At 45.7% G+C, this 243,793-nt stretch overlaps 6 protein-coding genes across 16 annotated transcripts; 4 read left to right on the plus strand and 2 right to left on the minus strand.

Moving 5' to 3' along the window:
• Window positions 1-21,870: 21,870 nt before the first annotated feature.
• G0s2 (G0/G1 switch 2) lies at window positions 21,871-22,825 on the plus strand. The gene is made up of 2 exons (XM_036202821.1): window positions 21,871-22,059; window positions 22,212-22,825. The coding sequence occupies exon 2, from the start codon at window positions 22,240-22,242 to the stop codon at window positions 22,549-22,551; it is 312 nt and encodes a 103-aa protein (XP_036058714.1). The 5' UTR covers window positions 21,871-22,059; window positions 22,212-22,239; the 3' UTR covers window positions 22,552-22,825.
• A 10,645-nt stretch (window positions 22,826-33,470) lies between these two features.
• Hsd11b1 (hydroxysteroid 11-beta dehydrogenase 1) lies at window positions 33,471-75,961 on the plus strand. Its single transcript, XM_036202389.1, has 7 exons — window positions 33,471-33,714; window positions 54,312-54,422; window positions 55,126-55,256; window positions 55,993-56,104; window positions 56,212-56,397; window positions 74,035-74,178; window positions 75,668-75,961. The coding sequence occupies exons 2-7, from the start codon at window positions 54,338-54,340 to the stop codon at window positions 75,871-75,873; spliced, it is 864 nt and encodes a 287-aa protein (XP_036058282.1). The 5' UTR covers window positions 33,471-33,714; window positions 54,312-54,337; the 3' UTR covers window positions 75,874-75,961.
• A 9,292-nt stretch (window positions 75,962-85,253) lies between these two features.
• On the minus strand, window positions 85,254-121,032 carry C11H1orf74 (chromosome 11 C1orf74 homolog). 2 transcript variants are annotated; one of them, XR_004946202.1, is made up of 3 exons: window positions 119,401-121,032; window positions 86,427-86,529; window positions 85,254-85,365 (listed from the first exon to the last, which is right to left on the minus strand). XR_004946202.1 is itself a non-coding variant. In XM_036202486.1 (2 exons), the coding sequence occupies exon 2, from the start codon at window positions 120,212-120,214 to the stop codon at window positions 119,423-119,425; it is 792 nt and encodes a 263-aa protein (XP_036058379.1). In that variant the 5' UTR covers window positions 120,215-120,322; window positions 120,826-121,032; the 3' UTR covers window positions 117,548-119,422. The 2 variants fall into 2 exon arrangements, 1 of the variants encoding a protein (XP_036058379.1); XM_036202486.1 differs by lacking the exons at window positions 85,254-85,365; window positions 86,427-86,529 and having other exon boundaries at window positions 117,548-120,322; window positions 120,826-121,032.
• Traf3ip3 (TRAF3 interacting protein 3) lies at window positions 94,328-119,079 on the plus strand. Of its 6 annotated transcripts, XM_036202480.1 has the most exons (15): window positions 94,328-94,519; window positions 97,678-98,078; window positions 99,869-100,016; window positions 100,119-100,182; window positions 100,419-100,443; window positions 100,693-100,722; window positions 100,808-100,903; window positions 107,459-107,530; window positions 109,699-109,839; window positions 110,097-110,234; window positions 112,483-112,618; window positions 113,121-113,183; window positions 114,652-114,708; window positions 115,801-115,937; window positions 118,727-118,983. In XM_036202480.1, exons 2-15 carry the CDS (start codon window positions 97,737-97,739, stop codon window positions 118,817-118,819), a joined length of 1,542 nt encoding a protein of 513 aa, XP_036058373.1. In that variant the 5' UTR covers window positions 94,328-94,519; window positions 97,678-97,736; the 3' UTR covers window positions 118,820-118,983. The 6 variants fall into 6 exon arrangements, with proteins under 6 accessions (XP_036058373.1, XP_036058375.1, XP_036058374.1 ...); XM_036202482.1 differs by lacking the exon at window positions 110,097-110,234 and having other exon boundaries at window positions 118,727-119,079; XM_036202481.1 differs by lacking the exon at window positions 100,693-100,722 and having other exon boundaries at window positions 118,727-119,079.
• Window positions 121,033-123,228: 2,196 nt separating the features above from the next.
• Window positions 123,229-164,855, minus strand: Irf6 (interferon regulatory factor 6). Of its 2 annotated transcripts, none has more exons than XM_036203088.1 (8): window positions 164,833-164,855; window positions 138,761-138,937; window positions 134,012-134,216; window positions 132,425-132,553; window positions 128,608-128,766; window positions 126,761-127,153; window positions 125,915-126,033; window positions 123,229-125,283 (listed from the first exon to the last, which is right to left on the minus strand). In XM_036203088.1, the coding sequence occupies exons 2-8, from the start codon at window positions 138,932-138,934 to the stop codon at window positions 125,059-125,061; spliced, it is 1,404 nt and encodes a 467-aa protein (XP_036058981.1). In that variant the 5' UTR covers window positions 138,935-138,937; window positions 164,833-164,855; the 3' UTR covers window positions 123,229-125,058. The 2 variants fall into 2 exon arrangements, with proteins under 2 accessions (XP_036058981.1, XP_036058980.1); XM_036203087.1 differs by lacking the exon at window positions 164,833-164,855 and adding an exon at window positions 142,935-143,099.
• A 592-nt stretch (window positions 164,856-165,447) lies between these two features.
• On the plus strand, window positions 165,448-242,489 carry Utp25 (UTP25 small subunit processor component). 4 transcript variants are annotated; one of them, XR_004946174.1, is made up of 13 exons: window positions 165,448-165,636; window positions 166,058-166,097; window positions 166,851-167,082; window positions 168,690-168,860; window positions 170,789-170,877; window positions 173,802-174,212; window positions 177,057-177,276; window positions 177,871-178,073; window positions 179,601-179,783; window positions 179,900-180,012; window positions 180,604-180,849; window positions 190,252-190,703; window positions 242,469-242,489. XR_004946174.1 is itself a non-coding variant. In XM_036202084.1 (12 exons), the coding sequence occupies exons 1-12, from the start codon at window positions 165,530-165,532 to the stop codon at window positions 190,493-190,495; spliced, it is 2,259 nt and encodes a 752-aa protein (XP_036057977.1). In that variant the 5' UTR covers window positions 165,448-165,529; the 3' UTR covers window positions 190,496-190,930. The 4 variants fall into 4 exon arrangements, 1 of the variants encoding a protein (XP_036057977.1); XR_004946173.1 differs by lacking the exon at window positions 242,469-242,489 and adding an exon at window positions 203,981-204,327; XR_004946172.1 differs by lacking the exon at window positions 242,469-242,489 and adding an exon at window positions 191,918-192,297.
• The last annotated feature ends 1,304 nt before the right edge of the window (window positions 242,490-243,793 follow it).

Below are 243,793 nucleotides of genomic sequence, written 5' to 3' on the forward strand. Positions count from 1 at the left end.
AGGGTGTTAGTCTAAAATAACCATAGTTAGCACTTCCTGCATGCCTCCAGAGGGTCTGCAGCTCTGTAAACCCTTTCCATGCAGTAACCCATTCAACACCTACCACAGCACTGTGGGGGGTACTTGGCTGGCCTTACTTCCAAAATAAAGAAAATGAGGCCCATTTTCAGCAACTGAGTCCCAGCTGGTGGGCAGTGACTGGAGCCTTTATTGTTTGCTTAGGTTCCCACATTCTTAACCATTACCAAGGGTCACAGACATTGCCATGTGGTCTGAAAATCCTCCCTCTATTCTTGCTGATTCTCTGGTCTTCAGGTTTCCTAGCCAAGATCCAGTAGCTCAAAAGTTATCTTTAGGAGCTGGGGAGATGGCTTGGTCAGAAAGTGCTTGCTGTACAAGGATGGAAGCCTGTGCTGGACCCCAAGAACCCAAGCTCGAATTAAAAAAAAAAAAAAACCTAAATAAATAAAAAACATAAAAAAGGCAGGCACGGCAGCACACACTGGTAATCCCATTTCTGAAAACATGGAAAGAGGCAGGCACGGCAGCACACGCTGGTAATCCCATTTCTGAAAAGATGGGAAGAGGTGAAACCTTGGGACGTGCTGGCCAAGCCGGCTGAATCAGAGTGCCAGGTTCAGTGAAAGACCCTATCTCAAAAACCAAGGTGAATGGTGGCACACACCTTTAATCCCAGCACTGGTGAGGCAGAGGCAGGAGGATCTCTGTGAGTTTGAGGCCAGACTAGTCTACAAAGCAAGGGCTACACAGAGATACCCTGTTTCAGACAACAACAACAACAAAGCAAGATTGTCATCTGTAAAACACACACACAGAAATACACACACACATAGACATACACAGAAATACACACACAGAGACACAGACACACAGAGACACAGAGACACACAGAAACACACACACACACACACACACACACACACACACACATACACACACACCTCCTCCTGTGCCTTGGAGCGCTCATGTTGGTTGTGGCCCCTGGGTGACACTGCTGTGGACACATTGAAAAAAAAGATGCCATCGGGTTTCCTGACTGATAGCTCCTCACATGAGTGCCAAGGTGCTGCACCAGAAGGTCTTCCCAGAGGACCAGCACATACCTGCCTTGTGGTCCCTGCACCAGCTGGGAGCTCATGAGGTCAGGAGTATGTGAGGGAGGAAATAAAGACAAAGCAGGTGACTAGGCAGGCATCACACTGACAAGACCCACCTGGATATGAGGAGAGGAAATCCACTCCCACCCCAAAGAACAGAAGAGGTAGAGGATGGCTGCCTTGACATCAGGTTCCTGGGCCGCTCTCTGTGCCACTCTCTGTGCCTTGTCTAGGTCTTGACTCTCTCTCTCTCTCTCTCTCTCTCTCTCTCTCTCTCTCTCTCTCTCTCTCTCTCTGTCTGTGTGTGTGTGTGTGTGTGTGTGTGTGTGTGTGTGTGTATTAAAGTATTTGCCAAATAGCTCACTACCGTGATAGGTTCAGTCCAAGGCAACCTGAAGCCTGGGTGAAAGTTAGAAGGAAGTGAGGTGACACATGCTGGCCCCTAGCTGGATTCCAGAGGAACTAGACTGTGTCTGGACTTGGCCCAGCCCCACCAATGGAGAACTGGATACCTTTCTGAAAGGGCAGCCATTTGGTGTAGCTATGGAAGGGACAGCATAAGATAGGGCATAGGCATATAAAGAGATGCTCCCCATGCTATAGAGACTACTCACAGGACTTTAAGTCTATACATGATCTGCAAAAGACTACTAGAGGCAAGCATATGCTCCAAATGTTCAATCTAGCAGTGAGGACTGAGTATGGAGAAGGAGTCACCCTGTGTCTGGGGAGGAAGGTATGCCTGGCCTGCCTGGGCAGCACTTAATCAGCACCTCCTGCAGCCTGTGCTGCACACAAGCCTGTATATAAAGTTGACCTAGTTCCTGCCCTGCTACTTAAACATGGGAAAGATGGATTTTTCTTTGGGCCTCCAGCTCACAAATAATGACAGAAACTTATTATGAAAGTTCGGCCTTAGCTTAGTGTAGATGAATTTCTAAACAGTCTTATTAAATAAGAAACACAGAGTCAAATACACAGTTAAAGCCAAAGAGATCAGAGCAAGAGCCACCTAGCTTTAGCTTACCACCCGCAGTAGCTTCCCTGAGAGAGAGCTTCTAATGTCTGACTTGTGTTTTTATTGCTTTCCTGTTCTGCTTTCTCATTGGCTCTAAGCCTAGCCACATGACTTCCTTGTCACTGCCTGTCTATACAGACCTCCTTGTCTCTATGGTTGGTACTAGGATTAAAGGTTCATGTCACCATGCTTGGCTGTATCCTTGACCACAGAGACTCTGCCTGTCATGTGATTGGATTAAGGGTGTGGGCTACCACTGCCTGACTGCTGTCCCTGGCTTGCTATGACCTCTGATCTCTAGCCAAACTTTACTTATTAACATACAAATAAAATCACATTTCAGCACAATTAAAATATCACCACACTTTACTGTGTAGCAAGAAGATATATCATGTCTCATCCAGTCTCAGAGCTGTTCCCATGTAGAGGGATCAGCATATATGTTACCTGTCCTGTGGTCTTTCTTGCCTTTTTTCCTCATGTCTGCAGCCAAGATCCTCAGGAGGTCTCCAGGGTCAAATTTGATCTTCAATAAAGAGAACTATAACTTTCTGTTTCCCATGGAAACAAAGGCATGACTTCTCCCCAACATAACATATTTTCTGACTTCCATTTTGAAGTTAAAACATTCTTAAAACATATAGGTTGGCTTAATTTAGCAGTTTCCATAATCCAATATTCCTCACCAGCTATTGTTTTTTGTACATTGTCATTTAAAAAGTTCAATGTCAACAAAGCACCATACAGGATCCAGATGCCCTGTGTATTTCCCATCTTTACATGGCTTATTTTTTTTTACATTACTTTATTCTTTCTTTAAAAGCTTTACTTTATTGTTTTTAAATTACTTTTTGTATGATTGTCTATGCTCATTTTCTTTTTTGTCTTTAGCATCTAAGCACATTTTTAAACATACTGTACCTGCTTAGAGGTTTTCTATGTCTATACCTGCTTTAGCATTCTCTGACCACATGAGACAAAATTTAACCTGCCATATCAGCCACCACATGGCTCAGCTTTAGCGAATGGTGCTGGTGGCTGGCTCCACTGTACTCCAAGCATGGGCCCTCCTGAGAGACTACAGTACTAGGAAACCTCATAAGGCTCCTTGTCCAAAACTTTTTTTTTTTTTTTTTTTAGCTTTCTTAAGCCCTAGATTTAGATATTCAAGCCCCATGTTGGGCACCAGCCATATGTAGATGGGTTTTTCTTTGGGCTATTAGCCCACAAATAATGAGCAGAAACATTATTAATTATGAAAGCTCTGCCTTAGTTTAGGCTTGTTCCTAACTATCTTATAATTTAAAATAACTCATATCTTTTAGTCTACATTCTTTTATGTGGCTCAGTTACTTTTTACTCTGTATTGCCCACCTTGCTTCCTCTGCATTTAGTTGGCAACCCTCCCCTTTTTCTTCCTGAGATATCTCTCTGACCGGAAGTACTGCCTATCTCTCCAATAGCTATTGGCCATTCAGCTTTTATTACACCAATCAATAATACATCTTCACACAGAGCCCACAACAGGGCAGTGGTAGAGCATGTGCTTAGCATGCACAAGGACACTGGTTCAGTCACCAGCCCAGAGAGAGGCCTTGGCCAAGGCCCTCTACTGACTAGTTTAATCACATGACTAAAGGGGTTGGATTTCCACTGGTTCTCATTGAAGCTGCCTGCTTAGAGTTACTTAAAGAACTGAAATTATCACACATAGGCTAACGTAGGCTTCACTCCAAGATTAAATAGTTTGAAGATGAGCAATGGTTGTTTTTTTTTAATTTATTTATTTTTACTTTCATTTATGTGTATGTATGTGAGGGTATGTGTGTGTGTATTAGTGCAGGTCTCTGAGGGGTCTAGAAGAGGGTGTCAGATCTCCTGGAGCTGGAGTTACAGGCAGTTATGAGCTGCTCAACATGGGTACTGGGAATGAAACTGAATCCTCTGCAAGAGCAGTGAACCATTCTTCTAGTCGCTGGAACTGTCAAAGTTTTAACAGCTCTCTAGAGAACTGTGAGTTATAGCTAAAGGTGGAGAACACCAAAGCCCCCTCAACTCTAGGAAGCTCTTCTCTCAGAACTGGTGGTTTAGGACTCTAGCTTAAAACCTCAGGATAGAGAGATAGGCTAGAGGAGAGAGGATGATAAAAGAAAGTAGAATTCATGTCCCACCAGGGTGGCCGTTCACTAGCTGGGTGATATCAGGTCCTGTGGTATTCACCCAGAAGCCCTCTTCTGTAATGGGTACTGTGAGGAGTCCACCCCACAGACCCTATGAAATGAAGCAGGCTAGGTCCATGTCCTTTAGAGGCCGTGCTCTGACTGCAATCTGACCTCCACCTGAGCCACCTGCCAACAGAGACGGGCGTGGGATGCTCTCCCTCACCCCAGAACTACTTTACACAGTCCAAGATTCCTTCCAGACTGGACTGAACCAGAGGGCAGAGAGGCCAGCACAAAGGGCATCATGGGAATAGGGTTGAGGGGAGGGCCTTAGCTTCTGGCTTTCCAGGGCAAGACTAGGCAAAGGGTAGAGCCAGGGAATATTTACAAACAAGGTAGCAGAGGAACAAGTGTGAACATGACAGATGTTTGGTTTTAAGGTTTTCAAGGGGTCATACAGATGAAATCAAAAGACAACAACTGAATTGAAGCTGGTGTATTAAGGTCTGAGGCTGAACTCCCTCCCGCCAGTATGTCTGGAGCAGCAGAAGAGACCTCTCTTTTTCTGGGGCCTCCATATTCCCAGGGCTGCTGAGGCTCTGCCTGGTTTTATTTTCTAGGTTTGTTTATTTGTTTGTTTTAACAATTTTAGGGACTGCTTGTGAAGGTCTATCAACTTCTGGGGCAGGGACAATGTACACAAGATCAATTCAACTCAAGCAAAAGAAGTACTCAGAGAGAAAATGGAGAAATCAGCGTGAAGAGTTCCATCTCTGTTTCTCTGTGTTCTCACATTTCAGTGTCATAATCCACCATGGAGAAAACAGATCTGGGGAAGGAAAGTGACTTGTGTTCAGAGTCACAAGTCCCCTTGTTGCACCCCTCCCGCTCCCCACGTGCTGCTTTATGTGGCGCTCGTCCACTGAGCCCCAGGCTCACAGTTTGTGCTGTGGGTTTTCCAGACTGCTGTGGATTTTGTAAGATCTGGGCTTCCACCTTGAGTTTTGTTTCCGGGCTGAGACAGACTCATTACATCAGCGGAGCCCTTGACACACTTCCTGAATAAACAGAGGAACCAATAAGAGTGATCCCTAAAGAAACAAGCAGGGAGAGCACTAGAAGCAGGACTCTTAGGACCTGCAATGGGAGCCAGCCCTGCTTCTAGATTTGGGGAAAGAAAGAAACTCGGGGAAGTAAAATCACTGCCTTCACTCAGAGCTGCCTCTCGCCTGCAATTCTTCCACCTGATTCCTGTCATTTGCTCAGAAAACCGTGCCCCCATCAGCTGGTGGTGTTCAGTTGTCTGTGTGGATTTATGTTCATGGCCATGGTGTCACATTTGTCTTTTGTGTGGGTGACATCTCCAGTGAGAGACCACAGGTCCTCTGTAGCTCACACTGCCAACAAACATGGGAAACTCAGACGCCTGGATCTCAGCTAAATAAAGAATGTGTTGGCCATGACAAGTAAGCTCCAAACACCATATGTGACATATTTATACTACAGTGTTCACTGCTTCTCTGAAATTCTGAGCTTCCTGACTTTTTATTTGCAGAACCCAGCAATCTTACGTGTAGTGAGGCTCTTCACCCAGCTCCAATTTCCAGGCCATTCCTGACCTGGTCACCAACTTGTGGAATGTGTCCCATCTGCCAAAGTAGGATGCTTAAACATGCCAGAGAGCCCAAGTGCCTCGACATCATGGTGGCATCCTTTGAACTGGACCCTTCTATCATGAGCCACACCAGGTGCAAGACCAAGAGCTGAACCAGAAATAGGGAGAAGCCCATCCCGCCAGCCTCTGGAGTGTACAGTATGCTTCCTAGCATTATAAATTCTATCTATTCCTTCAATTAAGGACTTCAAGAAGAAACAACTAACATCTTCCCGGAGTATCGGAAGAGAACACGGCTGAGGGTGTGACTCCGTGGTAAAGAAGGTCCTGGGACCAAGCTGTGTATGAGGCTGTTATAGACCCAGTGCCTCATGTGGTCATTGCTGCATCCCTCTAGGCTGGATCCTGAGGGAGGCACTGTCACCCTCCTCCAGCTTGCCCAAAGTTGAGGAGCTAGACCATAACATGCTAAGGCAGTGAGTTACCCACAGGGTCTCAGCATCTTAACCTGACAAATGTTTATTTTCAGTTTACACAAAGTAGCAGGCAAGATGGTAATGGGGGAGGGACCTTTGCTCCATGACCAAAAACACCAGGAGGAGGAAAGGACTTATTTCATCTCACACTTTCAGAGCACAGTCTATCTTTGGAGGAAATTCAGGACAGGAACTTAAGGGAGGAACCTGGAGGCAGGAACTGAAGCGGAGGCCGAGGAGGAGGAGGAGGAGTGCGGCTGACCGGCTTGCTCTTCATGGCTTGCTTAACTGGCCTTCTCATACAACCCAGGACCACATGCTCAGGGATGGTACCACCTGAGAGAAAATTTCACAAAGGATAATGTGTAGATGGTAATATCTCAGAGAAATGGCTGTAGGGAGTGGGCTCAATTTGCTGGACCTATCACATTGGCCCACCAGGAAACCCAAGCAACATAGACAACAAGACCCCAGCAAACCACAGTCATAGGGAATCACCTATGAGACTTCTCCAAGGATAAAGAGGGAGAATTTTCAGGATTCTGCTGTTCCTGGTGTGAGTGACACTCTGAATGTTCCATAGCCCAGAAAGCCCCTCAATTTGGGAGAAGCTGGTGACTCCATTATACATCAAAAATTTCTCCTCAGATGGCTGAAATTTCACTTCAGATGGTTTGTTCAGTAAACTCTCCATGAAGATATGCACTGACCATAGGAGGAGACTGAGCTTGAGTCCAATAATCACCTAGATGGAAACTGTCCATGGGAAGCAGGGTACAGCAGCGGCTCATGGCACTCCAGCATTTAGAAGGCTGAGCAGGAAGGGGCAGGGGACAGTTGCCATGACTTTGAGACCACCCTGGGCTACAGAGCGATTTGAGGTTGGTGAGTTACAGAATAAGACCATATCCAGAAAAGAAAGGAAGGAAGGAAGGAAGGAAGGAAGGAAGGAAGGAAGGAAGGAAGGAAGGAAGGAAAAAGAAAAGAAACAGTCCACAAATAGCCCATGGAATAAAGCTCCCCCACAGGAGGGGCTCAGGCTCCTGGGTGAAGGGTGGCTTGCTGAGTGGAGCAGTCCTCATGTGGATTGGCGGCCTAAGAGAGTGTACTGACCCAGCTTTGTGCTGGAGACCACCTCCATGTTGCAGCCAGCTGCAAGAGGTTTTTCCCACTGGAGTCACAGCACCAGTGGTGTACTTACAGGCATACTAACAGCTCTGTCTGTTTCAAGTCAGATGCCATCAAGGCAGGTTGCACCATCTTGAACGTGCACTGTTCTTAAAACCTGTGAGCACATATGCATGCGCAAGCACAGACTTTGGCCTCTTCTGTCTCATCTTGTTGGTTTTGGCTAGCACCCCATTAGTGAGTTGGATTTGGTGCAGACTTTGTCCCGAATATACTCCATCATCTCCAGGTTCAAGTCCACAAAGTCCCCAGCCAGTTACACAGGGTCCATCTGAAAGTCACCTTTCTGTGCCTAAGTCACACAGCCCTTCACACAAGACCTCTAACCCTGCCATCTGCGACCATATTTAGGCTGGACTCATCCTACACAACCATCTCTACCTCCTGTGAGTTTGACAAAATTCTAATCCAAGATGAGGCTCTGATTTCTGGATCTGTGGTGGCTTTTCTGATATTTTCCATCAATTCTTCTCACCTCTGGCAGCAGAGTTTCCTATACAGTTCTGTCAGAAGCCAGTTCTGTTGTTTGTGAGTCCATTTGTAAACATCTCAAATTCAAATACTTATCATCATTCAACCTTTAAATTTTGTAAGTAGGCCTTAAGAGTGAAAGGCACACCTTTCAAGGTCAATGTGTCCCCAGGGAGCCAACTTAATGTTTCAATTAGCAGGTGTTCAAACAAACAAAATCACTACAGATTCTTAAGAGTGAAAATACTAAAATACTACTTGAAGGAAATATACAGCATGAATTTACACACTCACCATGTCCCACTCAGAACTCCTGCTTGTGGTGGGTATTGTGTTCCCTGAAATATTGTGTGTTCCCCGAAATAAACATATCTGGGGTCAGAGAACAGACAGCCACTAGAACAAAGCCAAAAATGGTGGCTAGAAAATGGGAAGAGTAAGCCATAACAGAAGTTGGGTGGTGGTGATGCACACCTTTAATCCCAGCACTTGGGAGGCAGAGCTAGCTGGATCTCTGAGTTCAAGGCCACTTTAGAAACAGCTAAGCTTGGTGACCCATGCCTTTAATCCCAGGGAGTGGGGGCAGAAAGAGAAAGGTATATAAGGCATGAGGACCAGGAACTAAAGAGGAAAAAGCATGTAGTTAGTTAAGCATTTGGTTGGTTAAGCATTCAGGCTTTGGAGCAGCACAGTTCAGCTGAGATTCATGTGGAGGACTCAGAAGCTTCCAGCCTGAGGAAAAAGGATCACCTGAGGAACTAGCAAGGTGAGATAGCTGTGGCTTGTTCTGCTTCTCTGATCTTCCAACATTCACCCCAATAACTGGCCTCGGGTTGAGTTTTATTAATAAGACTCTTTAAGATTCATACTACACCTGCTCCTGTTAAAAAGAAAACATTTCATTCAGCCTAAGGCTCAGGGACCAGAAGGGGCAGAAAGATGGTAGGTGCCAAAGGAATAGGGAGTTTGCTGCAAGATTATATCTCCTAGAAATGTCAGAAGCTAAGCCCAGGAAATCTCACCAACATGACTGCCTAAATATGACCTGAATGAGGGTAACACCCAAAAACATACAAATGTGGACACAAGAAAACTCATGAGTCCTCAGCCCTAGACAAAGAACTACAGGTAACTAAGGAATGCTGACAGCAGGAGAAATAGTCTTCCCCAGGAAAGAGAGCACCAACCGGCTATCCAGTTCCAAATAATCAGCCCTGAGAATATGCATGCAGGTAATATTATGTGAACTGGGCAGGTTGTGTTTATGTATTTAGTGACATATGTATATGTATGTATGTATATGTGTGTGTTACTAAATACATAAGCACAACCTACTTGCATGTATATGTGTGTGTGTGTGTGTGTGTGTGTGTGTGTGTGTGTGTATACAATTAAATAAAAAGAGGTTATGTAAGAGAGCTGGGGGTGAGTACATGGGATGGTTTGGAGGGAGGAAAGGGAAGGTGGAAATGATGTTAATTATACTATAATCTCAAAAAATTTTAAATTATTTTATAAAATAATTGGAATCTGAAAAAGTTCTGGATGAGCTGACCCTTTATCAATGGAGTTCTGGTGCAACCCTGAGTCAAATACCAGCTTTTCACTCTAGCTGACATACATCACTAGAGTACAAAAGAGGGAAGACCAACACTCAGAATGGTGCTACTGTGACATGAAAAACTGAAGTATTTCTAGGGCCAGGATGGGGGTCTAGGTGTTGAATCACCAAAGACCAGCATTTAGGCCCTTAACAGTGAGGAAAGATGTGGATCTTCAGGAGAGGAGGACACAGGTGGAGCTACAGAGGAGGAGGGAACAGGTTGGTCTGCAGGAGGGGAGGGCACAGGTAAGAGTGCTGTGGGATGCTCTGTATGCTGTGAATGTGTTGCTCTGATTGGTTGATAAATAAAACACTGATTGGCCAGTAGCCAGGCAGGAAGTATAGGAGGGACAAGCAGACAAGAGAATTCTGGGAAGTGGAAGGCTGAGTCAGGAGACACCAGCCCGCCATCCATGAAGCAGCATGTAATGGGACACAGGTAAAGCCATGGAACATGTGGTGACATACAGATGAACAGAAACAGTCTGAGTGTAAGTGTAAGAACTAGTCAGTGGTAGGCCTGAGCTAATGGCCAAGCAGTTTTGTTTTGTTTTGTTTTGTTTTAACCAGAGCTGAGGACCAAACCCAGGGCCTTATGCTTGCTAGGCAAGCACTCTACCACTGAGCTAAATCCCCAACACCCCCCCCTTTTTTGCAGTTTTAATTAATATAAGCTTTTGTGTGTTTATTTGGGTCTGAGCAGCTGTGGGACTGGTGAATAAGAGAGATTTGTCCTGACCACAGGCCAGGTGGAACACAGAAAAACTTTCAGCTACAGTAAGAGGACACAGGTCTGAAGGAAAAGAGGGCAGAGGTGGATCTGCCAAAGAGGAGGGCACAATGGACCAATGAACATAGGTTCTCAGGAGGCATGCACTCATAGTCATGATTTGGGGATTCTGTCTCCCTCAAGGAATCAGGAACCATGGTAAGCAGGTCTGTCAGCTGCTACCCATCTCCAGGGTGCCAACTGTAACATGTCCTCCAGAAGGACTCAGCCCCTGGCCAGTGAGTGTCAATCCATGTACAATACACAGGCAAATGGAATCTTGGATGTTTTATTTAAGTCCATTGTGCAGGGCATAGTACCCCAGAGATGAACAAGCATCTTGAGGGAATGCCTTTGTCCTCCACAGCCCCTCTCTCTGCATGTCCAGCCCACTGTGTTTTATGGCTCTCTGTGTGGGTCTTTAGCAGGGTGCTAGCCTGCTGATGTTCTAGGTGCTAGCCTGATGTTCTAGTTGCCTGGAGCTACATCCTTCCAGTCCATCCAAGCACATACAGCCACTCTACTCCCAGTTGCTAACATCTCCAAGACCTGAACTTTTCTTCTAGTTCATCACCTGTCAGCAGACCCTTCTGACTTTTAACCCAGAAACATGAAATCGTCCAGAACCATTTATCCACTCAACAAATATTTATTGAGCACCCACCCAGTGCCAGGCACCCAGAGACAGAGTGGTAAGCAAGAGACCAGAGAAGGAAATAATATTACCTGAGTAAGCAGGAAGTGCAAGCAAGTGACTTCCAAAAAATGTGAGAAATGACAGAAACAGCTGGCTGCCTGGATAGTCACCCAAGGTTCCTCTGCAACATTGGAGCATCTGTCTTTGGCCTACAGGCCTAGCATATCTGACAGACTTTTCTGTGAAGCAGGATATTGTGAAGGGCTGTCCTACTTTGTCTTGGCAAAGTTCAGCAGTCACTTTCTTTTGTGTCCTACTTGCCCCATTTGGACAGCATACTGTCAGCATTTGCAATAAGGGCAACTTCTTGCCCAGTGGCTAACTTTTGCCACAAAGAAAGTAAACTCTATATGGAGTTTCTTTGATGTCCACCATCTTCAATGAAGTAGATTGGTACTGCCAGGAGCAGACATGTCTCATTGTCATTTTTTAAAAAGCCATATTCTACAGATCTCTGAAGTGTTTGAAGATGACCTGTCTAAAATATATCTCTGTTTAACCTTGTAAACATAAACCTACAAGTTTAATTGTAATTACTAACTACTAATTTGCATTTCTTTATTATCCTAAATAGTTGTAATAATAACTTTCAAGGGCTAAAAATTTGCATTACATTGTTAAATGAGTTGTATGGGTACTATACTTTGAACAAGAGTAGAAATGTATGTACAGTATGTTTTAACAAAAATAATCTTGACTTTGTATCAACATACAAAGATCCATATCAATTTAAAATAGTTAAAACAAGTAGTTGCTTTTTAAAATTAGATTCAATAATCTACCCTTTTATCCTATCATATCAATATCCCTCTTTTTTCTTTACAGAGTAGATTTAATATTGTACCCTTTATCCTATCATTTCTATATCCCCCTTTTTTCTTTTCAAAACAAGAACCCTGAGTCTAAACTCCTTTGTTCAGCTTTTTTTCTGATCATTACCAATAACAACTTGTAACCAATCCTCCCCCCAAAATGACAAATATCCATAACCCACTGGAAGACCAAAAATCACATGAGGGGGTGAGAATGTACATGTGGGGGAATGTGAACATCATGTTCTTAAATTTTCTTCCTGCTGTCTGGGGGTGATGGTATCTTTAGGGGACCCTGAAAATTGTGGATCAATTGTCAAGGTAGCTGTATCAATTGTTGTCCAGTCCCTGCATAATGGGAAAGTGCAGGGCTTGTCTCAAGTCCTGGCTAGTAGTCTGTGAGGCTGGACCATCTCAGCCAGTCATCTCAAGATTGTCCTGAGCAGTTTGTAGTCCAAAGTTAATGGTCTTTAGGTGGTGTTTGTCAGCTTAGTGGCATTACCATAGTCCAGAGGGAATTGTCATTGTGGGATCTCATCATCTTTTTGGAGACGTCAGAGGTCAAATTAGGTCAGATTATTCCTTTTCTTGATAATTTTTTCTGGGTAGTTTTCCCTTCTTCTTTGGATACTTATTCACCCAAAGGTTTTTAAATTCCTCAAGATGGTTGTTTTTATTTTCCTAGAAAGACAAAAACAAAGCCTTTCCCAACCCTATCTTGGGGAGTTTCCCTTAGCCACATTCTAAAATCACCAGCAAAGCTTTAAAAGTTGCTGATGTCAGAGATTCCCCTCCCAGAGAGGTTTCTGAATTAATGGGTCTATGTCCAGCTTCAGGAGTTTTAGAAGCTCCTCAGGGTGGTAGGGTAGGAGGAAAGGATCTAAAGGGAGGGAGACTGGAAAAGGTAATGGGAGGAGGAAGAAAGACTAGATATCAAAAATTCCCTCTCATCTAGAGAGTCTATATTTAATTGTACAAACACACATGTATAAATATATATGACTTGAAAGAGGGGCTATCCGGGGAGAGGAAGGGCCAACAAGAGATGGGGAGGGGGAGGGAGAGGGCAGTGTCAAGGATGAGTATGAACAAAGTCAGTGATATATATGTATGAAAAATGTCATAACAAGGCCTGCTATTTTGCACACTAAAAAAATTTATTAAAATCCAGTTTTAAAAATGTTAGAGACTGAAGATAGTTCAGCAGATACAAACTCTCACAGCTCTTACAGAGGACCTGAGTTTAGCTCCCAGCACTTAAAACGGGCAGAGAAGGTTCACAACCACTTGTAACTCTAGCTCAAGGGGATCCACACTTTCTTCTGGCCCCTTCAGGCACCTCACTCACATGCACATACCCACACAGGGACACATGCACATAATTTTAAATTTTTTAAAATAGTTTTTACAAAGCTCACCAAGTGGTTCTAATGTGCTTACAAGGTTGATAACCAGTGACTGACAAGGAAAAAAAAAAAAAGATCGGGAAATGAGGAACAAACTCAGTGAGACAAAATAGAACAACATACCACAGGAGGAATTAATAGAAGAACAGCTGAAAAGGAATGAGGTGTCACTCGGTGTTGGTAGTGGAAGAGATGGAAGTTGGATATAGTAGGTACAATGGTTGCAGGGCCTTCCACTAATATACACTTCTAGCTGCTAAGGGATCACAATGTGCAGTCACAGATGAAGTCTGGATTTTGAGGGGGTTATTTGTTCCTTATTTTTCAATGCTGGAGCTCAGGTCCAGAGCTTCATTCATGATAAACACACAAGCACACACCACTCAGGTACACCCCAGCCACATAGATGATTTTTTTTTTAAATATTAGAGTGTCTATGTGCTGGTGAAGTGACATAATATTCTAACACAGAGACCATAGGTGAGGTGAGGTAAGAAACCATTTTGTTTTTTAACCTGATCTATTGATGCCCAGTGCGGGAGCTTCATCCTCCAACTTTTAGCCCACGTAGGAAGGGCTTCCTTGTTGATGCAGAATGATCTCTGTTCTTTTATTGTATATTGTCATCTTGAATGTGATGCTTGAAAGTATTGCACTGTGTTGAGGTGTTGAGAGCTGGGCTGTGCAAGCTGATGGTACAAACACAAAGAAGAGCCTAAGGTCTTGAGATAGCCAAGCTATTCTTCTGTTTAACCCAACTTTAATTGGGTTTTCCTAACTGTGGCTCAAAGCATCCTAACTCATTCATGGATTCCCAAAAGCTCAAGCAAATGGGCAAAGCTGAGAAGGGGGCTGAGCTATACAGAATAGAAACTTCCTCTATGTCAGCAAGAGAGCAGGCTGGACTCACAGATCATGGTGCAACTGATTTCATGGCCAGGAGATGAAGGAGCTTCTGTCAGATTCTTAGAATTTTACAAATTCATCACATAATGGGAAAGAAAAGGATGTAGTCATTTTGGGAAGAGGGGAGAAAGTGTGGACAAAGTGTTTTTTAGAGAATAGTAAAACTGACTGACTTTGGGACATAATAAATTATGATTAAATGCCTGGTTAATGTGTAGTTTTCTAGGTACTTGAATACATGTATAATCCCAGCATTTGGAAGGCAAAGGATCAGGAGTTCATGATTATTCTCAGCTGTGTAGAGAGTTCCAGGCCAGTCTGAGATACAGCAGACACTGTCTTTAAAAAAAAAAAAAAATATTGTGGCCTTAAGTTTAATAAGTAGGCAACTGGTTGGTGGTGGGTGTGAACTGCTCAGGTGGGTTGAGTATGAACTGCTCAGGTGGGTGTGGGTGTGAACTACTCAAGTGGGGGCGTGAACTGCTCAGGAGCAAGTTTGCACAAAGTGTGTATCGAATTCCAGCTGTGTCTACATCCCCCGAGGTAGATCTACAGGAAGCACATGCAAGTGAATGAATGTCAGGCACAAGGAAGTGCTTAGAATGAGGACTGAGCAGTCTGAGCCAGGCTCTCCCCTTCCGATCATTTTCCTGGTCTATCCTCATCAGGCTTGGAATTGATTTTCCCTCCATCTTACTTCTTGGATTCTGTTCTATTGTTACACAGCAAATGGCCACAGATTCAGCAGTTTCAAACTCTGAAGTGTTTATGGCTCCCACTGCTGTAGGACAGAAGTCTGACCAGAGCAGCCCAGGTCTCACAGAGACAACACCAGATGCTGTGCTGAGTCTCATCTGGAATGGACGGTCTTCTGTTGTGCTCATGTGGCTACAGATAGACACCAATTTCCTTACTAGCTGCTAGATGGGACCATACTGCCCGTCCATCTCCAGAGCTAGAGGGAAGAAGCCTTGTCACTTGGGATCCTTTTTGGCCTTTGATTCTCTTCTTCAGGAAGGCCAGGTCCCACTGAGGGACACACCTGACAAATCTGGCCCATCTAGGTGACTTCCTTTTCCTGAAACCAGTTGTGTCAGATAACAATCTGATTTTGAGAGACATCTCAGTAGTTACGAGCACTTACAGCTCTTGCAGAGAACCCGCTTGGTTCCCAGCACCCACTTGGTGGCCCACAACCATCTGTGACTCCAGTTCTTGGAGGCTGATGCCTTCTTCTGGCCTCTGTGGGCACTGTATGCACATGGCACACAGGTATAAATGCAGACAAAATAAGCATACACACAAAATAAAAATGAATAAATCAAGAGAGGCTCCAGGCTGAGTCCTGAGAAATTTGGAAAATGATACAGTGGATGGAAAGGCACCTTGAGCTGCAGGCTTGGAGAAAAGCTAGGAGAATGTGTAGCATAGAAGCTATGTTTCCGACACAGGAAACATAAGTAACTCTGTACGTGACTTGTTCTTTATCTGGTTGCTGCCTGTGATTTCTGCCTCATTTCCTGGAATTTCCAAACCCTCTCTCTTTGCTGTACTTCTCTTGCCTGACTGCTCTTGACTGATCATTGACTAGACAAGACTTCCCTACCCTTCCCCCCTTCATGTGTAGTCCTTTCAAGGTATGCCCCAGCCTCAAATTCTACCTCCTCCCTCCAAAATCACCTGATAAGTCCCTGCCTGACCTTTGACGACCTAAGCTGCTCAGCCATTCATTCTTATGCCTCTTTGACTGTTATTGAGGTAATCTGTTCTCCATCTGTCTCTCTCCCCGACATACATTGCTGCATTGTGCTGCCCAATGCACTGCGGTGCTTGTGTGCATGTCCTTGTCCTCTGCTGGACTATGAGCTTCTGGAGAGCAAGAGCAGTCTGTTTCTTGCTTCCTATAACCATGCATAAGGCAGTGTCCGATATGTGAATGACTTCAACAAATGTTTCTGGAAGCTACCTAAATGTCACCCAAGAAGTGAAGGTGGGTCTGAATATGAGATTGTGGGACCTGCAAACCTGCAACAGGAAGTGAAGACTGCTAGATAGTAACAGTGTACAGAGTGCTTCAGACTTCTTGTAGCAAGCCCTCACCATACCCCACTTACCAGGCATTATCTGCACTCTCAGTTTACAGACAAGAACACAGAAGCTGGTGAAGCTTAGTTAGTCACTTGTCCAAGGTCAGGCTCCAGTGAGTGGAAAAGGCAGGGCTTGAATGAACCCAGGTTCTGCTCAACCCCAGACCCCCACACTCTTACATCTCACTCCCACTGAAGCTTAGGGGAGTTATTGGAGCTGATTCACACTTGTAAAGCCTCCTATTGCCATTCAAAACATGCTGGCAGCAGAGGCCAGGCTAGCCTAAGCAGTATGAGGGTCCCAGAACAGCTTCCTGCTCTAGAAGCTGGTGGCTCTGTTTGACTCAAACCATGAGGAACTGAAGCTCAGTGAACAGTCCCAGAGGCAGGCTGGAGGGTGCCCTAGAGCAATCCAGTGAATTGGATGCCAGACAGTAGGCTGGGGATAAAAGTGAAAGGTGAGGAGGCCAGAGTTGAGGGAGTTAAGGCAAACTGCCAGCTCTTGGGCAATTTCAACCCCAAGGCTGTGAGCCAAGGATGGGCCACTGAGCTTAAAATAACCTCCCAAGAGGGTCTAACAGGTCATTTTGTAATTTATTCCAGCACTGGCTTTTAGGTCAATGTAATTAATATTGATTGGGCCCCTGTTATAGGTTTGCACCATGAAAACTACAAAAGCTTTGTCCTATATACAGAGAGGAGGCAAACAGACAAAGGCAAACAAACAATGAGAGCACTGTATAGACCAGTGTGTGTTCTAGTGCCAAGCTATGCACTTGGAGCCATGCAGGCAACTGAGATTCACAGAAAGGATGGAGCACAGTGTGCTGGCAAGGGAATGAGCGGCTTCTAGGAGCTCAAGAGGGAGGCAGAATAGAAGGGCCCCAGCTTTGATTCAAGAGGAAAGCAGAAAGCAGAGGGCCAACTGAGCAAAATGACAGGGAGGATTGGTAGGCACTGACTGATGGACTTCGCCTCGGCCTGAGGAGAGACCTCTCTCAGCTCCCCCTGAGGACCACAGGGGTCTTATGGGTGGAGAACAAGAAGGAAAGTCAGACCAGCAGAAAGACCACATCAAAGAGGTCCTGAATACAAGAGTATCAGGACATACCAAGTCAGCATGCAGAACCCAGGAGTTCACTAGCTCACACTCCAATCAGGAAATGGAAAATAAAAAATGAGCATTCAGGGAAATCATTCATTTGGTGATCATGTCTGGGATGGACTAGATGGAACTAATGAAAAAAGCTATCTCTCCCCAAACCCAAATGCTTTTTGTGAGTATTGACCAAACATCTGACTGTGTGTGAACTTAATAAACGTAAGGGCCTCCCTGCTGAGCTTCATAGTCATGGAACAAATGATTCATTAAACCCACATTTACCTACTGAGGACCTACTGTGTGCCAAAGGTTGTGCTAAGCACTGAGGATTTACTGAAGAGCAGCAAAACAAAGCTCCAGCCCTCATGACATGTGTCCTCCAATGGGAATGAAAGACAATACAAAATTAGATGACTATGCTATCAACCCAACAAGCAAAGGCACTGAATGGGTCTCATGAGGCAGAGAGCTTGAGGAAGGCCTCGCCAAGGAACTGGCATAGTGTTTGAAGCCAAAGAAGCAATACATAGAAGTACATCTGCTGGGAATGTGGATTCTGAGAATGGCTGAGTTTGGAAGAGTGTAGGAAGGTGAGTGTGTCCGATCGAGCATCCTAAGTAATGACTGCAGGGATCCACATGGAATGCCTAAACTGCACAGCTCTAGCCTGCAAACCCAGAGGGGATAAAGGTCGGAAGTATACATTTAAAAACTGCCCTGTGGGCTAGTAGCAAGGCACATGTTCACCCCCCACAGGAACCTGGGTTCAATCAATCCCAGTACTGCAAACCAAGTCCTACGTTATCTGTTGAGGCTTGAGTGCCAGGAAGCCCTCCCTCTAAAACTGATATGAAATGACAGTGACTCGAGGAAGCTGGAGGACAGCTCAACTGTTGGTAAAGTGCTGGGTTTGTAAGTGAGGACTTGGAATTGACTCCAGAGCTTCTAAAAAAAGGAAGAGGAGGAGGATACCAGGTGTGGCAGTTTGCTTGCATAATCTCAGCATTGGGAAGGCAGAGATAAGTGGTTCTCTGGCACTCACTGACCAGCCTGTCTGGTAGAATTTGTGAATTCCAGGCTAATAAGAGACCCTGTCACAAAGAAACAAGGTGGATAGCATCCCAAAGAATGACACCCAAGGTTGACCTCTGGCCACCATATACACACAACACACACACACACACACACACACACACACACACACACACACACGTGTACACACACAGGAGTGGATGGGGTTGAGATTCAAGGACTACAAAGGTTTTTTAAGCTGGGTGTAAAATACAAAAATAGTTCAGTACTATGTGCACTGATGGTCTATTTCCTCCAGGTTCTGGAATCCCGGGGGCAGTGATTTTGTGCAGGTAGCAAGCAGGCAGGAAATAATGACAAGGATAACAACAGCAATCATGACACAACCGTCCGTCTGGGAGACTGACCTCTCCTGCCTCAGCAGTGGAGGCACAGCTGTGGGGACAGCTCCTGCTCGCCCTGCTCGCCCTTGGATGACAGCTGCCCTTGGTGGTCCTTCCCTCACCTGATGCTACTGATGTTTCAAAGTATCTATCGAGGAAGGGGTTCAGAAAATAAATGAGATAAAATTTAAACTGCCTCTCCTAGCATCCCTAGAAAGGACAAGAACTGAACATCAGGATAGATTGTGAGGTTTGAATGACACTCTGGGACTCTAGTTGTTGAAATGTAACCCACATTTGAGAAATTAAGAGAATATAGCATTTAAATAAGTGATTAGGGTTAGACAAGGTTTATAAACAGACACACATACATACTCACACCTTTTATTTGTAATCTACTACAAAAAAAAAAAAAAAAAAAAAAAATGAGACCCTTGACCTTGGAGTTCCAGAACTGTGAGCTAAATTTACCCACTCTGAGGTACTACATATTAGTAACAGAAAATGAACCAACTCAGAAAGGGGGATAGTTGTCCATCCTGCTCAGGATAGACAGTCTCAGCTTTAACATGGGATGTCCTCATCAGTCCTCAGCCAGATAGAAGGTTGGTCACCTTGGAGCTTGGTTTGATCTTCTTAACTGTAACCTGTGTCTGACCCAAATACAGCAGAGACCTGTCCTTCTAAAACTGGTATCGGCCGAGTCAAAGTATATGTTTCATTCCCAAGCTCTCCCTAGCTTCTTCACCTCCCATCCAAAAGCCAAGGGGTCTTTCTCCAGCAGACAGTTGTACTGAAAAGCCTCAGGACATGGCCTACTCTAGACCCCTTGCCTTTCTACCCTTGAGATCTGCTTCTCCCTCAACAGGCACCACCAAACCCACCAGTGACCTCAATCGGCACAACTTGCTGCCTAGCCACCAACAGCAAGCTATTGGGGTCAGGAGTCAAGGTCAGGTTGTTTTAGAGGGAAGAGAGATGTTCATCTGACACAGCCCTGGGAAGGGGGAACCCCAGCTGATTTACGTCTTTTTGGTGGAGGAAGATTGTGTCTGAGGTCTAAATTACAGAAACACGGGAAACACTTGTTGCCCAGTCAGTTTTAGAGTTTTGGGTAAAACACTAGGCTGACTCACTTTCTGAGGGGAAACCAAGTGAGTGCTCTCCTATTAAGGTATACATCATATTCTTTCCCAGGAGCCACAGTGTCTGGAACCCTCATGGTTGTTAGGGAAGCTCCATGGTTATTGCTGCCAACTACTAAGAGTACTCCAAAATTATCTGGAAGACTTAGAAACAGTGCCAAGACTGCAGTTAAACTTGGCTCAGACCCTCTTTAGAGAACTTTCTGGCTCGACAAGGTTAAAAGGATAATAAGCCAAGCCAGGCTCCTCCAAGAAGAATCCCCATTTGGCCTGTGGTTACCTTGATCACTTATGTATCTATCAACTAAAGCATAAACTTAAAATTCCAAACTTTCATGGTCTTGGCCAATCCCCACCTTTGACAAGTCCTTACCTGAAGGACTAGTAGCAGACCAAGGGATGGTCATTAATGCTGCCTTCTGAGTCTGGACAATGACCTTGGGCCCCTGAGAACAGCACCATTTCCCCTCTGGCTCTGGGCTCTAACAGGGAAGGCTGAGCTGGCTGTTGCAAGATTGCGTCAGTGACCTTTGCAATTTTCTGGCCAGCTGGTTGCCCTTCCTCCCCACCCCACCCCCTGCTTCAAGCCCTTTGGCCTACCTGCCTCTCCTTTTCCCCTACTTTGCTAACTCAGGTACACCACAGCCAAAGCTAAATTAGAGCCACCCAGAGGATCCTGTTTAATCTTAATCTAACCAGCTTCAAAGAGTACTCTCTACCCTGGACCCTCACTCTGGAGTCTACAGCACATCTCCCAAACCTGGGCAGGGTGGTGTGGAAGCATTGAAAGAACACTTTCACTGCAGACCAATTTTACCACAGGCCTTCTTCAAGACTTGCCTGCAATGTCACTTCTTAAATGAACGTAGAAGAGAGGATAATGTGTATATTATACAAATATATATGACCCACACAGCCTAACACATGCTAGACAAGCACTCTACCACTGAACCATATCTATAATCCTCTTTTTAATTTTATTTTTGACACAGGGTCTCAGTAAGTTACCCAGGATATGCTTGGACTTGCCATCCTCCTGCCTCAGTAGCTGGGATTACAGGCCTGTGCTTTGGATTTAATGGCCGTCCCCTGTTACACAGAAATACCTTTGGGAGCACCTTACACACAAAGACTAATTCTCTCTTTCTCCTCCCTCCTCCTCCCCTCCTCCTCTCCTCCTCTCCTCTCCTCCTCTCCTCCTCCCCTCCTCTCTCTCTCTCTCTCTCTCTCTCTCTCTCTCTCTCTCTCTCTCTCTCTCACACACACACACACACACACACACACACACACACACTCACACACGCCTCTGCATTACAAGGGATCCTCAATGAACAGCTTTCTATTGGATGACTAGTGATGTTCCCATGTTTTAGTAAAACCCACCAGCCAGCCATGAAAGCAGCACTCTGGAAGAACATTCTGCCTTATCTACTCCCTAGAGATGCGGGTTTGTTTTGTTTTGTTTTGTTTGTTTGTTTTTGCCTGCTCACTGCAGGAGTCCCTTCCCTTCCTTCCCACTCATACCTTCCCTGACAGGAAAGAAGGTGATCTTTCTGAATGAAAATGAAAACTTTAAACTGGATTTCCTCACTAGGGTCTTTCTCGGGTTCCTCTGGGACTACAGGAGTTGGGCACCTACAGACAAGAAAAAAGTGTGTCCTGTCAGGAAAGCATGCCATCAGCTCCTGGTGTGGGTCCTCCTCCTTGGCTGCACACTAAAGTGGTGCCTTGGGCTCTTAGCCTCTGCAGCACCCAAGGTCTAGGGTCCCCGGGCTGCACATGGCAGGGGCGTGCACCTCTCCTGGCCACCTCCCCCGAGTCCCCTACTGCTACGTTCTTCTTCCTCCTCCCCCTTCTTTTCCTGGCGGGTGCAGACAGGACCCAGGTCAGTGAGCCAGGAGGCGGATCCCAGGCAAAAGATATAAGGGCTTTGGACGCTGAGCGCTGCAGCTGCGGAGTGTCCATCCCGAAGAGCCGCAGCTGCGGGCAGAAGGACGCCAAGGCCAGCCTGACGCACCTACTCCTGACCACCGCCAGAAACTGCTGTCTCTGTTCCCACTGCACCCTAGGTAAGCCTCCGGGCCAGGAAGCGAGGGAGGGCAGGAGACCGCAGGCTCCCCCTCACCAGCTGCCTTCTCCCTTCTGCCGCCTACCCCCTACTCTGCTGCTGTCCCCCTCTACCAGAAGGCTCAACCTCCTCTCTTCTCTGCTACCTCTGCAGGCCCCGCCACCCAGAGCCCAGAGCTCAGATGGAAAGTGTGCAGGAGCTGATCCCTCTGGCCAAGGAGGTGATGGCGCAGAGGCCTCGAGGAAAGCTGGTGAAGCTGTACGTGCTGGGCAGCGTGCTGGCGCTCTTCAGTGTGGTGCTCGGCCTGATGGAGACAGTGTGCAGCCCTTTCACAGCCGCCAGCCGTGTGCGAGACCAGGAAACTGCAGTGGCCGAGCTTCGGGACGCTTGCGAGCAACAGTCCCTCCACAAGCAGGCCCTGCTGGGTGGAGGCAAGGCACAGGAGGCGACCCTGAGCAGCCGAGCCCTGTCCCTCAGGCAGCATGCCTCCTAAGGCGGGGAGGAGGGAGCTGGACAAAGAGAAACAGAGAGAGACCATGACGCCGGTGGGAGAGAGCAGAGTCGCGTGCTGTTCCGAGAAGCCACCAATCCAGAACTGACCCTGCACGGATCACCCAAGGGGTCTGGGGTTGACTTTTGCTGCTATGCAGCATGCACTGTGATTTGTCAAGGCTGTGCCAGCGATCAAGGAGCTATCACTTTGCATTAGGGAAGGAGACATGCTTTTTATACTGTTATTTTTATTGTTGTTATTATTATTATTACAGTGACTACCGTTTTTCATTTTGAAATAAAAATATTTTATACTCTATCTCATCATTTAATTCCTGGGAGGTGTGGTGACCCTCTCGCCCAGCACTGTGGACAGTCCTGGCACAGGTCTACTCCCAGAAGACTGAAACTGTCCAAATCCTACAGGTGTTTGGATCACAAGATAAATGAATTTCTGATCTAGAATGAATGAGAAAGAGATAAGCACTGAATTTCTAGGGCAAAGAAAATGTGATTTGTCTTTTATCCCTTTGTGCTGGTGATTCCTGTAGCTGATCTCTGCTTAACTATTAGAGAGGAGAGAGGAGGAATGGGTGGTGGGGAGGGAAAGCAGACTGAAGGAGGAAGGGGGGGTTGGAAGAAAAGAGAGAATGAGAGAGACAAGGGAGAGAAAGGAGAGGCAGGGTGGGGGAAAGAAAGCCCCAGCTGTCTGGTGGGAGCAGAGACTGCCCAACTGCCAGGTTTGCTCTGACCACAGTGAGAAGTTACAGCTTAGAAAGAGAAAAGCCCATTATCACAGAGCTGAGCCCTCTCCCTGGAGTCAGAGCTGACAGTGTGCCAACAGCTGATTTAGTAACACTGTGGGACTCCCCAGAGGTGACCCCTCCCCACCCCTGCAGGGCCAAGAGGACAGCCTGATGCCACTCCCTCAGGATTTTTAGTGTCACCTACTCTGACCAGATGTGGGCATGTTATCCTCATTCTCTGTCCTCCCAAGCTACCCTGACACACAGATGCCTCCATTACAGTTAAGTTCACAAACCTAAACTCCCCGACATTTCTGCCTCTGATCAACTGTCAGCTCTCTCTAAAGTCTGTCCTTATCATCCCCAAGGAAAGAACAGGGGGAATGTGGTGTGGTTAATGAATGAAAGGAACAGGTTGGAAGCTTCAGCAGAAAAGCATGTCATTGACACTCGTGTTCTTCCTGTTCCCAAATCCAGACGCTTGACCCTGTGTGAAGGCAGAGTCCAGCCTCAATAGACCCAAAGCTTCCAGGAGCTTAGCCAATCCTTGGTCTCTCTTCCAGATGCCTCTTCCACAGGCTGCTTGCTCCTCTGACCATTCAACACCTTATCCAGCTCTTCTCCTACATTGCCTGTTTCCGCAAGTTGGTTCCCTTCAGTACCTGTCACCTTGCTGTTCCTCCATCAAAAGTGTCAGACACTAAACTCCTGCACGATTCCATTGTCTCTGTCTTCTGTCTGTCTACCTTTTGTCTGCCTTTGTAAGCTGCCCAGCATGGACACTGTACCCTCAGGTTCCTTTTCTATCCTTTGATAATAGTACTATCTTTGATATTATCTCCTCACACCCACAATCTCTATATCTCTGAGGACAATATACCTCAATGCTCCAAGGATTTCAAATTTTCTGCCCATCAGAAAACTATGTATCAAACAGTGTACTCTGGGTTTTTTGTTTGTTTGTTTGTTTTTGTTTTGTTTTTGGTGTGGAAGCTATATTATATCTATTCAGAGGGTTTGGCTCTCTCTGAAAACAAGAGTGCCCAAGCACACAGATAACACTAACTTATTCAGGTTACAGTGTAACAACTCTTGCAGATTCTCCTTCACACTGCCCAGCCTGTCAGCCTGAGAGACTGGAATCTTTTCACCTCTCAGAATTTACACTTATGAAGTCTAGGTCTCATGCTGGCCCATGCTAGCAGACTTTCCTCTCAGCTGCACTGTGAGCAAGTCATACCCCTCCTAGCCTGACCTTCCCAAGAGAAAGAATCATATCTTCTTCATTTTCACAAATCATCAAGGTCTGGAAAATCATGGCTTTTTCATAGATATTTAATTTAGTGTCTCAACTGGACTCATGAGGGGAAGCATATTTGTCCCATAAGGATGCTCCAGAGGGAAACAAGGAAAGGGTGTTGCCTGATCACAACAGAATCAAGTTTTACAGTGGTCTCACAAGACATTTGGTCATGGTCAAACAGAATAAGCCCCTCACCCCACATAGACACAGAAACTATTCTTAGTCTTATTTGAAAATGTTAGCATCCACCTAGGGAAGGTAACAGAGGAATGCTTGTTGGTTCTGTCAACAACACGGGGCTGACATAGCAGAGTCAAGATTAATAATAAATAATAATAATATTTTGCCAGACTGGAGCCAGGCACTGAAGCAAACTGAAACTAAATGGGAAAGAGTTGTTGGCTATTTGATCACACTGTGTGAAGATGTGTCACTGTTTCACCTTGCCTGCCAAGACACCTGATTGGTTTAATAAAGAGCTGAACGGCCAATAGCCAGGTAGGAGCGATTAGGCAGAACTTCTGGGCAGAGATAGGAAGTTTGGGTTAGAATCTGGCATGGGGGATTTTGCCAGCAAGACATGGAGGGAGTTGGAAGTGCAGAATGGAGGAGAGGTAGGGAGCCATGTGGCAGAATGTAGATTAGCCTAAGCTGAAGGCATCCAATGTGGAGGCTCAGCCCATATATTCAAATATAGGGTCTGAGAAAGCTGAGAAACATCCTGGATACAGAACCCACTACTTGTGGTGTACAGAGGCAGAATCCTCTAAGAGGTCCTGCTATGAAATGGCAAGTACTAGATAGAATGGTATTCTAGAAATAAATGCCTGCTGCAGCACAAACCCAGTAACTTCCCAGAGCTGAGGCAGGTAAATGTGACTCCTAGCCAGGGCCTGAGAGCATGAGGCTGGGCTCTCACCAACCCAAGGAGTGGCAGAGCCAGCCACCAGTGCCAGCTGACAGTGCCATGTGCTAAGTGAAGCTGTGTGGCAGGTAGCCTAGTAGTTTAAAGTTTGGCTCATGTGGTCAGAGAAATGCTGCAGACATGAAAAAAAAAAGCCAGATCCAAGCCAAGAGAACCTCTAAATAGGTACAGTATGCTTGAAAATATGCTTAGGTGTTAAAGAAAAAAAAAAAAAAAGAAAATGAATATAGACAGTCATAGAAAAAATAAATAGTTAAAAAACAACAAATTCTTTAAAGAAAGAGTGTTAGGTGTTAAAGAAAAAAAAGAAAATTAATATAGACAGTCATAGAAAAAATAAATAGTTAAAAAAACAACAAATTCTTTAAAGAAAGAGTGAAGTAATATAGGAAGAATAAGCCACGTAAAGATGGGAAATACACAGGGTGTCTGGATCCTGTATGGTGCTTTGTTGACTTTGAATTTTTTAAAGGCCAATGAACAAAAACACAGCAGCTGTTGAGAAATATTGGATTGTGGGGGGAAAAATTACAAATTAAACCAGCCTATATATTTTAAGAATGTCTTTTTTTTTTCAGACCTGAGGACCAAACCCAGGACCTTGCACTTGCTAGGCAAGCACTCTACCACTGAGCTAAATCCCCAACCCCAAGAATGTCTTAACTTTAGAATGGAAGTCAGAAAATGTGTTGCATTGGGGAAGAGGTTATACCTTTGTTTCTACCAGAAACAAAAAGCTATGAATTTCTTCAAAATTAATAAAGACACGATTAAATTGGAGGAGACCTCCTGAAAATCTTGGCTGTGGACATGAAGGAAGAAACCAAGAAAAAAACTACAAGACAGGTGATGTATAAGCTGATCCCTCTACTATAAGAACAGTTCTGAGACTGGGTAAGACATGATAAATCTTGTTGGCTACAGAGTCCTATTTATTATTATTACATGTCATCCTTTCATATGTCATGGATGGAGATTTATATTACAGTTTGTTTATGCAGTCCAAACAGACTTATAAAGTTGACAGATGCTCAAACAGAAAACAGAAAATCATCTTCAGCTGATTTGTGCACACCACACATTCCCTATTTGTGTTAATGTGATATATATGTCACCCTTAAAAGTTTATGTGTTTTCAGAACAAAAGGACCAGACACTATTTTAAACAAGTAGTCCAGGTTATTCAGCCTCTCAGAATGCATCTGTTGCAGATACCTCAAAAATTTGCATCCAGAACAACTTCAAAACCACTAGCTGAGATGGTCCAGCCTCATTGACTACGCTAACCAGGACTTCAGATAAGCCCTGAAGTTTCCCATTTCATAGAAATTGGACAACAAATGATATAGCTAGCTTTCCCAGGATTGAACATTATCCCAATTGTATCAGGGTCTCCAAAGATGCCATCATCCCAACACAACAGGAAGCAGTCTAGACAGCACAACACCCATATTCCCAAGAGGTAGGATAGGGGGTTATGGATGTTTGTCTTTTGGGTGGGAGAGTTATCTGTAAGTTGTTATTGGTCATAATCAAGGAGGAAATTAAGCAAAGGAGCTTAGATTCAGGGATCTCTTTCTGAAAAGACAAAAGGTGGGTATAAAATGATAGGATAAAAGGATAGATTATTAAATCTACTTTTAAGCTAAATAGCAACTACTAGTCTTAAATATTTTACATTGGTATGGAATTTTGTATATTGATACAAATTTAAGGGGTTTTGTTATAACATTATATATATATATATATATATATATATATATATATATATTTCTACTCTTATTTAACGTACTGTATCTAAGGTATGAAGCTCATTTAAAATGTAATGTGAAGTTCTTTTCCTTGAAAGCTATTATTATAAACTATTTAGGATAATTAAGAAATGCAGGTTAGTAGTTAGTAATCTATAATAATCAAACCTGTAGTTAAGTTAGGCATGTTAGGGATAAACAGTTATATTTTAGATAGATAAGTGGTCTTCACACCCTTCAGAGATCCACAAAATATGGCATTTAAGATGTTTTAGTAACATAAGGCTTTTCATGACAGTGAGACATGTCTGTTCTTGGCAGCACCAATCTACTTCAGAGATGATAGACATTAAAAAAACCTCAATATGGAGTTTACTTTCTTTGTGGCAAAAGTTAGCCACTGGGTAGGAAAGTGCCCTTACCTCTACTGCTAACAAAATGTTGTCCAAATTGGACAAGCAGGACACAAAAGAAGGCAACTGCTAAACTTTGCCAAAACAAGGTGGAACAGTCCTTCAAATTTTCTGCTTCACAGAAAAGTCTGTCAGATATTCTAGGCCTATAGGCTAAAGCTGGATGGCCCAATGTTGCACAGAAACCCTTGGTGACTGTCCAGGCAGCCAGCTGTTTCTGTCATTCCTATAGTTTTGGAAGTTGCTTGCTCTGCACTTCCTGTTTACTCAGGTAATATATCCTTCTCTAGTCTCTGATAGGATTAGATAGTTATACAATTTTCTTTGTTGCCAAATTTGAAAAAGAAACTTATAAAAGAGATGTAAAGTTTATAAGGTTGAGAAGCAAAGGAGATTAAGTTGTTTATAAAGAAAATGTTTTTAAGTCTAAAAAAATATTTTTAGGATGGTAATACAAGTTATAATAGAAAGTGGTTTAGATATAAAACTTTGGACTCATCAAGGTAGGATAGATAATAGATTAATTTCTCTAAATTTGCCAAATACAAATGGACTGGACATTGTAAATGTAATTCTTACCTGACAATTGTTTTTATTGTATATAGTTTTATTGTGTTAGAGTTACAAAACCTTTCCTTTTTATTTAGACCCCCCCCCAAAAAAGGTGGAAATTTTGCAGGGTATTTTATGTGAAGATATATTGCTGTTTTACCTTGCCTGCCTAAGATACCTGATTGGTTTAATAAAGAGCTGAATGTCCAATAGCTAGGCAGGAGTGGTTAGGCGGGACTTCTGGGCAGAGATAGGAACTTTGGGTTAGAATCTGGCATGGGCAATTTTGCCAGTGAGACATGCAGGGAGTCAGATGTATAGAATGGACAAGAGGTAGAGAGCCACATGGCAGAACATAGATGAATAGAAACAGGTTAACTCAAGTTATAAAAGCTAGATGGAAACAAGCCTAAGCTAAAGGCTGAGCTTTTATAATAGTAATAAGTCTTCATGTCATTATTTGGGGGTTGGTGGTCCAAAGAATATCTGACAAGAAAGGCCTACTCCAGAGCCAGGCACTGAAGCAAATTGAAACTGAATGGGAGATAGTTAAGGAGAACTCAAGCCCCACAGATCAGTTCTATAACCACAGAGCAGGAGATGCATCCCAGACTTGGCTCTGAGGGAGGTTTGAGATTGGGTTAACTGAGGTGGACTGCAGTCCAGGGCTGTATAAAAGAGAAAGAAGGCAGCCAGCAGGACACTGGCATTCACCTCTGCTTCCTGACTGTAGATGAGCTGCCTCATGCTCCAATGATTTCCCTGCCAAAATGGATTGCATTAAATCTCGATGAGTAATCTGAGCTTGACTGGTCCATTTAGGGGTGGATAACTACACCTAGACCTTAATGTAAGGTCCTTAGGCCTTTTGTTTAGGGGATACCCCACTGAGTAACCAGACAGAGATCTCTGCATGAATGCATTTGGCACTTTGTGTGGTAAGCATGTCATCATTAGCTAACTTAACACGCGTCTTGGTATATGCAGTCCACTGGACCTTTCGCTGCAGAGGTTCACTGCCTGTTTGAGATGGTAACTCAGTGTGGCCTTGTGGCAGTTTAAATGATAGTCTCAGGTGGACACAGTTAGAGGTGCTGTTTGGGGAGGTTTTGGAGGTGAAGCCTTGCTGGAGGAAGTCTGTCACTGGAGGTGGGCTTAGAGAATTGAAAGTCTCACCTGTTTCCAGTTTGATCTCTCTGCTTCCTGCTTGTGTTCGAAGATGCTTGCTCTCAGCTTCTTTCCTGCCCCCAGCCTGCTGTCTGTTGCCATCATGGAATCCTGAGCCTAAACACACCCTTCCTTCTACGAACTGCCCTGGTCATGCTGTGTTCTCACAGCACAGAAAGGTAACTAATACAGGCATCAAATTAGTTATATGGCCAGGTTGACCTTGAACTCAAGGTTCCTTTGCCTCAGCTTTTCAAGGATGAGGATTGAAGGTGTGTGCCCTCACACCTAGCTAGAAGTTGTCCACTTGATTAACCATCCAACTGCTCATTTTCCTGCTACCCACTTTGCTTTTTGTCTGTATTATTAAGTCTTGTTTTATGTTTTTTATTAATCTATTCTTGGATGTTTTAAATCTGATATATAAGAGTGTTTGATAGGAATGGGTAGAGATAAGGACAAATAAATCAACAGTCTGATCCAAACTGATACTCAAGGACACAGTCTACCCTGACTGATGACCAATTCCTGGGCAGGCTATTGGTCATGCTGAGCTATGGAAAGCTGCTGCATCCACCTGTAGAAGGTCGTGTTCACCTGCGTTCCAGGGGCACTGGATGGATGACACCTCTTCCACATGTGGAAGGTCATGTTCATATGTGTTCCAGGGGCACTGGATGGATGACACCTCTTCCATATGTGGAAGATTATGTTCATCTACTTTGAGGAGCATGGCGTGGATGGTGCCTCACCCACACGTGCAAGGGTGTGTTCATCTGTATTTCAGGGTACTGAATCAGGGTCCTTTTCTACATTTTGCTCAGGAATGGAAGCCAAGACAGCATTCACAGGCACAGGCTCTGCCTCTGCCTCTGCAGCCAGGCTCAGTTTCTTCTAGGTGAAGATCTTCCCTCCATGCAGAGCTGCATGCATCCAGATTCTTGCTCTCACTTTGTATGCTGTTGTTGTCTTACTCTTTGGGGACTACCACCCAGCTCCCAGATAAATCACACACAGAGGCTTGTTCTCAATTATGAATGCCCGGCCTTGGCTTGGCATGTTTCTTGCCAGCTTTCCTTAACTTATCCCGCCTACCTTTTGCCTCTGAGCTTTTCCCTTTCTCTATTCCTGTATACCTTTCTTTCTTACTCCATTGCTGGTTGTGTGGCTCGGTGCCTGGCCCCAGATGTCCTCCTCCTCTTTTCCTCCCAGATTTCTCCTCCTATTTATTCTCTCTGCCTGTCAGCCCTGCCTATTTCTCTCTCCTGCCTCACTATTGGCCATTCAGTTCTTTATTAGGCCATCGGGTGTTTTACACAGGCACAGTAACACAGCTTCACAGAGTTATACAAATGCAACATAAACAAACGTAACACACCTTAAAATAATATTCTACTACATTGGTAAAGTAAAAATTTTGAGTCAAAATACCAATGGTCATCCTATAGCACAGGGGTTCTCAACCTGTAGGTTGTGACCCCTTGAAGCCACATATCAAATATCCTGCATATCAAAGACTTACATTACAACTCATAACAGTAACAATATTACAGTTACAAAGTAGCAGTGAAATAATTTTATGGTTGGGGGTCACCACGACATGGGAAATTGTATTAAAAGGTTGCAGAATTAGGAAAGTTGAAAATCACTGCTATAGAACTTTTGATCTGTTAAAAAAAATCAATAAATTACTATACATTTAGAAAATCTGAAAGGGGGCATGGTGGTGTATACATTTAATTGTGGTGGTTTGAGGATCAGGCAGGTGGGTCAAGAGTTCAAGGCCAGTATCTATTATTGAGTTTGAGCCAGCTACATGGGACTCCATCTCAAAGAAAGAAAGGGTGAATGAAAGAAAAAAAGAGAACAAAAAGAGAAGTGGAACTTCAGAATAATTCAGAGACTAAAGCCTGAGTCAATAATTAGCCCTATTTAGAGACAATGTCTTGTGGCAGCTCTGGCTGGCCTCACTCTCAAGCTGTAAGCTTCCAGCCTGTGCACTGGGGTCGTGGGTGAGCAACATCACACCTGGCTAATGGTCTGGCTGGCTGGCTTGAGGAGCAGCCAGCGCACTTCTGACTTGAGGAGGTCTTTTATCAAGGCGCCCACCCTCCTTCCATGTTTGTCTTTGTACGGCTTTACCTGACCTTCCACACAAGTCGTCCTTTCTTCAGAGTCTGCCCTGGAGATGAGCTATTATTAAACCAGAAAGCAGCCCTAAGGAAATAGGACTTAACCTTGGTAGGGTTAGAACTGCAGGTTTTTCTTAAACCTCAGGAGGACAGGCAGAAATGTGCTGCTCTGGTCATGTGCAGCAGAACAGCATTCCAGCCAGCAAAGCCGCATGTGCCATGATGGCCCCCAAATTGTAACAGAGACTAGAAGCCTCCTGCTGCGACACCATGCACAAGGCCCTGGACTCCATCCCTATCCATCCCTAGCACAGAAAGAAGGACAGCAGTGGTTTGAACATGGTTTGGCCCTTCAAATCACATGTCAAAAACCTGGTTGGCATTGTACTGATGTTCACTCGGGACTTGGAGTGGGCGATTTCACAATGAGGATGCCCCACCCCGAGTGTCTCTCTGGAACATGCCCACTTGCCACCTTGCCTTGAGACAATAATAGACCCACCAGAAAAAAAGAATAGGAACCAAAAATCCAAATGAAAACAAAAATAGTCCTTAGGAAACTTTCCAAAATTACACTGGAGTGGACCCAACAACTGAAGTAAAGATCTTGTTTGCCCCTGTCCCAACCCATTTTCTTTTAATTCACTCGAATATGAATTAGTGAATTTAATAAAAAAAATATTGAGATGTGGACCTGGTGGAAAGTGTCCAATATGTGGTCAGAAGTTTTTAGAGTGCTGCAGAGAATAAGGTAAAACTCGGTAGAAACTCTGGAGAAAATGAGGGACCCCAGAAATGAAAACAGGGCAAAGGTCTCTTGTAGGAAGTGTCACTGAAAAAAGCCAATGCCCATCCTTGTGTCGCTGAGAAAGAGAAGGTGGGCTGTCCCAAAGGACCTCCCCACAGGAGACATCATCCCCAGTGACCTAGCCTCTCAGTGAGGTCAGGACCCCACACCTTGGTGACCGGTGTGTGCTGCCATGTTGATTAACTCCTGTGCTCAGCCTGACTGTGCTAAGTCACCCTGAAGAAAAGAGTTATCTTAACATGGCTTAGTGCTGGGACCAAGTAGGTGTGCTTCAAATATCTGCTGAATATGTGAATAAATAAATAGTAAGAAAGTGGACATTTGTGTGTGTGTGTCTGCATGTGTGTGCATGTATGTGTATGTATCTGCATGTGTGTCTGTGTGTATGTGTGTGTGTGCATGTGTGTGTGTGTGTGTGTGTCTGCATGTGTGTGTCTACATGTATGTGAGTGTCTGTGTCTGTTTGTGTTTCTATGTATGTATGTCTTCATGTATGTGTGTCTGTACCTGTGTGTCTGTGCACATGTGTGTGTCTGCATGTATGTGTGTATCTCCAAGTATGTCTAAATGTATGTGTCTGCATGTGTGTGTGTGTGTGTGTCTGCACGTGTGTGTGTGTGTGTGTGTGTGTGTGAGAGAGAGAGAGAGAGAGAGAGAGAGAGAGAGAGGGAGAGAGGGAATGAGAGAGACTGGGGTCATTTGTCTCTGCTAATGGAGCCCCTGTTCCTCTGGGTCTTCTTCTTCATCTCCTCTACCCCCTAGCGGCTGTGGTTATACTGACGGTCTGAAACTCACCTCAAGTGTGGATAGCACACACTTATGGAAGGCCTTGGGTCACTAGTCTCTCTTGGTGGAAGAGAAATCTGCCCAAGCGCAACTTCCTCTGAGGCAAAGCCGAGACTCAAGTGTGCACCTGCTTGGGTGGACCGTGGCTCTGCTGGGGCTGTTTTCCCCCAGTTTGGAGCTAACAATAGTAACGGGAAAGTTTCCAGGGCAACCAGGACCACTTCCAACATCTCCATGCCAGGCTGCCTGGGGTCCCCGTGCTTCAGGGAGCCTGATGCTTCTGCCTGATTGGCTCCCTCCTGCAGGTGTCGCCAGGCCTGGGCTGGGCTGTCCTCTTCCTCACACAAGAGTCTCAAACACGTCTTAGTACCCTGTGGCAGACCAGCTGGTTCCAGTCTAGAACCGGGTCTTTTGACTCCTCCCAGAAACCAACCAACTTGCAAGCCGGAAATCCTGCCCCTCCCCAAAGAGTGGGAAACCACAGAGGAAGAGAGATGGGACAGAAGGATAGAGAGGAGGAGAGAAGACAACAGGAAACAGGCAGCCAATAAAAAGGAGCCGCACTGATCTGAAGCCTCAAGGTAAGACTTCACGAAATTGTGTGTTGTATGTGGTACTATCACCATTCAGGTCTTCATACATAGTAGACACACACACACACACACACACACACACACACACACACACACACACACACAAACACACTCCAAAAAACAGGATAGCAGGTCTGAAAAGAAACCAACTTCAATGTCAATTTCAATTGCTGGTCAAAAACGCTGTAAAAAATACTGAAGGAATTTTTGGGCGTGGGAGGGACGAGATAAAATGCAGATGGAACAAGACATCTGGTCCTGGCACCATGAGCAGCATGATCACTTGGGAACAGACTGTTAGTTGGAATAAAAAGTTGCTACGGCAGTGGGGAATCAAAGCCTCCGAGTGTTCCTCTGGAGTCACACAAGGCTAGTGGGACGCAAGGACTTCTGAGCTGATGACAGATACAAGCCCAAGGCCACATCTCTTCCCAAGGCTTGTTGAAAGGGCTGCGGCTATCCCGCTGCAGCCAACCCACTGGGCCTCTGTGAGAAGTGAGGTTCCATAGCCATAGGAGGCCTGAGCCTCCCAAAGCTTCTCCTGAAGTCCAGCCTCTGCTCACCCAAGGCTTCACACAGCCTGTTCACAGAGCATCCCAGGGAACTTCTTTCACTTCAGGGAGTCAGAGAACCCCTAACAGGATAAAGAAATGCCATTCTCACCTCACAGTTGCCCAGACTCCCCGGCTGTCACTTGCCAGCCAGTCCAGAGGGCTTAGGTTACTGCTCCAGTCACTTGAAGGGGGGTCACGGGAGGGGTTCAAAATACCAAGAGCTGGAAAATCTAGACAGGGCACCGTTGTTTTCACAGCAGTTGGCTTCTTAAAAGGGCTGTTCTCTCAATTTTTTCAGTAGTGTAACAGAATCTGACACATTTTGTAACTCATGTGTGTGTTGTATTTAGTGTATGGGGTCTACATTTTGTGTGTTGGTGTGTGTGTAGTGTGATATATATGTGTGGTGGGTGTCTGTGATATGTGTATGCCTTCAGTGACATATTTCTCTCTGGAATTTGTGAACCCAAAGCTGTACAGACCATGGGAGAGGTAAGGAGTGATGGAGCAGTCTCCCTTCTGCTTGCTCATCAAGGCTTTAAAGCATGATTTAAAAACAAAATCAAATAAAACCTTACCTCTTTCTTAATACTCACCTTTGTAAAGCTAAGGCTGCCTGCATCCAATTTCTGTTTGGGGACAAACCTTGAAGGTAATCTAATTCAGTTCCTCCTATTTGCCAAGTGAGGCAATGGAAGCCAAGACAGGGGAGGGCCTTCCTGGAGGCCACATCTGTGCCTGCAGCAGAAGGGAGACTGGGCCTCAGTGGTTCTTACTGAGATCTGTCAAAACATTGCCCCAAATTCACACATCTCCAGAGCTCGTGAACACTGCATCTGCCGGTGGGGGGTAAGAGACCCAGTATAATATGTAAATAATCTTGGCTGGCAGGAATAGCAGAGCAAGATTTCACTGTGAGCTTTTCTAAGGTCTGTTTCATAACTGTTTGGACACTAGAGGACAGAAGTGGACAGGAAGCGGCTGTCACTTGGGAACTAGAACAGTCCCATTCTTATCATTGAGCCAGCATTTAATATGTCTTGTCTCTCTGCAATCTTCAAATTGTCCTTTTTTATATTTTGAGTTGGCTCGGCTTTCCAGAGGGAATAAGATGCTGTTGTTTCTGTTGGGATGGCCTACTTCACATGCTGCCCTAGCATGGACAGTGATACCCAAGTGACTTCCCCACTTCTCCCTTGCTCTGGCTGCCTCAGTCTTCAGCCTCTAGACTCTTGCTCTCTCTGCTTCAGATGCCTTTCCCCCAGTTTCACATCCAGAAATCACAACCTTCACACCTTAGCTTTGGTGACACCTCCTCCCAGAAGTACCTCCTGCCACCCTGGCTGGCATGAGCCACTGTGCCCTCTGTGAGGACTCCTGTTATGGGCTGTCATCTCACTCCTTTGAGCTTGGATCCACTCACACACTTCCATGATACTGGACTATAATGTACTTTGGAGTGGGCACCATATATCACAATCTTTGTATTCCCATTACCAAGCAGTTTCAGAAAGATCTATGGCTCAAAAATGTTTCAACAACAACAACAAAAAAAATATGGATGAAGCCTGTGGCAGAGGGCTTGCTCAATTTTTAGGTATGCATAAAGCCCTATGTTTGATCCCCATCACAGCATAAAGGGAGCATATGTATATCTGTAATTCCACCACTTGAGAAGTAGAGGCAGGAGGGTCAGAAGTTCAAAGTCATCCTTGGCTACATAACAAATCCCAGGTCGGCCTGGACCAGACACAGATGCTTTTCTTCTATCAATGCTGTTGTATCAAAGTCTTCCTCCCATGCTTTTGATTTATGGCCCCGCACATACATTTGCCCTCCCTCTGGGCCTGAAGGGACATTCAGAAAAGACCACTCAGGATTAAACATGACAACTTGAACAAATATTTCTACCTCCTTACAAAATTCCCTGGTTATAGAAGAGTGCTCCTGCTGTCCCACAAGGGAAAGAGAGAAAAAATGGAGACAGAGATAACAGCAGGAGAGAAATGTCAACACTGTTTCCAAAGATGACCTGAGCCTGGGAAGCAAAAATGACAGAAAGCTCCAGGAGAGAAGTGGGGAGATGCTACCCCCACCCCTGGGAGACATGCGCAGGAGAACAGACTCTGAAACACCAGCAGAGCTAGAAACCGTGGCATTCGATAAGCTCTACATGAAAGATGAGGTCACCAGCCCCCTTTCTTGGCTCTGGCCTGTGTGCCTTTACCTACTTACCCCATCCCACAGTAGGCAGTGAATGAAGCCAACCTTGTAGGAAAAGACAGTGAAAGAGAAAGATGCAAGAGACTTTGGCATACAGGGTCTCCCTGTGTCACTGCCTCACTAGCCCACAGCAATGGAACAATGAACGGGCAAACCTGGTCAGCAACCACTCAAGAGTGATGGTGACAGTATGTCGCCAGAGTATGTCGCCAGAGTAGGATGAAAGCTCCAGATACGGCAGACCTCCATGGAGATCACCCAAGTAGCATCAGTGTCCTCTGACATTAGGGAAGACAAAGTACCCACAGATGAGGACCAAAGGACACATTTTATAGCCACACAGAACAAGGGGAAAAAAACTTCTTGAAGCAAAAACTACAACTGAAAACTCTAAATGCCAACGATGGGGCTGGGAAGATGGGCCAGCAGAAAGCTTGTTGAGCAAGCTCAAGAGCCTGAGGTCAATTCCCAGCTAGGCACTGCCGGGAGGTGGTGGCACATGCCTTTAATCCCAGCACTCGGGAGGCAGAGCCAGGCTGATCTCTGTGAGTTAGAAGGCCAGCCTGGTCTACAGAGCGAGATCCAGGAAAGGTGCAAAGCTACATAGAGAAACCCTGTCTCAGGGAAAAAAAAAAAAAGAGCTAGGCACTGTGGCATGTGCCCAAATCTTGGTCCTCAGAGCCCCTGGCTGGCCATCCTGGCTGAGTTGGAGAGCTCCAAGTTCAGTGAGAGAAGCTGCCTCAAACACCAGAGTCGTTCTCCGAATTCCACATGTGCATGGATGTACACCCACCCACATGTATATATATCCACCCACATATATGTGTACATATATGTGTATATATATATATGCCCAACTACATATATGTATACACACCCTCACGTATATACACCTACTCACATTATGTACACACTCCCACAATTGCACACACAATTATGATGAAAAATCAGAAGATAAGATACTTCTCCCAGAAAGAGGGGAAATGGGGGTGGGAGATAAATATAAAAAGATCAGCCTAGAATCTCTGACACCTTTTAATAAGAACTAGAGAGAGAGAGGGGGGAGAGGAGAGAAAGTGGAAGAGAAAATACTTCCTCCAAAGCAAAGTACTTGAGATTACATCTGAGCAGCCAGGTGGGTTCTCAACTCACCTTACAAAATAGAAACCAAATCCCCACCAAATATAACACGGGGAATGTGAGACCCCAGGAATGAACGGAACTGAGAAGTCCTAGAGAGACAGACAGCCCACAATACAACAGCTAGGATCAACACTGGATCTAACACTGCTCAGTGTTGACACTGTAGGTTAGAAATCGAAGCCACACAGCAGTGTCCTCCAAAGGGGGTGAAAATCATGTCCAACCTAGAGTTCCTTGCTCAGCCAAATACAATGAAGGGGAGTTAGAACGAGCATTGCATATGGATACTGCTGTACCAGTTGAGGACAGAAGATTCATGCCACACAGCAATGGTAGAATGTAAACAAATGTAAATTACTACCCCACACTCAGAGTCCTTTTTACATAAAAATCCTTTGGCATCCTCAGGAGGTACACCAAGAAAGAGAAAAACAAGGATCCCCAGTTATCTGCAAAAGGAGGTCCCCACATTGCCAAACTGTAAAGCTCTGTCCAGGCTAGAAGACAAGAAAATTGGACTTACTACATGCTACCTGTCTACTTGGTTTGTATTTCTTATCCCAGAGTCTGGAGAACGTGAGCAACTAAGGAAGTAGAGAAATAAAGATGGAGATATTTATTAACTCCAAGGGACGGCAAAGGACAGAAGAAAGGAAACGTAACCACAGCACTGGCAAGGCCTTGACATGGCCTTGGAACATGAACGCTGATTGACAATCCCACGGAGACTGTGACGCTACAGTATTAGGGCTGTTAGGGAAAAAAAAAACAGATTTTCCTTACGAGAAATCAGTAAATAACTTTAAAAAATTATTTATTTATTATGTATAGTGTTCTGCCTGCATGTTTGCCTGCAGGCCAGAAGAGGGCATCAGATCTCATTTTAGATGGTTGTGAGCAGCCATGTGTTTGCTGGGAATTGAACTTGGAACCTCTGGGAGAGCAACCAGGGCCCTTAACCTCTGAGCCATCTTTCCAGCCCCAGTAAATAACTTCTAAATTTGCAAAATAAAAAAAATACTTAAAAGAATATTGTTTAAAAAATATGTAGTTGAATACTCCAGGAGGACAGGGACTATGATAAGTTTTAAAAGCCATTGCCTGTGAATAGGACTATGGCCTGGAGGTTTCAAGTGTCTTCAGAAACCATGAGACCTTTTAAAGATTCCAATGCATTATATTGACAGGTATACAAATTTCTGTAGTGTATGTATACAAGTGTGTGTGTGTGTTAATGTGAGTATGGATCATTCTGTGTCCATGCTTGTGTAGAGGCCAGAAGTCAGTCTCCAGTGTGGTTCCTCAGGAGCTGTCCATCTTATTGTTTGAGACAAGGTCTCTCACTGGGACCTGGGGTTTGATGGTTAGGCTAGGCTGTTTGCCAGCAAGCCCCTGGGATCTGCCTGTGTCCACCTCCCTAGGGCTCACACCACCACACCCAGCTTTTTATATGTGTGCTGGGGACTGAACTCAGCTCCCAGGCTTACCCAAGAGGTTCTTTACCAACTGGACCAACTTGTCAGCATCAAGAATTAAATTTAAAATTGGCTCAGTTGTGTTCTATCAGCCACATGTTGGTACCTAGAGTCACTAAGTTAAGCCTCAAACTAGCTATATAATAACTAAGGCACTGTCTAATTAGTTAATGCAGAGAGTTCAGTTTGTTGAGCAAGTTTGGACCTCTTTGGACAGTATTACAGGAAGCTGGAACTAGAACCTAATTAAAGAGGTCAGATCCCATGTAGGACTGTTGCCATCAGTGAAGGAAGAACTCTGCACAGAACTGGGCTCAGTTCCAAATACAGACCAGACAAGTGAGAGTTTGCAGCCCAACTGCATGATGAAGATTGGTAGATGGAAAAGTACTAAGAGGAAACATCAGAGTGAGGGAAAGAGACGGTTCCAATGAAACTGACCGAGCAGAAATCCCGCTGCAGGCTGGCCAAGGTGACTGCCATCACCTGGGGATGGAGGAAGAGAAGACTGATCAGATATCGAGGCTGAATAGATACTGGGGGAGAGCAGGGTTCTTGCCAAGTGAATTAGCAGGAACTTGCTAAAGCTGGATTTTGCACAAATGGGCCCTGCAGAAGGCCCAGGAGCCTGCTGAGCCTAATAGGAGCCTCTTTGTCAGGAACCTTGGAAAATGTACATTCCTGAGTCCCACCCTTGACTAATATAATTCAGCAGGCCTGCTGGGGTCTGAGACTCTGTCCTCCACTTTCCAAAAGACCAGGTGTGGTGTGATGTGGGCTTTGTGGGGTGGAGTGTGTGTGCTTGTGTGTGTGTAGGGGTGTGTGTGTGTGTGCTTGTGTGTGTGTAGGTGTGTGTGTGTGTGCCTGTGTGTGTAGCGTGTGTGTGTGTGTGTGTGTAGGGGTGTGTGTGTGTGTGCTTGTGTGTGTAGGGGTGTGTGTGTGTGTGCTTGTGTGTGTGTAGGGGTGTGTGTGTGTGTGTAGGGGTGTGTGTGTGTGCTTGTGTGTGTAGGGGTGTGTGTGTGCTTGTATGTGTGTGCTTGTGTGTGTGTATGCTTGTGTGTGTGTGTGCTTGTGTGTGTGTAGGGGTGTGTGTGTGTGCTTGTGTGTGTGTGTGCTTGTGTGTGTGTAGGGGTGTGTGTGTGTGTGTAGGGGTGTGTGTGTGTGTGTAGGGGTGTGTGTGTGTTTGTGTGTGTGTAGGGGTGTGTGTGTGTGTGCTTGTGTGTGTGTAGGGGGGTGTGTGTATGCTTGTGTGCTTTGTGTGTGTAGGGGTGTGTGTGTATGCTTGTGTGCTTGTGTGTGTGTGTGCTTGTGTGTGTGTGTGTGCTTGTGTGTGTGTAGGGGGGTGTGTGTATGCTTGTGTGCTTGTGTGTGTGTGTGCTTGTGTGTGTGTGTGTGTGCTTGTGTGTGTGTAGGGGTGTGTGTGTATGCTTGTGTGCTTGTGTGTGTGTGCTTGTGTGTGTGTGTGTGCTTGTGTGTGTGTAGGGGTGTGTGTGTGTGCTTGTGTGTGTGTGTGTGCTTGTGTGTGTGTGTGTGTGCGCGTGTGTGTGTAGGGGTGTGTGTGTGCGCGTGTGTGTGTGTAGGGGTGTGTGTGCTTGTATGTGTGTAGGGGTGTGGGGGGGCGTGGGAGATGCTGGTTGCCTGCACATGGTTCTTTCTAAGCATGTGCCAGTGTTTAGGAGTCTTTCCCTCCCTTCTCTTTCATCCTCCTTTGTCCTGATTTAACCCATAAGTCCCTCTGGATTATAGAACCATCGCCAGAAATTAAGTCCCTGTGTCTGTCTCCAGGATTTAAACTGCCGCAGTCTTTTTCTTCTTCCAGCCCTTGGGCGCCCTCTCCTGCCAGAAGTCTGTTAAAACCTTCAGGATCAAAAATCAGCCTATAAAAAACAACCATTTTCAATACACCAATAATAAACTTGCTAAAAAAAAAAAAAAATCAGGAAAAATAAAATACATGTTCACAATAGTTCCAAAACATTAAACACCTAAGAACAAACCCATACAACAAGATGTGGACTTCAAAACACTGAAGAGCCAGGCGGTGGTGGCTCACCCATTTAATCCCAGCACTCGGGAGGCAGAGCAGGTGGATCTCTGTGAGTTCGAGGCCAGCCTGGTCTACAGAGTGAGTTCCAGGACAGGTGCAAAGCTACACAGAGAAACCCTGTCTCAAAAAAAAAAAAAAACTGAAGAAATCATTGAAGGAGACTCTGAGAAATAGACTGGCAGAATTAATATTGTGAAATGGCTCTTACCAAAAGAAATCTACAGGTTCAATGCAATCCCCATCAAAATCCTGATGACATTCTCACAGAACTAGAAGAAAAACCCTAAAACCCAAATTCATACAGAACCACAAAAGATTCCAGGAGAGCCAAAGCAAACCCAGGCAGAAAGAACACAGCTGGAGGCACCATAACACCTGGTCTCGAATCACTCCACGGTCACAGCGACAAAGCCAGCACAGACGCAGAGGTGGCCCAGTGGTCACGTACAAACCCACACAGCCACAACCACCTGGTTTTTAACCAAGGTACAAAAGCACACCCTGGAGACAGCTCTTCAACAAACGGTGCTGGGGAGACTGAGAAGGTCATACAGAAGAAATCTATTTAACAGATTTCTTCCTCACCGTGTGCAAAACTCAATGATGGGTGAGAAACCTGAGACTACAAGAATACTCAAGAAAAACATAAACAAAACACTTTGTGATATAGGCATAAGCAAGAACGTTCTAAAAATAACTCTAATAGCTCAAGAAATAATCCCAAGATTGGCATGTGAGGTTGCATGAAATTTCAAAGCTTCTGTATAGCAAAGGAACTAGTCCAAAGAATGAAGAGAGCCTACAGAATGGGAGGGAATCTGCTGGGCAGGGGCTTAACATCTAGGATGTGTTAAGAACTACAAAAAATAAACACGCAAAAACAAGTCATCTAGTCAGTAAATGGGATGGTGAACTGAATGGAAAATTCTCAAAAGAAGAAATACAAATGACGAGTCAATACTTTAAAAATTCCTCAATATCCCTAGGTGTGAGGAAAATACAAATTAAAACAGATTTAAGGGTCCATCTCACTCCAATCAGAATGGCTGTCGTAAAGAAAACAAATACCACAAATGTTGGCTGAGGATGTGGGGGAAAGTGGAAATGTAAATTAGTATAGCCACTGTGGAAATTGGTATGGGGGTTCCTCAAAAAGTAACAGGGTAGTAGTTCTTCAGCTCTCCTGCTCCTGGGTATTTATCCAAGGACTCTAAGTCAGCATACCAGGGAGACACTTGCATATCCATGTCCATTGATGTGCTATTCACAATATCCTGAGCCAGCCTAGATGTCTATCAGTGATGAATAGGTAAAGACACAGTGGAATTTTGTTTATCCAAAAAGAAAAAGAAATTATGGAATCTGCAGAAAATGGATGGAACTGAAGAGCATTATGTTAAATAAAATAAACCATCAGAGAGACAACAGATTTTCAAAACCTTATATATGGAATAGAGAGTTAAAGAGAGAGGGGAGGGAAGAGAGAGGTGTGTGTGTGTGTGTGTGTGTGTGTGTGTGTGTGTGTGTGTGTGTGTGTGTGAAGGTGTATGTGCACGTGTGTGTGTGTGTGTGTGTGTGTGTGTGTGTGTGTGTGTGTGTGAGAGAGAGAGAGAGAGAGAGAGAGAGAGAGAGAGGTAGAAAGGGGCTGTGAGAAGAGACAAGGAGGTCTAAAGGGAAAGAGAGGTTAAAAGGAGAAGGTAATGGAATATGTGTCATGAAAACGGAAGGGGACATTTGAGGGAATGAAAGGGTCAGCAAGCGAGGAAGGGGCAGAGGAGGGAAGTGGAATAAGAATAAACTAAAATGACATGTATAAAATGATGTATAAAAATGACCCAGTGAAACCTATTTCTTTGTATGCTACCCCCCCAAAAAAAAATCCTTAAATCCTCCAGCATCCTTAGCCCAGAAATGGCCCCCACTTCTCTCCATTAGGTCATTTCTCAGGGTTGCTGCCAGGCCCTCAAACTTCACGGACCTTCCTGTCAGACATAAAATGGAAAATTAAACATGGGAAAGACTTTCTTTCCAGATAAAGCACATTAAGGTTGGGAAGGCAAGGGACATGGCAGAAATAGGAAAGATCCACGCGGTGGTCAGGGCGAAGGAGGCAACCCAGAAGAATTTTCTCTCCCTCCTTTCTTCACCCTCTGCAGGATTTATGGGTGTCTGGGGAAGCTGCATTCATCTGTTTTCCAAAAAGAAGAGGAAGCAAATGAGTTAAGCCAAGAAGTTCCCTAGACTTGGAAGCAGAAGCAGAGGGTTCAATATCCACACTTGTTCTCCTCAACACTTAGAAGTGGGCTTCTCTGCCAGCACCATGTACCATGTCAGCTGGAATCAGACCCCATAAATCATAACCATGGATTCTGACTTCATGCTCCACAGGATCTTTCTCTCAGAGCAGAAGATGCTCAGCATGTGGCTCAGAAATAGTCGCATGAAAGCTTGACTGTTAGTGTCTCTTGCTTCTGAAGTTCCCTTAAAGGACACACACACACACACACACACACACACACACACACACACACACTACACACATATACACAATGCACACAGACACATGCTGATACACATACACACAAAAACAGATGCTCAGTGACTTCTGTGGACTATAGCCACTGTGATCTTGTCTTGCCCTGCTCTGCCTGAACTCTGTGACTCCTTGAGATTCGTCCCCATTGCCATCTGTATTCCCTCAAGTCCTCCTGCTTCTGGCTCTCCCTTTTTTCCTTCACTGGCTCTCTTCTTCTCATGACTTTAGATGTTCAGCCTTCTCTCTCTTCCTGTTTGTCTTGGGTATGCCTATAGTTTAAACTTCAGCACAAATTCATATCTGTAGACTGAACCTTTGCTAAACTCAAAACATCTACCAGATACCTGGCATCTGAGCCATGTCACACATCAGTACACCAAAGACAAACCTAAGCAAGGTGCTAACACTACAGATGAGTGCCAGTGAGGTGGGCTGGGAACTGCAGTGCTGGGAAGATGAGCTGGGAACTACAGTGCTGGGAAGATGAGCTGGGAACTGCAGTGCTGGGAAGATGAGCTGGGAACTGCAGTGCTGGGAAAATGAGCTGGGAACTTCAGTGCTGGGAAGATGAGCTGGGAACTGCAGTGCTGGGAAGATGAGCTGGGAACTGCAGTGCTGGGAAGATGAGCTGGGAACTGCAGTGCTGGGAAGGTGGGCTGGGAACTGCAGTGCTGGCGAGGTGGACTGGGAACTGAATGCTGGCAAGGTGGGCTGGGAACTGCAGTGCTGGCGAGGTGGACTGGGAACTGAGTGCTGGCAAGGTGGGCTGAGCACTGGCTCTTAGCCCTCCCAGAAATTCAGCTATCGATATGGAGGAGAGCTAGGAATGAAAGGAGATTTGGCTGGGAAGAGAAGTGGCCAGTTCTGGGTACAGTTTGTCTGGTCCCAGGAAAAGTGAGGCAAGCTTCCTCATGGAACTTTGAAGGGTAGTGTCTGAAGGACAGGACTGATTAAGTAGAAAAGAAGCTCCTAGGGAGAAGGTGAGGTCTTCTGAACTTTATCTTAAGAACCACAAGGAGCCACTGGATCCTTCCACACCAAGAAACACACTGATGGGTCACAGTGTGAACTGGGTGGAACATCAGGGAATTGATGATGCTTATGTTGCAAGCTGGTAGGTCCACAGGATTTCTTTGTATTCTTAGACTTCATAGGTTATGTTTTTATGTATTTGGGGGCACATGCTAAGTATTTTGCAATCTTTTAAATGGAGAGGATGACATACCAGAGGGTGGAATAGTTTGCACAAGCAGAAAGAGTGGTAGTTTGGGTTAGAGCAATCCCCATGAAGCAGGATTAGAAGGTGGTTCTAGAGACACTTGGGAGGCAGAGTTGGCAGGAAGAAATGTAGGGCTATGAAGAGGAGGCTATAAAAAGGACTCGTGGAGATCTAGATGGTAGGGCCACCCACCAAAACAGACATCACTAGGAACCAGAGAACTACAAGGTGGTGGAGATCAGGCTTCTGTCCTTAAAACATTAGACATAAGTTGGCCATGCAGGCAACATCACTCCACAGGCCAGGACATAAAACCAAATGGCCACATATGTCTGTGCCGATTCCCTATTGGGCTGCTCCTGGCAGGCAGAAAGTGGATAGCTCCAACTACTTGTACTCTCATGGTGTGGAATAATGCTTCTGTACACTGTGACTATGTATTGCTCTCATTGGTTGATAAAAAGCTGACAGGCTGGTAGCCGGGCAGGAAGTTTAGGTGGGACAGCCAGACACAGAGGACTCTGGGAGGGAGGAGAACAGAGTTAGGAGAGATACCAGCCAACCACCCAGCAAGCAGAACATGTAGAAAATGAAGTAATAATCCATGAGCCATGTGGCAAAGCATAACTGGAAATATGGGTTAACTTAAGGGTAAGAGTTAGCTAGCAACAAGCCTTGGCAGAGCTATTGGCAGAAGAGCATTTACAAGTAATCTTAAGCCTCTGAGTGGTTATTTGGGAACTGGCAGGTGGAAGAGAAATATCTGCCTGTACTCTCTTGAGTATGAGCAAAAGCAGGAGTCACCACAGCACAAAGGGACAAGGTGCTGAGCCCTGACCCTCAGAATATCACACAAAGAAAAAGAATTCAAACACAGAAAGTACCTGTCTGGTGGCCCTGCTGCTGCTGCTGCTGGGGAAGCTCCAGAAAAGACAAGCCCACAAAGGTGGAAAGAGGGGCCATGGTCACCTAGGCCAAGCCTGGGGACTATCAATTACAGTGAGTGGCAGGAGGTCTGTCAGGTAATAGTAATGTTCTAAAATTGGGTTGTTGCAATGATAGTCTTTCTTTCTTTAGTTTTGTTTTGTTTTGTTTTGTTTTTTGAGACAGGGTTTCTCTGTATAGTCCTGGCTGTCTTGGATCTCACTTTGTAGACTAGGCTGACCTCAAACTCACAGAGCTCCTCCTGCCTCTGCCTCTCGAGGGATTAAAGGCATGTGCCACCACACCTCACAAAATGATAGTTTCTTAACTCAACAGATTATTAAAAATTATCCAATCATACACATAAAATGAGGTAGTTTTCTGATAAATATTATACTTCAACAGTAGAACTGTAAAAAAAATAGTTTGGACTGTCAAGATAGCTCAGTGAGTAAAAGTATTTGCTGCCAAGCTTGACAACCTGAGTTCAACTCCCAAGACTCATGGTAGAGAACTGATTCCCACAAGTTGCCCTCTGACCTTCACATATGCACTGTGGCATGCACACACCCACATATGCATATATACACACACAATAAATAAATAAATAAATGAATATGTAAAAAATTAAAAACAGGTCAGTTTCAGCATGTTGGATTTGGGTTGTTGATGAGGCATTCTAAAGCAGGTGCTGTGAGTAGGGGCTATGCTACCTACAGCTGAGAAAGTACACAAGAGAAAAATGACAGTAGGCAAAGCCGTAAGAACGAAGGGAGCTGAACAGAGAAGGAAAGAAAGAACAGAGTCAAGGCTGAGACCAACTTTTAAGGAATCGGAGAAGAAAGTCTATAGACTTTCTTCAAGCTGGGGGTCAGAGAGACAGGAAGATAAACCAGCAGAAAACCTGACCCAGGCCAAAGTAAAGGGAAGGGAGAAAGAAGGAGAGAGAGAGAGACAAGAAGGGTCACCAAAAGTCAGGCAACAGAGCAAGGTGCGGCAACAGAATCTGGTGGGCCCTGAGGATCCTGATGCAGAGATTGGACATAGCTCCAGGAGGCTGCATATCCCAGGGATACAACCACACAGGGATGGCATGGTGGGAAGAGTGAAACCCCAGAGGGTAGGGAAGGGATGGATGAGTCTGAAGAACAATGAGGGGACCAGCAGCATGCTGGGGTGGAGATGAAGAGGCACTGAGTTCACATCTATGTAACTAGAAAGAAATGGCCAGAACTATGCATTCCAGGGGTGACTACTTAAGACCCTCAAAGGTCTGGCCACCACTTTCTTTTCTAGTCATGCTTCTCACCTTGGAACCGCCATACAAAATGTAATGGTCCAACATATAGTGCTGTTTGCAGTTCTCCAAACACGCCATTCTCTTTCACACTTCCCTCTGTTTGCTTCCACAGCTTCCTTTACATGGAGTGTTCCCAAAACAAGCCTCCCCTCTACCCCACATGTTTCTGGGCTCCAACTCAGTGTTCATATTCACCCTTCTTCCTTTGCATACACACAATTCAATGTGGATCAAGGATGAATTCTTTTTGAGCTTTTCCTGCTTGCCAACCCCACACAACACAGTCAATGCTAGGTTGTTTGGAAATGTTCTCTGCCAAAGCTGTTAATACATAACATTTCAGTTTAGCTTCAGGTAGATGTTTTTAGACAAGGGCAGAAAGCAGTTACATTCTTCACCAAAATATCACAAGAACTATCTCCAAGCTACATATTAAAATTCTTCTCTGAAACCTCTTGAGATAGGTTCAGATCCTCCTCAGCACCACTGTCTTCCATGCTCCTATGAGTATGGCCTATTATGCCACACTTAAAGCATTCCACTGCTTCCTAACCCAAAGTCCCAAAGTCCACATTCCTCCAAACAAAAACATGGTCCAGCATATCACAGCAATAACCAAGTCCCTCATATCAACTTCTGTCTTAGTTAGGGTTTTTATTCCTGTGAAGAGACAACATGACCATGGCAACTCTTATAAGGGAAATCATTTCATTGTGGCTGGCTTACAGTTCACAGACTGAGTCCATTGTCAGCATGGTGGGAAGCATGGCAGCATGCAGGCAGACATGGTGCTGGAGGAGAGGTAACTAAGAGTTCCACATCTGGATCTGCAGGCAGCAGGAAGAAAGAGTGAGCCACTAGGCCTGACTTGAGCTTTTGAAACCTCAAAGCCTACCCCACAGTGACACACTTCCTCTAGCAAAGCCACACCTACCCCAGTAAGGCCACATCTCCTAATAGTGTCACTCTCTATAGGCCTATGGGGGCCATTTTCATTCAGACACCACACATGGTAAATGCCTTAATAAATGTCAGCTCCATGGGCAAAGTGCCCACTTCCTCTTTTCCTATTGAGGCCTTGTCTGTGGACACACTGTTGGGCTCTAGTATGGTGAAGGTAGCTGAAATGTTCTTAGAAACCATGGCCCATATGTTTTTTGCCCACATCTAAGGCATAATTTCTCAGTGTTTCCAAAACTCTGTCGTAGTGACTTTTTCTGCTGCTGAGATAAAACACCCTGACAGAAGCAGCTTAAGGCAGGGTTTATTCAGTTCACAGCTCCAGGGTACAGTCTGTCATGGTGGGCAAGCACTGGTAGTGGGAGCTTGAGGCAGCTATGTAGTAAGGAAGCAGAGAACAATGATATCTACCTGTCTGTCTGTCTGTCTATCTATCATCTGTCTGTCTCTATCAATCATGTATCAAATACCTCACTCTGGGGACTCTGTGACCCCAATGTCTCAAGGTTGTAACAGGCTTTCTCAGACTGCCAGCCCCCACAGAACTTGTGTTGTGGAATATTACTTTAACCATGTAAAGATGTGTTACATTTGTTTATGTTGCATAATATTTAACTATATAAGGTGTGTTGATTTGTTTATGTTGCATTTGTTTAATCAGGCAAAGATGTGTTACATTTGCTTATGCTGCATTTGTTTAATTATGTAAAGATGTGTTGCTGTTTTACCTTGCAAGGTAATATTCCACAACACAAGTTCTGATGCCTGGGCATCTTGGCAGGACTTCTAGAAATGTTGAGGGGTATCCACCAAAGAATACTGTCAAACATAAGTTTAAGCCAACAGAAAGTCTTTATTAGCCATCTGGTGACTACATTGGGTGTTTGGGATCCCAGTGCAGCACTGAGCCTTTCTCAAGGTGAGCCTTTAAGCACAAAAACTGTATCTTGGGTTGACATACTTCAGTTAACAAGAACAGTTAGTCAGAAACAGAACTACAGAAGCCAAAAGGCAGGATTAGCACATTTAAAGACTTTCCCAGAACTATGGACTTTGATGGATTAGGTCATTGTTTTCATTTTGGCAGGTGGTATTGTCTACATGCTGAGTTTTATGGCCTGAATGGTACCTCCATCATGGAGTCTGTTATGCAAGGGTCTGGGGACCTGTTACAATGCTGAGACTTTAAACTTTTCCAAAGACTACACGACATGTAACATTATTGCCCTGACTGTGAGTGGAAGCCAGCCTCGTTATTTTTAAACAGCTTAGTTGGTGAAGTGCTTTACTTGCAAGTATGGGAACCCAACTTTGATCCCTAGAATCCACATAAAAACCTTGGTGTGGTTGCCTGTGCTTGAAATCCCAGTGCTAGGAGGCAGAATCAGGAGGATCCCAGGGGCTCTCTGGTCAGCCTGGCCAAACTGGTGAGCTCCAGGCTCGGAGCAAGATTCTGTCTCAAAAAGCAAAGTGGACAGCTACTGAGGAAGGATCTCCAGCCTCTGTGTGCATCTGCACCCACACTCTTGTATACACACACACACACACACACACACACACACACACACACACACACACTTTTTTGGCACCAGATGTGGTGGCATACAACTATAGCCCAGCACTTAGGAAGCTGAGGCAGAAGAATCACTAATTCAAGGTCAGCCTGGGTTGCACAGCAAGTCCTCATCTCAAAGTACCAGATAACACACACAAACACACAGAATAAAAAAACCTTCCTGGGGCTGGAGAGATGGCTCAGAGGTTAAGAGCACTGGCTGTTCTTCCAGAGGTCCTGAGTTCAATTCCCAGCAACCACATGCTGGCTCACAACCATCTGTAGTGAGATCTGGTGCCCTCTTCTGGCCTGTAAGCATGCATATAGGCAGAACACTGTATACATAATAAATAAATAAATCTTTAAAAAAAAATTTTTTTTAAACTTTCTTTGATAATGGGCGGTGGGCAAAGAGGTTCTGTGACTTGTGTTTGAGAACGGCTCAGGGCCAATGTGTCTCTATTGTCACATACTTTTCTATTTTCTATTTAATTCTTTAAGTCATGGAAACCAGAGTGGCGGGTATTTTCCTGTTTTGACAGTAGCTACTAAGTTCTCTGATGACCCGATTGTGGTTTGAGGTACTAACGTGTCTTCTAAACAACCATGTTGGACTTTCACTGACCAGCCAGCCCTGCTGCAAATCTGGACTTTTGCTGCCCTCAGCCTGCCGCACTCACAGCCTTTGTTTGTGTTTTATATATTAAACTACAGCCTCTCCCTCCTGCCCACTTGCTTCCTCTCACCTCCTTCCCTTCTTTCCCTTTTCTCTTTATCTTTTTTCTTTTCCTTCTATTCTTTCTGGTTTTTTCAAAAGCCCCGCCTTCCTTTGTGGTGGTATTGTGTTCCCCGAAATATTGTGTGTTCCCCGAAATAAACTTATCTGGGGTTAGAGAACAGGACACCACAATATTAAACATGAGGATAGGCAGTGGTAGCACATGCCTTTAATCCTAGCATTCCAGAGGCCACATTAGAAACAGCCAGGCATGGTGACACTCGCTTTTAATCCCAGGGAGTGACGGCAGAAAGTAGAAAGATTATATAAGGTATGAAGACCAGAAACTAGAAGTATTTGGCTGGTTCAGCATTTGGCTGGTTCAGCATTTAGGCTTTGGAGCAGCAAAGGTTCAGCTGAGAGCCATTGGGATGAGGACTCAGAAGCTTCCAGTCTGAGGAAACAAAACCAGCTGAGGAACTGGTGAGGTGAGGAAACTGTGGCCTGTTCTGTCTCTCTGATCTTCCAGCATTCACCCCAATAACTGGCCTTGGGTTTGTTCTTATTAATAAGACCTGTTAAGATTCCAACTACATTCCTTTTGTATCAGCATAATGATATGTTAAAGCAATTCTTTCTTGTTCCCAATCATTTCACTTTTAAAATGTTTTTTAAATATATTAACTTATTTTCTATCCCCAAGTCAGTGATTTCACTGTTAATTATATAAGGCTAAGAAATCAGCCTTATTTTCTCCTGTAGGGAAGAAAAAGGAGGCCTGTCCATCATGAGTCTTGGGAGCATAAGGCTTCTTTTTCTGAAGGTGCTCAGATGCCTGGCCGTCCTGACAACTGACTGCCGCCCCCACTTACATTTCAGCCTTTCTATTTCTGTCTGCTGCACCTTTGGCTCCAGCTCTCTGCTGTTCTCAAACCTTTATTGTCTTCTGGAAGCAACCCTCACAGCTGTGGCTTTTGTTGACAAATTGTTTCATCTCCTCTGGGCCTTAAATTATTTTCTCTGAAGTGAAAAGTCACTAGGTATTTTCAGAGACTGTTTTAGGGTCATAATTTGGTTTCTCCAAACTCTGAGTGGTTCCAGTCTCTCCCACCCTCAACCCCCACCTCTCCTACACTCTAGCCCAATTGTAACTTTTGGAGTTTAGGACTTGCTCTGTACTGGGGTGACTTCCATAATTTGGATGACTGGTTTTATGTTGAAAAACTTAACAATGACAAGTCTTAAATTCTTTAATAAAATCTTGCTACAGATATACAAAGGTGATTATTTCTGACTCATCATGACAATCAATTCTCATTTGCTGGGGTGTCTCCCCTCTTGGTCCTTCTTTTGGATCATTTTACCTGAGACCTGGATGTTCTATGCTAGTTTTGCTTCAAGAACACTGGGTCCCTCAGGACCTTGTGGTAACAGTCCTGAAATCCCAGCTGTTTAGGTGGCTGAGGCAGGAGGATCACAAGTCTGAGGCAACAGAGCAAGTTCAAGGCCCACCTGGGCAACTTACTGAAATCCAGTCTCAGAGTACAGATTAAAAAGAAGGCTGGGGAACTCCTTAAATGTCTTTCAGCCATTTGAGCTTCCTCTGTTGAGAATTCTCTGTTTAGTTCTACAGCCCATTTCTTAATTGGAGTGTTGGGCATTTTGATGTCTAATTTCTTGAGTTCTTTATATATTCTAGATATCAGTCCTCTGTCAGATGTGGGTTGGTGAAGACCTTTTCCCATTCTGTAGGCTGTCGCTTTGTTTTGTTGACTGTGTCCTTTGCTCTACAAAAGCTTCTCAGTTTCAACAGGTCCTGTTGATTGTTTCTCTCAGTGTCTGTGCTACTGGTGTTATATTTAGGAAGTGATCTCCTATGCCAATGCATTCAAGACTACTTCCTACTTTCTCTACTATCAGGTTCAGAGTAACTGGATTTATCTTGAGGTCTTTGATCCACTTGGACTTAAGTTTTGTGTATGGTGACAGATATGGATCTATTTGCAGCCTTCTATACGTTAACATCCAGTTATGCCAGCACCATTTGTTGAAGATGCTTTCTTTTTTCCATTGTACAGTTTTGGCTTCTTTGTCAAAAATTATATGTCCATAGGTGTGCGGATTAATGTCAGGGTCTTCAATTCGATTCCGTTGGTCCACATGTGGGTTTTTATGCCAGTACCAAGCTGTTTTTATTACAGTACCTCTATAGTAGAGCTTGAGGAAAGGGAGAACAAGGAATAACAGACCATGATAAATGAAGACCACATGAGAATAGGATGAAGCAAAGTGCTAGAGAGGTCCCCAGAAAACCACAATGATAACTTCACTGGCAGTGGTCGAGAGAAAGCCCGAACTGACCTAGTCTGGTGATCAGATGGCCAAACACCCTAACTGTCATGCTAGAACTCTCATCCAATAACTGATGGAAGTGGATGCAGAGATCCTCGGCCAGGCCCCAGGACCTCCAATTGTCGAGAAAGAGGAGGGATTGTTAGAGTGTGGATTGTTGAGACCAAGATTGGAAAAAGCACAGAGACAAATAGCCAAATTAATGGAAACACATGAACTATGAACCAAAAGCTGTGGAGCCCCAACTGGATCAGGCTCTCTGGATAAGTGAGACAGTTGAATAGCTTGAACTGTTTGGGAGGCACCCAGGCTGTGGGACCTGGACCTGTCCTTAGTGCATGAGCTGGCTGTTTGGAACCTAGGGCTTATGCGGGGACACTCTGCTCAGCCTGGAAGGAGAGGACTGGACCTGCCTGTACTGAATCTACCAGGTTGAGCTGAATCCCTAGGGGAGTCTTTGCCCTGGAGGAGATGGGAATGGGGGGGGGGGAATGGGGGGAAGGCGGGGGGGGGGAGGACAAGGGAACCCATGGCTGATATGTAAAATTAAAACACAAATATCTGTATAAAAAAAATAAAATAAATATATTTTTAAAAAGAAGAAGAAGAAGAAGAAGGCTGGGGGCCAGGCCGTGGTGGCGCAGGCCTTTAAACCCAGCACTGGGGTAGTCTAGATTTTCTGGTCTGGCTTCCTTTTCCCAGCATCCTCTTGTGGTCCCTGCTCCTCCAGAGCATTTACATAACCCAGTTTAACAACCTGCTGCCTTTCTCCCTGATTTGGCACCCACTGTCCCTTCTTTATTCTCTGTTAAAGTAATAAGGGTATGTTCCATTGCACTTGCCTGAGAGTCTTGAACTGAGCCTGGGTTTCCCGCCATCTGGGTCTGGCTGGGTTGCAACTTCTCTTTGATGTTGTAAGGCTTTTTCAATGAACTTGAGTGTGGCACTTACATGGCTTGTTTGCTTTTTTTTTTTTTTTTTTCTCCTAAGACAAGCACATTTTTTTCTTGAGCTTATTTTGCTGTTTTGTGCTGTTATTTTTAATTGCTTCCGTCGGGGGTGGGGCTGAGGGTGAGATTTGGCTTGAGTTTGCCTCTGTTTGGTATTACTCACATTTCTCCCTCAAAGTCCCACATTCTTAGGAGCTCTTAGGTGCATGCTCGTGCTCTCGCTCTCTCTTCTCTTCTCTCTCTTCTCTCTCTCTTCTCCTCTCTCCCTTCTCCAATCCCCCACTTCTGTCTGACAAACCACTCTTGCAAGGCCACTGATGCCATGTGCAGAAGACGTCAGTAGGAGATGCTCAGGAACTCAGCCCTGCGCAGTCATGAGCCTGGCCATCTGGAAGTCGCCTCTTACTCAATGAAATGGAGTAAACATTGTCCATTATGAAATCCACCACACAGGCTGCCAGGGACGAATGGGATCCCACCCAAAGCCAATTGCTGCTCTGACAGGGAAGTTGGCTAGTGCTGCCTAAGACTACTCCAGCCTCCCCCGTCCCTGATGTCACAATTCAGAGGCTGCTGCCTGCCTGGGAAGTTGTAGAAAGCTCTGCAGGTTTTCTCTGTGTGTCCTACAGGGCTCCCTGAGCCAGGTCCCTGTCTGATGGCATTTATGAAAAAATACCTCCTCCCCATTCTGGTGCTCTTCTTGGGCTACTACTATTCTACAAAAGAAGAGTTCAGACCAGGTGAGTACCAATGTGTCTCTTTTGGAGGAAAAGGCTTAAAACACAGGGGTTCCTAAAGACTTAGCTATATTCTTGGTCCCTACCTCACTGAGAAAGAGGGAACTCTACTGTGGATCTGTAAGTCTGTATCCTCCAGCCACAAGTATTGGGAAGGAGGGTGCAGAGAGGGGCAAGCCACATAGCCAAGTAGGCCAGGCTTCACTTGGCACCCAGGATGGAAAGCAGTTTCAGATCCACAGAAGTGAAGGAATACCCAGATCTGCAGCTCAACCAGATAGCTCCATGGAGATACTGTGCTCCATGGAGATACTAATAACTGAGAGGCCAAAATATAGATAGATAGATAGATAGATAGATAGATAGATAGATAGATAGATAGATAAAAATAGCTATGAAGTTGATGACTAAGTAGAACAGTTGAAATCTCTCTGAACACATTTTGTGATGCTTTTTAAAATTCCCTTTCAATATAGCAAAATGAGATCATGTCAAAAGTGTCAAACTCTGGCAGTTTAGCCAAACTCTGATCTTTCTGGCCTTGTCTCTACATTCTCGGCACATGGAGGTTTTTAAGAATAAAGCCATCTTAAGAGCCTGTCTGTGAACAACCCCGAGTGTTGCTTCAGTGGTTTATAACGTGAGGCAAACTGATCTGGATAGTGAAACAAGGCTTTGGGGTACTCACAGCCTTTGTCATTCCCAGAAATGCTCCAAGGGAAGAAAGTGATTGTCACGGGAGCCAGCAAAGGGATCGGGAGAGAAATAGCATATCATCTGTCAACGATGGGAGCCCATGTAGTATTGACAGCGAGATCTGAGGAAGGTCTCCAGAAGGTGAGCATTCTGTCCCACAAATAAGTGTGCCTTCCTGTGCCCAGCTTATGGCCTCACACATATACACAAAGGCTTGCCCCCCTCCCCTATGGCCTACATGCCCATATACAGGTACAAATATTCCCAGGAATATAAAACTGCTACTTTTAAGCATACACACACACACACACACACACACACACACACACACACATACACACACACGCACACAATGTTAGCCACAGAGATCTTTGGTTGTATATGTTCATAGTCATACCTGTTCACACACATGGACCTGTATAGATGCATACATCCGGGAACTGGAATTCCCGAACCTGCTCATGCATTTATGTTGTCATGCTCCATAGACTCACAAACTCGAAAGTTCTAGGTCATACCAACACTCACAAACCCTAATCTATCCCTGTAGAAACCTGCAACCACACCCATAACACATTTTGAAACATTTGTTCATAAATTCTGCAGAGATAAATTATGGACTTAAACTCTAACACAACAATGATTTATACATTTAAGATATGTCAGAGAACAATGATCATCTAAGAATATTTAAGCACCCCTCCAAATGCATGTGTAAATACACACACACACACACACACACACACACACACACACACACACACAGTTTCTTCTAAGCAGTTCTGTGAACAAACCCTCATTTAAGCCCCAGTTACTCCAAAACTATACATGAAAGCCCACAGCCAAGATGGCCACCATTTCTGCTGTGTCTCTCTAGGTGGTGTCTCGCTGCCTTGAACTTGGAGCAGCCTCTGCTCACTACATTGCTGGCACCATGGAAGACATGACGTTTGCAGAGCAATTTGTTCTCAAAGCAGGAAAGCTCATGGGTAAGGCTCCCCTCCCTTTTCCTCCTCTGGTCTTAGAGAGTTCCAGATGGGGAAGGGAACAGGATTGCTTCGAAGTGGTCTCTCTCAACCCAGCCATCCCTTTGCAGGTGGACTGGACATGCTCATTCTCAACCACATCACTTACACCAGTATGACTTTCTTCCACAATGATATCCACTCTTTGCGAAGAATCATGGAGGTCAACTTCATCAGCTACGTGGTCCTGAGCGGCGCTGCCTTGCCCATGCTGAAGCAGAGCAATGGCAGCATTGTTGTCATCTCCTCCATGGCTGGTGAGTGGGCCAGGGGCCAGGGTAGAAGTCCAGAACAAAGTAGTGCTGGGATTATGGTAGGCTCTGTGGTGGGCACATTGCATCCATTTCCATGCAGGGAAGTCACACTGCATGAACTTGAAAGCTTATGGTATTATTATACACAGACAGGTTCACTCATGAGAGACTTGGGGTGTCAACTTAGGGACATGTATGTTGAAGAAAAGATACACTAAGGAACTAGCAAAGTAAGGATTGGTCAAAGTAAGACTACAAAATCCCAGAAAGGAACAGACAAACTGAACAGTCCAGGATGTCCATGGGAAACTTGATGTGTGAGCTACACCTGGGAGAGGACAGGGGCAGGAAGAGCTGCTGGGGCACGGCTAGTCTAGTCTCTTCATAAAAGAGACCTAGTCCTATTGGATAGAAAAGACTTTGCTTCCATCATAACCCAAAGCCACAGGGTGGTGAGGTCAGTGTATACAAAACAGGAGTAAGAATAGAACACCTTAAGGGCATACAGTAAGATGGTTAGCTAGGGAAAATGAATTGAAGAGTAACAGAGGGAGACTGCTCCAGACCAGTGGTTCTCAACCTTCCTAACGCTGTGACCCTTAGTACAGTACCTCATGTTGTGGTGAACCCAACCATAAAATTTTTTACTTGCTACATCATAACTGTAATTTTCCTACTGCTATGAATAGCCATGTAAATATTTGATATGCAGGAATCTGATATGTGACCCCATGCTCCCAATGCTGTGGTGACCAACAGGTTGACAACTGCTGCTCTAGGGTTGGCACAGCACTTAGAGTTCTGTCAACCCCCTGGTGTCAATCCCCAGTACTGCGGGGAGGGGGCAGGGATATCAATGTATACTGAGGATATTCTTCTAACCTCAATTTGTAGCGTTAAAAATGAAATTTAGGCTGAGTGTAGTGACACAAGCCTTTAATCCCACCACTTGTGAGGCAAAGACAGGTGGGTCTCTGTGAACTCAAGGACAGCCTGGTCTACAAAACAAATTCCAGGCCACTTTAGTCTATATAGTAAGAAAGATCCTGTCTCAAAAAGAAAGTGATATTTAAACAAGTAGACAATATATACAAAGAAACAATATCATAGATAGAGCTCTATGGCATGGAGGGGGTCCCCAATGTTTTGCATGGTGGCAGCATCCAACGACATCACTGAGAATCTCCAGAGGTGAGGATTTCTCCTGGATTCAGGGCAGAAGTCCTACACATATTTGCTGATTAGTAAAAGATGTGGTTGAAAGGTCAGAACAGAGATATAAACCAGCCTTATAAGTGTAGTTCTTAGAATAGAAGCCGGGCAGTGGTGGCGCATGCCTTTAATTCCAGCACTCAGGAGGCAGAGCCAGGTGGATCTCAGTGAGTTCGAGGCCAGTCTGGTCTACAGAGCAAGATCCAGGAAAGGCACCAAAACTACACAGAGAAACCCTGTCTTAAAAAAAAATGCAAAACATGTTCTCCTATCATAAATTATCTATTTAAATAAATAAATGTAGTTCTTAGGATATTAAAAAAAACAAGTGCCCACCTGGGCGGCGGTGGCGCACACTTTTAATCCCAGCACTCAGGAGGCAGAGCCAGAGCCAGGCTGATCTCTGTAAGTTCGAGGCCAGCCTGGTCTACAGAGCAAGATTCAGGACAGGCACCAAAACTACACAGAGAAACTCTATCTTGAAACAAAACAGAACAAGTGACCTAGGAGGCCATGAACTGTTAAATACTTCAGAGATGCCAGTTCTCCTTGGGATGCATAAGGCCATCAATATAGTAAAACACTCTCCTTTCTGGCCCAGGAAAGGCCTGCATGGTGACTGGATAAAGGGACAGTGTGTCTGTGCCACCCTGGAGCACAGTGATTGATATGCACCCCTGTGCTTCCAGCCAGCACAGACTCTGGCCCCTCCTCGCCCACAGACATGCTGGGCTGAAAGCAAAGGAGAGTTTCCAGAGGCATACTGAGTGGAAGGGTGCTGGGCACATACCCAGTGAATCCTCTGCACTGGCCAAACCTCCCCCCCTACATTGGTCATGGTGTGGGTGACTCCAGCGATTCCTGATTCTATTGATGAATAGAAACATGAAGTCCAAGCAAAAGCTGTTTCACCTTTGCCTAGAGAATTTTACTTATATAATGTATATAATCTAGATGTGCTTGGAAGGAGCAAGGATTACTACAGACCCTAAAGTTCTAATGGAATTCGGATAACCTATGTTTCTGTACATCACAGGCATCTACAGAATGACACTTAGTAATTTCCATGGGGTCTGGGAGGTAGAAATAGAGTTGTGTAGCTCTTCCTGTGTCTGTCATTTGGGTAGCCTAGAGTTCAGCTTTCTTGCTTTAAAACATATCTCTGAATTTACAAATTAATTTCTCATCCTAAGAAGAGTATTGTTTCATGGTGTATTGCTTTATACATGTTTCCATTTTGTGCATATGTGTAGTGTTTAAGTACATGAACAAGTATATGGATGCCAGAGGCTGACACTAATCACCTTCTCTAATCACTCTCCACCTTCTTTTTGGAGGTGGGGTCTCTCACCAAAACCTGGAGCTCACTGACTGGCTGGCTGGCCAGCAAGCCTTCTCCTCTACAGTATCAGGGTTACAAATGTATGCTCGGCTTTTTTTTTCCTTTAATGTAGTGCTGGGGGCCTGCACTCGGGGTTGAGTGACAAGCATAAGAACTGATGGAACTGTCTCCCCAACCCTGGTGTCTTCTTTAAAGCAATCAGGAAGTATGTTCAATAATCTTTACTTTTAAAAATCTGAATCTCACAAACATCTCACTAAACATCAAACTGATCCTGAGGTCAGAAACAATATACTGAGTCAGAACTGTACTCACTTCCAGTGCCTTTCACTTTTTGCTGAGTTACAACACAGAGCAATTGTCTTTTTCCTCATGCATTTCTGGGTATCATACTTCTTCAGGCTTGGCTAGCTCCTTAGTCCTCTGAGATGCTGCTGATGTTTGCACACACAACCCAGCACCCTTTCTGGTCCCACTGAACAAGTTCGTGTCTTTATCACATGCTGTTACATTAATCAGTCTTCCCTCCTCCCACCATGGACTCCTAAAATGTAACTTCAGCTCCTGTAACTAAGGTCCAAATTTATAATGCCTTAAGCAAATCTAAATTCATTTTCTCCTGTGATCAGTCCAGGGTAGGAAGCCAAGGCTGATAGGATAGTCCCTACCCCATGAAGCTAAGAACCAACTGGGTCAAGACTACAAGACCTGTGGTGCTACATTCATCTGCATGTCCCAAAAGGCTTGCTGTCATGTCTGAATTCTAGCTACAGAAAATGAAGAACACATTCTAAAACCTGTAACTGTCGACCACAGCAGGCTGCAGATGGGATCAACTAAAAATCAGGGCTTCTCCTTCTACAAAAGAGCAGAAACATTGCTGAATCACACACCGTCCATGCCAAGAAACACATGAGAGCAGAAGAAAATGATCCAAGAGTGGCTGTGAATCCCAGCACTCAGACACTGAGGCAAGGGGATTACCATGGGTTCCAGGCCATTCTGGGTTACAGACTGACACTTGGTCTCAAAAAAAAAGAAAAGAAAAGAAAAAGAAAAATTAGCCTACAAAAAATGTCTTCCCATACCCACTCTATCATATTCGAGAATACCACATGAATGAATCCCTGCCACCAAAAACAGTGCAGAAGACAGGCAGGCAGGAGAAAAAGCATGCCCAGCTGGTATTTCTAAAACTGTGATACTAGTTCCTGAGTTTTACTTTAAAAAAATCATTAGGTTTGAAGAAAATATTTGGGAAAAGCCTATCTGCCTGTGGTTAAAATGTCCCTTCTTTGTTTTGTTGTAGAAGGTAAAGCTGATTCCACTTTTGAGTCACCTGGTTCTATGGGCTCCATAACCATGACCCATTGTGCCAGTCACCTGCATGGCATGGGAACTGGGCATCTGTGTGGCTTTACTACCCCTCCTCAATGTGTAGTCCCTCAGAGGAGTCAGGGACAGGCCTATCATCCCTCCCTCCAACCCTCACTCTACCCCCTAAGTCTATCTACACCCATGTCACAGGGAGTCTTTTTAGGCAGCACCAGAGAAATTTAAACAAATCCTGTCTTCATTGCATTCTGAAAGGTTACCTTCAGAAGTTGTTTCTCTCTCTCTCTCTCTCTCTCTCTCTCTCTCTCTCTCTCTCTCTCTCTCTCTCTGAGTGTGTGTGTGTGTGTATATGTATGTGTGTGTGTCTATCTCTCCCCCTCCCCAATATCCCATTACCACTAACCATAAAACAAATAATAAGCACCTGAGTAGATATAAGTGAACAGATACAAGTTCTTGATATCAAGGAAAACAAAAGAAGAGCTTAAACTGAAACCAGACATGATAATAAAAGACTGGGTTTCTTAGATCAAAGTGAAAATGCACTGAAAGAACACTGGACCTTGTCAATGGCCTCAGACCCTTCTTTCAAAGCTTCCTAACTGTTAATTTTTTAAAAAAATCAACTTTTAATATACCTATAGGTGGATGGATTGATGAATGGGTGGAGAGACAAATCTACTTTTCCATCCTATCCAAACACACTTATTCTCTGGCTTATTCAACTATCTACAGAGATTTTAACAATGTTTAACTGCAGTTGAACAGTACTTCAGGCACAATGTCAAGGTTAAATATTCTCCAGGTCAGCACATTAATGAGAATGAGGTCATTTGTTGGACTGTAACATTTGTGTCAGCTGAGGGCTGCCTGTGTGGTCTAAAGCAAGCTCAAGAATTTAACATTATAGGGAGGGAAGGAAAAAAGCAGGTTTCTCAACTGCACAGATCACCTAGCAGGATTCAGCATCTCATAATGTTTTGCATAAAGATGAGAATGTACAGATGTTAATCTCATACAGCCCTGGTACTATGGCTTCCAGAAAGTAAGCCAGCTCCTCAATGTGCTGCTGTAGCTCTAGCTTGGGAAGGTGGTAGGGATCCAAAGGAGGATGTAAAAGGGCCTGGGCACCAAAGTAGGAAGTCATGTTCCCCCCTCACCCAACCTGTTCTGATTGCTCTAAGAAAATGTTCCCATTTACCTTTCAATCCAATTAACCCAGAAATAATTGTCAAGGTGAGTGGAAGCCCTTATGGGGTATTCTGGAATTGGAGTATTGTGGGGGCTAGAAATATACAAGGTAAAAAAGCATGTGTATTAGTAGCTGGTTCATGCACGGGGCTTGAAAGAATGCCAAGGAGGTCAGAGTGAGACTCACCGAAGACCTAAAGCCTCCAAGAGTCACTGTGGATAGACTTTAAGGCACTGAACTTGGGCGAGACCTGAATGATTAAGGCAGTACCCACTGAATTATGAATCATGTCCTATCTGCCCCTAATATGAGAAGACAGGGAGATTTGAAATCAGAAAGTCTCTCTGTGAAAATAGTAACATTTTTGTAGGTTAAAGACAACATGTTATCCATCATGACTGCTTTATGTTTTCTTTTTACAAGGCTGGGTGGCCTGGCATGGTGACGCATTCCTGCAATCTCAGACCTTAGGAGGTAGAGGCAGGGTATGGGCTCTGCTCTGAAACATTGCAAGTTTCAAAGTCAAAACAAACAAAAGAATGGTGGAGCTGCCTGGCCGGCCATGGCTTTATTCAAAGTCATTTCTAAGTGCTATCAATACCCACCTCAGGGGTGAGGAGAGCAAGAACACTGCCAGCAAATACATCTTATTGGAGGGACACAAGTAGAAGATGCATGTGCCCAAAGTAAACTCAACACAGATGCATATTTAGACTAAAAATCTGCCTCCTGAATTTCTCAACAAAACGTGTGCTGTGAAATAATATTGTCCTCAAAAAGGAAGCAGAGAAAGAAACAAGGGAATTCTGAAATGAATTGCTCATGAAAGATTAAGAATAGAAGGCAATAGCAACAGGAAAAGCAATACCATCAACGTTTAGAGTTGTTTCTATGATATGAAAGTAATGGCATTCACAGTAAAAAAACAAAGGATATGTTAAAGCTGCAAGCAGAAGTCAGTGGTGGCCTTGAAAGCTCCACATAACCACAGGGAACAACCTTCAGTGCTATAAAGAGACTGACAGGACACTGCAACTCACAGTTGTCCTGAATGTCCAGATGGTCCCAAACAAGCTTACTCCCTGCTTTGGCATCCCGTAAGGGCCACAGGTAGTAGCATTGATGTGGGAGACCTTCCCCCACTTTTCCCAGGATACTCTTGAAGGGAGAAGGATAAGAAATAATATAATATAATATAATATAATATAATATAATATAATATAAATATAATACAATAATATAAGAATGATAAACCTAGCAGATGAAGAAAGACAGAAACACAGGATAGCTTCAGGAGGACCTGGTTCAATATCCAACAGCCCAGAATTTTATTTAAAAGGGCTTTTTATAACAATGCCAATGAGCAAGGCAAAAGACCTTCCCCTAGCTAGGTAAAGCCAAGTGTAGGCCCTTCCAAATACCTGGAAACCATGCCCATGATCAAACCATCCCCTTATGCAGCCCTGCTGGGTAAAGCAAGCTCAGATTCTCTGACCCTGAGAAATTTGGGCCTCCATACATTGACTTATAACCCTACCACTTAGAAGGCTGATGCAGGAGGACTGTGAGTTTGAGACTTTGGAAAGGACTATGGGACTTTTAAGTGTTTTATATTGCTCTTAACATGAGATCTGGGGAATGAACAAGAAAGGAAAGGTTATGGTTTAATAGAGATGTATTTGTGTTTCAAGTTGACCTTGTCTCAGAAAAAAAAAAATCAGAAAACCAAAAAATATATCTAGAGTACTTGTAACTCAGCAGAGTACTTGTCTTCTATTCAAGAAGCCCTGGGTTTGATCCCCAGCACTGTACAAAGTAGTTGTGGGCTGCATGCCTGTAATCTTAACTGGAGGATCAGAAGTTCAAAGCTACTCTCTGCTACACAGGGAGTATCAGGCCAGCCTAGAGTAGAGACCCAGAGAGAGAGAGAGAGAGAGAGAGAGAGAGAGAGAGAGAGAGAGAGAGAGAGAAAGGAACAAAAAGTTTCCTGAACCTGAAATGATATTTTTGATAGATTTGTAGCACTCATCTGAGTGGAATATGGGATGAGTGGAACAATGGGAATATTTTAAGGTCATTTATATGCATTATCAAACTGCTTTAGAATGACAGAACACTGGACATTTAAAACAGAAAAAAAAAATAGAGGCTGGAGAGATGGCTCAGAGGTTAAGAGCACCGACTGCTCTTCCAGAGGTCCTGAGTTCAATTCCCAGCAACCACATGGTGGCTCACAACCATCTGTAATGAGATCTGGCACCCTCTTCTGTATACATAATAAATAAATAAATCCTTTTAAAAATAGAAAAAATAAAGCCCAACTATGAGCAATAACAAAAATGAATTGTAATCTATTACAAGCCACAGAAAACAATGAGTTCACTATTACATAATCACATGACTAAACAAATAAAAAGAGGAGGCATTTCCCCCATATGGTGGAAGGCCAAATGATAAACACAAAGGGAACAAGGACACTGGAGAATCACCAGTTAGCAACCATCATGGTAATCATTTATCCAGGACACATTAATGAATGTTAAAAACCAGAGGATGAAGGTTTAAATAACAAACAGAGAATTTGCACTAATCTCAAAGTGCTACCCACTCAACAACAAAAAAGCAAACAATGAATTCAATTGGCCAAAGAACTTGAAAAGATACTTCCCTAAAGAAGATATTCAACCATCCAATAGAAACATGCAAAAATGTTCAACATCTCTAATCACTAGGGAAACCTCAAGTGTAAGGAGTCATCAACCCATACACATTGGCATGCTGCTACCATGATAGGCAAGGAGGAAGGAAGGAAGACAGAAAGAAAAAGGAGGGGAAGGAGGAGAGAAAGATGGAGGGGAGAAATACAGAAAAACTGGAGGCCCTGTAAAATAGCAGTGGGGATGTAAAATGGTACAGCTATGTGGGGGAAAAACACAGTCACTCCCCAAAACATTTGAAAATACCATTGCACATAACCCCACAGCTCTCCTTGTGGGTAGATACTCAGGGTTAGAATCAGTCTTAGAGATTTGAAAACAGCTAGAATGCAAGAGCAGCCCAAGCCTCCACAGACAGATGAGAGCATGACAAAACAGTAGGATAGTGTGTGGTCCTAACCTGGAGGAGATCCTGACACACACAGGCAGCAACTAAATAAGACATCGCATACTGAAAATAGACTAGTGGCAGCTGGGTCTAGGGGAGAGAGAAAATGGGAGTTATTGTTTAATAGTGTAGAGTTCATTTTGCAACATAAACAGTTCTGGAGGCTTTAGTAGAAGCTATTGCACAACAGAAATGTGCCTGATGCCACTGAACAGTGTGTTTAAGGATGATTAGTACATGTTTGAAAAAAATCCATAATTACTGACTACAAGGAGAAAGAACAGTTCTATGCTAGAGAAACCTCAGTGTTCATCTTGAGTCCAATGACTCCTGATTCACATCACCAGCCACAGAACGAACTGGAACCATATATCAATCTGGTGGGATTGGATGTGAAGAGCACAGAATTACTCCTGAGTCTACCAGAACTGCATAGTTCAAATCAAATCATGCCAGAATATCAGACAAATCCAAATGGCAGGACAGGTGCCAGAAGTGTGCTAGTGTATATTCAATGGCCAGCTTCCCAGAAAGGAAATTTTTGAAAAACCTGATTGGTAGCATTTTATACTGTAAATAGTCCCATGATTGTCTGACATCAACCTGCTTGCAAAATTTGTAAACATTGAGCCATCAATTCTTGGTAACTGGCAAAAGCCAACCACAGCACATTGTACAAGATAAGTACTTGTATCTCCCAACAGTGTCAAAGCCATGGACTTCAATGACACTGAGGAATTGTTTCAAATATAAATGGACTGACAAGTCTCAACATGCAATGCAACTTGTGGTCTTTGGGATGCTTTTGCTATAAAAGGTATGGTAGAGACAAGCATTGGCTCTCCATGGGGGTTTGTGGATTATATAGCAAGAATCCATTAGCATTCCTAACATGAGCTGGATGGTGGCTCCCAGAAAGACATCCACATCTCAATGCTATGAACCTATGTATATGACCTTATTTAGAAGGATCTTGGCAGGTTTAACTGAATAAAGGCTCTTGAGCTAGAATCAACCTGGATTACCCAAATATAGATGAATTTCTAAAATGGTCTTTTAAAATAAAAACACAGAGCCAAATATAGAGGTGAAAGCCTTAGAAATAGGGAAAGCCAACCTCACCTGCAGCTTCCAAGTGCAAGTTACTTCCTGTCTACCCACACCTTTATTGCCTTGCTGTTCTGCCCTCTCATTGGCTCTCTTAGCCCAGCTACCTCACTTCCTCTCCCTGCACAGCTCTGTCACTTTCTGTCTGTCTGTACAGACTGCTAGGTCTCTATGGTTGGTACTGGGATTAAAGGCATGAGTCACCACACTGGCTCTGTTCCCTAGTGTGGCCTTGAACACACAGAGACCTACCGTTAAGGGATTAAGGGCGTGTGCTGCCTGACTTTCCTCTGATCTTCAGGCAAGCTTTATTTTATTAACGCAAAAATAAAATTTCAGCACAAATTAAATATCACCACACCCACATGAGCACTTAATCCAACAATAAGCACCCCATAAGCGACAGAGAACAAAAGATGGAGGTAAGAGAGGCCACATGAATATGTTCTATCAAAGACTTGAGCAGAGGTTCCATCAGCAATGCTGACTTCCAGGAAGGATTCTGTCTTGGAGCTTTTGAAGGGAACATGGTCCTCTCAACTTGTTGATTTCACATATCTCCAACCCACAAATGTGAGAATAAATCTCTGCTATCTTTAGCTACCCACTTTTTCACTAGTTGTTACAGAAGCCCTAAGAACTGCATAGGTCACTTCCTTCACTGTCGTGCTCATGTTGTGACCAAGTAGGACACTCTGTGGGAGAAATGGACACTGGAGTGTTCAAGGTGGTGGGACATGGGGCCAGCCCTGAATTGAATTACTTTAATTCAGTTATAGGAATTACTTTAAAAGGCTTGTGGAAGCCATGTGTGGTGGTGCACATCTGTCATCCCAGCACTTGGGAGTAAAGATCAGATAAGTAAAGGCAGATCAGGAGTTCAAGAGATCACCCTCAATGCATAATAGTTTGAGGTCAGTCTGAACTATATAAGACCCTGTCTAAAGGGAGGCTCAGGGAAAAAACAATTTCTTAAAGTTTGAAATTATTTCAAAAGACAAAAGTATTCTCCATCCTAGGAACCCACTGAAGTGGAGGAAGTGTGGGGGTGAATTATTTGGGAGTTTTCTTTCAGGCTATTTGATGATCCCTGTGGGAAACACTCCCATCCATGCCCGTTGGTTCCCAGGTGTGCTTGGTCTGACCTCTCTAACCTTTGATCACCAACTGCCTGGCTGGATTTTCAAATGATTTCCATTTCAAGGGCAACTTTTTTACTGCTCTAATTGAATGCTTAGAAAGAGAAAAAAAAAATACATCAAAAAGCTTCATCCCTGCCCTTCTTCAGATTTTTAGAGGGATCCAGGTAAATGATCCAGAATCATTTGCTCAGTCACCAGTTGAGTAAGTTCCTGCTTGAAGTCTACAGCATTTCCATGGATCAAGCTAAGAATCTTTGTAGACCCTGCACTCCAAGCCTCCCTTTGAAAGCCTGTGTGCACAGCCTGTCTGCCAGCTCGCCCACTCTAGCTGCTCTGCAGTGTCTGAAACTCAGTGTTTGGGGGATAGATCTAATCACAGACATTCTGTCCCATTTACCACATCTGCACTCAGACACCAGACTCCTTGTCCCATATTTTGCTTCAGAAAATATGGTCACCACAGCTCTCTTTGTGTCTAAACTTTCCTGCAAGAGATCAACTGTGTGTGTGTGTGTGTGTGTGTGTGTGTGTGTGTGTGTGTGTGTGTGTGAGAGAGAGAGAGAGAGAGAGAGAGAGAGAGAGAGAGAGAGAGAATGCGCACGTGCATTCTGCTGAGGTTTTCTGAGGGTTTTTTGTGTTTGTTTGGGTTTTTATGTCAGTTTTGTTTTTGTTTTGTTTTGTTGTGTTTTTCAAGACAGGGTTTCTCTACATAACAGCTCTGGCTGTCCTGGAACTCACTCTGTAGATCAGGCTGGCCTCAAACTCACAGAGATCCGCCTGCCTCTGCTTCCTGAGTGCTGGGATCAAAGGCATGCGCCACCACTGCCGGGCTTATTCTGTTGTTGTGTCAACTAAAACTTGACCTTGAGCAAAGCACTCACAGGCTCCTCAGACCCTCACTGTTACAATGCTCCGAGCCTCTTAGAATGAACTCTTCACATATTACCTCTTCTAATGAGGTTCTGATTGACTGGAAGTTAAACAAGTACTACAGGGTGTCAATGGGAACAATGTGACCCTTCCCTCTACTGCCCACCCAACCCTGTCCAGTGGGAATCTGTCCTTCCCAGAACCTGATGACTCTGACATGATAAAGCCCTTTCTCTGACTGCTTCATGTCTCAACAATGGTCTCACTTGGCTAGTTAAAATGTCAAGACATGCCTTTCCCACAGGATGCTAATCAGTTTGTGTGAGGAAACGTTCACATTTACATGTAGTAAAATACATTAAGACATTTCCGAAAGCTAGAAAGGGCAAAACTCCTTTGATAATCTAGATTCTTTCATTTTCTTTTGAGACAGAGTCCTGTGTAAACCAGGGTAGCCTCACACTTGCTATGTAGCTAAGGAGCACCTTGAACCCCTGGCCTCCTGTGTGCTGGGGTTGCATGTATACCACCATATATGGTTTATGTGGTGTATTACATGGGAAAATATGTAAGATAGTTCCTGGGATAGGAAACAAACTTTAATTAAATGCCCAAGGTTGTGATGGATATGCTGGGGTGGGGCAGTTATCTTCTCTTTTTCTTGCTTTTGTGGTCTGCCTCGGCTTTTCTTTTATGAGTCTCTGGGGGAAAAGAATTGAAGCTCTAGAAATCCAGGGTTTCCTCTCTGTAATTAAGCTGACCTGAAGTGAGACCTCTTTATCTGTGTCTACGTGCAGCAATAAAAACACTGGTTTCCTGGGTGCCTCCAGCTCCTCCAGGGCAGGAACAGGGTGTGAGTGGAGGGGGGGGGGGGCTGTTATAGCATTCAGTATGCATCCACGTCACCTTCTCAAATCCAGACGCTTTTTTCGACTGTCCTAACATTCTAGGTGTGTGCTTGGTCTCTCTAAGCATGTGCCGTGCATACTTGCCGTGCATACTTGCCGTGCATACTTGCCGTGCATACTTGGTCTGTGGAAGATGCCTGAGGTTTCTTGTGCTCGCAGCTACCCTGCCCCCTCCTCCTGTGTCTTTTGTGCTCTACATTTTGCTCAAGAGTTGCCTCCTCCAGGTTGAATTTCCCGGCAGTCTAGTCCTGAAGAGCCCTTTAGATTTAGAGCACACTGGCTCCTGACAAACCTGCCTGAGCTTGAGAGCAACTTCATGACTGGGAACTCTCTCAGCTGGCACTCAACCTCACCCCACCCCAGCCTCCCTCACGATTTCTTTCACGGTCCCTAGACCAGGTTCCACAAACTTGTGCCACGTGGCTTCCCTGCTCCCATCTTCACCCTCAAAACCCACCACAACTATGGTTCATAAACACACGTCACTTCCTACAGGACTGTCCAACACCACCCTCCCTCGAGAACATTCAGGAAGAACCAGGGGAGCTGTAGGCTTGAGTCCTGGGGTTAACTGGCTCCAACCTGATTCATGTGAGTGAGCATACACTGAGTTTGAGAATTGTTTATTTTAACAGATCAAAGGTGAGCTGTGAAACCTAAAAAGCAAAATGTGGTTATAGTAGATGTCAGCGACAGGTGCAGCCTCAGTGACCATAGCACAGGGGAACCTCGTTTTGTCATAATAGCTAATAAATGTTGTGCAATTCTCATCTTATCTTGAACCTTGCTCAATAGCTTTGTAATTTCTTTTTTTTTTTAACATTTAAAGGCACATTATAAACCACACGTGATGGTTAATGTTAATTGTTATCTTGACAGGATCTAGAATTACCTGGGAGGTGAGCAAGCAAGTCTGTGTGGGATTGGTCATATTGATATGAATTGTGGGTAGGAAAGTTCCCTAGCAGTGTGTTCTGGACTGCTCAAAATGAAAACCCAGTAGAGCACCAGCATGTGTGTATCCCCTATCTCTGACTCTTGACTACGGATGCAGTGTGACCGACTCCCTCGAGTTGCGGACACTTCCTAGTGTGTTGTGAGCCAGAACATGCCCCTTCTCCTCATGTGGCTTCTGTCAGTTTCATCTCAGCAACAGGAGAAGAAAATAAGATACCATATATGGTGCTGTGACTCCTTCGGAAAAACTCAGGCCACTTCTGACTCCTTCCCTGCCTCTCTCCTTCCTACTTTCCCCCTCTTCTTCTCACCTTCCTCCTTTTCTCCTCATGTGGGATGCAACTTCGTACTGTGAGTATAACCTACAGCCTGTTAAAAAATGGGGCATGAGGTGGAGTATCATGAACAAAACAAAAACAGCTCTGCATGGCTTCTTGTTTCTATAGCTCAGTTGTTACCATCCAAGAATAAACATCAGATGTCACAGTCCGTATCATCATTACACTAAGGAAGGTGTAGTGGGTGACAAGAGTGTGTCCCCAGAAGAAATGTCCCCCTGAAACCAATGAGCAAGACCTTACCTGAGCAAGGATCCTCAAAGACATAACTCAGATATCCAGATGAAATCATCTCAGATTCTCTCAGTGAGCCAAACTCCAATAACAAGAGTCCTTGTAGAAACAAACGTAAAAGAGGCAGAACACAAGGAGGCACACAGGAAAGCATGTAAAGACAGCAGAATGGGATCAGGGTATCTCCAAGTTGGGAGCACCAACAACAGCATCTATGTGAAGGGCTGGACAACACCTGGACTTTGGCCCACTGAGATGTAGAGGGAGGGATGATACCAGCAGTTCTCAACCTGTGGTGGGTCACGACCCCTTGAGGGTGTTGAATGACCCTTTCATAGAGGTAGCATATCAGATATTTCTATTACAATTTATAACAGTAGCAAAATTACAGTTATGAAGTAACAACAAAATAATTTTATGATTGGGGGTCACCACAACATGAGGAACTGTATTAAAGGGTCAAAGCATTAGGAAGGTTGAGAACCACTGGATTATACTGTGATCATATCATGTTTGTGGTAACTTATTTGTTATGGTGCCCTGGGACACAAATCTAAAGGGCTAAGAGTAATAAGCCTGTCTGTGGACACCTTCACCTGTCAGTCTGAAAGTAAAAATAATACTGGTAGTCATAAAGTTTGTCTATTTGGCGCTTGAACATCGGACCAAAGAAAACTTCACCTACACAGGGGGGTTGGAACTAGATTGGCCACATGATTCCTGGAAAATGTGAATATAAAGAACAGGAGGCCCAGCAATGACTAATAATAATAATGAGGAGGAGGAGAAGGAGGAGGAGGAGGAGGAGGAGAGGAGGAGGAAAATAGAGGCAACTGTAGAGGAAACAAGAGTATAAGAGTGAGCCACTAGAAACAGATCTGAATCTTGGTTTTTTTCACCAGTCCTTCAACTTTAAATAATTATTTAGCCTTTGAACTTTAGAATGAGATATACAAGCTTTAAAGAAAGTTAGCACCTATTTAAGCTCAGGTTCTGTGTTCCTCTGCTCCACATCTCTGCCCTCTGCATGAGTGATCTCTGCTGACTTACCCTTTATAATGCCTAGAAGTGGATCTCTCAGTCCTCCTACCCTTATATAACCTTTTAGCTCAAATGACAGTCATTAGAATCCTTCTGCCATATATTGCAGTTTCTTAAAAGAAGCCATGGCATGTGTTCAAGCTGGTGTGCACACATCTGTGGTTGGACAGCCCTCTAAGGCTAGAAGAGGGGTCTCTTTGAAAGATGTACATACAAAAGGGCAAGATGGGCATCTCCAGCACCAAGCAGCTTTTCAAGTTTTGCATTCCATCCACCCACCCTTCCTTTCCCCAAGTGCACCTGTTTTCCTGGATTAAGTGTTTCTTGAAATGGTAAACTCATCCTTCTCTTACTGTATTATCTTACTTTCCACATATTCTCTAGTGTGGTTTGAATTAATTTATTAGAGTGGTATTTTTCCACTCCCCTGAGTAATTAGCTATTTGTCCCAACATGACTTTGTATAGCTCATACATTTCTTGCTGATTTAAATACTAATTCTGTTGACAACAACAGCATTCTCTGAATGCCTTCTCAGATTCAGAGTCTGTGCTAAGCATATTATGTGGTTATTTCAGCTTGATAATGGCATTATCCACAAACTTTACCTAAGAAGTGTCATGCTTGGGATTTATACACATGCCACCTGTCTCTAAAGCTCATATTTTAATCATATACTATTCCTATAAATATTTTGGATCTCTTTTTGGCTTAAACATTAATGGTAATTATTGACAGAATTGGAGTTCCGATGTAGGGCAGGCTTCACAGCTGACCCAGTTCAAGCTGTGTCCCCATGATCCTCTTGGCTCTGCTTCCCTCCCTGTGTGGTTTTCCACTCAGCTGACAATGAGGTAGCTGCAGCAGTTCTAGCCCCATATAAATGCACAGAGTGCCCACCAGAAGAGAAAAAGGACTGCTACTCTTGGGAAACCCCAGGAGGGAAAAAACTCTGAGACACTCAATAAAAATTTCCTTGTCTTATAGGTCCAAACTAGGTCACATGGCCATTCCTATAGCAGACCTGAGTCAAGGGATGGAGCCACAGTGATGTCAGGTTTCTTCTCTCACATGGTCTATCTATAACAAGGTTTAGGCCCAGCTCTCGGGTGTTGAAAGTTAAAAACAACAGTGGACTAAGCAGTTGAGAAGTAAGTCAGGGCTGTCTGATAGTGGAGCAGAGCTGGTGAGCCTGCTTCAGGCCACAGTGTCTCCCCTGTGTCTCCACACTGTCATCTTCAGTGTGCGCCTTTCTACCTCATGGTTCAAGGAACTGTGGCTATCACAGACACCTAAGAGGAAAGAGTGGAAGGCAGAGAGACTTCCTTCTGCCTCTGCTTACCTACCACTGTAGAGACCTTAGGCACTCAATAACTGGCTGAGAGGAGTGTGAGGCATCCACCTCACTCTGGATAACTGTGTGCCCAGATAGGAATTGAGGTTCTGGCAGGGACATGCTGAGAGAACAGCAGCTGCGCTGTGACCAGTAGAAACATGCATTTATTAGAAGGTCTATGAGACAGGAAGAACAGCAAACTGTCTGCTGTTAGTCTCTGTTAGTGCTCTCATTTTGTCAGAAGTCTGTAATTGTTATAATTTTTGGAGAAAATAAATGAGTATTCTTTGGAGAAACATCACAAAATCCTGGGTCTCTGTAATATATTACTTTCTCTGGATTTCTGATTGTTCACAGTGGTGCAGATACCAAGTGGCCAGATATATTTCAACCAAGTTAACTGCTTACTTTAACAGAACAGTTAACCCTCTTTGGAGGAATGAGACAAAATCCAGAGAGTCTGTAATGCACTGATCACAGTTTTCAGGATACAAGGGAAGCTGCCCACAGAAATGGACCCTAAACTGGCTCAGCTTCCAGAGCTAGCAGACAAGGATTTTATAGTCTTTCTATCAGTGTTCACTTTTGTTCTGTCTATCCATAGAGCATGTGAAGAGCTCGTCCTATTATGTCTATGTCCACATATCCCTCGGCAGACTGGAATCTGTCTTGACTAATGTGATGAAAGTTCCAGTTTTGTGTAAAACTCAAACACAAGTCTTTTATCCCCTTCGTGCAGAGAGAAGACAGGTCACTGACCTGGCCCTCTAGGATCTGAGCTGGAGATAGAAGCTGTGAGAACACATGGCTGTATTGAAGCCCAGCTCACTTCTTACCATTGCTTAGCATCTCTCCCCAGTGAAATCTGTCTTGCAGCTCACCCCATACACTATTATTCCTGTCTTAGTCACTGCTCTATTGTGGTGAAGAGACACCATGACTAATGCAACTGTTTTAAAAGAAAGCATGTAATTGGGAGCTTGCTTACAGTTTCAAATGGTTAGTCCATTATCATCATGGTGGAAGCAGGCAAGCATGGTGCTGAAGAAGTAGCTGAAGCTTTACATCTTGATCCAGAGGCAGAGAGAGAGAGAGGGAGAGAGAGAGAGAGAGAGAGAGAGAGAGAGAGAGAGAGAGAGAGAGAGAAGGAAAGAGGAGAGGAGAACAGAGGAGAGGAGAAGAGAGGGGGAAACAATGGGCCTGGGATGGGCTTTTGAAACCTCAAAGCCCACCTACTCCAACAAGGCCACTCCTCCTAACCCTTTCAAGCATTTCACCAACTGGGGACTGAACCTACAGTGAGGTGGGGGCATTCTCATCCAAACCACCACACCTCTACAAACTTAATTTCTATTCCTTCAGAAATATAATGTCATAAGATAAATTAGGGGATAGTGAGAAACTGAGACTCATTGGGTAAGGAGACCCCTCAGAGATTGCCAGCCCCCTCCAAGTCAAGCCCTGCTCTGTCTGAGGCCAAACTGGGTCCTCATTAACAACTTTCTTCAACCTGTCATTTAGGGAAAATGGCCCAGCCAATGCTGGCTCCCTACTCTGCAAGCAAGTTTGCTCTGGACGGGTTCTTTTCTACCATTAGAAAAGAACACTTAATAACTAACGTCAACGTGTCCATCACTCTCTGTGTTCTTGGCCTCATAAATACAGGTAAGGAAAAGACCCTGGAATAAATGGCCTTAAATTGGTCTGTCAGATTTACTGTGTAGAAAAAGAGGGGTTCTGTCTCTGAGGTTCTCTCCTTCTCAGTGGCAATACACTAGAGACCACAGCTAGAAGCATCAGCCCTGTCTTTAGCGAGGCACTTCTGTCAATGGTGGAGCCAATCAGCTTGACCCTCCTCTCTAGTCTGAACACCACACTCAGTAGATTCTACTCTGAGCTCCTTATGCCCACATGAACTCCCCATGACCACTGTTGTTCAATAGAAAACACTGAACACCTATGCACTTTTCTCACTAGACTCAACAGTAAGGACACGGTGGTTTCATGAGCCCCTCAATGTGGCACACTGAGAGGATCCAGCATCCAACTGAGAGACTGTCCTTAGAAAGAATGACTAGTACTCTTCAAAGAATCAAGGCCATGAAAGACTAGAAAAGAAAAAGAAAAGAACCTTCACAGACTAAGAAAAAATAGGAGAAATTAGTATCGAGTGTGCTCCTGGACACAATCCAAGTATAAAGGGGACACTAATTAAAAAAAAAAAAAAGCCAGCAACATTGTGACGTATCATTTCTGGCCATTATACAGGGTTATACATGATGTGACAATCAGGAAAGGTGAGGTGTGTACAGGAACAGTGAGTACAGTGTTTACACATTTATCTAAAGCATACATCTAGGACTGTGAGAAAATCTTGTTTAAGGAGCAATTGATGCTCTGGGGCTGTAGCTCAGTTGCTAGAGTATTTTCCTGGTACTCATATGGCCCTGGGTTTGATTCTTAGCACCACCTAAACTATGTATGGTGGAACACACTTGTAATCCCAGCACTCAGGAGGTAGATAAAGGAGGATCAGAAGTTCAGTGTCATTCTCAACTATATATTGAGTTCCAGGCCAGCCTGGGCTACATGAGACCTTGTCAAAAAAAAGTAATTAAGTAGTGATTACAGAACAAAACTGGAAGTCAAACAGCAAGGAGATGAAGAGAGAGAAGGCATGTCTGAAGGACGTGACCATGGAGGAAGACAGACCATAATTCCTGCCAGCTCCTTCTCTGTGGCAGTGGTCAGTGCTGGGAGGGAGCCAAAGCCTGGTTCTACTCTTCCCATCTGTAAAGCAGTGGGTCACAGCCTCATCACATTCTCCTTTGCCATCTACATTTTACATCAGCTACTTAATCCTCATTCTGCATCAACACCATGGTAATGTGTCCCCCCCAACCAAAGTACCCAGAGAAGAACATTTGGACCCCCAAGCTGTCACCTCCACTGCCACACAGATCCCCAATCCAGGATGTCTGCCAGCCAGTTTTCCTTTGTCCACACTGGACATACCCTGTTGTCCAAAGGTCCCCAGAGAGCCTGTGGGGCTCAGACATAGGCACAGAGTACCTAACAGCTAGAGGTCTGGGATTCTCCATCACACAAGCTCTGCTAACTCTGGATAACTCCACTCTTTCCTGTGGTCCTACAGAAACAGCCATGAAGACAATCTCTGGTATAATCACTCTCCAAGCCGCTCCCAAGGAGGAATGCGCCCTGGAGATCATCAAAGGCGCAGCTCTGCGGAAAGATGAGGTGTACTATGGCGTCCGGAGTTGGAGCCCTTTCCTACTTAGTAACCCAGGAAGGAGGATCATGGAATTTTTTTCAGTAAATAACTATAACTTAGATTTGTAAGCAACTAGAAACTTCTGAGGCCTAGTAGAGGTCTTCAAACAGTTTTTTTGTTTTTTGTTTTTTGTTTTTTTGAACTGAGGATCAAACCCAGGGCCTTGCGCTTGCTAGGCAAACGCTCTGCCACTGAGCTAAATCCCCAAACAGTTCTACCCGATATTTCTGTGAGCCCCACCATGAAAGCATATTCCCAGAGATATGCAAATTGTGGGTGGGGTACCCCTCATCATGAGAAGAAGTTCCTCTGACACCTGCACAATGAAAACATAGTTATAATAAATGTCACGAACCACTCTGGAGCCTGAAGTTGTGAATTTAATAGTAAGCATGGATATAAATACAAGGTAGTTACATCAACTTTACCTCACATAGAACAATACAATGGTGCCTAATATAACATTAAATATAAGAAAGGTAATGTCAACTTTATAAATGGAAAACTGGTAACTATAAATTGAGTTTTCTCAACATGCTTCCTTTTTGTTTTGTTTTGTTTTGTTTTTTTCAAGACAAGGTTTCTCTGTGTAGTTTTGGTACCAGTCCTGGATCTCACTCTGTAGAATAGGCTGGCCTCAAACTCACAGAGATATGCCTAGCTCTGCCTCCTGAGTGCTGGGATTAAAGGTGTGTGCCACCACCACCCGGCTCAACATGCTTCCTTTAAAACCAACATCTAAACAAATGAAAATTTCCCATGTTTATTTCCTGTTTTATGGTCTGGACTTTTTAATCTGAGTTAGAGAAATCACATTATCCTTTGTTTGGCAAGCATCCTATCTTTACTGTCTCTGTGTATTCAGATGTTCCTCATACATTCACACATTGCTCATTTGGGCGTGAACCACTGAAGTTCACTGGAGCTCATGGGGAATATGAGTCTCAGCTTAGCCTGCTCTATGCTGCTTAACCCAACAGTTCCTAGAGTTTACTGGGCATCTATGCATAGCATGAGGATGCTCAGGTGAATATTAGAAGTGTGGAGAGAAGGGATCCTATCATTCATTCGATAAAAATTCACCAAATACATACCAGGGAGGCTACCTAGAAAACAGGACCCTAAGAAAGACACAGGGATCACCCAATGACAGAGAAATGGATGAGATCTACATGAACAACCTGGACGTGAGTAGGGGCAATGAAGGGCAAGGTTCAAGGAAAAAAGAGCTTAGGGGAGCAGGAGATCCCACCTGGATCAAGAACAGAAAGGGAGAACAAGGAATAACAGACCATGATAAATGAAGACCACATGAGAATAGGAAGAAGCAAAGTGCTAGAGAGGTCCCAAAAAATCCACAATGATACCTCCACTGTAGACTACTGGCAATGGTCGAGAGAAAGCCCAAACTGACCTAGTCTGGTGATCAGATGGCCAAACACCCTAACTGCTGTGCTGGAACTCTCATCCAGTAACTGATGGAAGTGGATGCAGAGATCCTCGGCCAGGCCCCAGGACCTCCAATTGTCGAGAAAGAGGAGGGATTGTAAGAGTGTGAATTGTTGAGACCAAGATTGGAAAAAGCACAGGGACAAATAGCCAAACTAATGGAAACACATGAACTATGAACCAAAAGCTGTGGAGCCCCCAACTGGATCAGGCTCTCTGGATAGGTGAGACAATTGAATAGCTTGAACTGTTTGGGAGGCACCCAGGCTGTGGGACCTGGACCTGTCCTTAGTGCATGAGCTGGCTGTTTGGAACCTAGGGCTTATGCGGGGACACTCTGCTCAGCCTGGAAGGAGGGGACTGGACCTGCCTGTACTAAATCTACCAGGTTGAGCTGAATCCCTAGGGGAGTCTTTGCCCTGGAGGAGATGGGAATGGGGGGGAATGGGGGGAAGGTGGGGGTGGGAGGGGGGAGGACAAGGGAACCCATGGCTGATATGTAAAATTAAATTAAATTTAAAAAAAATAAAAATAAAAAATGGAAAGGAGAATATGGAATGGCATGTACTTTAGGGCTTAAAGAAATTATCTCTCTTGAGTCTATATTTTGAGATCACTCATTTCCTCCCAAGTCTCACTGGTTGGTTCTTACAAAGAAATGACCTGCTTACTTAAAAGAAAAAAAAAAAAAATTCACCAAATACTTGCCAAGCATTGTGGGACTACAGTGAAGTGGGAGACAAAACACTAGCCATGTTCATGATTCCACAGAGCCCTCAACTGGTCAGGCTACAACAGGTAAGAGATGACACCTCATGGTGGATAATTTCAGGGGCATCTAATAAAAGGGGCCACTGGGCCATTGGGATGGCTCAGTGGGTAAAAGTGTTCACCACACAAGCATTACAACTTTAGCCTAATATCCTAAATGCACAACAGAAAAAGGAAGACTCTCAAAAATGGTTCTCAGGCCAGGTGATGGTGGCCTATGCCTTTAATCCCATGTCTCAGGAGGCAGAGGCAGGTGGAGCTCCGAGTTCCAGGCCAGTCTAGTCTACAGAGTGAGTTCCAGGACAGCCAGGGATACACAGAGAAACCCTGTCACAGAACAAACAAACAAATCAAAAGCAGTTGTTCTCAGAACTCCACACACATGCTATGGTGGGCACATGCATACACAGAGAAAGAGAGAGAAGAGTTTTAAAAAATACAGTTTTAAAGGCTGGGGGTGGGGTGACTTACGGACTTAGAAAAACAAAAGCAAGCAGTGTGGAATTACAAACAACTGAGCAGTATCTGCAGTCAGTTCCAGCTCCTTCCACGCAGAGAACAAAATTGTGGCCCAGAGACAGAAAGACCATTTGGAGAAGGTCACAGGACAGGATCTATGAAGGTCCATGGAGGAAGAAGTCACCCTCCTCAGGTCCATGAAGCATCGGGGGCTGGGGGAACAAATGCATCACTTCACTCCTTCCTCTCCCCATCATCCCTGGCTGGTGCTGACCATTTGCAGAGGAGACAAAAGAGCAGACCACTGTAGGACATGCAGGTCAGCCTTCCTGACCTGGGGGTTGAGCAGGCTGGTGAAAGCTGGGAGGTGTTGAGGGAGTGAGTGGGCATATAGAATCAGTAAAAACTCAACTCTCCCAAGCGTGGGGCTTCCCTGGTAAACATGCTGGAACCTGGAAGCTTGGGGGAAATTTCATTCTCCTGCCTCAGTCCCAATATCTAAGCAGAATGATATGTCAGAACATACAAGAAGCTAGGTGTGGCTGTCATCTAAGCTCCAGGAGATGGAAACATGAGGATGGTGAGTTGGAAGCCAGCTTGAGCTACACAGTAAGAACTTGTCTCAATTTTTTTAAAAAGCAAAAGAAGAAAAACCTATAGTCAACTTTGCCTGCCAGTCCCAATGACAAGGAGATAAGAGTGTGTATATGGCTACCCTCTTCATACAGAGATGCCCTTCCTATGTAAGTCAGCAGGAGGGCTCCAACTGCACCTGTGTGTGAATAACTAGACCAATGTGAGGTCTGGGACCTGACTAGATAGATAGATCACATACCAATCTACAAGCACAAATCACCCACATATGGTTCAGCATTAGCACATTTTAAACACAGTAATGCACTTGGTTATGACATGCATACATGCAAATTGTGGATTTTAATCATATTCACCCCCATTATTCTCTCTTGTCCCTCTCCCACTCCCACAGACCCCTACTTCTTAACTGTCCCTTTATTCTCTCTCTCTCTCTCTCTCTCTCTCTCTCTCTCTCTCTCTCTCTCTCTCCTCCCTCCCCTCCCCTCCCCTCCCCTCCCCTCCCCTCCTCTCCTCTCTAATTAGTTTTGTCAGACTTGCCTACAGAATTGTGGGTGAGAAGTTATTTACAGGATCATGTACATCTCACCAGTTACCCCCATTTCAGCTATCCCAGTGAAGCAAATATCTCTCCTTCTCTTGTATAAATCCTAGGGAACGGTGATCCCATGAGCCCTTCCTCTCTCCATGTCTGATGTTGTCAGGATCAGTCTCATGCATGCCTTGTTGCTATGAATTCAAGAACACCATAGCCATCTCACAGATGAAGACAGCACTCTACTGCAGACTGTCCTCCGACTTTCAGTGTCTTTCTGCCCTCTCTTCACTGATGCTCTCTGAGCACTGGAGCAGGTGACAGTCTCTTGTTCTCAGTATTTTGACCAGTTTCGAGTCTCTTCAGTTACCACTGCCAACTACAAAAAGAAGTTCTTTGGTCAAAGCAGGCAGCAACATGAATCTGTGAGGATAAATAAAATTATTTAGAAGGCAATGTGATAGGTACACCACACCCACTTAGCAAAACAGCAGCTGTCACTTCCCCAGTAGGACCTGTGACCTCCTCAGCCATGGGCTTTTGACCAAGTTTACAGAACCAGGTGTGAGTTCCCCACTGTGGTGTGGGCTCCAAACCCAATCAGAAAGTGATTGCTTACCCCAATAACAGAATTGCCACTTTACACCAATCAGACCAACCTACTGACCCTCCTGGAGAGATGAGGATTCCTCTTCACGGTGAGGAGGCAGGGCATGGAGACTCCTCCGAAGGATGGAGACAAGATCACTGAGAGAGGATCTGCTTGGAGACAGATAAAAACTCTTACCTTTTAAAAGCAATTTTTAGATGTATTTATTTCATGTATATGGGTATTTTGCCTGTATGTAAGTGCACCATGTGCATGTGGTGCCCTCAGAAGCCAGAAGAGGGTGTTGGATCCCCTGAAGTCAGAGTAACAAATGGCTGTGATCCATCATGTGTGTGCTGGGAATCAAACCCAGATTCTCTGCAAGAGCAACAAGTGCTCATCAGCCCCTTGAAACCTTTTTTAATTTTAAAAAATTTTATAAATTTGTTTCAGATTTTATTTTTTATTGTATATGTATGAGTATTTTTCTTGCATGTATGTATGTGCACCACATGCATGCCTGGTGCCTGCAGAGGTCAGAAGTACTTGTATCCCCCTCGAACTGGAGTTACAGATGGTTCTAAGACACTATGGGTGCTAGGAATCGAACTCAGATCCTCTGCAAGAGTAACACATGCTCTTAACCACTGAGCCATCTCTTTGGCCCCTTGTTTTACTTTGTGGTTGTGTTTATATATGTGTTTGGGAGACATTCTTACAATGTCTGTCACCTAGTTGGCCCATCCTCCCACCTTCACCTCCTGAGCCCTGACAGATGCACTCACCACACCTGACAGAAGAAATCTCTTTCCTAATGAGGCTTTTCTCCAGAATCCAGAAGGAAGGGCTCAAAACGTAGATCCCAGAACAAATCTGTCCACACCCCATGGCTTGCTGTATTCATCAGCATGCCATTAAAATCCTACCATCTTTATCAGCACATTTCCTCATGCCAGGACACTCTTGTCCAGGAAGATCGATGTTGCAAGCCCATTTTTAAATGCTTAACTTTTCAGTGGGAAGCACCGAACGACTGTCACTCCCGAAGATGCTGGAACCCTCAGTGTAGGTGTGGGATCCCTTCCTATGACTTGTTAGCCAGGGAAACTCCAGACACTCCCCAAACAACACAGGCTGTTCCTGTTGCTTATGCTGCCCACTGGAACTACATGGGAAGACTCTACTGCTGAAGATAAGACACTTTTGTGCGCAGGACACAGAAAAATCAAGCTGCAACTGATCTGGAGGCTTCTTCCCTGCTGGCTAGCTTTCATAGTGCCAGGAAGTGCAATGCACACAGCTCTGGGGAACAGAAGGATCATCAATGGTCCCAATCAACTATGTACCCTGGACATTACAACACCAACCTGCCAGGCAGTATGTGCTCACTGGTGCAATAGAGACTTGACTATTGTGAAGGGAACCAACCACTTTCTGGTTGGATTTAAGGCCTGGTCCACAGGAGAGAATTCATGCCTGGTGCTGTAATGCTGGTCAAAAGCCTATGGCTGGGGAGATCATAGGCCCTATTGAGGAATCTACTACTATTATGATCAGTCCACATGAGTCTATTAAATGGATAACAGAATTTATTAAGATATAAATTGAGGAAATACATTCATGAATACAGAATGGAGTAGACAGCTGAAGTTGTCCTCTGATCTGACCAGGAGCGAATCCACCTCGCAGGCAGGAACAGGGAAAAGGGGCATGTGACCCTTCTCCAACTACTTATGAGAGGTCTCGTACAATGGCAGACCTGGGCCATACAGTCCAAGGTCATGGGCGGAGCAAATACCACTATATACTACTGTTGTCTTGTTAAATGGACACATCATCAGACATCCTTCTGGATATTTATATTCACACCTATAGACCAGTGCTGATCTCGGCCTTAGTAAAAGAAGCTTCTCTGGAGTGGGCACTGTGTAAGGCAAAGACTCATAACCCGTTAGCCATAGAAATAAGTGAATGCCAAAGGCTCAGCCTTAAAAGGGACACTTCTATCACCACCAAGGCTCAGGAAACACAGTGGAAAATGGAGCGGAGAGAATGTAAAAGCCAGAGGACAGGAGAGAGGGCTCTGAAATGTCACTCTCTGGGCATGGCATAGCCACTGCCCTTATTAAGAGCTGTCTGCACAGGGCCCACCCAGGACTGGGCCTATCAACATTCAGGCATGGGCTAGGGATGGGGTCATGGGGGAATGGTCGGCTGCTGGGGAAGAGGAGTCATCGTCTTCGGTGGTGTAGCTTACTACTGAGTACACCATGCTTGTGCTCATGTGGGCAACCTTAATCAAACTCAGCAGCTCACAAGACAAAAATGAACAAGAGGGCATTCATGTGGGAGGAAGGCTTGTTCGGAAGGGAAGGGACTGGCAGGGAGCTAGAGAAGGATAAGAGAGGGTTAGGGTGTGATCAAATGTATCATATACATGCATGAACTTATCCAAGAATAAAGTTAATTAACCAAAACCTTGACTGCCCTGTGCTTACCAATCCCAACCTACTATGTGGTGATCTGACCCAATCCTCACAGAGCCTCAACACCAAACCTTGCAGTAAACTCTCTTGGGCATGCTCTCCTTGCCTGTCCAAGCAATACACTAGGTATGCCTGATCAACAGTCACTTCTGTGTCTTAGGGAGCAGACAGTTCATAGGCCCATCCCAAGAGGCAGTGGTGGTTTCCTCCTCCTCCTCCTCCTCCTCCTCCTCCTCCTCCTCCTCCTCCTCCTCCTCCTCCTTCTCCTCCTCCTCCTCCTCCTCTTCCTCCTCCTTCTTCTCTTCCTCCTCTCTTCCTCCTCCTCCTCCTCCTCTTCCTGACAGGTTCTCTAGACCACGATGGCCTCAAACCAGTTATGTAACTGAAGATGACACTGAACTTCTGATCCTCCTGCCTCCACCATGGCCAGTGTGTGTGGTGCTGGGATCAAACTCATGCCCTTGTGCATGTTAGACAAGCATTCTCCCACCTTAACTATATGCCCCAGCACCTGAGGCATCCTCTTAAGCATTCTCACTCAGTTTCTAATTTGCTTCCCAGCCCTTTAGCTATCAGCCCCATCTCTCAGGTCTGGCTGTGACAGCTCCATCGGTACCAGCTCACAAAAGCCCTTGCCAATAGTCAGGTCCAGCTCGAAAGGACCTGCCCTTCCTAGTCCTTGTCACCACAGGGACCAGTGTGTGAGGATGTGTGTACCTCACATGGCACATTTATCACTCACCTCTCGCCTACACTGGGGTAAAAACTCAACCTCACTTTGTGGATTCCAAAAGTAATTTGGTTCTCACTGAAATTATCAGTGAGCAATGCAGCATCTTCCTAGTATGTCAGAGAAGGGAAGATGAGACTGTCCTCATTCACTGCCTGTGAGGAACATAGGAAGAGGTCTCATGGGCCACAGGGCTCCCTTCTGGTTCCACCTCTCAGAATCCAGCCTGCTTCCTTCTTCTCCCTCTTTTATCATTACACAGTGCTGATTATACAGTGAGGTTACCAGCCATATCTTTTAACAGATACAGTTTCTTTTCGCAAAGGAATTATTGTGTTAACTATTAAGAAAGTAACAGTTTTACCAAAGATAACATTTTCTTTGAATAGGAGACCTTTGTGCTCTTGAGTTTGAGAAAGAGCTAAGAAGTTAACAGGCCCTTAGAGGCCTCTTCACACAATGGCCTTTGAATGATCCTGCTTCCTTCTCATCTGCTCTCAGCTTCCAGGATCAGCTGGCCAACTGCAAGCCTTCATGGGTGTGAGTTTTCATCACTGTGATTCAACACATGACAGAAACAGCCCCAGAAACTGGGTACAGTAGCACATGTTTGTAATCCTAGCACTTAGGGGAGGGAAGAGGATCAGAAGTCCTAAGTAATCTTTAGCTACATAGGGAGTTCAAGGCCAACCCCAGGCTATGTGAGACCTTGTCTCCAAAAAAAAAAAAAAAAAAAAAAGAAGGGGAGGAGGAGCAGAGGGAGGCGGGAGAAGGAAGAGCAGAGGGAGGAGAAGCAGAGGGAGGAGGGAGAAGGAGGAGGGGCAGAGGGAGAAGGGAGAAGGAAGAGCAGAGGGAGGAGAAGCAGAGGGAGGAGGGAGAAGGAGGAGGGGCAGAGGGAGGAAGAGCAGAGGGAGGAGGGAGGAGGAGCAGAGGGAGGAGGAGCAGAGGGAGGAGGGAGAAGGAGGAGGGAGAAGGAGGAGGAGCAGAGGGAGGAGGGAGAAGGAGGAGCAGAGGGAGGAGGAGGAAGGAAATCAAGGCAGGAGACCCTCAGAGTGAGAGGTGCTCTTCTGACTCACAGCTTCAGAGATTCACATCCATAGATTTGGCCCTTGATGTAGGGCTGTGGTGAAGTGGAGCATCATAGTGCAAGCATTGGAAGGAGAGCTGCCCATCCTCTGTGAAAGCACACACAGAGGAAGAGGCCAGGGACAGGAGATGCCCTTCAAGCCAGGCACACATGTCATTGCAACACTTGGGCAGGTGAGGCTGGAAGATTAAGAATCCAAGGCCGTGCTTGGCTACGTGGCAAGTTCAGATCAGCTTAGGCTACCCTGTCTCGTGTACCCACAATGACCTACTTCCTCCAACCAGGCCCCACCTACTCAAGATTCCAACACTTCCCAGAAAAAGCACCAGCAGCTGAGGAACAGGCTGTCAGCAAGAGCCTATGGGGACATTCATACTCAACTCATAACAAGCCTGGGCTGATTTCATAATAACCACAGACACAGAGATACTGCCAGAGCAGGACACAGTGCTTAGGATCCTAACATGTTAGACACACACCAGCTGTCAGCACATGCTAGGTCTCGGACTGCCTTTGGGAAGCTGGCTCATCACAGGCCCTACACATGGGTTGAAGGGGGGCCCTGAGCAGGAGACGCACAGCTCCCCACTTGCTTCTCACAGGCAGCTACTCCTCAGGACAGTGAGGTCTCACCTGACCACCAACTTCTCCCAAAAGCTTTTGGGCCACCATTGTCTTAGACCCACCAAAGCATAGCTGCTACACTTTGAATGTGTTCCCCAAGCCCAACTGTTAGACCTGCCTCAAGTTTGGCATGGTGGTGCTCATTCCTGTAGTTCCAGTTCTTAGGAGAGATGCGGGGCGCTCAGGGCTGGCCTGTGTAGAACTGTTGGTCCTAAAGCAGTAATGTTGAGTGAAACCTGTAGGGACATGAGAACACCAGGGAGTCTGTGCCTCTGTGAAGGAACTTTGTTTGTAGCTCAGGCTTGGGATTCATAGCACAACTCCCACATCCCCACATGCCCTAAGCCCCAAGCATGCGCGCGAGCACACACACACACACACACACACACACACACACACACACACACAATCACTGATCTTTTAACTTTGGAGACATTTTTCAAAGTGCCTTCTGAGTAAGTCACGGAAGTTGGCAAAGGATGAGTCTTGGGAAAGAAATGTATGTATAAATTTTGCTACAATTAGAGCAAATTATAAAAAAAAAAAACTCTAAAAATTGAATATTACTACAGTGATATAAGACTATAAATCTCTATAAGAATAAAATGTTTTTTAAATGTTGATCTGCTTTTAATTAAAGTTTAAGTGGGTGGCAATACTTTATAGTGGACATCACATAGATTATTGACATAAACGTTTAGATAAAACATAAGGTAAAGTTTACATAAAATTTACAAAAGTCTGACAGCCCTGAAGTGATGCTGTTGGTCATGCCCCTTACCTTTAAAAACCTGTAGGTCATGAAAATAACTCTACTTTCTTGTAGTTGCTGAACACTCACTAAGGATTTTCCCCATGGCTATTCAAAGTCTTTTGTTATGTAATTTTAGTTTCTCTTGGAAACATCTACATCAGATTGATTAAAAACATCCCAAGCTATATTTAAATATAGCTTTCTGGTAAAACTAGATTCCTTTTATAAACATATTGATTTTTCTTTGATTATCTTTGAGAAAAAAATGGTATAGCTGCAGAAAAGATGTTTCTTGGTTCAAAATTATTTTTATTTTACATTTTCCTTTTAAATCCCTGCACTTGCTCTCAGTCAAAACTCTGCTGAATGAAGTACAACTCCTTACAAAATAACGCTGCCTCAGCCCTTAGGAGCTGACCAGAGAAGCACTCGTCCTGCGCTCTGTTGATCCAGAGTGGGCAAAAGGATTTTGATGCTGACTCCATTCATCAGTCATGCACACTTGACCCACCCAAGACAGGTACAAGAGAAGAACAACCAGACCTTCACTACAGGACAGTGGACAGCAGTGTTTTCATAGACAAGTCTGGATCGAAAGTAAGGAATTCGAAAGTTGCAAGAATCAAAATGAAGCCATTGTGCCAACCTGAAAAAAAAAGAAAAAGAAAAAGAAAAAGGTAAATAAATTGGGGAGAGCCATAGGCTTGCACTGATCACAATTAGCAACTTGATTTAGTCCCAGACTGACACAGGATTCAGTTATACAGGGTGAGCAGGTCTGAGAGCTACTACACTTTGAAGTTCTTGAGGTCCCTGCCTGGGCCATGAGGCAGACTCACAGAAGAAATCCACACCATGCACTTGGTGCAAGATTTGCCTGCACAGGAGCCTCTAAGGAAACGAAAGCCTCCAAGAGCCAGCTGCATCTGCATGGAGTTGATCCATGAGTGGCAGATGTGAGCAAAGGACTCTAACTAGGTAGAGAGGCAAGAGAGGTTGGTGTTAACAGTGCTGGTCTGGCTTGCAGGGCTTCCATGGTCTTCCTCTCTGTCTGGGAAGGGCAATGTCTCCCCAGTACAGGCGAGCTGTCCCCTGCACAGGAGTGGCAACTTAAGTTTAAAGAAAAGCCGAAGGGCCAGGAAACCAGAGGCTGAATCCACAGAAAATGTGAGCCAAAATAAACTGGGGGGGGAGGAGGGGGCAAACTCCAAGGTCAGAGGGTTCTCCCAACCACCCCCCAACACACCTCTCACTCACCCCCATCCTCCTACCCCGAATTTCAAAGTACCTTTAACTGAAACAGCCTTGCAGACAGCATATGTCTGCCTGCTTTTGCCCTTTGGGGGGGGGGGGAGCTGGCAGGCACCACTACACCTGGCTTAGGCAGTGCCAGGGATGGAACCCAGGACCCCTTGCATGCTAGGCAAGCACTCTGCCAACTAACCCACATCCTCAGCCAATATACAAATGAATGCTTTAAAAATCGAGCACCAGGGGGCTGGAGAGAGGGCTCAGAGGTTAAGAGCACTGACTGCTCTTCCAGAGGTCCTCAGTTCAGTTCCCAGCAACCACATGGTCTCTCACAACCACCTGTAATGAGATCTGGTGCCCTCTTCTGGCCTGCAAGGACACATGCAGGCAGAATACTGTATACATAATAAATAAGTAAATCTTTAAAAAAAAAAAAAAAATCGAGCAACAGGAGTCACAGGGGAGGACCCAAGGGTATGCTGAAAGACCTGGGGTCAAAGACTAGAAACTGGAACAAGACAAAAAAAAAAAAAAAAAAAAGCCCCACAACCACCCACACCACTTTACAAAAGACAGAGCAAACAATAGTATTCCTGAGCCTCTGGTGGGTAACTACCTGGTGGGTATTTCAAGGCTCTCTCGCTGTCCTTGGATAGACTTGGCAGGGAGCAGGTTCAAGAGTGAACCCCTAAAGCGCAAAGCATTAACTACCAAGACTAGCACCAGCCTCCCTGGCAGACAGGGGCAGCAGCACCACCCAGTGGCTCCATGCCACATTGATCCTTCTGACAAGGTTCTACTCCAAAACTTATCACCATTCAAGCCAAAGCTCATGAAGGAGTCATGGTCTGTGGACCACGACCAGACCAGAAGAGGGGAGTCAGCTCCAACACCTTGACTCCCGTGTCCCAGCCACCCAGGAGATTGGCCTGGAGCTGTGGGAGCTAGTCCTGTTCAATAGTGTTCAATAGCGACCCCTAGTGGTGCTCTCAGAAAAGGCACGCTGGGCCTGGCAAGGAATGAAAAAGCAAAAGGCTGGAGGAGAGAATAGACAGTCCCCGCTGGAAGAGGAGGCTGGCTTCTATCCAAAGCCAACCTTGAGCAAAATGGAATGTCAGGCACCTGTAGGCACATCCCAGGCTGCCTGCTCTGCTTCTGACTCTCCAAGGACATGGAATTGTGTTCCTCTGTCAGTATTCCCCACCCCCATCTCCTCTGCTCAAACCACTCTCCATCCCTGTTGCCTACCCAGGTTATTTGAGTATCGTTCTATCAAGATTCCCGGGATTTACCTCCGTTGACTCTTCTTTAGGAGACACTGGGAAGCATTTCAAATCTTTCTCCCATACACAGTCATATGGCACACATCCTTTAAAGATCTTTGCTAGGGGGCAAGGGAGTAGCTCAGATGCTAGGGCACATGCCTGGCACATACAAAGCCCTAGGTTCCATCCCCACACCACATAAAACCTGCTGTGATATACACACCTATACCCCAGCTCTTGGGAGGTGGGGGATCATAAACTCAAGTCCTTGGCAATAGAGTGAGTTTGAGGCTGGCCTGGGCTACATGAGACCCTGTCTAAGAGAAAACAAGAACTTGGTTAACTGATTTGTATTAGATGAATTTTTAAAAGTATGTTATAACTTTTGCTGTCATCCTATGAAATGAGAGACCACCTGCTTATGAATCTTCCCATTGATTGGTTCTTTTTATCAGCTATGGATATACTTGCAACACTATATCAAGTAAGAACAAAGCACAATTATGTGTGTGTTTCATAATGAAACCCATTTTATGAACTAATTAAAATTAATTTTTAAAAAGCACATCAGGCTGGCGGTGGTGGTGCATGCCTTTAATCCCAGCACTTGGGAGGCAGAGGCAGGCGGTTCTCTGTGAGTTCGAGGCCAGCCTGGGCTACCAAGGCGCAAAGCTACACAGGGAAACCCTGTATCGAACCCCCCCCCCCAAAAAAAAGCACATCAAGGAGAATCCCTTTCACTATGACTGTTAGGTCAGCTGCAGATGCTACTACAGCAACGCAACAACGGTTGTGTCTGACTGTTGTTTGCTTGGTTGGTTGGTTTGTTATTTATTTGTTTGGTTTGTTCATTGGTTGGTTGGTTGGTTGGTTTTTTGAAACAGGGTCTGGCCTTGAATTCACTATGTAGCTAAGAATGACCTTGAACTCTGACCCCTCCTTCCACCTCCTGAACTTTTGGATCATAGGCCACTACTCTCAGCTCACATGGTGTTAGAGACTGAAATCAGGACATCATGCCTGTTAGACAAACACTGTACAACTGTGCTACAACTCAGCCCCTCCCCTACCAGGTGCTCTATAAGTGATATAGTTTTAGTAACACCCTAAGGCACCTCTGTAGAATAAGGTCTCCTCCACATCTGGCACTAGGATACGCCCAGGGATGAGCTACCCTGTCCCAGAGCTGCACCCCAATCTATGTCAATATTATTGATATGACCGTTTAACAGTGAGGGAATCAAACAGCAGAGCAGTTGAATATGTTTCTAACTGTGAATGAGCCTTTGTGGGAAAGCCAGTCCAACTTCCCAGTTCCCCTGCAATCTGTGTCCCAGGCTACTGCTGTAAGGGAGTCCTGTTACACTGTGGACAGTTACCTCAGCTCTGAACTACTGTACCCTGTAGCCTAATTGGTCTTATTAAATAAAAAACACTGAGACAAATATAGGGGTGAAAGCCTTAGAAATCAGGGAAATAGTGAGAGCCACCAACCACCTTAGCTCACCAGCTCTGTTGCCTCTAAAATGCAAATACTTCCTGTCTAAAGTGCACATTTATTGCCTTGCTGTTCTGCCCTCTCATTTGCTCTAAACCCAGCTACCTCACTTCCTTGTCACTGCCTGTCTGTACAGACCTCCAGGTCTCTATGGTTTGTACTTGGATTAAAGGCATGTGTCACCACACTTGGCTCTGTCCCCTAGTGTGACCTTGAACACACAGAGACCCTGCCTGCCATATGATCGGATTAAGGGTGTGTGCTACCACTGCCTGACTTCTATGTCTACTTAAAAAGGGCTGACCTTTTTCCCCTTGATCTCCAGGCATGTTTTATTATTAACATACAAATAAAATATCACCACATTTCAGCACAAATAAAATACCATCACAGTACCCTTAGAATGCTAAAGCTCATGTTCACCTTAACTGTGTGAATTAAGATGTGTTTGTGTTGGATTCACCAGTGGTTAGTAATTACCATGAGTGATGCTAGAGCACATGGCAAGTGCCCAATAATAAAGAAATCATTAAACGTCCCTGAAGGTGAAAATTATGAAGACATGGGATATATTTATAATTTAGTGTCAAGTTTAAACAGCAAAAGCAATGATGGGTCCCAAGACATGAAAATAAAAAACAAGTGACTACGGACTGAAATTAGAATACAATGACAAAGGCATGGGACTTTCTGTGTTGGGTAGTAAGACTTTTTTCTCAAGACAGGGTTTCTCTGTGTAACCCTGGCTGTCCTGGAACTTGTTCTATAGACTAGGCTATCCTGGAACTCAGAGATCCACCTGCTTCTGCCTCCTGAGTGCTGGGATTAAAGGTGTGCACCACCACTGCTCTGTTTAAAATCTTTTAAAGCCAAGCATGGTGGTACACACCTGCAATCCCATTGCTTGGCAGGATCAGAAGCTCATGACCAGCTTGGGCTAGATGAGATTGTAAAAAATCTTTTAGTGGTGCTACATTATACTTTCATAAAACAGAGAGAGAGAGAGAGAGAGAGAGAGAGAGAGAGAGAGAGAGAGAGAGAGAGAGATTGAGACTGATTCTGAATGTTTCCCGGCCATTTTTTCAGTGTGTCTTCCTCCCCGCACAAGCTGACAGCACAGTCTATGACCCCTGTGCTTTGGGATCAGTTCAGGGCAACTCCCCTATGTTGCTACCCATGACAGATTATGCTGAATAAGAACAGGTTTGAAAGGTATGTGTCAAAAAGTGGAAAAGGCTCTGGGGAAGAGGACTCCATCTGGAGTGGGGCACCATTTGTGATATAATTAAGATAGTTTTAACTGAGGGTGAGCCTGTTAAATGAATAGTGCTGACACCACTAAACACCATCATACACTAGAACCCACGTCTCCAGCCGGAAAGCACATAGCAGTCACCTTGGCTACTTCCTTGGACTCTGAGCTGAAGCCACCAGTGAGGGTCATATGAGAAAAACGGCTCATACAAGACAAGCAAGTGGAAGTACCTCATCGCTTTGGTTTCTGATTAAGAATTATTTGTAACCTGGTAATTTATATAAATATCTCCTTAAGTAAATAATTTCATTACCTCAGTCTCCAATTGCTGCTTGGTGGACAGCTCACACAGCCCTGGAGAAGAGGTGAGATATTTTCCAGTGTGCAGGATGAGGGGAATGCTTAACTCATGAGCAAGTCTGTGCTTTTCTTCCAGCCCTCCCACCCACCCCGGGAGGGGGCTGTGGAAGACACTGAGCTGTTCTGAAAACTGACAACAGCCTTGTCCTGTGGTCCCCAGATATTTACTTTAGTCAACCTACCTTATACTTTTTTGCTTTTCCATGAGTTAATCTATATTGCATCATACTACCTATGTGTGTGCCCATCTATATATTACAAACACCACCCCACACCTGAGGCTGTATCCTGCAGGATACTGAAATTAAAGGCTAAGAATTCACCCTTCTTATCAGCCTAGGACAAAAAGTAACTCCTCCTTTGCAATGCTGGACCCTAAGGACAGACCCTGCCATTGATGCACTATGGCAAGCCTTCAGGCCTTCAGCACTGAATAGCAGAGAGAAATTAGTTACCTCTGATGATTCAGGGCTAGCATTGTGGTGGGAACAGTAAACCATGTAAATTGGGAGGTAGTTGGAGGAGAGGCAAGCAGAATCTTTTAAAAGCAAAATGAGGATTAGATGACATCGCTGAAAAAAGCCCTAGTGCCAAAGGCCAATGACAAGGGTGGCATCTGTCCAAGATTAAACCAACACCAGGGCAGATGCCCTTGCAGAAGCTGTGGAGTGTGTGTGTGTGTGTATGTGTGTGTGTGTGTGTGTGTGTGTGAGAGAGAGAGAGAGAGAGAGAGAGAGACTGGATGTGTATATGTGTGTGACTGGGTGTGTATATGTGTTTATGTATATGTGTATGACTGTGTGTGTGTGAGGTTGCAGTGGACTTGGTGCAAGTTTGTGGCTCTAGCTCTGATGTAGTTTATTTTTTTAAGTAGGGTGTTTGGGCTGGCTTTAGACTCCCTATGTAGCAGAGAATGATCTTGAGCCTTGTCCTTCTGCCTCCACCTCCAGTGGGCCAGGATTACACGTGTACACCACCGCGCCAAATTTATGTGGTGCTGCAGATTAACTCGGCCTCGTACATGTTGGGTGGATAGTAAGCACTTCTTGTTAACAGGCGGTTGCCTCCTTCGTAGCCTCCCAGTCCCCCAGGATCTGTACAACAAACACAGATCTTGCTTATACTGAACATTTCTTACATAGAAATATGAGGTTTTTATATCTAAGAGACACTACCAACAAGGCCCACAGACTCCATCGAGGGCTGAGTGCCTGTTCTGCCACAGGTGTGAATTGCAGCTAGTTCTTTACAAACGTAGGAAATAAAGAACATTGGCTCCCTCCCAATGAGTGGAGGCTAGACCACCTCCAAAGTGTGGACACCTGATTAAACCGTGACCAGAAAGACCCTTGAAAGACCAAAGAACAAACTTTGTGAGAACCTGGCAGCAGTCTGCCTACCCTGAGACCTCCATGGTGTAGGTGGCCAGCTCCCACCTTTTAAAGGATTTCTATGGGCAGGCGGTGGTGGCGCACGCCTTTAGTCCCAGCACTCAGGAGGCAGAGCCAGGCGGATCTCTGTGAGTTCGAGGCCAGCCTGGTCTACAGAGCAAGATCCAGGAAAAGGGCACAAAGCTACACAGAGAAACTCTGTCTCGAAAAAACCAAAAAAAACCAAAAAAAAAAAAAAAAAAAAAAAAAAAAAGGATTTCTATGAGGAGGAGACAGGGATAAGAAACTTTTAGATAGAAAGCAAAGAGGAGAAAGACAGAAACACAGGATAGCTTTGGAAGGACCTGGGTCAATACCCAACAGCCCAGAACTTTATTCAAAAGGGCTTTTTATAACAATGCCAAGGAAAAGGAAAGAAGAAAATGTTAAGTTAGAATACTGAGCAGGTGCAATGAGAATTCAGAAGTTTGTGCATATGTGCAGAGATGCTTGTGTACATGGGTGCATGGATACTTGGGCATTTGGGTGCATGGGTGCCTGGATGTATGAGTATGTACATGGGTACATGGGTGTATGGGTGCATCCTTGGGCATTTGGGTGCATGGGTGCCTGGATGTATGGGTATGTACATGGGTACATGGGTGTATGGGTGCATCCTTGGGCATTTGGGTGCATGGGTGCTGTGGTGGAGGGGATTGTGGTATAAGTACCAGTAGAAAACAAAACTTAAAAGGGAGTTACTGCCTGGTCCAATCAATGAAAACAAGAGTAAGGACATACACAAAACCTTAGGAAGCAATTTCCAACTATGGTGGAAATTAATACATTGAATCATTTTCACCTTATTGGTACGCAATTTCTCTCGCCTGCCTAATCAGAAATCAGAACAGAAGCTGAAACTCAGGCCTAGTAGAGGCTGGGGCCAAGAGAAGCCTACCACGGTGCTGCTGTGGCCTCTCAGGTGTAGTCCCCAAAGAGTGCCCAGCACTAAAAGGGATTTTGATCTCTGTACACATTTCTGTACAGTTTTTGATAGAGTCCAAAGAGTCTGCAGCAATTAAATACAATCTCTTGACTTCCTGTATTCTCTAGTGCCTTGAACTCAGTATGTAGCTGAGGATGACCTTGAACTCCTAGTTCTCCTGCCTCCACTTCCTGATGTTGGGGTTTCAGGAAAGCACTACCAGGTCTTGCTTTTAGTGCTGGGGATAGAATATGGACTTCACACATCTAGGTAAGCACTCTACCTACTGAGCTACATCATCAACCCCTGGAAATGGGTAGTAGCTTAAAACTGCTGGGGAGCACAGACCAATCAGGTAGTGGGAGAGTGGGTGGCTGGGTGGAGTTCCTCACCAGCCCGGGGAGGCCCCAAGGGTAAAGGGGCCCTCTCAAATTGCTAAGAGCAAGGAGAGGAACTGAGGTTTGCAAGCACTGTGGCTTGCCTGTTTCCTGTTTCATCAAGCTGCTGTACAAAAAGAATGTCTGTACAAGAGGAAAATGGTGAGGGGCTGAGAACATCCGATTGACCTCTTCCCTGGCCATCTGAGACCAGAGAGACCTGGAAAGAGCTGAAGGTTCTCCTGAGACACTTAAAACAGAACCTGGAACCAGAGGTAACGGTGGAGAAAGATGCTTTGGGATCTAGGTTTGGATCTGTTGACTTTGGGGTGGGGCGGAAGGTTCTCTGCCGTGCCAGCCTCCTACATAGCAGCAGGTGGTAGAATTTGAGTACTGGGGTTTATGTGACCAAGAAGGCATACTGTGTTGGATTTCTTGTGCAATCACTAGGATATGGCTACCAACTCTGCTCCACCAGTTAGCTTACATTAGATGTGAGTCGCATGACTTGGTGTTGGGGTGCTCAGCATCCATGCCATGAATTAAATGACCTCTCCCAGACCCCTTTAAAGCAGGGATCCCTGTAATAGGCCCTTCTCCCTCAACTCTCACTGAGAACTCTGGACTGGGAAGGCCAGATCCATGCAGGACACCACCCATCATTTCTTCAGCATACACAGCCAGGAGGTAGGAGCAAAGTTCTGGAAAGGCAGCAACACGTCTGTAGGTGAGGGACAGTGCCCTGCTGTCTTTCTGTGTGGGGAGGAGAGCCTACCCTAGCCAGTATTAAGCCTTCCTCCAAAGCTCTAACTGGACCCTCTCCTGTTGCCAAAGGGTACCTCAGAGACTCCAGAAAGCCTTGGGCAGTGGCCCTGTGACCTTTCTCTGAACTACAGGACCAGTTCCTTTTTTCTGCAGCCCATCCCTGTCCATCAGGCCTATCAGCACAGGCTTGTCTCAACCCCACAAGACCTTTCCTCTTCCCATCTGGAAGGCAGGAGGATCCTCAACCCAGGTAGCTACTTCCAGTACAAAGCCTATGTAATTAGGGCCCAACATGGAGGAACCTAACCCCTCACACTCATAACACGATACCCATTCTTCACCCACTTGTTTTTTGCCTTCCTGTCTGACCTAATTGAGTTGATGGTTATGTCCAGACCACAGAGAAATGCTTTGTCCTTGTAACCCAAACTCAGAGGCCACAGGAACCAGAGTAGTAAAATTATTCCAACATGGAGCTACAAGCCCTGTTCAGAACTGAGAGAAGGAATTAGGGGAATCAGAGAGTGAAACTGAGCATCCTCAGTCCTAGAGTCTGGCTTTGCCTGGGGCATTTGATTCATAACACCAACTCTTCAGTATCTAGCATAGCAAGGATAAGTATGATGTTTTATATCTATTATTAAAAATAATATTTTATTTTTATATTAATATTTTTAAAGCTGAATTTACCATATGCCATGTGCTAGGTGTATGGTGTGGATATTGTTATTTAATACTCACATCCCTTCAAGGGAGTTGAGTTTTAGCCCCATTTCAAAAATGAGAACCCTGAGGTTTTAGCAACACTTAACACCTTCCCTTCTGTTTGGTAGGCAGTGACAGCCTGGGAGTGAGTCACAATCTGTCCCCAAAGCAAGAGTTCCTCTCCTCCAGTGAAGACAGAATAGTAAGGTGCTAAGGCTTTGAGGTGCACATGTATGTGGAATCCCAAGTCCCCTCCATCCATTCATTTATCACAGAACATGTGTTGAGGTGTATGTGTGTGATCCCAAGTCCCCTCCATCCATCACAGAACATGTGTAGGCCTTTTGGCTCCTTTTCTACATAATTTAAAAAACAGAGTGTCACATGGGAAGTCTAGGGAACCCCATAGAGTGAGAGTGAGGGCAAAAGCCTGAGGGAAGACATTCATGGGTGATGGAAGAGGAGAAACATTACCTCACAGTCCTTGGGGTAAGCTCTGCCCAAGGCAGAGGTGTCCCTCTGCCCTCAAGAGCCAGATAACCAAAACCATACAGGACTTGGCCACTGAGAGCCCTTCAGAAAGTGAGACTGTCCACCCACTGGTTTGTGAATGAGTATAGTGACCAGAGACAGAGCAGGAGCCCTGCACAGAATTCTATCTTGTGCCAGAATAGGGATCAAAATTCCAACAAAGATGCACAGGGTCTTGGCCTGCAGAGTCTGTGCTGCCTATAAACAAGCCTTAGGGGTCAGAGCTGGCCAGTGCCTGCTAGTCAGTGAGGCTGGGACACTTCCTCTGAGCACCCAGGAACTGAATTCCTGGGCAGCGGGATGAGTGGGTAATAGAGAAGAGGCAGCAGCTGTGAGGAGGACCTTCCTCATCACCCCAGTCTGACTCCAGAGGGCAGAGGAGGCAGGCACAATTTCTGATGCTAAGATGTAGCCCATCTGAGTCCAGCCCTGACTTCACCAAGGTGCCAGAGACCAAAATGAGACTAGCCAAATCCACAACAGGTAGGTGAAGAAAAGAATTTGGGTACTATATGGATGGTAGGTAAGGCCACCTAGTGGTACACCAAGCCTGTCCTGAAGACAGTCCCCAAAGTTCCTTGGGAACTTTGCATTACAGGTTTCTTAGGGCTTGTGGTTGTAAGACTCCTGTTGCGAGTACTCTGCATGCTTGCTAGTTTAGATGGCAGCTTTGGAAACAGACTGAGCCTGGCAGGGAGGCTATCCTAAAAAGATAGAGCCCTCCTCTCAGAGTCACTGAGCCAGGTTCTCTGAAAGGGACCAACACTAAGCGTTTTGAAGGTCTTCAGCCAATAGACTGACTTGATCAGCAACTAAAGTCAGAGCCTAGCCCTAGATACACAGTAGATGACAGAGAGAAAGGTCAGGATGTGGAGATGGAAGAATCAGGGCAGTTTTCCCTAAGCCATGCAAGTCCAGGGCCACAAGATGACTGCTGAGAGCTAGGAATGGAGCAGAGGTGCCAGTCATGAACTTGATCACATCCTGAGGGGTTGTGGCTAACCCTCTAGATCTCAAGAAGTGCCAGTTAGCTATTTTAGTAAGAATGTGGGCAAGAGAGCAGTAAAGATGACATCTTTCATTTTAGACTAGAAGATAAAGTGGGCTGGAGTGTCCTCAGTTCTATAAGCCCCTCGAATAGCTGTAAGCTCATGGATTATAATTGTTCCTTGTATTCCCTCATTTAGAGGCATCTAATCAAGGAAGAAGGGGCTCCAGAGAGACACGCCCACTTTAGGAATTAGTGCTAGAGAAGGGCAGAAACCTAGCCTTGCTGGATTCCATCAATTCATGCAGGATTAAGCCCAGGAGTCCTGGCCCTGGGTTCTCAACACACATGGATGGAGCCCTGTGCTATTTCTGCCCTGACCCAGGGAGATAGATTGTCAGTTTTCAGCCCATCTGCTGACTCCTCCCTCTTGGCATCTGGCAGATCCAAGCAGCTGTTCAAGGAACTGGAAGCCAAGCACAACAGGTGCTCGGGAGGGCACTATGATCAGCTCAGACCCCAAGTCCTCCTCTGGCTTGGCTCGGTGGGTCGAGAGCTATGAGGCCAAGTGTGAACGACGTCAGGAGACCCGAGAAAGCCGCCGCTGCCGCCGCAATGAGACCACTTGCCGCCAGCCAGGGAAGCTGCTGAGGACCCAGCACAGGGAGCGGCTTCAGAGAGCTCGGCAGCTCCAGTTCTTCAGAAGGAGAAACCTGGAAGAGGAGAAGAAAGGCCAGGCCAAGGAGCAAGGGCCCTCCCGCAAGATAGATGGACGGACAGGCCTGGTGACTGTCCTCAAGGAGTCCTTGCCTGGTGACAACAAGACCTCCTTCCCTGGACAGCAGGTGGGATATGTCCGAGAAAACACTGCTGCAGGCCAGGGGTGGGGGTATGGGAAGTACAAAGGTTGAAGGTCATTAACAAGTGATTTCTGTAAGTCCTTCCACAGCCATGCAATCAAATTTCCATTACCCATCAGCCATTGCTCTTTCAGGGATTTTGTTGTGTCTTTGTTCAACTTCCTTTGAAGTGAAGGGATGGGGTGGTCCTACACCTGACTATTAGGAGGAAGAAAATAACTGTACAAACAATTCCAAGCCAATAACTAGTATAAGATCTTTTTTTTTTTTTTTCTGAGATAGGTCCTTGCCATGTAATTCAAGATGGCTTCAAACTCATGATCCTCCTGCCTCCTCTTCCTGAGTGCTGGGATTACAGGTGCACCATAATTCGAAGATTCTACTCTGTAGCCTCCTTTTTGTTCTCTCAATGCCTAGGGCCTTATGCATGGTGGGCAAACATCCTGCCCCTGAGCCACATCCCCAATTCTGTGACGTCTTCTGCAACTCTCTGATGGCATCTATTTTGCCATCATTCACCAGAGACTGACTAAATGCTTGTAATAAGCCAGGAACACAAGCCAATGTTCTTCGTGTCCCAACATGCATAGTGTGTGTGTGTGTGTGTGTGTGTGTGTGTGTGTGTGTGTGTGTGTGCACATGCTGCCACACAGCTGCCCAGAACAACCACCCTGAAACAAAACTGCAAAAGAACCAACTGCCTGTTTACATGGTAATGAGGCTTCTGAAAGGCCTGCAGAGGGGCAGAGGCTCCGAGAATAGAAACAGAAAAGTGAAGTAACTGCCCACCATGGTTATTGAGTCAGCCTGTGATGGAATCCTGTGGATACTTCTTAGCCTTTGAGTACCAGGTCACCAACATAGACTTTTTGATTTTGTAGAAGAAAAGATAAAAAGAACAGAGTAACTGTGACTACAACTACCCCATTGTACCAACAGGTCCCTACTCTGTCCTCTTTCAACACAAAAGCTCTAAGGTTCTGTGGCTTAAGGAGAGGCAGGCAGTCCCTCTAGGCCCTTCCTGATAGGCAGGAGCCAGAGGCCTAGGAAAGGCCAGATCTGACCCTGTCATTCATTCTTGGACATGGCTGAGTGGCTGAGAGCAGAGAATGAGGGAAAACCAATCCCTTGTCCGGGCCGTGGAGAGACATTCCCTCTGTCCAGGACAGGAAAGAGCAGCGCAGAGGTCAGCTCATGGCTGGGGACCCTTGGGCGGTTTGGTTTTCTAGGAAGGAAATATTTGGGCTACTAGGACAAACCACCACACGGAGAGTAGCTTGAATAGCAGAAAAGTGTTTCTTGTCATTTTTGAAGCTCAAGTCCAAGCCCAAGGCTCCAGTGAGTCTGGAATCTGATAAGGAGACTCTTCCTGTGCAAATGGTCACGTCACTGTGTCCACACATGGCAGAAAGCAGGCAGAGAGGCAAGCGCTTGCATGGCTCTTCTGCTAGGGCACGAATCTCATTCACAAGGCAGCCACGTTCAGACATAAGGTTTTCCCAAAGGCTCCATCTCTTAACACTGTTAGAATTTCAACACTGGAGTTTCAGGAAAACCACTCAGTCTACACAGATGTGATTAACAGTTTGCTTTGTTTTGTTTTACTTTGGCCTGTCTTTCCAGCGCTGAGGGTGGAACCCATGGCCTTGTGCGTGCCCAGCAAGTCCACTAGCACTGAGCTGCAGCCACAGCCTCTGGTTCTTCTCTCTGCAGTTGTCTGGAAAATGTAAGAGCCCCTTCAGAGTGGCATTCAGCAACCTTCATCTGCTTTCCAGGTAACGGGAACGTGCTCTGCAGTTTCCCCAAGCCTACATCATTCCTCCTCAAGCATCCAGAGAGATTTGGATGGCCTCCATTCCTCACACATGACAGCCTTTCCACCACAGGACTCTGCCAACAAGAAGCCACTCAGACAGCACCGGGGTGAGAGCGCAGCCCTGATCTGCCATGGCAGCCCAGCTCTCCCATCCCTCCCCTCATTCTCCCTCCTCCCCTGCATGCTGAACCACCCAATCTACCTCTCAGGTACTCAGACAAAGGCAGAAGAGGCACAGACTACAGTAAAGAACGACGCCAGTCAGCAAACCAAGTGAGTCCCTTCGTGTTCCTGACCCAGCGTTTCGCGTCTCGTTCATTCCTCTCCTCCAAATGTGTACTGGGAACACCTCCAGTGGACACGCTGAGAAGCCTGCCCACCTCAGCTGAGGAGGAGGAAGCCCCTCCCCACCCTACTGCTCTTCCGCAGAGATGCCAGGTGCAGCTGACATCCTGCCTGCTCACAGGTTTCATTTTTGGCCCACTGTCATGTTTTCCTTCTCTTCCCAGCTGTGGAGTTGCAGTCCTAGACAAGGTAAGAGGACCCTCGTTTGGAGGGGGTTGGGTCAGATGGCGCCTAAGCTCTAGCATTCTAGGATTCCATGATGAACTCAGGTTGGGGTGGAGGGACACCTTCCTCCAGGACAGCCAGATGGTCCTGAGCATAGATGTGGGCCTAGGAGGATCCTGCCAGACCCAAGGCAAAAGAGATCTGCTACTTATAAGCCAGCTAGAGCTCTCTGGTTCTCTGCTCAGTCCTCCTGAATCTTTTTCATCTCTCTAGGACATCATCCAGCTCTCTGAGTACCTCAAAGTAAGTAGCACAGTGACGCCTACACACAGCTTCCCACCCACTCTTCCTCCAGGTTAATCCTTCCCTTTACATTTTTTTCTTCTAGGAAGCCCTACAAAGAGAGCTGATCCTCAAACAGAAAATGGTGATTCTCCAGGACCTGCTGCCTGCTCTGACTCGGGCTTCTGACAGCTCTTGGAAGGTAAGAGTAAAATCTTCAGACAAGGTATGCAGATTTCTATGCATGCCCACCCTGCTTCTCTTGACATACCATCCAGCAAAGGAAGGGCTGTCCCACTGGGAAGAGGCAAAGGTAGGGGTGCTCAGATGCAGAGGTCATAGGGTCACAGTAAGTGTATCCCTGGGGAAGGCCCAGAACTGAAAGTAGACAGAAGGCCTGCTTTTGAACCATGGGAAAGAAGAAAGGAAGGCCCAGCCCAGTGTTGTTACAGAGAACTGTCAAGGCAATGACGTTCACACAGGATTTTGTATTAGTCACTTTCTTATTGCCCCAAAATACCTGACAAAAGCAACTTTTAAGAAAGGGCTTATCTTGTTCATGGTTCCAGGATAGGGTCCATCATGGTGAGGGTTCATGGCTACAGGACTGTGAGGCAACTGGTCACATTGCATGCACAGACAAGAAGCCAAGTGAGAAAGGCTGGTGTTCAGCTGGCTTCCCTTCCCAATTTTCCCCCGACTGGGAACTCTGGTTGATGGAATAACACTTTCTCTACTCCCAGGTGGGTCTAACCACCTCTGCAATCCAGAAGCTCCCTTGTAGACATACCCAGGGGTTTGTCTTCAATATAACTCTAAATGCCATCAGGCAATAAAACTCAACCATCACAGATCCATATCAAGACTCACACAAGCCAGCCTAAACAATACTCAGCCAAGAGAGGACTTCATGGGTGATCTAGTCTGATTTTCTGTTTGCCATGATGGGCCAAGGCCTTGCCCATCATCACATAACTACTTAGCAAGGTCCAGGTCTCCAATGTTGGTCTGTTCAGTCTCTAGATAGCCAAAGGCCATGCTCCTGCTACTGAGCACTGCAAATTTGTTCTTTAGGCAGACACCTGCATTATTTTTTAAACACCATCTCACTATGTCTCCCTGGATAGCTTAGAACTCTATGTAGACAAGACTGGCCTTGAACTCACAGAGATGCACCTGCCCCTGCCTTTGCTTCCCAAGTGCTGAGATTAAAGGTGTGCGCTGCCATACCTAGCTCAGGCTCCTGCTTTTTAGAGAGTTCATAGTTTTATAAATAAGTCACATACCAAAATAATACAGACATGAGAAATAAAAGAAATGCTTCCCGGGTGGAGCAGGCTACAGGAGAAAACAAACAACCCAGAGAAAGGAGCCGGGGCACGTGGACAGTTACAAAGCACTGAGGCAAATGAGGACACAAGGACAATTGTCAAGCAGGAGTTGGCAAGAGCCAGTGCATGGCTTGGTTTGGAACAAAGGCTCTCTAGCTCTTTTTTATCTCAAGATTCTTCTTATTAATTTTCAATTAATTAACTTTTCCCTAAATCAATCACATTTTCCCCTCCGTTCCTCCTCTCCTCTCAGTCCCCCCCCACACACACACACACAAACCGCCTCTCCATTCCCCCATCCACTCTTCCTTCCTCTTCAGAAAATGGCAGGTCTCCCCATGTATATCAGCCAGCCATGGCATATCAAGTTGCAGAAAGACTAGGCTCCTCCTTTCCTATTAAGTCCGGACAAGGCAACACATCTTGAAAGCTTGTTTGGAGGTTCTAGCAGGGGAGCGCAGCTACTCATATACCCTTGACCAAAGACAGGTCCTCCTCTATTCGGGGAAGGTCGGAAGGTCGGGCAGCTTTGGGAGGGACCACATGGAGAGGTAAGGAAGGAAGGGGACACCTGCCTAGCCAGCCAGATCAGCTGAATCATCCCTGGTGATCAATGGGGTGATGGATGTTGTAGCCAGATCGCCCTCACATCCGCAACCCATCTTTATACTAATTTTTAACTAGAAATTTCAAAGAACTTCTGGTGCATACCATATTAGAATTTACCATGTTAAAAATTAAAACAGAAATTTAGAAATACTGAGAAATAACAATAGTCAAGCACCATGTGCTAACTTATGTTATGTATTTTAATAGAAAATTTTGTTTTCAAAAGGAAAAATAGAGAAGTAGCATGTGTAGTGGTATTTGCTCTGCCCATGACCTTGGGCTATATGGTTGGAAGGAGGCAGTGCTTCTTGCATGGCTGTACATTTTCAATATCTAGCTAAACAAAAGACAGCTAAACTCTATGTGCTTCTAAATTCAGCCTCTTGTGATCACTCTTTTAGTTGAAACATTTGAAATCTTGTCACAGAGACATGTGCTGGAAAGGGAAAGGCCTTGCAGATCCCTTGAAAGAGTCCCTAGGACCTCATGTGTTCAGTAGATGATAAGCAGGTTAATACCACCAAAGCCTAAGGCAGGTGTGTTGAGCCAGAACAGACAGCCTCACAGGCCTCCATGCACCTCACCGTAGGAAGGTTTATGCTTAAGAAGTGAAGCAGCGGGGAGAGAGAGTGGGGGTGGAACACTCCAAGAAGTTTGCAGAGACACAAAAGATCACCACTCCCACCCTGCAAGCCCATCCTCCTTACATCAGCCACTGAACCTGGGTTCAGGAGTCTCTCTGGTAAGGCCTCTGCTTGCCAAGTCATTGCAAGTCAGAGCAGGGGCCTGAGTCTGTAGTGGGGCATGTCAGGTAGTTTCCAGTACTGAGCTAAATTGTGATCATCTTACCCATTCACTCATAAGATGCTTGGTAACTTTCAACTCTATGCTGGGGGTTCAGGAACACAGGGAAACAGAGTCCTTGTTCTGAAAGACTCACAGTCCAGCAAGGGAGAGACAGAACAGACAACTCTAGTGAGAGGAGACTGGCTGCAAGTGTGTGTGCAGCCTGGCACAGAAAGAGGACGATTCTGCCTGAGGTGGAATAAGGAAGGCTCTGTGCAAAGAGGCCATTTCAGCTGGGTCCTAAAGGATGAGCAGATGCTCACCAGTTCAGAAGTAGCCTGATGAAGACAAGTGTGTAAGGCGGTGGGGTGTTTATAGGCCTAGCTGTGCCGAAGCATTGAATATAGTCCAATGTGATGGACAGGAAGGGATCCTATCTGAACAGTGTCAAAGAAAGAACTCTCTCACACTTTCAGAGACTTGAGCCTTCCTTCTCTGTGAAGGTATGTTTCGGATTTAATGTATGGACTCCTTTTGGAAGGAAAAGCCACACAAACATACTTACATGTTTGTATGTGTGTATGCATGTGTGTCACAGCAGACATCTTGCATTGGAGGACCCATGGGATTGCATGCCACCCCAGGTTGAGAAACAGTTACAGGGGAAAGGGGCAGAAGTTAACCAGAGTTGAAGTCCTGCACTCTGAAATGCTTGCCTGTCTTTAGAGCAGCTTGGTCACTACAAAACTGAACCGAAAGGAGGGATCTGGTCTGTGTGCATAGCTTCTCTAAGCAAAGGCCCGACTCTGAGTGAGGGGTGGGACCCTACAGAATCCTTGAGGAGCCTAGGTCAGCTGTGCTTAGTGGGATGAGGCAGATACATTAAGAGCCATTTGCGTAGTACTCAGGATTCTGAGGCAGGAGGATACCAAACTTCAGGCCAGCCTGGGCTACATGTTGAGACCCTGGTGTTTTGTTTTGTTTTCAGTCATTTCTTTGATAAGCTTGGGAGGGGTGTTATTTTAGCTGAGGTTCCTCTGACTGCCACTTCCTCTCTCCACCTTCCTACCCTTCCCAGGTCTCACGTTCACCCTTCTCTTCTTCCTCCCACCCCAAGCTCCCGGAAGCTTCCTGTATTTAAGAAAAGTCATCACTAACAGTTCAGTTGAGAGTCCTTGCTTCTCCCAAAACAAAACACTTCAGCTCCATCCCTCCCCGAGAAAGCCTCAGTATAAGTGAAACAGTGGTCCCATTTGGTGATTTTGAGAAAATAACTGAATGAAATGAGGCCAGAACTGGGACTCAGACCTCAGCAAAGTGTCCACTTTGTCCCTTCTATTTGGTTCCACGTATGAATCTCCAGTTCATGGCAAGATCTCCACTAGAACCCCAGAGTCAGTGCCTTTCAAGACACTCCCAGAGCTGGGTCTGAACATTAGAACAAAGGAGCTCTGCCAACAGAGGAAGCCTGAGTGGAGCGCTGGGGCTTTAAGATCTGCAAAGCGGAACTGAGAACTTGAGATGACAGCCCAATGGGGACTGGCTTTGCACCCTATGCAAACTCTGCTAGAGCAGAGATGAGCCATGGGATGGGGCTTCTGTGGCGAGGTGTGGTGTTTCTGGAAACAGATCTGAGGCAGGGAAGCAAGCAGCAACAGGATCAGAAGGCCTCAGACCAGCACCAGGTGTGTGTGGCCTCCCCACTGCCTTTCTCCACCAGGGGTGGCCTGTCTGAGGTGCTCTAGGCTCCTGGGATAAGGTCCAAAGCAGCCTATAGATCTCTCAAAACTCTAACACTGGTGTCAGCAAAGGGAGACGGGGCAGGGGAGGGGAAACTGTGCTCCATTTGCAGCAACTTGGCTTCAACTTTCCTGCTTGCCCTAGGGAGTCTGGGAAGGTAGAGTTATGGGCCAGAGATTTCGTTCATGCCCTAGACTTGGGTGGTAGCCCCTATCCCTACTTGAAGGGGCTACCGTGAATCATCTTGTATTGCAACATAAATGGAAAAATAATCTGGGGTTGTGCTGAAATGCATAAACACTTGGAAGTGGAAAAATATTGAATGAAAGTGATACTACAGAATAGCTACCCAGAGGACATTTCAAAGACAGTCTGGAGCCTGTATTCCTTCCAGGCTATAAGGAGACAATCTTCAAACGTGGTGGGCGTTGCTGGCTTTTGCCGCATAGAGTCTGGGCAAAGGAAAGTGCTTGCACTCTGTTGGAAGCCCAGCACAGAGAGAGGCAGGGTGGGGCCAGCTGAGTTCAGGGCCTGCAGACTGACAATGAATAGCCCCTTTGGGGAATGCGGCTGCTCTACCAGTTATGGCCAGGCCTGAACAGTGGAATCCTTTGTCCTTCTCTTTCATTTGTCCCAAGCCCTGTGGTTACTGTAAATGCCAAATCCCTTACTCTCTACACTTTCCCACATGCGGCTGAGAAAAACATTAATAGCAGGAGGTTCTTTAAAAAATTGTTTTTGGCACAGGTTTTTGCTTTTGCAAGGCCCAGCTGAGTAACACAGGAAGCAGAAAGGGCGGTTCTACCCTTCCATCCCCACAGTTAGAAGAATTAGATAAATAAGGTCAAACCAGGAGCTCTGTGATGCCACTTCCTGCCTTCTCCAGGCACCGTGACCCTCACCCCAGAGGCCCTCTGCTGCCCCTAGTCTTTACAGCCATGAGCTAATTTCACCAGAAGACAGGTCCCCCAAGAGTCTCACAGGACTTAGGTGGAGAAGTCAGAGAAAAAAATGAAAACCACTTACAGGCTCATGGCCCTATCTCTGAGAAACCTGCTCTTATTAATAGCACCTCCACTGCCCCAGACAGATACACCTGAGGTAAAACTCAAGGCTGGCAAAGGGGATGTCTGCAGAAGAGCAACAAAGTACAGAAAATGCTGGGGGAAAGAAAAAACAGAACTGCACTTCTACCTACCCTTCCCAGAATCCCCCTTACTCTCTCCCTGTGCCCACTCTGCTTAATATTTCTAGGTCCATTTCTCACCTGAGTCCTGCTAGGCAGGGAAGCACACACACTAGTAAAGTCAGAGTCCTCCACAGCCACAGGCTCCACAGCCTCAGATTCAATCAACAGTGGATCAAGAGTAAGTGAAAGAAAAAAATCCTGTTTTTCTTGTCTTTCTTGTAATTAGTCTAAGTAATACATTATAGATGTCATTTACATGGTATTTCTAGTGTACTGTGAGTGAGCCAGAGATAATTTTAAGCATAAATGTACATAGGCCATCAGTAAGTGCTACACATTCATATAAGGATTTGTGTGTTCTGAAGGGTTCCAGGAACTAATCATATGAGGGGTATGAGATGCCAGGGCTGCCACTAGAGACCTCTGCCCCACTGTCCTGCCTGGCCTGAGATTGAGGTACCAGTAGTGTCGGTCTCCTGTCTTGTCCCTCCTGGGTTGCAGATGTCCATCTTGTCTTCCAGTGGTTTCAGCATATCTGGGTCTTCTGATCTCCTTTTATAAAAACACCAGGAACTAGACTAGGACTCACTTGACTGTATTTCACTTCTTTGAAGGCCTACCTCCAAATATGGTTCCATTCCGGAGCACTGCAGCTCACTGCAGCATTCAAGCCTCAAGGGCGGACACAGTTCATAACAAGGAATTGTAGCAAATACAGATTCTCCCCAGGAGCAACGGGGCTAGAGAGAGCAGCAGTGGGGCAGGGGGGCGAGAGAAATGACAGACCAGGAACCTCCCTGTCCTGTCAGTGGCCTTCTCTACCGCCTGGGCCATTTGATAGAGAAACTCTGTCAAAGTACAAAGAGGATCTGGGGCCAGTCTGGATGGAGAAAGTGAGAGGAAAGACAGACAGACAGACAGACAGACCAATTTCCCCTGAGAGCTCCTAAGCCACTGTACCTGAAAGGGTTCAGCCCCATGGCGCCCCACCGGCGGGCGGCTCAGGCATCAAGCTTCGGCTGTGTGTGACTGGGCTGGAGAAGATGTAGCCTCTTTGTGTACTTTCTGGCCTTAGTTTACTAATTCACCCTGTTTACTTTAGGGGCAGCTCAATGAAGACAAACTGAAGGGCAAACTAAGGTCCCTAGAAAACCAGCTCTACACCTGTATGCAGGTAAGCACATTAATTTCAATGAAATGGGCATGTCTGAATCTTAGTCCTGCCTTCTAGAAATGCTGCCAACTGGAGACTGCCACACTCCTCACTCTGTCTGTGTTGACTCTGGTCCCTAATTTGCCACGTCACTCTCTCCACTGTTCCTTCTGTGTCTGAGCATGCACCACTGTACCCCGGGAGGGAATCCCAGCACTAAACATGTGGTTGGTTCCTAGGAAGCTGTAGGGAAAGGCCCTTCCTTGGTAAAGGTTCGCACCACACAACCAGTCTCCACAGACCCAACCTGAGGGCAGGTGAAGAGGACATGACAGGAAACTGCAAAAATGATTTTCATCTCAGGAACAAGTTGTTTTTGCAACAACTTAGAGGAAGCAAGAAGCGCAAGAGTCTGGAAGAAAGTGAATCCTGGCTTTCCTTGTTCATATTCAGCTTCAGTCATCTCTTGATTTGGCCCAATTTCAGGTTACAAAAAAACCCAATTCCCCTGACAGGTAGAGAGATACTGAATATCAAAGTGGGAGAGCAGGGGCCAGCAAGATGGCTTCATGGCTGAGGGCACTTGCCACCAAGCCTGACCACCCGAGTTCAATCCCTAGCATCCACGTAAGAGGAGAGAACTGTACCCCCTCACAAGTTGTCTTCTGACCTCTACAGACCCTCTGTGGCAAACACACACACACACACACACACACACACACACACACACACACACAGTGTTGCTTTAAAAACATTAAAGAAAATGTAGAAAAGTAGGGAATAGGTGGGCTTCTCTCATTTAGAGCTAGAGAGATCAATACTTTCGTACACAGCTGGGAATAGTTTAGATTGCCTATAGGTTTCCTGGACTACATATTTGTTTGTTTTTCAATGTGAGCTGCTATGTTAGGCTCTTATTAGCTAAAATATGCCAACCAAACTTGTAGAGGCCAGCATGCATGCCAGAATGCAAGTCTTTAATGTGTTGAGAAAGGTCTCATTATTACGCTGGACTTGAACTTGTGACCCTCCTACCAACCTCCCTGTGCTGGTGTTACAGACGTGAGCAACTATGCCCAGGTACCCTGCTGATTTTCTATTGGAAATGAAGCTGCTCAGTGACTACTATTGTTAAGTGCAATAACTAGGACACCACCATGTTGGACTTCAACCAGTCACTCTTTGGTTTGATTTTTAATGAAAATTCCAAAAAGCAGAGCACCCTTTCAGACACAAATACAAAAATTCAGACAATCCCAAAGTGAACAAAACTGACTCCTCATGAGCCATTCCTTCAGCTTCATTCTCTGGACTCAGCAGGATGGGTCTAGAAAGCCTCCTGCCTCCCCTCCTCCCCCCCCCCCCCCCCCCCAAGTCACAAAGCTGAAAGGTGAAACACAAGGACGGACGGCCGATGCTTCGGTGGATCTGCAAACAAACCTATTTTATCTGGTTTGGGGTATTTTCCTTGGTCCTAAAACCAGGGGAAACACCTTGCCAGGCAGTGGTGGTGCACACCTTTAATCCCAGCAGAGGCAGAGGCAGGAGGATCTCTGAATTCAAGGCCAGGCTGGTCTACAGATCGAGTTCCAGGACAGCCAGAGCTACACACAGAGAGACCCTCTTTTGACAAAACAAACAAACAAACACAACCAGGGGAACATCCAATGCAAATGTACTACTTCTAGAGCACCAAGTCCTCAGATAACTGGGATTTCATTTGGGCAGCCTGTGTCCCCCATTTGGAGTAAGGGAGATTCATCCACAGAATGGAGCAGTGGAAGCGGTGGGGGTGGGAAGGTGGGAGGCTCGCATTAATGAAAATTCCAAAAACATGTGTCCCAGTCTCATGAATGCCAATACGTTAGTGCCTAGCAAAGCCACCACAGCCGGTGATAGCGGAGTTAGTGGAGATTTAACAGAACTGGTTCATGTTCTCCACCTGGAGCTCAGCAGAGGCTAGCCAGCTGAAGGGATAGAGGAGGAGGCTGTGGCAGAAGTACCCTGCCAATGGCAGGCACCTCTCAGATAGCCTGAGAGACTCCTCTGCTCGGCTCCAGCCTGAAGAAAAAGCCTACCAGACTGGCATCTCTGGCCTGGGGACAAGACCCACATTCTTCTCAAGTGTGTGTCCCAGCTGCTGGGTAGGCAGTTCAATGTGTATTTGCTGACTTGCTCCTGGTTTACAGAAATACACTCCCTGGGGGATGAAGAAGGCACTCCTGGAAATGGAAGACCAGAGGAGCAGTTATGAGCAGAAGGCCAAGGAGTCGCTGCAGAAAGTGCTGGAGGAGAAAATGAACGCAGAGCAGCAACTGCAGAGTGCACAGGTGGAGATGCTATGCAATCCTGGGGGCTGGAACCCTGGGGACAGTGCGGGGGGGGGGGGGGGGGAAGACAGGGCAGGAATACACACTCCAGAGAGCACACTCCTCAAATCCACCCTGCATTTTATTTTTGGTTGTGAGCCCTCTCTCCAGCCCCACCCTGCATTTGAAACTGCAGTATAAACAAATGTAGAGCACAGTGTGCTCCTTCCTCTAAGCTTCTGCTCCCTGGGAACCTTCTCTCCGCTGGTCTCTCTCAGCTGTCCCTGGCTTTGGCAGAGCAGAAATGTGGAGAGTGGAAGAGTCATTACGAGGCTCTTAAGGAGGACTGGAGGGCCCTAGGGGACCAGCACAGGGAGCTGGAGAGCCAACTGCATGTGCTTCAGTCCAAACTACAGGTACCAGGCCCTGGGCATGGGAGGGCAAGGAGGGCAGAAGTGGGAGAAAGGGTCTGGTGAGAAAAGATGCTCCTGGGTTGGGCCCCAAAGGCTTGATACATGCAACAAGGAGCTTTCAAGTCTTCACCTACCTAGTACTAGACTAATGTTACTATTTATTTACATATGCTAACACATCCTGCCAATGTGCTTCTTAACAAGTTACAGTAAACCCTTGGCATACTCAAAAGTTCTACACTTTCAATCTGTCACTTTAGAAAATCTAATTAACCTCCATAAGCTTGTTTCCTCATCAACAAAATATGGGTAATAGTCTTTATATCACAGTATTGTTGCATGTATTAAATATGGATAGCCACACAAAGTATCTAGCATAGTCTCTGGTACATATGAACACTTGATACAGGTTAGAGACCTAACATTCCAAGCTACCTAAAACATAAGAGTTAATCCACTGGGGCTTGTCAATCATCTGGCTAATGAACCACCCCTCAGGAAGGCAGATTCACCTTAACCCATGCGAAAGAAGGAAGAGTAATTATCCCTTTAATAAGATAGTGCACTTTCCCTTCCCAGAAAGCCTGCCCCTGGTGTGCTCACTTACGGAGCCACAGCCATGCTGCTAGGCTAAGTCTGCCCATTTTTCTGAATTTCTCAGAAAAGTGCAACTTTCATCTCTTCTTTCTTTCTAATACTTGCCAAAGCTGAGGCATGCTTCCAAATACTTTGGGCTTTCTTACTTTTTCTCTCAAGTTATTCTCTCTCCATCCCCTTTGCCATATGGCTATTTGCCAAACCTCCACCCCTAACTCAAAGGGCATGGCTTTCTTTTCCTCTTCTCCATCTTTGTCCTCTACAAAGCTGCTGAGATTATAGTATGCCCACTCTGTTTTTGTCATCATTGTTATTGTGTGGGGTGTTTTTTTCTTTTTTAGCCAAAAAAAAAGCTTTCTTCAGAATCTGTTCTTTTTTTTAATGGTAACAATGTTTCTTCAATTTTTTTTTTATTCTTGAGATTTTAATTACATTTCTCCCTTCCTTTTCCTCCCTCAAAATCTGACCATATATCATTCCTTGCTCTCATGGCCTCTTTTTTCATCAGTTATTATTGCATGCATATATGTATATGCATATATATTCCTAAATATAAACTGTTGAGTCCATATTTTACTTGTATGTATGTTTTCAGGGCTGACAATTTGACACTGGGGGAGACCACCTCTCCTGCTCCTGGCTTCCCTCAGTTGCCTTTAGTTCTTTGTGTAGGGTTGAAGCCTTGTGGGCTGTTCCTCATCCAGTGTGGCACATCTATCAATGTCTTCCCTGTCCACTTCACATTTGAGCAGTCATGCTGGTGAAACTTTATGGATGTCACTTCTGACATTACTAGGAGACAGACTGTCACGGCAAACTCCCTGATCCTCTAGCTCTTCCAGTATTTCTGCCCCTCTCCTGCAATGTTCCTTAGGTGCCAGAGGTGTTTTGAACATTTATTGAGACTGGGCTCCACAAGAAGCATTTTGATTGGCTGCGGTTTTCTGTAGTGGGCTCCATCTATTGAAAGAGAAGTTTCCTTGATGTATTCCTTAATTTTTTTTTATTAACAGATCTAAGAACTCAGAGAGGAAGCCCCAATTTCCCCAATAACATATGGCACCCTAGGTGGGGCTCCCCAAAATCTTCAGTAACACATTCCTGGCTTAGTTTGGAACTTTGAGGATCTGCCCCCAAAGTGGGTCTTTATAAACTCCCTTAAACAGGAATCAGGAAAAACATAGTTGATGAGAGAGTGTGAGACTTTTAGAGACACAAATCTCACTGGCCACACAGCATGTGGCATCCACATGGCAACCTTTGCGCTCTTCTTCCAATCACATATAAGGCAATTCGTAGGAAGGTGTTGTAAGGTTTATAAACCATAATTCTCTGTGAAAATATTCCTAAATACACCTCTCCCTCAACAACTGATCATGCTAAAAATAAAGACAAAGAAAAATATCTAGAAAAGTTCTGACTTGGTATGTCTTGATGTGGAGATCTGTCAAGGCATCAGGACATTCTCCCCTGTAAATATCAAGTCAAATGCACTGTTAGAAACATGTAGGATAGAAAACAAAGGGAAGTGGAGACAAGTTTCCGTTTCCCTGAATCCCCATCTCTAGAGTTCTACTATTTTCTGTTCCATGGCACCTGCTTTGTCTCCACCTACACTGACCTGCTGCTGTGCGGCTCCTCCTCCTCCTCTCAGGGAGCAAACAGCAGAGACTCACAGATGAACCAGGCACTGCAACGTTTAGAAAATGAGCACCAAGAACTGCAGGCCAAGATCGAGCGCCTGCAAGGGGACAGAGAGCAGCAGAGCTCTGACACCCAGGACCTACAAGGTACTTCTTGGAGGTCACAGGATCATGAGAAACACAGCTGTATGAGTTCAGAGAGGGGAGACTGGGGGGAGAAGCTTTGGTCTTCATCTCTGCTTGGCCTTATGATTGCATCCTTCTGTGAGAGGAAGGCGGGGCCCTACCTTGATCACCCCAAAACGAACATCACTTGTGCTTCATTGGGACTTTGCATGTTCTCTTCTCCAGCCTATCATGTGGGCTAGACAACAGCTGCTCCCAAACTAGTCACATATTCCTAATTTGAAAGGGAAAGGTTAGCACAAACACTGGCAGAATGAAGGTTTCTCAGCAGTGCCAGTGTGGGCTGAAGGGACCCACAAGAGTGTGTACACAGCACTGTGATGTTCGTGTGCGGATGGTGGCCTTCCTCTTCAGAACTGAAAGACACTTGACGCTTCAGAGGCCACAGAGAAGACAGGATGCGTCTCTCGGTTCCACCCTCCTGCACTTCTATTTCAGTCTGCATCCATCCTTTCACTTTCAGATCAGCTCAAGAGGTCAGAGGAGGAGAGACAGGTCCTGGTGAGCAGAGTACAGCAGCTGCAGAGTAAGTGTCCTTTTTGGCGCTGGACCTGCACAGGTGGCTTCCAGCAGGCTTGCCCACAAAAGGCATTCAAAGGAAGGCTGGGTTCCAGGCTCTGGTGTGTCCTGTTTTGGCGCACTCTTGGGCCCACTTCCTGTATTTCATTTGCATAGCTCTTCACAGGTTATATGGTTTGTTTCTTTCCCAGGTTGTATATTAGCATCTGTTCTTATGTTTCCTCTCTGTTTTCCTCCTTGTCAACGACAACCATTTACATTTCTACAAGAATTTGCAGCTGTGTGTGTGGTGTGTATGTGTAACGTGTGCATGCATGGTATGTGGGGAGGGTTGTCATGTGTATTGTAGTGCATGTGTTGTGTGTATGTGTGGTGTACATGTGTGTAGTGTGTATGGGTGCCCATGAAACACACACAAGGGGGCTGAAGGGTGTTGAGTATCTCCTCTCTCACTCTCTGCCTCAGTCCCTTGAGAAAGGGTATGTCACTGTTTCCAGCTAGGCTAGCCAACAAGCCCCAGTGATCTTCCCTTCTCTGCCCCTGAATCCATAGCATGAGGGTAACAGGGACAGGTAGTGTTGCCCAGTTTTTTTATGTGGATGCTGACTGTTTAAATCAGGTTCTTATATGTGTACAGTAAGAACTCTTGCTCACCCATTGTCCCAGGCCCAGAACTAAGAAATGTTAAGCTTTCTAAGATGGTTGTTTTCTTACCCATTCTATGTATTCACATGAACATGTCACTCAGATCTTTTCACTAGAGGTAGTTCAGAAAATGAGCATTCATCAAACCCCTACATAAGAGCAGGCATCCTGAACATATGCACAGGAGTACACATTAAGCAAAAGGTAATAGTTTAAGAAACTTCCATTCTAAGCAAGTCCAGGGGTAGGGGTTCCATGAAAAAGAAATCAATGTATGTCAAGTCACAATAACTACTACAGAGAAAAAGAAGCTGATTAAAAGTCAAATTAGTATTGTTGTATAGAAGGTCACCTGAGAACGTGTTCCTTCCAAAGTAACAATTAAGCAGACTCACAGACATGGTAGGAGCTGATATAAGGATGGCATATTTGTAATGAAGGATCACATTAAGTGACTTGGACAAAAATGAGCTGTTTCTGTCCTGTTTCAGGACAATCAAGCTGTCCAGAGGGTTGGCGCCTTCTGAGGTGAGGGCCTGCTCCAGGCCTCTCTTTAGCTTTGCAGGCGGCTGTCTTATGTGTCTTCACATCACTTTCCCTTCCTTATAAGAATACCAGTTATCTGGACAAGGGCCCGTGTTAATGACCGTATTTTTACTCAATTGCCTTTTCAAAAACTCCATCTCCAAGGAAGGTCACATTGCAGGAGTTAGAACTTCAACACAAAAATTCTGAGAAAGAATATTCAGTCCCTGACAGATGGTACCATCTGCAATGAGTCTTTACAGTAGGTCTGCTAGCACAGACAATTTCCTTTTGTCTCCCAACAGGTCTGCTTCAGAAACAGTCCTTACACCGTCATGAACAGGAGAAACTCTTAAAGAAAGGTCAGCAAATTTACTCCCACTAATGTTGCTCTTCCTTTGTCTGCCTAGAGTCTGGGAATGGACTACATGGCTTCTTGGGGTCCTACCCACTGCTGAGATTCTGTGAAGTCAGGGAGGTAGGGAAATGTTCTCAGAAACTTTCAATGACCTGGACACTTTAGTCAGCCTACTCTGAGAGGTACATAAACTGTGGGAAAGGGTTTCTACTTTCTCTGAAAACATTGTCTATGTTGAACATTTCAATAAATTGATTTTCAACTCAGAATTTCATGTCAGTTTTTACACAGTTGACTTTACAAATCACATCCAGCTTCTCAGCCCAAACCACACAGCATACCAGAGTCCTCTCATCAGCCACCAGAGCCCCGGGGGCTCCTCAGCTACCCACAATACCTAGTCTGTTGTTATATTCTCAAAACTATTGGATGTAATACAGGAGAATGTAGAAATGATTGTGCCCACATAGCACACACAGGAAAATAAAGGTCTCTGGTCATATAAATTAAGGACTTAACTATTAACAATAACCCAGAACTTGACTCTAGTCCAATGCTCTTTTCTCCAAAACTCAGACTCCATGGTGGCTGAAAAGCCAGTTTTAAAGTGTTAAGAGCAGTCTAGAATGACTTCCATTTTCAGGGCACAAAGATGAAAAGGGTACAAAGGACACAGTTATAGAGGAGCATTCGGCAAATCTACATGAGAAACGATACTTTATGACAATAATGAAACAATGTCAATTAGTAAGCACTCACTAAAACTAACAGATTAAGACAAATTCAAAGAAAAATAAGATGTCAACCTTGCTTCAAGGAGCCCAAGCCCAGCTGTGCATCTAGGCCACAGGGTGTACCAGAGTGGCTGTCCTGGAACTCACAGATCCACCTGCCTCTGCCTCCCAAGTGCTAGAATTAAGGTGTCCATCACTATGCCTAGCACATCAGAGCTCTTTAATGTAGAATGTTCTAACTCCATTCAGTGAAGACAAGGACAAACCTGCCATCTCCCTATTCTCAAAACCCTAAGGTTTCTCAGTGACAGGGCCAGCCCTCACAAACAAGACTGTCACTGAGACTCTGGCTGCTTTTTTAGATCAGGCTTTACCTGTGTGGAATCCAAAGTGCTCCCTTGATGAAGCAAAACCGGAGAGTACAGGGGAGGAGAAAGACTGGGAGCTCAGAGACCAGCTACAAAAGGAGACATCTCAGCTCCAGGCCAAGGAAAAGGAGGTGAGGAAGTGACCTCAGAGTGTAAGGGCTCAACCAGAATGTGCGCATCCACACTGAGTGCACATCCAGACTGTGAGTGCACATCCAGACTGTGAGTGCTCACCCAGACTGTGAGTGCTCACCCAGACTGTGAGTGCTCATCCAGACTGAGTGCACATCCAGACTGTGAGTGCTCACCCAGACTGAGTGCACATCCAGACTGTGAGTGCTCACCCAGACTGTGAGTGCTCACCCAGACTGAGTGCACATCCAGACTGTGAGTGCTCACCCAGACTGAGTGCTCACCCAGACTGTGAGTGCTCACCCAGACTGAGTGCACACCCAGACTGTGAGTGCTCACCCAGACTGAGTGCACATCCAGACTGTGAGTGCTCACCCAGACTGTGAGTGCTCACCCAGACTGTGAGTGCACATCCAGACTGTGAGTGCTCACCCAGACTGTGAGTGCTCATCCAGACTGTGAGTGCTCACCCAGACTGTGAGTGCTCACCCAGACTGTGAGTGCTCACCCAGACTGTGAGTGCTCACCCAGACTGTGAGTGCTCACCCAGACTGGGAGTGCTCACCCAGACTGGGAGTGCTCACCCAGACTGGGAGTGCTCATCCAGACTGGGAGTGCACATCCAGACTGGGAGTGCACATCCAGACTGTGAGTGCCCATCCAGACTGTGAGTGCTCACCCAGACTGTGAGTGCTCACCCAGACTGTGAGTGCACATCCAGACTGTGAGTGCTCACCCAGACTGTGAGTGCTCATCCAGATTGTGAGGGTTCATCTAGGATCGTGGTTCCCAACCTGTGGGTCACAGCCTGTTTGGGGTAGCATATCAGACATTTACATTATGATTCATAACAGTAGCAAAAATACAGTTTTGGAGTATCAATAAAATGTTATGGTTGGGGGTCACCACAAATGAGGCACTGTTTTAAAGGGCTGCAGCATTAGGAAGGTTGAGAACCACTGATCTAGACTGGAAGGAGCAAGGAAACCTTCTGGGAGGCAACTGGGAAATAGGAACTTCCAAGCTTAAATTGTGACTGAATGCCCACAGGTGTTCATTTTCCTCCACAAATGTCTTTGCTCTTGGAGAGACTTGCAATCTTCCTCCTTCCTAATTTATAACAACCCCTATATTGGTTATATTGGTAGCCTATTAGGAAGTCAACCAGAAGATAAAAACATTTGGCAAACACATTCCCTTCTTAAATTCCATCACATACTAAGTACAGCAGTGCTTTTATCTTACATCATATCTTTTAAGTAGCAAACACTTTCCTAGGAACATACTTCCCTTGGTTGTGTGCAGAAGCAACTAGCTCCCAAGGAAGAGAGGCTTGTCCTCCAATTACTTTTAAGTCTATGGTGCTGTAAGAACTTATTTTTTAGTATGCCCACTTACAAAGCACTTTCACGAAGTGTATTGGGGACAGTAAGCTGGCTCAGCAGGTAAAGGTACCTGCTGTCAGTCTGATGACCTAAAAATTCAATCCCTGGAACCCACATGGTAGAAGACCAGAAGTAACTCCCAGAGTTGTCTTCTGACTCTCACACATGCACTGTGATATTAGCATACATATATACATACATACATACATATATACATACACACACAACAAAAATGTAAAAAAATAATTAAGCATTGCCATGTGTAAAATGTAATATATGCAGCATAACCAATCATATAACTCAACATTTTCCAGATAAACTATGCAATAGAAGGAAAACTAAAACCTCTGAGAAGAGTAGGAAGAACGGTTCACTCAAAACAAGTGAAGGAGTATAGTACTCAGGGCAGTCCTCTTCCAGAGCCATGTCCCAAACTGAATTGGTGATACTGTTCTGTCATCCCCAGTACAGAGAGCTGCATTCAGAGTTAGACATCCTCAGTGACAAGTACCTCTGTCTTTGAAAGCTACAGCACTGTCAAGAAGCCCTGAGCCACAGCTGGGAGCTGCCGCCCAGAGTAAAAGGGCCCATTCCTCTCTATAGCCCTCCATGACATTGGGGCGGTTCCTTTTTAATGCCAGGTCTTTATCAGTCCACACCAACATCTGGTCATTCTGTCCTGTTCCACCTGATTTACATTGTGCCAACAATGGTGGTATGAAATAATATGAATATTATAAACAAATAGGAAAGAAACGCTGTCTAGGATCCACCCAATTTTCATACATCTCTTGAGTCAGTAAGACACTAGATGGGGCGTATTCTGAAAACCTGACATGTTCGAGATCCAAAACATACTGCTCATGCACAAGCATGATGCTCAAAGGCTGCAGATGATTCTGTAGCATTTGGGATTTGGGATTTAGGAATGTCTTTCTATTAGGTCTGCTCAACTGGTAAAGTCTATACAAATATTACAAAATGCCAAAAAAAAAATTTTGAAACACTCCTAATCCCAAGCATTTCAGAAAAATGATACTTAACCTGTGTTGGTTCAAGTATGAAAGAGTTCTTTTTATTGTGAACATAATGACAAGGACAAGAGGAAGACTTAAAAAGCACTGAGGTACACAGACTGTATTATTCTGCTGAATTACTTTCTATCTTTGAATATTCCTATCAGCCTTCAAATATCTGTCCCCTATTGGATGTGCATCTCTAGGCCACTAGTAAAGTGGTTTTATCTAAGGGAAGTGACAGAACACAGGGAGACACAGAAAAGTCTTTTCTGCCATCGATGTGAGGTCTTCTACTAGGCTAGAACCCCAGAGGACTCTTCTTGCCCATATTCCCTCCAGCTAACTCACAGATGCTCCCTCCTGTCTCCACCTCCTTCCACACAGCGGCGATGTGACCAATGGCTCCCAGTGCTGATGGTGCTGATTGCTACGGCCCTGGCAGTGTTCCTGGCAAACAAAGACAGCTTGGTGATCTGAGTAACTTCTGGCATCTGTCTGGGGTAAAGTTCGGAAGCAAACAACTCCATGAAAAACTTGAGTTTTGGTACCTTACAACTTGGGTTCTCCCTCCAAGAAAATCCAGATTCCTAGTTTTATTTTTTTTTCATCACACTGTAAATAAACTTTATCTCACAAGACTATTCTTCAGAACTATCTATTCCTGAAAAACACAGTGCAAGTATGACACTTAAACATCACAGTCTCATATCCTAATTCAATGAGAACTACATAAACATTCCAAGTACCCAGTCCTTCTCCTTTCCTCTAAGCCACTATCCACTTAGGGCAGGCCATGCCACCATCCAAGGGTATATTGCTTAGTCTTCACATAGCTCCTTTCCCCACTCTTTTCTTCTATTTCTTACTCAATGAAAAACAAACAGACACCTCTGCTAAGTACATAGAAACTCCTAATATAGAAACGGAAAACATACTACGGCTGCCAACAACTATCCCCATTCACACACGTGGCCAAGTGACTGAACAACCTTGTTCCCAAGACACTTAGGAGGATGCTAATTGACATCTTCCACCCAGAGGTGAACACTCACTAATACCTTCTCAACAGGCAGAGTTAAGTCAGAGGGCCACAGCAGGCAGTGTGACTATCTCAAAGGAGATGCTGAGGGCACCAAAGTCATTCTGAGTCCTAAATCGGGTTCTGAGCTCCTTCTCCCAGGTGCTTAGGAAGTTCCTCAGGGCTGGGAACAAACTCTCTGGAACACTAAAGGAGTAGAGCCGAATTGGAGGGTGACCATGCAGCCATGAAGTCTGAACAGTGAACACCCGCAAGGGGGTCATAGCTAAGCAGTTGCCACCTCCACGGTTCAGGTGAAATGTGTAAGAGACAGGATAGCCCAGGAGTATCCCAAATACAGTGCAGAGATTCCAATCTGAGGAATGCAGCTTGCTGTAGGAGACTCCCAGAGACACATCCTTCTGCAGTCCTTGAAAATGTGCGATGATCTCAGTGACGAGAGATTTCAAATCCTGGAGCTGGTCCAATGAACAGACAGAAGGATGAGACTGTGAGCAGGAAACATCCACTAACGCTGTGGTACCCAATAGTACCTGCTCCAAATGCTGACAGGCATGCTCAGGACTGACAATGAGGTTATTCTCTCCAATCTCAAGAATGTGAAGTCCTAGTGTCAGGAAGCCCAGCCCCTGCAGCGCCTCCAGATAGCTCTGGAGCGCCAGTACTCCAGCAGAGTTGCAATCATAGAGAACCGCTGGCTTCAGCCCTCGGGCCACAGCCAGCACCTCTCCTGCTAGGTGAAGACAGACAGCTCGAGATGGGCCCTTTCTCTTCCCCATGCCCAGGGTCTGCTGAGCAGCGGCCACCAGCAGCTGAGGGCGTGGTGTCGACATGAGATCTGGAAGTGGATCTGGAAGTTACATGAAGCATGGCCTCCGTAGCTAGCAGCCACGGTTCCCTTCCCTGAGCCACAGTCCAGGTTCCAACACTTGAGGAAGAGCCTAGAAATGTGGTGGGGGATCATTAACACTGTCAAGATACCAGTGCTACACACCATTTCTCTGGCAGACTTAAGTTTCCCGAAGCCATGCTTCTGGCTTCTAGCCACATTTATATTGTCTCTGGCTTCGATTCTAACTTTTACCTGGTGCAGTTTATGCTCTGGGATTCAAACCTTAATGCGTCTGACACGGTCTCCGGTAAAAGTTACCGCCATTTCTACCCGAAACTGCCCTTCTGGAACAGAGCTCTGAGCTCCGAACCTAAGCTTTCCACTGCCAACTCCCCCTTTCTCCCACTAAGAGTTATCTCAGCAGCTTGACCAAACTAGCGTAAACAAGAATGCGCAGTAACCACCGCCTCACCCTCAGACACACAGGAAATGAAAGCAGCTACAGGTGGGGCAGGGCCACATTTTATCACTGCTGGGCCCGCCTTCCCTTCTGGGAAGACACGTTCCTTCCACCACACCTACCCACGCGTGAGATAATTAGCGACTAGTTACATAAGGTAGCGCTCTGACTCAAGACACTGGGCTCGCATTTCCGCTGCAGGTTCAGGGACGCAGGAAGTCCTTCCGGCCCCTTGCCAGCGGCCAGGAAGGCAACTGACCGGCCCGCGCCCCACACAAAACTGCGAAAACTCCGCGGTTATGACAAGGAGCCCACGGAAAGACAGCCTGCTGCACATGCGCACCGCCATACTCGGTCCCCCCGTGACGTCACCGCGTACGCAAGCCGGAACCATCGACAAGGCCGTGAACGGGATGGGAAGTACAGCCACCCTAGACCCACCCCTTCCGGTAGAACAGAAGCCGGCTGGCCAACCGGGCGGAAGTGGAAGGTAGTATCCGGAACTTGCTGCGGTCACTCTGCGGTATAGCGGGGACACCTCTTTTATGGCTAGTGCTATAAAGTTGTTTTTTGGTTTGTTGTTGTTTTAATGTCCCTAAATCCTGGACGTGATAGGTTGAGTACCGAGACCGTGAATATTCACTCTTTTTTAAAGAATATCTTGTGTGGACGCGTGCTACATTGCCGTGTCAGTTCTCGCTTCCACCTTCTAAGTGGATTGGGGGATTGAACTCAGGAAACCAGCCGGCTTAGCGAGTGCCATTAACTGCGGAGCCAGTTCACTAGTCCACTATTTTATTGTATTATTTCACTCTGACAGCTTTTTGTGTAGCTGGGCTGACCTGGAACATGACTTCTCACTCTGGTTTATGCCGTGCTGGGGACTGAGCTCTTTATACTAGACAAACACTAACTGAGCTACCTCTGCAACGTTGGGTATTCACTCTCAGTGTGCCTAGGCGGGAGAGGTATTGCATTGTACTAAACAGCAACCCTATTTAATGTACCTCAAGGTCCAGTACCGAGAGTCCAGTTTACTGATCATTTTATTAAGAGATTTATTTTTATTTTCATTTATATGTTCGTATGTGCGGGTGCCTAGGAAGCCAGAGAAGGGAGTAGGATCACCCAGAGCTGAAGTTAAAAGTGTTGTGAGCTGCCCAACATGGGTTCTGGGAACTGAATTCAAAACTTTGGAAGAAAAGCAAACACTCCTACCCACTGAGTCATCTCTATAGCCACACTGTTGTGCTTTTTTCAGACAATGTCTTGCTATGTGCCCCTCAAACTTATGACAGTCTTCCTGCCTCAGCCTTCAGAGTACTGAGGGTAGAGTCTTTGCCACCATGCCACCACATTAGGGGATTCAAACAAGTGAAGATCCAGAGGCCACTTGGATCAGATGATGGTGTACCTACCCTTGGAGCCAAAGTGCCACCATTTTCATGAGTTCAGCTGTGTCGTCTTGATCATTGCAACTAGGCTTAACTGTTGACATTTCCATATAGAAGGGAGGGTCTTGGGACCCTCACTGGAGTATATAGCCACTCCTCCCAGCCAGTTGTGTGTGATTCTGCCCTAACTGAATGTTGCCTCAAGGAGGTATTTAGGCTGGAAAAAACTAGGGAGGGGAATGTCATCTAGAAAGCCATAGAAGAGTTAACATCCATACTGGCAGAACTTCCAATGAGACTGAGTTTTGTTTTGTTTTTCAAGACAGGTTTTCTCTATATAACAGCTCTGGCTGTCCTGGATCTCACTCTGTAGACCAGGCTGGCCCTGAACTCATCAAGATCCAACTGCCTCTGCCTCCTGAGTGCTGGGATTAAAGGCCTGCACCTAGCTTGGCTACTTTAGGCCACCCACACTCCTGCCCACAACCCCTCACCTGTAAGTAAGCCTAATAGACTCATTGGTTCCCCAGATTGGCTTTGGTGGAAATGTACCCCCATTTGTCACTGGGATCTTAAGAAAGGAAGTAGCTGTTGCCTTGCCCCTTTTCCTAGAGAAAAATCTCACAACAGATAGTTAGGAAGAACAAGTATTGACATAAGAAATTAAAGCCTTTTAAACCACCAGCAATTTAACCTATATCTCTGTGAAGGGAAATCTTTGGTTTCTCTGTGTAGCTTTGGTGCCTGTCCTGGATCTCGCTCTAGACCAAGCTGGCCTCAAACTCACAGAGATGTGCCTGCTTCTGCCTCCTGAGTGCTGGGATTAAAGGAGTGCATTACCACTGCCCAGTGTGAAGGGAAATCTTAAGAAAACTCCAGCCTGGAAAAATAGTTCCTGTTTGTGAGCAACAGAAAGGAGACCTGGACTGGAGGTTGGCTCTACCTTGCTGGCACCTTCACACAGAAAAGGACCAACAGTGGGTTGAAGACAGACAGTATGTAAGGAAGAACAGTTGCAGGGCCTGCCAATCCAACTTAGGTTCTTAGCTCAGAGGGAATCAGATTCTTATGACTGGTACAACCAGTCCTCTAGCTTTATATTTTTCCTTTCCAATTTTATTTTATATCCCCATGGTAGTTAGCAATAAATCTCCACATTAAAAGACTTAGTTCATTTATTACAGCACAGATATCTGAGAACACACCGTAGCAGACATTGCTGAGGACCTGACAGTAAATCCGAGACAAACAGTCACGTAGGACATAGATGGTGAGGAATTTACACAGAGCACAGTTATTCTGAAAGTTTAAGATGCTATGCAAACATACAACCAGGGACTTAATTATGGGGAAGAGACCAGATTTGACATTTGCCTTCCCAGTTTACCTGTAGTGGGTTCTTTTTAACTTTGAGTTAATCTAGAGTGCACATTGAGGAAAAGGAGGAGCTAGGGAAAATCCTCCTCCCTTCTGAATCTTGAGAGGAGAGCAAGGGAGAAGACAGCTAGGGAGTGAATGGAAGAGGCAGGAAACTGAGCCCTAAGAAAGGATACCTGGTGTGTTTCAAAACCAGAGAAAGCTTACTGAATATGATCAGAGAAGATGCCTGCATGTCATATACTCTCCCAGCATTCTGAAAAAGATGCAAGACAAGGAAAATAAGCCTAAGTAAGTAAGCCTCACTGTCACCCAAGATTGGGTTGAGCTTTTAGACTTTAAATCCATCCCAACTTTCAGTGGTTTGAAAAGTAGAAGGTGCTATTCTTAGTTTAAGGGCAGCAGACTATGCACACGGGTGTGGGCCCTGTTACATGAAACAAATAGACATCAATATTCAAAAGGATTGGGGCCTATAACCAGAGATACACATCTCATTTTTCATCTGAGTCTTGGAATTCAAATTATAAGAAGGGACTGGGGCAGATACTCTGTGAGACACAGTGCAGTGCTCTACACTGCTAGTCTCCATTGCTTACAGCAAGACATATAAGCAGGTTTGAGCATTTCTCAGAAGAGCACTGGCCAGACCTTTAACATAATACCTCCTTCTTCCCAATTGGAAAAATCCAAATCTCAGGAAGACCCTTGTAAGTCTCTACACAGGAACCATCCCTTTTGTTGTCTGAGTATATCCTAGATGCCCAACTCCCTCCAGGTCATCTTCAGAGAAAGACTCGAGAAAAAGAAGATCTACCCGGAGTCCACCATGGAGTCACACGCACTCACCCACCCCACATAGAAGGTAGTGGTGACAAAATCACACCTGACAACCATTCTTTCATGGAATCCTAGGCCTTCCCTGTCACCAGCTTCCCCTCTGACACTCACTTTATGAGCTTTAACTCCACAGGTTGGGTGACTTTCAGACCTTGGCACCCATTTCTATTTAGATCTCAAACTGGTTCCTAGGCAACCAGTCAGCTCCTCTCCCTCTTACTTCCCCCAGCAGGGCGCCAGCCAACTGTACTAGCAGAACAAGTCAAACAGAGCTCAATTCAGGACAGATCAGTGCTTCAGGAACTTGGATGAAAGCAAGAAGGGGGAAAACATGGTCTAAGAACAATGCAGAAGGGCCCTGTTCCAGGCAGTTTTGTTTTATACAAGTAGAGGAAAGTAATCAAGTCAGAGTTTTAAGGCTGAATGCAACTGGGCATCATCCCAAACCTTATCTATTTACATATGATACATCTGAAGCCCTCAGGTTAAATGACCTGCCTTATGGAAGTGCAGCTGCAGCTAGAACTCTGGTGTCTAAACTCCCAAATCAAATCTCTCCTACACCCACTGAGGGAGATCTAAGAGGAACCCCTCAAAGGGATAGTATCTTGATAAATTAAAGCAACATAAAACCATGCATATTTGGAAAGTCACAGACCTCTAATGATGTTAGAGAAAGGAGACTTAAAAGTTGGCTAAATGTGAATTTAAAAAATCCATATATACAATATAAAAAAGAGAGAGGAGAGAAGAGGGCACACATGGCAGTCAGGATCACTGGGCAGGCAGGGCAGGGGGCAGCTGCATGCTGGGGGCAGGTTGCATGGGCTGCCAGCTCTCCTGGGTTTGAAGGATGCGATACAGCTGTTTGAGCTGAGCAACAATGTTATCTTTGATGTCTGGAGTGGAGATCTGCAGTCGAACGCTGCCACTGTCAAAGGACCGGGTGAAATCACCGGAAAACATCTCATAGATCATCCGAGCCACCACTGGAATGACCTGTTCAGGCAAGAGCACATGAAGAACAGGTATTTCTAAGTAGCAGGAGAGCCCTGACATTGATGAAGAACCATTGAGGCCCTGAGAAGGCCCTTCCCTACCCCAACATCTAGATACTGGTGAAGGGCTGTATTTTCCCTAGTCAAGGTTCACCCTAGAAATTGGTTAATTCAAGGTAAGAAACCTGAATGCAAGCATCATTCTACAAGCCTAACTACATAGTTGCTTAGCAAAACTGTGAATCAGGTGACATCCACTGCCTAACTTGGTGCCTAACTCCATGCACAGCCCCAAGTAGACTTGTTACCAGAACCAAGTAGAACATGGCTACATCTTACAGACTTGGCCAAAACTTCTTATAATACAAGATGGAAAATGTTACATCTCATAAGGTGTTAGCAAGACCCTAACATCAGCAGGAGAACGAAAGGCAAAGTGTCCATTAAATTGTCCACCCATGATCAGAATGTGGTATTCTTATCCAGCACAGTCCTATGTGCAAAGCTTAAGTCTGCTGCCTCTCTGAGGGCATTAATACACATGCACCAATAGATGCTCTGCCAAGACTCGTCCCAGATGAAGGGCTGAAGCACTGGCACAAAGAGTTGTGGACATCATCTTATCTCCTCACCTGAACCAAGATGAGCTTCCTCTCCAGGGGTTTCCCATCCGGCCATTCTTCCCCAAAGCATAAGTAGATCTCAAACGGTGGCTGCTTCTCTATCTGTCCTTTCTGGTGGGCAATGAGCTCTGTAGAAGATGGGAAGATACTTCTGGATTGTTCTCTATCCATGTCAATAAATGTCATCCTTCATGCAGCCCAGGACAGTAGCCACAAGCCACATGGGCTATTGATTTTAAATTAATTAAAATTAAATAACTCTTTAGTCATATCAGTCATGTTTACATGGTCACCAGACGTATGTAACCAATGGTTACCAAATTGGACAGGACAAAAATACAACTTTTCTATCATTTCAGAAGGCTCTACTGGACACTGAGGATATAGACTTGGGATTCAAACCACATTGTAAGTTTATATCTCAATACTTTTCCTAAACTTACCTCCTTAAATTAACCACTCAAATATTTCCTGAAAGAAGAGTGTGAGTTTTTCTGACTATGATGAACAGGGTGAACCTTCCAGAGTGAAAGATAACCTAACATTTAGGGAGGAGGGTACTGCAGGACTGTTTCCTCTGTCCCTGAGGGAGCAAGACAGGGGGTACCATCAGGACAGTTTCACTGTCCCTGAAGGATCCATAACCAACCTCAAAACACCTTCCATGCGGACAGCCTTGGAGCGCACCTCCCTTTGTGACTGTCCGAGTCCCTGTCCTGGCTTAGAACCAGGGCTCTCTTCTCTCTTGATGTTTTGCTATGCCAAGAAAGCTTAGGAGGGGAAGGAGGGGGAGAAGGCAGGAGAAAAATGTCCAGGGGGCATCTCTCGGGATCAATCTTCTAAAAACAGACTCACCACTCAGGAACGTTTCCAGACAAAACAACTTGACCTTCTTCTGCCTCTCAATCAGGTTAGGAGCCACAAGCGAGGGGGCGCACGGCCCAGACCAGTACACCTTGCACTGGCACAGCCTGATGGCGTAAATGGCGTGCCCGCTGACCTCCAGGATCAGGCCCCTGTCCATGACATCCAGCAGCTTACTGGTGAACAGCTTCTGCTTCTCATTAGTGATGTGCTCTGGACCTGGGAACTTGACCTGCTCCAGGCTGACGGGACCAAAGAGCTCCTCCTGGTCAGGCATGGGACCCAGGTCCCCATAGAAGAGCCGGCAGCCCTGAGGGTTGCTCACCGTCATGGTTTGCCCATACTCCTTCCCACGGTACTGAAACTTGATGTCCAAGTCAGTCACTACAAGGTGAGAGATGACAGTGAGTCCTGTTGCTCTGCTTTGTCTGTCCCTAACTCATGTGAGTCCACCAAGATCAAGCCATCTTTCAACCAGCCACTGCCATAGTTATCCTTCCTGCAATAAAGGGGGATGTCAACATACCCCGGATGGTCTCACAAAAGGATGCCTTGCAACAGGGCTTAAGGCCCTGCTGCACTCTGCTCGGTCACCACACCCTCAGGGCTAGAACCTAACTCCATCCACTGATGGTCTTGGTATCCCAGGTCACACCAAATTAAAGATATATTGGCAACACTTGAGCGGGAATGGGTAGCTACTGGCCACATGTATCTACTGAGCACATGTGTAATTAATGTGACCAAGGATCTATTTGACATCAGTTAATAACCACATGCAGCTAGCGGCTATTGTATTGTGTAGCATGGAAACTGGCGTTTGTTGAATGGATGGAGAATGATTGTACCAATCATATTTCCAGAGAATAGGCAGCACAAGGAACTAAAAACTAAAGTATCTGGTTTACATATCACTTTCGTCCTGAGACAGGGTCTCATGTAACCCAAACTAGACTTGAACTCACTGTATAGCAAAGAATGGCCTTGAACTCCTGATCCTTCTGCCTGTAGGGCTTACAGGTGTATGCCACCTTACCTGGTTTTATTTAGTGCTGGAAATCAAAACCAGGACTTCCTGCACCATAGGCAAGCACTCTACCAACTGAGCTATACCCTTAGTCCTGCATCTCACTTTTTAAATAAACTGGAGAAATAAGAAGAAATACCAAGCCATCCTTCTGAAAATCATGCATGTTAGTACATACCCTGAACCTCTTCTATACATGCTATACAAGTAGCCTCACTGAGAAGTACATTTTCACTCAGCAAGTCTCCACTGACCCCAATAAGCCTCATCAAAGCTACTCAGTCTCTTAGAGAAGATTCCAGGTTCATGCCCCATCATGCAGAGTGTGAAAGATGACAGGGTAGTGAGGTTGATTCTTCACCAAGATAAATGTGTCCCTAAAGTCCCTGAAAGTCAAGAACCTTGGGTGACCAAATCCATGGCCTAGTACTTCCCTGACTTAAAGCAGATCTTGTCACTAAAGCCCCAAGTCAGAACAACAGTAATCAACCTGAAGCTCTTACCAATCAGAACATCTACACAGGCAAAGAGGGATGGGCTAGCACTTCTTTACTTCCCTGGTAACTCATTTAACAGCTCACACAGAAAACACACAGGTTGGGCAAGTAGCTATTCTAGACACAGCAAAAAAACGAAGGCAAAAAAGGTCTTGGAGTGTGACTCAGCGGCATGGTGCTTGCCTAGCATGCAAGAAGCCCTAGTCTGATTCCTTGCACTTCAGGAAAAGAACAGAGAAGGAAGTGGGAGACAAGAGAGGAAAGACCATGGAATAAGAGATGAAGCCCCATCAATAAAAAGCAGGCTCGCTTACTGGGGAGAGAGCTGATCCACAGCTCTGGAGAACTGTAGAAGGGCTGAATGGGTGCCTGGGGCACTTCCATCTCCAGAGGTTCTGTTTTGGTCCACACTGATTCAGGGCTGCAGTTGCCCACACTGCAGTTGCCCACACTGGCTGGTGCCATAGGAGAACCTAGAACAGAAGAAGTGAATGAGCACACAGAGGCACCATATCACCTGGTCTGAAGATTAGAGAACAGGCAAGGTCAGGAGACAGGAGTCACTGAACCATAACCTGGTATGATCTCTCAGCCTAGCACAGATTCCATGACTCATGACTCAGTGGCCATCAAAGCTCCTGCTTCCTAGTCATTTTATTTCTCCCGTAAACTCATGGCTCTTTATTTGCTAAAGATCAGATGGAGACATGAGAGCTTTCTCTGGAAATTGAATTGGAAAGGCATAACTGAAAGATGCTCTGCTGCTTAATCTGCACACAGTGACTAGATGTCTTCATAAGGGGAGCACTGCAGTATGTTCATTATGACTCAATGTCTTCATAAGGGGAGCACTGCACAGTGTGTTCATGATGACTTGATGTCTTCATAAGGGGAGCACTGCAGTATGTTCATTATGACTCAATGTCTTCATAAGGGGAGCACTGCACAGTGTGTACACGGTGACTTGATGTCTTCATAAGGGGGGCACTGCAGTGTGTTCATTATGACTCAATGTCTTCATAAGGAGAGCACTGCACAGTGTGTTCATGATGACTTGATGTCTTCATAAGGGGGGCACTGCACAGTGTGTTCATTATGACTCAGTGTCTTCATAAGGGGGGCACTGCACAGTGTGTACACGGTGACTCGATGTCTTCATAAGGGGGGCACTGCACAGTGTGTACACGGTGACTTGATGTCTTCATAAGGGGAGCACTGCACAGTGTGTACATGGTGACTTGATGTCTTCATAAGGAGAGCACTGCACAGTGTGTACACGGGTGACTCAATGTCTTCATAAGGGGAGCACTGCACAGTGTGTACATGGTGACTCGATGTCTTCATAAGGAGAGCACTGCACAGTATGTTCATGATGACTTGATTACCATAAGGGAAGTGCCACTGACTCAGCCAACTGGCTTCAAGTGAATGTGAATGTACAGTCAATGTACAACACACTGTTCTAGTAAAACAAATGCATTTTACAGTCATAAACTCTCTTAAAAAGAGGGCTAGCTAGATAGTTCAGTGGGTGAAAATCACCAGCTGCCAAGCCTAACAACCTGAGTTCAGTCCCCAGACCTAAGTGACTCATGCAAGCAGACCTCTGACCTCCACGTGTGTGTGTGTGTGTGTGTGTGTGTGTGTGTGTGTGTGTGTCCATACATAGTAAATAAAAAATGCAATAGAATGTTAAAATGTCTGGAAGTGGGGCGTTGGATAGATGGCAAAGTGGTTAAGAACCACTGCTCTTCCTGAAGATATGGGTTAAATTCCCAACACCCACATGGCAGCTCACAACTGTCTGTAACTCCAGTTCCAGGGGATCCAACACCCTCTTCTGGCCTCCACAAGCACTACTAGGTCCACAGGTGGTACATAAGCATGCCATCAAAACACCGACACACATAAAATTTAAAATTAAAAATTTTTGAAAAAATGCCTGGAAAGTATCAATACTTGAGAACCTAGCTATATTTGTCTATATCAGTGAATGAGCTAGAAGGCTCATGGAGGATGCAAGGAAAGCTTTTTAATTGATTATCTTCTTACACTGTTATAAATTTTAAAAGCACATAAAAATGTTATTCATTCAATCAAGTCCAATTATAGCTTTTAAAGAAAGAGAATGAAAACCCTAGTCCTTGACAGGCTCAATGGTACACATCTGTACCACCTCTAAAATCAAAAAGAAAGGAAACCCCAGTTCTACTTCCGGCTGCCATCAGTGCTGGCTTGCCAAAGGCCCGCAGGCTCCATTTGGGCCTCATCTCTTAGGTCTTCCTGTGCCCCAGCAGGTCTGAAATCAGAGGCCAATGTTCCTTGACCCTTTGTGTTAAATATGAAACCTTCTTACATTTCTGTTCTTAATGTATATTCTACAATTTTCCCAAAAAGATTCAAGGTGGCCTCCAACACGAGGAAATGCAGAACTAATCTCAAATAAGAAGTCAGGACATTGGAAATAGGTTACAGCCTTTCAAGGGATGGCAGCAGAATTAGTGGACCAGGAGTCTGGGAAAGGGCCCCACATTTCCAACTCTTTTAAACTGGTTGTTTGTTTTGATTTTCTTTCTCTCTTTTTAAAGACAGGCTCTCACTAGACCAGGCTAGACTTGAATCTGTAGTGATCCTCCTGTCTCTGCTACAGGGGTTACAGGCATTTGCAACCACACTCACCTCAGATAGATGTCCAACTCTTCAAACGTGAGAAAGCAGCATGCTGTCTGGATCTCCATGGATTTTTTTCTTTTTAGAGATTTATTTTCATTATTTTTTAATTATGTGTATGTGTGTGAGCACATGAATACTGGTCTCCAAGGAGGCCAGAGATGCCAAATCCCCTGGAACCAGATAATTGTGAGCCACCTGAAATGGATTCTGTCAGGGCATGTTCTTAACTACAGAAACATCTCTTAAGCTCCCATGATCCTGCTATTTCCTGGTTCTAGGTGCAGAGCTGGAATAAGCCACCCCCAAACCTGAAGGTGGCATCTTGGTTTACTGAATTTTCTAGGTGGTAAAAGTTATCTCATCTAACCCACAGCATGCAGAGTAAGATGGCCAGTCATTCAGCTAGCATCTCCATGGGCAGATGTTTCAGGAAGGGCACGCTGGGGATCCTCGGGTGAGCATCTACAGACTCAGACTCTGCTGCCACACAGCAGTTCCAACCTCTCCATTCCTCTCTCCTGGAGAGCTGAATTCAGAAGTCCACACGAGAGGGTGTTACCACAGAACTGCCATGACTCAGAAAGGCCTACTTTTCCAGGACTCAGAAAGGCCTACTTTGCCTACTTTTCCTCCTCCTCCTCCTCCTCCTCCTCTTCCTCTTCCTCCTCCTCCTCCTTCTTCTCTCTCTCTCTCTCCCTCTCTCTCAAACTGGCCTAAGCCTGGGCATACTCTCCCTAACACTCTGGGCTTTCTTACTCTTTCCTTGAAGTCCCTCACCCTCCACCATGTGGCTGTTTGTCCACCATGTGGCTGTTTGTCCACCATGCGGCTGACCACCACGTTTGCCATTGCTAAAAAGACCAGCTCAATTCGAACAGCATGGCTTTCTCTTGTCCTCTTCTCCATCTTCCTCCTCCTGGCAGTTGTCAAGATTTACAGCCTGTCCAGGGAGTTTTCTTTTAAATGCTAATAAAATTGGCAAAAAGCTTTCAAAATCAAAAACCATAAAAGAAGACTCATAGATAAACCCACTGGAACCAAATACCATCAACTAGAATCAAGTCTTCTGGAACATGCTTCAGCAGAGTGGATCTGTTAGGATGTGACTCAGAACTCACGCAGGGAGGACTACTAGGACTTTAACTACAATTCATGAACGGGATGTATCACTTACCCTGAAGTAAACCTCCCAAATTTATCATCCACAAGGAATGAATTATGCCTCTTTATTTCCTTGAGTTGAATGTTCTCTAGAACCCACTTGTCTGCATTGGAATAACTGAGGCATCAGAGGTCCCCCACCTGTGACTCCTGCTTACTAACACCCAGCAGTCTGGCCAGTGGGGCTTGCCACTGCCCTCCCCGACCCCAGCAATGGTGGATGATAGGTCAGCAATCCCAAGGCCAAAGCCAGTTACATCCTCCTCACCCCTGCGCACCACCAGCCACCCCACTCACCATTGATGTTCAGGAAGGGGAAGGTGTCCTGGATGGGAACGTGGTGCTGCGACTGATCAAGCTCATCCTCCTCATCATCTTCATCCACATCATTATCTTTCTCATCCCAAGGAGCTGACCCTGTGGAGCCTACCCATGACATATGAGCCCACAGAAGGGCAGTTTGTTCCATTGCCATCTCAACAGCTGACCCACCATCCAGGCTAGAGACCCCTCAGGCTCAGTATGCACCCACAAGCCCTAGCTAGTTCTAATTCCTTCTACAGAGTCTGTTCTTATCTTGCCTTAGAAATCCCTATACATGGGGGCTGGAGAGATGGCTCAGAGTTTAAAAGCACTGCCTGTTCTTCCAAGAGGTCCTGAGTTCAATTCCCAGCAACCATATGGTGACTTAGAACCATCTATAAGGAGAGCTGATGCCTTCTTCTAGTGTGTAGGCATGCTTGCAGATAGAACACTGTATACATAATAAATACATTTTTTAAAAAAGAAATTACTATAGCTACACAGTAGCTTTCTACACATTAGCATCCCCTTTAAGGGCTCCAGAATACTCACTTTTCATCTTTGTGGGCCACATATGAGGGAAGCACAAACCCTGCATCATGCCTGGGCCTCCCTGGATGACAAGGCTAAATGTCTGGTTCTTCATATTCATTATGCATTGCGGACTGGGTGGCATGCTCTCAGCAAAGGTACCTACAAACTAAACTACCATTCACCCAATGTCTATAGAGAACACATTCTGTCTAAAGAGACTGTGGTGGTATTGTGTTCCCCGAAATATTGTGTGTTCCCCAAAATAAACTTATCTGGGGTCAGAGAACAGGACGGCCACAATATTAAACATGAGGATAGGCAGTGGTAGCACATGCCTTTAATCCCAGCACTCGGGAGGCAGAGCCAGGCGGATCTCTGAGTTCAAGGCCACATTGGAAACAGCCAGGCATAGTGACTCACACCTTTAATCCCAGAAAGAGAGCCTTTAATCCCAGGGAGTGATGGCAGAGAACAGAAAGATATATAAGGTGTGAAAACCAGGCACCAGAGCTAGTGAAGCATTTGGCTGGTTAAGCTTTTAGGCTTTGGAGCAGTAGTTCAGCCAAGAGCCATTGGGATGAGGACACAGAAGCTTGCAGTCTGAGGAAACAAGACCAGCTGAGGAACTGGCAAGGTGAGGAAACTGTGGCTTGTTCTGCTTCTCTGATCTTCCAGCATTCACCCCAATAACTGGCCTCGGGTTTTATTTATTAATAAGACTTTTAAGATTCATGCTACAAGAGACAGAATGATGAGAGTTCACATGTAGAAACAGAAGGAACAGGCTCAAATGCCCAATAACTCTCAAGTGCAACAGCAGCAGAGTGATACGGGCAGGTTTGGAATGCAAGTCCTCTAGTTCTTACCCCTTCACCCTCACACCCCAGAGAGGCTGTCCTACCAGTAGAAGTGTGACCCCATCTGCTTGATGCATCATTTTCTAACCTCTTACACCATCTGCTCTCTGAGCTCTTCCTAGGGAAAGGCCTGATCTCAACCTGTCTCTATAGGAGCCCACCCTGAGTCTATCCAAGCCTTGGACCTCACCTGGGTTAATGACAGAGCCCTGGGGCTGGGGGATGTCACACACTTGGTAGATCTTCACAGGGTTCATGGGCACTTCCTTGGTGCCATCATACATCAAGTTGAACTCCCTGCTTTTGTTGAGAGCGCAGCGGAGCTGAGCCTTCCATTTAGCCGGGTCAGGATCATCCACACCTTCCTGGTACTTTCCAGTCTCCACAGCCCAAGCCTGAGGAATGAGACCGTGTGAGTGCTGATCACTGTGAAGAACCACTGTCAGTCATGTATGCACCCGTTTCACATGTGCACACATGCACACACACACACTTGCACATACTGACCTTAGGACAAGCCAAGGCAGGCCAATGGGAAATCAAGCTGTATGCAAACATAGCTGTTTAAGGAACCTTAGTTCAGGCTTTAGCACCAGCACCTATCCAGACTACAATGCTGAATCTGAAGTCTGGGGCAACACCATACAGCAGGGCTTCAGGCAGCCTTTTCCTCCTCTTCTACTCTCTTCTTCCTTCTTTTTCTCCTCCACCCCCCATCTTTTTTTTTTTTTTGAGGTTTTGTTTAAGGTTTAATTTTTAATTATGTCTATTTGGCACATGGGTGTGTTCATGTATGTGCTGGTACCCTCTGATCCCAGAAGAGAAGGCAGGATCTCCTGGGGCTGGAGTTACGGCTGTTGTGAGGTGCCCCGCGTGGGTGCTGGGAACTGAACCTAGGTGCTCTACAGAGCAGTATGCTCTCCTGACCACTGAGCCTGTCTCCTTTTTTTTTTTTTTTTTTTTTTTTTTAGCTGAGGATCGAACCCAGGGCCTTGTGCTTGCTAGGCAAGCGCTTTACCACTGAGCTAAATCTCCAACCCAAGCCTGTCTCTTTTTAAAAGACAAGATCTCACTCTGTAGCCCCATGCTGGTCTCAACTCCAAGCCCTCCTTCCTGAGCTTCCACAGTGATAGACGTGAAGTGTGCTCCACCTCACCGTTCTCTTTTAAAAGAGAAACATCTTACACACAGTAAGTACAACAAAGGCAATGGTAAATGACATAAAGACTCTCAGGAGCCAGGCAAAGTGCTGTTTGCCTGTAACTCCAGCACTTAGGAGGCCGAAACAGGAAGGTAGTGAGTGAGTTCAAGGCCGGCCTGGACTACACAGTGAAGCCTTGTTTCAATAAAACCAAATTCCTTCAGGAAGCATGCTCTGGAGTTCAGCCTGCCCCCACCTCTACCTGAAGGCTTCAAGCTTTAACAAATTTACACACATTTCTTCCTGGTTCTTCAAACTCCCTCTTCATTGGAAACTTCATGCAGTGGCCTAAAAACCACTTTGAGGCTTCCTCTCTCATAGTACTGCTGCAGATAAGAGGAAGGGAGAAGAAGAAAACCAAAGCCACTGAGGAACAGACCCAGCCGCTCAGGAGTGTCCCACTCAAAGGCTGCCCACTATCTGGTGGGCTATGTGCCATCTGATCACTCAGCTTTCTTCATCTTCTCTCTCTAATGCAGAAGGAGACCTCATCAGAGCACAAGAAGAGCACGCTAGCCTTTTCTCATTTTTCATTTTCATTACATTTCATTTATTTAGTGTATAGAAGTGAGAATTGGTTTTCTCCTTCCATGTGGGGCTTGGAGATCAAACTCAGGTCATGAGGCATAGTGACACATGCCTTTACCCTCTGAGCCATCTTGACAGCCCTTCCTGGACCTTTTCAGGTTGACAGGACAGATTACTTGTCCAAAATCTTTCCACACAGGACTTCTTTTTCTTCTTCTTCTTTTTGATTTTCTGAGACAGGCAATCACTATGTGGCTCAGGCTGGCCTCAAAAACTCCTGCCTTAGCCACCAGGGTACTGGGATTATAGACATGCACCACCACACCAGGCACAGACTTTTTCCTTAAGCTGAAACTGAATATTTGCACCCTCTTTTGAGATCTCTGATCTTCTTCACTCCCACCCTGCAGAGCAGTGGGGTCCAGGGTTCATCTAGGTCCTCTTCCTCTTCCGACTCAGGCTTGCTTCCTCTAGCTACCTTCTCTGATTTGGCTTCCTCTGTGTACTTGAAGTACAGGATGAAAAATACCAACAAAGCTGAGCTCCACTGTACGGCACAGCAGGCATCAGGGTGGCTAAGGCTGGCTCCATCTATCTAACTAACCCCCACAGGGAGTCTCACTGTCCCTAGTATCTGAGACGCACACCTGCCATCACCTGGTGTGCCTTGCCTTCCACCTTCCCTGTGTCCCCTCTGTTTGTCTTTACCCTCTGTGTTCACACTAGCACTGACTCCAGCCACAGATTCTGGAAGAAGTCTGTACATTTCGGTGATTCTCTTAAACTCTGCTCCTTCACGGCACAGTTAGACTGTGTCCCTGCCTAGCCCCAGCTTCCTGCTCACACCTAGCCATCTCATCAAATCCCAGACACTGCAAAGGGCTATTCCCTTTACAAGCACATCTTCAGCATCAAGAAGGGAGGCCCATGAAGCACACTGTGGGCAAATGCTGTGATGTATAAACTGTACTTGTTCAAACTCCAGGTCACAGAGAAGGCCCTCTTTGTCTTCCTAAAATGGCTATTATCTCTACATTTTTATAGTACTTTAGAATAATCTCCCACTTCACTTGGTTTTCATGACAATTCTAAGAAGCAGACTGACTCTGCTCCAGCTTACCAAAGGGAAAACTGGAGCCCAAAGTGGTTGTATGCTTTGTTCAAGACCTACCACAGGGTTGGTAGTTATAGAAATTGAGGTTGGACAGTCCAGCTCCCACTCAGAATCAGAAGGAGGCAAAGGAAACAAGACAGAGACATGGGTTCAAATCCTGGAGCTACCATTGATTGGCTGTATGATAAGGAGATGTTTCACAGCCCTACTGACCGCTTCTGTACCTACAGCATGGGTGGAAGAAAGACTTTCCTTGCATGGTCACCATGAGAATTGGGGGACATAGGGAATGCAGGTGCCTATTCGGTGCCTCATCTTTGTATCTCACCAAAAGTTCATCAGAGCAAGCAATCTGTGACAGTATCCTCTCTCTTCTGACTGCTCGGATGCTCCGTAAGCATCCTACAGACAGACACACCAACACAAAGCTTCCTCACACCCTCATGTGCGGGGATTGCAGGACCAGCCTCTTCTTGTGACCGACCAGACACTTCAACAGCAAACTGGACTGAGCAAGGCTTCAAGGGATGCCACTGGGGCCTGGGCAAGCCTGTCCCTTTCTCAGGGTCAGCTCCACCAGTGATGGGCACTGGTCTACAGATATCTTCCTCGACAATTTCATAATATTTGTATCTAAATTAAGATGTATCATTTACACACTTTCAAAATACTCTCAAGCCCATTTTCTCTCCACCTCTCCCCTCTGCACCTGACACAGGGGGGAAATACCATCATCAAGAGCCCTGGACCTGCCTTCTCTGCCTTTTCCTGATCCCACAGTCAGGACTGGATCACAGCTCAGCTTCTAGCTTATGAGCAAGGAAGAAAGGACAAGCTCACCTCACATCTTGAGCTGCAGGAACTAAAAGCTACTCCTGAGATGGAAGGGAGAAGTTGGTCTAGAGTGGAGAGGCAGCTCCTAGAATTGCAACCACAATGAAACCCTTCCATAACCACTGCCTCCCTACTTCTGTCTCAAGTCAAGTTTTGGTTTCACTTAAATTTAGTAAAGTACTATGTGACTTAATCTCATCTTCAGTTAACTACAATGGGGATCATAGAAGAATTACTCGCTATTTAAGAAAATGTAATTAGGGCTTGGGATGTAGCTCAGTGGTAATGTGTATGCTTTGCATGTACAAAGCCCTGGGCTTGATCCTTCGGAATGAAAAAGGAAAACAATGAGAGGAGTGGGAGAAAAGGGGAGGGTAACAGGGAGGAGAGAAGAAAGGGGAAAGGAGGAAGGAAGAGATTTAAAGAATAAAAACCTGAGGCTGGAAAGATGGCTCAGCAATTAAAAGCACACACTACTCTTGCAGAAGACCTAGTTCCCAGCACCCACATCAGACATCTCACAATCATGTGTAACTCTAGCTCCCAGGAATCCAGCACTTCTGACCATGAAGGGCACCTGTACTCACATGCACATACCCACACACAGACAATACCCCACACACATAATTAAAAATAAAAATAAATCTTTAAAAAGGAATAAAAATTTAAGTCATGCACCTTTCATTTTTAAGCAGAGGTTATTAGTGGGACACATTATTTAAGATTAAAAGAATATCTTCCGGGTTGGGGATTTAGCTCAGTGGTAGAGCACTTGCCTAGCAAGCGTAAGGCCCTGGGTTAGATCCTCAGCTCCAAAAAAAAAAAAAAATAGCTTCCTGAGTGAAGGCCTCTGCATTTTCTTATGGCGATGTATAAGCCCATTGATGACCAAAACTCTGCCTTTGTCAAGTCAGCCATCCACAGGCCCAAGTACCTTTCTTCATGGCAAGAGCCCTGGGTGAGTTGGTGGAAGACCTTAGTTCTTTTAGAGAAGCCACATCATATGTTCTCTGGGAGTTGAGCCTTCAACACACCACACCAGACACACACACACCCTCACCCAGATCCACAAGGATATGAACTGAGTATCTTCCAACAATGGGAATGTAAAAGATTTCAGCCTCATAGACACAGCTTGAGAAGAGGAATCACAATTTGGGCATCTCATTGTATACATCCCACTGTACCAGAACAGAGAAAGTAAACAAACCCAGAATGGCTTCAACAAAATTCAACTCAGATGGCAGAAGGAAGTTCATTACCTTAAAAATGGTGTTTTCTTCCTCTTGTTGGGGGCTGTGCCGTGTGGCATGTTTCCAGGGGATCTGGAAGCGTTTGGAATCTCTATGTAGCCAGATCAGACCAGGGTAGAGGCCACTGTCCACCTGGGCCACCAGCCAGGGCTTCAGCCGGACTCTTCGAGGGTGGAGAGCCATGATCTAGGAGTAGGAGGATGGGAGAATGGGGTTAACCACTGGGAACTTTCCCAGCTGCTGTTCCCATGTGCTGCGGCTACAGTTTCACTAGATTACAGCAAAGAAATTAAATATGGCAATAACCTGTGCCAGAGAGAGGAAAAGAAATGTGATAAAAGGGTTCTTTTGATTCTTATTGCAAAGCCGTTTATACTTCATGCTCCAGCCATATCAGACTTATCATGCGAGCAGATCACATTTCTCCTATTTAAGTCCTTGAGTGGAGTAATGAAAAGGTGATGTCACTTGTGCTGGAGCAGAGCTTCCTGGGGGGGGGGGGGGGGGGACACTCTGCAAAGGAGAGGCGATTGCTCTTTTCAACCTCACCTCCAGAGAGGGAAGTCAAGTTTGGGAAACAGAAAGCATATGGGCCAGAAGCTAAACACATCATCGTCTTTCCAAGAAGACAATGGAAAATGAGTGAGATGGTTCCTTGAGAGAAGCAGGTGAGGGGCGGGCCCCGGTTCCAAAGTCCTCGCTTACACGGGTGAGCAAGCAGGCAGCCTGTGTGCTGGAAGAGCTGAGCCCAGACAGCCTTCCTTTCCATTGGCTCCCAGCAAAAGGAGTCCCAGCTGGTCTCCAGTGCCTGAGGTACAGCTTGGGGACACTTCCCCAAGGTGAGCCTGGTAAAGCCCTAAGAATCCCTACAATAACCAAACCCCATTGTCACAGCCCAGCCCTGTGCAGCTAGGCTGGCCTCACTTGGATCTGTTTATCTCTCCACAGAGGCTGGAGGAAGCCAACTGGTTCCAGGCGCCAGGCTGGGTAAAGTCTGCGATTGATTCTCCTAGAAACATGGACGCTGCCGATAACATTCTACAACAGCCAGCACTCACAGCCCAAAACAAAGGCCTGTGCACCCGGTGCCAGAGGGGAAAGTCACTTGCTAGAAAAACATTTGCTGTGGTGTGACACTGGATCAGGTGTGTTCAGAGTAGTATGGCCACGGATTCTTCCAGTGTTTTAGTGTCCTTGTTTTATTTTTACTTAAGATAGAAATGGACACCTGGAAAAAAGTAAGTCATTCCACAAATATTTGTTCATGAACGGCCCTGTGCCAAGCACTGTGTTACTAAACATCGCTCAGTGTTCTCAGCCCATGTCCTTCCTTCTTGAAGAAATCTATACTGGAACTGTAAACCCCACAATGGCCTGCAAATCCTGCCTTCTCCTCTCCAGAAACCTCCTATCAGGGTCACAGCTCTGGAGCAAAGCCAGTTGAGCCAGCTGAAGACTGCCTTCAGAGAAGCCTAGCCATGGGTGAACCTCTAACATCACTTCTCTCCCTGACCAGGTTCCCCCCAAATATGAGGAACTCAACCCAACTCAATTTCTGGCTCTTCAAGAGCAAGGTAGGACCTGAGCCTTCTGACCCAATTACCGAGTCCTGCAACTGAAACCTTCCCCTTGGGAGTACAGCTTGCTGGGGCAGTTGAGCAGGGCATAGAGCCTTCTAGAGTTCTTGCTCTTGACCCTGGTTTGGGATCCTTCACAGGGCATCACATGGAGCCATTAAACCAGAAAGCATGTGAATACCCAATGAAAAGGGAGATCAAAGCCAGAGTGGATTACACGAGACCCTGCCTCAAAAAGAAATATCCATACCCCAATGGCAAGTGCTGCCTTCTCCTCTCAGGTCCCGTTCCTTCTAGAAGAGGATGAGGCAAGGACAGGAGAGTTAGAACAAGGAGGGCACAGTAGACCTATTAACCTAGCACTGGGCTCTGAGCAGTCACACTGCAGCCTGGTAAGTTCTGACTCCTCTGGGTTTGTCACACAAGCGAAATCTACCTCTTGTCTGACCACGTACCTGAAGGGCTTATGATAGTTGATTCATGGCCATCAAGGAAAAAAAAAATGAAGGCAACCAACCCATGACAGCAATCTGTACTAACAAGGCAAGAAGAAGAGCCGCCCCTTAGACACTGGTGACTAAGATCTGCACCTGGATTCTCCATGTTCTCCCCAGATGGGACCATACAAGTGTGGCTCCTCAGGTGCCCTTCTCTGCAACCCTCTACGCCTTCTAAAAGTCATCCAAGAGATCCTCATCTGCCATCTGAGAGTCTTAAAACAGGTATGGGGGGAAGGTAAAAACAGCCAAGACGTCAGAGAGGAAGGGGCTTTGAAGGCCACAGCCACAACTGTACAGCAGTCTCTCCACTCAGTAATACACACAGACACGAACATACTGCGACACACCATGATATATGCAATGTGTGGAATATATGTACTGCCCAGCACTTTGTACACTTGTCTATATGCTTTTATATACATTATCGGCATTATGTTTCAATTCCCAATTATTTTAAAGCTGCAGCAGCATTTTTCTATGCCATGGGACAATGACACGTCTCAGGAAGAATGGCAGCACCACATCAACAAGGCTTTACGGTGTCACCTGTGGTATCCCACCCTCAGGATCCTAGAAGTGGTGTCAGCCCCATTTGACAGCTGAGTTAACTGAAGCATGGGGATGGTAAGTGGCCCCTTCCTTACCTCTGGGTTGCACCAAACCCTGCCATTGTGCCCTGCGCTCTAAACACACACACACACACACACACACACATACACACACACCTTCTTCTACACATAAGAGGTCAAATCTAAACAAACAAGGACCCCATGGAGGGCCCACCACAATGGGATGAAGAGATTAAAGACACCCAGTCTCAAACACACCTATATCACACCTCTCTAAACCTTCATGCCACTGAGCCTGAGCCCAGCCGTCTCCAGCTGCCACATGAAAATGAAAGCCCTGTGCCTCTGAGCGGTAAGAACCATCCAAGTGACAAAGCCACCACCCACCTTCTCACTGTGAGCAGTAAGGCAGGGGCACTTTGGGCTCCCTGGGGCACTAACTGTCCCCTCATTGCCTGTTCCAAGAGCAGGTCCTTTATAAGAAACATTCCACCACCTCTGCAGCCCCTACTGGCTCAGTTTCTGGGACCACAGACCTCAAGCTGGAAGGCTGTCACTTTTTGAGCTAGTTTTCAAAGGCGGCTGTTGGGCTGTCCTAGTGTCCCATTCTTCCTGGTGGGAACGGAAATGCCAGCTCCGTGGATTTTAGCCATGCCTGGGAGTAAAACCTGGGCATCTGGTCACATCCTCATATCCCTCCTCCCTGCGGGTTTGGAGTTGGTGGATGACAGAGCCTAGTTGGAAGCCACTGTGCTGTCAGAGTGACATACAGCTCTAAGGAGCAACTTCACCAATCCCTGCCCAAGCACCTTCGCCCTCTCCCTTCCCTAGCTTCCATCTTGATACCCACCAAGAGAACAAGGAAGGGCTGGTGACCACTTTACCACCAAGCGGGCTCCTGCGAAGCACTACAGCCCAGGCCTCCCTTCCAGGCAAGTATGGGAGGCTTTCCCTGCGACGCCTCCAGCCCCTTTCAGGCCAAGAGGGCCTCATCCGCAGAGCTGCCACGCCTGGCGCCACCCTCCCCAGCACCTAGCTTGGCTACCTGGAACTTCTCCGGACGTCTCGACCTGCGTGAGAGGCCGGACTGTACTAAGACACTTGGAAAAAGGAAAACAAATCCGCCAAAGCTCTGGGTCATCCTTATCTCAGTCTCCCCTAAACCGTCACTAGGACCCAGGGCCTCAGGGCCTGGGAAGTCCCCGCTGGGACACAAGAGCCAGCCACTGAACAAGCTAGTTAAAACCGGAGGGGCTGGGGTGGGGGTGCCTTCGCTCCATTCAAGGGCAGAGCAGACTGGGCAGAGAACGAGCTCTTTCCGTGGGAGGGAACAGTGTCCAGGCGGTGTGAGATCAGGAGGGACCCGGTGCCGCCCTAAAGCTACATGGGGAAGGGTGCCCAGTACCCAGGCTGGTGCGGGACACGAAACAGTCCCCAAGCCAGCCCCCCCCCGCCCACATCAACTCCAGTGGGCTCGGCCCCACCCGTCAGGTGTCTCTCCTCCCTCCCCCTGGCCTGCCGACGCCAGCGTCCCTACCTGGCCTCAGTCGGTGCCCAGGAGCAGGTGCACAGGAGTTCACGCCGCAGCGGCACAGAAGTTCCCCGGACGGCTAGGCGCGCCTGAGAACCGCGGGCTCCTCAGCGGCCCGCACAGGCCCGCACCTGCCCACCTAGGTGCCGAGAGCTCAGCGCCTAGCCCAGGTTGCCGCGGCCCCTGAGCCGTCTGGCCACACCCTCCAGGTGTGGCCACATCCCCCGGAGATCAGGATTGGTGCCTTGCAAGAAATCTGATACTCTGCGTTCTTGGGCCGCGAGCCCCGCCTTGCCTATTCGTCACCCAACGCCCCTGCCACCGACCAAGGGAGCGGTGCCTGCGTGGGCCTCGCCCTGCGGGTGTCCGATGGTCCTGAGGACCCGGGAGGTTAGGAGGTCACGTGGAAATAGGATGGTGTCGCCCCTCCCGTAGTGACCCTGCACAAGTGAGGGTTTTGAGACCGGGCCCCATAGCTAGCTCCGGGACCTGGCATAGCTTTGAGAAGCTATGCCAGGACCTTTCAATGAGGCCTCCAGGACTGTCGGTGTGACTCCGGGTTCCACCTTATGTTCTCATCTATTCAAAGACCACTGCAATTTCTGCTTTTTCCGTTCTCCCTGAAGTGCTAGTTGAAAGCACAGACCCTGGAGCCAGCTGTGGGGGTCAAACCCCCAACTTTATCAGGCACTAGAGACTTCGGAAAGTTTTCTCAACTGTCTGAGCTTCTGTTTCTTTTTTTTTTTTTTTTTTTGTGGATTGAGATTTCTAAAGGTGCCTGCCTCATGGATGATATGGGCACTCGATAAGTGTCTAAAGTACTGTCAGTTATTATTGAAGTGAGGGTAGAATATCCCATAGTGCCTTGCAGTAAGGTGTCTTTGCTGTCACCTGGAGTTCAAGTCCTGTATGCCTGAAGAGTGTCACCCACCTTCCCCATTCATGGATCACCCATGGAAGCAGTGTCAAATCCAGTGAGGAAAATCTCTCACCCCCAAATACATGTCACAAGGAGATGGAACATGGGCAAGGCTCCTAGGCGGGAGGTTGGGGCATAGCTCCTTTGTAGAATGTTTCCCTAGTATGTCAAGGCGCCAAGTAAGAACCTCTACACCACCAAAAGAATAACAGTAATGAATGACATCCACCACTCAAGAGACTGAGGCAAGAAGATTGAGACTTCAAACTAGCAGGATACTACATAGTGTGAAGATTAGTGTTAACTGTCATCTGGACACCAGAGGGCAGGCCTCTGGGCACATGTGTGAGGGATTGTGTAGATTAAGGTTAGCCTCTGAGAATGTCTGTGAGGGATTGTCTTGATTAGACTTATTGATATGGGAAGACCCATCTTAACTGTGAGCAGGACTATTCCCTGAGCAGGGATTTCTGGACTGTACAAAATGGAGAAGCTAAGCCTAGCTTTAGCATGTGTGCATTCAACGCTCTGTGCTCCTGACTAAGGATGCCTCAAGCTCCTGACCTTGAAATCCCAGTAGCAATAGGCTGTATGCACTCCTGAACAGAGCCAGAATAAAACCTTCCTCCCTTAAGTTGCTTTTTCTGGTTAATTTATCACAACAATGGGAAGGAAAAAAAAAAAGCAGCGAGTTGGAAGCCAGCCTGGGGTCCATAGTGAGACTTTCAAAAAATAAAGTAAGGTGATGAAGGAGAAATTGGGGAGTAGTGTTGTGAGGAGTCGAGTGTGGGGCCCTGTAACTATATGCTCTGGCCCCAGGATCAGAATGCAGCTTTATTTGGTTGCTTAAAGATGTGATAGAGTTAAAATGAGGTCATTGGGTTGGTCCTAATCCAATATGACTGCTGTCATTATAAAAGGAAGAGAGTTGAACACAGACAGCATAGAATGAATATGACTCAGAGATAAAGGAGAAGATGGTCATTGAAAGTCAAAGGTAGAGACCTGGAATCACTTTCTCCCTACAGTCCTTGGCTTAAAGACATCACAGCATTGCCCTTCCAAACTCCTGAATGACAAGACAATAAGCCACCTGGCTATGATATCTATACTGAATAACATAGTAAATTAATATACGTTGGTTGGAGAGCCCTAGATTGGTGACAAACTTAGTTTTCTCCCAGTCCCAACTCAGCTCGGGGTGTCACCCATGCAAAGGCCTGGGAAGGCATGGAGGCCCTGAGGCATGACTCAGCCAGCCTCTGTTTCAGTCACTGCCCATGGCCACTCTTCCCTCTGCTCATCAGTCCAAGCCACTCTCTATGACTGATGCTCAGGAAAGCTCAGGTCTTCCCTGTGGAGAGAGGGGGAGGCTGGCCTTTGAGTGCAAGCAATGCTTTTTAAAGTGAGTGTGCAGAAGAAGACTGCCCAAGGCATGTCACCTGAGCGAAGCCAGGAGCTGACATATGGCACTCACTCTTGCCCTGGCTGAAACTCCCAAGACTAAAGTGATGCCTGAGAGTCTTCTTTAGAAGTATTTTGAAGTGTTGGGAGTTAGGTATGGCATATGTTTGTAATCCCAGTGTTTGGGAAGTTGAGGCAGGAGGATAGTAAATTTGAAGGCCAGCCTTGGCCATAGTAAGGTTGAGTCTAGCCCCAAAAACAAGACAAATTCTCTAGTCCAAAGGCTGGGGACATAACACTCTGGTAAAGTATTGCCCAGCATCTACAAAGCCCTGGGTTCTACCCCTAATACCACAAAAGTAAATGAATTCTCTAGTTTAGGGATGAGATTGGCTTAGAATGTTTGTTTGGTCCACACTGTGTTCTCAGTGCAGGAAAGTTTCACATAAGCCCTGGAGTTCACACTGTGGACAGACACCCAGCCAGCATTTCTAGCTGGCCAGAGCTGCCCATGCAGAGGGAAGTCTGTCTATCAGAGTTAGGACAGGACACCCTAGAGCAGTGGTTCTCAACCTTCCTAATGCTGTAACTCTTTAACACAGTTCCTCATGTTGTGCTGACCCCCCCAACCATAAAATGATTTCATTGCTACTTCATAACTGTTACTTTGCTACTGTTATCAATTGTAATGTAAATATCTGATATGCAGGATATCTGATATGTGACCCAAAGGGGTCAAGACCCACAAGTTGAGAACCATTGCCCTGTTGGGTTCACTTGCTTAATTATATGAAATCGTGTGTTAAAGTTTGGAGTTCAAGATCCCCACCTCTTCCTAGATGAGGCTTCAGAGAGGCCAAGTGGCTTTCTCAAAGTTGTTCAGCCAAGTAGCAGCAAGGTCAGGCCTAGAACTCAGACCTGGGTGCTTTCTACTTAGACCTTGCTCAGCACCCCAGCCAGGCTTTACTCCGACTAGTGCTGCACCAGCTAACTACTAAACCACAAATCACACATGGATGGAGGCACAACCGTTAACGTAGTGCATAACACAAAACTCCAGCTCTCTTTTCACTCTCCTGAAGAATCGACAGGAGGAGGAAGCCAGGGTGGCTGCTAGGAAGAAACCCTGGCTTTGACGCTAGAAAATCCGCTAGAAGAGCCTCATCTGTGTGGGCCAGGGACAGAGTATCTCGTGAGCTCCTCCAAGGTCTTGCAGGAATGGATGCTATGTCCTCCCAGGAGGTTCCGTCACCTCCGGTGTGGTTGGGCCTGACATGCTCCTGTCATTTTGCCCTGTGTAGCTGCTCAGGTGGGGTGGTGCTGACTCACCTGTGAGTCTGAGTTTCAGGCAGTAGTTGATGCTGCAGCGCAGGGGCCCTGACTCACAGCCCAGCACAGAGATCCGGGGAAGTCCCTCCTCTCTCCTGCCCTGTACTGCTGGTCCTGTCACCTCTCAGCTTGTGGGAAGGAGTTTCCCTTGCTGCTGGAGACATCAACCTCTATTAATATTGTGCCTGTGACAATAAAGCAATGAGAGCCAATCCTCTCTGTCTTCTTGGCAGAGCAAAGGGTGAGGTAAAACTGGGACCCCAGCCAGAAGCTTGTGCAAGGGAGGCCTGTACCTTACAGGACTCATGACAGACAGTAGCCGCTCTCCCAGGCTGTCTTCAGTGGAGTGGCTTACTGAAGACTGCATGAGGACACCTACCTAAGCAATCCAGCTCTGCACTCTCATAACAAACAGGTCCCAGTGAGTCTTCTAGAAGGCATTCCAAAGCCCATGAGGTTGTGCCCAAATCCTTTTTTGGCCCTGGCCACCTCTGCCTCCATCCAGGTATTTCAAGATCTCAGGACTACTTATTTACCTCAAAGCCCCACCCAACGGTGATGCACATGACTTGTCTCTCTTATCACCCTTCCTTCCTCTGCCCTCTGACCCCTGTGCACAGCATCCTAGAATTCTCAAGATGGCAGGAGCTGCAGCAAAAACAAATGCACAAACAAACCTCACCTTCTACCTTGGACCGTGAACAGACTTTGGCTCAGGCTCTCGGAGACCTCCCCACTAAGGTGCTCAGTTACTCATTTCCGTTTCTGTCCTTGTTAAGCACAACTCTGAAAACTGACGACAGAAAAGCAGCTCTCTTCCTGGACAGGAAGAGCAGGGGAAAGGAGACTAAGTGGGTCCCCCAGAAGCTATCAGCTCAACCTGGGACTCGCCATCCATCTACCTCCCCGCCCTGCGAATCTGAGAGTCCATTTCCCGCTCACCCTAATGTGAGGGGTTTCCATCTACAGTGAAAGGTCCAAGCCACCAAACAGACACTGTGAATGTGAAGGCTTATGCTGCTGCAGGGACAGTGCAGTGGCCTGACTTGGGGTTAATGGTCAACAGGAAACCACTACCCTATCACCAGATGCTGGTAGATAAAAAAGTGTCCTGAAAGTGGCCGACGGCTGAGGCGAGAGCCACCACCTCCACTGTTGTCAGCTGTTCTCTGCTTCGTCACGTGAGCCATTATACAGCCATATTCACCAGGCCTTTTCCAAAGACAACCAGATGGGAACTCTAGCCTGCCATCCTGGCATAGGACTGGACTTAAGTGTGAGCTGAATAACACAAGGCCATTCACTGACTGTAGAAAAATGAGGTGTGTGTGGACACCAACTTTTTTGGTGGTGAAGTGGAACAAGAAGCTGGACTTCTGTCCAGTGGAGTAGCCAGACATGTTTCTTTCCTCTCCTTCCCTGGACCTCCCCTGTATAACGACAATGAGGACTAGAGACACGTGAATATTAACCCACAGGGTGAGGGCACAGCAACAAGCATGAGAGAGGAGCTAGGAATAGAGGAAAAGGCTATACTTGTGGCACAGTTGGCAGAATACTTGCCCAACATGCTTCAAGCCCTGGGTTTGGTCCTCAGCACTGCTAACACCAGGTGTGGTGGGCCACTCTTGGATTGCCAGCTTTCACGGTCATGACGCAGAGGCAGGAGAATCAGAATGTCAAAGTCATTCTCACATGCATAGTTCAAGGCCAGCCTGGGCTACATGATGCCCTGTCTCTTGGGGGGGGGGGGAGTAAAACCAGAACAAAACAATCAAACACAGCGGCTGGGACATGCTTCAGTGGGTAAATCAATTGCCATACAAGCATGAAGGCCTGAGTTCAAATTCCCAGAGTACATGTAAAGCCCAAGAAGGTCGTGTTCCTCAGGCAAAGTGAGACAGGAGAATCTGTGGAAACTCGTGGGCTGGCATATGCAGTGGTGGACACCAAGAGATTTCAAACAAAGTGGAAGGCAAGGGCTGACACCTGAAATTGTCTCTGACTCTACACACACACCATGGCATATACCTGCCAATATTCACTCATATAAATGTACACATACAGAGAGATTTAAACACTAACAAAAAATGGTAGGGAATGGTGTACACCAAATATTAGGTTATAATATTCTTCTTTCAGCAAGAACAGAGAAGAGGCTGTTCGGGTCACAAGACTTTCAGTGCTATTGCACACTGATACACAGGACACTTAAAACACACAAAAAAAGTGTGTGCCTGACTGTATGCACATATGTCACATGTGTGTAGAAGGCCATGGAAGTCAGAAGAGGCTTTGGATCCCCTGTAACTGGAGTTACAGACAGTTGTGAGCTGCTGTGTGGGTGCTGGGAGCCAAACTCCAGTCCTGTGCAAGAGCAGTAAGTGCTCTTAACCACTGAGCCATCTCTCCAGCCCCGAGATTCATGTATTTTTATGTGTATGAGTGTTTGGACTGCCTACACATATTTACGTGTACCACATGCATTCCTGGTGCCCGAGGAAGTCAGAAGAGGGTGTCAGATTCCCTAGAACTGGAGTTACACAGTGGTGAGCTGCCATGTGGGTGCTGGGAATCGAACTTCAGTCCTCTGCAAGAGCAAAAGTGCTCTTAACTGCTGAGCCATCTCTTCAACTCCCAACAAAATGCTTAACATTGCTTTTTTAGGGAAGAAGAAAGAGAACTTCTGTTTCCTTTGCTGAACATGTGCTCTGTGGTTACATTTCAGAGTTAGCGCAGAGACCCTCAGAAAAATGAAGTGTGCTCAAATGCGCCTCAACTTCCCTTTCCTGTGTCTCCTAATCGGATCTGCCTCAGTTTTTACTCTCCTCATAGTGAGAGCACTGACTGTCTCTTGAGGATGACAAAAGAATCAAACGGAAGAACTGGAGCATGGTGGCGCTCAGCGAATGTGACTTGTTACTGCTACTGTTCCCCAACCAAACTGCCACCTTTAGGCCACGACAAGTACAGCTCCAGGCTCTAGGCTTCGTCCAGTAAAAACCTGAGAAATCTCAAAACACGAGTCCGCACATTGATGCCTGGGCAGAGTACGGGGTACCCGGCTTCTGTAGATTGGACCGGGAATGAGCCTAAGCATGAATCTCAGAGCCCAGTGGATATTTCTGAAGGACAGAAATGGAGGAGGATAAATGAGAGATTTGGGGCCAAGTAGTAGCCCTACTCTGCATTCCTCCACCTCGGACCTTTCTCTTAATTTGGTCCGCTCTCCATCCTTCTGAGAAGTAACCTCAAGGTTCCATGGAAAAGGCAAAGACAGTACCTGCAGGGTTTCCCACTCTTTTGGAATGACCTCAGAGAGCCCTCCAGACTCTTATCCACACAAATTCCCCCATATTGGTGAAAGCTTTAGTATAATAGTGCTCAAGGAGTCATTTGATCTAGCTCCTGCCCATAGACACCCACAGCCCAGACCCTGCCTGTTTCTATAGCCTAGACCTCAGCTTTGTCCAAGTGCAGGTCCCAAAGTCCACAGGAACACAGGAGCTCACAGGTGATGTCTTGGAACTCCTGGCTGGGTGAACCCTTCTGAGCTACAGAGCTTCAGACCTCTCACAGATGGACCAGCCCAGAGCCCTGGGTTCACCTCACATGACACATCCCTTCATTCACCATTTGGGAAACAGTCACTGGGCAGCTGCTGGACACCAGGGGATTCCCTCCCTTAAGAAACTTCCTCCCTCCCATGGTCTTCTGTTCCCACTGAAGGTCTGTCTCCATTTCTATGTTCTTCTGCAACTGCAATTACCTCCTCATCTCCTGTGCTCACCTCCCAGACCTACCCCAGTCTCTGCCCTCATTGGCTCCGAGGCCATCATTCTCCAACTCAAGAGCTTTCTGCCACTGCTTAATGTTTTCCAAATCAAGAAACTGAATCCACTCAGCCGACAAACATAGTTCATGTACTCAAGATGTGCCAGGCTCTGTTGTTGGTGCCAGGAGTATAGCAGTAATTACGATAGACAGGTGACAGCTTCTGCTCTCAAGGCACTTACGTTCTTGTAGAGGGGATAGGTAATAAACAGGATAAAAGTGTCAGTAAATTGTAATGCCAAAGAGCAGCAAGAAAACCACAGGAGTTTTCAGGGGAGAAAAGCACCAGGTGGGCAACAGAGAAGTTGAAGGCCATCTCTGTTCCCAACCGTATCAGAAAGAAAGCCATCCCAGAAGGAGAGGCAGGCAGGTGCCAGGGGCCTGAGGCAGGAGTGTACCTGTGTGCTCATGACAGATGAAGAGGTCAGTGTGGCTGAGGCAGGTTGAGTAGAGAGTGGGGAGTAAGAGAGGGGAGAGTGGTAGGATGTGAAGCCTGAGAAGCAAGGCTGACTCCTGCATTGTGACAGGAGCTATGAAGACCTCTGTGCAGAGGAATGAGATAGAGGTGTCTGTAGAAGCATGTCAACTACTGTGTCTCAGAAAGCCCTTTCTGGCTGCAGCCACCCTTTCCAACCATGCCTTACCATTCAACCCTCTTCCTTACAACTATCTTAAGATTATTGCTCTTGATATGCTTTGGGTTTTGTTTGCTTGTTTATTCCATTTGTTCGGATTTTAGATTATTTTGAGACAGGGTCTCACATAGCCCAGATTGGCCTCAGACTAACTCTGTAGCTATGGGTAACCTTGAACTCCCCTTCTCCTGAATCAGTCTCTTTGGAAGTCAGGTTTTGAATACATTTCCCACCTGCTGATCATAGCTGAAGTCCCTAACAGTGGGAGCATCAATAATAATGACACCTGGGATTATAGAGAGTGCCTACTGAGCATGGTAACACCATTCCTTCTGCAAGTCACTTAGACATCACTTCAATTAATGTTTGTATTTTGTTCTTGTTCACTATGAAAACTGAATCTTTTTTGCAAATTGTCACCAGTCAGAAGGCTCCCAGCCCCAAGTGAAGTCTGAACTGGGCCATTTGCATCTTGGAGGTGCTCCAGATCATGTGACTTCTAGCCTTTCCCTCCAGGAATTCTTCACAAAGGAAAAAGCTTACATTTAAGACAATGTTTGAAGCCTATCATTGGTGTTCTGGGTGGAAGAATAGAAAGAAAAACCTATTTCAGGCCAAATGAACAGTGTTGCTATGGTTCTGAGATGTCCTGTGGGAGGTCAGGACACACCAGTCAGCAGGAGTGTAACATCAGCAGGGATGAGGGAGACTGGAAATAGTCTAAGGAGACTCAAGTGTCCTCCTGTGGAGCTGAACTTTCCCATTTACAGTGAGGACTGGTGTAAAAACTATCAGCAACAGACAATATTCTGTAGGTTGAGTGTATCTGGAAATAGTGAGGGCCTAGCCACCTGGAAAGCTTCCTTTCTCTAAGGAGGTGTAGTCACCCTACCGATTACAGGCCCAGTTTGCTCTGTAAGATTTATGAATTTTGCATACATTTGCAATATGTTTTAAATAACATGAGCCTTGTAAAATACACACAGGGGTTGAGAAAAGGGCTCAGTGAGGAAGAGTTCTCGTTTTGCAAGCATGAGGACCTGTATTCAAATCCTCCAGCACCCGTGCAAAATCTTCCCTGTTGCTCTCTGAAAAGTGTACATGGTGAGTTTCAAGTCTGAATTGCTGAACTTTAGGAAAGACAAGCTGGCATGCAATGGAGCCGCAATCAGAGCAGCCTTCTTCATTAGTCTTTACTTTCCCTGGGGTATCTCCTCCTGAGCCCATCGTCCTGCACACGCTTCCTTCTACTTTTAAATCCATAGAGAAACTTTAGATCTGGGACTGGTTTTTTCCTCTAACTTTGTTCAGACCAAGGAATCAGATACAAGGCCGCCAACACGCCTGTCCCTCCCAGCACAGAGACACCTGCACATCCGCTGAGCTGCCAGCCACAGCAGTGGCTTCCTGGCCCGTCAGATGCAGGGAAGAGCCTATCATGCCTGTGCTGGCCGGGTGCTTGTCTAGCTAACTCCCCTGGGGTAGCCAGGAAGCTTCCAAATACAGCCTGCTCACTATTTGCAAAACATTCCTTGCAGAACTGGGCAAGGCTGCCGCATCCGCAGTGATGGTGGGGGCAGGTGACAGGGGGTCCAGAGAAGAGGTGTTAAGGGGGCAGGAATCATTGCAGGAAGCTTCAGAGATGAGCAATATTTCTTTTTCTTTCTTTCTTTCTTTCTTTTTTTTTTTTTTTTTTTTTTTTTTTTTTTGTTGTTGTTGTTGTTGGAGCTGAGGACCGAACCCAGGGCCTTGAGCTTGCTAAGCAAGCGCTCTACCACTGAGCTAAATCCCCAACCCGAGCAATATTTCTATTTAGGTCCAGTTGCAATAAAACCTATGCTTTCTCCCTCCCTCCCACGCACCTACACTCCCTTCCTCTCTTCCTCCCATCTGCGCCCCACGCGCCATGATTGGCAGGTAAAGATGAAGCTGAGGAGAGATGGTTGGAATGAGAAAACAGAGGGGAGGCTCACTGGCTTGTTCTGACAACCAGCGTAACTTGTTCAGAAAGTTTGGGTAATTCCTTTTTCAGAATTCAAGTTAAAAACTTCATTGTAAAATGTGCTGTTTAATTTTCTTTTTTCATCTTTACCCAGCTGAGTATAGTTTTTGTTTTTCCTTTCAATTTTCGATTGATGGTTTTGTTTAATGAATACATGAATTAATTGTACAAAATGGTAGGTTCCTTGTGATATTGATTATTATTATTATTTGGACAGGATCTCATATATCCAGGCTGGCCTTGAACTTCAGTGTACCCAAGGATGATGTTGAACTTCTGATCCTGAGTTCTGGGTCACCACATACCTGGTTTTGACATTTTCATATATGCATACAGGAAAATGTGGCTACAGTGTTCCCTCTCCCCCTCCTACCTTTCCCTCTCCTCTCCCCTCTCCTTCAGCTGAGAATTGAACCCAGGCCCTTGAATGTGCCAGGCAAGCACTCTCTCATTGACCTATATCCTCAGCCCTCTTTTTATTTTTGTTTTGATACAGCATCCCACTAAACTGCCTAGTCTGGCATTAAACTTGCTCTATAGTGTAGGCAGGCCTTAAGTGTTTGCTCTCTTGCCTCAGCCCCCAACTAGCTGGGATTACAGACCTGCACCAGCAGATCATACTCTCCAACATGCTTCTCTACAGTTGCCAATATGAGCTTTGAGGGGATTCTTCCAGAATTCTGCCCTTTGAGGAAAAGCAAAGCTGCCCCTCTGTACAGGAATTCCTCACCAGCCACCCAGTCAGATCCCTTTGGGCCCCTTTCATTTTCTTTAAATGAGTGTTGTTATTTTTTAATTTTGAAAAGTACTTTGTCCCGGTCCAGGGCTGGTTCACAGGGAGTAGCTGTGTTGCTGTCTTTTCTATTAGGTCATAAGGGGAACTGGAGGCTTCCATGCTGGAATGTTAATCTGGCCCAGAGGCCTGAAGTCATATCCCAGGAAGTGAATGTATGACCATCTGTCTTTCCTGGGGGTGTGAAGACCGCAGCCACTCTGCCTTTGACCCTGACTGAGCCCAAGGGCAGAACCTGGAGCTTTAGGAGCCTGGGAACCTCTCTGTGAGACTCAGTGTCTGGAAGCCCTGGGAGTTTCACTCTGGCCCAGAGCAGACACACAGCCTCCCAGTTACAAGTAGCAACCTGCCCTCCCTTCCCGCCCAGACTGGGAGAGTGTTGGCATCTCCAGTTCAGGCCCAGACCCGCCTGGCAGCCGGATTCCACAGCCTGGGCAGGAAGCTGATCTCAGTCCAACGACCATGTCTCTCCTTGTTTTTGTCAGAGGAGTTTCCATGCCAGCAGTCTGGGCTGATAGTTGGGCACAGGCTTCTTTTTGAGCTAGAGTGGTTGAGAGAGATCAGGTCATAGAAAAAAAAGACAGAGGGTAGGGTAGATGAGCTTTTCAGACCCCTTTCCAGAAGCACCACAAGTTGAAAGACACAAAGGGTCCTCAGGGAAGGATGGACTATCCCCACTGCCCCTCTGGCTGAAATGGCAGACAAAGGTGGGTTAGGTTGGGCCTGGGCAGGTCTGCAAGTCCATGCTTCCCAGGCCCCTAGGGGAATGAGGCCTGAGTCTGAAGATGGTAGTACGTGGGGGTAGTGTGTGTGTGTGTGTGTGTGTGTGTGTGTGTGTGTGTGTGTGTGTACACGCACATGCACGCAGGAAAGGCCAAGCTGCCAGTTTCAGCACAAAACACAGGACATGGGGTATAGTTGGAATTTTGAACAACAAATGCTCCAAACTATTTTTTTTTGTCTGAATTCAAATTTATCTGCGTGTCTCTGGTCTTATAGCCACCCTATCCAGGCATTGATTGCTTTTGGGACCTGAGCTAGGACTTACACTTGTTCCACAGCCTCTCTGGTCCCACTGGGGTAAGGTGGGCAGCTGTGGGACACAGATCCTCCCCTCGGCCAGCTCCTCACTTTGCATCGAAGAATTCCTTGGGTGCTGGTTCTGCAGCTCACTTTGGGGGCCCAGGATACACTAGTCCAGCCTGCATGGGGCCAGCTATGTGGCCACAACCCTCTACTTCAGTCTTTAAACTCTCGATAATTTCATGTCCAGCATTCCTGCTGCATCCTGGGCCCCTTTGAAGATGAAAAGCTCTGCAGAGAGGAGCAGTACCTGTTGTAATTAACATCATTAAGAGCAATTTTTCTCTGCCCCAAAGAAAACCCACTTCTCATAAGAAACACCTACCTCACTCTCCTAGGAGGTGGCCAGCTCATCCAGTCCAGCCCCACCTCCCTGCCTTTCCCACCCTGCACTGCCTTAGACTTGATTTTTCTGTTTTACCTTTCCAAATGATTCTCCTGCAGGAAAAGACACCCAGCCCTCTAGGCACAGTACCCACAGTCTCCTGGGTCTTGTGGATGTCTGTCGTCTGGGTTGGAAGCAACTGAAAAATAGGAAAGCCTAGAGCTTCTTACCATTCCAACCCTGGCTTTGGACCCAGTGGCAGCTGCCACTGTCTCACCTTTCAGCCCAAGGGCCCTGTCACTAGGAGAAAGGCATCTTTGATTCTGCAGGACAGGCCATTGCAGCATAGTGGCTGTGCCCAAGAGTGAGGACCTTACCTACGGGAGCTGCTCACACCATGACAGGCAGCTCAAGGGTGTGCCGAGAGGCCCTGGATGGAATCCTCCTCATCTTATTTCCAGGCTGTGCTTCCTCTACAGAACAAGATGATGAATGTATCTATAGGTGATTTCATTCTGTAACTCTGTAGCAAGGGGAAAGACTCAGGGTTTCTGAGCTGTGCCAAATTAATCTATTCATAACACCAGAATTAATATCTCTCTCTGGAGTCCCAGGGACCCTGGCACACAGCTGTAGGGCTTCCTGGCACACCTAGAGCATGATTGGTATCTGGCCTGTTAGGTGGTTGTCAAAACTTACAGAGATCTCTGTGTGGCCACTGTTGGCAGAGTGATATTTCTGCCTGTGTGCTCAAGAATTCTGGACTGCTAGTGACGTCAAATTAGAAAATTAGGGACTGGTGGGATGGCTTGACAGTTAAAATCCTTTGCCATCCCTCCAGAGGACCTGAGTCTGGTTCCCAGCACATCGGGCTCACAACCAACTCCAACTCCAGAAATCCAGTGCCCCATTCTAGTCTCTAAGGGCATACACATAGCACATTCACACACACACACACACACACACACACACACACACACACACACAATACAGACACATACACACGAATAAATGAATCCTTTTTTTTTTAATTTGGCAAGTGATGATAAATTCCCCTCCACCCAGAATCTGTCTTTAATTCCTTTATTTTGGCTCTGCTCTAGATTCTCTCAGGAAATCACAAGAATGAACCCTGGAGCTCAGAAGAGCTGAAAGCACAGCTCCCTCCTCCTCTTCCTCCTCACAGAGCAGAGTGAGTATGCACATACTCACACATCCTCAGTCAGAGGCTCCCCTGCACACACACACAGTCACACACCTGCTCACTCACTTATACTCAGAGGCAGCTCTACAGCACTACCACCCCCTATGTGCACATGCACTTACATACTTCCCTAGGAGCAGCAGAGCCAATGCTTCCCCACCCTGTTTCATTCAGTTTAACTTAACAGAAATATTGGCTAGACAGCAAATGTTATTCACCAGCCACCACGGCCCACACTGGGTGTTACTGACCTGGACTCTGAGATTCAGAGTCACTAGAACATATCAGATGAGCTAATAAACTAGGGGTGTCTGACAGGCTCGGTGACACAGAACCTCCTCACAGGAGAGGCCAGAGTCTGCACTGTTGGCCCAGATCCATGAGCATACCATAGGAAAGAGGATACCGTGGAAATAGCATGAGGTTGGTGCTGAGTGCCTCTCCAACCCAGCCTCCTTGATGTCATGTGAAGTCAAGAAACATGGCCATGCTCTTAGGCCCCCAGGAATGTGGACCCTAGACAGTAGTTCCCTCAGGAGTTGGTTCTGGTCTGGCAGCCTGAGCTAAGCATCAGGAGTTGGGAAAATTGACAGAGAAGCGGGTGGAGTGGAGAGAAGGTTGGCTGCCCCTAAACACAACCCGGTTGCAGCAGTATTGAAATTATCTTCTCTTGGTTTTGCCTTTTTGTGACAGAATCTTGCTATGTTGCCCAGGCTGGCCTTGAACTCAAGATCCTTCTACTCCAGCCTCCTGAGAGCTGGAATTACAAGCCTGTGTCATCACCGTCAGCCTGTAGACAGCCTTTTATGGCCTTGGGGGAGAAAGGAGAAATGACTTCCTATAGAAGTCCATCACTGGAATTGTTGACTTAAAAATGGCCCAGTCCTTTTACATTAGGCCAAAGCGCAGGGACAACTGCCAGACTATTCCTTATGCTTCACCTGCCCCGTCTTAGACAAACGGCTGGATTTTCATTTTTCAATCAGGAACACACAACTTTCTGGATGTTTCTTTCAACAACTCTTCCAAGGACGTTTTGTTTTTTGAAGAGCCAATACTGGTTTCAGGGAGCATTAATTAAAGCAATAATTATAGACCCAGGGTCTCATGTAGCCCAGACTTACCTCACACCTGCTTTGCTACTATGCTAGTTAGTTTTGGTCAACCTAACACAGACAAGAGAGTCACCTGGGAAGAAGGGACCTCAGTAGATAAATTGCCTCAATCTTGTTGGCCTGTGGACATGTCTAGGTCCATTTTCTTGATTAGTGATAGATGTGGGAAAGCCCAGCTCAGTGTGGGCAGTTTCAATCCCTGGCAAGTGGCCCTGGGCTGTGTAAGAAAGCAGGCTGCCTGAGCCATGGGGAGCCAGCTGGGAAGCAGTGCTCCCCTGTGGGCTTCCCTGCAGTTCCTGCCTCCCGGGTCTCTCCTTGAACTCCTGCTCCAACTGCCCTCAGTGATAGACTGTGATGTGGAAATGTAAACCCTTTCCTTCCCCAAGTTGCTTTTTGTCTTTTTTTAATCACAGCAACAGAAAAGCAAACGGTCCAGAGGATGGCCTTGAACTCATAATCTTCCTGCCTCCACCTTTTAACTTCTGTGATTATAGAAGTTGGTAAGATTATAAATCTGAATTTTTTAAAAAGTAAGTTCAAGGTTGGGAACTTGGCTCAGTGGTGAAGCACCAGTCTAGCAGGTACAAAGCTCTGGGCTCCATCCCAAGCACTTCACAGAAAGCAAAGTGGGACCACAATGTCTGCCTAGGGATTCCCCCACCCCTTTCTTTTCCCATAAGTCATCACATCGGCTGACTGTGCTAAGAGGAGTCATGGTTTCCGTAAGAAAGACAGCATGTGATGGATGAATTCGGAAAACCTGCACTGTTTCCAGGTCAGGCCATCCCAGGCTGTATTAGTCACCCCCTTTGCTCTCCGTGCATAGCTTACACTTTCATTAAAGAATCCCTCTCCCCCGGGTGGTGGCGGCGCACACCTTGAATCTGATCACATGGCAGGCAGATCTTTGTGTGCTCAAGGACACCACCAGCCTTCTGACACTACCACTGCCAGACTTCTGCTATGGCTTGCTATTAGCTCTGACCCCCAGGCAACTTTATTTATTAACATACAAATAAAATCACATTTCAGCACAAATACAATATCACCATAACACTGGAAATCAAATTTAAACACAAGTTTTGAAGAGAACAAGCCATAGTCAAGCCAAGGCAGCCACCTTTGATTGGTGGTCACTCCCAGATATGTGCGGCTTTCTAGCTTCCTGCATCTCTCCTTAGGCTCCCACTATGCACATATACCTGGCCTTTTCCAGGACCTTTACATCTGCAAGATTAATTGGAGTCTCAAGGCTCACATGGGCATCCTGATGCAGGGTCTTTGAGCCCATGCTGAGAGTAAGCCCCTCAGGTACTCCTGCACCTCACCATATGTAACTATACCCACACAGTGAACAACATAGACAGCATGGACATGTCTGTTCACTGTTTAATGACAAACAGTTCACAACAGTCTCAAAGCATGACACTCAGAAAAGCATCAGCAGGGAAGATGTAATAAATAGCCTTGTCACATATACCAGACATCACTGTAATTTCTCTGAAGTCCTGAAGTCCAGATCTTTTGGGTGAAATCCTTTCAAAGCAGCTTGTCTTTTATGGCACCAAAACTAAATTCCTCAGCAAGGCATCCAGGCCTTACATGCAGGTGGCGAGTTCTGGCAGCTCCACTCCCATCACCAGAAGGCTACAGGATACTTGCAGTTTCAAAACATACTTGGACACCTGTGCCCATCCCAATCCCTCTGCCTGTAACATTCTTTCTCACACATTTATTCTGGAAAACCCCACTCCCCCCCCCCCATTTTCTTTGCCGCCCCCTCCTTATGCAAGAACTTCTCCATTCTCTGCATCATGGCTTGAATGCCTTTATTCTGTGGGTTCCCATAACTCTTTTTTTTGTTTGTTTGTTTTTCGAGACAGGGTTTCTCTGTGTAGCTTTGGTGCCTGTCCTGGACCTCTCTCTGTAGATCAGGCTGACCTGGAACTCACAGAGATCCGCCTGCCTCTGCCTCCCGAGTGCTGGGATTAAAGCGTGCGCCACCAATGCCCAGCCTCCCATAACTCTTTGTGCATTTTTCAGCCTACAACAACGTAATTATTTGCGAATGGCTTTGTATCCCATGGCTTGAGATCTTCAGAGGAAAAAAGTCTGAAGTTTGAGCCTTTCAAGCCCTTGATGCCTGATGTTCTGACTGCAATATTGTAACTGCCTCCTGTTTGGTAAATGAATAATCTTACACTGTGTGTGGTTGTGAGCCCTCACCAGAAAACATGGAAAGTGGACTGCAGTTACATAGCCCCCCAGTAGAGGGGGCCACGCCAAACTAGCTACAGCAACCCTTGAAACCTGTCCGCACATCATCAGATAAAAGCAATATAGACAAAATATTTTAATTTGTAGTCTATATCTATTGGTAAGTCAATGCCCAGGAAGAATATTTATTTAAGGTCACCGTTTTCTTTAAAAGGGTCACGATAGCTTGTGGGGAGGACTCTCTGTGCCTGTGATCCCAGCACTTAGGCTGAGTCTGGAGGATTTCGAGTTCAAGCCGATGTAGGCTACCTAAGACTCTGTCTCAAACGACTGAAAATAAAAAGTTATTATATTCTGGGCCCTGGGTACCTGTTAGGAATAGAAAGAGAGGGAACATAATCTCATTTTCTGGAGCCAGCTCTAGCTGGAAGGAGCTTATTTCTCTCTGCCCAGTGAGTACTGTGCAGTCCAGTGGCAGCACAGATTGTGACATACTTAAGGTCCCATCTAAACCCCACACATCTTTAGTCATATAGTCATCGGACATTCTGATGTTCTTCAGATAGTTCAGTGGATGCCCTGATCGACAGCTGCTCATCATGAGAATAGACAGCAGACTAGCCAGGGTCGACAGAGCTCCAAGTGCCCCCATCTATCACAGTGAATTGTAACTGTCTTCATGCTTCTCTGAACACAGACAACACAGAGCACTCCCAGAGGAGGCTGGTGTGGATCTTATCCTTCTTCAGCTGCTGGCATAGCACCTGGCACAAGGTTAGTGTTCAGTAAATATTTCTGAATGAGTAACTAAGCTTATTTCATAATTTTGCAAGTTGATGTAAATAATTTGTTAGTATTCTTAAAAACTGGATGGGTCTATGTGTGGAAAAAGACATTTGTATAATTCAGTGAAAAGATGATCTTGTATGTAGGAAATTGTATGTTATAGGACCACTTGGAGGGCCCACACATGCATACACACACACACACACACACACACACACACACACACACACACACACACTTTCCCCATAGTCTCCTCAAATCAGAAGTTGGGACATCTGAATTGTTACCTTTGACTTCTGATGGCTCACTCCCTGGTGTGCTCTTGTGTTAATATTTCATTATTTATTGTGGTGTGTGTGTGTGTGTGTGTGTGTGTGTGTGTGTGTACATGTACATGTGGAAGCCCCAGATCAACATTGGGTCTTCCTCAATTACTCCCCATATTAACTTTTTGTTTGTTTGTTTGTTTTTCAAGACAGAGTTTCTCTGTGTAACCCTGGCCGTCCTAGAACTCACTCTGTAGACCAGGCTGACATAAAACTCACAGAGATCTGCCCGCCTCTGCCCCCAAGTGCTGGTATTAAAGGTGTGCACCACCACCCAGCTTATTTTTCCTATATAACTAGACTAGTGGGGAATTGAAATGCATAAAAGAGCTTTGTTGGTAGGAAGAACTGGTAAATTAGACTACAAAGGTTGGGGCTACACTCAATGGTGGATAATTGCCTAATGTGAGAGGCCCTGGGTTCCATCTCTAACCTCCTACACCTGCACACACGCACAGTAAGAACATCAGTGGATCTAGACAGGGTTAGCTAGGCATGGGAGCAAGAGAAGAGGAGTTCTAGGTCAGCTTCAGCCACCAGTGTATGAAGCCTTGTCTCACACACACACACACACACACACACACACACACACACACAAATAAATAAATAAAAATCATGAAAAATATTTATTTGTGTGTGTGTGTGTGTGTGTGTGTGCGTGTGCACGTGCATGGGTGTGCACATGCACAATGTGTGGAGGTTAGAGGACAACTTTCAGGAATTGGTTCTCTCCTTTTACTGTGTGGGCTCCTGGAATCAACCTCAGATTGTCTGGCTTGGCTGTAAGCATCTTTCCCACTGAGGCATTTGCCAGGTCCACACAAAGAATTTAGAAACCGTGTGTCATGTTTGGTAAAATTGTAAAAAGAAAGGAAGTCAGTTATCTGCCTTATAATAGGAAGAAAATCCTGAGTCTTACAAATCTGATAAGTTTTTATACACAGCCACCAATTCATGAGAAATACAAAGAACTACAGGATTCATTAAACCAATAGAGAATAGAAATACAAATTATGTTGTATTTGTGAGATAATTAGAAATTTGAATGCTGACTGATATATTTTAAAAGACACTGTAGCTATTAGATAAAATAATGCTCATATTGTGTTTTACAGATGTATACTAAAATACTTGCAGATTAAATGATTCCTATAATTCACTCCAAAATATGTAGAGTGAGTGCAGCCCAGTAACTATGCAATGGGATAGCCTTGAGTGGATAATTACTGTGACTGAGTATCAAGCATGTGAAGTCTGTTACATCCTTTTGTCAAGTTTGACTGACTCCCATGAAACATACATCTTTTTCTTTTAAATTATTAAAACTTCCTGAATATTCTGATGCTCTTCTAAGGAATATTCTTGTCCTTCTCTCATACCTCAATAGCTACCCTAGAGTCTTTTATAAACTTCAAATAGTCCATAAATAGTAACTTATAAATCCATTATCATCTCTTTGTAAAATAATATAGATTACTTCCTGAATGATCATTAACTCCTAAAAGATTGCATGACTGAATACATGAAAGGAATATCCTAGGGGAGAGAAAATGAGTTCTAAGAGTAAGAAGAAAGAAAAAGGGAAACAACAAAAATCTGTCTTTGCTAAAACATCCCAGGGAAGTGCGTGTGTGTTTTGTGTGCACGCACACACATAGGGAACTTCTACAAGAAGCATAGAGACAATGACTAAGTTCTTAGCTATCAGGTGATACTCACATAGGATCCCTTGTTGAAGTTGAATACAAGTATTTGGAGAAAAAGGGGCTTGTTTTCCAACACTCAGCAAGCCAATGCTGAGACTGCTTCACTGGAGATAGGGTGAATTTTTGCCTAAACCTGGGAACAGTCTAAACTTGTATGCCGGAAACCAGGTAAGAGGGAGAGTCACCTCAAGTGCTGGAGCATCCAGCTTCTCATGGGAGATCCCTAGAAGAACAAGAAACTGCATGTCTGGGGAGGGGGGGGGGGGTGGGGCACCTGGAATGCAGTGAAAGGAGAAAAGTGTGGCTCTTTATTGGACAGAGCCAGGTTACAATGTGACCAGAGCCATAAAACCTGTGAGAATACTGCAAACAGCATTTTGTTTATCTAAGTGACTCTACCTTTTATCTTCCAACTAGACACAAGACAGATGTCTATTAATGGGTCCCTTGGCCAGGCCAGCTGCTGGCCACCACCCTTTCTGTTTGTATGACTTTTGATACTCTCTTGCCCTGTCCTTTCTTCACTATACCACTTATTTTTATTGAATTATTATTAGTAGGTGACCCTGGAACAAATGATGTGGAGCTGAGTAAAGTCTGACTACTCTTCCACAGAAACAGGCTTCAGTGTCTCCTGTTGTGCCTTGAGTCAGGGGTCAGTGCTGATCTTGGTTCTGATTCCATTGAACTTCAGTTAGTCTTGAAGGAAAGTATGTCTTGTGTGGTCTCACACAGCCTCACCTATTGCTGTATGTCCTTGGAATACAGGCCTCAGCTCTGTTTCCCCACCTTTCCATTTTTATTCAGGTTTATTTTTTGAGAAGTAAGGTGTGGTTGATGTATTGTGCACCCCAATAAAACTTATCTGGAAATCAGAAAATAGAACAGCCACTAGATTAGACATAGAGGCCAGACAGTGATGACACTCACCTTTAATCCTATCACTTGGGAGGCAGCGATCCGCCTGGATCTCTGTGAGTTCAAGGCCACACTAGGAACAAAGCCAGGCATGGTGGCACATACCTTTAATCCCAGCACTTGAGATCTCATGGGTTTTTGTTTTGTTTTTTTTGCCAGAGCTGAGGACTGAACCCAGGGCCTTGCACTTGCTAGGCAAGTGCTCTACCACTGAGTTAAATCCCCAACCCGAGATCTCATGTTTTTGCTTGGGAAGGACACATGCTTTTAATCCCAGAAAGTGATGGCAGGAAGCAGAAAGGTATATAAGGCGTGAGGACTAGGAACTAGAAGCAGTTCAACTGAGACCCTGATGGGTGAGGACTCAGAGGCTTTCAGTCTAGGAATTCATGGAAACAGGATCGCTGAGGAGTTGTCGAGGTAAGGTTGGCTGTGGCTTGTTCTGTTTCTCTGATCTTTCAGCATTCACCCCAATATCTGGCCCTGAGTCTTTTTTTTTTTTTTTTTGGTTTTTTGAGACAGGGTTTCTCTGTGTACCTTTGTGCCTTTCCTGGATCTCCCTCTGTAGACCAGGCTGGCCTTGAACTCACAGAGATCCGCCTGCCTCTGCCTCTGAAGTACTGGGATTAAAGGCGTGTGCCACCAACGCCTGAGTCTTTTATTAATAAGACCGTTTAGCAATTCATTTTACAATAAGGTCTTACTACGGGTGACCTCAAATTCACAGATATCTGCCAGCCTCCCAAGGGCTGGGATTAAAGGTGTGTACCACCATGCCATGTTAATTTTATTTTTTAAATAAAGGTCTCCAACTGTCCATTCTCTTGCCTCAGCCTCCTTCGGGCTGAGCTTACAGGCATGGGTTATCATGCCCAGCTTGTTTATTTGGTGTGTGGGTTTGTTTTACTTTATTCAGTGTTGAGGCTCAAACCCCAGCATTTGCGAAGTACCTTGGCTAAGTACCCTATCACTGAGCTACGCCCCAGCTCACACTCACACTAAAACACATGAACTTTAAAAGTACACTTTGACTCGTTTTGGTGGTAGTGCAAAACGATAAAGATGCTAGTTTATCTAATGTGTTCCTGCTTTTGTTAAAGAAAGACTGTGGGGAAAGATGTGTTTTTCAGAGGCTCTCCTCAACACTCCCAAAAGAGCAGTGGCGTGGGAAGGGAACCTCAACCTGTGGGTTGAAGAGCCTGGTGTGTAACAGCCCAAGTCCAGATTTCCTCTTTTTTGTTTGTTTGTTTTTGTTTTTTTTATAGTCAAGTTTCTCTGTGTAACAGCCCTGGCTGTCCCGGTACTCACTTGGTAGCCCAGGCTGGCCTCAAACTCCCAGGATCCACCTGGCTCTTCCTTCCAATTGCGGGGATTAAAGGCGTGCGCCGCCGCCACCTCTCTCCCCTTTCTTACGAAGCAAGAGTTTCCAAATCCGCGTCATCAGACTGACTCACAAGACCCCTTTGGACAGTGTGCCATTAAAGTGGGATGAGCAGGCACCCTTAAATGCCCATCGTTATTTTCTGCGTAGCATTCAACCATTTCTGCGAGCACACGTCGACACAGGCTGACTCCCACATCCCGACTCGGAAGCATCCGCGGTTGAAGATTTAGTCCCCCTGGTACGGTGCTTGAAAACCAGCGTGAGGTTCTGGGTTCAGTTCTTAGCTCCTGGGGGGGAAAAAGACCACCGGCCTCACCCCTCAAAAACAAAAACAAAAAACAAGGTAAAAAATAACCACTCCTACCAGGGAACCCAGGCAGCTTGCAAAGCTGGTGCTAGTACTCCCGAGCACACATGCGAAAGCACTCCCAAGCGCTCGAGGAGCTTCCGGCAGGGGGCAGCACCGCCACCCGGAGGGTGTAACGCCTGTCGTACTCACAGGACGTAAAGCACCTCTGCTTTACGGCACCCACCTCCGCCGTAAAGCCTGCGCGCCCACGTGCGACAACTTTCCACTGGGGACCTTGGTGTTTTTACTGTGGCCAGCTTGACGTTTCTGCTATGGGCAAACGCCGGAGCCGCGGCCGGAGTCAACTGCTCAGCACAATGACCAAGAAGCAGAAGAAGCACCTCCGCGACTTCGGCGAGGAGCACCCCTTCTACGACAGGTCGGGCGCGCGGGCCGCTAGGAGGGCCGGTTCCGGGATGCTCGGGGTCGGGGCGGGCCCGGGCACCCCCGCTGCGGCGATGCGCTCTGCAGAGAGACCCGCCGAGACAGCCGGGTGTGCTGTCCCGGCACGCGGGGGCTGAGGCAGGAGATCTCAAGTTGGCCAGCTAGAGGTGAACCCCGCGGTGTGGTTTAAAAACCAGCTTCTAACTTCGTCATGTGATGTCGTTGAACTCTTGCCTGCTGCCCATTTGTCTTCTGGTCGTCTCTGCCCTTGTGCATGCAGGATTTTTTATTTTTTATTGAGTTTTTTTTTTTTTTTTTTTTTTTTTTTGCAATGACTAGTTAAAGCGGAATCATTAGACCTTTTGTGATCCTGACAGATTAGCAGTTAAAGTTTAACATTGTCCATTTCTTTTTAGGGTTTCCCAAAAGGAAGCAAAGCCACAGATTTGTCAGCTGGTAATGCTCTTTTCTTTATAGTAGTTGAAATTGGGTTATTACCTTTAAGATTGTGTGTAAAAGTAAAGCTTGAGTACATGTGCGTTTCTGATTTGAATGTAAGCTGTCACTTTAGTAATATTTCTTAATTAGTTTTAAATGATGGAGATAATAGAAGCGAATTGGAAACTGCCCCATGACACTGTTATGAACCACTATTGAAGAGGTTCATCATTGTGCTGGGTTTTGGTGTGTCTGTTCACCATGAAAGTATTCATACATAGTGTGAAGTAGATGAGAGGCCAGGAGACTCAGACAATGGCATTCATTTCTAATTTTCCTCTTGCACCGTGAAACATGAAGCTTAATGTCTGAGATGTAAGTTAAAGCCCATAGCCTAAAATTATGTTTGAAAAGTTAGTTTTTATTCCATGTGCAGCTAATAGGAACTGTAGCTTGGTCAACTGTTTTATGAAATTTCATACTGGGCTTGGTTAAAGAGATGAGATTGTGTAATATTTGTAGAAAAGCTCATTGGGTTTTTGTTTCCTTTTTAATCAGTGTATATTCATTATACAAAATAGTGTGTTTCATTAGGACATTTCCAGGCATGATTCATACTACCCATTCAACCTCTGCTGGTCCCTTTTCTCTTTGCAAACACTTTTCCTTTTAATTCCATTAATATATATGTCTCACATTTATTATTTTTTTTTAGTGTGAGGATAAAAACAATATAATTTTGTTTTTAAAAAACTCCCATTTTTTCTCTAGTCAGAGAGTTCAGATACTTCACATTCTGAAAGTGAATCTGAGGAAGAGCAAGAGCACATTTCAGGGTACCACAAACTGCTTGCTACATTAAAGAATGTTTCTGAAGAGGAAGAGGAGGAGGAGGAAGAAGAGGATGACAGTGCTGTAGCTGATGAAGAAATGACCAATGAAGATGGTGATGAAGATGTCCGTGTAGAAGAAGAAATAGCGGAGTTGGCGGAGACTCATGAGCGTGAGTGTTTTGGGATTGGCCTGTCCTCTTTGCCAGAACAGAGTGTCCTGTGCTCTGTGGCTGAGTGAGAGCATTTGGCTCCAAAGCAGAGATTCAGCCTTGTTGAATTTGGTTGTATTTTGAGAATCTGATTGGAACACAGACCCTCCTCTTATCAGGAGAATACTATTGTCTTATTCTTTGGGGGGTTTCTTCTGACCTATTGTAAGACTGCCTGCTTACCAGAGGAACATAATTTTGTCACTGTGACAGCTCAGTTCATGGAAGAGGTTGTTCCTCTTCAGTAAGGGACCAAGTGTGCTGGAAGGTAGACATAAAAATACACAGTAATTCTTAGGTTGTAGATTTATGTTTATATGAATCAGCTAGAGATAAGATGGCAAGGAGACTTGTTCTATGTTATTTCTTATCATTATTCAGGCTACTGTGAACGTCTTGAATGTGTATCTTGGTGCACTATTTTAGAGTACATTGTAGAACTGAGTGTATTAGAATTCTTCAGAGTAACTCCTAATTATGATAGAAATCTATTTAAAGGAATTGTCTCATGTGACTGCAGATTTGGCAAGCCCCAAGAGAAGCTCCTGTTACAGCTGGAGTTCAAAGGCAGTCTGCTGGAAGTCTTCCTCTTAGGGCAGACCAGCCTTCTCTATTTACTCAAGCTTCTACGAATGGGAGGAGGCGCAGCACAGTGTGGAAGGCCAGGACAGAGCCCAGTTGGAAATGTCCACTTAGTATGCACAGAGCCTTGGTTTCCATCTCCAGTACTATATATGGTAGGCAAAGATGGAGCATGGCTTTAATCCTAACACTCAGGAGATAGAGACAGGAGTCCTCAGCTAGTAGTGGGTTAACAACAACAAGGCTAAATTACAAAAGACCCTGTCTTAAAAAAATAGTCATTTGCCTTCCTGATGGAAGTCCACCAATTGGAACATAAATTTAATCTAGTAATATCCCTAATAATGTCCAAGCACATCTCCGGGCTAGAGGCCCAGCTTAGTTACAGAATTTACTCCATCACCCAGGTCCATGATCAGGCTTAATTCTGAAAGATTATTTCCACTGAATTACCTTATTATTGTTTAAAAATAATGCCTGGTAAGGTTGTACATGCTTTTAATTTTTTTGTTTTATTTTTTTGAAACAGGTTTCTCTGTGTAATAGTCTTGGCTGTCCTGGAACTAGCTCTGTAGACCAGGCTGGCCTTGAACTCACATAGATCCTCCTGCTTCTGCCTCCCAAGTGCTGGGATTGAAGGCATGAGATACCACTGCCTGGCCCACGCCCTTAATTTTAAATTCCAACACTTGGGAATCAGAGGCAGGTGGATCTCTGTGAGTTGGAGGCTAGCCTGTCTACAAAGTGAGTTCCAGGACAGCCCTGCCCCGAAAACCAAGAATAAATAAATAATAGCAATGAGCATCAGTGTTTTAATTTGATATTGTCAACATTTAAGTACGAGTAAATAATTTTATTTATTTTTGAGACAGGGTTTGACTCTGTAGGTCTAGCTGTCTGGAAATGGCTGTTGACCAGGCTGGCCTGGAACCCACAGAGCTCTACCATACCCTAAAAATTTTACAAAATGATTTTCAACATTTCAGGTGTGTCTCCAGCTGATGACCCAAAAGAAAAAGATGGGGAGGAACCACCTGATGGATCACAGAACTCCTCAAAGGAGTTCACAGATGCGAAACACGAGTCACTGTTCAGCCTGGAAACCAATTTTCTGGAAGAGGATGGTGGAGGCAGTTCTTCCCAGAGAGCACCCCAAGGTGAGAGTGTCTCCTGTCACCCCAGCTCTCCAGTGTACTGGGGCTGTGTGATGACTCAGGTTTAGTCTCCAGTGTGCTGGGGCTGTGTGCTGACTCAGGTTTAGTTTCCAGTGTGCTGGGGCTGTGCACTGACTCAGGTTTAGTGTCCAGTGTGCTGGGGCTGTGTGCTGACTCAGGTTTAGTGTCCTGTGTGCTGACTCAGGTTTAGTGTCCAGTGTGCTGGGGCTGTGTGCTGACTCAGGTTTAGTGTCCAGTGTGCTGGGGCTGTGTGATGACTCAGGTTTAGTGTCCAGTGTGCTGGGGCTGTGTGCTGACTCAGGTTTAGTCTCCAGTGTGCTGGGGCTGTGTGCTGACTCAGGTTTAGTGTCCAGTGTGCTGGGGCTGTGTGCTGGCTCAGGTTTAGTGTCCAGTGTGCTGAGGCTGTGTGCTGACTGGTGTTTGGTCTCCTGACTGAGGGAACTAAGAAGAACCAGCTAAGTAGGAGCTTTGTAAGGAGCTGGAGTAGATACCTCTTGGGTATTTGTGCTTTTCAGTACTTAGTAGAGATGAGGACTGGTTGGTGAAGAAGGGGCTGAAGGGTGGAAATTGGGGAGGCCAGTCCCCAGACTTCAGGTATCTAGAGTTGGAGTCTGAAGAAGACTTTGCCTTCCTAATGGGCAGAAGAGAAGGGATAAAGACTCTTCACTGGAGTAGTACTTTTTCAGATTTGTGAGGCCCAGAAAGGCCAGTCCGAGTGTTCTTATTCCTAGGGGAGCTCCCCAAAGCCACCCCCAACTCCCTCCATGGTCACCATCCTGTGACCAAATGGCAGCCAGCTGGACATGGGTTTCCACACTCCCTGTCTGCTCCTGGGTTGGCAGGCCAAGCTGGTGTTTTTCTGTGTCTGCCTTTCTTAGTTTTCCGCCATTGGCCTTCATTGTGGAGGAAGCTGAGTCCTTGTTTGGCTCAGTTGGATCTGCTGACTTTTATGTAAGAGGAGGAATAGAGTTGCCGGATCTTACACAGCTCTAAGCCTGGACAGACGTGAGAAGCCACTGTCCTGAAGCCTCTACATATTTGCTGTGCAGATAGACTGCCTGGGCTTCCCTGTTTACGTTGCTCACTGTTGTCCTGGGTATTTAGCGTAGCTGCATGTCATTTGGCATGTTTCCGTTTGGATCTTTGAGCAAGTTACTTCACTTTGCTGCTTCTCAATGAGAGGGCATGGAGAGGGGCCTGAGGGTCACCTGAGTGCAGTGAGCACAGACCTGGAGATAACCTGCATGCAAGGGATGACATTTGGATCATTTGGTAGTTCATGTGAATACTGAGAATTAGTGTGTCTTGCTGTGCAGAATGGATGGAGCCTTAGATGCTCTCAGGAATCTTGCCATGTACCAGGTAAGACAGGAACATGTACTCGTTGTTTGAATTGATTAGGCATGGTAGGGGCTAAGAGTGTGACTGTCCAGGGGTCACCAGCTCTAACCTATGCCTGGAGCCAGGGATATACCTGGCACAGTAGACTGCCGTGAGGCACTTTTCTGTGAAGGAATAACACACAGTTGGGAGAGGTAAGATTTTTGGTGCAAAGGAAAGGCTTGGACGCAGAATTCAGGGCTGTGTAGTTCAGAAGTCACAAAGAGGTGGGTTCAAGTGCAGTGGTCAAGGCCTGACCCTCATTCAGGCTGAGGTGTCTTCCGAGGCTTTGGGCTGGGGTGTTGTGGTCAGTGTGTACTTTTGGGGGGCCAGCTTGCCAGGCACTCTATTAAGCTTTGAGTGGTGCTGGAGAGTGGGGACGGGGTTGAAAGAAGGGCAAGCTAACACCAGGAAGATGAGCGTGTCAGTCTCAGCAGAGACTAGAGATGAGCATGTCGTTTTCAGAGCACTCACAGGAGACTAGAAAGCCCTGCCATTTGCTCACCGCTTATTACTCTATTCTGAATTAGATCCATTTCAACAACATGTCAACAGAGAATTGAAAGAAAAGGAAATTCAAGCTGCTGCTTCAAGCTCTCCAACTACCCAGCAGCTGAAAGTAAGTGCTATTTGGTTTTCAAAGGCACAGAAGCTGTGGTCTTTGGTTTATTGGCATATATTATCCATGGGGAGATTCATGTGTCAGACATTGAGCTTGTGGCAGCCCGCTTGCCTCAGCCTCCCAAATGCTGGGGTTATGGTATGATATCACACATGATCTAGTTGACTTTTCCCCCTTTTTTGATTTTGCAGATACATGTGCAGGTGTAAGAAGTTAGGCAGAGACTCATTTTTGCCCGATTTTCCCCATGACAGCATGTAGCAGATTGCAGTACAGTATCACCCAGAAAGTAGACCTAGACGCCCTTGATGCTGCTTGGAGTTCATGCATGCAGGCTCAGTACTGTCTACTGTGACTTTGCATCCCTGACTCAGGTTCTCTGTGGTGTTGTCTTGTAGGATCCTGTTTCTACTAACTCAGTAGGGTGTGCAACACTGCAACACTATATGTCTCATGGACAGGGTTTCATGTGCAGTTCTGGCAGGCATGGAACTTGCTATGTAGACCAGGCTGTTGTAGCGTGAATTTTAAAAAGTTCTTATTAATAAAATCAAACCTGAGGCCAGTTATTGGGGTGAATGCTGGAAGATCAGAGAGGCAGAATAAGCTACAGCTTCCTCACCTCCTCACCTCAGCAGTTCCTCAGCTGATCCTGATTTCTCAGACTGGAAGCTTCTGTGTCCTCATCCCAATGGCTCTCAGCTAAACTGCTCAAAAGCCTGAATGCTTAACCAGCCAAAATGCTTCTAGTTTCTGATCTTCACGCCATATATATATATATATCTTTCTGTTTTTGCCATCACTCCCTGGGATTAAAGGCTCACTTTTTGGGATTAAAGGCGTGTGTCACCACGCCTGGCTGTTTCCAATGTGGCCTTGAACTCACAGAGATCCAGAGGGATTTCTGTCTATGGAATGCTAGGATTAAAGGCGTGAGTGCCACCAATTTCTAGCCTCTGTATCTAGTGGCTGTCTGTTCTCTGACCCCAAATAAATTTATTAGGGTGCACAATATTTTGAGAAACACAATACCACCACAGGCTGGCCTCAGAATCAGAAGACATCCGTCTACCTCTGCCTCCCCAGTACTAGGATTAAAGGTGTGTGCCGCCACACCTGGCTCTGATGCTCCTTTTTACCATGTCCACGTCCTTTCACATGCCTCATTCCTGACCACTCACCTCCTGAACACCTATCTGTGTCTCGTGCTTATCAGCTCACTGTTCTACCGGAGTCACCTAGGTGGGACCTGTGAGGTCACCTGCTTCATTCAGCACAGTTTCCTGGAGAGTCACCCAGATTGCTCAGCTATCAGTGGCTTGTTTCTTTTATTCCTGAAGTTGCTGTAATTTTAGGTCAGCAATTTTTCAACAGTGAAAAATTTCTAAACATACCTCACAAAGTAGCATACCTTGAAGTTCTACTAGGTATGTCTTTAAAAAAGAAAAGAAAAAAAGGGAAGCAATGGTGATTAAGGAAGGGAGGGATGAATCAGTTCCAAGAGAAGGCAGAGGCTTTAGTGTCACACCTTGTGACATATCACATTGCCAAGGTTATTTGACAATTTTTGTCTAAAGGAATTTTGATTCTTCCCAGACGTGTTCCTTATGATAGTTGCCAAGATCCAGCCTTGACTAGGGTTCAGGTCCTGAGACGGAAGACTTCTAACCACAAAGTGGATTACTCAAATGGCCCTGAATAGCTCAGGCTGTCTTTATGTATATCTAGAGTTTTTCTTACTAGGGTTACATGAACAGCTTTATTATTGGCTTCTGTTGTTGACTTTAAGAAATACATCACAATTTAAGGAATACGTCATGACCATTATGAAAGCCCCCATTGTTCCCCTCTGTGTCCCCAAATACCTTTCCCTCTCCCTGCATAACCTTATTGTAGACATAGAGTTCATTAACAGATATGGGCACAATGCTTTAAGGACAACATTCAAACCCAGACAGTTCTTTCATGTCTGCAAGATATATTTTTGTACAGGTCCCTTTTCTACAAGAAGGTCCTGTGTCTCTCAATCTCTCCATAAAAGGCAGGTTTTGACAAAGCACTCTTTTCCCATCTCACTATACCAAACTTCTTCCACCAAAGTAAGCTCCTATGGATGGTAAGGATGGATGTACCCATCCTACATTTTGCATTGTATTTTTCCTCGTGGAGCATACCAGATTCTATGCTTGGTGTCCAGAGAACTTACTCTCAACAGCTGGCACTATGTGTAGTCCTGAGGCCTTCCTAGTCTGCGTGTACATGCCCTGCTCTCCTTTCCCAAACTGTGAAACATGGTGAATGTTCCAAGTGTTGTTTTCTCATATGTACCTAACTGTCTATTGAGTCAGAAAAGTTCCCAGGTTGGGGGTTATAGTTAATAATTCCAGATAAGAGATTTGAGATGCATCAGCCCCCTGCTGAACCTAGGAGCAACTACTTGAAAAGGAACAGAATTTTCCGGGGAAGTTACAGCTGTTGGACGTGTGGCTGACACAGTGAAACTGAAAACTGCCCCAGAATCACCAGTCTAAGGAGGAAAGCCTGCAGCTACCCAGACTTTGCAAATTCCTACGATGTCCTGTGGATTGGGGCTTACCTCCTTACCAAGTGAGAGTTCGTTTCCACAGGTGTCTTGCCCCAAGGACAGGTGGTCATATGCTGCACTGTTCCCAACAGATAGTGAGGGCCACACTAGAGACAGCTCAGGTGTGGATCAGTCTCCAAGCGGCACACTTCTGTGTAATTGTTGTCTGGATCCTCTTCCCTCTGTGAGGCCCAGCATTCCCTGCACTGGAGTATGTGCCTTACTATGCAGCAGGCTGGGTGAGCAGCAGGTGGGATGGTCTGTGAATCCTCAAGTACTGTGTGAGTGTCGGGTTGTTACTCATGCCTAACCTAGCTCTTGATCTGTCTACCCCTAGTGGCCCATCCTGGGACAGCTTGTCTTTTCATCAAAGTTCCAGAAGATGGAAACATTTAAACCTCCAAAGGATATTGACCTAAAGTCACTTCATCTTCAGAAGCCTCTAGAGTCCACCTGGAAAAAAACCAATAGCCAGTTCCTATCTGGTCCTCAGAAATCAAATAGCCTCTTTACCCCACTCCAGAAAGAGCTGTTCTTAATTATGAATTCTTACCGAGACCTGTTCTACCCAGAGAGGACTGCCCTGAAGAATGGAGAAGAGGTCCGCCATGTGTACTGCCTGCATGCCATAAACCACGTCCTCAAAGCAAATGCCCAAGTGTTAGCTAACAACAGCAGGCGCCGGAGCCAGAAGCTTGGGGTGGGTGAAGATGATGACTTCAGGGACCAAGGGCTAACCAGGCCTAAGGTGAGTGGCAACAGGAGAGCTTTGCCCTCAACAAGGCCGTGAGGCACTGCTGAGTGGTGAGTGTGTTGACAGCTGACTGGTTAGTGAGTCCTCATGAGCTATTGAATGACAGGCAGTGCAGGACAGTGAAAGGGACTTCAGGTGCTCTCAAGGATGAACCCAAAACACATAAGCACCCCATTGTTGGTCGTCTCTTCCTGGTGACTTAAGGCTCACTGGTACTGTAGCTGGAAGTTTTTCCAGTCCTGCCCAGCCCCTTGGTGCAGTCTGGACGAATCTCTCCTGCTGGTGTTCCACAGCCGCTTGGTTCCAAGTAAATACACAGAGGCTTATATTACTAACAAATTGTATGGCCTATGGGTCAGCTTATATTAGCTAGCTCTTTCAGTTTAATTCAACCCATTCCTATTAATCTGTATGTTGTCACGTGGTTGTGGCGTTAGTGGTCTGCTGGCATCTTATTGCTCCTTTGGAGGCGGGCTGGTGTCTCCATGACTCCACCCTTCTCTCTGTATCTCTGCTTGGATTTCCTGCCTGGCTGTAAGCTTTCTTGCCATGGGCCAAAACAGCTTTATTTATCAAACCATCAGAGCAACACATTCACATCATACAGAAAGACATCTCACAGTTTCTTATCCAGTCCCTGTATGTGAGAACTATGGACGGACCCAGATTCACAGAAAGCCCTGCTAAAGCGAAGAGGAGAGATTAGCAGACATGGACAAAAATCAGGCTTTGCAACAAGCCACATACACAGAAACCTTCAAGCCAAAGATGCTTGAAGTAATGATTCTGTTTGCTTGTGCTCTCGGGCCTGACCTCTGCACCTTGAAGCTCTAGTAGGCAAGGAAATTCTGTCCACATGTTTTGTGACGGTGAGGGGCCAGGCCTTGTTCTCACACCTGCGCTACCTGTCTCCTCTCAGAAGCTCATGTTTTCAGACTGTTATGGAGCTCAGCAGGATTCAAGGGTGTAAATATTGACGTGGCTCTTAAAACGTTTTTTAGTCTGGACCCTCGTGTCACCACCAGCCCAGTAATCCAGCCTCTTAAATCTTGCCCTGACAACGGGGCAAATTACTTACTCCTTTGGCCAGCTGGTTGCATTTCTAGGTGACTGTCTGAGATGCATGGAGGACACGACATTGAGGCTGTCTATTTCTGTTGTGCACTCTTGGAGAATCAGAGGCAGATTGCCCTAATTTAGTTGTGATTGGAATCTCCTGGTTTGACTAGATCCCACACACTGTTGAGTTTCTTACTTCTTCTTCTTTTTTTTGTTTTTTTTGTTTTGAGCTGAGGACTGAACCCAGGGCCTTGCACTTGCTAGGCAAGCGCTCTACCACTGAGCTAAATCCCCAACCATGAGTTTCTTACTTGAACAAGAATGGCAGGTAGTTAGAAATTAGCTCTTTGCTAAGCATCTTCTGATTCTCTGCTCGGCAGAAACTATGCATTTATTTTTAGGTGTATTGAATTTCATGTGTATGAGTGTTCTGCCAACATGTATGTATATGCACCACATGTATGCCTGGTGTCTGTGGAAGTCAGAAGAGGGCATCAGATCACCTGGAACTGGAGTTAGGATGGTTGTGGGTCAGCATGTGAATGCTGGGAATCAAACTCTGGTCCTTGGAAAAGCATCAGGTACTCTAAACCACTGAATCATCTGCTAGACACTATCTTGAAGCATTTTTAAGAGGCTTGGAAAAAAAAATTTTTTTTTCCAACTCAGAAACATATCATTGATTTCAAAAGCTGTTTATAGAATACCCTAGAAAAATAATAGTGTTAGTTCTTTTCTGTAGTTTTTTCTTACTCAGTCTATTAGTTACTTTTCTGTTGGTGTTAACAAAACACCACAACCATGGCAACATATAATAGAAAGCAGTTAATTGGGCTTACAGCTCTAGAGGGGTGGAGTTCATGAGGGTGGACCAATGATGGCAGCAGGAACAACTGAAAGCTCACATCTTGACCCACAAGTAAGAGCCTGAGAGAGAAGCACATGCAGAATGGCAGGAGTCTTTGAAACCTCAAAGCCCACCTTCAGTGACACACTTCCTCCAACAAAACCACACCTCCTAATCCTTCCCAAACAGTTCCACCTGTAAATGTAAACACAGAACCAATTGCAGAGTTAAAAACCATGAGGTCAGAGCAAGAGCGGAAAACCTTACCCTTCACTGCTTCTGCTATCCTTCCTCTCCACAAGAGAGCTACCTCTCTGTGTCCTATCTTTTTTATAGATTTTCTGTTCTGTTTTCTCATTGCTTGTAAACCCAGCCACATGACCTCCTCGTCATTGCCTATTTGTACAGACCTCCAGGTCTTCTATGGTTGCTATTGAGATTAAAGGCGTGTGTCTGCCATGCTGGCTGTGTCCTTGCACACACAGAGATCTACCTAGCTCTGCCTCCCAAATGCTGGGATTAAAGGCATGCACCACTACCACCAGTTTCTGCTCTGGCTTGCTCTGACCTCAAGGCAACTTTATTAACATATAAATAAAATCACATTTCAATACAAATAAAATATCACTATATCCACCAGCTGAGAGCAAGCTTTCAAATTGCTACGGGAGCCATTGTACACGTGTTTGAGTGAGCCTTACTTTGCCCTCAAAGACCCTTGTATTTCTGTCCTAGAGTTTCTGCTACTGTGCAGGCATCGCTTTGTACTGAAAGATATTTCCCAGTTTTGCTTGAGAAATGTCTCCCATGGAGCTATGGGACTAAAGTTCACAGGACGTGTTTGTGTGGATACAGGAGACACATAGCTTCTGGTACTGAGCCAGGCCTTTTGGGAAGATAATTCACCTCTGATCTGCTATTGCCCCCCACAGGTGCTTATAGTGGTCCCCTTTCGGGAAGCTGCTCTTCGGGTGGTCCAGCTCTTCATCAGCCTCCTTGAGGGGGACAGCAAGAAGAAAATCATTGTAAGCAACAAAAAGAGGTTTCAGGGAGAGTATGGATCCGATCCTGAGGAGAGACCTCCCAACCTGAAGAGGCCTGAGGATTATGAAGCAGTGTTCGTGGGCAATATTGATGACCACTTCAGGATTGGTAATGTCCCCTGTCAAGGTGGAGGTCCTTGGGAAAGCTGGAGAGGTCCCTGACTCGGTCTTCTAGTAGAACTGAGTGCTCTTGAGACCTCAAGCTTGCCAGGGACAGGAATCTTGCCTTGGTTGGTGTTTGGAGACTCCAAGATAGTGTAGAAAGGCCTTGTACATTATTGTGGAAATGGCTTGGCTGCAGCTTGTACACATCAGGCACTCTTAGGCTTCTCAGAGAGTTGAGAATCACAGATACTGGCTGGGATCACCCTAAGGAGGCTGAGGAAATTCAGTGTGTGGGGATAAGACTAGATCTCCATCCTGTCTGTTGAGTGCTCACCCTTAGGCACCTACCCAGCTTTCATGTTTGTGTCTTATTAACTATACCTTTATAAGTTCTTGGGAAAGTGCTCATTGTTCATGACCTTGGGCCTCATCCACAAACATCTACTGAGTGTCTGCAGCATGATTGACATAGTTAGGAATTAAGAAGCTGGGAATTAGAAGTTACAAATTGTACTTTGAAGGAAGTCCAACCTAGGAAACAGCACTGGGTGACAAGCACTCACGGCTGGCATGGCTGCTGACAAATGGTGTTTTTCAGGAGTGGCAATACTTCAGAGGAGCATCCGTCTCTATGCCCCCTTTTACTCCTCTGACATCCTCATCGCCTCACCCCTGGGCTTGAGGACCATCATTGGTGGCGAAGGAGAGAAGAAGAGAGACTTTGACTTTCTGTCTTCTGTTGAGCTTCTCATCATTGACCAAGTTGACATTTACCTGATGCAGAACTGGGAACATGTCTTGGTAATGATAGTCTTCCCGTGGGAGGGACAGGATCCTCACTCAGTGCATGTTGGTGGTCTTAGACTAAAACAGCTGTTTGCAGCAGTATCTGACCCAAGCCAGCTGGTCTAAGAGCAATGCTGTGTCTCAAAGGGTTGTAACCCTACAATTTGGAAGTAGGAAGCCCTCATACAGTTCTCAGCCAAGATGGGAAAACATGGCATAAAGTTTCTTTTGGGAGAGGGGCAAAGGCTTGCGATGTAGCCCAGGCAGTCCTTAAACCCTATCTTCCTGCCTCAGCATCTGGAGTGCTGGGATTATACACATGTATCCATACCCAACTTTCTAATATTTCTTGTTAGTTTGTTTGTCTTTTTTTTTTTTTTTAAGAGTTTTATGATTTTTTATTTGTTTGTGTGTGGGTGCTAGAAGGCATCTGATCCCCTGGAAATGGAGTTACAGGTTGTGAGCTATGGATCCAGTATGGATTCTAGGAATTGAATGTGAGTCCTCTGGAAGAGCAGTGAGTGCTCTTACCTGCTGAGACATCTCAGCTCTGACCAGCATTTCTTATGTGGGACTTTGTTTCATGGAAAGTCTCTTCATGTTCTAGTTTTCTTTCCTCCACATGTTGTGGTGCCCTTGGTTTTAGGATGAAAAGACTGTGGCACTACTCTTATCGAGAACTATGATGGTTTTAAGGCAGGTGACAGCTCACCTCTGCTTCCACCTAAAGACTTAGAGTTTATGGGAAGTTTGGGGTACATCAAGGACAGTTGACACGTGTGAAATGTAAAAGTGTAGTACTCATAACTCTGGGAGTGTGTCCTGCAGTGTGTTAAAATGCAGCTGAAATGGACAAGGCAAGCCTGGCGTGGTAGCTCACACCTGTAAGCCTGGCACATGGGAGGCTGAAGCAGGAGGATACAGTAAGTTTATGGCCAGACTGGTCTGCAGTACTCAGGCTACCTTGAGCTCACACACCCTGTCTCAAGAGGGAAAACAGAAAAGGAATCTGAGGAGGAGCAAATGGTTCCTTTGCCATGCTAGGAGGGAAACGGTCTGGGCATCCTGTCACCCATGTTCTTACTGATCTTTCTCTATTAATGTATAAAGTAGTGGGTTTCATGGGACCCTTTCATGCATGTGTATCGTACTGTGTCATGTTCACCCCGTCTGCCCTCCCACTGATCTCTTCAGTAGTTCTTGTGATCTTTGAGACAACTCAGTCTGCAACCTCAGCTTATCTCAGGCTCACTGTGTAACTCGTACTGGCCTCAAGTCCTCCTGATTCATGGTGCTTCACCACGCCTAGTTCTAAGGGAATACTCCAATTGATAGCCTGTGTTCTTCTGTTGTGCTTATTCTTCCTGAAGTGTTCAGCTGACCTTGAGCAGGTCACCATCTGAGCCTTACTTTTCTGCTGTCACTAGGAGATGGTAATACATACTTCATGGGTTTAAGGAGATGGTGGATTATAAATGCTCATGGGTGCCCAGCACACATGCTCAGTGGACACTAATGGTAGTGGTGTTTTGCTCCTCCAAGCATTTGATGAACCACATGAACCTGCTGCCTTTGGACTCACATGGGGTGGACTTTTCTCGAGTTCGCATGTGGAGCCTCAATAACTGGGCCAAGTACTACCGCCAGACTCTGATCTTTGGTGCCCTGCAGGACGCCCAGATAAACTCTGTGTTCAACAAGCACTGTGTCAATGCGCAAGGCCAGGTGAGTCCTGTCCTCAGATCTTCCTGCAACACAGACTGGGTTTGGTCATGAAATACAAGAGTTGGTGGCATGTGATCAACAAAAGACGCCTGCCTGAAGTTCTTCCCTCCTGGCAGGTGGCTGTGAGGAATGTCCCAGTGACGGGCTCCATCAGTCATGTGCTGGTGCAGCTCCCACATGTCTTCCAGAGAATGGACGCCCAAGATCTACCTTTAGTGATTGATGACAGGTAACTCCACCCATGCCCATAGGGCCTCCTAGAGAGATCTGACTTTGGATGCATATTTAGCACTGGACTCTGTTGCTTTTAGTACTGATTACCAGTACAGAAGGAAGCCAGGGAGAAATGGAGGCTTGGCCTCAGTCTCAGAGCTGGAAAAAAGCAAGGTTGGGACTGAAGTCTGTGCTCCTGGCCCCTTGATTGAGACATTGCAAAATCATGCCATGTTGCTGTGGGCTGTGATATACTCCAATGCCATTCCGCTCAGTTGTAAGCCCTTCAAAGAGCTGATTGTCTAATTCTCTCCACGTTTGCCCTCTGTGGGCCTGTGTGCTTAGCGTGTGCTGGACAGGTGGGGCTTATTTAGTACTGAGTGAGTGAGGAGTGTGGTCCGCACTGCACTAATTCTCTATGGTGCCGAATCTGCCTTTACACTTACTGTGAGCTCCTCACATCTACGTGCTTATCAAGTTTTATCCTTGCCTAGTCAGTCTTTGTTCTCGGGATCCCTCAGGTTGTGGCTTGCTGGCCCACACTGTTGCTGCCTACTGTCAGTTCCACTCCAGACTGTTAACCTTGTCCTTGGCCTTTCCTAATCAGGTTTCACTTTTTCATAAACAAGATTTTGCCTCAGTACCGGGATGCCGTCATGTCCCATACACTCATCTATGTCCCCTCCTACTTTGACTTTGTGCGTCTCCGAAATTACTTCAAGAAGGAAGAGCTGAACTTCACACACATCTGCGAGTATACACAGAAGTCTGGGGTCTCCAGGGCTCGACACTTCTTCCTCCAAGGAGAGAAGCAGTTTCTGCTCCTCACAGAACGCTTCCATTTCTACAAAAGGTAAAACAGTACAGGCTCTACCCCTGAGAGGCCTGGGCATGCTCTGTGGGGCTGTGCATACATCCCTTACCTCTGTTCTTTCAGAGAAGCCACAGGGGTTGGTGATACTGGTCTCTGCATTGTGGATTGGTGGATAGGTGGTTCATTGATTGCTTGGTTGGTTAGTTGGTTACTTCCAACGGGCATTGTTGGGAAGGGTAGAAACCGCTCTGTGTGATCTGAAATGCAGCTGTGGTCCAACACCTCACAGAAACCAGTCCATAGTTGAAGAGCAGGACAGGATCCACACAGGTGAGTTTGGGGAGGTGGAGGCTGAGCACAGTGTCAGCCTCACTGAGGAGTCATGTCCAGTGTGACTATCTCACTATGGAAAACTGGGGCTGTGGACACCTTGATGGTAGCAGGGGCAAAACCTGTAGAGGCTCAGAGTTGAGTATTTTTAGTGTTTCAGTGTGTGCTTAGACTTACTACCAGTCAGAACAGAACATGTTGGCCGTTTTGCTAGTACTTTTTAAATTCTAATTTACTTGTTAATAATAGCTTTCTGGACCTGCTAAATGGCTACGGCCTGAGTTCACTTCCCAGGACCCTCATGGTGGAAGGAGAGAACTGCGCAGTTCTCCAGAAAGCTGCAGTTTTATGTGCTCCCCAAATCCCCATCAGGCTTCCTGCTGCCAGATGCAAACCTTTCTAATGCTTTACTATAGAGAAGGAAATTGTATCCAAATCCTTCTTTCTGACTTCTTATGGTGGGATTTTGAGTTGTTATTTCATTTCACTTTGTTAAGACAAGGTTTTATTAAAGGATATTTTAAACTACCCATGTAGCCCAGGCTGGCCTTGAACTCACTGTGTAGCACAGGCTAACCTTGAACTGATCCTTCTGCTTCTACCTCCCAAGTTCTGAGATAACGGGCACATACCTCCACACCTAGCTGATATTTCTGTTTTATTAACTTGCCATAATATAGACCAACAAGGATCTGCCAGGCATGTAAGCCAGCATTCTACTCTCCAAGCTTTGATGGACATTCCAGTCATGCACCATGACCCTATAGGCCTCTTCATTTATGCTGGTGTGGGAATGTGGTTTCCCAAGTGTGTTATGTTTTCCTGGATGATGAAGGAGGTATCCTAGCAGCCTGCACAGGCTCGACAGATTAGGCATGAAGACTTCTTTACATATTATACCTAGTGATACATGAAGATGTAATATTGCATGTAATGAATTGCCGAAAACTGAGTATCTGTTCCCAGCTCCATCCTTGGCAACCTGGGCTGCTTGGCCAGGGAGCTCATGGGTGTCTGCTGCTGGCTGCATTGTTGGCTGTAGTGGAGCCACACTCACTGAAGCTCTTAGCTTTGTGTCATTCCAGCAAATGGAAGCATATTGTCTGCATGGCTGGAAAATTTTCCCAGGGTGATTCTAGTCATTTCAAATGAAACTGGGCTAGGCACTGCTTTCAGACATCTCAGCAGGTTTTCAAGGCATCCATGAAAGGAGTCCTGGAAACAGCAGTCCCAGTGTATACTGTTTACCCTCAGATCAAATTCTCCTCAAGCTCATTGTGCAGACAAGTCTCAGCCTATGCCACTCACAGGTTTCTTAGGGTGGAGATGGTCTGCAGTAGTGCCACACGTCTCTGCCATAGCTAATGATCTCAGGGTTTCCTTCTATCAAAAAGTTACCAAGAGGCTGGAAAGATGGCTCAGCGGTTGAGTGCACTGGCTGTTCTTGCAGAGGTCCTGAGTTCAGTTTCTAGCATCCACATGGCAGCTCACAGTCTGATGCCCTCTTCTGGTCTGCACGCATGTATGCAAACAAAGCACCTGTGTACGTAAAAAAATAAATCTTTGCCAGCTATGGTGGCGCACATCTTTAATCCGAGCACTCTAGAGACAGAGGCAAGCGGATCTCTGTGAGTTCAAGGCCAGCCTGGTCTACAGAGTGAGTTCCAGGATAGTCAGGGCCACAGAGGTAAACCCTGTCTCTAAAATACAAACAATAAAGTTATCAAAGAGATGATGAGCCGGGCGGTGGTGGCGCACACCTTTAGTTCCAGCACTCGGGAGGCAGAGCCAGGCGAATTTGTGAGTTTGAGGCCAGCCTGTGCTGCCAAGTGAGTTACAGGAAAGGCACAAAGCTACATAGAGAAACCCTGTCTCCAAAAACAAAAACAAAAACAAAAAAAAGAAAAAAAGAGAGAGAGAGATGATGAAAACTTAGCCTTAATTACTTTGGATCCAGTTTTATATTCAACCTGAGAGGAGGAAGCACCTGAGGGCATATGCTAGAAATGGAACCTAGAGTCTTGCATGTGCTGGGCACAACACGCTCTGCCACTGAGCTCAGCCTAGCATTACAGTATGGTATTACGAGGTGAGTGTTGGGGGGCGGGTCAGGGTTCCGTGTCTCATACAAAGAGTTGAATAAGAGAGAAAAAGTGGAAGTAAAGATAGAGAACACTCCACAGGGTAGAGCAGCAGTGGAAAGCACATGGACCAGGGGCTCCAGCTTCTTTTCCAGTGTTCTTTTTATGAGTCTAGGTGGATAGAGAGATGAACCCCAGGGGAAGGTATGCAGCAGCCCTTACCCTGACTGACAGATGGCTGTATGTATTTGGTTCATGCATCCATAAGTGTAAGCATATGTATGTCCCATCATGTGTACACGTGAGGTCATAAATAGGGGTTGTTTGTTTTGGTGTGGATTTTTTCCTTCAGGGACAGATAAGGCCTACACTGTACTTGTGCCCAACACCAGTCTCCTTATTGCAAGCTGTATGTATGGGTTGCTGGGCTGGCCCTGCTTGTCATAGTCATATCCCACTGACTGGTTGACAGTGTTGAGAAGAGGAGAATGAAAGCAACTTAGAGTGGGTGTTTGGTCATGACTTCTCTTCCAGGATGGTTCATTGTACCTTTCCTGCATATTGCTGCAGTGGGGAAGATTCCAAGCCAGAGACAAGTTGGAAACTAGATTTAGGCTGCATGGCATTCAGAATGGCTGCTGGGGTGGGGCTGGGTCCCCCCTGCACTTGTGTGAGTCCAGGCTCTAGAAGAGATGAATCTGGTGTTTGCACCACACAGAAGCAGCTTTGGAATGCAGCTAGGATAGTCTTGATCAGTTGTCAAGGACAGCAGACACATGGGGTGTCCTGGGCTTTATAAAGGTCCTGTCAGGATTAGGCTTATTTGATGGCTTGGTACATTCACAATCAGGGGAGGTATACAGATAAAAGTAAGGTAGGAAAGGGGGCTCAGGAAGGGAGCTCACATGAACTGCCTCTGAACAGGCCTGGTCTTGCTGTTTCTAAGGAAGCTCCTAGTCTCTTTGTGAGCAAATTGAAACAGACCTTTTTTGGTTTTTGTTTTGTTTTGTTTTTTAATTTTTGTTTATTATTATGTACACAGAAGAAGGCACTGGATCTCATTACAGATGGTTGTGAGCCACCTTGTGGTTGCTGGGAATTGAACTCAGAACCTCTGGAAGAGCAGATGGTGCTCTTAACCTCTGAGCTATCTCTCTAGCCCCCTTTTTTGGTTTTTATTAAAAATATGATCATGCTTCTCTTGTTTTCTTTGGTTTTCCCACTTCTGAGGGTATTTATTACATGTACAGAACTTGGAGATTAAATTTAAAAAGAAACCATAGTCACCCATGATCAATCAGTACAAATACTTTGATTAGCTAGACCTGTTGTAGTGCTTGCTCTTAGGAGATACAGGTAAGAGGGTCAGAGGTGCCAGGCCAACCTAGTTAGGTGGGGCTGAGGATTAAAAAACAACTGGGCCAGTGAGATGGCTCAGCAAGTAAAGAAAGGCATGCTTCACCAAGTCTGGTCACTTCAGTTTCATCCCCAGGACCCATGTGGTGGAAAGGGACCGACACTCTCAAGTTGTTTTCTGACCTCTACATGTATGCCATAGTGTCCATGCACATATATACAGTAACTAAGTTTTAAAAATTAAAGAATACATCCTTTACATAAATATTTTAATGTGTTTTTCCTTTCATTTTTTACATGATAAATCTGAGCGTATATATGTGCCTGAACCCTTCACTAGTCTTTTTAAAATACCACTGTATGCATTGGGGTTTTTCTCCCTTTAAGTGTCTCACGTGCTCATTGTAAAGGAAGATCCAAAAACATACTATCTCACTATCTGCATAGTGTGGATACATTTCTAAGCTAATGTGTACAGCTTTCCCATACATCCTCCTTTTCCCTAGATTTCTAGAGAAAGAAAGATTTCCCCTGTGGAAAGATTTCATTGTAGAAGGAAATTGTAAGAGTCTTAATAAGCATCTGCAGCCCTTGTCTCTGAGTTCCCCAGCCATGGGTACTTTATCATATATGTGTGCACATTTGTGTCTCTCTACTCAAGCTGTGGGTACTTTACCACGTATGCATGTACATTTGCTTGTGTCTATTCCAGCCACAGGCACTTTACAATGTATGTATGCATAATGTATGCACATTTATTTCTCTCTACTCACCTCTCTTATTTTTTTCTTCCTGAGTCATTCAAAAGTTAAAACCTACAGCTCTGAAGGGAAAGGTATCCGGACAGAAGTGTTACAGCTCTGTTCTGGTGGGGTGGTTTCCCCAGCAAAGTGTTAAGTCTTTGCTCCAGCAGGAGAGGATTTCCCCAATGAGGTTGTTAGAGCTCTGCTCTGGAGAAATGTTACAGCTCTGCTCAGCTTCCCTGGAGTGTTAACAATTCTGCTCCAGCAAGGGAAAGTTTCCCCAGCTAAAGTGTATAGTTCCACTGTGCCCTAGCTCTGCTCTGCTCCTGTGAAAGAAAGTCGTTACAACAACCTCACTCAAGAGATTTATTGGGAGAGAGAGCAATCGAGGAGAGTGGCTGCCTCTGCTGGGGTAATAAAGGCAGTCCCATATATAGGATTTCTTAGGGGTAGGGCTTCCAGGGTAAAGATTTTCAGGGTAGGGATTGGTAGGATCTCAATTCCTGAGCTTGGGACAAGCCCCCATTAGTTGGATTTCAAGTTGTTTAGGGGCAGGGTGTGTTTCCTTGGCTCGGGTCTCAGGGCCAGGATGTTCTTTCACTGGCCCTTTTTACCCTACAACACATACTTGTCCCACTACACCACAAGTTAGATCAGAAGGATCCCTTCAGCCTAGGAGTTCGGGACCAACCTAAGCAGTGTAGCAAAACTTCTCTAGCTAAAGAAAAAGAAAGATGAAAGGGGCTTCATGATACTTCACCCTGAGTGTCGCAGCACACATCTCTACAACACACGAGCATGTAACCGGGACACCTGTGACCTAGCGCTCGGTGTCACTGCAGTGGTAGTGCTGTAGGTGGGCTGAGCAGCTTTCCCTGGCGTTCCGTTCCCCGGTCCAGGACGCAGGTGCACAAAGCATTTGTTGACTTCTTTCTTTAGTTTAGTCTCAACCAGGGACACTTGATTGTCAGGATGTTTTGATTGTCACACTGTAGGGTTATTCTAGTGAGTTGAGAGCAGGAATGCTGCTAGACCCTTGCAGTGTGCAGAACAGCTCATCACAGTGTAGCCTGACCCAGAATGTCAATTGTGAAAGAACGGATCTGTGATAATTCTCTTGATTTTGTTCTCTTTATGACATTGGCATTTTTTTGAAGGGTCCTATCATGTTTCTACAATTATGTCCCATAATTCAGATTGTCTAATTGCTTATTTGGGCAAGTGGCTTCCAGACTTGGATTATATTAGAATTCTTGAGAGTTATTAACAAGCCACATGTTGAGTCCCATCCCAGTACTACTGAGTCAGGACAGATGGAGTCCCTACAACAGAAAAGACAGGCCAAACGATCAGTATGCATCAATTTGGCTACTGATTAAAATAATACTTATGTTCAGAATTCTGCCTAAGAGGGACATGTATCAATCCTGCCTTAATTCATGGCAACGGCCTGCAAAGGGAGTGGCACTATTGGGAGGTGTGGCTTTGTTGGAATAGGTGTGCTCTTGATGGAGGGAGTGTGTTACTGTAGAAGCAGGCTTTGAGGGCTCATATATGCTTAAGCCATGCCCAGTGAGACAGACCACTTCCTGTTGCCTGCAAGATGTTGGACTCTCAAGTGCTTCTCCAGCACCATGTCTGTCTGCACACTACTGTATTGTGCCATGATGATAATGGACTGAACCTCTGAAAATGTAAGCCACCCCAATTAAATGTTTTTCCCTTATAAGAGTTGCCGTTGCCATGGTCATGGTGTCTCTAGACAGCAACAGAAACCCATACACATGGTGACAGCCTGCCCATTTGGGATGTGCCATTCACCAGAATCACTGGGTCAATGCTAGGTTTTCCTGGTATAAAAGAGCCTTTCTCATCCATTAATATGTAGTCTATACTGTATTTGCCATGGATATGTGCCATTCAATTGTTTAGTTATGAAATGAACTTCATTTCCTTTCAATGAGCATGTAGTTTTTCGTTTTTGTTTTTTTTCAGTTTTTGAAATTATGGTGAGCCCTTCATATCTGTGGGTTCTGTATTCTCAGATTCAACCAACTGTATACTGAAAAAAGGCTGTGTATCAGTACTGAAGTACAGATTTCTTGTCATTGTTCCCTAAGCAATACAGCTTTTAAAAAATGTTTATTTCCTTTGTATGAGTGTGTATATGTGTGTGCCCACAGAAGGTATCAGATTCCCCAAAACTGGACTTACAGTGTGAGCTATGATGTGGGTGCTGGGAACCCAGCTTGGGTCCTCTGAAAGAACAGCATGTAGTCTTAGCTACTGAGCCATCTCTGCAGCCCTCCACTGTAGTTTAACAGCTCTCCACACAGTACTGACATTGTATTAAGTAAGAAGTAACTTAGAGTGTACAGAAGTATCAAGTTCTGTGCAAATACTGCGTCATTTTGTATGATAGACCTGAGCATCTGTAGTCTTAGGTGTTAGAGAGGGTGCTCAGCCCAGTTTGTCCTGGTTCCTTAGCACACTGAGTGCACATTTCTGCAAGTACATCATATGCATGTGTTTTGATGATAGACCCACCCAGTTGTTTCTTTAAAATAGATTTTGAAAGGAAAACTTACCGTCATAAAGGCTGCATACAGTTAAAAGTGGGTACGTTGTCCTGCGCCCTTTTACATCTCCTCTGCCTCACTCCACAAATTCAAGTGCTGGTATGCAGGAGGTTCTGAGTACTATCCCTAGCAACACACACACACACACACACACACACACACACACACACACACACACACACACACCATTGTTACACTGTCTTTTTCTTGCTTTTCTGTGTTCTATGTGGTTTTCAGTTAGATACACACTCTGCAATGAATAGTCCTTATGTTCATATGCACCTTGTCTGCTAGCCGCTGGTGTGGGTGGCTGCTTTAGTCTTGTCTGGATTTGGTGGTTGCCATAGGGACCTTTCATATACCACAGGATTCAGATTCCTGTAGCAGAGAGAGGGCTTGCTTAGCTTGGTGTCTGAGGTACTGATGGATTTTCTGGGTGTCCTGTCCTCTCAGGACAGAAGTATGCAGGTTCTGTTCGAATATATCATTTCATACGACAGACCTGAGCATTAGTAGTCACTGCTTAAGTGCGTCCATATGGTCTGCATATCCCTACCCCCCACCCCACCATGCTGCAGGGAATGAGGTGGAAATTTGTGAACTGTTGAAACTAGCTGCCTTGTCCTGATGTTGAGTGGAGCCTCAGGCAGGATCCTGTAAGGTGGATGGACTTGGGCATCTGTGTCCATGGAGATGAGAAAGGACCCACAGGTGCTAGAATTGGTGCCGTTGTTTTTATGCCCTGGCTCCGATCTCATCCCCATTTTGCTTGATTATGAAGGTAATATTAAGTTGTTCAGTATGTAGTTTTCTCTGGCAGAATTTTATTTTCTTTTTATTAGTCTTCATTTAGTGTGTGCACAGGTAGAGATCGAAGGGCGTCTTTTCGGAGTCGGTTCTCTTCCAGCATGTGGATTCCAGGAATTGAACTCAGGTTCCCTCACCCATGGAGCATCCCTCCTCCTCTGGCAGCTTTTTAGTCCTGTTCTGCTGTCTTGCCTTTACTTCAGCCCATGCAGAACAGGCTCAGAAAATGTACCACACACACACACACACACACACACACACACACACACACGAGTAAAATAAATGTAGTCAAATTTTTTTTAAAGGTCAGATATTGTGGCTCACACCAGCACTTGGGAGGCAGGTAGATCTCTGTAGGATAAGATCACCCTGGCCTATACCACAAATTCCAGGCCAACCAGGGCTACACAGTGAGATTCTATCCCATAAAAATAAATCAATAATCAATATTTAAAATTTGGGCCAGGCATCGTGGTGCAGTCTATAATCCCAGCACTCAGGAGGAGGTAGAGGCAGGTGATTCCCTGTGAGTTTGAGGCCAGCCTGATTTACTATCGACTTCCAGGTCAGCAAGAGCTACATACTGGGTGAGTGGTGGTGGCAGCGGCATGCACACACACCTTTAATCCTAGCACTTGGGAGGTAGAGGTAGGTAGATCTCTGCGAGTTTAAGGCCAGCCTGGTCTACAGTCAAGTTCCAGGACAGCCAGGGCTACACAGACACCCTGTGTCAAGTAAGAAAAAAAGCTACATAGTGAAACCCTGTCTCAAAAAGAATATTTTTTTTAAGAAATACAAATTTATTATTTTAGACAAAAAGGGAAATGTGATATATTATGTGCTCTAATAAATTTTTCCTGAAGATCAAACAAAAGAACAATCCACTAGATTAAACATAGAGGCCAGGCAGTGGTGGCACACACCTTTAATCCTAGCACTTAGGAGGCAGACATCCATCTGGATCTTTGTGAGTTCAAAGCTTCCCTGGACTACATGAGATTGACTCAGTCTAGGAGAAAAAAAACAGCCAGACAGTGATGGCACACACCTTTAATCCCAGTACTGGAAAACAGACATGCCTTTAATCCCAGGAAGTGGTGGCTGGGCGGAGAAAGGTATATAAGGGGTGAGGAGACAGGAACTAAAGGCTTTTCAGCAGAAGCATCCCTTTCAGCTAGAGGTTTTTTTGGCTAGAGTCTTCCGGGTGAAGACTCAGAGGATTTCAGTCAGGATTTGTGGAATTGGTGAGGTGAAATGTGGCAGTGGTTTGTTCCTTTGTCTCTCTGTTCTTCAGACAAATTTTTTTAGGGTACGCAATATATCACCACAAACAAATTTTTGTTACCATTGTCTTAAATTCAGCATTAGGAATTCAGTTATGTTGTCACAAAAATAAACCCGCTGGTTCTACGGTTGCTTTCTGTCCATGGTTTGCGCTCTTCTTTTCACCGCAGGCATCTAGCGACATAGTGAGCCATGTCTCTGAAGCCATTGGTAGCACAGCTTCGCTGGCTGGCTTCTTCATGCCTCCTCCCTCTCTCACAGGTACACAATAAAAGGCATCAGGAACCTGATATTCTACGAATTGCCAACATATCCTCACTTCTACAGTGAAGTCTGTAATATGCTGAGAGCCACCAGTAGAGGAGAGGAGGCCACGTGGACCTGCACTGTGCTCTATTCCAAGTACGACGCCCAAAGGTTGGCCTCTGTGGTTGGCGTCGAGCGGGCGGCACAGATGCTCAGGTCTCCAAAGAATGTCCACCTCTTTGTCACTGGAGAGAAATGAGTGTGCAGCAGGACAGTCTGCATCAGTGAGCCACGTAGACCTGATTCTCATCACTACCCCAGGAGCAAGCTCCAGACACACTGCAGTTCTGTGTCCCTGGGAAGTGCATTATAACTAGTGTTGGTGAGCACAACTGCCAGATCCAAGAGCAATCTGCAAGGACTGTCACATTCAGAAACGAAGCTTGTGCTTGTCAGACGTGTAAGCTGTAAGTTCTCCAATTATGGTCTTACCTTTTTACATGGGGAGGATTCTCTGACTTTCCTCTCCATTCTTTCAAAGCATTGGTAGTGTTGTTTGTGAGGCTGGCCAAGAGAGTTGGCAACGCCTACTGCCGTGTCGTCTCAGTCTTGGCACATGTCCTGTGGAGCTGCTTTTCCAGCCAAAGTAAAAGGTTATAAACACTCTAATCTAGAAGAGTGTATTCATCACTGATCCTTTGAAACTCCTCACGGTGTTTTAATAGCTGACACATTTACAGCAAGTTACATAAAGCAGCGTTTATTTCTACAGTTCAAGAAACACCTTTTAGGACCCATGTTTGATGCCCGTCCTTATTGCCACTGTCTTTTGTTGCTTTAGCTGGTTTTTAAGTCATGTAGCAGGTGAAAGTGAAAAGGAAATCAGGGGTTGGGGATTTAGCTCAGTGGTAGAATGCTTGCCTAGCAAGTGCAAGGCCCTGGGTTTGGTCCTCAGCTCTGGCCAAAAAAAAAAGGTAATCATACTCTGAAACATTAAAAATAATATTTTAAACTTTATTATAAAAACAAACGCCATCGCAAACAAAGAGCCATCACAGATGACTGTTGCTTCAGGTGACAGGGAAGTGCAAGTCTGAGCCAACTAGGTTGTTGGGCAGTTGCCTGCCAGCCTCACAGGCATGGCCCCATCCCTTTGTGTGTTCTTCATGTGAGCGAGAGTCGTGTTCTTTGGGACCTCAGCACAACCTTGAGTGAGCAAACTGTCGATGCTGCCACCAGATCCCTGGCTCCACTGGAGCCTTAACCACGTGTACCAGCCTTGTTGAACCTGCTGTGTCCCATACTTGGAAACACAGTTTCTTATGGACTGAATTGACTGTGAAGCTCTGAGGCCAGGAACTCAGATGTTTCTTAGGTTGGATTAAATGGCACCTGTGGCAGGAGCCTCACTGAGCCCCATTACTGCCGACCCGACTGACCACTTGTCTAAAGTGAAAAGTTAATTTCTACTTTATTCTTTTTAGGTTTTTTTTTTTTTTTTTTTTTTAGGTAGAGTATCCACCCCAGGCTGGCCTGGGACTCATGACAATCTTTCTGCCCTTGGAGTTCTGGAATCACAGATTTGAGCCACCTTGCATGGCCTCACTTTATTTTTAATTTATAGATATGTGCTTCCTTTTTCATTGAATGGGTTACAATCTTGCCATCATTATTTTTTCAGGAACTACCCTGGTCTCAGATATGACCAGTAGAATCACCTTCAAGCTGGATCCTGTGTCCTTCTCACTTGTTCGCTTCTACTTAGGGATCAGGGATTGTATTTCCTGACACAACGTTCAAGTTTTTCTATTTCAAGCCCCATCTGTGGTGAGGACAGTAATGTGTGTTCAGGTCCAGGTTGCTCAAGAAGACCTTGACATCTTAATATTCCTTCCTCCACCTCCCATGTGCCACTAACACATCTGGCTATTTGTTGTCATCAAGGCTGTTGGTTGAGTTTTGTTTGTCTTGTGTTTTTAATTGATTGATCCATTGATTGATTTATAGTACTTGAGAATCAAACCCAGGCCCTTGCATGAAAGTCCCCAACCCTTGTTTTTTTTTGAGACAGGATCTTGCTATGAAACAAGACAGGCTAGCCTCAACTCATAACCCTCCTGCCTCTGCCTCTCAAGTTAGGATTACAAACCCAGCAGCTCTGGGTGTTGGGTTCCTTGCTGACCTTCCCTGCCAGCCCCAAGCTCTTCATCAGAGTTTCGGAATGCTTGTCTAAATGTGCATGCATATGTGAATACACACAAACATTGAAAGTTACTTCTTGTCTGCATATTAGAAACTGAATTCAGATTAGTATTTCTATTTCCAGTGTATGCTGCAGGGTTCCTTCTGAGTGATTTCCCCTGTCCTCAGACACAAGCCACAATGGGTATATATATTCTTATACTTGTACATACTTAAAGTTTGTTAAAACAAAACGGTAATGGCTTGGCAGATAAAGGCACTTGCTACCAAGCCTGGGAATTTAAGTTCTATTCCCAGAACTCACATGGTAAAAGACAAAACAACTCTGACAGTTGTCCTCTGACCTCCACTTGGGTGCCATGGCACCTCACCCCTCTCTCCCACCACCACACACACACACATAGCTTTATTTAATATGTATATATAAAGTGATGTAATTTGGGGCAGTTTTTAATGCTAAATAAGCATTTTGATTTCTCAGCATAAGCAAAACCAGTTATTCCAGATTGAGTTCTAAATTTCAGGTTATTTAAATGATAGAAACGAACCAAACCCAAGCAAGCACAAACTTCCTGGATGTACAGATCTCCCTGTGGTTATTGGCATCTGTGTGCCACTGTTTGCCATATTCATCATTAATTATGAGAAAGGAAATGTTTGTTGCTTTGTTGAAAACTGTGAAACAAAAGAACCATGATTCCTCAGATCTGTTTGCACAGATTTCATGTGAACTGCAGCTCACAGGATAGATTGTTGTAACTTCCGAGAGTGCATGGACTGCCGAGAGCTGGTGTGATTGATGTAAGAGATGACATCACAGCAAGGGAGGAGTGGCCCTCAGACAGCGGCCGTGGTGATCATGTACACTGGAACCTATCATGTCAGTCTTTCCAGCCTCCTGATTAGAGACATCTCCTTTCTCCCAGCATCTAACTTGGTAGTTCTTAGGCAGGCTCATTTGCAGCCCACAGAGTCTGGAGTGATCCCAGGCCCAAGAAGGCAGGGGCTTATCCAGAAAGTGAGACTTTTAGACTCCGCATAGCCATCACAGCTATTTTGGCACTTTTCTTTTTGAGGAAAAAGGCTTTGAATCGTGACCGCTGCTCACAGCTGGCTGTACCATGTGCAGTGTTCAAAAAAGAACAGGCTAATCACAGAGCCCACAGCAGAGATTCAGCCCTCTGCTGGCTTCCAAAGGGCTTGTAATTGAGTGCAGATGGCCCAAGCAAGATGGTGGGTACATGTCCCTGATGACTCACAGCTCAGAGGACCAAGGGATTTCCAGAAGCTTTGATGCCTGATTGTACCCCTTGTGTGGGTAAGGATAGGGCTGCTGAGGGTAAGGTAGAGAGAGACAGGTTGTGATCATGCTTGCTGACTGCCTTCTACTGGGCTTCCCTGGCATCTATCTGCAGACAGCTCAAGTTAGAGTTGATGAGCCTAGAGTCTCAAGATGGCGAAAGGCCTGGGGAAAGAAAGCAGGACTGGGAAGTTCTTTACAACCATCTGAAGAGCCTTGATGTGTGAGCTATAGATGGCTGTGAGGTGCTGGAAGCTTCCAGAAAGAGTGCTTTGGAAGCCACGCTCTTCAGGGTACGTCCTCTGGAGTCTGAGGCCTCTAGCTTTCCTGCCCCTCCACCCCTTTTCTAGATGGCTATGATTTGTGTTTAGTATAAATGCTCCTATGCCTCTGTCCACACTACTGTCATTCCTATGGGACTTGGGATCGTGTAAGAGGACAGAGCTCAATCTCAGAAGCAGATGGTGACCATCTCAGTAGTGGAGTCCTGGTACTGCGAAGTCAGGAATAGGCTTGGAATGCCACAACCAACTCTTCGTTCTCCAGAGATCTGAGCCTGTGCTGGTGGGCAGCTCAACCTGACTATCCCCTCGCTGCTAAGGTAAGCATCCTGCCAGCCTGCTCTCCCAAAGGCCCACAAGTCAGAGGTGCCCTGACCAAGTCATTGTGGTCATCATTCTTGGGCCTCTGACCATTTGGGCACCATGGCCTCAGCTGACATATGGCAGGAAGGCTGTCTGCTTACGTCTGACTGGGGAGCTATTCTAGAGCTGCCCATCTGCCTTCCTGGCTGAGCAAGGCCAGGAATGACAGGGGTGTCCAGCATCCTGCCAACCTTGCCCTCACTGAACTCTGTTCCTCTCTCCAGCAAGGTCATGCTTCCCAATGGAGGGGACACCCAGCCTCTGTCTTTCTTCGCCTACCAGGACTAAGTAAAGGCCAAAACTCAGGATGCGGCAGAGGGCAGCTGCCACACAGTCCTGCGTAGTCCCTTCACTTTACATGAAGACCTGCACTGGGACAGTATTCAGTTGCCTGACTGCTATCAGCAGTGCAGAGTTAACACTGCCAAGTCCCCGGGCCTTCACTTCGGGCCTCCCCAGTGCACACTGTTCTGTAAGGATGGGGGAGGGGCTGGCAGACATAATCCTATGGGGATTATAAAAAGATGTCTGGGCTGTCACTGAGCAGTGGCTGTAAGGACCTCAAGTGCTTCAGAATGGTGTGCTCTGTCTTTTCTAGTCAGCAGTGCTGTGTGGAGATGCTCTGAGTCTCCCTAGTCCTTGTCCTGTTTCTGAAGCTGCACTCAGATCTTTCTCGCCCTCCCAATAACCCTCTGTTTAAAAATAGCTACCGTGTCCGTGAGCCTAGTTTTCTCCAAGGCAATTATTCCGACTTCCTTCAAGACTTTTTTCTGAAAAGTCTGTGTTGCTTTTAGTCTTTTAAAAGAGTAATCCATGCTCAATCAAAACAAACAAAACAACAACAACAACAACAAAAAGTGAAACAAACCAGGCATTTGTGCCTGAGGAATGAGGATCCTGATTACATGGCCAGCCTGGTATATATAGTGAGATCTTATCTCAAAACAACCAAAATCAATAAAGCAAACCAAAAATAGTACAAACCAAAAGTGAAACATCTGTGTGTGTGTGTGTGTGTGTGTGTGTTTACACAGGGTCTTAAATGTCCCAAGCTGGCCTTGAACTCGTGTAGCAGAGGATAACCTTGAACTCATGATTCTCACTCCTCCCAAGTGCTAGGATTTCAGCTGTGTGTCACCACATGTGTACTTTTTATGTGAAAAGGTTTTGAGCATGCCTCACTGCAAATTTCAAGGGTGTGGAGACTTGAAAGTGTTATGCACTACAAACACCAGGTGGCAGTGGGACCACATGTAGTCCAGAGCTCCCTCTGGGTTCCTTGGCCTTGTTGCTCCCAGGGCCTCAGGCCCGGCCTGGCCACTACCACCCCCCTCTTCCCTCTCTTCCACTTAGCTCATGGCTGTTGTGCTTATCAAAGTTGTTCTATTACCAGTAAAGACTCAGGAGTCCGATGTTGGGGTGAAAACCCAATAGATCAAAGAAGCAGAGGAGCAGCCAGTTGATCTTCCTTTTTTTTTTTTTTTTTACTGGAGACCCAGCAAGGGCCTCTCCACTCGTCCCAGATCAAAGAGACTTCAAAGTCCCTCCCTTCTCCTTCCTGTGTGTCTTCTCTATCCATATTCATGGCTTCTCTATGGCTCATCCTGGTCAGCTAGTTGCTGGCCCTGTCCTGATTCAAGGTTTACTTTATTAACGGTCTCGGGATATCACAGTGAACTCAAATACCTGCAGCACATGGTGGTGGAAGAGACAGACATGTCAGCATGAGTGAGAGGGAAAGAAATAATTGGGTGAATAAACCAAATTTTGGGACTGGAGAGATGGCTCAGTGGTTAAGAGCACTTAGGAACACCACATTGAGTGGCCTACAGCCACCTACAACTCTAGCTCCAGGGCATCTAATGACCTCTTCCAGCCTCTGGGAACACCTGCTCCCATGTGACATATGTTCACACAAACACAATCTTAAAATATTTACACACACATGTAAAATTTCAGCTGGGGATGGTGGCACGTGCCTATAATCACAGTACTTCGGAGGCAGAGACAAGAGGATAGCTACAATTCTGAGAACAGCCTTGTCTACATAGCTAGTTCTAAGCCAGCCAGAGCCAAGGGCAAGACCCTGTCTCTAACAGTCGTGTGTGTGTGTGTGTGTGTGTGTGTGTGTGTGTGTGTGTGTGTGTAACAGTCTCTGCGACCATGCTGCAGTCCTCCATCCCTACAGTTCTGTTTCTCCAGGCTTTCCTGAAGTTCACCTGAATTTTCTGGTAGCTGGGGACACTTGGGTCCTGCCCATTACATTGCCCTCCCTTGAGAAGAGCTCCCCAAATATACCAAAGAAAGCTGACATTATCACCCAAACAAGAATGAAAATGTCCTCTTCTGGCCTCCTGAAGGACCTGCTCCCATGTGGCATATGTTCACACACACACACACACACACACACACACACACACACACACACACACGAATTCTAGTTTGCATAGATTTTGTGTGAGCATGAAGACGATGTGCCCTCTGAACACAAGTGGACACTGACAGGTCTCCCACCAACTCTAATCAGTACCAAGAAAAACTTTCCAAACAAATGGTTCATTCCTGCATGGTGTGTATGTGTATTAAACAGGATAAAGGCTGATAGGAGGGGAAAACATAGGTTTACTGGACAGAGATACTTGGCTTTCAAACAAAACAAAAAAAGACTTTGGCATGAGGCTTTATTTCTGGCAGGCATTTTCATGCAAAGACCAGCAGAGAGGAACTAAGTTGCTTGGTCCTTCTGCCTTACAAAGCCATCAGTGCCTACACCAAGCAAATTCTGGCTTAGTGAGAGGCTGCTCATGGCCCTGAACACAGGTCCCAGAAGATGGCTACCTAAACCCTGGAAGTGGAGGGTTTTGTTTCCATGACAACCTCCAGCCACAGCAGGTGGGGAGGTGGGTGTCACACCTGTGCATCATTCTCCCAGCACCAGTTTGGTTCCCTGCTAGGAAACCTGAGGCAAAGACTAAATCTGGCTGCCTGACTTGACTTCCAGGAGCAGGAAAAGCGAGAACCCAGCGGTCTCATCTGTGCCCATGGGGGTCTCAGACTCACAGGAAACACTAAGCAGTTCCTAGCTCCTTAGGTGGCAGAACCCAGCTGCACTGCCTTAGACATCTGTCTGAACTGCATCAAAGCAACGCGGCATGTACAATGAGGTACAGTGCTGCTCTTATTGCTGTAGACATCATATTTCCAAGACTTAACTAGTTCTTCCTGTTGCCTAGAGAGCAATGCGGAGAGAGCCTGGAGATAGGATGCTGTCTTGAGGACTGGGGGTAGGGGTGAGGGCGTCAGAGAGCTTTGTGGGCTGGACTTTGTCCAGACTGGGACATTGGAAAGGCCCCAGACCCAAATGGGACACAGCAGGAAAGTGGCTGCAGTGAGCTCCAGGTGATGAGTAGTCAGAGACCAGTGACCAAAGGCCAGGTCAGGCACCTTCCCTAGAGTCTGGACCTACACGAAGGGTCTCTACAAATCTGGAAGAGAACTCCCAACTATAGCTGACATTGTTTCAGCCAGCCAGGAGGGAGGATTCTGCATGCAGAACTAATCTGCTTGCTGTATAGACAGGAGACATTTGCTTGGTTCTAAACCTCCAAGGGGTGTTTGTGCATTGGTTTTCTGGGGCTGCCATAACAAAGAATGCAGGCTGGGCAAGTTCTACAGCCAGAACCTTCCGTTGCAGTCTTTGAAGGTATTCATCCTGGGTTTCCCTCTGAGCATTTTGTGGTTGACCATGTTCATCCTCCCACAGTCATCCCACTGTGTGTGTATGTGCCCTGCGCTTGCTTTATGAAGACACGGGACAAGGATAATAGCCTCCTTTTACTTCAATTGCCATTTAAAGACTTCCTGCAGATGCAGTAACTCTAAGCTGTTACACTGAAGGTTAGGATTTCAGTGTAGAACAGGCAGGGGTACAGTTCCGTCCACAGCAATCAGTCATTCCATCTGTCCACCCACCCAAACTGATCCAAATGCAAATATTAAAAAGGACTGCTGAGGAAGACCATACTTCCAGAAGAAGTGACCCTAGAGAAGCAAATGTTACTAGAACAGGAAGTAGAGAATTTGCCTTCTTCCGTTGTGGACTTCTGGTACTTTCTCTACCCACCCTGCAGAACCAAGGTCCCAGTCCAGTTTGTCCCATTGCCCACCCCCTCTCCCACCTCTGCTCTGAGCAGCTGGGGAAAGTTCTGTAGTCTTTGCTTTCTCTCTCCAGCCTCTCCAGAACAAAGTCCCCGGCATCTGCAGAAGCCTGCAAGTATTTTCCTCTAGGGAAGTACTCAAGCGTTGTGATAAGCAGTTTCATTTGTGGTGTTTGACTCTCTGTAGCTCAGGCTTCCAAGTGCTGGGATTACATGTGTGAGCCACCTGACCTGGGTACAATCAAGAAGTTCCTTATTAGAACATATAGTGCCCAAGCCTTGCCCCGTAGTGGGGTTGGCAGGATAGGACAGAACAAAGGAAGCTAATTGGTGGCCAGGATTGTCATAACTGTCCCATGTTCCCCAAAGGCTGACTCCGTGTCTTCAGGCTTTGGGTGGGGTCTACCACGGATGGAGGTTGTGAGTTGTACGTGATTCTGCTGGGCTGCCGTGGGCAGTATCTGCTTTCTTCTGGAAGGCAGCCCTGTGTGCCACAGCACTGTCTGTATTCCTCCCTTTGCCCATGGGACTCTCCCTCATCTCTGGTTGGGCTCCTATAGCCTGCCCACATCTTTATGAATAGACCTTCATTAATCTCTAATAACTCATTTCAGTGTGCCAGCTGTTTCTTCTCAGGGTCCTGAGCTTCCCTGTGTGCTGGGCTTGGTTACAGTATTAATATGCAACTCATCTTTAGAAAAATAGCTTTGGTGAAATACAGTTTCCATACCATATCATTCTAACTCACTCATTTAAGGAGTAAAACCAGGCTGGAGATCCAGCTCAGTGGTGAAGTGCTTTCCTAACACACATAAGGTCCTGGATTCAGTCCTCAGCACTGTCAGATCACCTAATTAGTGAGTCATTACAAGTGTACAGGCCCGGTGGTGGTGGTGGTGCATACCTTTAATCCCAGCCCTTGGGAGGCAGAGGCAAGTGGATTTCTGTGAGTTCAGGGCCAGTCTGGTCTACAGAGAGTTCCAGGACAATCAGGGCTACACAGAGAAACCCTGTCTCAAGGGTGGAAAGAGGATACAGCCAAACTAGGCATGATGATGTATGCCTATGCCTAGTACTCAGGAGGCTGAGGCCATCCTGGGCTACATAGAGAATTCTAGGGTAGCCAGAGCTACAAAGCAAGAGTCTGTCTGAAAATAAATAAAACAAAAACCCTCATACAACCAGTGTTTGTTTGTTTGTGTAAAGAATATTCCCACATATGTGCAAACATCAGCACAGCCAATTGTATATGTTTGTCACTTCAGAAAGCACCCTCAGGGCTGGCAAGATGGTTCAAAGGATAAAGACATGCAAATCCCCAGATCCCACAGTGGAAGCAAAGAACTAACTGCCCAAGGTTCCCATGTACTATGGCATGTATGCACCCTCACATCCACATATAATAAGGAAGGAAGGAAGAAAAGAAAGAAAGAACCCATGTTTCCTCTAGCTACCTCCTTACCCACTCCCAGACACCCCTTAGCAATCACTGGCCAGCTGGGTTTCCCTGTTCTGGGTTTGTGTGACTAGAATAATGTGGCCTGCTGTCAAGACTTCTTCCCCTTGGCGTGACGGTTCAAGGATCTCCCAAGTTAGAGCCTGCATCCATGCTTCACTCTTGGTGTGGCTAGTTGGAATTCAAGCTGATATGCAATACGCTTAGTCATCCATTGGCCGGTAGTGGCTGTTGGATTGTTCCCTTTTGGGTGCATGTGAGCAATGCTGCTATATACTTTGAGGGGTAAGTGTGTCTGTATGTGCATGCTTCTATTTCTTTCATGTCTGTACCTGGGGTTAACTGCCGTGTCATGATGTAGCTTTCTGGTTCCATTTTCCCAAGCAGTTAGGCAGCTCTCTGAAGATCGACTGTGTCCTCACCAACACTTGAATTGTGCCACCCCTTCTCAGGGGTGGGGTCGAGGGAGGGTGCAGCACATCTCTTCTCAGTTTTTATTTGTATCCCAAAAAGATTTCCTTGTGTGCCCACAACTACCTCATGCTGTTCATGCTGGCTAGCTTCCCTTACAGAAGAGAAGAATGAGGCAGCAAGTGTGACTTGCTCTCCACAGTCCATGGGGAACAGACTGGTGTAACAGCCCTAGAGATGGGTCCTCATGCTTCTAACAACCAGTGCACATGCCCTTCCCTACAAGGACACGATGAAGAGGGGGTGACGGCAGGAAGGTGGGTAGCCAGAAGACTTACAAGGAGGAATGTCTACCACTCAGTTTGAAATAGTTCATACTGCTGCACAGAAACCTCCTTGTCTCCATGTACAAACGGTTATTTTGTGGGAAGTAAGGGTGGGTGGGTGTGGTGGGGGGCTTCTTGATGAAGCCCAGACATGAACATAAAGGAACAACCACAAGATACAGGACGGAGAACAAAGACTCATCTGGGAAGCAGCTGGAGCTAGAGCTCAGGAAACCCTTTAGTAATCCACAGCACAGGGAGAGAGCCCTTGCCAGCCACCATCCATGCAACTCAAGCAAACCTTCTCTGGATAGGAGGACCTGGAGCCCAGCTGGGCTTCATTTAGAAAGTGGTTTGGCAGAAGTACTGCTGTGTTTGTATCCATCTTCTATCCCACCCCCAGTTGTTGGCCTCTTGTCCAAATCAATATGTGGGCCCGATCCTGCTTGGCCTTTTGCATTTGCACTGAACACGCTGACCTTGACATGACAGGGAAATGGGTCCAAAGCATTCCTCAAGGGTGGGAACTCATGGGCCCATGGGCTCCTGCTTGAACTGCTCCTCTCCACCACCACACACACATCACACGTTCATATTCTCTCTCTCTCTCTCTCTCTCTCTCTCTCTCTCTCTCTCTCTCTCACACACACACACACACACACACACACACACACACACACACTCACACACACACACACTTCCCTCCCTCCTGACTTGGATTCACCTCTGGTCCTGATGTGAAGCCAAGGTCATGAGGGGGATTGAGCTCAATGTAGGGATGTTTTCTGAGTTTTCATTCTATATACCCAGCTTGTGGGCTGATTTTATAGAGAGGGCCAGAGTCAGTTCTGGAATGATAGACAGTCCTCTGAGGCAGCAATGATGAACAAGATGCTGGCTGGAGGGAATATCAATCTCCTTGGCAAGTACTTTGGGTGGGAGCCAGGAGGGCTGGAGCTTGTTACAACTGCCACCATCATTTTGCCTTACTCTTCCTTGATAGCTCCTAGAATAAAATCAGATTAACTCAAAGCTCAAGATGGCTTCATGGCCCACACGTAGCACAGCAGTGTTTCGGAGCAGCCAGCCATTAGAAAACACATGTGGTGTGACCCCTCACAAGGTCAGTACAATCTCCTGTAATGAATGGAGTGACCAGAGCAACCCTAGGACCAGAAGGGCACCCAACAACTTACAGGAGCAAAAAACTTAAAAGTGGACCAAGAAAGAACTGTCTTTTTGCCGGGCAGTGGTGGCACACACCTTTCATCCCAGCACTCGGGAGGCAGAGCCAGGCGGATCTCTGTGAGTTTGAGGCCAGCCTGTGCTACCAAGTGAGTTCCAGGAAAGGCGCAAAGCTACACAAAGAAACCCTGTCTCGAAAAACCAAAAAAAAAAAAAAAAAAAAAAACAAAACTGTCTTTTGAGTCATTGTTCTAAAATTTTAAGTTATATTTATTTAGGTGTGTGTGTGTGTGTGTGTGTGTGTGTGTGTGTGTGTGTGTGTGTACACAGGGAAAATGTAGAGGTCAGAAGACAACTTGAAGGATTGTAGAAATCAGTTCTCTCCCTCCACCAGGTGAGTTAAAAAGGCCAAGCTCAGTCTTAGGGTTTGGCAGTAAGTTACTTTAACCACTGAGACATCTCCTTGCCTCTTCTTTCCACTTATTTATGAGATAGGGTTTCTCTGTGTATCCCTGACTATCCTGGAATTCTCTATGCACTCCAGGCTGGCCTCACAGAGACCCACATGCTTCAGCCTCCCGAGTTCTGGGATTAAGGGTGTGGGACACTACTCTTGGCTCCGTGTTATTTTTTTAAACAAAGAACTTAAATCTGCCAGCTAAGACATGAAAGCCAGACAAACTCCACTCATTACAACGCACAGAGAGTGGATTCTTATAAAATTGGAAGCCCATAGCAGAAGAGGAAGTGCTATACATCCATCAAAATAGAATTCTCATACAGTTAAATAGATAGGCTCACTTAACACATTATCTGTTGCGCAGGACAGGATAGATCAAAGAGGGAAGATAAACCAGTAAAGATTCAGGCATAGGCGTGCAAAGCATACAGACCCAACTGTGGGGTTTAGTAATTACCTCCATAGGCTCATGAATTTGAACACTTATTTTAGGACATCAGAACCTTTAGGAGACAGCTTTGTCTGAGGAATTAAATGGGAGCAGGTCTTGAGATTTTTGTAGCCTGGCTCGCCTCCTGTTCTCACTGTCTCTGCTTCCTGTGTATAGATAAAAATGTGATCAGCCAAATTCCTGTTCCTACCATGCCTTCTCTATGATGAACTCATATCTCTCTGGTACTATAAACCAGAACAATCCTTTTCTACTCTAAATTGCTTTTGGTGTTTTATCATGGCAACAAACAGTAACTAATACACCAGGTGACGATTTAACAGCATTAAGATCAGGTCCTCTGGGGTCACATTTCCTAATTGACAGAATTCATTTCATTTTACCAAACAAATCTTTTTGAGACAATCCCTCAGTCTGGTTTAGGGTGGCCTGTAACTCACTCTAGCCCAGGCTGCCTTCACACTAGGGGTGGTCCTGTTGCCTCAGCCTTATGATTGCTGGTATGTCACGCTCATGATTGCAGAGTTGTTGTTGTTTTTTTTCAATTTAGCAGTCCTCTCAGGTTTCTGTCTAACCTTGCAGAGTCCAGGCCTTAGTCACTTAGTAGTTAGAAAGTTCAGCTAAGTCACTGTCAGGTGACTTCATGAGGGCTTGTTGGACAATAGATGGTACTGGCATTAAATGATACATGCAATGCCTTTGTTTCATATTAATAATAATACAAAAATATACAGCTTCATTCTTGGTAAGATATTTGCTTCTAAACAAGGTCACCAATTCTGAGCATAGTGGTACACACCTGTCCTAGCACTGGGAAGCAGAGGCAGAAGGATCCTGAGTTCAAGGCTAGGCTAAACTATACAGTGAGATATGATCTCAGAAATCCAAAAGGAAGCAAAGAAGCAAGAAGTCACCACACCTCACTTCATATAAGCCCAGAAAAGGGATTTTCAAACAATCTAGCCCAAAAAGCAACCCTCCGCCGTTCTTCCTGCCCCTAGTCTTGTTTGCTTCTCCAGAGGCACCAGCCTGGCAGAGCGGATTGCCCTACTTCTCTCAGACACATCTCCCACGTCTCTAAGCTGTATTTCCTGTTACAAAAGGAGTCCCAGTTGTTAATCATGCGTTTGATTTCTTTGTTTTCTCCTCAAGGGTCAGAAGTCATTCTCTGGGTCCTACTCAAGTCTGAGTTGGCTTTGCCAATCCCATCAGCCATTCTGACTCTACTTACAGGCAAGTGAATCTGACAGCAAAGGAATTGCTTGTCAGCTTGGACCATGACCCAGCCCTGTTGAACCAGGATTAATAAACTCATCGATGGAGTTTTGGTGGTTTTACCATTTGTCTCTTCAGAGGAAATGCTTGGGAAGAGCCCACATTTGTGTCCAGTGCACTTGAAAACGGGCAGAATCGAGTGAGAGGTTTTGTGCTTGCTTGTTTCATCCTAAAATTTTTTATTTTGTGTGTAGGGTGTGGGTGCATGCCACAGAGTTTATGTGTGGAGGTCAAAGGAGGATTGGCAGGATTTGGGTCTCTTCTACCATGTAGGTCCTGAGGATCAAGCTCAGGTCACCAGGCCTGGTAACAATATCCTTTACCCACTGAGCCATCTCACTGTCCCCTGCTTTCTTTTTGTGGTACCTGAGATTGAACATAGGCCCTCATGCATGCCAGGTACACACTTTACCCCTGAGACACATCCCCAGCCCAGAAGCTTGTAACTGCCATCTGCTATACCAGCCCAGGAGCCAAACAAGGACACATTTCCAGCTCAGCCCACTGGCCTCTGAACTCTCCAGTCTGATAACTTTTTCATTATTGCTGTGGACCATCCAGTATGTCCCCCTTGTGCCTTGCTGGTTCTAGGACATCCTAGGAGCATTTTGCATAAAATAGTCCTTAGGTGTCACCATCACGCACTGTCTATCTCTGGTCCATCCTGGATGCCTGCACTGGGTTCTGTTGTAGGGATCATATAATCTAGGAAGCCACAGGTAACAACCACAGATATTTCCATGTAATAGTATGAAAGCCCTTGTCCCAAGGCCACAAAGCTCCTGTGCTGTGATGGCCACTGTGATTACCTAAGTCCTACAGAACAATTCGGCTCTTTCTCTGTAGGACTCAGGCAAGTGCCTTAGCACCAATCCTGCTCTACATCTCTCACAGAGGCAGTCATGCAACTCCACCCTTCCATCGAGCTTTCTCTTGGAGGCCTGTGGGAAGGCCTTTAAGCATGCAAGCCACAATTCTCCCAGCATACTCAGTAATATCTGAATTCAGGAAAACCAACCTGGGGTTCAGAAGAAGGTCCTGTCACATAAGTGAGAAAACAGGACAGCACCCATCAACTCTTCAGCTTGTAGATCAGGCCCTGGGGGAAGCTTCCAGCTTACTCTGTACCAGGACCTTAAAGTGTATTCTTGTGACTTGGGAAGACATGGAGGGATGGTCAAAAAGAGACAGGCAAGAAGAGAGCGAGGATGCAGTCCTGAGTCAAGTCATTTCCCATCCACAGCCTCAGTTCTGTTGCATGCCCCCAGGGGAGTGTTGTAGGTGCGGGTGGCCAGCCTCGTCAGTGAAAGGCAGAGTAGAGACGTTCTGTAGATTGTGTAGTTACTTTGCTCATCACTGTGACAGGTCATCTGACAGACACAGCTTAGGAAATATCTAGATCATGATTTAGAGGACATGGTTCATCACAGTGGAGAAAGTGTGGAGGCAGGATCAGCTCTGTGGCTGTGGCTGTGGGAGAATGGGGCAGCTGGAACTAGAGAGCTGGAGTGGGGAGTGGGGCCAAGCTACAAACCTTGAGTCCAGGTCGCCAGCAACCTGTTTCCTCCAGCTAGTTCCTGCCTCCTAAACAACTAGGGACCACTTCCAAACACATGAGCCTATGTGGGCATTGCAGATCTAAACTATAACAGGTCATTCAGTCACCTCTACTCCATTACATAGCTGTAGTGAAGGGCTTTGCATGGCTGTGCTCTGATGCAGCTTCATATTGCAGCCCATGTTAGACATGTCAATCACAGCTTGCCAGTCCCAGGCCTAGGTGGCCTCCAAAAGTCCTTTAAACTTTAGTTCCTTCAGGCTAACAGTAAGCTCCTTTGATAGCACACACTCAGTTCATTTGAATGAGAGTCTAAATATAACCACACCAACAGTTAGGTATTATTTTAGATATCGTCTTTTCCCTTTCCTCCAATGATTCATTGCATTTTGACAGCATTTGTTGAGAGCCTGCCATATGCCAGGTCCTGTTCTCCCTATTAGGGGATCTAAAATGACTAAATCCTAGACATCAGATTGCTCATAGCCTAAATGAGAGTGGTCACAACCAAATGTCACTGCGATTTCCAGTTAAAGGCCTGTGTCTGACTTCAGTTCAGGGCTGGAGAAATGGTTCAGTGCATAAGAGCTCTTACCTCCTTTCCAGGGGACCTGAGTTTGTTTCCCAACACCCACATTGGGTGGCACACAGCCTCTTGTAACTCTAGCTCCAGGGGAGGCAACACTGTCCTCTGGCCTCCATGGTTAACCACACACACGGTATATACACAGAGACACATAAAATGTAAATAATGCAAAGAACATTGTTTCATTATATACACATTGCAAATGCTAACAGGTTCCAGGACATGGCAACATAATGTGCAAGTTGGATGGACTATCAGAAATGTATTCCAGGAGAATTGATAGGTATGGGCTTTCAGAGCCCCTTGCTCATACCAGAACTGGCTTGCACAGCAAGGCTCTGACAGCTTACACTGGGGGCCTGAACAGTGGCCATCAGTGATAAAGTTAGGCCTTGCTCAGCTGCAGAGGAAGTGCTTTTTCTGATATGCATGGTAGAGCATGCAACAGGAACTTCCTGTCAGGAAATGACATGCAACATTCCACATGAGCAGGAATCATTAGGAGGCTCTTTTCCCAACTACACAAGTCTGTCTTTCCCTCTGAGGCAGGTCAATGGTGCAGGAGGTCCTCCAGCCACAAGGCAGGTCAATGGTGCAGGAGGTCCTCCAGCCACAAAGCAGGTCAATGGTGTGGGAGGTACTCAGACCACAAGGCAGGTCAATGGTGTGGGAGGTACTCAGACCACAAAGCAGGTCAATGGTGCAGGAGGTACTCGGACCACAAGCAGATTTTGGTGCCAAGGTTTGTCTTTTACATATTTACTTCAGAAATGTCACTACAACTTGATATATCCTCCCCATGAGACCTGCAACAAAATCCAGGTTGGGTGGATCAACAGGCTCATCTTAGTGAGGTCCTAAGCAGCAACCCAGAGCACTGGAGGGTGACAAACAGGTAGCTAGCTCATCTTAGATCATGTCTAGTTGACTAGCAGGTAGTACACTTCATGAGTCTCTGTCTATGTCTCTGTGCACATGCACACATGCGCACGCACTGTCCCATTGAGCCTAGACTGTCTTCTCTATAGACTCAACAGAAGCTGTAATCCTACCTGAGGCTTTCATTGCACAGATAATGGAAAATATGTTTACATAAGAAAACAATGAAGGGTTCATCTTAGGCAGTGAATGGAAGACCCAAGAGTGGACCCTGCATCTTTTGAAATCATATGTCAAACTGAACCACGGAAGAACCAAATTTCACTCTGGCATCCAGAATGTCATACTCATAAAATGTGTATGATTATTCTTTTTTAAAAGTGTTTTCTGGGGAATGGAGAGATGGCTCAGAGGTTAAGAGCACTGGCTGCTCTTCCAGAGGTCCTGAGTTCAATCCCAGTATCCACATGATGGTTCACAACCATCTGTAGTGAGATCTGATGCTCTCTTCTAATTAAATAATCTTTTTTTAAAAGTGCTTCCTGTGACCCACCAGATAGACCCTGAGCCCAGAGTGAAGTCGGAGCAGGCATCTGGTGAACTTGGTTCTGGATCAGGGAACTAGTCACATACCATCCTCACATATCCCAAATAAAAGGGTGATTCTGACATGCTTCCCTTTGAAGGACCCCATTTCCACTGGTACATGTCATAAGTACATAGAAAGAACTTGTGACTCGTTTTCTTGGGAAAAAATTTAAATATGCATAAAGCAAGCCCCAAATCTGTCAAAAGTTTTCAAATTTTGTTTAAAACTCATATTCTCCATGAATTCTTCCTAAATGAAATGCCCAGAACTTTGATCCAGCACTGATGTATACTTATGTAATGGATTCAGGTGCTTATGTTGAAGTCCGTCATTCTAGGGAAAATTGCAAAAATGAAAATATTCCAGGGCCTAGGAGATAGCTCATCCAGTAAAGAACCTAACACACAAACAGGAGTTTAGACCCTAGAACCCAAGATTTTTGTTGTGTTGCTTTTAAAGCAGGGCATGGTTGTGTCTACTTGTAATCCCAGTGTGGGGAAAGTGGAGACAGGAAGATCTCTAACCCTGTCTCAAAAGGAAAGAAAAAAGGTGGTGACATCTGAGGAACAAGGTCACCCCCTGACTACACCACAGACAAAGGAAGAAGGAAGGAAGGAGGGAGAGAGGGTTCCCATTGCCATCTGGGGGACATTGGCCTGCTTCTTTCCAAATCTGGGGGTTGAGGATAAAGGCCCATGTGTGTGACGTAGAATGAGATTTATGTACATGTTAGAACAGTATCTATTTGAATGTTGAAAGTGTGATGGGATACAACAGAAATGTCAAAACCAAATGGTCCAAAATGGAAATCAGACTTTAAAAACTCACATTTCCAACTCAATTTTAGAAACGCCTCAGCCCATGAAGCTCAGCCCATCTGGGTTCAGCCTCCCACTGCTTCTCCCTGCAAACATCCTTCAGATGTACACACTTCCATCAAAGGGACCCTTGGAATTCATTTTGTTTTCTCCATCACCACAATGCAGAAGATGGTAGCTAGGGGCAAGGAACAGAGGAGGGGTACAGGTATTAAAGGCCCATCCCCTTCTGTGCTGGGGTACCTCAGCACAGCTGGATAACAGACAGCCAAAGGCCTTTGAAAACTGCAGATCACCCTCGGGCCTAGTCTGTCTCCCCCCACAGACTGAATTGGTTTCCCAAAGTGGTTTCAGTTCACTCTTCCTCCAAGAGGTGGCATCAGTGAGGAAGAGCCAGAGGCAGAGGGGCCAAGTGCTCATCTCAGTACTGTCTCAGCCTCACCTGACAACTGAGTGGATGGGGAGACTGCTCCTAATTAAATCACATCATAAAAAAATATGCCATTTTCCATCTGAATGCATTCTGCAGTTCTCATGGTGGGTAATTTGTTTTTTTGTTTTGTTTTGTTTTGTTTTGTTTTTAATAAGCTGGAGGTTGAATTCCAAGGTTGTAGCCGCTGATGTTCCACAGAAACAGCCATGGTGTTCTCGCAGTGTGCTTGGCTCCAGGGAAGGTTCCCGGGAAAGCTGGCAAATGGCAAGTCCTTATAAAAACTCTGTTTGCTGGAGACCTGGGAGCCAACTGGTGCTTGGCAGCCTGCTGTATAATAGGGTCATTCTAGGCCACTGTGATAAATAAAACAAAAGCTTTTGCTAACTGAAAAATGAACAGGAGGCTTTCCCTTTGGCAGATCAGATGTGATGAGAACTGGTCCCGCCTCCATGTATCTGAACAGAAGCATCCTCCATCCTCATTCAGTACTGGGTTAGGGCAGCTGGAGGGGCCACAGTGCTTGGAGTATGAGTATCACCATCCACTCTAGCACAAAGCAGTTTGGGTGACCTTGGACAAGGGGCAGGGCTAGCGTGCTCCCTCTCTCTTTCTCCCTCCCTCCCTCCCTCGCTCCCCCCCCCCCCCCTCTCTCTGGCTGATTTTTCTCATTTGTGGAGATGGCGGTAACTCCTACCTCTCAGGAGGGTGAAGGTAAAAATCAGAGAATGTAGTTCGTAGCCAATGAACAAAACCAAAGCTCTCCTCTCTTCACACCTGGGGAGGTGGAGGCCCAAGGTCGTAAGGGCACCATTGGGTGCTTCTGGATTTTGCATGACTCTATTCAGAAGCATGTTTTTGCGGCTGACATAGACAGAAACTAGCACTACAGTGTGAGCACTTTTATTGGCTAGGAACTGAGTGCTTGTGGTTGGCTTGAATAAGCAGGGCAGTCCCTGCATGGAAGATGCCAACCTCTGGGAACTGAGCCGATGTGGTTGGCCTGAGTGTGCAGGGTTGTCACTGAATGGAACCACTTTGTGTTCTTGGCCTGACCCTGCCCTGGACTCTGTTCAGACTCCCTGAACCCTTTCCATGTAGTCTCTTGAGTTGCCTGTACCCAGAGGCCACCCCTTTACTCTTTAGCAGTCAACAACACTGGACCCTGGAGAAGGCTGTGCACTGGCTGGCTACTTCCTGTCTTCCACCTCTCTCTCTCAAGTTTCCACATCAGCTTGGCTTCAGGGAAAATTCCACTGAAGCCTTCCATGATAAGCACAGACTCTAATTGTATTGAGTCTACAGAGATCAGTGCTCATGATCCTGACAGCACTAGTCTCTTGGCCCCTGTGATTACCCGATGATTATGGACCTGCTCTGCTAGGCACAGGGTCCCTTGGGGAGGCTAATGGACCAGGGCCAGTTCTCTGTTGTGAGTCATGATGCCATCCTGCTAGGAAATAGAAATCTATGGCTTGAATCAATATTCTCCCCTGAGGCTTGGCACCTCATGGCCCACCCTTTTGCTGGCACTCTGAGGCAGCAGCTTTTTGGATTTGTTTTCCTTCTGTTGGGAACAAGCTTCTTGCTACAGTTTCTCAGAAGTCCTTTACCACACAAGCAACCAGGACACAGCCACAGTCAGGGCTCTGCTAGCTCCTTCTCATTTGCATTTCCCGTTTCTCTGCTTCCTTTCTCCTCCATCTCCTCTCTCCTCTCTATCATTTGTCCCCAAACACTTGCCCTGTTCTGCTTTCTCTGGACCTCCCCTTTCTTCTCATTTTGGTGGCTGTCCATCAGTAACAGCAGGCAATAGCACTAAAGAGTCACATGGTCTCTATTCTCAGGAATCACAACCCTCAACCTTGCAGAAACCTGTCTTTCATTGTCATCTTCCCCCACCTCCTATATGGAGGCCTGAAAACCTAGATATTCTTACGATAACAACAAATGATAAACAATATTAAAAGCAATGTGAGGGGCTGGAGAGATGGCTCAGTCATTAAAAGCACTTTGCTGCTCTTCAATTGAATTCAGTTCCCAGCATCCACATTGATTGATTCAAGCTCTAGGGGATCCAATGACTACTTCTGGCCTCCTGTAGCATGCATACATGCACAGACACATATATACATAAAACTAAAATAAAAGGAATGTTAGGGTTAAAATGTTGAGGTTCCTTATTTACTAGGGAAGGTAAATAAAAGAGCTTGCATCTAGGCATGAGATAGCCAAGCTGCCCAGATAAGAGGGAGGTCAGGGCTCTGAGGAAAATAAGGTCAGTCTTTTCAGGCTCCGGTGGACTCTTGGAAGCCCTTCCTAAGGGAAATACAAAGGGCACTGTTGCCTTTTTAATATATGATTGAATCTAATTAACAGTACTAAATTGTGGGTAGAGATGGCTTCTAAAAGGCTCCACCTCTTCCAGGAAAGCGACCACCCTAACTGCCCCATAGACAGGGATCTAGACAATGATGTAACAGGAAAGCTGCAGCTTTGTCTTGGAGGTGTGGTAGGAGTCACCTCCCCATAGGCGGTAAAGACAGGTGTCCATGGTGAGCGTCAAGCAAGTCACGTAAGTGAGAGCAAAGGGAACATGGTTTAATTAATGACTGTTAGACCCACCATGGTTGACAGCTAGTGCACTCACCACAGTTGAGCATGTCCAGTTAGGAAGCAGAGAGATGAATACTCCTGTCCAGCCGTGTGTCTGTCTGTCCCACCCCTCCCCTCCCTCTCCCTCTCCCCCCCCTCCCCCTCTGTCTCCCTCACTCTCCCTCTTTCTCACTAAGGATCGAACCCAGGGCCTTGCGCTTGCTAGACAAGCACTCTACCACTGAGCTAAATCCCCAGCCCTGTCTTTCTCTTTTTATTTTATCTGAGATCCTAGCCCATGGAATGGCGCTGCTATCCATATTCAGGGTAAGTTTTCCCTCCTCAGTTAAACCTTTCTGGAAACACCTTCATAGACACATCCAAAGGTGAGTTTCTATAGTGATTCTAAGTTCAGTTAAGTTGGCAATGAAGACTGAACATCTCACTATGTGCAGATGGTGGGGCATGGAGCTGTGTGCAGGTGGGTAGGACAATTCTTTTTCCCTCTAAGCAGTCTGGGGATTGGCAGGAAGGTGTAAAGTAATAATGCCAAGAAAGTTGTGGTGGCTGTTTTTTTGTTTGTTTGTTTTTGTTTTTGTTTTTTGAGGCAAGGTCTCACTATGTAGACCTGACTGTCCTGGACCTGGCTATGTAGACCAGGCTGGCCTAGAACTCACAAAGATCCCCTGCTTCTGCCTCCAGAGTGCTGGGATTAAAGGTGTGTGCCACCACATCTGGAGGATAAAATGGTCGATTTAATGGGATTAGAATCACTAGGGGAACAAACCTCTGCCAAAGTCTGAGGGATCATCTAAGTTAGGTTAACTGAGATGGGAATACCCAGGCTAAGTGTGCATGGTCCCATTCTGTAGGCTGGGGTTCCAGACTGAATAAAAAGGAGAAATTGAGCTGAGCATTAGCATTCATCTCTCTTCCTTCCTGTCTGCAGACACAGTGTGATCAGCCACCTCAAGCTCCTGTTACCAAGAATTCTCCACCACGATGTACTCTACTCAAATAAAACTGTGCGGCAAAATAAACCCTTAGGTGTTTTATCAAAACAACAGAAGCTAATGCAGCCAGGCATGGCACCACATGCCCTTAATTCCAGCACTCAGGAGGCAGAAGCAGGCGGATCCCTGTGAGCTAAAAGCCAACCTGATCTACATAGTGAATTGTAGATCAGTCAAGGCTGCATAGCGAGACCTTGTGTTAAATGGAACAAGTGACTAGCACAAAGTCCTGTGAGTCCATGGGCCACTTTCTGCTCCATTGAGGGCCTGTGGCAGCCTGAGAAGGAATGAAAAGCACCTTTTCCAAGGTTCTCACTCCTCTAACCAAGGAACTTTCACCGAATATCTTCTACTCAGTTTCAACTATTCAGAGTTAGGGATGGTGTGGCCATGTCATCTCTTTCTGAGTCTCTGGGATTCCAGATTGGTATAAGGATGAGTCTGCTCCTTTGGTATGAGAGTCTGTGGCACATGTGGCTGGCTGCATCTGCTGACCCAGTTCTCAGCCCTGCAGTGATGAGTGACAGCAGGTATAGCTAAGTCAAGCCTCACATCCCCTGCCACACACTGACTCTCTCCACTTAAACCCAGGCTGCCTCCTGTTTGTCTTCTCCCTTGTCTCTGAAACCATGAAGTGTCATGTGTAGCATGAATCTTAGATGGTCTTATTAATGAAAACAAACCCGGGCCAGGTATTGGGGTGAACACTGGAAGATCAGAGAAGCAAAACAAGCCACAGCTTACCTTGCCAATTCCTCAGATGATCCTGTTTCCTCAGACTGGATGCCTCTCAGCTGAACTGTGCTGCTCAAAGCCTAAAAGCTTAACCCACCAAAAGCTTCTAGTTTCTGGTCTTCACGCCTTATATATCTTTCTGCTTTCTGCCATCACCCCCTGGGATTAAAGGCTCACTTCTTAGGATTAAAGGCGTGTCACCATGCCTGGCTGTTTCCAATGTGGTCTTGAACTCACAGAGATTCAGAGGGATTTCTGCCTCTGGGATGCCTGGATTAAAAGCATGTGGGGAAAAAAAAAGTGTGAGTGCTACCATTTTCTAGCCTCTATCTAGTGGCTGTTCTGTTCTTTGACCCCAGATAAGTTTATTAGGGTACACAATATTTTGGGGAACACAATACCACCACAGTCATGAGTCTGCTGTATGTTGCCCTATGAACAGCAAATGATGACTGAGTGGTGAGAGGGCAGAGGCCACACCAGCCACTCAGCTGGCAGTCCCGGAGTCTGCCAACGAGAGCCCATCGGGTTGTTCACGGAACTGGACATAATGAATCCAGCTGTTTGCTAGTGTTGCAGATGGGGCTTGTGGTGTTGGGATCAAACTGAGTAGTAGGCTGTGTCCAGAGCCAGGTAATGGCCATCTGTTAGCCTCTGTGGGAACACATGCATTAAGAAAATCACATTTTGTGTGAATCTGCAGCCAAACGAATTGTTTGTTAAAAATTTCCACTCAAGCAACCTAAACCTCAGGGTTTATATTCCAAAGACCTCAGCCTATTCACCATGAATGTTTACTGGAAAAGCTCAGTGAGTGACAGTGACCCACCTTATATGAAGGCCCCTTGTAAACCTTAGTGGATAGGGATGGCAACAGTGTGGCAGAAGGACAAGGCAGGAGAAGTAGCCTGTTCTTGTTCTTTCTCTGAGTCAGTGGGTGACGTGGGATGTACTGTATCTCACTGTGAGGTCACACCAGGAACAAGAACAGGCTTCTAAGTCACTGGACTGAAGCCACTCAGCAGCTCCACTGTGACAAAAATCCCACCAGTCTGATTATTGGCTTGAGATTGGCTCTTTTCACCAAGATACGTCCCATCAACCTCTGGGCATCATGTAGTAGATGGTGGCACTGGGAAGCCCAGTCAGTTGCAGGGTCTGAAGAGTCTTGTGGGGGTGGGAGGAGAGAATAGGAGTGGCAGAAGAAGTTCCAGAAGTTTCATAAGCAGAACTGAAGTCACTTTGACAATTTTTCCGTGTTGGGGACTGAACTGAGAGTGCTGGGCACAAGCACTCGGCCACTGAGCCGCAGCCCAGCCCTCTGTATCTTTCATTGCCCAGGCAGACTTTGAATTTGTAATCCTCCTGCCTCAGCTCCCCAAGTTGCTGAGATTACAGGTTTGTGCCACCAGTCACACACAGTCACACAGGGAAGAGCCTAATAAGCACAAACCTCAATATTTGCCATCTTGCAGTTTGACAGCTGTTCTCACGAAGCCACCATGATAAACTCCTGCATGGTTGGCGGTGTGCTGTTTGCAGCTGGGAAGGTAGAAAGAGAAGTGACTGAGACGGAGTTTCTGACATGAAGACGCAGAGAGGTTAGGAGGCCCCTGCTTGTGTGGGTCAGGTGTGCCCACACCTCCTTGGCCCACCCACTCACTCTGGGGAGCTGTCAGTCTTTCTTGCCTTTGTCAGACTGTCTATGTACACTGGAAGACAGTACGGTCTTCAGCTCAGAAAGTAAGGCCTCTTGCCAAGCCCTGGTCCACTGGCCTTGCTTTCCTTCAGCCGTTTCCCAGGTTCCCTTCCAGGGATGGGCTTGCCTTCCTTACCCTTGAAAAATGTTCTCTCTGCCTACTCAACTTTTCTAGTTAAACTTGTAACCCACGCTTAGGAAGCTAACGCAGGGTGATGGTCAGTTTGAGAACAATCAGGACTCCACAGTGGGACTTCATCAAACAAACAAAAATCAACAAAGCCAAACAAGCACACCAAACCCCCAGAGATCCCTCTTGAACCCCTCTGTCCTCAGGCTAACCTCCAAATAGGTTAGCGGCTGTGTTCCTTCTTTGCTCTCCTAAAAGACAAATATAGCTACCTCCTTTCCACCAGGATATAAAGATATAATTAGATTGCAGGGTGAGCACAGTTTGACTCAGTTCTTCTGGTTGCCAGTGCTCACCAGAGGCAAAACAGATGCCAAAGCCAGGCGTTGGGACTTCCCAGCCTCCAGAACCACTGGGCTTTCTGCTAGAGTTTGAACATTTGATAGGAGGGATCTACCGAAACGAAGTTAGGTCATTGGAGGTATGCCTTTCATGGGCATATTGGGACCCCAGCCCGCTCCTTCCTCTCTGCTTCCAGGCCAACAGGAAGGAAGTAACATGTCCCACCTCATATTCATGTTTGTGTTCCCCACCGTGATGTTCTGCCTCACTACAGGCCCCAGAGTCCTAGCACAACTGAAGCCATGAGCACAGACCTCTTCTTTAGGTTGTTTGCCATGGTAGGGGAAAGACAGCATACACAACTTCCCTTTTTCAAAGGTGTGTGTGTGTGTGTGTGTGTGTGTGTGTGTGTGTGTGTGTGTGCATGCATTCTTGTCTGTGTGTGGAGGCCAGGTGTCAGGCAGCTTTAGTGTTATTTACTTTACTTATTAGCTTATTTTTTGAGACAGGAACTTTCACTGAACATGGGCTATGAGACAATACTGACGGGCCAGTGATCTTGTAAGATCTTCCTATCTCCTTCCCAGTTCTGGTATTACAGATGTCACTGCCACACACATGGGTTTTTGTAGGCTGGAAAATCAAACTCAGGTCCTTGTCTTGGTGCAGTAGGCACTTTACCCACTGAGCCATCTCCCCAGCTTCAACTTCTTTGCTTTATAAATGATCCAATCCTGAATATTCTGTTACAGAAATAGAAATGAACAAAGGCAGTTCCCAAGACACAGATGTCATTATTGCCCTCCTCATTAAAATACTAGAGTGGATACCCTTTGTCCTCAGCACACAATCAAGTCTGCTTAGCTTAACCTGTGTCTTAGTTAGGGTTTCTATTGCTATGAAGAAACACCTTGACCATGGCAACTCTTATGAAGGAAAGTGTGGGAGCCCACAAAGATTTCCTAGTGAGATCTGAGTTTGCTTAACACAGCAGGGCTGCATTAGGGGATGGCTTGACCACATGCATGGTCACCAGGTGTTTGGGATGGAGGTCTTTTGCTCCACCCCTTGACATTCCTTTAAAAGCCCTTTAGTAGAGCCAGAAGGGGCTGGTGGGTTTTGGCCCAGGACCTTCTGAGCTCTCCTGTGTTTCTGTCTGTCTCTCCCCTCTATATTTCCATTTACATATTCCTCATTTCTCCCTGCTCAAGGTACCCTGGGGGGGGGGGGAGTGGGGGCAGACCCTCACAGCAAAGTAGTTAATTGGGGCTGCATTACAGTTTAGAGGTTTAGTCCACTGTCATCATGGCAGGAAAACATGGCAGCATGCAGGCAGACATGGTGCTGGAGAAAGAGCCAAGAGTTCTACATCTGGATCAGCAGACAGTGGGAAGAGAGAATGACACTGGGCCTGGCTTGAGCATCTGAAACCTTAAAGCCCACCCCCAGTGACATACTTCCTCCAAAAAGGCCACACTCACACCAACAAAGCCATCCCTCCTAATAATACCATTCCCCATAGGACTATGGAGGCCATTTTCATTCAAACCACCACAACCTGGGAGGAAGACCAGAAAGTATCTACCTAACTCCCCAACCTATTCTGCAGTGAAGCTGCCTACCTCCTTCACCCCAAGCCAGAACACTTCTTCATACTTTCATGATTTGTCTATGTTATACTCTGTCACTCCCTGACCACAGTGTTATTACATCACCGTCTTCAAACAGCTTGCCCCTCAGTTACACTTGGGGCAGCATCACGGAGGTGGTATTAGAACAACGTAACCCCCTTCTCCATTAGAGGACTGTTATGATAGTGTGGCATGTTGGAGGTGGGCCCACCTTCTGTTGAGCTGAGCTAACATAAGAGTCTAACTAAGATGAGAGGTAGCCCTTGGGGCCAGCATTCTCGGCTTCCATTCTTCATTCACACTTACCCTTTAGTATCTCCACTTTTAAAATTTTATTTTTATTTTGTATATATGAATGTTTTATGTATGTGTACCACGTACATGCCAGATGCCTGTGTGAAGGTCAGGAGAGTATGCTGCACCCCCCATAACTGGAATTACAGATGACTATAAGCTGCCGTATGGATGCTGGGAGACAAACCAGGTCCTCTGCAAGAGCACAAGCACACTTCAATTCTGAGCCCTTTCTCTAGCACCCTGTCTTTGATAGTTTCTTTTAGTTTTATTTATGTATGTGTGGGAGGGTGTCTGTATGTGTCCCATGTGTGTTAGTGTCTGTGCAGGCCAAAAGAGGGCATCAGATCCTCTGAAACTGGAGATACAGGTGTCTGTGAGCCACATGATGTGGTATTGGGAACCAAACATGGGCCCTCTGCAAGTGCAGTAACTAAGTGCTCTTAACCATTGAACCATCTCTCCAGCACCAATATGCACTCATTCTAAAAACCAGAATATGGGAGCTGGCTCATCAGTAAAGTACACTGCCGCGCAGCCTATCAGTAGAGTGCTTGCTGCACAAGCATGAGTGTTGGAGTTCAATCCCCACTACCCACATAAAAAGCCAGGCATGATGGCATGCTCCTGTGATCCCAGTGTTGGGAAGAGGAGACAGGGTGAATCCTTGGGGCTCATTGGCTAGTCAGTCTGGCGTGATCAGCTAGTCCTAGGTCCTAGTGAGAGATCTTGCCTCAAAAAATACGGTAGAGAATAATAAAGAAGGATACTTGACATCTAGCCTACACACACACACACACACACACACACACACACACACACACACACACACGGCTAAGGTGTGAGTTTGAGGCCCAGGGTCCCATGTCCAGCATTGTCAAATTTTAAGAATGGGAATAATAATAATAATAATAATAATAATAATAATAATAATAAATAATATAATGATAATACTTGTCTCCTATGTTGTAAGACAGACACAAGATCTTAAAGCTCTTCCTTTGGGTTTACTTGGTCTTGCTTTGTAGCCCAATTGTAGCCCAAGCTGTCTTGGGGCTTCCTGTTCTTCTGTCTCACCACTGTGGTGGAGTAAGATTTGAGGTCTTAAACATTGCCAACAATGAGTGGTGAGTCGGGTTGGCTACAGATGTTATTATTAATAGTACAGTATTTACAGAACTTCCTTTTCTCTGTCAAGTGAGCAGGGGGATTTCTGCCTCGTGGCTGTTGCAGAGGTGACAGAAACTGATGGACAAGGCAGCTGGCAAATGAGGACACATAACCCACTCCTTGCCACCCTACTAAGCATTCCATTTTAAAAGGGGGACAAAGTGCTTGCTTCGGCTTAAAGCCAAGGGAACCTTTTGCCTCCAGCTGGAACGAAGGACTTCCCAAATCAAGGTTCACACTGTGCGGCCACCTCTGTGATGTTATGGAGTCTCACCAAGACCTGATGTTCTAGACCAGTGGTTCTCAACCTTCCTAATGCTGTAACCCTTTAATAGAGTTCCTCATGTTGTGGTGACCCCAGCCATAAAATTATTGCTGTTGCTACTTCTCAACTAATTTTATAACTTATGAACTGTGGTTTTGGATGGTTTTAGTCGACCCCAAAGGGGTAGAGACCCACAGGTTGAGAAATATTTCTCTAGAGTCTAGACAGGTTGGTGTGTGTCTCGGAAAAGGCTATAATTGCTGCTATTTGTATACACATTCAGAAAACACCTTTTTGTTTTTATCTAAATTGTTTGCCTTTGGGGGTTTGTGCAGGTGCAACCAGAGGAGAGATCTTTGGCAAGCAGGCATAACGAAAACCATCAGCCAGAAGAATACCAGGGAATTGGTCCCCTCCCACCCCGCAACACACCTGAATAGGAGGCAGCTTCAAGAAGAAAGGAGGAGAGTGGGCAAGAGATGAGGCATCTTCCTCAGATATTATAAAATGCTCAGCTAGTGGCTCTCAGGCTGAAGCATTCGTCACACTTCACTGACAACCAAAATGCCTCAGAGATAAGACAATTATGGGACCCAAGAATAAATGAAAGAAAACCCAATCTCAGCCAAATAGCACTGCCATCTATTAGGAAATTATTACAGGCTGAAGCAGACTTTAATGAGATTTTAACAAAAGAAATCTAGTTCCATTCCTCTGGGGCAGAGAGAGTTTTTAATGGTGTGAATGATTAAGTGGATGAGAGACCCTCCCTGAGAGCACCAGTAAGGAGAAATGGTATGTGCCCTGCTGCCTGCCTCTCAAAGAGCTCTGAAGAAGAGACCCATATAATAAATACTCTTCCAGTCTAGGACCTGGCCTGGGAGGGTATGCTGGTCTTCTGGACCCCTAACTGGGCCTGGGTTTGCTAAACCCAACAACCCATTGGGCTGTGGGTCATCCTGGGGCTATCACATTAGCCCCAAGAGATTTTTAAGTCAGAGGGCATAGTGTCAGCTATAATCGAGACCTGCTTGCTTTGCATTTTCAAAGCACTGGAGCTTCAGAACATTAGACCAGAATCTAATGTTTTTGCTTCAGGAGGAGGAAGAGAAAATAGGTTGCAGGCAGTAGGTCAGAGGGAAGCAGGCAGATAGACGTTCAGGGCCTCTTTGGGGGGCTGATCTTCCTGTGTTGTTCTGTTTTCTCTTTCATCTGATCACAAAATGAAAGGGAATCAGAAGATCAGAGAGGTTCAACTATTTATATTGTAGTATTTCTGATACACAGGAATTTGCTGCACTTGAAGCACAGGGCTCTAGTGCCTCAGTGAGGGACACTGATGAAGGCTAGGGTGATCCATGAATGCCTGGGCTGGCAAATAGTGTATTCCTTAGTCAAGGCTGCTGGGCCTCTCCCAGGAGCAACATGAGAAGGCCAGTGAGCTGGGTTGAGGAAGCAGTGCCCACCAATCACAAGGTGGCCAGACTGGCCCTCAGCAGCTGCGGCGTGCAAAAGCCTAGGCCACCTTCTATGGCAGAGTTCTAGCCAGATGAGCCATGTAGAATGCTGGCTATAATCTCTGTAAGACCAACGACAGACAGGCCATTAGGTTATTCATCATATGAGGGTAGATGGCAAATGGGCAGCAAATGCAGCAGTGCCTCCCTTAATAACTCATACTGTGGTGAAGGGATTTACTAGAATTGAAGATGAACTTAAAATGACAGAGAAGATAAATCTCAAGAACATATGTCTTTGGGACAGAAAGTTGATTTCATTGGAACAGTACCATTATCATTCTTATTAGCTAATGGGTATTAAGCACTAAGTGCTGTTTTAGCACTTTACACATGTTAAGTTAGCACTCTTCAAGCTGTCTGTGATGATGAGTAGATGAGCAGAAATCACAAAAGAACGCTGCCTGCTGGCTCACTCCCCCAGGCTCATGCATAGCCCAGGTCTACCTGCCCTGCAATGAGGCTGCCCACGATAGACTTGCATCACTAAATCAAGACAGTTCCTGACAGATGTACCCAGAGGCCAATCTAATACAGGCAATTCCTCAATGGAGGCTTCCTTCCCAGATGACTCTAGGCTGAGTCAAGTTGACAGAGATAACAAGAATGCGAAGGAACCCCTGGCTTGACTACTATGTGAGGTGTTTTTTGGACTGACCTGTAAGAAATCAACCTTCATTTGCATAGATCTGCTGGCCTGCTCAGAGTGTTATCAATCCACATGTATAAAAGCTGTCAAAAACCCTTGAAGATAACAACCACTAGAATGTCATCACTTTGCAGATGAGAAAGTAGGAGGATGGAGGAATGGGAATTTGTAGAGTGCTGGCTTAGCACACATGAAACCTTGGCTCAATCTCCAGCACTGCATGAACTGGGCTTGGAGGTGGCACATACTAGGAATCTCAGCACTAGGGAGGTTGAAGCAGGAGGATGGGAAGTTCAAAGTCATCCTTAATCAAAGATATCATATTTGAGGCTAGCCTGAGCTGCATGAGATCCTGTCTCAGGAAAAAAAAGATGGGATGGTGGGGATGCCTTGGCTAATTCTTGTTTAGAACGCTGGAGTTCAGTGTTAGGTGTTGGTCCAGATGAGCCCCAGTACTTTTCGGCCCCCACGCTCTCTGCTCACACTCAGAGGCTGTGGAGTTGAGTCAGGTTTGGCTTCAGGGTGTAGTTTGGGAGTTCTGGAAATTTGGAGAGATGATGAATGAATATGAGGAAATAGCTAATGAATACAAAGGAAGAAACTTGCTAAATGCAAAATGGGAGCTAATCCAGCCATATTAAATTATCTACAAGCACATTCATCCACGTTGGGAGCAAGAAGTGTAGTTCTGTTTACCTGAAGCCCTGTCTTCCCAGAGCATTAACAAACCAGCCCTTCTCTTGGTAGTTCACCCAAGCTGCTACTTCGACCAGGTGATGAGGGGAATGTAGGAAGTATTTTCCTACAAGTGGCTGTGGGGATGCCTTGGGGACCCCTCATTCTTATTTTTCTCTGTCATAATAATACTTAATACTTTTTTTTAACACATTGCCAGGTGACTCTCTTTCCCTAGACATCTCTAACTGAAGTATTTCATAAATAAACATCACTTGACCATATTTATAAAAATTCTCCTTCTATGTAAACACATGTCAAAGAATGAGAAAGAGTTTGCATTCTCAGCCACTTAGTAGGTCTGATCTTAAGGCAGCTAGCTCACAGGGCAGCTGCATGTTCTGTCTTCTCTCCTGAGCAAAACTCCGAAACACACAGAAGTTAGAGCTGCATCTGCTTGTCAGTTCTCAGCTCTGCAGCAGGTGTCCCTGCCCTGTGAGTGTTGCTGTATGCAGTAGAGGATCTGACAAGGCCAGCTGGCTTTTCTTGGAAGAATTTGGATGAATCTGCTTCTCACCCACCCACCCCCTGTCCCCAGACTCTTGGCAGAATCGCATCCCATGGTCCAAGGACTGAGGTTCTGCTTCCTTGCTGACCACTGTGGTGTAAAGGTGCTATTAGCTTCCAAAGGTCACTCATATCTTTAGCATATGGCCCCTTCCTCCTTCAAATTTTAGAAATTATTTGGTGTAGTGGGGTGTTTGTCCTGTACCTCTGTCTATGCTTCATGTGAGTTTCATGCCCTCAGAGGCCAGAAGAGGGCATTGGATCCCCCAAAACTGGAGTTACAGGTGGTTGTGAGCTGCCCTGTGGATGCTGGGAATCAAGCCTGGGTCCTCTGGAAGAGCAGCCACTGCTCTTAACTACTGAGTCATCCCCACAGCCCTGGCCCTTCCTTCTTCACAGAAGCCATGGGCACTGAATCTCTCAAGCTTCAAGTCTTTTCCTGCTGGTGACTGAGGAAAACTGAACTCCAAGGGTTCACTGTCCTCCCCCATTACCACCCTCCCCCACCTCCTTTCCTGTTCTTGAAACAGTTTTTACTAAATATCTCTGGATAGTTTGATACTTGTCATGTGATCCAGGCTGGTCCTGTCAGTTTTAAACAGCATCCCTTGTACGCCTTCACACTCGTGCTGACCTTGTCACCCTGCTCTCAGAGCTGGATCAGCAAAATAATCTGGCTACCTCCGTGTCACAAAAGCAACTGATATGGAACTTTAATAACATCTGAAAGGAAATCTCTCTCTCTCTCTCTCTCTCTCTCTCTCTCTCTCTCTCTCTCTCTCTCTCTCTCTCTCTCTCTCTCTCCCTCCCTCCCTCCCTCCCTCTGTCTCTGTCTCTGTCTCTGTCTCTGTCTCTCTCTCTCTCTCTCTCATTACCTAGATTGGTGTCCAGCTGAATAATGAGGACAAAATTAATCTTGAAGGGCCATGTTTTATAATTCTGCAGTCCCTGTTCCATAACACAACTAACCAGTCATCTGATCACTCTGGTTTCTTGATAGCTGTGATGATTACGGCTACAGTAACTTTCAGCACCACCCAGGGAGACAAGAAAAGAAACAAACAGAAATGCTCTTTCTAGCTGGAGCTCGAAGATAATCAGACTTAGTCAGCACCAGCTTTGCTCAGGATGATTCCCAGACTTGAAGCAGCAGCTGGGGCAAAACAGTGCTCATCAGGTACAGCACCTGCTGAATAAATGACTGTGCAGCCAATTACAGCCCGTTAGTCAATTTTTGTTGTTGCTTTTCAATCAGGGTCCCTCTGTGTAGCCCAAACTCACAGTCCTTCTGCCTCAGACTCCTGAGAGCTGGAATTACATGGTGGCGTTTGCCACCATGCCTGTCTAGTTAACTCTTTAGGCTGTTGCACACAGTGTTCTTGAGCTGAGCACAATGAGGAGTATGTAGAACTCTTGAGCTCCATAGCCCTTGCCATGGCTGGTTTTATATATCAACCTAGCTAGGTTGTGGCATCCAGTTGTTTAAATAAATATGAGCCTAGATGTTGGATCAAGGGATTTCAATGAGTGGGATTTGAATGAAGCGAATTGGTAGTGTTGGTCGGCCCTGTTCAGGTAGAGGAAAGTCTGAAGCTTCTGGGGGAGGAAGGACGACTGTATTGAGAAGCCTCACTCTTAGACTACAGCAGCAGCTGCCTGGATCTCCAGACCCACTCCTCTCTTCCTCTTCCTCTTCTTCTCCTCCTGCCCCATACCCACACACTATTACATCCCTCAGCTACCCTATTGGCTCTGTCTTTTTGGGAAACCCTGAGTAATATACCAACGTTAAGAAGTTAAATGCCTTCAGGAAGGTTGAAATGTGTACAGAGTTGTGTGGATTAGTTCTAGAAAGTGTTCTTTCCCTTGAACATGAGGAGGACAGCATCCTCAGAGAGGTTTTGTCAGCAAAGCAACAAAGCAGATGCCTCTGCTGTGGAGAATTACAGGGACTTGAGGAGGTTGTCGTTCTTAATTTTTAAAGAGGCTTTTGCTGTGTAGATCTTCTTGCCTCATCCTCTCTTAGGTGTTGGGATTATAGGCATGTGCCATCATACCCTGATTTAGGTAACAGTTCCTTCTGGAAAATTATTATAGATAGTAGCCAGGCATGGCATGTAGTCCCAGTCACTTGGAAGACTAAGGCAGGAGGGTTACTCAGGAGTTCATAGCTAACCTTGGCAGCATGTTGGAGTCCAGCTCCGACCTGTTGAAGGGTTCTTGGGGAAAGGAGAGAGGAATGAGGAAGTATTAGATAGAAATATAGGTGGAGATAATGAGAAAGACAGAGACACATGATAGCTTCAGGAGGGCTCAGGGTCAATACCCAGTCACCTCGAATTTTATTCTAATGGGCTTATTATACACTACCAAGGGGAGCAGCAAAAGACTGCCCTCTTTCAAGATCAAAGCACAATGTACAGCCAAGTTTAGACCCTTCAAAACACCTGGTAACCATGGCCCTGGCCTAATTATCCTATTATGCAGTCCTGCTGGATAAAGCAAGCTCAGACTTTCTGACCTTGAGTAAGGCCTTACTAGGGAGCCTCTGTGGGCCCTCACAGTAACAGGGAGACCATATCTCTTAAGAATAAGTCAAGCCTGTTGGTGGTGGCGCATGCCTGTAATCCCAGCACTCGGGAGGCAGAGGCAGGTGGATCTCTGTGAGTTCGAGGCCAGCCTGGTCTCCAAAGTGAGTTCCAGGAAAGGTGCAAAGCTACACAGAGAAACCCTGTCTCGAAAAACCAAAAAAAAAAAAAAAAGAAGTCAAACCAATACAAATCTTGATTACAATCAGAAAGCCAGACCTGGTAGTATATAGGCCTGTTAATCTCGCTCCTCAGGAGAGGCGGCAGGAAGATTTCAAGTTCAAAACTGGCTTGGGCAATAAAGTGAGACCCTGTCTCAAAATAAAGTCAAGTGGGGCTATAGCTCAGGGTTGGAGTGCTTGCCTAGCATGCATGAGGTGCTCAGTTCAACCCCTAGTGCTGAAAATGAAAATCAAGCATAGGCTGGACTTCAGCTGCCACCAGTGCCAGTTTCAAGGCAAGCTTGTCCCTAAGAGGTGGCCTTATGAACATCCTCCCTGAGACCTGAAAGGCCAGACCATTTCGGGTCACCTTGGTCATCAAGCCTCTGCTCTCTTTCTGGTGTCAGCTCTACTCTGTTCAAGGACTTTCTCCTTTGTCTCTTCTGCCTCTAATCCACAATGCCTGTGAAGATGAGTCACACCTGTGCTAATACACACTCTGCCGCCTTCACCCTCAGAGGAGTCCTGAGCACAGTCCTCCAGCCCCACAGCTCTGCCCAGGGAAAAGCCAGCCCACTTTTGCAGTCTTACTTCCATGCATGTTTGTGTTAAGCCAGTGTCAACAGGGGCAACAGTTGTAACTAACTGCCTGCACTTTTAACACAGGGAAGGTGTTTGTAGCTGTGACAGCAGGAGTCACTGGGTCTCAGGCTATCCAGGGTAAGGCATTCTGAGAGCAGATTCTACCACATCAACTCCTTGGTGTCCATGACTGGGTAACCCACCCCAAGTCTGGAGCAGCTGATGTTTCCTGGAAAGCTCTCCAGCTGCTTACCTGTTCGTATGTGGGTGTGTGGCACAAAAAGCCTTTGAATTAGGAGACTTGGAGTTCAGCACTGTCAATCATCTTACAGTGTCCTAAATGAACTGTTCAAATTTGCAAGGCAAGATAAATTATTCCAGCAGACACTTGTCAAAATCCACAATATGCTGCCTTGAGATGTTCGTGGCATAGAACAGGCAAAACTATGTATGCAGCTGGCAGGGTGGCTCCTGCCTCTAATTCCAGCAGGCAGGAGGGAAAGCTTGCTTACCACAAGATCTAGGCTTTCTGAACTACATAGTGATTTCTAAGGCATGGTCTACAGAGTAAGATTCTGCCTCAAAGTGTAACAAAAATAAAACAAAACCATGCACGTATTGTGACTTCAAAGAGTCATTGCTACATTACAACTATGTGAAAATTATAAAAGCGGAGGGGACAGAGACATTGCTTATCTGATAGTCTGTCAAGGACAGAGAAAGCCCCGTGGACAAGGGACGGGACATGGAAAACATGAAATTCAAGGCAAACTGAAACAGAAATAAAACCTTCAGATTTCAACCTTATCATAAAAATATTTGGGGTAGCTGGGTGACGGTGGTACACTCCTTTAATCCCAGCACTTGGAAGGCAGAGCCAGGCAGATCTCTGTGAGTTCAAGGCCAGCCTGGTCTACAGATAGAGATCCAGGACAGGCACCAAAACTACATAGAGAAACTCTGTCTCAAAAAACAAAAAACAAAACAAAACAAATTTGGGGTAGTTTTTAATTATTTTTTTAAATTCCATTTGTTAAAGGTCTTTTAATTTTTACTTGTTTTATATGTGTTGGTTGGGGATGCACTAGTGTGGAAGGCAGAATTCAACCTCTGGTGTCTTCCTCTATGTCCACCTTATTTCTTTTTTATTGTTTGAGGATTTTATACATGCATATAGTATGTTTTGATCAAGTTCACCTTTCATTCCTATTGAGTACTATGGGGGAGTCCCCTCCTAGGGTCCAGGAAGAATCTACAACCAGCTGATAATTGAGTCTTTGATGAAATGAAATGAATCTATGTACATGAAACTCCTTAGTCCATACACTTTATTAGTCTGTGTCAGTTCTCTCTCTACACAGCTTCTATTCTGCTGTTAAGGCTAGTTCTGCCCCATCTAGGTTCTCATCCATCTAGTTCCTTCTCATCTTAGCTCCTCTCTCATCTCCTTCTTTCTCTTCTTGTTCTTCCCCATCTGGCTCTTCTTCATAATCCATCTCGTTCCTCTAGTACTCTCTTCTAGCCCTTCAATCTAGTTCTTCCCCATCTCAGTTCATTCCTCTCCAGTTCTTACCCATCTAGCTCTTCCATTCTCTCTTGTTCTCTAGTCAAAATCCTCCTTCTCCCTCCCAGTTCTTGTCACAAGTTCTCTAGGGTATTCAATTATAAACCCAAGCAATAGCAATCCTCCCACTCCAGCCAGGTCACCAGGCTTGAATTCCTACATGGTCATAATATCAGTTAGTATATCAAGAAGGGAATCTATGTGCTCAGTCTACATTCCTAGAGGTAGTTAGGTAAGAAGTTAGGAGTCTATAATGTTAGTAATAGAAAAGGAGGGTCTCAGATTGCACAAAAAATAAAGCTATCTGTCGGACCTAGGGAACAGGCGTTATTTCCACAAGGGTGTTACCTTAGTTCAGGAGATTGTTTGGCCTTGGATAGGTATTTTAGATAAACACTGTTAAGAGTTCTTGGAAGCACAAAAGAAAATTAGGAACCAGCTAATATATATACCAAGACTAAATATCACCAAGACTTCTTAAGCTATGGCTTGACCTTTGGAAAAGTCAAGGGTTTTTCCAAGTAGTAGCTTTTGTGATAGTAGCTGGGTTCCATTACATTTTCCTGTGGCTTGCAGCACTTTCTCCTCCAATTCTTCCCCTGAATACTCCTGCCTCCATTCCTTCCCAACTTCATATAGACATATTTAAGCCACTGAATCCACTTACTGCTGCTTGTAGGGTATGGGGGTAGGATGGAGCATACTGCGTCTCTGAAGAGAGCTGACTGTCCCTCTTCCAGCAGCTCATCGATTATCAATAGCTCTAAGCTAGGGGTGGAACTTGGTGTCTACCCTCCCAATCACGCTGTGATCTAGTCTGGGTTTGATCTTGTGTAAGTCTTGTGCACGAGGTCACAGCTGTTATGAGTTCATCTGTGCAATGCCCTATTGAACCCAGAAAAACAGTTCACTGGAGACACCATTGCTTCTGCCTCTTACAATTTTTTCTGCCCCTCTTTCTTCAATGATCCCTGAACCCCATAAAGATGGGGTGTGATATAGATGTCTCCTTTAGGGCTGAGCACTCCTTACAATACCTTACAATGTACTCTCTATAGGATGAGTATGGTCTATACGATGGCCAGTTGTGAGTTTCCATCTACTGCAAAAAGAAGCTTCTCTGATGAGGGTTGAGGCACTAATCTATTACAAAGAGGCTGGGTCTCTCACCTAACCAGGAATTGGCCATTTTGTCCGGACTGACTGGCTACTCAGCCCTCTGCTGTCTGCCTCCCAGTGCTGGGAGTTAGTTTTAGATGCCCTCCACCATGCCCAACTTTTATTTTTTCAAATTCAAGTCCTCACTTTGCCCAGTAAACTATGCTCTCACTCCTGGACTAATTTTAACATGCTATCACAGTGGCACTATTTGGCCCATACGTAATGATTCCTGCATGTGTTTCTACCTTTTTACCTGCTTCTGCCTACATGTCAACAGCTGTTTGCAAGCAACATCTGAAGGCATGGTCCCAATACGTCAGTAAGAAGTTTTAAATGTGCTGAGGCAGTAAGAGGCCATGATGCTGAGGTGAGAGAGAGAAGTTCACTAAGTGTGCAGGGCAAAAGGAGGAGGCAGCTCGGAAAAACCTAGAGCTGGAGAGCACTTCAGGAAATTTAAAAAGTGAAATTTAAAATTTAAAAAGTTCCATTGTGATTTTTCTGGAAGCCAGAGAAGCTGCATGGCTGGTGTATTTCAAAGCAGTGATTAACCACACAGCCAGGGAGCTGCAGCTGGGTGCATACCTACCTCCCACTTTCCCACAGCCAGGGAGCTGCAGCTGGGTGCACACCTACCTCCCCAATGAATCACACCCAGTTAGGGAGCTGCAGCTGGCTAAGTGCCTAGCTCCCCATTTAGCACGTTGCCTGTTGGCGCACCTGTAGGACTCAGACTGACAAATAAGACCAAGAGTATCACAAACTGGGTTAAACCAGAATGTTCAAACTACAAAGGAAGCTTCACGGGATCGATCAGGAGTTGCCGCTTCTAAGGCTGTCATCTAAGGTCACTGACTTGCCCCTGTGAATTTCAATCTGAGATGACCTGCTCCACTGTGAAAGCATGAACTAGGAAGATGACTTGTGGTGCAAGTGTGAGGACTGGGCATCTTCAGACCCTAGTCAAAGCCAGATGGGGGTGGTAGCCTGCCTGTAATCCCAGTGAGGCAGAGCCAGGCTCCTGGGGCAAACTGGCTAGCCAAATTAGTGAGCTCTGTTCAGCTGTTGAATGCATGCTTGCTGAGGAACTTCTGCTCTCTTGCAGCATATCTACTCCATATTTCCCTTTGCTTCAGATTAAAAATCCTTGGCTGCTCTGCTTTTTGTGCGCTTCAGTTCTTTGAACAAGATGCCAAGGCTGTGGCAACGCCTGGCCCAGACGGAGGTGACCAGTAACATTGGCATTGATTGGAAGTCAACCTGCTGTCTAGTGACTGAGTTCTTCTCCATGTTTCAGAAGCTTCTGATTCCGTCTCAGCAATGACTTTTACTACAGCTCACAGCAGAGTGCTTAAACATGCACCATGGCAGTTGTCTGCCACTGCTCTCCTGGCCGTCTGTCTTCCACCTAGGAATAATCTTAGCTCACTTACTGAGCAACTACTACAAATTGTGAAGACCACTATGATTTGTATAGAAATCATGCTTTCAAAACAACCTCATGAGGTAGATATCAACTCCATTTTATAAACAAGGGAAATGAAACACAGAAAGCTAAAATAATTACTGAGTTTATACAACCAGTAAGTAGAAAAAAAAAAATCTTATCCCTAGTCTGATTTCAAAGCCTGTGTCCCCATTGCACTATGTCTCTGCTCAGCCTACCTGTCCTCCTAAGCATGGCTGTTCTTGTTATTAAGCCACTGTGTTTCAGTGCCAAACCCACCCTCTGTACTCTGTGATGTGAGAGCTAGGGCCCTTGCAAGCCCGATTCTGCATTGCCAGCTGGCTCTCTGTGGGACGCTTTTACTAGGGATGCCAGAAGGCCTGAAGAAGGAAAAGACTTCCTATCTGCTCACATTCCTGTTGAGCCCCATTCCATGTGCGGCTGTGGCTCCTGCCACACTTGGAGGTGTTTTGCCCCCTGCCCACCTCCCACTCAGAGAGCTGATGACCCTTTTTAGAGGTCTAGATTCCAGACCCACCTAGCCCCTCCTCTCAGGCCCCATGTGTCTGAGCTTTGCTTTTCAGAACTGCCCCCTCTCTTTCAAAATAATCCCAATTTCTTCCTTTTGGTACCTCTGACTAGATGTGGGAGGGTCAGCCATCACCAATGTTTTGGATTGAGAGACCTAAGAGATGCCTCTGGATAAGTCTAGGAGTACACTTGCAAAGAAGATCGATGTGTGAGGACAGTAAAGGAAGGAGGAAGACCTACTCCAAGCTCAGGCAGCACTACCCAATGGCTGGGGATTGCAACAAATCAAAAGCAGAAAGGGAGGACAGCAGTCTACATGCTCAGACTCCAGGATTCCTGAGCTCAACACAGCTGCTGCTGCTGCCGCCATTGCCCTGGACAGCAAGCACAGCTCTTCAGCTTTGCAGTGTGATCCATGCCAGTGACTCTGCAGGAGGCTTCCAGGCCTTCACCTTCTGAGAATTGCATCATTGACCACTCATGTTCTGGAGCTTCTGTCTTCCTGGAATGAGCAGTTGCATGGGATGGATTTGACTCTGCAGCATGCAGACAGCCACAGTTGAACTGTGCAATCTCTGATCATGCAAAGCTATCTAACAAATTTACCTTTTATGATTATGCACATTCTCCTGGCTCTGCTACAGGAAGTCTGGCACTAACAAGTGCTTCTTCCTGTTGCTCCTCTGCTAATAACTCAGTTATTTCTACCCATTTAGGCATTTAGTTGACAACTCCATACCCCATTAAAAAGTCTGGGTAGCTGTTGCCATGAGAAACTAACCCCAGGAATAAAGTGAACCCAAGGGCTGCAGGGAGCAGCTGGACCGAGGCTGCTCTTTTCAGATCTGCAGGAGGCAAAGCACCCATCAACTGGGAACACTGGCTGCTAACAGCCCCCAGCTGCATCCTCTGGAAATGCCCTCAGAGGCTTGGACCCGCCTCCCTCAAGTCTCCTTCACACTCCAGGAGTGGTCAAACACCTGTCATGTTTTGATATGAATTGTGCCTCATAGGCTCAAGTGTTGAAGCTTGGTCCCCAGCTGATGGTGCAGTTTGGAAGGTTCTAGAAACTCTAGGAGGTGGGTCCTAGCTGGCAGAAGTAGATCACTGGGAGTGTGCCTTTGAAGGTGATACCCACAACCCCAGTCCCTTCTTCATGTCTCCGCTGCTTTTTCTCCACAAGGTGAGCTTTCTCTCACTGCCATGTAGTTCTGATTCACCATGCTCCCAGAATCCCCAGAGGCCAGACACTGTGAGTGAAGTCTCTGAAACCCTGAGCTGGAATAGACCCTCCCTCTTTTGGCTCACCTATGTTGGTGTTCTCTCATAACAGCAAAAGAAACACATTCCCCTCCTCAGCGTGAGTTCCAGCCGCTCCCTGGGAGCAGCAGAGGCATCAGTGGCTGTGTCATTGTGGGCCACTTTCTCCTCCAGAGTCCTCTGAGTAAGATTTGGACAGGTAGCTGGCTTCTTGGTCTTCTCAGGACATCTTTACCATGAATAAAAACATTTCTCTTTCCTCTGGGGACAGGGCATCAATAAGTCTTAAGGGTTTTCTAAAAACACTTCCCCTTCTGGTGTCATTGACACGTTTTGTTTTTGTTTTGTTTTTTACTGCACTGTAGAAATTGTCTTATTGCCAATTTAAAAAATAAGCTTTGCTTAAATATAATTCCAACCTATAAAGTTCACCAATGTGACAATGTCTTATCCCACTCTGAGGTACTGTTATAGAACAATGGATACTGTGTGATTTATGAAAAATGCAAGTTTTTCTCTACAGTTCTGGAGACTGGAAGTCCACTGTTGGGGGCTTGCTTCTAGTAAGGGTTTTCTTGTTGTATCATCCAATGGCAGAATGCTGACGGGCACAGAAGCACACATGTGCATTGGAGAGAGAGAGAGAGAGAGAGAGAGAGAGAGAGCAGAATGAATGAGGAGAGTGAGAGAGCTGAACTCACTTTTGTCATAAACTCATTCTAGAACAAAGAATCCAATTACACAGGACACAGCTAATCCACTTAAGAGAGCTGAGCTCTTGGGACATAGCTGTCCCATCAACCAATACTGTTCCATTGGGATTACATCACTGATGTGTGAATTCAGGCATTAGGACACAGTCAGATAGCTATAAATGGTTCTTGTTATGTTCCCAGTGTGTGTAAATGCCACCAAAGTCAATTTTGGAGCATTTCCACCACCTCCCAAGCTCCATAGCATTACTCATCACACCCATCTATCTCCCTTAGTCCCTGCCTCTGCCCTAAGTACTACTTCCTGTCTCCATCTGTGTGGTAGTTTATCTAAGAATGGCCCCCATAGGCTCATATATTTGAATGTTTAGTCATCAGGGAATAGCACTACTTGAGAAGAATTAGGAGGTGTGGCCTTGTTGGAGAAAATGTGTCACTCGGGATGGGCTTTGAGGTTTCATAAGCCCAAACCAGGCCCAGTGTCTCTCCCTTCCTGTTGCCTTCAGAAATAGATATAGAACTCTCAGCTACTTCTCCAGCACCATGTCTGCCTGCATGCCATCATACTCCCTGCCATGAAGATAATGGGTTAATCCTCTGAAATGATAAGCAAACCCCAATTAAAAGCTTTCTTTCATAAGAGTTGCCATGGTCATGGTGTCTGTTCCCAGCAATAGAACACTGACTAAGACAGAAGTTGGTACCAGTTGTTGTGACTGCCTGACCATGCTGCTTATTGGCAGAATGTGGACTTTGGAACATTGGATTAGGAATGCAATAGAATGCTTTAAGTAGGGCCTAACGGGTCATACTAATAGGAATATGGAAGATGGCGTGCTGAGAGCAATGTAAAGTGTGATGGCTTGGCTCAAGAACTTTCAGAAGAGAAGAATATATATAGTAAGTGGCCTAGAGACTGTTCTTGTGATATTTTGGTGAAAATGGCTGCTTTCTGTCCCTGTCCAACAAAATCTGCTTGACGCTAAATGAAAGTTTTTGGATTAATGGCATTGGCAGAGGAGATTTCAAGATAGCCTAGTATTGAATCTGCCATGTGGTTATCAGTGGCCATGCTTATGCAGATCTATAATGAAAAGGGGCAAGCTGAACAAGGAAAAACACCAGATGTACAGTTTGAGGAGAAAAAGGAGCACCAGGAAGTGTAATGGAGCTAAATTCTATACTCAAGGGGATAAAAGTTTAAAGAAAACCAGGCCCTGTGTCTTTCTCTTCCTGCTGCCTTGAGATCCAGATGTAGAACTCTGAGCTCCTTCTCCAGCACCATGTCAGCCCGCATGCCACCATGTTCGTCACCATGATGATAATGGACTAAACCTCTGAAACTGTGAGCCAGCCCCAATTACATGCTTTCCTTTATAAGAGTTGCTGTGGTTGTGGTGTCTCCTCACATCAGTAGAAGACTGACAGAGATGATGGGTTCCCCTGTTCTGGACAGTTTCTATGAATGGAGTTATATTACATGTTTTAAAGCTTATATCTCATTTATGATTAATTCATATTTCATTCCTTTTTGAATTTTAAAAAAAATTGTGATTGAACATAAATTTATAATTTTAATCAATTGAGGTCAATTATATAGTTTCACATACATTCACATTGCACTATTTATCTCCAGAACTTTCCATTACCTTCAACCGAAACTGAACCCACTAAACAGAAGTGCCCATTCCCCAGGGCTACCTGCTTGCCAACACTACTTAACTTTCTGACTCCGTGTGTATGACAACTTTTAGTAACCCCAACAAGCAAAATCATACAGTGTTTGCCTTTTTGCTTCTCTTGGCACAATATTTTCACATTTCACCCAGTAAAAGTATCTACATCTAGGTCCTTTGAAGATTGGACAACCATGTATTATATGTTTGTACCACATTACTTAATTGCCCATCAGTGAGTATTTGGCTCCCTTCTACCCTTTGCCCTTTGACACAGACTCTGGGTGGGTGTTTTCATTGCTCTCGGAATTGCTGGAGCATGTGGTAACACTATACTGAATCACTCAAGGGGCTGTCGGGGTATCTTATAAAGGCATGGCTCCATTTTTTACTTCTCCCTCAATAACAGGGTACAAAGTCGTGGAGACTTCCTATCTTTACCAGGGCCTAGGACCTGTTTTTCTTCCAGTGGATTTTATTTGTACTGAAAACTGAGTGGTCAACATTCTTTTGTTTGTTTACTAATCTTTTATTTTAAAGACAGGCTTTCACTGTATAGTCCCTGTGGGAGGCCTGCTTCCACTTTTTCCCCAGGGCATTCTTGAGGGAGGAGTGAGAAATATTTAGATAGAAATATAGAGGGGGAGAGAAACATAGAAACACAAGATAGCCCCAGGAGGGCCTGGATCAATATCCACTGGCCCCTTCTGTCTCTTTTAAAGTGCCTTTTATGGGAATACCAAGGGATGGAGCAAAAGACCTCCCCCTAGCACAGCCAAGTGCAGACCCTTCCAATCACCTGGTAACTACACATGTGGTCAAGCAATCCTCTAGTGCAGCCCTGCTGGGTAAAGCAAGCTCAGATCTCACTAGGAAACCTTTGTGGGGCTCCACAAGCCTTGGCTATTCTGAAATTCACTGTAGACCAGCCTGGCCTAGGACTCATAGAGATCCATCATTTTTATATCTCCTTTGTAGAAATATTTGTTTAGATCCTTGTCCATTTTAAAATTAGAATATTTGCATTTTAATTATTGAACTGCAAGTGGTTTTCATATAGTCTTATAAAGGTATTCTATTATATATAACAGGAGTATTTTCTTTCTTTTGTGACTATGTTTTTACTTTCTTGATACTGTTATTTGAAGCATGGAATGTTTTAATTTGGATGAAAACTAATTTAAAGGTTTTCCTTTGTTGCTTCAGTTCTGAGATCATGTCTAAGAACCTATTGTATTTGTCAATGTGCTTTTTTCTAAGAATTTTATAAATTTCTCTCCTATATTTAGGTCTTGTCCATTTTGAATTAACTTCTATAAAGATCTATTTTTTTTTTTTTTTTTTTTTTTGCATGTGGCTACTGTGGGAGCCCATTTTCAGGTTCCTAGTGGTCAGCAGATCTGCATAGAGAGGATGGTTTGACCACAGGCCTAAGTGCAGGTATCTGGGATGGTCTGCACTTGGCTGTGCTGCGGGGGAGGTCTTTTGCTCCACCCCTTGGCATTCCTATAAATACCCTATGTGGTTCTGGCTTTAGAGTCAAGGATAGGAGAAAGGGGTTATGGAGACTTCTTCTGTGAATAAGGACAGCCGCTGAGGCCAAGCTTGTGTCAGGGGTGTCCCTGAATGGAGACCCATAGAGGCCATTGTGTGAAGCTGTGAAGTTGAAGCCTGAATTGCTTTGGAGACCCCAAGATGTAGCGATTCCAGAGTCATGGGATACCTGCTGAGGAGAGCTACTAACAGGGAATGGAACCAGCCCAAGAGAGAGAAGTGTGTTGCAGTCAACAAAGGTGAAAGGAGTTGGAGACCTGAAGAGTGTGTTTTAACATCTGACTTGGAGATGCAGAGTTTGGAGTTAGCCCAGCTGGTTTTCAGTCTTGACTTTGATCAAGCATTTCCTCACTATGCTCCCTTTCCTATGTTTTGGAATGGTAATGTATATCCTGTGCCATTATATGTTGGAAGTATGTGATCTGCTTTTTTAATTTTAATTTTACAGGGGATTACAGTTAAGAGATTCCATATGAATCCCAGAAGAGACTTTGAACTTTAGACTTAATTAAGTTTGAGACCATTACAGACTATGGGGACTTTTGAAGTTGGACTGAATGCATTTTTGCATTATGATATGGCTACAAGCCTTTGGGGACCAGGGAGTGGAATATGGTGGTTTGAAAGAAAATGGCCTCCAAAGGGAGTGGAGATGTGGTCTTGTTGGAGCAGGTGTGGTCTTATTGGAGGAAGTGTGTCACTATGGAGGCAAGCTTTGAGGTCTCATATACTTGAAAGCCACACCCAGTAAGATAGACCACTCCCTGTTGCCTGCAAGTCAAGATGTAGGACTCTCAGCTCCTTCTCTAGCACCATGTCTGCCTGCACACTGCCATGCTTCCCACCATGATGATAATGAACTAAGCCTCTGAAACTGTAAGCCAGCCCCAATAAAATGTTTTTCCTTTATAAGAGTTGTCATAGTGTCTCTTCACAACAATAGAAACCATAAGACCGGGAACTCCCTCTTATTCCTGCTGTTCTTTGCATTTTTAAAGTAGAAAAGCACTTGAAACATGGCTTATCTTTTTTTTTTTTAAGCTGAGGATTGAACCCAGGGCCTTGTGCTTGCCAGGCAAGCGCTCTACCACTGAGCTAAATCCCCAACCTTGGCTTATCATTTTTACAGGAATGTCTATAGAACCTGAGAATAATGGCATGTAAAAATAAATGTAAATGTAAAGGGATTGGAGAAATGGCTCAGATGTTAAGAGCATTTGCTATTCTAGCAGAGAACCTGGGTTTGGTTTCTAGCGTCTATGTCAGGTGACTCATAACCACCTGTAACTCCAGTTTCAGGGAATGTGGTGCCCTCTTCAGGCCTTTATGTGTACTGCATGCATGTAGTGTTCATACAGACAAGCAGATGCGCACACATTCCCCTAAAAATGAATGCATTAAGATATTAATAGCTTTTAGGACAGGAGAGCTGGCTCAGAGGTTAAGAGCACTGGCTGCTCTTCCAGAGGTATTGAGTTCAATTCCCAGCAACCACATGGTGGCTCACAACCATCTATAATGAGATCTGGTGCCCACTTCTGGCCTGCAGACAAACATGCAGGCAGAATGCTATACACATAATAAATTAATAAATCTTTTAATAGCTTTTGTTAACTTTCTTGTACTTTATTATTTCCTCCTACAGATTCAAGTTACCACCCAGAATCATTTTCAGCCCAGATCAGCCTTGCTGTTTTTCTTTGCCCTTATGTCTGTTTACAGTCAGCAAATGTGCCACTTTGACCTCTGAGTCCAGTCATATTGCTCCCTTCTACAGGGAGGGTCCATTCACCAGATGAAAATCTCGAGCTGTAACTGATTTTCCTTTTCTTCTCCCACCTCTTCACTTATCACCCGTGTGTTTAAGAGGTAGACCCTGGAGTGCTGATGAACACTTTTAATCCCAGCACGTTGGAAGCTGAGACAGATGGATGTTTTAGGGCAGTCTGGGCTGCATGGTGCAATCTTGTCTCAATGCTCCCCTCCCCCAAAATGTGGTAAAAGAGAAGAGAAACTGTAACTGATTTGTTGCTGGCCTTGGGAAAGCTCAGGGAGAAACGAGCTGGCCAAGTTGGTGTTGGCAATGTATTGAAATTAAGATCACAAAAGTCAGTGAGGCTGCCTTCAAGAGAGTGAGTCTGCCTCTCTGAGCATTTACCTCCTTGTTGGTGCTATGGATTTAAGAATGTCCATGAGAAGTAGAGAGAGAGAATCCAACCTAGGTCAGTCAATAAGTGACAGTACTATGTCCAACTTCAAATGAAACTTCAGAGCCTATCTCCACAAGGCCTGGGGCTCATAACAGAAGAGGGACTCTGACCAGTAGGAAGCATGTGGTCTACTGTTGTTGTTTGGTCCCTGTCACCGAAAAGCAAGGTGCAATTTAAGTCCTTGGAGGCAGAGCCAATAATACAGAGTAAAGCTGTTCTAATATTTTATTCTTGACTTAGAACACTCTGAACATTTTGGAAGACAGATTGTCAGGATCCCCTGTGACTGCACAGTGGGGTGCTTTGGGTTCATTATTTCTATGGCAAAACATCTTTTTTGTAGGTCTTCTATTTATATGCATATTTGCTAGAGAGCTGTGAAAATCAGTAGAGGAGGGGAGGCTTGGCACCAACATATGTTGCTTTTCTCAGAGTTGTAGTATAAATTGCCAAGGAAGGGAGATGGAAATCTTTCCAGATCTGAACGTATCAGCTGCAGTGTGTGATGACGGTAGGTAATGGCATGTAGGGAACTGGAAAAACCTTGATCAACACAGAATATGTCTGTATCCTTTACAGTGACCATTGCTGAGCCCCAACATATTTTTTTATATTTAAAGGAATTTTCTTTTTATAAAAGATATGTAACTAAGTATGTTCATGGGCATTTAGAGAATTACTGTGGTCAGAAGGACCTCACGAAGAGAACTGAGGAGTCTGGTCTGCTGCAGTAGCTGACTTCATTTTTTAGGACCTAACATCAGGTCCTCAGGGTGGGAAGATCAGAGTCTTTTCTCCAACAAGGCAAGAGGTACTGCCCCCACTAAGAAAACTGCTTTCTTGACTTAAATCCTAGATGCCCACCTAGAGACATGTTATACTTGGGGGAAAAAAAAATCCAGGCGTGGTGACTCACATCTGTTGAGACAGGAGGATTGACACAAATTCCAGGCCAGCCTAGAATATAAAAACTAACAACCTCCCAAAACAGACATAAACAAGTCCCTGCAAAATGAAGAAAGAGATCATGCCCCAGAGCAACTACAGGAACTAGCTAGAATGTGCTAGCAGGGACCAGGGAGCTTGACCAGGAGGCTAGAAAATAAAGATAAATAAGCAGGGCTTCTTTGATCCAGGGACATGGCTCAGGGGTGGCTTTCAGAAACCCATAGGGAGGGACTGTCCACACTAGGCATGGTAGACATGCCTGAAGGATTAAGGCAGATGGTGACAGGGCGGCTCAAAGCTGAGATGGGCCATGGGAATAAGTTCAGCAAAATGGAGGGTCTGAAAGCTACATTCTTTACCAGACTTTAAGGGATGTGTGACTTAGAACCCTGGCACAGCTAGGGACATCGGATGTGCTCTCCTTTGTCAGTTGGGGCTGATGGTAGGAGGTTACATCACAGAGTTATGCTCATCAGGAGCAATGAGATAATGGTTCTGAAGCAAAAAAAGGCCAGCTATTGACCCCTAACTGCTAGAGCCCGAGGGAAAAAAACCCTCAATCACCATATTATTGAATTCTAGGGTCTGCCAAGGGGACTTAATCCAAAAGGGAGCTGTGGAAGTCAAATAGTATGGCTTCTCTGGGGGGGGGGGGGGTAAGGAGAGAGAAACAGAGACAGAGGCAGAAAGAGAGAGAGAGAGAAGGAAGAAAGAGGTACTTTGTCTATGGAAGGAAGCAAGTGTGAGCAGAAAGCTGTGTGCAGTTGCCTCAATTCCTAAACCAAATGGAAATAAAACCAATGTTCAGACTCCAAACCTACTGATTAAAAATGTGAATAGATTCCCAGAAAATAGACACAGTAGAGATTTCTGAAGCTGGGTGACCAATCGTCATTTAGTCAAGTGACTGCATAAAAGCCAGGAAAATGCCCAGTCATCTTGAATACACTTGCATGCAAGAACCAGGTTGACCTAGAAATCTAGCAGGTCCTATGGCCCTGCTGTTACAACTGTGGCATGTGACTGCAATGATCATTAGAATGCAGTCAGCATGAAAGAGGTACTGGACTCCAGCTCAACACAGTGCTTTAAAAAATTAAACCCAGGACCTCATGCATACAAGGCATGCTGTGCTGTTAAGCTCTAACCCCTTTTGACTTGTATTTAATTTTGGTGGAGCGGGGGGGGGGGGGGGGGGGTGTTAGGTGGGTGAGGCGGGTAAGATCTTACTAAGGTGTCCGTGCAGGCCCTGATCTCATTTCATAGCCCAGAGTGATTTCTAACTAGCAGTCTTCCTACCTCAGCCTCCTGAGTCGCTGTAATTACAGGTCTATGCTACTAGTAGACCTCTTGAAACCATCTTGGTTTTCATGTGACTGTATGGAAGAGAGAAGCCACTCTAGTCTGAGTCAGGGGCTCAGGCTTCTGACAAATGTAGGCTTGGCCAAGCCACCAGGCAGGAAATGGAGAGGTCCAGCAAGAGCGTGGGTAAAATCTGGAATGAGGAGTACAAGCGGAGGACAGTGTTGTCAGGTGTGCTCTCTGACCCATGGTGGAGAAGGGTGCTGCGGTTCACTCCACTGAGCTCTTCCTTTAGTCCCCTCTCAAGAAAGGAGACAGTGTGCACCACGGGTTACTGCAAGACTTGTGGACACGGACAAGACAGGAAATGTTCTCTCTAGGCAGAGACCAGGACAAAGACAGAGGAAGGCGGTTGTGGGATGGTGGGGAGGGTGTGGCCATTTCTCCATCTTTGTTCTGGAGCTTTGTAACAGACTAGCAGAGCTCAGCTGTATAATAGACAGAGGCCCATTCTATATTCCTCTTCTTCACAAGGCCAGCCCTGCACAGAGAGTGGAGGGCTTATTACCTTTCCCTTTCCCTCATAGGGGGTTTGATCACAATGTAAGCCTCTCGTGCCTTTTTAGTGTTGTTTTAGTGTCTTAGTTTTGCATTCTGAGAGTACAAATTCTGACACACCAATTGTGAGACCATCTCAGCTTGTGCATTTCTGTCACTAAGACTAACAGATCCCCTCTTTTCAAGAAGAATCAAAGTTACATATGCACAGAGTTTAAAAAAAGAAGCAAGATTTTCTGTACAAATACATAACACGATTCTGTTCTTCCAGCCCTGTTTTCTTTCTCTCAAGGGCCACCATACCCCTTGCTCACCTGGTTGTGTTGGTATTTACACTGTAACTTAGCATAGCACTTGTATTATTACTACGTGATTTTTTCAGTTTTAGTCATAATCTATTTTACTTGTGGTGGGGGTTGGCTTACCCTCCACACACACACACACACACACACACACACACACACACAGAGAGAGAGAGAGAGAGAGAGAGAGAGAGAGAGAGAGAGAGAGACCCTCGTTGAAACACTGAACTGTGTCTGTTTTAGGTCAGTTTTCACATTCAGATGACAAAGTGAACGCTTTCCAGAGCTCAGTGTTGTAAGCTATGACTGCGTTTCCTTTCTTGCAAATGGAAGTGGATCATTATCTTGCACTTCTTGTATTTTTATTTCTCTAAAAAAAAAAATTCTTAGAGCTGCTGGAGAGATGGCTCAGTGGTTAAGAGCACTTTTTGCTCTTGCAGAGGCCCCAGGTTCAATTCCCAGGACACACTTGGTGGTTCACAGATATTCAGAACTCTGGTTCTAAGCAATTAGATTCCCCTTTTCTGACCTCTGCAGTCACAAATGTAGTGCACATACACAATGCAAGCAAAACTCTCATACATAGGAAATAATAAGTCTAAAATATAACTTTTTAAACTTTTCTTCTATGTCTATCACTACTCAGCATCTAAATGCCCTACTAAGGTGTGCAGGTATGTTCAGTCCAGTCTTCCTTGTGGAGCTTCCTGATTGGCTGCAGAACTCTGCCTTCTGTGCTTGGTGTCTATTAGCAGGTGTCCCTGGTTCTTCCTTTATCACTGTTAGGCTTCCAAGGGTTTCTCTTGTACACTGAGCTCCTGTGTCCTAAAACCTGCCTTTCTTCTAGGGTCCCTTACTGTGTTAGAAAGAGATAGTTACTGAAAAACTACTGAGAAGGACACAAAAGAAGGGTTTTCTTTTCTTTCTTCTAGAACATACATTTTCACAAAGGTCTTTATTATGTCATACTTTCAGTTATTACTTTAATAATTTTCACGTGTGGTGAGGGTGCACATGTCTCTTGCTTAACCCAAAGCTCACCATTTTGGCTAGCCTAGCTGGCCATGGAGTTCCTGGGATATACCTGCCTCTGCTCCCCAGCACCAGGGTCACAGCCCTTAAAATAGATCTTCATGGAGAGGGACTTAAGCTTAAGCTGTACAAGAGTCATTATGAAGATTATGCTTTTTATGCAACACAGTTTCCTTTCCAATTATATTTTAAAAATGAAGCTCATGTTCCCTTCCCATTGTCAACACCTGACTGTCTTGGATCCTCAAGTCTCTGCTCTGTGGGTTCTAATTCATTTTCTATGAATTTGGAAAATTTTGCACAGAGTCATTGTTTTGCTTTGCTTGGTTTGTTTTTACAAGACAGGGTTGCTCTGTGTAGCCTTGGCTGTCCTGGAACTCACTTTGTAGACAAGGCTGGCCTTGAACTCTCAGAGATCCACCTGCTTCTGCTTCCCTAAGTGCTGGGATCAAAGGTGTGTACTACCATCGCCCAGCTAGAGGCAGTTTTAAGGACCACACTTTGAGAAATACCTGTGCATAAAAGAATATTTAGATACATGATGATAATTTGGCTATGACTATTAGAATTGTGCTATTTAATCATTATTTTGAATTTGATCTTGCTTATATTTAAGAAACATCTGATTTTATTTCAGGAGCAAAGAAAATACATGGCCATTCTAAGACAGAAGTTTATGGAGAAGACCTACATGCTTAACACACTGAAGGGGGCACCTGGCTTCACTTCGTGTTTGGATGGCCTACTTGGCAAAGGTTAAGATCTTGTGGGCTGGAAGTTCTTAGTGCAAATGCAAACTGAGAGACTGCATCGAAGGGAGCATGGCACCTGGCATTATCACAGCCACCTCCTCAACTGCTGGCCTGACTAGTTTTCTTGGAGAGATGTTTGCAATCTTTCTAAAGGTTAGCTGTGTTCTTCATGATATCAGGGCTAATGGGCAGACACATGGGGAACATTGGTCCCTTTCAGGGTCATATGGCTGGAGTGGAACAAGTAACTCCCCAAACTGGTCAAGCTATAACATCCAGCAGTGTTTTCAAAGCTCCTCTCATATACCTACCCCTCTCTCCCATCTCATGTTTCTTCCTCTGTGTAGCACAAATTTTAAAAGTTCTTATTAATAAAAACAAACCTGGAGCGAAGTAGTGGAGTGAATGCTGGAAGATCAGAGAAACAGAACAAGCCATAGCCACCTCACTTTGCCAGTTCCTCAGCTGATCCTGTTTCCTCAGACTGGAAGCCTCTGAGTCCTCATCCAAATGAATCTCAGCTTAACTGTGCTGCTCAAAAGTCTAAAAGCTTAACCAGCCTAGTTCCTGGTCCTCATGCCTTATATACCTTTCTGCCTCCTGCCATCACTTCCTGGGATTAAAGGCGTGAGTCACCATGCCTGGCTGTTTCCAGTGTGACTTTAAACTCACAGAGATCCTGATGGATCTCTGCCTCTGGAATGCTAGGATTAAAGGCGTGTGTGCCACCTTTTTCTGGCCTCTATCTCTAGGGGCTGTTCTGTTCTCTGACCCCAGATAAGTTAATGGGGTGCACAATATATCAACCACACCCACCTCTGCCCATGCTTTCCCCTCTTCCTCTTAGATTACCACAGTGTCTTCTCCTCGTGGTTCAGCCAGTTCTGTACTCTACCCTGCAACCTTCCGCCTGGATCATCACTTTGAATATGCCATTTCTAAACACCTCACAAGATTTGGGGAGCAGTCGCCCCTCATCTAGCCTTTACAATGTTGAAACACATTCTCATTTTCCACAGTCCTGCTCCTTTACTCCTGCAAGCCTCTTCAAGATGGAGGCCAATTCTAGCTTGTCTTAGAACCAGAGTTAGAAGTAGAAAGTCCCAGTCAGACATTGATTGCTTTTCACTTCACTTTGTGACCATTAGGAGACAAGAAGTATGCTACATTTGGGGAGTAGAGCAAAAGGATAAATGAGGCATGAGTGGGA

The sequence above is a fragment of the Onychomys torridus genome, chromosome 11 (assembly GCF_903995425.1).
Source record: "Onychomys torridus chromosome 11, mOncTor1.1, whole genome shotgun sequence".
Lineage (NCBI taxonomy): Eukaryota > Metazoa > Chordata > Mammalia > Rodentia > Cricetidae > Onychomys > Onychomys torridus.

Bases quoted from the DNA above. Each gene is read 5' to 3' on its own strand.
- C11H1orf74 (XM_036202486.1), bottom strand. From the start codon at position 120,214: ATGTCGACACCACGCCCTCAGCTGCTGGTGGCCGCTGCTCAGCAGACC.
- G0s2 (XM_036202821.1), top strand. From the start codon at position 22,240: ATGGAAAGTGTGCAGGAGCTGATCCCTCTGGCCAAGGAGGTGATGGCG.
- Traf3ip3 (XM_036202480.1), top strand. From the start codon at position 97,737: ATGATCAGCTCAGACCCCAAGTCCTCCTCTGGCTTGGCTCGGTGGGTC. The intron at 100,723-100,807 runs GTAAGTAGCACA...TTTTTCTTCTAG, and splicing joins AGCTCTCTGAGTACCTCAAA to GAAGCCCTACAAAGAGAGCT. The intron at 112,619-113,120 runs GTACTTCTTGGA...TTTCACTTTCAG, and splicing joins TGACACCCAGGACCTACAAG to ATCAGCTCAAGAGGTCAGAG.
- Irf6 (XM_036203088.1), bottom strand. From the start codon at position 138,934: ATGGCTCTCCACCCTCGAAGAGTCCGGCTGAAGCCCTGGCTGGTGGCC. The intron at 134,217-138,760 runs GTAATGAACTTC...CTCATTCCTCAG, and splicing joins AAGAAAACACCATTTTTAAG to GCTTGGGCTGTGGAGACTGG. The intron at 127,154-128,607 runs GTAAGCGAGCCT...CTCACCTTGTAG, and splicing joins GTGGATCAGCTCTCTCCCCA to TGACTGACTTGGACATCAAG.
- Hsd11b1 (XM_036202389.1), top strand. From the start codon at position 54,338: ATGGCATTTATGAAAAAATACCTCCTCCCCATTCTGGTGCTCTTCTTG. The intron at 54,423-55,125 runs GTGAGTACCAAT...TGTCATTCCCAG, and splicing joins AAAAGAAGAGTTCAGACCAG to AAATGCTCCAAGGGAAGAAA. The intron at 74,179-75,667 runs GTAAGGAAAAGA...GTGGTCCTACAG, and splicing joins TCTTGGCCTCATAAATACAG to AAACAGCCATGAAGACAATC.
- Utp25 (XM_036202084.1), top strand. From the start codon at position 165,530: ATGGGCAAACGCCGGAGCCGCGGCCGGAGTCAACTGCTCAGCACAATG. The intron at 165,637-166,057 runs GTCGGGCGCGCG...ATTTCTTTTTAG, and splicing joins GAGCACCCCTTCTACGACAG to GGTTTCCCAAAAGGAAGCAA. The intron at 174,213-177,056 runs GTGAGTGGCAAC...TGCCCCCCACAG, and splicing joins AAGGGCTAACCAGGCCTAAG to GTGCTTATAGTGGTCCCCTT.